Source organism: Perissodus microlepis, chromosome 8, assembly GCF_051167445.1.
Source record: "Perissodus microlepis isolate ML-2025 ecotype Zambia chromosome 8, ASM5116744v1, whole genome shotgun sequence".
Lineage (NCBI taxonomy): Eukaryota > Metazoa > Chordata > Actinopteri > Cichliformes > Cichlidae > Perissodus > Perissodus microlepis.
The window spans coordinates 25,401,443-25,689,800 of NC_140468.1; the positions used below are offsets into that span (position 1 = coordinate 25,401,443).

The following is a 288,358-nucleotide window of genomic DNA, read 5'->3' on the forward strand; positions in this document are numbered from 1 at the left end:
TGATTAGGAGTAACAGAAAACCACTGAACTGAAATGTGCGTGTGAGATGCAAGTTATGGGAGATTTATCAGCTGAGCATAACAGTGGCTCTGAATACCTCACCTGCTTTAGCTGTCCCTGGACTCTGCTTGTTCTTTGCCACTTCACAACACGTTAACGCGGCACTTACATGTGGAGTCATGAAAACAATCATTACTACACAAAGTGATGCACTTTAAAACACAGAGAGGTCTGAGCATCAACTTACTAAGGCTACGTTCACACTGCAGGTCTTAATGCTCAATTCCGATTTTTTGATCAAATACGATTTTTTTGTCTGCTTGTTCACACTACCAGTGTAGGGACTAATGCGTTATTAAGTAACGCGTTACAGTAACTACGTTATTATTGTGGTAACGAGCACGGTAACTAGTTATTATGCCAAAATCAGGAACTCATTAATCGTTACTGGGATTTAGATAGGGTCGTTATTCGTTACTTCTTGCGGTGGTATCGCGGAGCTTCCACAGTTTCAGTAAGATTAGCAAGTGGTGGAGGCCAGCAGGTGGACGAGGGAAAGGGGAGGCAGGAGGAGGAGAGACCCGAGGCGGCCGCCGGTCCGAGTGTCAGGTGAACTGAACTTCAGGTAAGAAGTTATGACCTGCAGTCTATCTGGGTCAGATATAAACCAAGTTTAGGTGGAGTTTATTTTCATTATGCTGACTTTTTCGTACTGGGTACTAGCTAGCATGACGGAGTTTCTATACAGCTGGGCGGGTGCTATGATGTTACTGATGTTGAGCTTTATTTTGTTCGTAAGGTTAATTATTAGATTTGCCAACAGTCCCGTAGAGCAGATCAGCTACTGATCGGAAGGTTGGTAGTTTGATCCTTGGCTTCCCCAGTCTGCATGCCAAATATCCTTGGGCAAGATACAAACCCCAAGTTGCCCTCCGATGCGTTCATCGGAGTATGAATGTGTGTGAATGTAGTTTAGTTTGCACTTGAGTTTAGAAGTGCTTGTGTGAATGGGTGAATGAGGCATGTTGTATAGAGCGCTTTGAGTACTCCGGGAGAGTAGAAAAGCACTATATAAGAATCAGTCCATTCACCATCTGGTGTTGCCTGCATCTTCCTACTCGGAAGGCAGAATTTCCGAGTTCTGAGTACAATCGAAAGCACCACGACTGCAGTTTTCGTGTTGGATGTAAAAAGTGCACGTGACGCTGTGACGTAGGCTAGAATCATGGTCAACGACGGTCCAGGCGTGGGATTTCTCTCGTGGAATGCAGATTATCTTTTCCTTTCTATTGGTAGGTGGCACACTGCACTTGTGGCGAGTAAGCAAGCTAGAAGACTGGCAATCTTGCTGGGTATCCAGTTATGGGAGCAACACATTAACAACAGAATTCTGAGTAAAACCAAAGTTACTTTCCCTAGTAACTAGTTACTTTGAAAGTAATAAGTAACTTGAAGTAACTGAGTTACTTTTGCTAGAAGTAACTAGTAATGTAACTAAGTTACTAATTTAAAGTAACTTACCCAACACTTCACACTACAAATAAAATGTGACAGCAAACACGCTCTAGTGTGAACCCTCAAAGCGGCCCGCATGCGCAAAAGAAGACGTCACACACAACGCGCTCTGTTCAGACCCAGACCAAACAGTATTGTTTGACTGTTTTGGACTTTACGTTTCCCAATTTTGCTTTAAGTTATAAAGTTATTTTGTTATTTACATATGGCCCAATAATTATCCTTATTGCTGTTTTAGAGGAGCGGCGCTTCAAAGGATAGTTGCAGATTTGCAGAATCTGCAGATTATACAGTACAAATAAAATGTTCACGTTTCTCCAACGTTGTCTTCCCAACAGTTTCACTAACATCTACACTGGATGGACAGGAAGCTTCCACGATGTCTTCTCGGGTGCTTCTCCGGCGCAATATTAATATCCTGCAATATTAAGCTTAACAAAATATTGACTTTTTTTCATAAATTAACAATTAACTATCATTGTATTGCTAAATGTGAAAGGACCTGGTAGGATATATAAGTTCATCCTAAAATAAAAGTTTCCATGTTTAATAGATTGTTATAGATCAAAGTGTCCAGCGATCAATTTGTTTTTTTTAGTAAAGTGGACCTATTGTGCAAATTTCCAGCTCCACATTTTATTATTTAAATCTTAGTAATGTAGTCGTAGTCGTTGTAGAGTAGCTTTGCACGATTAATAGTTCACAATGATTCTTATTATTGATGGTAATTATGTAGCTCTTTAGTTCAACCATGACTGAAACTGTCACATGACATGTGTTTTTATGTGTTTAAAATGTACCTTTAATGATAATCTGAAGTCCAATAGAAACAAAAGTCCAACAGGTGACGAAATCCAGGAAGTTAATGAAATCATGAGAGCAGAAAATAGACTAACTACAAACATCACGGGCTGGGAAAACTAGTTCACCGACAGAGAGCTAAATTGTAAGTTACTTAAACACAAAGGGATACACAAGGAAGTGATCACAGCTGGGGAGAACAAAACAGGTGCAGACAGTTGGGGAACTGAGCTTAGTGAAACTAGGATAGATACGACACAAGGAAAGTGGAAACTATAACCAAACCCTAAAGATTAAACTGAGAATTTAACTAAGGAATCTGTTATAAGAGATATTTTGCAAAGCTTGAAACACCAAACAAAGGAAATACACCTCAACTGAGGATAAGGCGGTCCACACAATGACAAGTAACAAAACTCCAAAGGTTAAGCATAACATCTGCTAACTGTGGTTCTGTTCCTGGCACCTCCAAAATGTCCTTGTTAAATTTCTCTGATGCATCTATTGGAAAACTGAGTTTGTGCATGATGGGTAGAAACCATATAAATGAAGAATAATGAATAATGAATGAAGCACTGGATTGTAGCACCAGTCCATTTATCTTCTTGTTTATTTATCTTAACATGAACATCCACCATTGTGCCAGTGTCACCAATCACATTGGGTGCCTACTGTGCCAGAGTCCAGGTAAATCAAACCCTATGCCAACCTTTTCAAGCAGTCACACTAGTCAAATGAACTGGACTTTTGGGGTCAGGCCCTGAACATGTGAGTACGCCCAGTCACAGTATGTATTTATTCTCCCATATCTTGGCATTCTGATGAATAAACACCAAAAACCACTTACATTTTTCCCTTTTCTACCACTTCAAATTCAGGGTCACAGGGGGGCTGCAGCTTTTCCTGCTGGTAATAGATTGTAGATCCTTCATAAGTGAGTTCTTGATTTAATTCCATCCCCAACTTTCTTAGTTTATAGTGAACGTAACAGTTTCTGGTCATGTACATCCCAATGAGTGGGAGACTTGCCTATATCCATCATACACTCTCTTCTAAACACATGCATCATAGTTTGAATTGTCAGTTGTGATGCACAGAAGTCAGGAAGATGAGTGTATTGTTGTTTATTTATGCCTGAATGAATGCATGTGAATGCTCTTTCACTTTGCACAGCTCCGAAAGAAGCAGCCTGAGAGTAATCCACCTGCACAGGTGTACAGATTGCTTTGATGGAGATGCTCCAGTATGGATGACGCTTACCTCTGAAGTAGGCACACGGCCACTGCTGGGTTTTATTCCTCATCTTGTGTTGTATCGTAGCAGGGTGGAACTAACTGTGCTGGCCCTTTCTGGTTGGGTTATTTCATCTCCAGCTGCTGCTCCTGCTGGCTTTCTTGAACATTGCATGATTTTAGAAGATCCTGCTTTCCATGCTGAAGAACATGATAGTTATGTAGTGCAGAGCAACTCCAGGTTTACAGAAGCTCCATCATTACTTTCCAAAGCCTCTTACACTGTTATTAATAGTGTAATATTATGGTATAGCAAAACAAGAAATTACTTATTTTAGACACCTTTGACTTTGAAAATACTATAATTGCTAGTATGTGTTAGGTTTGATGGATCTTCCCATTCTGTTGTGCCCCTTGTGTGATATCCAGCAAATTATAACTTTAACCCCAATCAACATCAACATTAACAAACATTAACTTTGGGAACAATGTTTAAAAATCAAACCACAAGACAGAATCCTCTCCTTCTGTTTTCTCTCGTTGAGATACTGGATCGTAATAGCTGCTCCACAAAGGCGCGTTCTTTTCAGAGAGGGCAGCGGTGCAGGCGTTAACGTCATGTACACATTTATGTGCACACCTTCATGTCACAAGTTTTGGTTATTAGTGAAGGCACTGACTTAACACTATTGACAGATGTGATATTTTATATGATAATGAAAATCTACTAGGTAGGTTCTAGGTAAAGTTCTTCATGTACAGACCTTCTTGTCAAGGCACGCTATCACAGCTCCATTACAGCTGGTGAGACATTTTTATTTCACGGTAATTACAGTTCGAGATTATTATTATTATTGTTTTTGTGGCATGGCAGACAACAAGTTGCTTAACGACAGTGAAAGCACATTTAATGTGTTGCGATCTATGAGTGTGTAGAAAACTGACATTTCGTGAATCTTTGGAAAATCTTTAAGGAGTATACTGATTCTCTGATTTTCTATTTCTAGGAGGTCAGAGTTCAGACTGGCTGCTGATGATATGCTGGGCTGCATGTAAACTCCAAACCTGAACTGAGGACAATAAAGACAAAAGGAGAATGGAGTCATGTCTCTCTGCTAGATAAGTTCTGTCACAAACAAAGTTTCAGAAATTTGAAAGTAAATGAGTAAACCATTTCAATTATTGTTGTTTTTGTGGGAATTTAAGCTCCACAGAACTGCCAATTTTCTTATTCAGTGCAACAATGTCAGCAGTTTTATTGTGTTTAAACAATATGAAACCTGTCCAACAATAAACTGGCAGTGCTGATTTTTATTACTGGCTTTTTATTTCTCTGGAGACAATTTAGTTTCTAATTAGCTTAACACTGGAACTGCCAGATGACTCGACAAAATAAGAATTTAAGATGCTTTGAGGTTTTGCTAGATTTACAAACGATTAAGGTTCTGAGGTTCTTTCATTTTATATATATATATATATATATATATATATATATATATATATGTATGTATAATAAGTTTCCTTGTTCTCCCCGTGACCCTGGAGCAGATAAGCAGAAGAGAATGGATGGATGGGTGTCAGAATAAGAAAGATTAATAATAATTAATAAAGATTAAAAACAAACAATAAAATACAGCTGTGAACCTGATTTTACTTGGATTAGTATTCCACTCTCTGGTCAGTTCAGCTATAGTTCCCTCACTGCTCTGTACATCCAGCAAGCATATTATCACACCCTTCCCGGCTGTGACCAGGCTCAATATCACATCCACAACTCATTTGGCACTACAGTAATTATTCTCAAAGGGACCATCTACATTTATTTATTTATCAATCACATCTAGTTATCTCAGCTAATGCTATGGGACCACCCATATCAAAATGTATGTTGCCAATGTTTGTTTGTTTTTTTATGTCTAATATTCTTGTTTATACTACAGAGTAAGCTGTATTCTACATGATTTACATTTTATATGAATAAAGGTATAAAGTTAAATAAATAAAGTTAAATAATAAAATTATAATAAAGTCATCTATAAAATTAACGAAATTGCTGTATTATGTTACCTGCTGTGTTCAAAGCGACTTTTGCCAAAAACTGATGTATGTTCTTTCTGTCTCAAAATGATTTCATATCATTTATGAGAGATATGTTTGACAGATTGTAGGTCAACAACACATTTTGATAGTTTTAACACCACAATTTTTGACAGTGTTATATTACATTCATTTCTGTGGGTTTAAAATGACGTCATTGGCAGTTCTAAGTAGAAATTGTCCTTTTTTTATTCTTTTTACCTCCCATAATGCAAAATTAATAACAGAATGAACTTACACATTTAAGAAAAAAATAGGAAATGTGAAATTATTGCGTTTTATTTTAACATAGATCATTTTTAAAATGCAAAGGGTCATAATGACTGTAAAACTGACTGACTGAACATGCAGACTGAAGGCTGCATACAGGACTTTGTCACACTGGTATATGAAGAGAGGTACCAAGAACATGTGTGCACACATGTACACACACACAGCGTCTCACTTCATGCTTGCTCCTGTCCTAGCCTCTGGTGTCACCTAGTCGTCTTGTCTTATTATTGTCCTATTTGTTGCAATTTAGTCTGTGAGCACAAGCAGAGGTGTTTTCTTAGGAAGTAACCGTGACCTCATTTTCAGAGGCTTCTTTAACATTTACTGCTTGTGAAATATGTCAAACCTTTCTCCCCTACCTAAAGTTAAACAGCTGAGAGCATCTTAAGCACAGTGGAGAAAAAAGGTGTGCACTGAGGATTTTGAACTGTGGTGTTTAAGCATTGTCACTGCTGAGGATTTGTGGACACAGGAGGAGTGTGGACACAGATCGTTATTCACTTAGCTGCTGTTTATGGTTTAAAAGTCTCAGTGTTTTATTCTGTGTATTTTAGTTTTTAATATATGGAGGGAACGTCCTGTTAGCCGTGTGCTCAGAGGGCTGTGGTCATCCATATGTCCTGTTCTAAACCCAAACTTCAGGAACACCTTTAGATCTGTTCAGTTTTATTCATATAGCACCAGTTAACAGTCAACAAATCTTGTCTCAAGTCACTTTATATTGTAAGGTAAAGACGCCACAGTGTTAATGCAGGACAAATGTTCACTCAGATTCACTGATGAAGTAAATGCAAGTCAGTAATCAAAGGTGAGTTTTTGGTCATAACTGACTACATGTGTATACTGTGCACAGACATGGATTTAAACCACGACTTAACTGTTTGCCTGAGGCAAAACAACCACAAGGCAGTGATTCTAGCTTAAAGGCATTCTGGATATTTTTAAATGTTTGTTTGTCCGGTATCCTGTTGGAAGAAAACACTTTGGAGCCACTTGAATGCATATGAACACATTTACATGAGAACAAAATGATTTCAAGTAAAATAAAAATGCCAAAATTGTAACGATTGTGTTATTTTGCTGTTTATTCATTTTATGTGGAAATGGATGCTTTCATTATATTTTATTATAGTTTTTGAGTTAAGGAGAATAAAAGGCTATTTAACGTTAAAGGTACCAGCATGTTTGTGTACTAACACAGATGAATTTAAGAACTGTAAATTAAAAAATGTTTGAGTAAATGGTGTAGAAAGTTTAATTTGTATAGAAATGTATGGTTAACGATATAAAGAAGTACATTTGATGAGTCACGGTAAAAAAAAAAAAAAAAAAGTGCCTGAAATGTGATTTAAAGAGAATTTTCCATTTTTTTATTAACAGAAAATATTTGCTAATGGTAGAGAAAATATACTGTCAATAAACTGAATTTTCCATTTGAGAGTTGAAGGAAATGTCCAAAAATACTACAGAGAATATGCTCTAAATCAACAGAATTTTCCATTTCACCACTGACGGAAAGGTCCACGAACTAAAATTATCAAACTTACCAGGACATTTTCTGTTTTTCTACGCAATTTTACAGTGTAGTGCTGAGGTTTGTGTTTTTAGGTTAGGAAGTGTCAAAAATGCAGACGAAATAGACTAAAAGTAGAAAGTTATCACTGGAGGTCTAAGTTGTCACCAGTGGGAACCCCAAACCTAATCTCAACTGTAACCTCAGGCAATCATGATATGACATGCGAATTTTTGCTTTGATTAAACTGTTCTAAGTCTTGATATGATCAGTGAAGAAAGAAAATAATCGTGATTGTATTGTTGGGAAAAACAACAACAATAAACAAAACATACAACACAACACAAATTGCTAAAATAAAGTCAAATAAAATCTTTGTTTAATGCAGTATATTGATATAAATAAACATGCTAAATAATAAATGTATCATAAAGATATAAAATTTATATAGATGCTATATCACTGTCTTTTATCAGTCCCCAACTAAACTTTAACCCATTGTGATTCTTTTGATTCGTATCGCTTTTATTTATTTATTTATTTATCATTTTGTCATATTTGCAGCATATTGTAAAGAAAAGTAGCTTTTTTTTATCACAGATTTCTCAGGACTGTTTGTTTCATCACACACACATAGTCGACATCAGTGTCCCAAGACATGCTTCATCTATATCGACTATATCGATTCTTCTTCAGCTGCTGCTCCCGAGCTGCCCTCTTGTTTCCGGAGAGACGCGCATTCATAAATCCTACACTTACACTGTACTCATCGAGTCTTCTTATTTATGACCCATTAATTAGGTATTACTGCAATAAACTGCCTGTCCCTGATTATAAATTGGTACACTGTTAGTTGTTTACCTGCTAAAGTTTTCAGAATTTTTGCAATAGTGTCATCATGCTAATTTGCTCTTTTTAGTAAATCTCACCCTGAGTAGCACACTCTGTTCTCCATATTTAGCTCACAATAGTTTGAATCATCAGACGGAGAGACTTAGAAAAAGAGCTTCTGGTTCATTCAGTGACATTTATGATTCAGTGCAGTCAGTTCAGCTGGAGTTCACTAAGAACTGAATGTGTCCTCAGACACCAAACATTGACAGAGAAACAAAAAGAGACAGTGGGGTTAAACCAACAAACCATTCATCAGTTTATCTGGGTGTAAATTCATGTGTTCATAGACACATAAACTCTCCAGTCTACACTTACAGCTTCTCAGAGAGACAAACTCGAATTAGGCTATTTTCTCTTTCCCACATTTTAACACAGCCACACATGAAAGTAAGCGTAAGCAAAAATGAAAGAATGAAAAAAATCTCATGCATAGTCAGAAGGCAACAAACAAAACACCCATGGGGCCCAAACAAAGGGAAGGCTTTCACTGGCTTGTAACTGCCTGTGCTTGAGGTTATCAAAAGGGTGGAACAAAAGACTGAAAAGAGAGAAAAAACTTATGGTTGTTGTTTGCTGTTTTTCTCACATGTGACCTAGGTTCTTGGGGCTTGTTAGGCCTAACTTTGTACTCAGAGCTTGACCCAGAAAAGTCAGGAAGGATGCACCAAAATACGCCCACATATGAGAACGTCTTGGGGGAGCATAGTTGCCAGTCAGGGATGACTTGGTAATCTTTTACAGTGCAATTTGTAGCTTACTCACTACTTAGCATAAGAAAATCTTTGGTTGTCCCACGGCTTCTTATAACTGAGGCAAAATCCCACGAAGCAAAAATACTTTCACAAGTTAAAAGCTGAAAAGATATTGACAATGACTTTGGTTGATGTCTAGAGAACATTGAAATTTAGTTAAAAAGTGAAATATATAAACCGATTTTCTTAGGTTGTTGGAAAAAACACATAAAAACAAACTCGTTTGCATCTGCATTTAGTTCAAATGTGAAAAGGACACTTTCTTTCATCACAACCTCAAACGGCCACCAGATTTAAACCTCGAACCTTGTGGCTAATCGCAGCAACACTGCGACACTCTGACGTTTTGGCTCACACGGATGCAACAAACAATAACAAAAACTCCTTTAAGAAACACAATTTACACGTAGATGTATACATTAATGGTCAAAATCTAGAGAAAGTCACTGTTATTGTTGTTTCCTCCCACTGGAATAATCACGCTGCACCTTCTTTCAGGGCTGTTTTGGGGAGACAAAGACTGTCGTCTCTTTGATAGTTTCCTTCTCTTTAATTAAACTATGTTTAGTGAAGTTGTTCAAACATGCTCATCTTACACATATATACGACTACATGTATCTTTTTTGTGGATTTTTGGTTTACAGGTAAAAGTTCTTATTTCTAAAGTAATGTGGTCACAGCTCGAGCATTTTACAGAATTGACCATCACTTCATGTCACGCTTGCAAACTTAGTGATTTTGTCAGTAACACCTCTTTCGTAGCTTCAACACCTAACAAAAACTGTGAACAATGGCAAGTTTATTTGAATAGCACATTTCATTATACTCATATAAAATGTGCTCAACACAGAAGATTAAAAACAATAATATAAAATCCTATTTTTACAATGAAAATGGCAAAGTAAAATTTTATAAAGAAGCACAATACAAGTTAACCTACACACAAAGACACACACACTCAGCTGCTGAGTGTAGGCTTGTGATAATGAAAGGGTTTTGAGTCTGTTTTTGAATGCGTGTACAGATTTGATTGACTTCAGGTCAGCAGGCAGCTTGTTCCAGAGAGCAGGACCACAGTCACTGAAAGCACCCCCACTTGGCTTAAATTCTGGGAACAGTTAAAAAGTCCGTGCCTGAAAGGTCTGACTGGGTTACAGACGTTGAGCAAGTCAGAGATGTAGTGGGAAACCAAACCATTTAGAGTTTTATGAATAGAAGGATTTTGGAGGTAATTCTATATTAAACTGGGAGCCAATGAAGTGAGTTCAGTCATATTTCTGTGTACATGTAAAGACTCTCGCTGCTGCTGAACAAGCTCAAGTCGTCACATTAATGTTCATTCTCACAGATTTGGTAGAGGTTGAAAATTCAGCCTTTCAGTTGGGCTTCCAGTTTCTTTCTGAGTCAAAGAAAGCCAGAAAGAGAGCTGAGTGGCACTGGTGAGATCTAATAGTGCTGCGTTTGTGAAGTGGAATCTGTCTGTGTTTACTGTGCAGGTAGCAACCAAAGGTCGAATCTACAAGGCAGATGACTTTCTGGTACGTTAAATGTCAGTTCTCAAAAATCAAAAGTAATTGGCGAGAAAGTCAGATCTGCATGCAGCCAACAGACAGAAGTCAACTTGCAAGCATCACATAGCAAAGACATCAGTCACTAAGTAAAAGAGAACATTACGCCTTTGTGAGGTGCTACTGATTCTGTTTTGCCCTCACAGACTCAAACTAGCCTCTGGTGCTTCTAACATCTAACTTATTTACTTGTAAATAACACCAAGAGAAACATCATTATCTTTAACATATCCAATCCATGTTGTATCAGATTTCTGCCTATTTGCTAAAAGTGGTTATTTTATCTGATGGTGACTTTGTCAGCAGCATCATTTTTACAGCAACAGAAATTACAAACAGCTGTAAGGTTCTCAATTATCCAATATGGTGAAATTGCACTGTTTATGAATTTGAAGCTGCAAATTAAAACCTGCGAAAATACACTTATTCACATATTCACTTATTCCACCATTTCTCCACACCTCCCACACCTACACTACCTCCCACCTTTACAAACCAGTCAGACTTTTTTTTTCACTCCCCACATCAAAATTGATAACCGATAGGTGTCCGGCTCAAAATGCTCATAATTCTGCCTCTCACTGCTCGTGTGTTCCAAGGTGAGGTGGGAGAAACCTATCAAATTCCATCAGATCATTGAATTTGCTGGTATTCCAATGTGATTTAGTTTGTATTTGTTAGCAGAAGTATGAAATGTGCAAAGAAATCCGACGTGGACAGCAAACTGTACCGGCGATAATTAGGGAGGAATAAACACACATCAGCCTTGATGAATGAATGAACACTCCCCTGAGAGAGCGCAACTTTATTTACAGCCACCTAATACATACATACATTATGTATCAAGTGAACATCAAACAGAACACATCCCATTGGCCGTTTCCATCATTTGAGAGCATTTTTTTTCTTCATGTCAACAGTATTACTTTATGATACAAAACACAGTTGGAATTATTGTGTTTTGCCAAGTTTTGGTTACATTAGAATGTGCACATGGCCCGAAGGAATTGGAGGCGGTGTTCATGCTTGGTTGGCTTATTAGTTTAGAAGGCTCTGAATTAGTCAGTGCTCTTTAAAGTTTCCCCTTTACCAATGTCATACTGTTACACCTTTCTATGTGTTAACGTCAGAGTTTTTGTTCAAGAATGGGATACCCACATTTTATCAACCCATCCAAGTGGTGAACTGTAATCCCTCTTTTCGTAAGCGCAATTTTCTCGCCTTTAGCTTTCTGACACTTATTATCACTTGCATATACAGTGTAGTTTCCCCAAGACATTGTTATATGTTTCTATCCTTGGTATCAGACGTTTTCAGAATAGCAATGTGCCCAGAGTGCTTTCAGGGGAAAACAGACTAAAATCTATTAATCTTTTTCTTGCCAAAGGTATAAACAGAGTACAGAACATACTTTGTGTTGGCTGATATTTAATTAAAGGCCTACAGCCGCTCTTTAGGGAACACCAGACAACATAAAGAATGCATCTGAATTTATCAAGGTCCATATGAGTATTCACTGTCAAAGAGCAGTGACTTACAGTGATGTGGTCAGAATGCATTAGTTTGTGTTTGGGAATAATCAGAAATCAATAACTCATTTCATTTGAGGAGAAAATAGGTTTGGTTTCTCCAAGTCTGTCAGAAAATAGCGCACAGCAGAGCTGAGAACTGTTGCAACATTAGAGGTGCTGATTGGTGAACCAAACATCAAGCATGGGACTGAAAAATGAAACCAGTAAGAATTGTAGTTCTTACAACTTATTATGTGCTCCCTTGTTAAAATGTCAAAGTAAACAGCATTTAAAAGAAATAATACAGTGCTAGATGTATGTATATAATTTACCCATTTGGATACTTGGCTTGGCTTCTTTGACTGACATGTATACTGTTACATGTAGATGTAGAGCCAGTCTCAAGTGCATTAGCTGATAACTTAGTATTCCACTTGTCATTCCACAAGCAGTAACTTCCAAAACCAATTTCTGTGGATATGTCCATCTTTTATGTTTGTTTGTTTATTTGTTTTTGTTTTAAGGGCGGCACCATCTTGATGCAATTCAAGAATAAAATGTTGTGAGTTAGCATCTATAGATTCACAGCTAAAGATCAGAGAGAAGGCCAAGCTATTCATTTTTCAAAACATTAAAAGAGCAGGCATATAATAAGGTGAATGGGATGCACATGGCTTTCAACACATCAGGAATAATGCTCTTATGAGATGACGAGGTTAAATAATTGTTGGCCTGTGCTGTAATTTCAGTATCTTTCAGGTGTCTCCTCACAGCCTCCCTGCACCTCTCTGACTTCAGCCAGTAAGTTTAATATGTAAACCACCTCCTGTAATGCACCTTGACATTGTGTGGGTGTACAGCTCATTTTCTGTCTCTGCCCCTGTAACATACTCCTATTTTTATGCTAATCCTTTGGCCAGACGCTCACAAGATCCCCCAGAGAGGATAACGTGCTCCCAGAAGCAATACACTGGAAGATAGAAACACACACACATTTAATTCAATTCAATTCAATTCAATTCAATTTTATTTATATAGCGCCAAATCACAACAAAAGTCGCCTCAAGGCGCTTCATAGATACAGAGAAAAACCCAACAATCATATGACCCCCTATGAGCAAGCACTTTGGCGACAGTGGGAAGGAAAAACTCCCTTTTAACAGGAAGAAACCTCCGGCAGAACCAGGCTCAGGGAGGGGCGGGGCCATCTGCTGTGACTGGTTGGGGTGAGAGAAGGAAGACAGGATAAAAGACATGCTGTGGAAGAGAGACAGAGATTAATAAAAGATATGATTCGATGCAGAGAGGTCTATTAACACATAGTGAGTGAGAAAGGTGACTGGAAAGGAAAAACTCAATGCATCATGGGAATCCCCGGCAGCCTACGTCTATTGCAGCATAACTAAGGGAGGATTCAGGGTCACCTGATCCAGCCCTAACTATATGCTTTAGCAAAAAGGAAAGTTTTAAGCCTAATCTTAAAAGTAGAGATAGTGTCTGTCTCCCGAATCCAAACTGGAAGCTGGTTCCACAGAAGAGGGGCCTGAAAACTGAAGGCTCTGCCTCCCATTCTACTTTTAAATACTCTAGGAACAACAAGTAGGCCTGCAGAGTGAGAGCGAAGTGCTCTAATAGGGTGATATGGTACTACAAGGTCAATAAGATAAGATGAGGCCTGATTATTTAAGACCTTGTATGTGAGGAGCAGGGTTTTGAATTCAATTCTGGATTTAACAGGAAGCCAATGAAGGGAAGCCAAAACAGGAGAAATATGCTCTCTCCTTCTAGTCCCTGTCAGTACTCTTGCTGCAGCATTTTGGATCAGCTGAAGACTTTTCAGCGAGTTTTTTGGACATCCTGATAATAATGAATTACAGTAGTCCAGCCTGGAAGTAATAAATGCATGAACTAGTTTTTCAGCGTCACTCTGAGACAGGATATTTCTAATTTTAGAGATGTTGCGCAAATGGAGGAAAGCAGTCTTACATATTTGTTTAATATGTGCGTTGAAGGACATGTCCTGGTCAAAAATGACTCCAAGGTTCCTCACAGCATTACTGGAGGCCAAGGTAATGCCATCCAGAGTATGAATCTGGTTAGGTACCATATTTCTAAGATTTTCAGGGCCGAGTACAATAACCTCAGTTTTATCTGAATTAAGAAGCAGAAAGTTCAGGTCTTTATGTCTTTAAAACATTCCTGCAGTTTAACTAATGGGTGTTTGTTATCTGGCTTCATGGACAGATAGAGCTGGTTGTCATCTGCATAGCAGTGAAAATGTATGCTGTCTTCTAGTGATGCTGCCTAAGGGAAGCATGTATAATGTAAACAGAATTGGTCCTAGCACTGAACCCTGTGGAACTCCATAATTAACCTCAGTGTGTGAAGAGGACTCTCCATTTACATGCACAAATTGGAGTCTATTAGATAGATATGATACAAACCACTGCAGCGCAGTACCTGTAATACCTACAGCATGTTCTAATCGCTCTAATAGGATATTATGGTCAACAGTATCGAACGCTGCACTAAGGTCTAGCAGGACAAGCACAGAGATGAGTCCACTGTCAGAGGCCATAAGAAGATCATTTGTAACCTTCACTAAAGCTGTTTCTGTGCTGTGATGAGCTCTGAAACCTGACTGAAACTCTTCAAATAAGCCATTCCTCTGCAGATGATCTGTTAGCTGTTTGACAGCTACTCTTTCAAGGATTTTTGATATGAAAGGAAGGTTGGAGATTGGCCTATAATTAGCTAAGACTGCTGGGTCTAGAGATGCTTTTTGAGTAAAGGTTTAACTACAGCCAGCTTGAAGGCCTGTGGTACATAGCCGATTATTAGAGATAGGTTGATCATATTTAAGATCGAAGAATTAATTAATGGCAGGACTTCTTTGAGCAGTTTTGTAGGAATGGGGTCTAAAAGACACGTTGATGGTTTGGAGGAAGTAATTATTGAAGTTAACTCAGAAAGATCAATTGGAGAAAAAGAGTCTAACTTAACATCAATGGTACTAAGAGTAGCTGTAGATAATATTACATCTGTGAGATGATTATTGGTAATTTTTTCTCTAATGATAAAAATTTTATTTGTGAAGAAGTCATTACTGGTTAACGTTAAAGGGATGGTTGGCTCAAAAGAGCTCTGACTGTTTGTCAGCCTGGCTACAGTGCTGAAGAGAAACCTGGGGTTGTTCTTATTTTCTTCAATCAGTGACGAATAGTAAGATGTTCTGGCTTTGCGGAGGGCTTTCTTATAAATCAGCAAACTATTTCTCCAGGCTAAATGATGATCCTCTAAATTTGTGACACGCCATTTCCTCTCCAGCTTACGAGTTATCTGCTTTAGGCTACGTGTTTGAGAATTATACCACGGAGTCAGGTACTTCTGATTAGAGACCTTAGTTTTCACCGGAGCTACAGTATCCAGAGTCGTACGTAGTGAGGAGGTAAAATTATTAACAAGATAATCAACCTCTGTTGGAGTAGCATTCAGGTAGCTGCTCTGCTCTATGTTGGTATAGGGCATTGAAGATGATAACAGTGGGTGGATTATATTCTTAAACTTATTATTCTTATTCTTTCAGAAAGACATCTACTGTGATAAAGTCTACTCTCCACTGCTGTGTAATCAACTATTGTAAATGTAAATGTTATCAGGAAATGATCAGACAGGAGAGGGTTTTCAGGAAACACTGTTAAATGTTCAGTTTCTTTGCCATATGTTAAAACAAGATCTAGAGTGTGATTAAAGTGGTGGGTGGGTTCCTTTACATTTAAACACGTCATACTACAACACCTTCAGTCAAAGGAGCTTGCAAACCATCTGTCCTCTCTGTCCAAAATGTGAACATTGGCATCCTCGAAAGAGTGACCTTTGACCTTAAGATGCAGATGGACAGCTGAGTCTTGTCCTGTGGAGGTGGCTCTTCTATGTTGTGCCTACGCTTGTGAAGTGGCTGTTTGGTCTCTCCGATGTAGAGGTCTGGGCATTCCTCGCTGCACTGTACAGCATACACCACATTGTTAAGTCTGTGTTTTGGAGTTTTGTCTTTCAGGTGAACCAGTTTTTGTCTGAGTGTGTTGCTGGGTCTGAAATGCACCGGGATGTCATGCTTGGAGAAAACTCTCCTGAGTTTTTCTGATACACCGGCTACGTAGGGGATGACAATGTTGTTGCGTCTGTCCTTCTCAGTGTTGGGACTAACGCGTTATTAAGTAACGCGTTACAGTAACTACGTTATTATTGTGGTAACGAGCACGGTAACTAGTTATTATGCCAAAATCAGGAACGCGTTACTCGTTACTGGGATTTAGATAGGCTCGTTATTCGTTACTTCGTGTGGTGGCATCGCGGAGCTTCCACAGATTCAGTAACAACAGTAGCAAGTGGTGGAGGCCAGCAGGTGGATGAGAGAAAGGGGACGCAGGAGGAGGAGAGACCCGAAGCGGCCGCCCGTCCGAGTGTCAGGTGAACTGAACTTCAGGTAAGACGTTATGACCTGCAATCTATCTGGGTCAGATATAAACCAAGTTTAGTTGGAGTTTATTTTCGTTATGCTGACTTTTTCGTACTGCGTGCTAGCTAGCATGACGGAGTTTCTATACAGCTGGGTGGGTGCTATGATGTTAATGATGTTGAACTTTATTTTGTTCATACGGTTAATTATTAGAGTTGCCAACCGTTCCCTAAAAAACGGAATCGTCTCGTATTCAGAGTTAATATTATGCGTTTTGTATTGAGCTGAAAATAAACGCGATTTGTCCCGTACTTCAGCTACAATGAAAAAGACACAAAGCTGGAGTTATTCTGTGTCTTTGCTGCACAGCTGCCTCTTCTTCTCTCATTCTCTCCCCTCTCTCTCCTGTTGCTACTTTAATCATGAAACTGATCAATGATCAGCTGATCGGCTTTTCCCTCTTGTTTATTTATCGTCCACTTTGCGCCAGAAAGAGGAAACCACCGGATGTCGCGTTAAACAACAGCAGCACGTTTGATCAGCTGTTGTTAGAATTTATTTAATATTAATTTCTAGTATCAGCTGATGTTTGCTGGAGCCACAGCTGTAAAGCTGCTGGTCATGATGTCGGTTTGTATATCTGGTGAGTGGGAAACCAGATGAAACCAGGAGATGTCCTTACTGAATCATTAGAGCTGAACAGGTGATGGAGAAACAGGTTTACCTTTTAGGTGACATGAATGAGTTGAAGGGAAGTTATGAACTGTTTCTGAGAGACAAATAACACCAGGATCCTTTTCTAGTAGCTGACAGCTGGTAACTGTGCAGGGGCGGGTCTAGCAAAGTGTTGCCAGGGGGCCAGGTAGGGCATTAACAGGGAAAGGGGGGCACAAAGAAATACTTTCTTATTCTCATTTCAAATGTCTAGCTTTTAATAAATAATTATCTGAGTCTTACAACAAACGATTGATAGATTGATACATATATACCATCAAGACAGTGTACATCACTGTCACAACAGTGTTTGTTTTCATTCAAAGGCTTTATGATTTTTGCTATAATGGCGGGCCGGTCTCTAGTCAAAATGCCCGGGCTGATTTTTTGTCCCAGTCCAGCCCTGTATGCAGCTCATCTGCAGTCTGGTGTTACCTACATCTTCCTATTCGGAAGGCAGAATTTCTGAGTTCTGAGTACAATCAAAAGCACCACGACTGCAGTTTTTGTGTTGGATGTAAAAAGCGCACATGACGCTGTGACGTAGGCTAGAATCATGGCAGCGGTCAACGACGGTCCAGGCGTGGGATTTCTCTCGTGGAAATATGCACATTATTTTTTCCTTTGGTAGGTGGCACAGTGCACTTGTGGCAAGTAAGCAAGCTAGAAGACTGGCACTCTTGCTGGGTATCCAGTTAGCAACACATTAACAAGAGAAGTCTGAGTAAAACCAAAGTTACTTTCCCTAGTAACTAGTTACTTTGAAAGTAACGAGTAACTTGAAGTAACTGAGTTACTTTTGATGGAAGTAACTAGTAATGTAACTAAGTTACTAATTTAAAGTAACTTACCCAACACTGGTCCTTCTTATCCTCCCTCACTGGTGAACATTGTGAACATTGGCATCCTGGTGTCTGATCTTCATCAGACACCAGGATGCCAATGTTCACATTTTGGACAGAGAGGACAGATGGTTTGAAAGAGGAGTGAAAGAAGCCATCTATGTCCACTGTGAGCGACCATCTTTGAACAGAGGCGGTGGTTACGACACCAACTGTCTGCCATCTATAATCCAGTTTTGAGTTCCCTCCCCAGACGCCTTAACGCCCACTCACATCCTGGGCCATCTGACCTCAGGAATTCGCATGATAAGGTGGGGCCAGGTTTCACAATGAGCTCACCCGAAACCCTGGCTGATTGGGACCCACACCCAGTTTCACACCTTGGCTCAGGCGATTAGAGGATCATCAGGGGGTCCTTTTGTCCCTCTGTGGGGGGATACTCCCACTAGGTTTAAATCTGGGACTCCCCACCATTTGACCTTAGAACTGAAGAAGCTTCTCAGATGAGAGGTGAAACGTCTTCAAGCAACTTAAAGAAGTCCAGACGCTTTTCTTTGCAAGCTCCTTTGACTACGATGACCTGGATGACTGAGAACCTTCACAGACATACAACACCTGCACTGACTAGTTATTAATGCACCTCAAGCAGAAGCCTTTTACATGAAGAGCATGAACTGATTTAGTCTTTTGTCAAATTTAAAAACATATTTCCTATATTATAACTGTACTTTTTTTGGTTTCTGCACCCTATAGATGTAGGCTCTGTCTGTGTCTTTGTATGGGCTTAGGACTATGATTACAGCAAGGTTTGAGTTAGTAAAACTAAGCTTCTGAAAGCAAAGTCCAGACTTGTAAGAGCAAAGTCAAATCCAAAGTCAAGATCAACAAAGTAAAGTAATATCTCAAGTGTTCTCTTATTTTTAAATTAAACTTTACAGGGAGTGCAGAATTATTAGGCAAATGAGTATTTTGTCCACATCATCCTCTGCATGCATGTTGTCTTACTCCAAGCTGTATAGGCTCGAAAGCCTACTACCAATTAAGCATATGCTTAGAGATGTGCATCTCTGTAATGAGAAGGGGTGTGGTCTAATGACATCAACACCCTATATCAGGTGTGCATAATTATTAGGCAACGTCCTTTCCTTTGGCAAAATGGGTCAAAAGAAGGACTTGACAGGCTCAGAAAAGTCAAAAATAGTGAGATATCTTGCAGAGGGATGCAGCAGTCTCAAAATTGCAAAGCTTCTGAAGCGTGATCATCGAACAATCAAGCGTTTCATTCAAAATAGTCAACAGGGTCGCAAGAAGCGTGTGGAAAAACCAAGGCGCAAAATAACTGCCCATGAACTGAGAAAAGTCAAGCGTGCAGCTGCCAAGATGCCACTTGCCACCAGTTTGGCCATATTTCAGAGCTGCAACATCACTGGAGTGCCCAAAAGCACAAGGTGTGCAATACTCAGAGACATGGCCAAGGTAAGAAAGGCTGAAAGACGACCACCACTGAACAAGACACACAAGCTGAAACGTCAAGACTGGGCCAAGAAATATCTCAAGACTGATTTTTCTAAGGTTTTATGGACTGATGAAATGAGAGTGAGTCTTGATGGGCCAGATGGATGGGCCCGTGGCTGGATTGGTAAAGGGCAGAGAGCTCCAGTCCGACTCAGACGCCAGCAAGGTGGAGGTGGAGTACTGGTTTGGGCTGGTATCATCAAAGATGAGCTTGTGTGGCCTTTTCGGGTTGAGGATGGAGTCAAGCTCAACTCCCAGTCCTACTGCCAGTTTCTGGAAGACACCTTCTTCAAGCAGTGGTACAGGAAGAAGTCTGCATCCTTCAAGAAAAACATGATTTTCATGCAGGACAATGCTCCATCACACGCGTCCAAGTACTCCACAGCGTGGCTGGCAAGAAAGGGTATAAAAGAAGAAAAACTAATGACATGGCCTCCTTGTTCACCTGATCTGAACCCCATTGAGAACCTGTGGTCCATCATCAAATGTGAGATTTACAAGGAGGGAAAACAGTACACCTCTCTGAACAGTGTCTGGGAGGCTGTGGTTGCTGCTGCACGCAATGTTGATGGTGAACAGATCAAAACACTGACAGAATCCATGGATGGCAGGCTTTTGAGTGTCCTTGCAAAGAAAGGTGGCTATATTGGTCGCTGATTTGTTTTTGTTTTGTTTTTGAATGTCAGAAATGTATATTTGTGAATGTGGAGATGTTATATTGGTTTCACTGGTAAAAATAAATCATTGAAATGGGTATATATTTGTTTTTTGTTAAGTTGCCTAATAATTATGCACAGTAATAGTCACCTGCACACACAGATATCCCCCTAAAATAGCTAAAACTAAAAACAAACTAAAAACTACTTCCAAAAACATTCAGCTTTGATATTAATGAGTTTTTTGGGTTCATTGGGAACATGGTTGTTGTTCAATAATAAAATTATTCCTCAAAAATACAACTTGCCTAATAATTCTGCACTCCCTGTAGAAGCAGACATAATACAGATATAAATAGAGTAAGACTGGAAGACAATAGTAAATGGAACTTTAACAACACTTACAGAGGATAAGTACTGCAGTGAACAACCGATATAATTAAGGAGCATTCAACAAAGGAAAACAGAAGAAGAGGGACCGACAGAAGTGGGAAAAAATAAGATACAAACCAGGTGATCTTTATCTTCCCTCAGCCCACACTCAGGCCTAGGGCAGCCAAGGGCAGCCAAGGGCAGCAAAGTCCCAAGTCATACTCAACAACAAGTAGAAAGTCAGGCAGGATGTCCCAAATTAAATCCCAGATAAATGTGCGATACCACTGATTTCCTTTCCAATCCGATACCAAGTAAAATTCAGGGTGGTATCGACGATACTGATCCGATACCGGTACTTAGTACAAAAACTTAATGTTTTATTGTATTTCAAATTATAGCTTCATAATGATTACAGGACATCAGACTACTTGTTCTTATTGCTTAATAATGCAGAATTATCATATAGAAATAAAAAACCTGAAGTTGTGCGCTATTTCAAGACGCTGCCACCTGCAGCACTAAAGGACTCCACGAGAGACGTCTGTCTCGCCCTAGCAGCACCTGTCCCTCTCCTCCTCTTCAGTTCGCTTCAACATAAGCTCATCATATTCTGTGATATGATTTACTGTGTTTGACGAGGTTAGTGGTGTTGCCACAACACCTCACTGTCTTGCCACATGTATCGCAAACCGCATCTTGGCTGTTTGTGGAGGTAATATGTCCACACATGACTCAGCTTACGCTCAGCCATTGTTGTGAGTGCGCACACCAAGGATCTGCGACACATTTATACAGCCGTATTTCGCACATGACTATGAAAGGCGGAAGAGGAAGTAGTTCCTTCCAAGTTACATGATCCCAATGTTTACCTCAAATTACTAAAATATCAATATTTTAATTTGAGAATCGATTCTAGAACATAAATTACTTGTATCGAAAGAATCAATATTTCAATATTGATCCGCCCACCACTAAGAAACACCAAAGTAATTTTCAAAATTCTTTTAAAAAAGAGTTTTCAAACACAAGCAAGGCAGTCTGAGATTACCTGACAACATTAAGGCCCAAGGCCAAAGACACCAGCAAGGCTCAGACTTTATCCAATCAACGCCTAGGTCCAGATAAAATCACAGAAAGAAACTTGACTAAAATCAGACTCATTTTACTGCTGACCACAGAAAGACCGCGTTGTGACTACCAAAGTCCGATCACAGAAACTTGCTCTGGCAACAGTATGTCAAGGGCTCATGTTTTTCAGTTTTCACAGCTGGTTGCACTGTGGTTTACAATTCCATCTTGCATCCTATTGCAGATATGCAAAGGTAACGATGCAGATAATACAATACACACACAGATGCTTTCATACTATTTTACTATTTTTCAGTTGTAGGAAAAATGTTGTAATAATTTTAAAACAGTTATGCCAGAAATGAAAGATAATGTAAGTTATTGACTGCAAAATAAATGCATGTGTGTGTTCTGGATCATACAGACCCTGTTTGCAGAAAGTTGTTTGTATGATAAACTTTTCACCTCAGTAATTCTTAGCCGTTCAGATGAATGTTCAAAGCTGCAGGATGTTAAAGCCATTCCCACATGTTTCTCTAAGACTTATCTGCAAGGATGCAGTTGCTTTCATATCAAGCCAGCAGAACACGGGTCACTGCCTCTGAATGGAGAAACTGCAATCTACTGAGAATCTACTGAATGATAAATGAACGAATTCCTATTATGACTGAAATATGATTGTTTGTATGTGAATTTTATTACATATCATACCAAGTCAGTCCACACTGATGACTTGGTATGATAATTCTTGTATTTATTTCTCCATTATTAACCTTTTCTGTTCTTTTTTATGACATGAAATTATGATGGAAAATATACACAATATTCACATAAATATTCAAGTTTAAAGATTAAAACAGTTTAACTTTTTTTCCTGTTAGTTGCACTGAGTATAAAGTGACTCAGAAAAGTTGATCCACACATTTTCACATTAAAAGCTAGTTTAGAATATCTGGATTATGATTATCACAGCTAGAAATACAGTCTCAACAGTGCTACCACAAGGTAGCTCAGTTGGAACAGCTCAAATGAAACAATGAATAAACAGAGTTTAGTCAAGCAATGTCTTGGACTTGCACTGTAACTGCCTACAAACCAGTTCTCTTGTGTAAAGTTATATAATCAAGCAAACAGAGGCAAAAACACATTTAAGACAAGTGATCAAGTTATGAAATAAACTCTTTCAAAGGTAAGAGGCGAGATTTTTACATTAATTATTTTAAAATATTCGAGTCTTACAGAACATCAGCATACCTGGAACAGTTATTTATTAACTCAATTAGGGTTCTTCGTCTGGGGAAAATAACCTGTTGAGCTGCGTCTCCTTCAGATTCAACCACAAACATGCATCCCTCTTTTTGCCCCGTTCTATATACACTGTTTTTATGCAACTCCTCTTTTCACAGGTTTTACAGTGCATTCATTACATTGACTTGCTTTTAAATTATTTTTAACTTTTCACTATTTTTTCAAGCTGTTTTAACAAAAACAAAACAAAAAAAGCCCAAAAACCCCTCAATCCACAACCCTTAATTGGATAAGCAGAAAAAAATGGATGGATGGACAAGACCCAGCTGTACATTTGCATCTAAAGGGCAAAGGTCACTTTCGAGGATGCCATTGTCCAAATTTTGGACAGAGAAGACAGATGGTTTGACAGAGGAGTAAAAGAAGCCATCAATGTCCACTGTGAGTCACAATTTTGAGATCCGTTCCCAGGTGCAACAGGTCACATGATAGGGTGAGGCTGATAATGACCCCCACCCTTTTTCATACCTTTGCTCATTTGATGAGGCACATGATCAATAGTGGGTCAACAAACCTTTTAGGGGACAATTCCCACTAAGGCTAGATAGCTGGGACCATTGGGCTTAGAACTGAAGAAGCGTCTCTGATAAGAGCACCTACACAGACTTACTCTAGGTACCTAAAAAAAAAATTTAAAAACATAAGCTTCTCCTGTGAGATTTGACGATTAAGCAGAATAGCGTTGAACAGTACAGTAACGATGAGCTGATGATTTTTGTCCTTTTGTTGCTTTTTTATTTAACCGTTGGTTTGTTCAGACAGATGACAGAAAGACAATACCTTCAGAATTTCATTGATGATCAGCTGATCCAACCCAATCCAGCTCCCACTGAGTGTGGTAGGAACGAACAGATTGTTCTTTTTTGCCCTTTTTCCCATACAGAAACACAAGCGATGAACTAAATTCTACATTCAGAAATCTGAAGAAGTGAGAAACATGTTTTCATATTTTGCACTTACATCGTGTTTTCTATTGCAATGGCTATGTATTCTTTGCATCATCTTTGTGTCACGTATTTATGAACTAAATTAATTGAAAACTACAGAAAAACTATATTATAAGTTGAGATTTTCTTTTGTAATTTTTGAATTCATTGTGAAAAGGTTATTTTATTACTGCACCCCTAAGTGGTCACACCTACATCCAAACCCACTAAGACTTAAACATTGCCTCCATACAAAAGTAATAACATTAAATACAGAGACTGGAATGTGGATCTCATCAGAACTGACAAAAGTTGGAGCACAGCTCAGGATTTATAATTCACATTCACTGCATTAAATTGTATGAAGCAAAAACATCAATTAGTGATGCAATATTAAGAGGAGTTTCAGAAGTAGCAACAGCTTGAGGAACGCCATTTCCAATCTACGTAACATTTCATAATCTCCTATTCAAAGACTACAGCTGACATGAATAATTTCCTCATGTCAAACATGTCAAAACATGCCACAATTTTCTGTGTAGAATGTCAAGAGCAGACACAGTCATGAACATACACAGCTCTGACTCATCTTGCCTTATTCATAAACCCCACACTTTGATTGCAAACACGTTGTGGTTTAATATATGAAAAAGCTAGATGATATATGACTGACCCATTTTCCAGTCTAGCCTCTATAAGTAAGTCATCTAATTCATTCATAAAAAATTCCTGCTTGGAAAATAGGGCAGCTTTTTGCATCACATTATTTTGTAGACTCGGCAAGACCAGACTCTATATAAACGACTTTTTTGCAAAGCAAAGTCAGTATTGAAGCCTTTTTTCTTTTAATGACCTGCTTTCACATCTTTTTTAATATTTTTATATTTTATATAATTTGTATCTTGTATTTTACATATTAATTACTTTAAGTGGCACTTGTTGTGCTGTGCTGTGTTGGGAGAAATATATAAACAGTAATCACTAAATCACTGCCTCTAAGTATGTGTTTTTGGCTAGCAGTGATTATGGCCACTGCAAGACAAGACAATGTAAATGTGAGAACCCAAAAACATGCAGAACCCAAAGCTCACAAAAGGAACAAAAAGTCAAGCTTAAAAAATCAAAAATACGAGGCGCAAAAAGGCACATAGAAAAACAAAACCAACAGGGAAACAACTAATATTTTGACATATTTAAAAGTTTCTGGACACCGGCCCTCGAGGACCGGAGGTAAAATTCAGGGCTTGGGTCCTGGTTGGTATGTTCCTGGGGTTGTGGGCGGGTGGGTGTATGGGGGCCCGGCCCTGGTGCAGGGTGCCGCCAGTGCATCGAGCCACCTGCGAGGCTCTTCAACTGGTGGGGGAGGTTGTTACACCTTGCAGGAGCTCTCCTCTCTTCAGGAACTCACTCTGTAGGAGGGGGAGATACAGGAGAGGTGGAGGAAGATCTCAGCCTGGGCGTCTATTGTCTTGTGTAGTCTGGAAGATGAGTGGATGACGGGGTGGGTGCAGTTTGCTCTGTGGTGGGGTCAGGTGGGCTGTCCCGGGCTCTGTGGGGCCGGGCGGCGCTGCTGTTCTGGGCCCCGGTCCGGATGGGCCTGGGCCCCCTTTCCCTGGCGGGTTGCGGAGTATGGGGGTGCCTACTGGGGTCAGCGGGGGAGCTGGCCCCAGGGAGGGGTCACTTGCACCTCCCTTCCTTCCCTCCCCATCTCCAGCTGCCTCCCTCTTCCCGCTCCACCACAGTCACCCACACATGCAGGACCTTGGGGTAAAGGTGTGTCACCAGGGTGCAGGGGAGGCATCCCCCCCTCTGTCCCCTTCTGGCTTCTTGTGCCTCAATTTTATCTCACAACTTAGACATTCACATTACTCACACTCTCATAACACATACATATAGGATCTTGGGGGTGGGCACGCTACACGGACTCCAAAAGACCATCAGGGTGTACACCTCAACCGTGGCGTCGTTGCCCACCTCTCAATTTTAAATTGAGATCTTGTTTTAACATATGGCATAGAAACTGAACATTTAACAGTGTTTCCTGAAAACCCTCTCCTGTCTGATCATTTCCTGATAACATTTACATTTACAATAATTGATTACACAGCGGTGGAGAGTAGATTTTATCAAAGTAGATGTCTTTCTGAAAGCGCTGTAACTAAGTTTAAGAATATAATCCACCCACTGTTATCATCTTCAATGCCCTGTACCAACACAGAGCAGAGCAGCTATCTGAACGCTACCCCAACAGAGGTCGATTATCTTGTTAATAATTTCACCTCCTCACTACGTACGACTCTGGATACTGTAGCTCCAGTGAAAACTAAGGTCTCTAATCAGAAGTACCTGACTCCGTGGTATAATTCTCAAACACGTACCCTAAAGCAGATAACTCGTAATCTGGAGAGGAAATGGCGTGTCACAAATTTAGAGGATCATCATTTAGCCTGGAGAAATAGTTTGCTGCTTTATAAGAAAGCCCTCCGCAAAGCCAGAACATCTTACTATTCATCACTGATTGAAGAAAATAAGACCAACCCCAGGTTTCTCTTCAGCACTGTAGCCAGGCTGACAAACAGTCAGAGCTCTGTTGAGCCAACCATCCCTTTAACGTTAACTAGTAATGACTTCATGAACTTCTTCACAAATAAAATTTTTATCATTAGAGAAAAAATTACCAGTAATCATCCCACAGATGTAATATTATCTACAGCTACTCTTAGTACCATTGATGTTAAGTTAGACTCTTTTTCTCCAATTGATCTTTCTGAGTTAACTTCAATAATTACTTCCTCCAAACCATCAACGTGTCTTTTAGACCCCATTCCTACAAAACTGCTCAAAGAAGTCCTGCCATTGATTAATTCTTCGATCTTAAATATGATCAACCTATCTCTAATAATCGGCTATGTACCACAGGCCTTCAAGCTGGCTGTGGTTAAACCTTTACTCAAAAAGCCATCTCTAGACCCAGCAGTCTTAGCTAATTATAGGCCAATCTCCAACCTTCCTTTCATATCAAAAATCCTTGAAAGAGTAGTTGTCAAACAGCTAACAGATCATCTGCAGAGGAATGGTTTATTTGAAGAGTTTCAGTCAGGTTTCAGAGCTCATCACAGCACAGAAACAGCTTTAGTGAAGGTTACAAATGATCTTCTTATGGCCTCTGACAGTGGACTCATCTCTGTGCTTGTCCTGCTAGACCTCAGTGCAGCGTTCGATACTGTTGACCATAATATCCTATTAGAGCGATTAGAACATGCTGTAGGTATTACAGGTACTGCACTGCAGTGGTTTGTATCATATCTATCTAATAGACTCCAATTTGTGCATGTAAATGGAGAGTCCTCTTCACACACTGAGGTCAATTATGGAGTTCCACAGGGTTCAGTGCGAGGACCAATTCTGTTTACATTATACATGCTTCCCTTAGGCAGCATCATTAGAAGACATAGCATACATTTTCACTGCTATGCCGATGACACCCAGCTCTATCTGTCCATGAAGCCAGATAACACACACCAATTAGTTAAACTGCAGGAATGTCTTAAAGACATAAAGACCTGGATGGCCGCTAACTTTCTGCTTCTTAATTCAGATAAAACTGAGGTTATTGTACTCGGCCCTGAAAATCTTAGAAATATGGTATCTAACCAGATTCATACTCTGGATGGCATTACCTTGGCCTCCAGTAACGCTGTGAGGAACCTTGGAGTCATTTTTGACCAGGACATGTCCTTCAACGCACATATTAAACAAATATGTAAGACTGCTTTCTTCCATTTGCGCAACATCTCTAAAATTAGAAATATCCTGTCTCAGAGTGACGCTGAAAAACTAGTTCATGCATTTATTACTTCCAGGCTGGACTACTGTAATTCATTATTATCAGGATGTCCAAAAAACTCACTGAAAAGCCTTCAGCTGATCCAAAATGCTGCAGCAAGAGTACTGACAGGGACTAGAAAGAGAGAGCATGTTTCTCCTGTTTTGGCTTCCCTTCATTGGCTTCCTGTTAAGTCCAGAATTGAATTCAAAATCCTGCTCCTCACATACAAGGTTTTAAACAATCAGGCCCCATCTTATCTTAATGACCTTGTAGTACCATATCACCCTATTAGAGCACTTCGCTCTCGCTCTGCAGGCCTACTTGTTGTTCCTAGAGTATTTAAAAGTAGAATGGGAGGCAGAGCCTTCAGTTTTCAGGCCCCTCTTCTGTGGAACCAGCTTCCAGTTTGGATTCGGGAGACAGAAACTATCTCTACTTTTAAGATTAGGCTTAAAACTTTCCTTTTTGCTAAAGCATATAGTTAGGGCTGGACCAGGTGACCCTGAATCCTCCCTTAGTTATGCTGCAATAGACGTAGGCTGCCGGGGGATTCCCATGATGCATTGAGTTTTTCCTTTCCAGTCACCTTTCTCACTCACTATGTATTAATAGACCTCTCTGCATTGAATCATATCTGTTATTAACCTCTGTCTCTCTTCCACAGCATGTCTTTTATCCTGTCTTCCTTCTCTCACCCCAACCGGTCGCAGCAGATGGCCCCGCCCCTCCCTGAGCCTGGTTCTGCCGGAGGTTTCTTCCTGTTAAAAGGGAGTTTTTCCTTCCCACTGTCGCCAAAGTGCTTGCTCATAGGGGGTCATATGATTGTTGGGTTTTTCTCTGTATCTATGAAGCGCCTTGAGGGGACTTTTGTTGTGATTTGGCGCTATATAAATAAAATTGAATTGAAATTGAATTGAAAATACACGTAGACACTGAGGGCTATCAGGAGGGGCTATGCGCTTACCTGCTGCTCTCTGGCAGGTAGCTCCATGCCCTCCTGGGTTTTAAATGCACCTTAGAACACACATGCATCAACACTACATATGAGCGGGCGGAGGGAGGTTTGGAGTCTTCTCACACCCCCGTTCTCTGCGACCTGCTGGAGCGGGGGGCCGTCCGACTGGGGTTTGGAGTGTGGGGCCTCCCTGCTGCTGCGGAGTCGGGGCGGTCTGCTTCTCCCCACCGCAGGGAAAAGGGTAACACCACCTGGGTCTGGGTGCAGTTTCCCCCTCCAGGGGCAAGGGTACCTAGACCCGGTTCTTAGAGTACGCTTGGGGAGTGTGATTGTGTGTACAGTGTCTCTCTATGTCTGTCTCCACGTTGGTTGAGTGTTGAGTAATTGCATATGAGAGCATGAGGGTGGGAATGGATGTTTGTATCTTGTGTGCCTGTATGTCTGTGTCTATATGTCAGGTTGGGTATCAGACGCCACCTCTCTGGGGACATCTCAGGCCCTCTAAGGTATGGAGGCCTATCTCCCCCCACCACTTCCCCTGCCAGTGGCAGACGCCCTCAGACATCGGTGCGTTGGTGGTACTTTGTGTCCGGGGATGGGCGCCCAGGTACACACCGGCTCACTCCTTGGTGGCTGCTTATCAGGGCCTGGAGCTTGGGGCTCGCTCGGGCCACTTCGGGGGTGGGGTACCCTTGGCCTCTCGGCCTGGGGCTCGGTCACTCTGGCGCAGCTGGCTGCCGGCGGAGCTCACAGGCACGTCACTGCAACCCCCCCTGGCTTCTGCTCCGCGGCTGCTGAGTGACCCCTCATCTAGGGCTCTCCTCAGCTCTTTCTGGGACAGTGGCGCGGCTGCCCCTCTGTTGGTCTTCCTTGGTCTCTTGTGTTCTGGGGGCCTCTGGATGTCTGGAGTTTTGATCTCCTCCATACCTGCTTCATGCCCTGGTGGACGGGGCTGTGGCCCCCCCACACCCTCTAGCAGATCATTACATGAAGGAACCTTTTAAAAACAAGCGCGTTCACTCTCACAGGTGTACACACGGGTGCTCACACACACAAACGACACCCTTTTTGGCTGCTACCTCAAAGCACACTGTGCGCTGTCGATATTACGTGCTGCGCAATAATGTTTAATATTTAGTATTTACTGTTATATTCCCATATATCATCGTGATGTTGTTTATTGTATTGCTCTCGTTTTCTTTTTTCTTTCTCAACAGGTGATCCAGGTGATTGATATATGTATTTTTTTTGTCTGCTTATTTAGTTGGTTTTTGTTTTTTTGCCCTTTATCCCCGTCCCTCTTCTCCACTGTTTTTTCCCCCTCTTCCTTTCTCCCTTTTCTTTTCCTCATTCAAGTCCCGTATCTAGCAAGTGAAAATAAAATAATAAATAAAATAAACAATAAAAGGTGAATCAAATAGACCATTACGGCAAGGCTGGGATGGTCAATTTGGTAAAGTAAATCCGTTGGGCATCTTTCCTCGCCTTTAGACAATAATTCTGATGGCAAAAGAACCAAACGGGACAGGCAAAAAAAAAAAAAAAAAAAAAATTCAGAGTATGTTTTTTTTTTTTTTTTATAGAGGTAAGTTATAATTTAAGGGGTTTTTGTAACTTCGAAATAGTGAAGGCATGTACTACCAGCAAAAGCTTTTGTGTTTCTGTGCATGGAGTGAAACTGTGGAACAGTTTGAATATGGAATTGAAGCAATGTCCAAACATGAAGCAGTTCAAAAAGAGTTATAAAGATATGATCTTCTTGAACTATAAAGAAAGGGAAAATGCTGAAATTAAGTGAATGTCTCTATTTAGAAAATTTCATGATGTGATGTATATATTATATCAGAAATCTGTTAGCTATTTTTATTACAGCTTATATCAGTAAGGAAGCTGACTAAATATTGACTGATAACTTATGGCAACGGTGTGGGTTTAAATAAGTGTGTACTTCTTCCCACTCCCTTTTCATATGTAACTGAATTAGAACAGAAACAATATTGAAATGTATTAACTTTATTTTGTATAGTATTTTTCTCTCTTCTTTTCTTTGCTAAATGTACCTGTGTATTGTTTACATGATCAAAATAAATTTACAAACAAACAAAATTCATGGCTCTATGTATAATAATGGTTGTAATTCCTAAACAGTTAATGCAATCCGGTTGCATTATGACGTATGAACCCTGCAAACTACTCTGCGTTTATTAAGGCTTTTGTGTTTTTAACATGTTTTATTGCTTTGTATCTTGTTCTATTTAATCTTAACAAGCCCCTAAAAAAGTCAGGGATCCCTGTTGGCCTCTTTCAGCTTTTACTACCACTGTTCATTGGCAGCAAACCTTACAATGCAACTACAGTTCACGGTTCGCGGGCACCAAAGATTTGATTGGGTCAGAAAAGAATGACTCTAAAACAAACAAAGATTTGAATGAGTGCATGAAGATGAGGATCGGGACTTTATAACGAGTAGTAACAAGTAGTATAAACCATGCGGCAATATATTAATGACTAAACCTTGCGTTGTGTTTGGATTATCTCAGTTGTTCTCCTGACTGAAGTTTGGTTTGTTTACATCATCCTGACATGCAGTTGCATTTGTCCCTAACCATCAGGAACCCTCACGTTAACTTTTATCGAGTGGAAAAAAGTTAGCGTTCATCCTCCAGCTTCACTGTGCTAATGTGTTTATATTATGCTAACCATAGCTGTGTAGCTAGCCACCACGTTATTATATACCAATTAGTCCAACTTCAGTAACCCTACAAATGTCAGTACTGTTTCGTTTTCTGTCTTCATTTATGTACAGAGTGATAGCAGAGCTGCACTTTTTAATTTTTTAGAAATCTCTCAGTCAGAACATGGTGTATTATCTTCAGATGGAAACTAGTGAACTCCCCCACCTCCAATTGCCGTCTCACAGAGAATCTACTTTGGAAATCACTATCTAAACTGCAAGCTTTTATAATACAATATAAACCACACTGGCTATTAAGTGTTGTATTACTCAAAACTGATTAAATCCAGCTTCAGGTTTTAAACTATGAAAAAAGACTTGGTTTTCAATTAGACTATATTCATATACAAGTAAATGATGGATGTAGCCAATGTTGATGGCTTGTGAAGTCACCTTGTGAATAAGAAGAAACTAGCCAATGAATAACCCCTGTTTTTTTTCTCATTTCTGTAAACACTAATGATCGCAATTAATGATATAACCTTACTGTTTTACCCAAGACATGTAAACAACTGTTAACAAAAGTGTTGTTTTTCGGTCAGAGGCGATGGCCTCCGTTGGAGATGACAAAGGATGCAGCAGTAAAGTCTGCACTGACTTCACTTTTTAGCTTCTGTGTGTCCATCTTTTATATACAGTCTGAAACACAATACAAAATGAAATTCAGCAATTGTTGATATTTATGGGTGAGAAATGTGACAAGCCCCATTAAATCACATCTGACTAAGAAGGCTGAAAGTAAGACATGATTATATGCAAATACTTTTTTGGTGAGATCAAATACATTGATCCATTCTACCCATAATTCACCATAATTTGTTTTTCTTTACACCTTATTGGTCTTAATCTGACTTTCATCTTTTTGCAGCTCTTTCTCAGGTTGAATAAGATTCCAGCCTTTTCTCCTAAACTTTTGCACCTGACCTTCAGTTCGAAGGTCTTTCGGTTGTTTAGCTCTCAAGTGCTGAGTTTTAATTTCCATCTTGAAGCAAAAGCAGCACTGATTTCTGTACACTAATCAAGTGTGTGTGGACTCTCTTCCAAAATCCCGAATAAGTAAAAATAACTGTGAACTCTTCTACGCTAATAAACCAGAAGAATACTTTTTGTCACACTTCCTGCCACCACACAGAGATCAAGTAATTGTGCCTCCAGGCCAATATGTTAACACCTCTCCATGCACATCATACCTCAAACTCAGCTTATTCATCAAGTGTTTACCCTCAACTCTATATTAGGGGTCTGACCTTCTTAGATTCATAGATCTTGCATGTGACTATTAATTTACTTTACACACACAGACACACACACACACATACACACGCACACACACACACACACACACACTACTTAATACCTTTTGTTCTAATCTGCTATTCACTTTACTGTATGTATGTTTATTTAGTCATCATGTCTATTTTAGAAGTCCTCAAGATGCTTTGCTGCTTAATTGTAATGACTACAATTAAATTCACAGACACATAAACTCACAGACTGTGTGTGGTGCTGAAGATATTACCTTTGATAACTTTCAGAAGCAGCGTATAATTACTCATTAAACTGGATAATTAGGACATAATCGAGTGTGGGCAATTTAAATGTCAAAAAAATAAGGGCTGGGTTATAGATCATTCTATTTTTATAGGACTGATGAAGTGACGTTACATGCGGTGGTGACACACATGCCGAGATTTGAGGATGTTACAGCTACACACTGCGGCTCTACAGCCCAGAGCCAGTGTGTGTGGGGTAACACTGCCCCCTTCAGGTGACATCACCATCCAAACAGAAATAGGGTTTTTCGGTGGACTGTTTAAGTTGCATCACTTATGTTTTTTCCCCCCACATTGACTTGTTGGTCTTAGATACTAAATGGGCAATAAAAAAAAGAAGGTAAACAGTAAAAACAGAGATACACAGAAAAAAATGCATTTCAGTTTCCCAGCAGAAGGTTCCTTTATCCATCTATTTTCTAAAATTGCTTATTCGTTCAGCAAAATGTTGATCTGGATCCCTTGTAGAGAATGAAGATGGGACTTTGCTGATTTCTCTGTTTTAAGTTTTTCATCTTATTTTTCCTCCTGTGGCTACAAAATCCATGTCAGAATACCATCACTTCAACTCCTTAAATGCATCTGGAGGAGGAAAAAAGCTATATTCAAGAATGTACAAGTGTTTCCAATGTGAAAATACTTTTACCCATGAGGCATGAAAGACTGGTGGAATATACAAAGCATAGCTGGATAGCTACCCATTTCACTGCAGGGCAACCTGCTTGTGACAAATAAAGCTGATTCTGATTCTGATTCTGTTCCATGGGATCATGTCACAATATCTGAGCCATAAATTTATTCTGAATGCTTGTTTGTTTGTTTTTTTATTTAAAAGCACATAAAAATAACATAATAAAAATATCACCATCCTCTCTTATAAATAGTGGCAATTGACAGAAGTGCATGAAATGTTCAGAGAGTTCATGATATTAGCTAAATGGCTGCAGCAAATATTTAGAAAAAGCTGATTCTGCTGAGTTTTTAGCAGAGGATTGGAAACCAGCATATGGTGAAGCTCATACTCAGACAGTGAATCTACATTTCAAATTAAAGGTTTACCCAAAACATCATGCCCTTCTGTTTTGTATTCAGAAGAACGTAATCTTTTTTTCTTCTTTTTTTTTTTTTTAAAGGCAAAAAATAAAATAGTTTTGGCATTTACAGACTGTTCAAAGTAAGAATAAAAGGGAGAGTAATTTATGACTAATTATTGTTGTTTTTCTTCAGTTATGTGCTCGGCACGCAGTCCTAGAGCAAAAATATTACCAGTGCTTTAAAATTCAAAATTCAAATACAAGCTACCATATACATATACACCGTATAATACCAGTGACTACCTTTGTATGGCACACTGGTAGAACATTGGTAATTAATTCTGAAATGTAATTCTTTTCTTACCAGCTAATCTATTTTAGGTCACCAATTTTATGATTTGGGAATAAAATCATGCTCTGCAAGGAAACTATATTCTGCATTCAGTCGCTATATTAACCCAACTGAAATCGTTTTTATCAGACAATGCGTTCTGTTTTGTCTGCAGTACATTAGGGGGCACTGTGGCCCCTGATATAACCAAAACAGATGTCATCATGGAGAGTTTCAGAGCTGCGTGAAATAAACAAACTGAGTGCGGCTGACCTTTAAGTGATGCCATGGGAGAATTCTGTCAGTTGATGTCAAGCCCTCATGGCATCCTGTGAAGTTTTTTGTTTGGAAACAGGAATTTTCCACTCGAGCAGTAAGGTGTGAAAGACGAGAGCACGAAGAAACGCTGCTCTTAACTAAATTGACATGGCTAATTCAGTGCAGCAGCAAAGGAGCGTTTGAGAGGGTTAAACACTGATATATGAAACCACTACAGGTCTGCACATCATCTCCTTTAACGTGGCTGCTGGTGTGGAATCTTATCTTCTGTCATTATGTACCGGGAAGGAGCTCTTCACAGGATCTGTAATCCTTCTACGAGAAAGCAGAGCTCAGCTCCACCGACCAGTCTAAATGGAGGGATTCCTGCGAGTAGACACGTCCTTAGTCACATCTATAGTCGGGGTCATGTTCTGGGACAAACTGAGTCTAGTAAGAAGGATGAGAGAAAGAAAAAGAAGCAGTTTTCCTGTTTCTAAGTGGAAGACACTTGTGGCCAAATTTGGGCAGGATCGGAGAAACGATACAAACATATCTTGAGCATGGAGTTTGGACTCAGGCCGAGAACAGGGAGAAAATTGATAGTGTTTATGTTTGGGAATTCTGAAGGGATGTAGAATGTGTGTTGATTTCTGTCAACGCTGTTCATTGCGCATTTTTTGCAGGCATCTCAGTGAAGTTTAATGGAGAACATATAAGATGTTGCAAGTCTGTGTTGGAATCAGACACATTAGAAAAACCGAAAAACTGTTGGCTAAAATGAATTAAATTATTATTTTTATTCTATTCTATTTTGTCCAATGTTGAAAACCTGCTTTCTTTTTAGAACATGTGCAGAGCAAGTTGCAGTGTAAATGGAAAAGAGATTATCTTTTTTCATTTTCTCAGTTTTTTGCATGATTTTAAATGTCATAAAATGAGATGTGAAAAGTTTAAAATGTATAAAGTGTAATTGTGCAGCTTAGTTTTTAATCTGTCAGTTGATGTCAAGCCCTCAGTCTTGTTGTTCCAATTCCTGCTCTTTTAAAGCAATTTTCTGATGTCAAAAACAAAACAATATTCATTTTTGGGGTTTTTTTTTTTCATTTGTAAAAAAGTTGCTTTCTGCTTTTATTGTCACTTTACAAACTATCTCAACTATTTGTATGAAAGTTGGACTTTAACAGGACGATTATGGGCAAGTGCCTGTGACAAAAAGAAGTAAACCAGAATACACTGGTTTGATCCACAAGCAAGGCCTTGCTTCAAAAATACAGCATCTGGATCAGAACATATTTTGCTTGAATACGTCCAATATAAGGTTTAGCATTAATGGATGTTGTCACAGTTGTGGTTGGACATTTACATATGCTCATCATGGGTATGAATGCCATGGTAATTTTGGGCTTGAACTGGTCTTTTTCCAGGATGTAATCACTGTTCAGAAAACCCTGTTCTAATTTCTAACATTTCTAAACAACTGCTGATTCCAAGATCATCATTTCAAACTGTTTTAGCACAAGTTACTACAGGTCTAAAAAAGGCTCCAAACAATCACCCCCAGATAAGAGGAAATTGGTTCAAACAATTTGAAAACTGCTGGAACACTAGTGTGACTGTCCACAGTGAAGCCAGATTTATATTGCCGAGAGGATGTCACACACAAAAGGAGTCCTTGCTCCAAAACTGACAAAAAATTGCTGCTAGACAAGGCAAATACCTTCTGGAGAGAGGTTTTATGGTCACATTAAACAAATATGTAAGACTGGTTTCTTCCATTTGAACAATATTTCTAAAATTAGAAACATCCTGTCTCAAAGTGATGGTAAAAAAGTAGTTCCAGCATTTGTTACTTCTTGGTTGGACTATTGTAATTCATTATTATCAGGTTGTTCTAAAAGTTTCCCTGAAAAGGCTTCAGTTAATCCAAAAGTGTATTAACAGGGACTATAAAAATAGATCATATTTACGTCTCTTAATTGGCTCACTGTTAAATCTAGAATTTGATTTAAAATCTTTTATCTCATGCAAAGGTTCTTTGAATACTAGGCCCCATATTTATAAGAAAGAAAAAAAGAGGAGAAAAAGTGGAGAAAAAATTAAGTTTTGAAGATTTTGAAAATGTGAAGTTTTCAATGTGTTACTATTGACAAGACTCAGGAGAACAGTGTAATGAAAACAGAAAAAGACATATTCTAATCAAGGTCGGTTAAGGTCGTGGTTAGAGTTGAGGCTGTCACCAATAATGACGTAGACCTCAAAGGGTTAATGCAGTTCATCTATTTTAATTGTATTTATATGTAAACCATCAGCTTTCCTTCAACACAACAAGTGTTTCTTTATACAGACAAAAGTCTGGATGCAAACCTCAAGTCTTTGGATCGAGGGTTTCATGTTTTCTACAAGGATCTAGCCAAAACACAACTGACATGACAAATATTCTGACACTGAGGTCAAAACTTCACTAATCCTAATAGTTTGTGTACGACTGCCTCCATGCCAGAACAAAGAGGAGTGTGGAATATTGTTAGTGAGACTAAGAGCACTGAAAAATTGCATTTCTCAAATTCAGTTTCTATCTGCCTTTCCGGAGAAATATCTTTGTTCTCCTGGATGATCCGCAGACCTCACTGTAAAAGGGTTTTGTTGGAAGTACTTTCTATTAGAAATATAGTCCTATCAACACTGCTGACAGCTAAGTAGCCAGAAGCTTTTTTTGTAAAGGAATCGTGGCACAGTCACATTTCATCACAAACAAAATTCCACTCACATTTATTGTACTCACAACAACATTTCATTAATTAATAGTAATTTGGGTTGTGCTTTTTCATCAATCTGTTTTATGTGAAGTTACAGTATGCGAACAAATATAGAAAAGAACCACAATAAAGGTTTTGAGCATTCAGTGTCATGTTTGTTGTGACAATTTGGTATTGAAACAGTTTTGATATCTCTTTCAATAGCCATTATTTTCTTGTAGCCATTTTTTCCTCCCAGTCGTTTATTGTAAAGTGTAAAAAGTGTAAAGTGTGCGTGTTAGTCCCCATAGGGAAATAGCTCCTCTGCATTTAACCCATTCACCCAGTGGGCAGCCACCAATGCAGCGCCCGGGCAGCAGTGTGTAGGGACGGTACCTTGCTCAGGGGTACCTCAGGGTAGCCGTTCAGTGGAGTCGAACCCCCGACCTTCTGATCATGGGGCCGCCACTCTACCTACTGAGCTATCCCTGCCCTGTCCATCCAACTAGAGAATTAATACCACCAACAGGGTCTTGAATAATCAGGTCCCATCTTATCTTAAAGACCTCACAAAACAACAGAGCACTTTGATCTCAGACTGCAGACTTATTTGTGGTTCCTAGAGTGTTTATAAGTAGAATGGGAGGTAGAGCCTTCAGCTTCCAGGCCCCTCTTCTGCTCCCAGTTTGGATTCCCTCCCCTTTTAAGATTAGGCGTAAAACATTCCTTTTGATAAAGCTTATGATAAAAGCTGGATCAGGTGACCCTGAACCCTCCCCAGTTATCCTGCAATAAGCATTGGTTGCTGGGGCTTTGCCATTTTTCAGTCACCTGTTTTCACTCTATCTTATACACCATGTTGCATTTAATCATTAGTTATTAATAATCTTTGGCTCGCCTGTCCCTGAGCCTGGATCTGACTGAGATTTCTTCCTGTTAGAAGAGTGTTTTTCCTTTCCTGTTGCCAGATGCTTGCTCTTAAGGGGTCGTTGTTGGGATTTTCTTAAAATTCTTGCAGGGTCTTTACCTTACAAAAAAACATGTTGAGGTGACATTTTACGTAGGTAGGTAGGTAGGTAGGTAGGTAGATAATTAATTCTAGCACTGCCAGAGTAATTAAACACTAATTCTGTAAACTCTGCACATCAAATATTAGGTGTCACTTTCTCCTTGCACCAGCATCCAAGGCTTGGATGCGTTCCTTCGACATTTTAGTTACCCCTCTCTGATTCCCATGTTTGACAGAGTTTCTGGTCTCTCTCACTGTTAAACTGGACTCCAGGCTGACACTTCACCATCACTCTCCACTCTAAACCCACCGAGGTTGACAAGTTCTGGAGTTTATCAGCCACACAAGCAAGGATGGTGGTGATTATTAGCTTTAATATTTAAAGGCCCTGTGTATATACTATTTGTTGGATTGATACACTAGCGTGAATGTTACTAAAATGCTATATGTTGATCAGAATATGTTCACTTATGAAGTCAGGGACTTTTAGTGGCTCTAATCAAAATAGACGTTGGTTGTTTTGTGACGCTATGAGTCTATGTTTCAGAGTTACTTACAGATTTCCATTCATCGATCCATTTTCTTGTTTGCTTAACCAAAGCTGGGTAGTTGAGTGAGTCTCTCAGTCCAAACCATCTCACCTGGCTCCATTTGAGGCGAAGGAGCAGCGGCTTAATTCCAAACTCCCTCTGAATGTCCAAGCTCCTCATCCCAGCTCTAATGCCCAGCCACATTATGGAGGGAATTAATTTCAGTCACTTTTATCCATTTCAGCCAAACATCTTTAAACCAACTACTTTTTGAGCACGACCCCGGTGGATGGATTATTTAAATAAAATGCATTATTTTGGAACCTATATGAACAGCAGTTCCCGTCACCAAAACAACTACACCAAGACCCTTTGGAGGAGGAGGTCGTGGTACAGTTCCAAACAAACTCCAGAGCGACTCATTTATGGTTCGCTTGAAGTTGAATTGGATTTTTCTCTTTTTGAAAACAAACCAAATGACGGGGAAAGCTACAAGTTTATATACTCATCAATTACAAGAGTAAATGAACTATAAGTGTGAAAAAGGCTGAACTCTTAAATTTCACTGGGAACTCTTGCCATACTGAAAAACATGAGTGATTGAGGGATTGTGAGATTGATTGTGGGTTGAAAAGGGGTACTGTCTTGTGTCTACTACCATTCAACTGGTTATCACCAGTCAACCCCTTTCTTTTGTCAGTGCCACTGACAAAAAGGGTGGAGGTACTGTCTTTTTCAGGGGTACTAACAAAGTTGACTGGTTATCACTAAATATTTCTTGGACTCTGACTCACACCCTGGGATTTGCCAATAAGTGTGTAAGTGGTATGAGACGCAATGCGCAAAGAGATGGAAAAACCCACAGCACATTTTAGCTCCTTAGCACTTAAAGCCAGCACTGAATAGATTGATACTTGCATTCATAGAACTTGAAATACAACAAATAATTATCATTATAGCTCAGATCTGACCACAGTGACCTTGCAGCTGCATTGAATCAATTATACCTTAATGACTTGTTTGCTTCATGTGTTTGACATTCTCCTCCAGAAGCAGCATTCAGTTGCATCTCCAAGCTTTGCTATGAGTGTTGTTAGGTCTGGCCTCAGCTTACAGAACAAACAAAACAGAGGAACATTTCTGCACTGAAACAGCGGGCCAAGAAGTGTCCGGCAATGTTGAGTGTGTGTACATAAAGCTGTCACGAGAAGCAGATAAACGTTTAAAAATATTAATTATTTGATCGTTATCTGCCGGCTGGAGCAAAACAGAATGCAGTCTAAGAGTGCAAAAGTATGTGAAAGATATTTTCTGGCAAATACACAAAACAACAAAACAGATAACCAGTCTCAGAAATGTAGAGAACTAACTACTAGTATCAGAGGTTATGTAATTTTTTATTTAATATTCCACATGGAGGCCTCTTCTTACCCAAACTAAAGCTTTCACCGGCCTGAATATGTCCTAGTTATCACTCCATGTCTCCATGTCAACAACTTTTTATGAACTCTCTTCTAAATATAAACTACACTCATGAATAAACATGACTGATTACAATATCTACTCTGCTAATAAATAATCCTTAATGATTTTTAATCTACAACTTTCTTTCTAAATAACTTGCTCGTAAAAACATATCCAAGTGTATGCATTAATTCATGCATGAGCACGAGTAATTAATAGTGGTAAAGTTCTATTGTGAATGCCACAGTGTGAGGTTTTATTTAAGGACTCTTTGCTTTTTGTTTAGAGTCTGGTGCTGAGACTGTGTTTGGGAGAATGTAAATGGATGATAAATCTTTGAAGTACAGAGCTGACAACCTTCCCCAAACCCTCCTCCTCTCTGTTTTCCTAAACCAGAGCTAATCTCTCCTTTCATCTCGGGGCTCTTACAAAAACATATATTACTAACAGAGCATGTGTGAACAGTAAATGTATGAATCTATGGGGGATTGGGGAGGGAGAAGATGATATGAAGAAATAACAGGTATTTTTCATTTTGCCAGCTCAAGGACATATAGAGCTGCTGAAAAGGAATTAGAGGGTTGAGTCCTGTGTCACAGACCTGTTAACAGCGTCAATGGCCAATATTATGTTCCACCGCAGGATCCTGGCTACTATTGAAAAGCGCCTTCAGCTATTAGAAAAAACAAATCTGTCCATGAGCTATTAAGTAAGCTAGCACTGTTAGAAAAAACAGAAACCATCAGTTTCCATCAGTGTAGGAAAAGTACCAGCTGATCTGAGATGTATATTTAGATCCCCTTTGTTCCTGCTACAGTATCCTCGGCCTTATATTTACTTACCCCGTGTGTAACAGGTAATGAGTCAGAACAGGAAATGTGGTGTCATGACTACCTAAGTCAAGGATTTCTCTGTTAGCTTAGTCATTCATATCCATTAGCTCATTGCAATGAAACTCAACAACTGAAATTATGCGCTGCATGTTTCTATACTAGGACCAAAACACAAGCACTTAAAGGGCCAGTACTCTGCTAAGTGGTAAGCCATTTTTACATGGGAACTCAGGGTAAAATCAGGAGAATTAGTTTAGGTTAGGTCACTGCTCAAAGATGCCCTTTCCCAAAACACACACTGATTCTATTCATACTTATTATGGAAAGAATTTCTAGGCATAGCCAGGTGCCTTCTAATTGGTTGGTCATGGAATCTCATCTCTGCTTTTCACGTATGATCTGTTTCTGTTGGCTTCATCAGGTGGTGGCCTCCAGCTCACACTGTAGTGGTTCACAGCCAAGTGTGAAAGAAATGAGAATCAGCACCTCCAAGTCTGATGCCGTCGTCCACAGCTGTAAAAGGGTGATTTCCACTCCAGGTCAGGGCCCAAGTGGAGGAGTTTAAGTGAGGGGAGCTTTGGGTGGTGACCAAAAGAACAAGAGTGTGGATATAAGCTGCGGACATTAGCTTTCTCCGAAGGGTAGCTGGCCTCTCCTTTAGCGATAAGGTGAGGAGGTTAGCCATCCTCGAGGGGCTCAGAGTAGAGCCGCTACTTCTCCACATCAAAAGGAGCCAGCTGAGGTAGTTCGGGCATCCTACAAGGATGCCTCCTGGGTGAGGCCCCAGGGGAAGAGCCAGGACACGCTAGAGAGATTATATCTCTCAGAATGCCTTGGTGTTCCTCTGGACAAGCTGGAGATGGTGGCTGGGGAGAGGGTGGTCTGGGCTTCTCTGCTTAAGCTGCTGCCTCTGGATAAGCAGAAGAAGATGGATGGAAGAATGATGGATAGAATATAATTATTAATTTTGGGGTGAAACTGTATAGCAAGACTTAATCATTTTGGTGAACTGGTTGGTGAAATATAATTGAAAGAAAGAAAAAAAGGTTCATAATTTTATTTTAAGGGTCTTCCTGCATGTTTGCATTTTTTCTTTTCAAAATAATAACAGTTAAACACACCAGATTTTCCACTAATTATTAATATATGCCAATATAGCTCTATCTACACCAAACAGTTTTCTTTAAAATAAAAGTGATTTACTTTGCTTCTGGCTCATATAAGTAAAAGAAATAATGAACAAATGGGTTTCTGAGACTAGAATCAGATCAAAAACTTCCTTTTTGTGCGAACTTGACCGTCGGGGTTGGCTATTACCTTGATGCGGTTCTAATGCTGTTTTCCGGCTACCAAATGATGCAGTGCCTGTAGCTGTGTGGAGTGTTGACCCAGGCAAACCCATAGACAGGATGTTCCAGAGCATCCCCGGGCTACAGCGGGCTCTTTTGCTGCAGCCTCAGCCTATTTGTTTTTCCAGTTGAGAGCTACCATTTGCTCACACCATCTATCCCTCTCTGCCCAGCCATCACTCTGGATTAGCAAGAATGTAAATGCAAGGAGGATGTGTGCACATGTTCTGTACATGCGTTTGGACATTTACAAGCTGAGTACTTCAAATACATAATATTTAACATAGGTAATATTTCAAATATTCCCTGCATTAAAGTATCACAACCGATACAGTATATGAAAAGTAATATAAAAATAATTATATTCAGTTAATGAGCACATGACTTAACAGGTAATGTCCTGTATTCACATATATCTGTAATTTTCTGCCTCAGGGCTTTTAAATAAGTGTCTTTAAAGCATCCCAACACGCTGCCTCCTTACCAAGAAATGTTTGTACTCTTTACCTGAAAAAAGACCAGATCTCCAACTCCCGAGCACAGTACAGCAGGCACTCAGGCTTTAGAGATCCAAACAGTTTATGCGGCAGCACTGCAACCTGTTTAAGCTTCCACATAGCACCTGTCCTGTCTGGTAAACCATTTGCAGGAGAGCGTAAACATTTGCAGGGCTGTGTTTGCCTAATACGTGTAAGAATGACACCCATCTCCATCTCTACCTCACCCCGCTACTATGTTGTCTAAAAGGCGAGCCTCAGCTGAGGTGCTGGTGTGGAGAGATACATTAATCACCGTGCCTGACCTCCTTCAACCTTCTCTTGAAATTCACTCCCTGAATTTATGGCTGCTTGTTTGGGACTGAAAGTCAAATTTATCAAAAATGTTGTTAACATAAGGTCAGTCTGATTCATGGGAAAACAGAATATGTTATGTAATTATATTTCTTTCTCAACCTTTTTAGCTTATTTTAAATGTTTAAATGAGGTTTTAAGGAATAATATAAATGACTATTTACGTTATGACAGTATAACTTGGAATCCTTGGAAAGTGCAACACAGCCAGAAGATAAATGGCATTTCTTAGGAGCTGAGAAAATAGTCAGATCATTTATATATCCCCTCAAGTGAAAATCTGTGATTGAAAATAGCATGTTTCCAACACTGCTGTAAGAGTTGTTAAAACACTTTTGGGAAGTAATTAATCAAATTCTAAACTAACTGACAATGATCCTGAGGATACTGTAAAGTACGGTGGCCCTGAGAGGCCAAACAAAAAATTTTTTCCTCTGCCTCCATAGATGTGGTCCCAACTCTGCCAACAGGAGCTCAAACCCCCCCACTGACACGATGAAAATCTCCCTGCTGCTGAGCTGTTGTTTGGAAACAACCAACCAAGCTCATCATCGCTTGATGTCTCCCTATTTTTTTTCATTGTGCAGGATGTTTTTGCAGAAATGCTATGGATGCAGTGTTTATACATATTCCATGACAAGTTTGCATCCAAAAATATTCAGAATTTCATGTTGTTTTTTTCACAATACATAAATAATATGACAGTGTAATATAAATAGTATTAACCTATATATTTCCCATTGTTAGCATCTTGGTGTTTTGGTGGTGGAGGCGATGAGAGAAAGTTGAAAATGTCGCCCAAACAAGAAACACATTTGTTTATTTAAAAATCTCCTCCAGTCACTTTCTCATGTCCTGTTGTTCTTTACTGTGCAGTAATTGACAGGTGCCATGGTTACCTGGAGCCCTGTACACCGCCCCTCTAATTTTGCTCTCGCTTTCTCTCTCTCTTCTGCTCCCAGGTCTTTGTGTGATTGGGCTTTGAGAGCAGGTGTGATCGGGGGCTGCAGCAACTGCATCATCACACCTGTGTGTCATTGCCTGTAACTGCCTAACTGGCTTTTGAGCTACTCGTTGTCAGGCTGTTCAGCTTGGCTTTGTGGTAATTTAGGGCTTGTAAGTCTAAATATTCAGAATTGTTGTTTCCTGTGTGATTCACACTCTCATCTCCCAGGAATCCCTGATTGTGCGTCCCTTCAGTTTGCTGCCGTTGCCAGAACCTCATCTCATGGATTTACTTCAGTTTGGACTTTGAACTATGTAATTCACCCTTCCAGCTTCATTGTCTCAAGGGAGCCAGAGACTGTGCTCCTCAGTTGACTCACTGAAACTGCAGGTATATCGACTTTCTTATTCAAACCAGAGTTTGTGAATTAAACCTTTGAACTGTCCTGTGACTATCAGGACAACAGCAGTCACTGCTGACTACCACATACACACCTAACCTTTGTTTTCAAATGTCTAGAAAAGAGTGTCCTGTTGCAATCAGTCGTAAATCCTTAACAGATCATTTAGCATGCATTTACACTATCAATATGTTTGTGTTTTATGGGTAAATGTATACATGGTTTGTATTTTACTGATTTCAATTCTGGATATGTAACCAGCAGTGTATTTCCTAAAACTAAAATAGAAAATTGGACTTACTAGAATGGGATTTATACAGTTATTTTATCCATTTTACTCCACTGCCTTTACTAGTAGATCACTATCTCACAATCACTTTCTTGGTAAAAGACTCAAAGTGGCTCTCAGGTTTAGTGAAGCTCTCATAAATGGAACCAGAGCACAAACCATGGGAGAGGTTTCGACCATTAAGTGGGTTTGAAATAGCCACATTTGAACTCTCACATTACCTCTTCAACAGCCTCTTCTCTTCCTGCTGTCCAGCTATAAATGAGAATCCCTCCACACCAGTACCCTACGGCCATACGTCTGCTGCTTGAGACCGCACACTGCTATTTAAATCTTTCAAATTACACTGAAAATTCTGATGTATTTTTCCTCTAGTCTAAACCTAATCTCTACTGTCTGCAGGCACATAGTGTGGTGGACATTCAGCCACAGCTCTGTTTTGCCAAGCTTACAAAGCTGGAATAAAAAGATCTTACTGTTAGTTTGCATGTCATGATCATAAATAATGCCAAGCGTGGTGCACTATGACGTCCTGAAAGAATATATATATAAGTATAAGTAAGTATTTTCTCTAAAATGGATTCTGTCACATTCATATTACAGTAAAATTTTAAAGTCTAATTAACATGTAACAAATACACAAATCTGAGGTTTTTCCTTGAAGTTGAAAATAGGTAAATATCCCATTCGGAGTCACTTTGCTTCCTGGGATATCTCTTCATTTCACCTTCCTTTTGTTAGATAATTTTGGTGATTATGTTTGTATATGTGTGGTGTGAGATTACATACACACTTAAACGGCCTGTAAACGGCCGTTGAAGATCGTCCTAAAGCATCTCAATAGGATTTAAGTCCAGACTTCAACTAAGCCGCTCCAAAACCTTTTTGTTTGTTTGTTTGTTTTAGCTATTCAGAGGTGGACCTGCTGGTGTGTTTTCTATCATTGTCCTGCTGCATAACCCAAGTGCACTTGCTCTTCAGGACAGAAAGTGATGGCTGGAAAATTCTCGTTCAGGATTTTCTGGTAATAAACAGAATTCATGGTCCCATCAGTTGCAGCAAGTCGTCCAGCAAAGTGCTGCAGACATCACACTACCTATTATTTTAAATGTCATTTTAATAATCATCTTATTTTTTATTTTTTAAATATTTTTTATTTATTTTATATTATTTTTATTTTAAATTTTTTTATTTCTTATTTTTTAACATGTTCAATGTATCATTTCTGGCATGTCAAGTGTACAGCACTTTGTGTTCAGCTGGGGGCTGATCTGAAAGTGCTATATAAATAAATTGCTTGCTCGCTACCTCCACCATGTTTGGTGCTCTTGGTCTCTTTTTCTGAAAGGCTGTAAAAGTTTTATGCCAGATGTAACAGGGCTCAAACCTTCCAAAAGGTAACTTTTGTCTTATCAGTTCACAAAATATTATTCCTAAAATCTTAGGGAAAATCATCGTCTCTTTCTTGTGGTTGTGTCATGATTACTGGCCTCAACTGAGACAAGTGGCATCTGCAGCTCTTTAGATGTTCTCCATAGTTCTTTTGTGACCTCCTGGATGAGTTGTTCATGCGCTCTTGTAGTAATTTTGGTAGGCCGGCTGCTCCTGGGACAGTTTGTGAATAATCACTCTTACTGTGGAGTAAATTGAAGTCTTTGTTGCTTAGCTGTTTCTTTAGATTGTGGCTTTTAGCCTGGTTCCCTTGTCAGACAGCAATCTCTCCTAGGTGTGGCTAGTGAAATTGAGCTTTCCAACAAATGTGGTTAATCACAGTTAATCTATGATTGGTCACAACTTTTTTACTTCAGTCTGGCAGGTTTGGATAGCTTTTTTCCCTTAATAAATGAAATCAGATTTTTAATACTGCATTTCTTTGTTTAAAATCAAAATGTTCTGAAACATGTAACTGCTTCTAAAATACAATTAACTAAAGTCACAAAAGAGCAAATGCTTTTTCACGGGACTGTACGTGCATGCGTACATACAGCTTTAAGACATCATCAAGCACCTTGAGGCAGCTGTTGTTGTAAATTGGTGCTATTAAATAAAATCAAATTGAACTGAACTGAAATGTAATTTATTTGTTAGTGAGAAAATTCAGAATGCAATTATTAGGTTATGAAATAAGAATTCATCATATGCAAGGTTTATTGTAATCCATGTGATGTAATAACATTTTATCTCTCGTTTTGTTTAAGCTTTTTCTATCTGCTGTAAAAAGTCATGAGAAAGTTGTGGCTTAATTAGCTAATTGGTTAGTCAACTAATACTGTTACTACTTCCTTTCTGATTGTGAAATTAGCTTTTGTCAATTAAAAATAAATTACACAAGGCGATTTATTCTTAATGATATACTGAGATGGGTTTTTAATGCACCAACCCTGGCTCTTTGCTCTCTAATTTGCTCGTCTGTGTTTGGCTTCTGTGGATGTTAGTTTACACTAGATCCCCATTAGTGTCAGAAATGCTGGGTGATGCCCAGTTACTGTTTGAGCTAGTTAGACAGAAGGGAGCAGTTGTCTTCTCTTTTTGTCACAAGTTAAGGTGGTATTTGCTTGTGCTTGTATGTGCATTGTGATTTTTCAGTGCATATGCGCATGAAATCCCAGTGAATGCTGGTACAACAGTGTGTGACCAGTTTACTCCTGTGTGATCAGTTTTCCTGGACAACAAAGTTAGTTCATTTATGCTCTTCTGGGGCCTTATCTTCATTGGTTAGGGGAGGACTGGGTGGGAGAGGCAATCTGTCGGTGAGGATCCACAGGCGTGTTCAGCTGCTCTGTATCTACAGGGAGCACAGACAGATCCACCTCAATCCCAGAGCTCTTCATGAACAGATGAGAACTTGGTTTTACCCTCCATGAAATCTGTTATTAAAAAGTAATATAGTAGCTAATTGAAGAACTAGAGTGGAAGCATTTGCTGGATCTAAGGAACTCTAAGGATAACTGGTATAGGTGGGAGACCAGCTTTGATCACAATTCTTTCAAATCATCCTTCCGTCGTAACAAAATTTTCGGAGTTTCTTGGAAGGAGGTCAGGTTCAAATCCACTCTTTTTGATGCAGTGAAGCTGGAACAGCAGTGCAAAAAAGGAAGTACGGCGCAAAAGCAAGGATGAGTGAGAGGCCCGACAAGCCAAAGCAAAAGGCATGAGGTGGCAGGAAAGCCAAGAGACCAGACACCAATTGATTTCAATGTGAACACAGAGCCATGCCAGCTCCAATGCCAGCCTGGCACAAGAGGACCAAACTCCTGCTCACACTGCTCTTTACCATCTACAGCCATCAGGTAAACTGTACATACACACACATTTGAGGCTTTTCTGTGAAATTATAACCATACAGAAAAGCAGTATTTATCACTGAGTGTGAGAGCTGCGTCACACTTAATGGAAACGTCTTCTATATTTGATTCAAACTATCATTTTGCAGCACAAAATAACAGTAACAATAACAGCTAACAGTTGTCTGCGGAGACATATATAATGCATTGTGTTGCAGATTGTTTTAAGCCCAAACATTGATGTGATCCGTCGGGCTTTTATGTATTTTCTGCAGCGTTTACTTGCCTTTAGCAACGTGCTCAACCAACTTGCTATTCTTGAAATGATAATCTAGATTTATTGTTGTTGTTGTTGTTGAAAGAACTTAAAGCAAAACTAACATCTGAGTCCTTGAAAGGTTTTGGGGTTTTTGGGGGGGGTTTGGAGCCTGTGTTTGAGTTTAAAGGAGGTTTAGGCCCACAGGAGACAAGAGAGAAGACAGTGAGACAGCTATTCCTTATATTCCTCTGGATGGGTTTTTGACAAGACAACCCTCAGAGAGTCAAAACGCTCTCTATCAGCTGGCTCACATGGGACATTCTGAGCGGCACAGGCGGTTGCCTAGTTCAGCTGTTGCTCTCATTTTGATGTGAAACTTGGAAGTGTTCAACCAAGATAGGTGAGCTAGATATCATCTATAAAAGACGGGGTCTCAAATACAGGAAATGCTGACGTCTCACTAATGAAAGCAAATTAAGGGGGAATTAGAATTTATGACCCAGCTCAGGGCACAACTATACACTCTGTATATGTCACTGAGGCAAGAATAAATACACAGGTGTGTGTTTGCATTGCTGAAGGCATGGCACTAATGCAGTGAGCCAGGTTGATAAATTGCATGTATCAATTGAAGATTAAACTAAGATGAAAATGTTCCCTCAGTCACAGATGCTGCTCCTGATTAAATACTCCCACCAAGTGGATAAAAAAGGATACTGCAATGCTGCCTTCATCTGCAGGCTGCAGATACTGTGAAAGATTCAATCTTGCAATCATTAAATTAAATAGACAATTCAATTAAATGACTGTAGCTAACTGTAAATCGCTTTAATTTAATCAGCAATGAACGAATGAATAAATAAACTTTCATATTATTGAACAATTGATTTAATTTTCATTTGGAAGCAAATTTAATTAGCAAAAACTTAAAATTAAACTGTGCTCCTTTCATAAACTCCTTCTGAGTAACTTAATATGGTAAATATGCAATGATTACACAGGATACTAAGCATTCACTTAAATGATGACGCCTCAGATCAGGAAACATTTTTCCAATCATCGGTTGTCGTTGCCTTCTCGTTGACTGGAGTGGTACACTGGATGGTCTTTAGGTGTTGCACCCATTCTGTTTTAAGGATCAATGCATTGTGTATGCTCTTTGGCATACAGTGGATGTAACAAGTTATTTGAGTTTCTGTAGCCATCCTGTCAGCTCAATGCACACTAGCCATTCTCCTCTGGCATCAATAAGGCGTTTTTGCACAGAGAACTACTGCTTACTAAATATTTTCTTGAGATGATTATGCAGGAAAGTCTCAGCAGATCTAAAGTTCTTTTCACCAACAACCATGGCACATTCAGAGTCCCTAATTTGCCTTTGTTCCACGTTCTGATGCTGGGTTTGAACTTCAGCAGGTTCTGTTTTCCATGTCTACATGTTTAAAAGCATTGATGTGCTGCAGTGTAATCGACTGATTAGATATTTGTATTAACAAACAGGCCTTGGCTCATCCCAGTATCAGCTGAAAAACATATGCAATATATAGTACGTCACATGGTTGCTTGGGAATAGCCTCCAGGCTGGTCCATGCAGACCAGACAGCAGTTTCACCCCTCTGGTCTCCTAATGGGGTTTTTTGGTGGACAATTTATACTAAGTTTACTCATAGAAAACCCACGTAGACACCCCAAAACTATTGTTGGACCTGTAGGCACACACAGTCATGTTTGATGGCACATTATTAATAATAAGAAAATGCCATTTAAAAAAAACACGATTATTGTAAAGGACATGAAAACAAAGAAAATGTTGTGTCACAGAAGGTGTTTCAAACCTCATTAAAATGAAGATTAAACTAAATCTTATTGATGTACTTTTATACATGTTATCCCTGTTGGCCTTCCTGAGCTTGGTTAGAGGTTCTTTTTTAAAATGCTGCACTTAGAAATATTTAAAACCTCCAAAAATGAACTACAGCAATCTGAAGAAACAACACCATAACTTCATGTTATACACATCTACATTTGGTATTGTGTTGAACTAATATCTTAAGTTTAAAACTCATCTTTACTTTCATGTAACACAAGTGTGTGCCATAAGATGGTGCAGTTAGTCAGTTAGAGAAGTCATTAGGAAAACATCCTTATTTGTAAGCGTGCCTTGGTAAAAGAAAAAGACAGCGTCTCACATCTGGACACATTTGAAAACACCCATAGTTAAACAATTTTAGTGAAAGTTACTTTTAAGATGATGGGTTGTCTTTTCTTCTCGTGATTAACTATATTCCAAAATGTTATTCACACAACCTGTCTGTTATACTTTTAATTAAATTTTAACTGTTATTTTTAAATTTTTGTTGTTATTTTAGTGGGCAAATTTGAGAGAGTTTGGAGTCCATGAATTTCATTACCAATAAAGATGTTCCCCTGATAAAAATCAATAAGTCAAATGGTCAGCGTTTTGTACGATGTACTGTTTATGTGGTCTTTTATACAAGCATCTTAAACAATTCTTTCCCAGATATCATCCTGAGCGAAAACATATCAAATAACTGTCATGGGCTGGGGTCTGTGACCCAGTGTTTGAGATCTTATATATTTTTGTGTTCATTTGTGCCCTAGTTTAGCTCATCTAGTTTATTTTGAGATTGCTGTTTAGTCCTTTGTTCCTTAGTTGTTTATGTCATCTCCCCCTGTACTAAGTCTCCCTGGTTCATGCGTCATGTCTGCGTGGTTATGTTTAGTTCATGTCATGTCTAATCCCCATGTTTCCTGTTTTACTTTGAAAGTCTGTATTCAATGGCAGTGTATTCAGTTTCACTTCTCCTGTCCTGTCGTTAGGTTCATGTGTGTCAGCTGTGCTCCCATGTGTGGCCACTTCCCCTGATCATCCCTCATGTGTATTTAGTCTCTGTGTTTCATACAGTCTGTGTCGTGTCGTCTGTGTTCCCACCTCCATGGTTTCATGGTCAGTCGTTGCAATTATCACCATAGTCTCTGAGTCTTCTTAGTTTGTCACAGTACTAGTTTTCCCAGTTTAGTTATAGTCTAGTTTAGTCACGCTATCCCTGCTTTGTTTGTACACTTTGTCTTCAGCCATAATAAAGGCTCGCTTTCTGTTAAGTTCACTCCCGTCTACTCACTTGTGTACGCACCTGGGTCCATCACACACACCACCACACGGCCTGTCTCCGCAGACCGTGACAATAACAGTTGTTCTCTCACTTCTTTCTCCATCTGAATGGAAGGTAACAGGTTCACTGCTTGAAAGTCTGATTGCTAAGCGGAATGAATACTCGAAGAACTGCAATAAAACTCTGGTAGCGAGTGCACTCTCAATAACTGGTAAGCCTTCTGCAAGCCTTCATATTTTTCATTTTTTATTACCTTTACAAAATCCTCAAGCATTATTTTTATTGCAGGAAACTACTGCAAAGGAGCGTTTGACATGTTTGTGTGTTGGCCCCACTCTTCTCCTGGAAATGTGTCCGTCCCCTGTCCGTCTTTCTTACCGTGGATCAGTGACGGTAATGTTGTTTTATCCGAAACAAATCACATAGAAGTGCAAAAATTTTTAAAAACTGTATTATGCATACTTTGTTCATTAGTCACAAGAATGCAGCAAAAAGCATATGAGGCACAGGATCAGGAATTTTACAGTGCATTTAAATGTCAAAATCAAAACATCTAATTACACAGTCACACTTTAAACGTGAAAAAGAAGAACCTTTTCATGAAGAAACATAGTTTCACCATAGGAGTCACAGTATTATTGCCTAATGGTCATAATAAACTCTTGGAACACTGTCCTGAGCTGTAACCCACTGTTACACAATTTAAAATGCTTCTTCTCTTAAATATACACTGAAATAACATTTTTCATGTTTTTGCCAATAGTTGTAGGTTAATAAAGAATTCTTGTATTCTTTATTAACTATGGAAAAAAAGCACGGGTTGCATTTAGGGCTGTCATAATGCCACAATTTCACTTCACAATGATCGGAGTAAATTTGTCGTTTATGTGTGTGTGTTTAAAGTGCATGTAATTTTTTTGTGCAATTTTAAGTCAGTTTTATTCAAGTTTAATTTTCCATGCAATTATTTTCTCGATAGTAAGACAGGAGGAACTATACATGCAGAAGTAATACAAAATTTCCCAGCTTCAAATAACCATTGTTATAACTGAGCATGATTCAATTTTGATATAATTTCATGCTAAATTGTTGAACTGTAAGTGACACAGTCCCTTAGGGAAAAATAAATGTTAGCATAGACTGCTACCCCTCTAATTTTGGCCAAAATGAGTAGTTTATTGTGTAAAACATCAAATGACATTTTTCCAGTATGTCCCTCATATTTAGAAACTTTATGAAAGACTGAATATAAAGATGTGCCCTGAAGTACTTTAACATTTCACATTTCTTAAACCTACCACCAGAAAATGATACAGAATATAACACAATGAAGTTTGAATTCTTGACCTCTTCTTCCAAGGAGAAGAACTGCCTACCCAGAATAAATACAAAACAATAAACGTAAAGTAATTATCTCCCCTCCAAGTCAGCCTTTTTTCTCACTGAGCTGTCAGAGGAAATAATGCCCATCCATGTTTCTTCCATTTACCTCCAGACAATTCTAGGAGCGCACATAGAGAATGCTTGGAAAATGGGAGATGGCGACAAATGGAGAACTCCTCCGAGCCCTGGAGGGATGTCTCAGAGTGTGAGGAGCACCATTACTTTAAAGACAAGGTGAGGGAAAGGGTGTGTATTACATAGTTTCCCTTTAGGTTTTAACACTGAAAACGAGGTCTCTATTTTGCAATTTGTTTCTTTCTCTAGGCGTAAAAGTTCTAGAAAGACTATAAGGGATTATTTTCTTGATTGTCCTTAATCAGAATTTTTGTGCTAAAGAAGTGTAGCATTGCCTCCGTCAGTTTTATTGTGTAATTATATCTGTTTCCAGGAGGATGAAATGCTGCGTCATACAGCCCTCAGGCTCATCTCTGTCATTGGCTACTCCTTGTCTTTGGTGTCTCTCATATTAGCCACTCTGCTAATGGGCATGCTAAGGTTTGAAACAATTTTTTAATGTTCAGAAAAATAAAGTTTATAAAGATTTATGACAACTTTGGTATTAACTTTGAACCTTTGATCATCAGATCTTGTGTATCATAACATGATAACATTTTTTACTAGATCATTATGGAGTCTAGCTGCCAACTGTAGACCGTAGTTCACATGTATAGAGCTGCCATATTTAGGAAACCTGGCATGCTTGCTTTATGTAAAGGAAACAAAAGCTGGAAGTTTCTACTTTTTGCATTTTTAACAGATCTCCACAGACTTCAGTTGCAATATGGATGCTACATTTTGGCACTACATTTGGATGGAAACTGAAGATATCCTTTAGGCCTAAAAACATCTACAACATTCTGTTTCCACTCGGCAGGATACAGCTTCTATAATTCTGTTATACCACTAGCAAAATATAGGATGGACTTATTAACTTCAACTGCATTGATTTTATGCAGAGGATTACAGGACTTGACAGTTACCCACTAGAAAGAGATATTTACAAGCCTGTGGAGACAAGTTATCATTTTTAATTACATTAAAAGCCACAAACATTTCCATGTACCTGTGAAAACCAAGAGCATTTTTCATTTCCACTTATGTTATGTCATGTGCCCTCAGTAATGCTTTTACAGTTGCACAAGAAGGATCAATGGCTTTTTCAAATTGCTTCTGTATCTTCTTACCAGGAAGCTCCACTGTACCAGGAACTACATCCATATGAATCTGTTTGTGTCATTCATCCTGAGAGCTGCAGCTATCCTTTCTAAGGAGATCATAATGCACATCATGTATTCCAACCTACCAAAGGACGACCCTGGATGGAACACCTACTCGAGCTCTCCGGTACACTAACCATGGTGTTTTTTCTAAAGACTGTTAATAATGTCTTCTTATTTGTTTGTGGTTTTCAGTGGATACAGTTCTGAGACTAATCTACCTGAAACTTACACTTTAACAGATAGTGATAATGTGCAGATTGTCCAAGGTGTGCATGGAGTACTTTGTGGCCTGTAACTACTTCTGGCTTTTGGTGGAGGCCATTTTCCTTCATACGCTGCTCTTCACTGCTGTGCTGACCAAGAGGTGTCTCCTGAAGAAATACATGCTGCTAGGATGGGGTGAGTCATACATGAACTATTTGTGTGTATGCTTTTATATTAGGAAGTAACCTGAGCCCAAAGCTCACTTTTGTCCAGATAAGTCAAGGACATGGCCATATTAACATGTTCACACAAGAATGAACAAACAAATGAACATGGTAGCATGGAGGGAGGTTAGCCACCTATGGCTCGTGGATCTGAGAGCAGACCACAGCAACCTCCCTGAATAGTGTCCATAAACCATCACAGTGACAGACATCCAAGAAAGGTTTGCCAGTATGAAGAGTTGGACAGCACCAGGCCCCGACATGGGTCACACTTACTGGCTGAAGAAGCTGACTGGGGTTACATGAAGGGACCGATGGAATCTTCGATACCAAACATCCACATTGACGGCGAAATAATGTAGCTCAGTGCTCCAACTTTCGGAAGAAGGGAAGAAGAAGAAGAAGGGGCTCTCATAGCTAGAGATTGATGAGGTACAACACACATGCCACGGCAAGGGGGAGCCAGGATGGCAGGTCAGGGGAGAGATAGCATCACCCCCACCCGAGATTGGGTACCAAGCCCAAAGTGCGAACAAAGAAGGATTGTTGAGTACGAGAGGAACTGACCTGAAAGACAGAATCATGGCAAAGCTTGAAACGTGGATCCTCCAAGACTACGTGAAGTACCCTCAGAAGACCTACTAGATGATGTGAATGCAGCACAGTGGACAATACTTACCGCCACTATTACCGAGACTAACAAGCTGATCTACACTACGGCAGCAGTGATCAGTGAGATGCTTGGCTACAAGTTGAACAGCCACAAGGAGCAATACCCTCCATGGAGAAGGCAACTAGAGGCTAAGATCAAGGTAGCACGGGGGGAGATTAGCCAACTATGGCTCGTGGATCTGAGACGAGACCACATCAACCTCCCAGAACAGGGTTCAGTAACCATTACAGTCACAGATATCCAAGAAGGGTTGCCAGTTTAAAGAACTGGATCAAGGCAGTAGCTATATATGGATGTTAAGTTAGGTATTTCATCATGTTAACTCCACAATGGTGCAGTGGTTAACTAAGGTTCTGGGTTTGAGTCTGCTTGCTCTCTGTGGAGTTAGCATGTTGTCTCTGTGGTTGCATGGGTTCTCTCCATGTGGGTAAAAACTGAATGGGTTTCATCTGTTAGCAGGATTATTTGTCCAAGTCAGAGTCACATTTCCCGTGGCAGTGAAGGTTTCATGCACTTGTAGTGCTTCAAAACAAATTTTTGAGCGATAGGGTCTTCTTGTGTAGTTTGATTCATGTGCACTTTAAGTGTGATCTGTTAATCTGAAATGCTGCAGTTTCAACTACCATCTCATGTCATTGCTGTGTTTCAGGAACTCCGGCCTTGTTTGTGACACCGTGGACAGTGGTCAAGATTTTATATGAAAACACAGAGTAAGTCTCTCAATACATGTTTTCTATTAAAATAATCAGTTTAACAGATTGCTGCTTGACTTGTAAAGCCTTTATTCCTTAGATGCTGGTCCATTATTAACAGAGGGTTCTGGTGGATCATAAAGGGCCCGATCACTTTATCAGTGCTAGTAAGTCAAGTTTCTCAACAACCTCTACACACTTTTCAAAGAACCATAGCACAGTCACATTGGTTACAGATATGTCATGTGGCTCCAGTGGTGCTTAATTAATTAGTTACTTTCCCCCTAATTTTCTCCATGTAATGGTTTGTGCCTCGTGTTGGCATGTGATATGATGCTACTATAGTCACAAGTATGAATGATATTAGCCATCTTCTTACTTTGAAGCATTTCAAACACACTTTTAGTCTTTTTTAATGTGCATTTCATTTAAACCTGCTTTTGTTGTATATTGCAGGTTATTTTCTTTATCTTCATTAAGATTCTGATGTTGCTGCTGTCCAAGCTGAAAGCAGATCAGGTGAAATTTACCGACTACAGATACAGGTATTTAAGATTTTACTGCTTCCCCGTCTAAATGTCAGGAAACAAGCTTGACCTTGAGAACTGTTTCCAAAGTCTTATTCTTAAACTGGTACAGCAGACTCCTGGCTTACCATTTAAATGTTAATCACTCACCATGTGCAGCACAAATTCAAATGTCACCCCCACAGCTCTGACCATAAATGTCACACCACAAGGGAAAATCATGCATATAAATCTATGCACAAGTTATATAATGTTTCTTATTCCCTTATCCTTTGCTCTTTTTAAATCTAACTCCACTCTAAAAATGCTCATACTCATTCTCAATGATAAATGTATTTGTTTATGGACTTTAGCTTGGCCAGAGCAACACTGGTGCTGATTCCTCTGCTTGGAATCCATGAAGTAGTCTTCACTGTGCTGATAGATGAATGTGTAGATGGAAGCAGTCGCTATGCTCGGAACTTTGTCAACCTCACCCTCAGCTCATTCCAGGTAACGCCACTAATACAAATTATCCTCCTGATGAGAATTTTATTTTGTTCTAAAACTGCATTATAACTGCTATTTGTTGTGTACAATCTTTTTTAGGGGTTCTTGGTAGCTGTTCTGTACTGCTTTGCTAATGGAGAGGTATGTTTTTCTTTTGTCAGTTACAATAAATGCAGTTTTGATATCAGGAAGATTGTATAGTAAGAACTGAAAACTTAACAAAAAAATAAATTTAAAATGCACAAGTTCTTGCTTTGCTGCCTGAAAGCTTTAAAGCTTCTTTCTTCAGTTTCTGCAGTTTAGCAGACTACATACCTGCTTGTCCTCTATGGTCTGAGGTTCTCTGAGCTTCTATATTGACAAGCACGGTGGCACGGTGGTTAGCACTGTTGCCGCACAGCAAGAAGGTCCTGAGTTCAATTCCACCATCAGGCCGGGGTCTTTCTGTGTGGAGTTTGCATGTTCTCCCCGTGTCTGCGTGGGTTCCCTCCGGGTACTCCGGCTTCCTCCCACCGTCCAAAGACATGCATTTTGTGGGGATAGGTTAATTGGATAATCCAAATTGCCACTAGGTGTGAATGTGAGTGTGAATGGTTGTCTGTCCTTGTGTGTTAGCCCTGCGACAGACTGGCGACCTGTCCAGGGTATACCCCGCCTCTCGCCCTATGACAGCTGGGATTGGCTCCAGCACCCCCCGCGACCCTGAAAAGGATAAGCGGTAGCGAATGGATGGATGGAAGATTAAATTGCAGTGACATTGATCTCAAGGCCAGAGATCAGAGGTTAAGTTTTCTGAAAATCTTGTGATTTTCAAACAACTTGCGTACAAGGCAGTCAGTAAGTTGCAGCAACTCCAAAAAGTATAAATCCGAAGCTACGTGCCATTATGTACATGTATGTAAATATATGCCTAATGGACTGCTATAACTGGGAACCTTTATCTTTAGGTACAAGCTGAACTAAAAAAGCGCTGGCAGCTCTTCTTGTTCACCAACCACTTCAAGGTCAGGACCTGTTTTCGGGGAATGCCCGTGAAGCACCTGTGGAAATGTACTCGAGGACATCATCCGCGGTGCTCTCGGCAAAGTGACTCCTATGACGAGGGCGGCATTTCAACAATGCACCCCCACCTGCTCCAGGTGGCTGTGCACGGCAGAGGCAGAGTACTTGGAAAAGGAGAAGTTAAAGGTCAAGCGCTGAATGGCTATAATGTAACAGGACTTGAGTTCCTCACCAGGAAGAGTCTATCCAGTAGTGATGGTGAGATGACGCTTGGGGAAACCATGGAAGAGATTCTGGAAGAGAGTGAATTCTGATATACATACGTTTTCAAGATTGAATCACCAACCAGAAAACTTGTTTCAGAGCAGTGGTCCAAATCCTCAGTCCCCAGGCCTTCGCTGACTAAGGGGACACCAAGGTAGATATAACTGCATAATGGGCAGGATGTTTAAATGTATGGAGAAGAGGTTAACAGACACCCTGTGAGAAAACGTTTGCATTGAGATTCTAATTAGAGCATTCTTCGAAATAAAATAGATTTTTTTTCATTCAGGATGAATTTTACAAACTTGCAGTATAGAACGTGTTTACTCTAAATTCACCAGAAGACAATTTATCCTGCTGCATTTCCAGCCACTAAGATATACAAGCTTCATCCATGACTATAAATCCATTAATCAGATTCTTATGTACTTACAGTATTCAGTGAATTCCACACAATTGCAGGCACGTAATGTTCACCTTTGATATTAGTACTCGCACAGTTAAAGTTATCCTATACACAAACAGCAGTGTTAAGCATTTCTGTTTTATTTACACAATATAGTATGTCAGGCCAGTTAAAAATATCCATATGATACATTTGGATTGAATTGTGTGTATAAATACAATGTATTTGTTGTTTTAATGTGAATATGTGCAGAATGTTTTGCAGGCTTTTCATGTTTTCTATTCTTGTGAAGCTCAAAATGTATCAAGGTGATGTACAGGTACAGTAAAACTATAAGATGATTTGTACATGTAGTGTCACAAAATATGATACTGATCATATATAGAAATAAAACAGCAGTTAAAGTGTAGTTGTGTGCTTCTTCTCTATCTGGGCCTGAGACACTGCAGTTACATTTTCCAAACAGATTCAGTTACACTGAAATGGAATTTCATGCATGTGCTCGAAGAGTCATGTGAAGTGACACAGAGTGCACAGTCTCATAGTTTCATTTATTGATTTATGTTCATGGACACAAATTTTCCTTTTTCCCGTGTACACTTACATGGTAAAGGGCTGCCATGGAGACTAAAGTCAGTTTGTGAGATATAAACAAAATTATTTTTATCATGTTCACAGACATGAACTGTAGTGCTTCAGGTCTGAAAGAGCCGCACAGTCCACCCCAAGAGTCAGGAGGAGCGGTAGTAGCTTGGATCACACACAGGACCACACTTGGTGTTCTTATACTTGAACTTTATTTAGATTGGAATGAAGTGGTGACTGAAAGCAACTACATAATATGACATCAAAGCAAAGTAACCATAGAAGGATTCAAAACAACAACAAAGAAGTTAAAATTGACAAAAATGATTATATGACGGGAGTATTCACGGTGTGCTGCATTCACAAGTCACTTAATTCATATAAGCTACAAACTCACAGCTGACACTTGTTCCTGTGTGACGTTCCTCAAATAAGTCAGAACTGACCTGGTCTTGGCTTTTGTGCTCTGATGTGGTAAGGCACTGATAAAACACACATTCCCAGACACAAACCCAGAGAATAGGTCAATCAGTGTGTTTGAATACCTACTGTATATGTAACAAAGGTTTGGATTTTTCCCCCTAAATAATAAATACCTTCATTTAGGAACTGCATATTGTGTTTACTTGTGTTATCTTTGTCTAATATTCAAATTTGTTTAATGATCTGAAACATTTAAGTGTGACCAGCATGCAAAAAAAGAGGGAAAGCAGGAAGGCAGCAAATACTTTGTCAGTGTATGTACAGCAACATGTAACTTGGCATTAGTGTCTGTGGCCACTCATTGTGAGAACGAAAATTCCCAGCCTTCTGTCAGAATTACCCTTTTCCAACACTGTTACTTGCACTACTACCATTACTTGACCAACGCCTAGTTTTAACCATAAAGATGGAAGAATAGAAGCTAGTTATTTTGGCTCTTGTCTATTATATTTCTCCCTTCCTTTCTTTTATGTGCCTTTTTTCACTCTTATGTGTATCCATTCAGTCTGAGCCCAGATTTAGGCCTCTTGCCACCAATAAATGTTGCTGACAGCCAACATAAGTGGCATTTCTTTTAGTAGTTCTAGCTGTTAATTACATCGCCCTCAGCACAAAATCCAATTTGCACCAAATTTCATACAGTTCTGCTCCAACAGTTATAAAACAGCCAGCACTCAGCATCAGTTCAGCACCATCTACGTTTAAGTGGTTTCAGATCGTTCCTTCCAGCTATAATTTCCATCAGATTTTAATCATAAAGAATGACGGTGCTACACCTGATTTACACCTACTTTCCTATAAATCTTGACACACCTTCACTTTGCCTGTAGCATCGCCCTCCATGGTGCAACCATTTTCATCAGTGGTTTATCATTCCATAAACTAGCATTACAAACATGTCTGCAGAAATAGCTTTCTGTTCATTCACAAGTGTTCATGTGGGCTGAGAACATAAAAAGCAACAACAAAAAAACATAAAACAACAGAGAAGGCCCAGCAAGAGCCATGACATACATACAGGTTACCCAAAATAGTTAAAGCCGGAAAAGTCGTCATGAACTGGGCATAGCAAAGTGGGAAAAGGAATCTTGCAGATTTTGTCAACCTGCAAGTCCACAGACCATTAGTCTGACACCAATGACTGACAGTTTGTTCATCTAAATACACCCCAGTACATTTGGGCACAGTTCAGTGCACAAGTCTTGCACCATGGCTAAATCAATAGCCCTGGATGCATAATGCCCCCAACGAAAGAAATTCCCTTCCCTCTGGTAAAGTCTGTGTAGGTTTGACTAGATGGTTTTGGATACCCTGGAAATGCTCTCTCTAGGCTTCTGGTACAGGTTCATGTGCTTGTAAAATGGCACTCTTCAAGTTTTTGTAAATTAGACCTTGGGAAACAGGGGAAAGCAAGCCCCCTGAGCCTTACTTGCTAACTGCAACATTAGTAGCAGTTTAGTAGCTTTACGCTCAAACCTAGCAAAGTAAAGATCAACATCTGCCTCAGAAAATACAAGAGTCACATTGCTATTTTTAATGAAGTTAAATGGTTATACACACCCTGGTGCACCAGGAATCATAGCAACAGAGGCTTCAACCACTTAAGTGCCAACTTTCTCCCTCTTGTCTTTCTGATGACATGCTAAACACACTCTCAGTCTAGCATCCACCCAGGCAGCTAAGATAGAGCTTTTACCCTCTGATGCTCATTAGCAAACAGAATGACTGGTTAGTGGCGTTAAATGACTGGAGAATCCTACAGGTGGATGTTAGCTGCTGTTAAGCATCAAAGAAGAAGAACTGCACGCTAAGCTACAAGCACAAAATCAGATTGTTATATGCACACAAATTAAAATGCAACAACACCTTTCCACAGACCTACCTGTCTTCCGGAGCAGGCTTGAGACATCTTTATAGACAATTTCAGCTTGTTAAGAATAGATTCCTTAATATACATCAGAGTTAAAGAGAATATAGTTTGGGATTGCTTTTAATATTGCAAAATGGCGGTTAATGGGTATACAAAATAGAAAATAGGCCTGGAATGGGAACAAAGAACTGGGGTACAGGGCAGAAGGACAATCAACCCCCACCCCCAGGGCAGGAAGCAAGAGTTACTGAGGGTGAGGTGCAGACACTACCTTAAAAGGAGATGGGGGTCAGCACCCTGGCCACTGAACCAGTGTATTTTCATTGTGGGGGTGTTTACTGTAGGAGGAGGAGACCAGAGGTTATAACTGCAACTGCTGTGTGGAATTCTTTAGATCAGCCTTTAGAATAGGACTGCCTAGGACTGCCGTGTGCTGATCTCCAGATGCATCTGTAAGGAAAATGGGTCATAAAAGGATTGTGTAAAACATGGAAACATCTCTGCGTGATTTCTACCAAGACAAACAGAATCGGAGAGAGAGGCCGGCGTTGTCCCTTTTCACAAGCTTTACATCATGTTCATTTTTTTCGTCTTGTGAAGGTTTGCCAGTTTAATGATAACTCAGGGGTAACTATTAAATATATACGTTATATTTATTGAAAACAACTCTTTACCACATTTACCATACATACCAATGTTCTGAATTATAGGCGCTTGAAGTACACAAGGGGGGTTGTGTACTTTAAATGCCTATTAAATATACTAAAGTAATGGTGTAAAAAAAATCTGGCTGATTTTGAGGGGGTCAGATAGGAGGCCACCACAGGGTGCTGCTCACTTTAAAACATATAAAGCAGAAATGATGGTTCTGAAACTCATGATTTTAAAATCCACTGTAAAGTCTCCATCAGAATAAAATATTACAGCTTTTACAGTAATATTTCAGAGGTCAGGATTATTGTACTTCCTGTTTCTGTTGATTATCTATTTCCTGGATTAGACAGAGTAAGCAGTAAACAGTGTCTCATTAACCATTGTGGATTAGTTGAAGCAGAGCACGCTCACTACACTGAGATTAGATGCTGGAATTAATCACACAGCTTTAAGGCAATCTGGTTGAGGAACCCACACATATATACATAATCATGGTTTTAAGATCACCGCAATGCAAAGAAGGAATCACAGGGCTTCAGTGTGGCACTCACATCACAGAGTCATGCAGGACTTATAAAGCGGAAGCAGCTACACACACTAATGACACTGTGGTAACGTAATCCTACTCCAGAAGGAAACCAAACACAGCATTACACTGCAGTATGTGATTAAAACAGCTTTCCCTATTAAATCAGTCGAAATGAAGCAAACAAATGAAGCATTTAGAAGTTTTCTCAGGGGGATGTTGTTTCACAATTAAACTAAATGACACAGCCAGGAGAAACTGCAAGACCACTCTAAAATTGTTGTAAGACAAAGTTCTTAATTAATAACAACAGAGACCAAATATTTCTCAGCATTTCCTTCCATAGTTTAGAAGAAGAACATGTAGGTTAGCTTTTGAATTGATTCTTTCTCTCTGTGCCTTTGTGACTTTCCTCTTAGTGCTCTAGTTTGCTTCCAGAGTTCAAAGACATGCATAGTATATTAACTGGTGCATGTGAGAGTGTGAATGCTTGTTTGTCTCACTGTGTTCACCCGAGGGGAGAACAGGACGGATGGATGACTTTATGCTCTTGTCTTTGAGTTATTTTCTAAGCCTGCCTTTCGTAATTCATACACTGTATTCTGTGCATGCTTGGTTGTCAGATGATCATTGTTTTTTAAATAACTCCCAGACATCTTCTTCCTCTTATTCCTGTGTATCTCAGGTAATGCTGACTGCATCCTATTAGTCATTGCTGGCACCAGACATCAACATGGGGGATGATTCTGTGAAATAGGGTTTATTTGTGTTTAAGCTTGTGGCTTTATTGACTTTGCTGACAGTGCTATACTGCTATTGGCAGGATGACTGGATACCAGCAACTAAATGTGGGGGAAAGAGTCTTGTTTGTGTTGTAAAGTGTTATATAACATTAGGTTTCATGTTTTCATGATGTCCATTGCACTTTTTCTATTCAAATAACTGTTGATAATATAATAACTTATTGCAGCTGCTGCTCTATTAATAATATTGACGTATCCGAAAGGATGCACCCATAGATCAGCACCACTCTTTTTTGTTCCCAGTGACTCACGTATATTGACTTTTGTAAATCAATCACAATGTGTAAGCAGGATAAGAAGACTATGGATAAAAATGCAGTGTCGTGCATATAAGTTGGACACCTGGTATACTACCTGCTGATAAGACCCTCACGTGTAGGCATCTATTTATGTGCATCTACAGCATTAAAATGTGTTATATTGATGAGTATTTATGTATTCATGGTCTTCCAAATTTCACCTGAGGGCTTTTGTTGCTTATGTAGATCATGTGACTTATAATAACGCCCCTGATTTGCGCCAATGACCTTACAGCTTGAGTCACGGTTTTATACCTTCTCCTTCCGGTTTATCAGCTGATATAAGCCATCCCCTTTGTGTTTGTGCGGTGACATCATGGCAGGGTCATCTGCGCAGAGTAGCACAGCGGAGCGCATCGGATACATAAGCAGAATCGAGAGCTTCAGCGCTTGTCACCGTCTTCACAGGTACATCGCCTCCATCCCTCCTCCGTTAGGGAGGAAGCAGGCTGATAGAGAGTCGTCCCGAAAGCGGGTTTATTTCAAACACCTTCTTAAAGCACTCACACAGAAGTGCGCCGAATGAAAGTAGTTTTCACCTGGTGGCACAGGGTTTGCGTTTGACGTGTACTGAAGTGTGTTTTTACAAGAGCGAGTAAAATCCCGTGTGTCGTGGATGGAGGATCGTGGAGAAGTGAAGCGCGATGATTAGGATACTGAATAAGTGTGATGTGGTCTTGCTCTTTAGCGGATTAAAGCTTTTGGTGTTTGCGGCATTCTGCTTAAACTCAGAGAAAGATTCGCGGAATATCCACTCATGCTGCATTTACGTGCAGTCGGCGCTGTCGAAAACGAGCCTATCCAAAGATTAATTGGAGACGACTTAATTAGATCTAAATCAACAGTTTATGCTGTGCCAATAAACATCTTTTACTATATTGTTTGGTGTACAATTTTGTTGTTGTTGTTAAGCAATAACACGTTACCTAGTATACGTCTACAAAATGTGACAGTTACACTGTCTGTGAAGGTTCTCAGTCATCCAGGTCATCGTAGTCAAAGGAGCTTGCAAAGAAAAGCGTCTGGACTTCTTTAAGTTTACTTGAAGACGTTTCACCTCTCATCCGAGAAGCTTCTTCAGTTCTAAGGTCAAATGGTGGAGAGTCCCAGATATAAACCTAGTGGGAGTATCCCCCCACAGAGGGACAAAAGGACCCCCTGATGATCCTCTAATCGCCTGAGCCAAGGTGTGAAACTGGGTGTGGGTCCCAATCAGCCAGAGTTTCGGGTGTTTCGGGTGTTTCACACCTTGGCTCAGGCGATTAGAAGATCATCAGGGGGTCCTTTTGTCCCTCTGTGGGGGGATACTCCCACTAGGTTTATATCTGGGACTCTCCACCATTTGACCTTAGAACTGAAGAAGCTTCTCGGATGAGAGGTGAAACGTCTTCAAGTAAACTTAAAGAAGTCCAGACGCTTTTCTTTGCAAGCTCCTTTGACTGACAGTTACACTGTTAAAAATCAAAATACTTGAGCTTAGCGTACTTTAATTGGCTTTTTGTCATCTCTTTATACTACATGACTGTTAGAAATGCACATTAAAGAGCTTTTGACTGTCTTGGCCAAAAGGCTTTCCTGACTATTCCTTCACATCTCATTCAGCATTCACCTGAGTGATGAGGAGAATAAAGAAGTGTACGGAAAGTGCAACAATCCCAACGGTCACGGACACAACTACAAAGGTTTGTCACACTCCTTCCCCTAATTTAACGAACTATATTATGAATGTAATGCTCTTCATTCATTGCTCTCGTTTCTCTCCACAGTGGAGGTAACCGTGCGTGGAAAGGTATCTGGAACATTTTTGTGAGGAATCCATGTCACCCTAGTAATAAATAGGAAAACCTGTTTCAGGAACAAGTGTATTTTCTGTATATGTTTTCAGATTGATGCTAAAACTGGCATGGTCATGAATCTGACTGACTTGAAGAAATGTATCGAGGTAACATTTTTTCTTTTCCTTTGTTTTTTTTTTTTTTCTCTTTTTAATTCTTAATGGAATTTAAAAACTGGCTAAATGTTACTCAAAAACGACTTGTTTTGGACTGTTAAGCTTGATAAAAGCTGTTTTGGATGCGAAGATTAATTTAATTTTTCAGTTTTTATTACCAATTTGATAGTAAATAACTCAATTACTTATGTGCTAATTAAAATTATTATTGTATAGTTTTCTGAGGTTTTAACTGTTGTAAATATTAACAGGTTTATAGACAGTTTTTATTATGTTAAGTTGGTTTGTGCACTACTTCTACAACATGCAGACTAAAATTGGCATTTGTTAGTTTTACACAGAACATTTAGGATGACATACATTAGCTATGTATGGAACAAACTCTGAAGTTAGTAACTAACTGCCCAGTTGGTGTACAGTATATTAAAACATTTTAAATTAAAAACAGCGCTTCCCCTGCAGGAAGTAATCATGATTCCACTGGACCATAAAAACCTGGATAAGGATGTTCCATATTTTACTACTGTTGTCAGGTGTGTACCCTTTCAGGCTATTGTCACCAGTCTTATTACAGATTAATTTTTTTTTTCCTCACTGAAACTTCTTTTTCATCTGCCCACTTAGCACAACAGAGAACGTGGCTGTTTACATCTGGGACAACATGGTGAAGGTTCTCCCGCCCGGCCTGCTCTATGAGATCAAGATTCATGAAACCGACAAGAACGTGGTTGTGTATCGAGGAGAGTAGTGAAGCAGTGTTTGGTTTAGAAGCCCTAAAGTGCCATTCCTTTCTACTTATTTTAGGCTAATTGTTTACGGACCGACTTCACTCTAGTCACACGTAGTTTGAAAGTCTTTTAGACGTTGTTCCTTTTGCACAGCAAAGATTTCATAGATACTGCCATGTATATTCTTGTAAACAGAATCCTATTTATGATCTCATCATTTTGAGGAAAATTTGCCGTAAAGGAAAGAACAGAAGCCTGAAAAATGTGGTTATAAAATAAACTGTCAAACATAATGTAGACTGAATTCAATTAAATAAATAAAAATTGGTTCTCACTGGTGGTTTTGGGCCTCGTTAGACATGGTTTACACAAGAGGAGGTCTGACCTCCCTCCAGAGGACGGAGAAATTTAATGAACCAAATTCTAAAGTAATACAGGTGAAGCAGACCTGACCAATCAGAAGCATCCTGTGTGTTTCATGCTAGTATTAACAAATGGTTAAAAATTACCAGAAGTCTGATATGTCATTTGGCATGTATATGAAAATGAGTTGTGAACATCCTAATAAGATCTCAGTCCAACAGTGACATCTAGTGGAATAAAATCCTCCCTCTCAGCTCGGTGTGTTAGACCTAACTTTTTCAGATGAGTAGAGCTTGGATTTTATTTTCAGATGAAGGGTTTGAGTCAAGAGGTACAGAATTCAAGATGTTGGAAATCTGTTTCCACAGTCTGTAAAGTCATCTGTAGCTGTTGGCAGTGGTTGATCTTCTGTGTTTTGTGAAGTCCAAAGTCAACACAGCAGCTTAGCAGGAGCTTTGAGAGCTCTTCATGTGTGCATCTGTGTGATGCTGATTTCTTTTGTTCAGCTGGATTCAGTATCTGGCTGCAATGCTAAAACTACTGCAGGACCAAATGGTTCGCTGACCACATTAATACTGTTTGGAACTGGCCAACTGCCTCACCTGACCTCAACCCCATCTCCATATATATGGAGTATTGTCACGAGGAAGACGAAAAGGCCCCAAACAAAAAAATGCAGAAAGAGCCGATGGCAGCTCACCATAACGAACCACAACGACGCAGTAATTCCTGCTAAAGGAGACTTGACCAAGTACTGAATATTTAAATTCGAATATTTATAAGAAGATACACGTGTCTGTCATTTTAACCACTTGATGTCAGTAAAGAGCTGCACATTTCTTAGAGGCTCTGGCACATTTGCACCGGGGTAATAAGTTTACCACAAAAGGTTGGGGGGTGATATGAGCTCATATTTTCTGCTCCCACAAAACTTACCAAAATGAAAGTGGGCGCTCTTTTCATCTCAAACAGCATTATTGTCATAAAACCTGGATTGTCTTTATTTACATACCTGCAAAAGTCACACCAAGTCACTGGTTTCAAGTAACGTTTGTGAACTTTTAAGTTGTCTCAGATCAAAGGCATGGAAACCATTAAAAATGCATATATGCTATATGTTGCATATATGCATATATGCTATATATAAATGCTATATGTTGCTGTGTAATGTTAATGCTTCATATTTGGATGCAGAGAGCTTTCAGATTTGGTTTGTGAATCGTAGCTTCAGGCAGCTAAAATATTAACAAGGACGACTTTTTGCTGGTGTGAAAAAGATGACTGTTTGTTCAAACCTGAGTGTCTTGTCCTTTTTAGATCCCATCTGATCCCTGAGGATCAGAGGACTGAGGTGCCGTCAGCTTGTCTGATCTCCAAACTTTAGATAGTTGCTATTATGTCTCTGAGGCATGTTCCATGAGTAAGTCATAAATTTAAAGTCATCAGTCAAACTACCAGCAGAAATTGAAACCATACACTGTTTCTTTGATTTCATTTGCTCAGTCTTTTTTAATTTGTGCCTCCAGGATGTCAGGATTCAATAGGACACCACATTTTGGTGACTTTGAGAATGTTATTGGGGAGAGTAATAGGTCAGACTCCTGAATGACCTTTTAAAGCTGATGCTTTTTATTTTTATATTGCTTAAAAATCCAAGAATGTGGAACAATGTGAATGTGAAGGAAAGGACTGAGCAAGAACTACTTCCTCCTGTTGCAGAAACTGAACATGTCCACATCCTGATGTATAAAGAACTGTGCCGAATGTTTGGGAAAGGCTGCTGCAGGTTCACAGGCTGGTTTGTAGCCTTGAAAGAAGTAGTAAAAGTATAGGTGACATTCAGCACTACTGTATCAGGCATTTCTTTAAGAAAATTTATCCTGTTTACAAAAATGCTGGACTCTAAAACAATTTGAAACAGAAATATGTACAGTTATAAGAAATTTACTGAATGTGTATAGGGTCCAGATAAGCCAGGATGTAAATTAAATCTTCTGTGTGGGCTTTCTGACATTTCTGGAAGCATAGTTGCAAAAGAAAGCAGTCTGGTAGTTCAGGCCTTGCAGGAGGAAATATTAGGGTGAATGTTGTGTGTGCTCTGGTTTGTCCTTTTTTCCCCAAAAAACAGGAAAAGGAATGTCAGTCAAGAGAAGCAAAAAGGGAGCAAAGAAAGTTAATGTTATAAATATGAACCCGTATTAAGTTTTACTATACATTTTGAAACTCATTAACCATAAATATTTTTAAAATTTGACAGGCCGTAGACTAAAATCTACGGATACGGAAGAGGATTAGGGCCACAATTAATTTTTTTCCCCAGAATTCTGAGAAAAAGAAGTTGGATTGACCCGTGCATGCACGGCGCTAATGCGTTAACAAGCTAACCACGCTAACGCGTTGACGCCGTCACTGTGCGCTAACTCGCTAACGGAGATTTGCCACGTTAATGCGGTTATGGCGTTAACGTCATTTTAACGAGATTAACACTGACAGCACTAGTTATGAATACATTTTCTTTTTTTTTTGGTACCGGCACTGGTTTTGTCTTGTTGTATTTATCCGTGGCACCTTAAAGGCCGGTCCATGAAAATATTGTCGGACAAGAACCGTGGCGCAAAAAAGGTTGGGGATCGCTGGCCTTCAAAGCAGAGAGAGGTCTAAGCTGTAAAGTGACTAAAGGACAGTACAGAATTAATTTCCTCTGATCTGTTGCATCATCTGCTGAGCTATGATCACATTAAACCAGCTTTGTCTCACGAAGAACATCGTAACATAAACACCTCGTCTCAGGTTTTCATATTAAAAAACAGAAGTGACAACGGTGGGTGTACAAAGTAGTTTGACCTTTTAACACTCAACCCTCTATTCAGATATGCTAACAACCTTCTATCAGGAACCTTGCTGTAACTTTTGACTCAGCTCTGACTTTGGACACTCAAATTTATTGGTTCGCTCCTGTTTTTATTATTTAAAAAATATTGCTAAGCTGAGTCCCATTGTTTCACGCTCAGAACTAGAAATGCTCATCCATGCATTTGTTTCATCTCGTTTGGATTATTGCAATTCTTTGTTCACTTGTTTAAGTAAAGCCTCTGTGGATCATTTGCAAGTTGTTCAGAACGCTGCCGCAAAGCTTCTGACCAAATCTTCTAAATCCTCCCACGTTACATCTGCTGATCCAGTTGCACCGGCTCCCCATAAAATTCAGAATCCACTTCAAGATTTTGACTTTGACATTCAGGGCTCTGCATGGACACCTATATCAGAGATCTTTTACATCAGTACATCCCCAGCAGGTCCCTGAGGTCATGTGATCAGGGCTTGCTGGTCGTCCAACATACAAGGCTGAAAACGAAAGGCGATAGAGCGTTTGTAACTGTAGCCCCCAGACTCTGGAGCTCCCTTCCTTTAAGCCTGAGATCTGTGGACTCAGTGGTTTCATTTAAAAAACAGCTAAAAATCCATCTTTTTAAACTTGCTTTTGGTTGATTTCTGCTTTTATGTTTTAGTTTTTCTGTGAAGCACTTTGTGATTTTTGTCTTGAAAGGTGCTATGCAAATAAAATTTTACTTTACTTACTTACGTTATATGTTGGGGACCAAAATGCTAATACTACACGGTGATTGTACCCATCGACACCAATAGTAACAATCCTTTGTAAATTGACTATCACTATTACTTAATGTAGAAAGCTTTGAATGGAGCCAGGCTAGCTGTATCCTGTGGTTCCTGTGATTTTGTGCACTAAATCTGTTTCCATATGCAACACACATTTACCCACACAGATTAAATCCAGTGTCCCACTTTAATGGTTTCTAGTCTGATCCCTTTATTGTCTTTGTGAACTGAGACCACAAAATGTGTGAAGTGTCTCTGGACGAACATACACAGTTTAAAACAAGGGGCCTCTTCTTGTTTCCCTGCCAGAGTTGTAATCTTTGTGTCAAGATTCAGCAGCCGACTCAAACCTTTAATTAATAAAATTCCATAAACATGTGTCATGCACAGGCAGATGACCTGCTATAAACAAGCCAGAGCAAGACTTTAAGAGCAGAAGTGCCACCTCTTTACTCTGATTCCAGATCAGACTCAGCCTTTTGTACTTCACCTCTTTTCTTGATTCCAGTAAGCACTCGCTGATCTGAGATCTGTCAAAAAGCCTGGAATAAGAACCTGCTTCTTTTATAGCAAGTGGGTAGATACAGAACAAATCAAACTATAATTACATGTCATAGAGTGCAGCTGGATTACTGCAATTAACAGGTAAAGCTAGTGATTATCCTCCTGTTTCATGGAAAAGTATTTTTTGCTACATTTTAAGGCCCTCTTTGCTTTTCTGTTTAAACACAAGCAACTGTGTGCCTTATTTATTTATGAACTTAGCCCAAAGTAAGGCAGATGAGTCGGATTACATCCCCTAATTATCTTTGCAAATGTAAATAAAGATACTATAAATGTGCAAAGCTCACAGTATGTTAGCATGGATTTAACATATTTTTTGGTGCTGTGATGTTCAGGTAGTAGACTTTCACTTGTTTGGCTGTGCATCTTACTACATCTTTCTGAAACAGCTCTTATTTATACTCTTTAATCTCTGCCACAGATTAGCTCAACAACACAGCACAACACAAACAAGTGCTCTGCTAAAAGCTTTGGATCAGAACGCTTAGGTAATAGCAAATGGCCTGGTGCTTATGTGGCTCTTATCTACTCTACCTGTGAGACTTTAAGGCACTTTATACAACTTGCCTCGTTCACACAATCACTTTTTTCTGCTGAACTCGATCTGCCGTTCACATGTATGCGTCTCTTGCCCAATGATATTTGGCATGCAGACCGGAGCCGCCAAGGATCAAACCACCAACCTTCCAATAGATAACCTGCCCAACTTCCTGAGCTACAGCCGCCCTTACAACAGGCTGTTTCACTTCCTCATTATGTAGTGAAGTTATGTAAATCCAAGGCGGATTCCTGCAAACACTGTGGGATTAAGGAAATTATTTTATTGCTACAATATATCCTGCATCATTAATAATATAATCTATAGCATTGATACTGCATTAAGATGTTCATTAAAACCTGCCGGCCTCACATTAACCTTTTATTACAGGTGCAACCATAATAATTGTACACACACATTGCATTTTGTGCTTATTAAAGAGTTGAAGTTCAGTCAATTAAGGAAAGGTCATAAGCCTCGTTCGGCACGATGTCCAGACGATCTATTGTGTAAGTGACTTGGAGCTGCAGAAGGTTAATACTGCATACACGCCTACAAAACACATATAATACATACAATCTAGAAACAGGCCTGAGCGAAGGCCTGAATGTATTCAGCTTCTTGTTGCAACCTGTTGAATTTGAGTTTGCTTAGTAACAGGTGACAGAAGATGTGTCAGAGAGGAGGACAAGTCCACGGGGGCCTTCAGGGCCTGAAGTCATCGCCATATTTGGAAAAGATGCTAGAAAGAGGAATTTCTGTGTCTGCCTTTAGCTCTAAAATTGATCATTGTCTGTGAACGATGCACATAATGTTCTCAAGATGCAAATAATGTTCTTATAACGCATGAAGGGGCGATAACCCTGACATTATAAAAAGCCATTGTCTGCGTATTTTGGGCGAAGAAGTCCGCTGATGTGATGCTGTGTGCTTCTTCCCACGCGTGTGTTCTTAATAAACTCTTCATCTGATTGCACTCTACTGGGCCTCCATTGGTTTGTTTTTGTGCCACATTTTCGAATTCGGGACAACAGTCAGTAGAAGGTTAGTTTTATTTGATAAGTGATATTTAACAATTTAGATTTCAGTGAATGTGATAAATGTGTAGCAAACTGTTGTAAAAGAAACGCTTCTGAAACACCATTCAGCAAAACACTAAACATTTCTAACTCAACCACATACTAATTGTTTACTTGCACCAATCTCTTTCCTTACCACTAGGAGACTAGGAATCTTGTACACCTAGCTATACCTCAAAGATGTTTATCACATTTTGACATTGGAAAACCACGGTTTGTCAAAATGGGACATGAATTAAAACATGTAAAAGGAGTATTTCCTACTCCCTTTTCTATAAAATTGGTTAAAAAATAGTTTGTGCTCATCAAATATTTGTGGTAGCTAGCTAGTTAGCACGATAGTTGCAGAAAAACAATGAGTTGTTGCTTGAGTCATCTTGCATCATCCTGCACATAGAAAAGTCTTTCTTCCTTGTCACGGTAATGTATGATCTTGTTAAATGCTATATCTGTTTTGACGTTTACTGCCTTGATGCCAGATCTCTCTTGGAAATGAAATTTGGATAAATGAAGAATTAATAACTAGACAATATAATGCCCACATTGTCATCTTTAAAATTTCTATTTTTTTAATCTCGGACACAGGCAGCCATTTGCCTCATTTGAGAAGCAGCAAACCTACAAGTTGTCATCTAAAGGGTAATTTATGGTCCCACAAATGTCCCTGTCTGCATATGCAATAGAGACTGACTTAAGACAGAAATAAACAGAGAGGGATTTCCACCCACCGCAAACATGTTCCCATGCTTTTCTCCAAAATGCCAACGCCATATTGCTGAACTTGGATGACGTATGCGTCAATCAAATGCTGGTTGGAAGAACTGAACAGTGAGTCAACACCGAGGCATTCCCTGGACACCCAAGAGATATAATCTCACCAGTGTGCTCTGGGTCTACCCTGATAGCCTCTTTATGGTAGGATATGGCCTGAACACCTAACCTGACTCTTTTTGATGTGGAGGAATAGCGGCTCTACTCTGAGCCCCCCTGGAATGACTGAACTCTTCACCCTATCTCTAAGGGTAGCCAGCCACCCTCAGGGGAAAATACTGTACTATTCACTAAATAAACACATTCAGAACCAATCATTCAGAGCAGGTAAGGTTGGAAGCATGAGTTAGACAAAGTTGAGCACCATATAAACCAAACAAGCTGGAAGTTGCTAAAATCTTTAGCTTAGCAGAGCTCAAGAGTTAATGATCATTGTCTTCAGGCTTGTCATTACACATTGTTGTTGGATTCAGTCAGAATATATTAGTATTTCCACTATTATAAATGTAAAAACAAACAGAAACGTGACTTTTTACTCTTTATAAAGATAAAAAATAAATTCACTGGGACATAAAGTATATTTTTTATGAGCACAAGATCAATTTCTTGAGCTTTGCATGCATGCTGACATCCACTTGACTGTGAGTCAAGCCATAAGCCAAACAATAGACAATAAGCCTCTAAAAAATCCCAAGTTTCCCTGCCAGCTTGATTAAAAACTTCGGGGACCTGTTCTTTTCATGCCCACAAGATGAAACAAGATAAATTACCCACTGCTGTCATTTTGCCTGTGTTGCAAGGTAAACATATCATTTTGTGCATGATTTCCTCCTGCCTCCAGCCAGTAGGTGCAACAGATCTTTATCCAGCAGATGACACACATAAAAAAAATACCCAGGGGGTATTTATTAAGTTATTAAAGTAGTTTAATTAATAAATAAGTAATAATAAAATATATGCATGAATTATGAAGCTATTGCACGACCTAGAGACTTCCAACTAGCAGATAAATGAGAATATGAAATGCTAGTGTAAATTCAGTCATAGCCTGAAGTTTGTGAATTACTTGTGTGAGTACCAGAAACTTTTACTTTTAACTTTTTTCTTGCAATAATCCAAAAAATATAAAAAGCATTGTACATGCATTCCTTACAATGTGACGCTGCTTTTTCATGGTATTGTTACAACTTTAATTTAATGTAAATGGGTTTTTTTCACCATTAAAATTCAGTATTTGTTATTTTAAAAACAGAAAATAATAATGTCACATGCACAGCACGGTTTGGTTGCAAATGAGCCGCTCTGTAATATGTGTGTGCTACATTGTTGCGGTAAAAGCTGCCAGTCTGTCTTCTTTTGTTATGCCTTTGTCAGAAGGTGGCGTAGCTTTGGGCAAAGAGGAGAAATGTGTGCATGTGTGGAATCAGGGTTTAGAGCGGCGTGGGGGTGTTCAAGCTTGTTTTTTGTTTGCTCGTCATCTCCCTCCCTCCCTCCCTCCTTCACTCCCTCCCTCCCTCCCTCCCTCAGGGTCAGGTAGCATGCATAGCACACTCTCACACACACTCACACAGCTTCAAGAGAGCACACACACATTCTTCACTATCTACCCAGAACCTGCTTGGGTGAAGACAGCATGTGCGTCTGTGAGCTGTGAGGATGGAAAAGAGAGTGTGTGTGATCCAGACTGACTTCCACCAGTATAGACCCACCATTGCTCTCCACAACAGACCCCTGGCACATGTAAGAAAAATGCCTCTTTTTCTCTGGCACTACATGTTTTCCTTCTTCACTTAATCTTTGCTTATTCATTTTTTGCAGACTTTGTGTTATTTAATCTCTCCCGGTTAGTTTTCTTTCTGGCACTGTGCTTCCACCATGATGCAGGGCTCTTCCTTGTTCCAGGCCCACACCTCTAGAAAAGAGGGTCCTTCATTCAGCAGGGGGCATCAGAGTGTATAGGATCATTTGTGAAACATAGTGTATGTGCTTTTCAAGTTTTTTTAAATTTACTTTAAGATTTTCCATGTTTCAGGATTAGTATCATTCTTAAAGTTTAAGCTGTGAGTAGCTAAATGTGTAGTTTTTCCTCTTCTTCTCACAAGCTCACACATACATTTCAGTGGAATGCAAACACAGACAAGCATCAGAAAGCCTGAGGAGACTAAAACAGTGAGTTTCATTTGCTTGCTCACTGACTTAAGGTACTGCTGAAGGATCAATTACAACCACTTAGAAAACATTGGAAGATTTGAAGAGTTAAAGCAAAGAGTTTTATGAGGAGATCAATACAACTCCAAACTACTGAACTGGAGCCAGGTAGCAACTCCAGAGTTCCCCTTAAACTCACTGACATCATTCTTTATGGAATTAATTACTAATATTAAATGATATCAATAATGAAAAACAGTAAAACAAAGTGTCTGTGAAGATCATGGTAGTCTATGGAGCTGAGAAAGAAAAGCATCTGGACTTCTTTAAGCTTCTTGAAGATGTTTCACCTCTCAGTTGGTGGAGAGTCCCAGATTTTTAAGCCCTATTGGGAGTGTCCCTAAGAGGGCCGTGGACCCTATTGATCCCCTGCCTGATCACATGAAAACAGGTGTAGGTCACTATCAGCCAAGTAAAACAAAGTATTAAATGTGACAGCGGGGGCATGTACTGCAGCCTGCCAGCAGGGGAGCATCACAAGATTTTTGACCTCTTTTGGGGAGCTGTCATGTTGTGCAGCTTTATATTAATGTATACTATCTATGGCGTGTGTGGATATTAAAAGATAGTCAAATGATATGAAGTAATGTAAGGCTGTACTTTTGATGATGGCTACTGCAGAGTAACTGATTACCATTGTAACTTGCCCATCACGGATGATATACAACTCTGTGACCTAGACCATGGTGGCTCTTTCAGCTGGCTGGTTCCTGTCTCTCTCAGTAGTTTCACATGTAGCAGCTGGGTCTGTCAGCAAAGACACAAAAAGCTTGGTGGTTTTCTTCTTTGATGATGGTGCATGTGGGTCATGCGGCTCAGACGGGATACTTTGTTTCTTTGTGTGTTTCCTCCTAAATTGAAAGGAATCCCACTGATCCTCAGATAATGTTATGTTTAGGTCTACACACTTCAAGGTAACTACAGTCAGTGTTGTCTATAATTCATCCAACTGTTATGCGGTCCAATAATGTAAGGTATTTCAAATCAACCTTATCAGGACAATAACTCACAAAGAAAAGAGCAGCTCTTCAGTGTAACTACATGATGACAGTCATATCACTGATATAATTTATAAGCTGGTATTATTGGACCTGACCTGCAGTCAGTTGACCACATGAGTGTAAGTGAGCTATGAGGTGCTTCGCTGACCAAAGGCTTGCTGTACCTCCCTCCGCGACCTGGATCCAGAGTTCAGCCAGAGGCCAGGCTTCGCTCTGTGGTCCATTTATCTGGGAGCAATTTGGATGCTGAGGATTTTTTACTGTACAGAAATGCTCTGTTTGCAGCAATAAGCTAACAATTCAAGGACGACACACACCTGGATAAGAAGCACCCAAACACAGTAGATGTGCATTAAGTATCACTGAGCTTTAGAGCTACAGGTTTTGTCAAGTTTTTTGCTTAAGCTCTGGGTCTACAGTCACAGTCTTACCTGTATACTGCAGTGGTCAGTAGCACTGCAGATGAAAGAAAGAATAAAGTGCATTCATCAAAGTCGCTCTGAGTAAAACTTCCTCACTGTCTGTTAGGATCTTTCCCATTTACACACTGTGCTATTACCTTTAGCTTACTAGAAAAACTAACTTTAATGATTTTTTCTACTAAATAATGCGCCATTATCTCACAAACCTTTACATTTTATTAACAGAAGAATGATTTAATTTGCACATTCATTGAACAGCCTGAAATTAGTCATTAAGGCTCACTATAGTAAAACAAAAAACATATTAAGAGCTAGCTATTTAGTGGTTGTTAGAGGCATTGCAGTTTGCTATGCTTACAAGTTAACTGGTTCTTAATTATGATCTCACTAGGGACTGTATTACTAGTTTTAACGCATTGCTACTAAGAACCTCCCAGCAATGACTTTTGCTCAGGCACATTTTGAAGACTATAACTTTATTCCTGAAGTTTTGTTTTGCACCTACATATGCAAATATAAAAGATATTAATTTCTTTTTTTATGGATATTAGTGATGAATGATTAGACTAAAACATTAAAAGTGACGGACATCTTTGCTGAGGTTTTAATATTAAAAAAGATCAAAATGATCTTCAAATGCCGACTTTAGACAATTTAGAATTTGTTCTTTTTTTCCAAAGGCTTGAAAGTAAACTGACTATCACTTGCATCCTTCTGTCCAAGCTCACACTCTGTTAGTCTTTGACTCTTTATGCTTCAATAAGTGACAGGATTTTTCTTTGCATTTAGCACCTGCCTGTGCAAAGGTATTCAATTAAAACTGAGCATTAACTAAGCAGCTTTCAAAGCTTCAATGCATGATCCAGAGTTTGCATAATGATTTTATGACTTTTTTCCTGAAATAGTTTGGCTGTTGACTACTTGAGTAATGTGAATATTAACTGGGATAACACACAGGCATGGTAACTATTGGTGGTAACTACTAAAGAGTAACTATTATGGCTGTCCTTATTTTCTGCTACACATTATATTATTACAAATATTAAACATAGTTACACAACTAGAGGTCAGCACACGTATGCAAGCAATCCCTGTATGCAGACACGCAGACATTTTTTTCTTGGATGTTAATGATGGTAATAAGAACAGTAGCCCCGCCCACCTGCAATCTTCTGTTTAAAAGTAGCAGCCACTCAAAAGAAGGTTTAGTCAGGGAGGGGGTTTGTTTCAGAAGACAAGGAATAAGTTAAATAAGGATTATTTTTGAACTGTGAATCAATATAAAAGTGGAAATGGATTAAGAATAGAACAACAGAATAAGTCCCCTTTTCATATTCATAGTCCTCGGTTGACTTCAAAGTATATTCAGGGAGTGCATACAAATTTTACTGCACTGCGAATCAGATGGACACTTGGAAAGTTTTTTTTCTGAGACGAGGTGCAGAAACACCTCAGAGCTTCAAGTCAAAACATGAAACCTTTGCTCAAGTGTAATCCCCGGCCTTCACACAAAGCGGGAATGCGCTGCAATAAAGAGAGTACTTTATTTGTGCAATATCAACAGTGGTGCTGGCATAAGGGGTTAATCCCTGTGATCATGCTAAAGGTGAACCATTGATGTGTCACATTTGTCTTCCTCTTCTTTTTCTGGCATCGGCGTGCAGATTGAAGCTAAGTGAGACATTAAGTCCCGCACTGACAGGTGAAGGTATTGTGTGTTTAATCTGACTACAGGCAAAAGGAAGTTCAGGTATGTCAGGTGATACACATGTGCTAAACCGTGTTTGGACAACATGGTAATTATCGGCGCACACTTTAAGAAAGATGATAATGCCCTTACTACTTTCCCTTCTGACGACCTGTACAGTTTGTCAGGCATGAGCAGTGAACTGGCTGTCACATCTCTGACAGCCCAACTAAAGACAGCTCTTTTTCAGATACCAGCACTCAAGCAGCAACAGGTTTTTGTGCATGTGTGTGTGTGTGTGTGTGTGTGCGTGCGTGCGAGCCTGCCTTTCTGTACAGTAACACAGCATATGCTTTTTAACACCTTCTTCAATGGATAATGACATTGTTTTATTCCAGATCCACTTCTTGTTTCTTTTATAAGTTATTCCAGAATTACTTGCAGAATCTTGTTAGGTGAGCAGAGAAAATAAAAGAAAATATATATATTCTGGCAGAAAGTTTAAATGCATGCAGCAGACAGCCGGTCTGTTGCTTTGGATAGTGCATTTTGTGTGAAATTGAAACCATTTCCTGCAATACATTTAATGCGGGTCTTTATTGTGTTAAAATACCCTGTCTAAGAATTCAGTGCAGAACAACTCACATTTCTATTTGCAGTATAGACAAATACTATTGTTCATAATCAGAGGGTTCAGAAATTCCATGCTTCTATTTCAAGGTCACATTTGCTACAGCAGAAAGCAACATCCTAATGGTTATCTAAACAAAACACAAAAGTAAGAAAATGTGTGTTTGGTTGATTATTTGTCCATGCTTCTTGGAAATAACTCTCACACCATTGGAAAGCAAGGGTACTGGTTATTATAAGCAGACCTTTGACAAAAAAATAAAAAGTGAGTGAGCAAAGTGAGCAAACCCACTCTGGACACTAACTAAAATTAAACTGAATTAAAAGAAACGGTAAAATAAAAATAAATATAAAAAAATAATTAGACATTAAAAACTATAATAACTCAGATGGAAACCTGTTTATTTCCCCTAAATAGTGCCACATTTGTAAGGAAAATGCATTTGTGTGTTAAGCAGCAGGGTTGAGCATGTGGATGGATTATCTCAGTTGTTCTCCTGACTGACGTTTGGTCAGTTTAAAAATCTTTTTCCTGCCATGTGATTGCATTTGTCCCCTAACCATCGTTAACTTTTAACTTTCCACTCAAGTGGAAAAAAGTTAGCATTCATCCTCCAGCCTCTGTGTTTCTGTTATGCTAACCATAGCTGTGTAGCTAGCCACCACATCATTATATACCAGCTAGCCCAACTTCAGTAACCTTACAAATATCACTGCTGTTTAGTTTCCTGTCTTCATTTATGTCGAAAGATGGTGTATCATCTTTAGATGGAAACTAGCGAGCTAACTTCCTACTAACTTCTAACTCTGTTAAATTTAATAAATTCTGTTTTCATGGATGTTAGACTTCAATGTTACACCTGGTAGAGCAGCCACACTGATCATTTTATTAAAGACAAAAGGATTTAGACAGTTTTTAACTCTCAGTGATGCTGCAGTGTTCCTTTGACTTTGGGACCTGAAGCAGAGTTTGGACCTGGAAACAGCTAATGAGGTCAGAATTAAAGACCAGGTTGTAAAGCAGAAGGGTTTAGTAACTGCAGCAACTGCAGAAGAACATTTGAAGCTATGGAGTGGGGTTGCTTATGATAAGGCGCCTTGGTGCTCTGCTGCTAACTGCTGAGTTCGAATTCTTTCCTAGCATTAATATCGGCACAAAAACTGATATTCATGGGCCGGGTACATGGTTATGTAGCTTATTTGTGGCCATACAGTGTAGGCTAGCTGGGATTTTATGGTGAAAAACTAGTCAACTTTCTTATTTCACTGCAACTCTATCAGTGACTAGATAAGTTGCTGGCTTCAGCTTTTGTTTTAGACTCCTCCAGCTCGGCTTTAGTCTTTGGCATACACTGATTCAAATCCTGAGGACATCTTGAATTGTGGTGTACATTAATCAAAAACGTGGCCTGGATTTTGAGAAGACCTTCTATTATAAAACCCCCACCAGCAGGAGATCCAGAGTTACCAGTCTTATAATAGAGAGCTGACCTCTTGCTTGATTTCTTACTTACTTCCAGCAGCACAGTTGTTAGTTTTTATTGTTGCAGTGCAAACCAGCAGGAGGCCAGTTAGGTAAAAGGGGAGAAAATGTGGGCTCATACTGGTGGATTCTTGGATGTCTTTTACAGGGCACAACTCCCTGACGTGTGGGCTTGTGTGTGTGTGTCAGATGTGGATTTGGAGGAGTTGGGGAGTGGGGAAGGCCAGACAGCAGTGAACAAAAGTGAGAGAGACTCAGTGAGAGCGCCAGACAGCCTAGCTGAAATACCAAGCCTTCTGTATGCATGCGTGTATTTGCAGATGTGTGTGAGTGGTGTTACGGGTCAGGTCCCTGTTTTTGCAGCCCGTTCATACAGAGGAAGCAGGGATGAGGGAGAGAGAGGAGCTCAGGAGAGCCATAGAGCAGAGTGACCGGCTCCTTTCCAAGGTCCGTGAACTAGAGGAGCAGAACACCGAGCTTAACAAGGAAAAGAATGAGGTGGCCACTAAATACCGAGCTGTAAGTCTCTGCTGCTTTTCCCTCTATGCCTCAACTTTATTCTTTCCCTTTCCCCTTTAAATAAGATATTCTTTTGTTTCACTAACTTGATACTTTGGAACTCACATAATTTGTGATTAAGCTTGAATTTCTGCTCGATAAGGGATTTTGAACGTGGTCATTATACCAGCCCCTAGTGTATGAAATTAAGTGGATAATGATACCTTTGCTGAGGGAGAGACAGAAAGAGAGAGAGGGATGGAGTCACTGTGGCAGTCGTATTAAATCTGGATTTTCCTTTTCTTGCTGTGCTGACTATTTTCCAACTGATTATTTTATGTAGTGAAGAAGCACGAAGTATCTTGTTTTTATTTGTTTTTGTACCCAGACTGCTGTCAGTGCTGTGGGGCACCATACTGTTCCTTGGCTTCAGACTCACAGTATTACTGGTTTATTCCAAGGAGGAGTGTTTGAGTGGCACATCCCCTTCTTTATAGCTTCATAGGAGAAATAGAACAACCATTTTCTTGTCAGTCCATTAAAGAAGCACGATAAACTCTAGCATTAGCACAAAAGCAAAATTACAAATGAATGATATCGTTTCTTTTTTCTTAACCTGCAAATACCTGAAGTGACACGTGTGAACTCAGCTTTTACCCACTGAGGATTAAGTCTGGTGATGACTCCAACCCCAATCCTAACCCTTACTCTAATAATAGGCTTAAGTCTAAGCAGTTAGGGAAACAAAGAAAGTAATCATTTTAACTAATCTACATCAAAAAATGTTCACATTAAAATAAAAATCCATTTAGACTTTCTTGAAAACATAGGTTAGGAGTAACCCCCTATGACAACTTCAGAGTACTATTAGGTACTAATCAAGTACTGCTTTTGCAGGACCAGGCTGTTTGAGATATAAACTGGAGTGTAAATGTGGGACAGTCTCTTCTTCTTGTTGGTGGTCTTGCCATTCTGGTTGTGATACTGCCCAGAGTTCTATGCTAAACAAACATGACAGAAACCTTCACCTGTCTATGAGCTCTGGGCTTTTGGCCACCATCCCCTCCTAGTCTCCAAATCAACAAGAGGGTTGACTTAGTTTGCGTTACCTGTTTTGGTGCTCTGCATGTCTAGGAAGCCTGTGTGTAAGGCTTCAGACAGTCTTCATGAAGCAAAGGTTTCTGTTGTTTAAGATTTTTGGTAGTTACATCAAAGTTAACTTCCACCAGTGAACCCCTTGGCGATGGGGTTAGAAGTAGGTTAGGTTGGATTTTAGCTATGTTACACAATTAGAAGATGTTACTGTTCAAATCAACTCTAAATTTGGCCTGACAGCTTCTTCTCCTATAACATCTCTATTTGGTTAATAGGTGACAATTCAATATAAAGGGGAAGATTTGAACCTAACCCTGACAAGTGCAACAGTATCGACTTCTTATACTTGTGCGGCTTTTCCATAAAACATTATTTAGAAGTTGAACTAGAAGCTCCTTTTTACTGAACACAAATCCTGATGTTAATCATACTGGGTATATTCTCAGGAAGAAAAACGTGAAAGCTTAAAAAGTTCAAATAACTGCTTTCTATGTTGTATTGAGTTAGGGCATTATTTAGAGAGATTTAGGTGCTTCAAGATAACTTATTAGTTGTGAGAAAGAAATCCATCCTTCAGGCAGAGGATTTAGTGTGAGAGTGCTGCTGCCAGTGTTTGTTGAAAATGCTCCAGGGTTGCCCATGGGATCTGGTCATTATTGGTGCTGAGTGCCTTAGCAGACTTTTCATATGGCTTTGATGGAATACATCATAAACGCTTTCAAGGAGCTGGACCGTGGCCTTTGTCACTGTATTTTACCAGCGATCATTGTCCTTGTGTGCCTCTAATTACAGTGACCTTCAGAAGATTTCTTCTGCATAGTCACTTTGTTTGATGACTTGCAGCTGATCTTCCTTTCTTTATTGATATAACAAGTAAGTCTTTAAAGTGGGTTTAATTCGGAGGAAAAGATTTTCCTTTATAATCAGCATTCTTCCAAATTTTATAAAGTTACTTCAGCAGAGACAAAGTGTTAGGACTATAATCCCCCCCCCCCCTTTTTTTATTACCCTTTTAGAGTAAAACACAACTTTTTTATTGAAATCACCAGGTGTGCGCTGGCTCCCACTGTGTCTTTTCTTCACTGCTTAGATTAGCCAGCCACAAATAATGACGTGAATCTGCAGAGGAGACAGATCAGCCAGCAGAGTTCATGTCTCGGAGACCTCCAGATTTGACTGCAGTGAAAAATGTGACCCCTTGTCAGAGTTGTTTAATGCTAAGGAAGACTTCCAGTTTTCCAAGGGAGTTTTGTCCCAGACTTCATTACCCAAGTTGTTTGCTAAGGGACACATCTGTTATCTGGGGTACAATAAAATCCTCCTTATGAATCAACCCTGATGCATATCTGCCCTGTTAGGTCAACACTGTTCTGGCAGATTGACATTCTGTTGGCTTACTGTTAATAAAGGGTCATATACTATTAGACTGTCAACCTCAACAACCAAAAAGATGAAAGTTTTCCACTTTGTTGGTCTGGCTTTCCAATATTAAACTAAAGCGATTCAATCCAGCCTGTGAAAAAAATCATTTTGCTTTCCTTTTCAACAGCTGGTTTTGTGGAAAGACAGCTGACAAATTAAAAAGAAAAACTCAAATCTTTTAACCCCTACAGTACAGACACCCAGCACCTTTGTTATGCTGTGGTGGCATTTTACAGGCGTGGTTTGGGTCAATAGAGAGAAAGGTCACAAATTACAAATTAGTACAAAGTTGGTCTGAATGACCAGCTTTGTTATATGATTTCAACTAGTTTATGGAACTATTCCTGTCGTATGTGGTGGCCTATCTCCTTATCAGTTTTTTTTCTTGAAGTTAGTTATTTGGAGTGAGGCCAGCAGACACCAATCAGCTACAGATTCTTTTGACAGAATACTTGTCAGTCAAAGTAGCCCTAAATCAACTCAAATGAATACTATTCAATTCAATTTACAACAGTAGTTGCCTTATGGTGCTTTATATTGTAAGGTAAAAACCCTACAATAAACTCCGGCTTATAGTGTACATTAAAAGAATTCCAGTATATAGATAAATGACAGAATGAGTTATGACAGAATGCACATTTGTTATGAAGGGGCAAACTATACATATAGTAAAAGCCAAAAACTTCCTACTAGCCTCTAAACGTGTTATTTCATATTTTAAAGTTAGGTATTTTAACATGGAAGTATATGGCGACTGAGTCACTTTTGGATCTAAAACCAAGTGTCCATTTGTGGAACTGCAACTTTTTAAACTCTGCCTTGGCTTAAAATTTTCAGGAGGTTTCTGCAGAGCAAGCATAGTACTAGCACATCCATAGTTAATATGATATCTGAGTTTAAATTAAATTGACTAACTTTTCCATTCCTGACCTGTTAGTGTGGCTACAGAACAAAAAGGCAATACTAAAGAACAGATGGTAAAACTAAATGAGGAATTTGAGGGTTGCCACTGCATGATAAGCAGAGTTTTCCTTTTTCTGATATTCAGACCAACTTTGGTACAAATGGATATAAACAGAAAATGCCACTGTTTACCACCCAGTTACTGCTAATGGGAAATAAATGTGCCTTCCTGCAGCACTATCCAGATGCCCCAATTCTGCATGTGGAAAAACTTTCAGCCTGGATAGACTTTGGAGTTTCTGAGGCCTGAGGCAAACTGTGGGACAAAAGACTGGCAGGGAGAGATGAATGAGCAGTGTAAAGAAGAGGAGTGAGTAGGGTAAAGAGAAGCTAGGGAATAGAAGATTGACTTCAAGGGCAAGAGGGAGAGAGCAAATGAATGGAAGAACAAATTAGTCAGGAGTGATAAATTTTGACAGGAGTTGGAACTGGAAAGCCTGCGAAATAATACTAGAGACACATTACTTTTGTAGTTGGAAGATATTTCTTGATGAAGTTTTTATATTTTCTCCTTTACTTTGCACCAGACACATTTACCTTATATGCAAAAGATGTCTGCTTTTAGGTTAGGAGGACAAAAAAACGCAGCATCAGGAAATCACGCGATCATTTAAAACTAGTAGCAATAACGAGCCCGGATAAATGGGATGGTTGCCAATTTGCAAGCACAAGACAGTGGTTATTGTAAAGACTGACATTCCCGTAGTCAAATATTAAATCAAATTTGCTCAAAGCACAGCTATGAAAAAGTGCAGTTTCTCAGGAGTGTTAGCATTTAAATAATCTGTGCAAAAACATCCAGCAGTTGAACCCGTGGCCTCCCCTTCCCTCTGGTGTTATCACTCATCTTACCCTGATGATGTTAAAAGGATGGCTGTCAGTTAAATACCAGGCATCCGGCCTCAATGTGGCAATATTTTGAGCTTGAGACACTATACAACTATTGGTTGCATTTGGCACTGAGAAAGCCAACACAGCCAAAGACATGTAACCAGAGGGCTTTCCTGTTATGCTTTTGCCTAGTAACCATGTCCTCACATTACATTACTACTCTGTAATCACAGTCAACTGTAATTTCAATCTCTGGATTAATGAATAAGACCTAAAACAGCAGTGTAAACAGGAAATGTGCTGTGTTTCATAAAGTGACTTGGTTCTAGAGTTGGTATAATGAAAATCTGATATAGTCTCGAGTTATCTGTGTGTCTGAGTCACTGGCAGCTGCTTGTCAGATATGTGAGTGTTGGTGTTGGACATGAGCAGTGTCTGGTTGGGCAGCCTGGGCGAGCGCAGAGTCTCAGGCTTCTCCAGCTCTAGTGGGAGTAACATGAACAGAACTCTCTGTGCTGCCACTCTGCATAAGAACCCAGACCGCATTGTCAAAATAAAACAGTATAAATTCTCAGAAAGCCTATGTTTGTCTTTTTTTTGTGGCTGGATATCTTTCACGATGGCATTGGCTTGTCCTGCCTCATATATCTGTGTCCACTGTTGGACGACTTTAAATTCAGTGTTATTCTAACTCTTTGTAAGTTAGGAAGGTCGTGTGTGATTTTAGCTGCACATTCTGTGGTTTAGAGGGGGATAAGTCATATACAGCACATGATTTTGTTTTTCCTGATACTTCCAATTATATATATGTTAGATATAATTAATGTTACATATTTATTCATTATAGTTTCTGCTGTGTTTTGACATAAATATACATCATTATGTACAGGTAGCATGCTACATACCAAGGCTTTTACTTTCCTAAAAATAACTTAAAACAAAATATATGTGAGATACTGTTCTTTACTTGTATCACTCAAAAGAATAACATATATACATCAATGATACTCATATCATGCTTCAGTACAGCCACCATATTCCTGTGGTAATCAGTTTCCTCTGACAAGTTTGTTCTTGTCTTAATCACAGTACCATCTCCATTATTGATGTTAGCTCAAATAAGGAAATGCTTGGTTAAGTCTTTGTGGGGTCTCAGTAACTTCATTAAAAAAAACAAAGGAAACCCCCCTATCAACACTTAAATGTAAAGCACAATATGCCTCTTTGTTCTTGCTAAGATGAATGCTGTGGCATTGTGGGGGACCATGTGGGCGTGGGCACACATGACATTTATGTCAATTATAACCGAGAGGAGAAAAGGCATTCTGACTTACTGCCCTTGTTTTTTCTATTCTCTGCTTGGACTTTGAGGGTACAGCTGAGGGCTGCGTTTCTGTGGTAGAAAGGCACAACTTTACAGGCTTTTCTTTGGACCTGACATCCTACACCAACCACCATCCCTGTGGGACACCCTTGGATCCCCACCCGAGAAACTAGGGAGAACCACCTGTTTCTGGACTACAGCAAGGGAATAAAGCAGCAGAGGTAGCCTTTGTGGTGAAACAGCCTTGAGAGTGGACCGAATAGTGGCAATTTCAAAGGGGTCCTAGTACAGAGGAATGTTTGGATTCCAGCAGCTTATACCAGCACACCCATATGAATGGCTGATTGAGTGGGAGTGGAAGAACGAGATAAAAAAAAACAAAGAAGAAAGACAGGGCTGATAGATTAAGGAAGGAAAAGAATGGTGAGCAGAGCTGCAAATGTGTAAGGGAGGGGATCTGTAGGGTGAGTATAGACGAGAGCAACACCAGGGAGGGAATTACTACTGTCACTCCTCTTCAAACCCACCTGTAACAACCAGAACAACTGTACACCCAGTCAAAGGAAGAGAAAAAGACTCAGTTAAGCCTAGCTGTGGGACGGAAATACTGTTGGGCAAGCTGCGGCAGGTGAAGTTGGAAGCGTGTACGGTAGAGGAAGTACCACAGAGATGATGTCTGGGAGACGAAATCAGTGTCGTCACCCCATTTTTGATGACTCAGAGGAAGCCAATGGGAACCACGCAGATAATGGACCAGAACCAGAACCTGAGGAACTGGATTGGGATAGCTATAGCACCACACTGGAGCACAGAATAGCAGCTGTGGGTAAAGCATACAATAAAGTAAAGCATATATTAGGCTAATTCTGGAGTATATATTGTGCTGGGAGAATTTTGGTTTTTTAAGATAACCGGTGTCTTCATAGCAGGAAAAGCACACAAGTTACTCTGTAGATATTTAAGTTCTCCAGTAAACACCACAAACTAAGGCGGGTAAATGTTAAAAATGCCAGTTGCCTGACATTTTATTCTTTATTTGTATATTTAATTATATTCCTTATTACTTATAATAATTATTTTATTGCTTATACCTCTGTGTCTCCTCCTGTGACATATGGTAAACTTGAGTTTAAGCTAAGTGAAGAATTTGAAACTAAGTATAAATAGTAAAAAAAAAAAAAAAAAAAAGTAATAGTGGCATATGTTCTCTTAAAGTCTAGTAGTTGTGAATTACCAGGACAATTTTGTAGTTTTTGGCTTTTGGCTGTAGTTGGCTTTTGAGACTGTGTATGAAGTGGTAGAAAAGGTAAGAGATATTAGCAGCTCTTTTAAATGAATTTTGGGGGCTTTTTTGCACCTTAAATAACGCAGTAAATATAGACAAGAAAGCATGTAGAAGTTAAAGTTATCAAAAGTATAAACTGTTTGTTTTTTTAAGTGACAGTCATTGTGAAATGCTTAGATAGTATAAAAATATTAGCAGTAGTTCTAATAGCAATGCTAGCATAGCAGGACAAGCTTTAAATACTATTTCGTTTCAAAGGTAAACAAGGTATAACACTTAACATATATATATATATATATATATATATATATATATATATATATTAGGGGTCCAACGATACTCGTATCGATATTGAACCGTTTGATACAGTGCTTTCGGTTCGGTAGGCATATGTATCGAACAATACAAATTTTTAATTTATTTTATCAACTTTCCTTCTGACGATGCTGTCTGTGTTGAGCGCTCAGTGGATCTGCGCTCGACAGTGCAGCCTAGGTGGAGTAGTCGAACGCAGATTCACTGAGCGCAGGGCAAGCTAGCGAGACAGAAGTTAAGCTCTCCTTGCAACATGGCAAATTGAACCTCCCCCACCCTAATTCAGATGTGGCGTTTGGAACTATTTTGGTTTTCATGTGACGTATGACCCTGAAGGTAAGCGCGCCATGGACAAAAGTAAAACAGTATGTTGGATGTGCCAGGCAATGCTCAATTACATTGGTGGGAACTAGTGTGTTAGCGCAGTTAGCTCGTTAACGTGTTGGCCGTCCAGCCCCAGGCACTGGGCGATCCGCGGTAGCTCGTTAACTTGCCGTGTTGTGGCGTTAACGTCATTTCAACGAGATTAACGCTGACAACACTAGTGGGAACACAACGAATATGACTGCACATTTACTCCGACATCATCCCAGTGCAAAGACAAGTGGAAGCAGACAAAAACAACAAGCACGCATGCTACAAACTTTACCCGAGTCATTTAGACAGCCGTTAGCACATGATTCTCCTTATGGGGACCTGATATGTTTAATATGCTGCTGAGAATATACTCCAGAAGAAGCGTATAGTATAGCTTTTATTTTGGAAAGAGCCATTTCTCTGTAATAAACTCTCTTTTCCAAAGATAAGGGATTTCTCGATCAGAGAGATTTATTTTTTTTATTACTTTGTTGTTTCAGCAACATTAAATTTAAAAACTGTACTTTTGAGTTAAAATATATATTTATAATTTTAATAAATGACAAATTAAAAAGGCATGAACATTTTTTTTTTGTATCGAAAAAATATCGAACCGAACCGAACCGTGAATTTTGTGTATCGTTGCACCCCTAATATATATATATATATATATATATATATATATATATTAAAATACATCATTGTAAGACAAGGATGTGTGTTTTATCATGGGGATTCTAGCTGGGCCTACCCTAGTTAGCTAAAAGCAACAGAAAAATGGATAGCGAAGAGTAAAATTTAAACAGGTAGATAACTGATAATAACAGGTTGAAGGATGTAGCCTGTGAGGAACCAGCTATGAAGGACAGTATTGATGCCGTCTTGTTCCAGTAGCCCACTTCTCATCAGGGTGTCCTGGTTCCTCAACACCCGACATAGACCTTGTTAATCCGGGTAGGCTTGATTTAGTATAGGGGTTCTAGCTTAGGACCTTTACTGGATAGAGACACCCGGGGCAGGAATCGGAGCCCTAGGTGCAGTGACTCCCAAGCTAGGTGAGTAGCTTTAGCAGATCCCAGGAACAACATCCAAGATCTCTGTCCAGAAGAACACAGTCCTAGGAACAGCTAAGATACTGCACAGGACCCTCAAGCTCCCAGGCCTCTGGTAGAGGACCTGAGCTTGAAAGATTGATGGCCCGCAGGGGCAAGAGAGGAATTTCGCAAAACAGTTTCTTTTGGTTTAAGAATTCAGTCTCCAGCACAACAGTATCTGATAGATGTTTGTACAATGCCAATGTTGTTGTTTTTTTTACTGGTTTTAGCTTAAAGAAGGCCATTGATATTAAGCTCCCTTTTACAATTACATCTTAATTACAGTCCATTAAAAGACAGTGGAATCACACTCATGATCTATCAACTCAAGGGATAATGTCAATTTAAGAGACTGCTACATAAATTTCTAATGTAGAAAATGCCAGTGCATTATGAAACCCAAGGGCAGGATGGTACTGTAATAAAAGATTTTTACAGAATTATAAGTACAGGTAGGACAAGCTATTGTATATTAATTACTGGTTGACTGAACAACCTCCTTCCTGCAGTTCTGTGTATTGCATATCTCACTATAGAAAAATGTATGTGCAAATTTGTTTGCACATACCCTTTGTGTGTCAAATAGGCTTGTATTCCATTCATACCTGGTAATACCTGTTTAGTAGTGACGAGGTAAAAGGGTTAAAGGTGCAAACAGCTTTGCACAGAAACTTGTGCACAGAAAGTCCTCCAACCAAGTACTTTTATGGAAATAAATGCAGATGGAAATGTGGTTGCTTGATCATTTCACAAATGCCCACCTATCTGGGTATGCTATTTGCTCATTTCTAAATGCCTTGCCCATGATGACTGGCCTATAAGAAAGTAACTGTAACAAAAGCAAAGCTCTCATAATATGGCCCTTTCACTACTGTTATGGATGGCAACTGATTAAGTGATCTGGTGTTTGGTAGAACTTGCTTATCTGGTTGGTAATACACGTGACCGTGTTACTTCTTAGCAGTACTATATTAAGGCAAGTGCACACTGACAGAGAGACGGTTCTTTGTGAAAGAGGATAAATTTCATCCTGTGGTAAGATTATCTTTGCATGAACGTCTTGAGGTTTGCTTCAGCTTCTTTAATTCAGCAAATCCCTTTATATTACATGTTTATCCTTAGCCTTTTACTAATAGTGTCAGCTTTTTCTTACCTTATCTTGCCCTTCTTTAAACTCCAGCGACACTGAGTTTGACAAAACTATTATGTTGCTGCATAAAAGATATTTTACAACTAGATTAGAAGTTGGTACAAGGTCTGAGGACTGTGCAAAAAACAGTAAAACTGGACAAAAAATATTATTCGTAGCATATCTGGCACAAAATGAAATCCAGCCAATGCAATAATCCCCATAATACAGATCTACAGATTCAGTCAGTTGAAAAGTAAGTGATTTAACTCTTAACCCCCAGGAGCAGGAGAGTGCCCAGGTATCTGAGAATCGCTGTGCCCAACTGGAGAAGGCAAGGCGTGAGCTGGAGCGGCAGCTGTCGGGCCTCTCAGACCGTCTGGAGGAGGAGGAGGTCTGCTCAGCCCAGCTGGCCCTTCACAGAGACAGGCTGGAGGCCGAGTGCAGCAGCCTCAGACGAGACCTGGAAGAGCTGGAGAGCGCTCTGACTGTAGCTGAAGAGGATAAACAGGTAGGGCATTTTTGGATCTTCGTGATATGATAATCTCTGGAACAAGGATTTTTGCGCAGAAAGAGAATGACTGATTTGTAATATGGAAGGAGCATTTAGGAAGACGACAGATTGGCAGATGAAGGTACAGTTGTCATCCAGCTCTTTAATTCAAAACAAGCAGTAGCCAGGCAAGAAAACTAACAGACTGCAAGAAGCACTGAAGCCAGTGGATTTTGGCAAGTGGGAGGTGGATGGCTGGTGGTACACTTAATATGGTAACAGGCTGACTAAGTTAGACAGGTTAGCCAATCATAAAAGTAACAAAGTGAGGAAATAATATTGCCAGAAATGCACAAAGTCACTGATTACTAAATAAAACATGACAACTTCAAACCATGACAAGGTTATAGTTTCACTAGGGCCATATGTCTGTCTGTGTAGGATCTCAGTTGTCCAGGTCATGTTAGTCTCAGGAGCTGGAAAAGTCTGGTTTTAAGAACTGAAGAAGCCTCTTGGACTCTAAAAAGTGCAGTCGCCTTCTTTTCAAATACAAGGACCATCACTTTTCCAAAATATTAAATCTGAATGTAATTTGTTTGAAGTAATTAGCATTAAGTAGCATAGTGTTGACTGGTGGAACATTGAGCACCAGTACTGAAGAACCAGTCTGAAAAATAAAAACCAGAAAGCATAAAAAATGGAACTGAAACCCAAACAATGCGCATAGTTTCTGTTTTCAGTGAACATTTTTTCATCCATTATTATCTGTTTTAGAGAGATTCAGACATCTGTTCAATCCCTGACTCTGAACGGTTATGAAATGTTAATCATATTGTAGTTTGTCACAGTATTACCTGTTTCTATCCAGATCTCAGGTAAAACATCTTCCCACCAAGAGTGCTTGCACTCTTTTAGTTTTTTTTGTTTTTCCACGCTTTGCAGAAGCACGGTCTTCTCTGTGCAGAAACTAACAAGAAAGGGCTGTTCTGACACCTCCGTTACAGCCCCTGCCCCCCAAACCTCTTTATCTATTTCACTGAGGTGTATTAAAGGATTAGGATCCTATCTTTGTTCAGGAATGCTGCAAAAATGTGTTGCGCTCACAACACTGTGCGTGACAGTGAATTAAGATTTCTCTGGGTAGCAAAGCAGTGCTGAGTTGGAAATTTACTCTGAACAATTTGATCTGCTCCATGATGTTATAAACTTGATCCTCCAGTTATATGATGATTTTTTTTTTTGCTGAGTGGCCTCCCGTGTGGCAAAGATACAGTAAGAGGGAAATGTCAGGGGGCTCAGAGAAGAGAACAAGACCAGACTGGTTTGATGGCGCAAAGCTTTGAAAAAGAAAATGATAAGACCTCCTCTGATGCCACAATAATCTTTTAGCTGGACAAGATGTGAGTAGAAAGTTTTGACTCACCTGTTCACTCTGAAATTTGTTGAAAAACATGTTAGTGTCCACGTACCTCAGTCTGCTGCCTCGCCTTGTTTTGCACATTTTTAACTCTCACCTTTCTCTCTAAGAGAAGAGAAAGCTTTGATGTCTATTAGAAAGAGGGATCGTGACATCTGTTTCTGTCATGAAAGGAGACAATTGTTTTATGGTGTGGCTGCAGTCACAGGCTACAGACTCAAACTGCTGTATTCACAAGCAATCATGGTTACATGCCCAAGCAAACAGCGGTAGCTACAGAGGGAGGGGTTTTAGCGGAGTTAGATAAGAACAAAATCTATGTATAGATAGTTTAGCTTGGTCATTTTTTGAATGAATAAAATATTATCTGATGTACAAAGTGGCAGATGTTAAAAATTGCTATTAAGTTACAACCTGTGTCTGTTTTCATAGCTGTCACACAGTGAGGTAAGGACGCTGTCAGAGCAGCTTTTTCAGAGGGACGAGGTGGTGCAGAAGCTGCAGAAGGAAAAGGAGCATCTGGTGGAGCTCAGCCAGGTATGCTGTTAAGTGTATGATACTGATATACATACATACCTAGGCTAATGTCTATTAATAGCTAAGCTCCATAAAAACTGGAGTTTACATTTTCCATAATGCAAGAAAAACTGCTTTTCTTTTTTTGGCCTCATAAATGCCCTCATGCCTAATATCTCTCCAAATCCACTCCTTTCATTTATAACATAGATTGAAAATCACAGCCAAGCAGAGACAAGGTTTATTTTGGTCATTTTTAGAGGACTTTATGGGTAATGATGGCTACCTTAACCCGTTGCAACACTGTTAGTTTCCCAAAACTGATAAACTCCTCCAAAGCAACAGGGTTAGGGTTTGCACTGTGCAACTGTTTTCACCCACTGAGTTGTATGAGAGATTAAAGGTGCCCTATGAAGGTTTCTTATTGCCCTAGAAGACATTTACATTCACTTTTGTTTACTTTGGCGTGTGGTTAGTGGCTCAGCTGCAGGGGAGGGGTGGAGCAGCGGGTTCAGGGTGCGGTTGCAGGGGAGGCTGACACACACCTGAGCTTCATCATCTTGTCATGGCTCCCCAATAAAAGATGTGCTGGGACATGAGGTGGGAGGTGTGTGTGCTACAAGCAGGGCAGCTGAAAAGTTGACCAGTGAAAAACACAGAGCAAATAAAAACGTGTGCAACTGCAAACGCTGTTGGTGTCAGGGCAGTTATTTCCACATTTACGAACTCTGATTATGTGTTCCTTTATTTTAGAAAATGCGTCGGACGTCATAAAACATTAACAAGATTGTTTAAAAAATATATATATTGTCTGCAGCTTAGATCACTGAAAATGACGACTCAACACCTCTTGTGTTCAGAGAGTGGTTAGGGTAGTCAGAAGGTAGTATCATATAGGATATTTTAATTTTCACCATTAATGAAAATCTTCCTGCCAACCAAACATTCCTCTTGGTCATATTATGATTCTGTCATATAACAAACTTTTGATATTTTCCATTTTATCTTCATCATATACTCAGTAATTATCCCAGATATCCCAGAATACCTGAGTATTGGTAACACACAATAAATTACCACGTAAATTAACATCAACAGAAGCACACACAAGAAGTACAGCAGTGTTCTTCAATCTTGGTCATATACGTGAGTCACCTGCACAGAAGGTTCTGACTTGCATCTGTAATCTTTACGTGTACAACACATAGACATAGATATCTAAATAAGTCACAGACCGATAAAATCCTAGAATTTCCCACCAAATTAGAGAGCAAATTTTGTGGGTGGACTGTACTACACAGCAAGCAATATTATTTGTCAGGTAATTACGTTAAAATATTAAAAGATGTACCAACAGGACAAACCTGTTTAACCAATCCAATTCATGTCCACAAAGTCTAGTTCACTAGTGGAAATCAAGCCTAGCCAACAGCAGTTGGTTAATATTAATCCAGGCAGCCACGCCCCAGATTTTAAGTCTTAACAAAATGCAAACAGATTTCATTACCGTGGAGCTATTTTATTAGAGATTAAAAATATTATTTGTACTAGGCTGTAAACATGTTATTCTTATGACTTGTTGGAAATCAATGGAGGTGATTCACTTTTACAGCCAGCCTCAAGTGGCCATTACAGGCACTTAAGCGTTTGCTCCTTTTTTCAGCCCATTCCCTATAACAGACCATAAATTTGTACATGAATAGATTATCTTTTGCACTTGAAGCAAATGTTCTAATCTCAAAGTATGCATGTGCACACTTTAAAAAATATCTGTTTGCATTTTATTGGAAAACATTTAAATTGTAAATTTAACTCTTCCGTTGCCAAAAGCATACAGGGATGCTCCACTTGCTGTTTGACTCAGAATAAAACATGAGTTTAGGAAAATGGAACCATATGGCCTGTGGACAGAAGTGGCACTCGTGATAAATGTGCTCTTCACCAGACACAGACCAGTCTCCTAGAAAAAAGAGAGAGATCTGAAGAATTCGCAGCCCTCAACAACCTCATCTTCCTTATGACAGCTATAAGAGGCCCTGTTTGCTAATTCCTCCCAGATGGTTCAACCAGTAGTAGTAGTCTTCTTCATTGTGTAATCCATGTGGACAATTTAGCATTAGTCCTCATTATGTTCCTACTGTTTGCTGAACATGTCTCAGATTATGGATTTGGCCTGGAATACACGGAGACGCCTGTGGGAAAAAAATGTATCACAAAGTGCACGCACTGCTGTTTGAGTGAGTTTAATCTTCCTGTTTGATGCTTCGCTGCTTTTGCTCCCTGTTGATTAAAAGACAGATAAAAAACATCTCATCTATCAGATCAAACTGAAGATGACTTCTGACATTTTCATGGTTAAGCAAACAAATCATATCTTTCCAAAGTACAAATATGGCAGACAGATGGACATGAGACAGACATTTAAGGACACATGTGCAGTCCAGGCTCAGACATCTTTTATCACCCTCAACAGCAGGCCATTGAGGACCTGCAGAGTGAAGAGGAGAAAGTCAACCTGCTGACCAAAGAGAAAACCAAGTTGCAGATGCACACTGAAGATGTATGTACATATTTTTCAAATTGAACATATAGTTCATACCATATGGACTACACAAATGTTTTTTTTTTTCAATATTTATTCTGTAATTTCTGAAATTTGCAATGTGTTATAGCTCAGTGCGCTTTCAAATTAAAATGCAGGACTGTTCCGTCTAATTCCTCCCAAATGTGCTCACCTGGGTGTAATTGTAGGCTGAAGGGTGCTCTTCCATGTTGTAAAGCTGGTTAATGTCTTTGAATGTTTTGAGTCATTGTCTTACTGCAGGATGGAGGCCTGGCCAACCACGTTGGCTTTTAAACTGCTAAAATTCCAACAGCTAGTCTATAATTTTGGACGTCTGTCATTTGTGTTAGATGGAAAACTATAAACTCACTGGAAAGTGTGTTAGGTAAACGTTGCTAGCACTGCATTTAAGCCTTTTTTTTACCTTCAAAATTGCTCTCATGGTTCATGGCACATGGTTGCTGCAGATTGGTCAGCTGAACATCCATGATGCAAATCTGCCACCGATTACTCAGGAACTCAGGAGATCAAAGTGTGCAGAGAAAATATACACGTCAATCACCAACCTGAACTGTTGATACAAAGCAGGATGAACCCATCCTTTCCTGTTGTTTGTGACACATTCAGACCTTCCCATCCAAATGTATCAGCAGAAGTCAAGTAGTGTTTTTTTTATAAAATCTATAATATATTAATAACTGATAAAACAATCTCTGATTTTATGAGACTACCTAGACTAGAGCTTTAACTATAGACTCCATGATAACTTATTTTAAATATAAGGTCAGTGCCATTACACTGGTGTAACATTTGCATCCAACAGAAACACACATGTTGTACACATTAAAAGTAATAATAAGCTTATGAACCAACTATTCAACAGTAAAGTGAGGAATGGAAACTCATGGTTATTTAACTTAATTGTAACCCTGTTAGCCAATACAGCTTGGCAAAAATAGGGAAACACTGAAACATGTAATTTCACACATAAAAATTGTCAAATATAATAAATGGTGATTATAAAATATATTAAAAAGTGGCACAAAGCATTTCACTATTTGCAATTACAGTCAAAAAAATATTGTTAAACCCTATTATTGAATCCGTCCTGTAACTTTCCTCATGCTCAGTTGGAGTACCAGCTGGAACAGGAGCGCCATCAGCGTGCTGAGCTAGAGAAGAGCAGGAGGAGGCTGGAGGGGGACAGCAGATCTTCGCAGGACAGTCTGGGAGAGATGGAGAAGATGAGGAATGGTCTGGAAGACCTCATTAAAAGGTCAGTCAAAGACGCGCTGCATGCTTATAGCAAACTTTTCAGAGTAGATGGGAAAAAAGCCAGTCAGCCAAAGTACTGTTTGCTCCTGACACCAACAATTTGAGGCTAAAGCTACATTCTGTTAAATTCTGTTGGGAAATTTTGCAGAGAGTTTCATAGTTTCACAGAGATCTTCAATGATCTTCCGACTTTTTTTCTAGTGTAACATTGAGGCTTCCATCTCAGGGGTCTGCTGAATCATCCTGCTAATTACTGAGTAGACTGTCTGTAAAGACTCTGTTGATTCCCAGAAGATAAATCCAAATGTCCTTGTTGATGCCCTTGCTTTATTGCTAGCATTACCCGAGGGTCAAAATGTTGGCTTTTATATTAAAATTGATTAACATAGACATTTAGACAATGAAAAATCCAAATAATTAACAGTTTTCTTAAAAACCAAAGTGAGACTGATATGTTTAACTGTTGTATTACTTAAGAAAATATGGTACAGATGTCCACAATTTCTCCAGGACCTATAATTTTATTTCGGTCCACCATCATGAAAAGATTTTGAAGCAGATTTCTTAATTTATGCTAATTAGCTAACGTTAGCATATTTGTAATGCTCTGTGAGATTTTCTGTTTACTGTATCGGTACCAAAATATTAAAAGGTTTGCAGTGTGCCTAATGGCTGAAGGTTTCTTGTACTATAATACTGTGGTTGAAAATTATACAGGATATTGTTGTTATTTCCAGTTTGATCCTATTTGTAGTTTGTGGCATCACTACCTCATGTCATTAGTCATTCAGAATTTTTTGAGCTATACAATAAAGCATATTTGTTCAAAGAAGAAGACACACAGGTCTCAGGTCAGGAAGGTTTCAGGTCAAATTTCTAACTTGAGAAGCCTGGAGACTCTCTTGGAAAACATTAGCTTTCCAAAAGTCATTTATAGCATTAGCAGTTTTAAAGCTCCAGCCTATTAAAGTCAGTACAACAGATATTTTATTCTTTGAGACTGTCTAAAAGGTTAAATCAGTCAAAAGGTGGTTAAAGAAAGGACATAAACAGGGCACCATTATTAACATAAACATTTTCACAAGCTGTGCATTTATCACAGCCGTCGTGATGGGTGGTAAACCCGTCTCTAAAACATTTATATCAGCCTATCTAAGTCAGAAAACATGGGGTGAATTTTTTCCCCCCATTTAGACTATATGCAAGTGATAACAAGTCTTATCTACTGTTGTCTTTTAATAGTCCACTGAACTGGAACCTAATCTGATCTGATCTACTATCCCAAGGGAGAGAGAGCCTGATGGACTTTGGAAAATTTCTCACTCTTGTGTGCGTCTTATATCCTGAGGCAGCAGAGCTTGGACTCTATGAGACTACATTGTATCTGCTCCATAGTCCTTTTGCATCTCTTTTAAGGTGTATGTACCTCTAGGGATTCACTAAGATCCCAGCATGTTGTTATCTGCCCAGTGATATAAAAACAGATGTAATCATTCACTGTACCCTACCCTGCAGCAACAATCTACTGAAGGCAAAAGCCTCCTGTCAGAAAACAAAAGTACAGTGCGCACCTACAATATTGTCTCTGTAACAAAGTTAAAACTTGTTCTCTTTGGCACTAATAGTTGCGTGACCTTCTTGAACATTAACAAAGTGAGTGACTCACTTGTTGCTAAGATACTATGGTATTCAAACAGCACTTATTGTCAGAGGATATTAAATCTGCCACTCAGTATAACATAGCCTTTAGTCCAGTGAAGCTTCACAGACATGGTGTTGCGATGTTGTCAAAGCACATACATATACAGAGCCTCACGTGCACGCCTCACAAATGTGACCAGAAGGTCAGATGGAGCAAACTTTTCATGTGACTGATACTCCTTTGTATTTGCTGTTGATCATTGCGGCTTTTAAAGCACTATTTTTTTGTGCCGTGTGAAACACATTAAAGAACATTGTTGTAATGTGTGTAATGTTTATATTTATCAGTAGTTCAGTTTTAGATGTCCAGCCCCAAAATCACGCGGTACCATGATGCTGCCTATATTAGCTAGTCCGGGGTTTTTTAAATGCAAGAGAAACTGTAGGGTTTTGGGAAACATTTTTGTGTTTTCTGAGCAAAAAACTTCCTCTATGCTCATTAATTGCAATTATATATTCATTTTCTCATTAAAGGAAGGAGCTGGAGATCAGCAGTACCAGCTCCAAACTAGAAGAAGAGGAGGCACTTAACTTTGGACTGCAGAGGAAGACCAAGGAGCTACAGGTAAGTTTGCAGTTTGTTGTTTGTCTTCTGTCATTTAACACTAGTAGTCTTGTTTAACAATCGCATGGTGAGACCTAGCAGAAAGAAAAAAGAAATCACGCACCCAAACAGGTGATATTAAATTTCACTTCAATTTTATTTATATTTATATAGCGCCAAATCACAACAAAAGTCGCCTCAAGGCTCTTCATATTGTAAGGTAGACTCTACAATAATACATAGAGAGAAAAACCCAACAATCATATGACCCCCTATGAGCAAGCACTTTGGCGACAGTGGGAAGGAAAAACTCCCTTTTAACAGGAAGAAACCTCCGGCAGAACCAGGCTCAGGGAGGGGCGGGGCCATCTGCCATGACCGGTTGGGGTGAGAGAAGGAAGACAGGATAAAGACATGCTGTGGAAGAGAGACAGAGATTAATAACAGATATGATTCAATGCAGAGAGGTCTGTTAACACATAGTGAGTGAGAAAGGTGACTGAAGAAGAAATACTCAGTGCATCATGGGAATCGCCCAGCAGCCTATGCCTATTGCAGCATAACTCAGGGAGGATTCAGGGTCACCTGATCCTGATATAAAGTGGTAGTTATCCATAGAAATCTAAAACCTTTCCTGCACCAGGCTGTAAATATGCTTTTCAATGTTATAAGGTTGAGCATTTTAAAATGGGAGTCTAGTTGGACTGACTCATTTTGGAGTCTCAAGTGTTCATTAGCAAAAATGCAGTTTTTGGCACTTCTGCTTTGACCTCATTCTCTGCGTGCTCACAGTTTAGTTCACTCAGATTCAAATAATCCAAGTTATCGTCATACTTGACTCTATGATATAGTATTATATAATATAACTGTTTGTGCTTTTTTTACATGACCAAGAAAAGCAGTCATGTCTTTGTTTGACCACTTAATGTTTTAGAAAGCAAAACAGTTCAAACAGATAAGTGTACAAATGTAAACCAGGCTTTTGTGGCCCATGGCCTTACCCTTTGGTAATGATTTCTTGTTATCATCAATCATTTTTTAGCTATTTCCCAGAACAGGCTGAATGTGTCAGCTCAATGTGATGTTTCCACATTTGTCGCCAATGTCACTGACTCTGTCGCTCTTTCTGCTAGTAGCTGCAGCGCTGTTTACTGTCCATCACCTGTGGCTCACACACTTAAAAGCATCTGTTTACTCTTGCAAAAAGCTTTTTTCACTAATGTCACGTTCCTGATAAAATACTGGTAGCTAAGTTGACTGAGCTCACGCACAGCACTGCTGAAAGACATGTGGAGTCCTTCCTTATTGGTTTGATAGTCATCAGCCAGACAACGGGGCTGGTATGCTCCTTTCATCTGCAGTCTTTAATTTCTGAAAATGTTCAAAGAACTATAAAGAACTTTACATGTCCTGTGTGCATGTCGTGATGAAATTTGCTCAACACTGAGCTGGCTTATCAAGTTAGTCATTACTAATCAACACAGAAAAGGTCTTTTAGTTACCTTTATAATAGTAACTGTAATATTTAGTTGAAGTGGCTGTGGCTTTTGTAGACTGGCTTCTAAGTGGAGTTAAAAGCTGTTAAAACTGTTGTTTTACAAAGACAAACAGTGAGCCCAGCTGTAGGTTACAACACGGCAGAAAAAAGGCATTCCTGTCTTTTAGCAAAGCTGCTGGGCTCTGCTCTGTGATTGGAGCAGTCACTTCAAGCTCCAAGCATGTCAGGAAATGATTAGAATGCACTGGCTACTTCAGTTTGAGTCTGAAACAGTTGCTGCCTTTTTAATATGTTTCACACATAATGTTCCCTTCATATATATGACACAGGTTTTAGAAAAATCTCTTCATTGTTGATTATTGTACATTGCCACTACTTGAATTATTCAGTGTCTTCATTCTAGCATTATGCTGCATATAGGTCATGACATCTCTAATAATCACCAATATTTTGTTGGTTTTATCATTTCAAACTTCATTCTCTGAAGCTTCCTGCTTCTCTGGAGAGACAGCACAGACAGCTTGATTGAGGATATTGTGGCCTTACATTTATGATAAGCTGGGTAATAAAATGAAAGGCCATATTTCCATATTTTATATATTTTTCTGTTATTTTCAACCTCATTCTTGAGTTTGCCACTCTTATTCCCATCCCGGTCAATGCAATACCTCAAATCCAATATTTGGATTCAAAAATGAACTGGGTAGGTCAAGTTTATTATGATCTACCGGCATGCATTGACTTTTTGACTTCCAGGTGAATAATTGCAAAGCATTATTACTGTTATAGTAGGCAGTAGATATTTACTATCAGCTGACAGTGACTCGGGGTTCAGAATGTTTTTACAACCTCTCATCAAGGCAAAGTGGATTAAATGCTAAAAAAACACCTTAATGTCTCTTATCACTAAATTTCACTTGAAGTATCAAAATTAAAAATACTTAGTCTGTGAGAAAATGTTATTGCTATATGGATTCAAGATGCTGTTTGTGAGTCTGGAGTTATGTGACCTGATTTCCCTGAGACAGGAGGATCTAGTGATGGTCTCCAGAGGTGGCAGCCAATGATTTTCTGGGCAGTGTTAATTACTCTTTGTACAGCCTTCCTGTTCTCACTCGTGACCCTGCCTACCACAACACCCAGGCAGTAGGAGAGGACGCTCTCCACTGAGGAACAATAGAAGGCCAGCAGCAGCTGGTACGGGGGCGCCGAGTCTAACTGATTGTTACCGGTTGGCGAGGAAATCTTTGATCCAGGACCAGGTGGCAGGGGGGATGTGAAGGTGGTCCAGTCTTTTGCTGAGGATGTCTGGGATTATTTTGTTGAATGCTGAGCTGTAGTCCATGAAGAGCATCCTTACGTTGCGCTCTGTAAAGGGTGATGGTGATGGCATCCTCCTTGGACCGATTTGCTCTTTAAGGAAACTGGTAGGGGTCGAGGGAGGAGGGCAGACAGTGTCTGATGTGCTGAGGCACTATCTGTTTGAGACACTTCACAACTACAGATGTGAGGGAGAGATAAAGGATGATAAAGAGTGAAAACCGTAAATCCCATCCACGACCACAAGTGCATCCACACTGCATATGCACATGAAGACACAGCAAAGTCATTTGGAAGTTTTGATGCTTTACAAGAAACAAAGATTTGTCATTTAACTTTCAAAATAGTATTTCTCAACAAAAGATAGTGCTGCACCTCATTTGTCTGTCGAGGACAGGAAAAGGACGGATGATCTGATATCCTCGTGTTGGTGTTGTTCCCAGACCATCATGAAAATGTTGTTCCAGGTTCAACATTGCAAGTGACCAATCACATTGTTGTGACGTTATTCTTTTGTGCGCCAAGCCATTCGTGCATTTATGAAATTCCAATGTTGCAAGGACAATATCAATTCTGCTTACTGTTTATTAAAGGGTTACGGTTAGGGTTAGGGTCCGTTGATCGGCGGACAGAGGCGGTTTCTCGCAGCTTAAGTACAGTTTTTTGTTTTACGCCAGTTTTTCCCGAAGTCGCAAAAGTATGCCGTCACAACATTCTGATTGGTCACTTGCAATGTTGATCCTGGAACAACATTTAGTATGATGATCTGGGAACAACACCAACACGAGGATATCAGATCGTGCGGAAAAGGACTGCTGAGTTATCACACTGTAAACTTCTTTGGAAGTAAATCTTTCTCACTGCAGACATTTGGGCTTGTTACAGCAGGAGAAACACAGGTGCAGCTTGTAAGATTATCGATGGATTTAAATATTCCAGTAAAACATGCCAGCCGACATACCAGTGCATCGTCAGGGAAACACCTGAATGCAAGTTGTAATTAATGGGGTTAGCTACACATTGTGTTTATTAAGTCAGCATGGGATAGTTCAATTGTGGAAATGTTTTTTAAACTTCTTTTTGAAATCTTTGCATGTAAGGTCAAAAGTAGCATCACTAACTGGTGATACTTGCATTCAAAGTGTTGCTGAGTTGAGAGTGAGCTCGTTCATTGTTCCGTCTGAGCAACTATAGGAAGTACAAGTGTAATAAATGATGAAGTGTACATCACATCTTTTGTACTAGATTACTGCTGTGTATTGGCAAGGCATGATAAAGTTAGCAGCTTATCATAGGCTTGGCTTATGTGTCTTTGGGTTTAGAAAAAACAGCAACATTTTTCAGTATTGCTTTCAGCAGAGTTCAACATCTGGAGAGATGCAAAGTTTCATGGAGCTTTCAGTGACTGTGACCGGTATATGGACTAAAACCACAGCGGCCTTTAGAGTGCAACAAAAAAGTGCCACCTAGCTGAACCTCAAATTTCAACAAAGCTAAAGGAAAAAGCCATCCCAGTTATTAACGAGTAATCTTTGGTGAGGCAGTGGAAAATCACCACAGCAGTGAGTGTATGCTGTACGGTGCAATTTAACTCACCATCTTTAGGATTGCAGGCACTGCAGAAGCAAGGGTAGAATAGCTGTTTATTGTATGCATTATATTCTCTGCCAATCTGGGAAGTATATACTAGTGTTTTTCTGCTGAGTCTTTCAATGGCATGCAGATAAAATCAAACAAGTCTGAGAGCTTTTATCTGTGTCACTGGTGCATGTTGCAGATAATGTGTTTTGTCTGTGTCTGTCGTTGAGTTCAGAGAGAGAGGGAGTGTTATGGGTTCAGGTGGTGCTTCTCTGTTCTGCCAGTGCCTCTGGGAGCCTGATGTTTCCTCCAGAGTTTGTCAGTAGTGAAAATAAAGAGCTCCTTTGTATCTAATTTGAGGAGTGAAAGACAATCCATGTGTCTTTGAGGGTGCACATGTTTTCGCATTTACTGTAGCTTTGGCATCCTCTCACAATGAAGCTATTATATGTAAACTCCTCCTACTGATGAAGATGCAGGTGGACAGGCCAGCCAGCTGGACATCACCCACTGAGGTCTTTCCTTTGACGTAAAGGTTGCACGAATATGTCCACGCAAGCTGCTGCAGAATCAAAGAGACCGCTTTGTCTGTCGCCGATGATGAAGCCGCCTCTCCCTCTGTAGTATGCTGTAATTCAAAGCAGTTGGCCTAAAGAGAAAGCAGCCCTGCAGCCTTGATTTCTTACAGCAAACGAATCCTTTTTAGCGGTTTTATTTAGGGTTGTAAAACAGTTCACACTCAGTCACAATCTGAGGGTTATCACAATCTGTGAAGATAAAGCTCATTTAGTTTTTTTGTTTGGTCTGTAGCAGATGTGTTGCTGGAGGTGTTAGATCAGATTGGGCCACAGCAGTGATGAGAGTCTCATATCCAGATTACGCTATTCAAGCTTTCTATTGCCCTCTCCCTTATAGCTACGTATGCTTGTCTTGTGTATAATATGGGATCATGTGCTTTTGTGTCATTTGAAACATAAAGCATAGAATTAATCTTAGTGTAAACTGATAATACAGTCACAATACCATATTTTGTTTGTAGACTGATCACTACTGGAAAAACTTTTTTTTTTCTTTTTTTTTTCCCACCCCTAAAAACACAAGCTGTGTGTACTAAGAGTCATCGTATTGCTAAGAGGTGTTTCTCAGACATATGTTCTGACAAATGAGCACCTGTGGTGAACAAGTGTTACTTCATACTTAGTACCAATAATTTCATCTATATCTTTACCTATAAAAAAAATAGTTGGGACCATGTCCGTGGAAGCTGTCAGCAACAAAAACTTTACGTCTGGAGTCTGTAGGTGGCCATCTGGTGGCATTTAAAACAACAAAGCATGCAGATTCCTGCACCATTGCCGTGATCTGAATTATGCTAGCGTGTGCGAACAGTATAGATGCAGGGAAGGCCTCCCAGTTGTTCAGCTGGGGGGGTCTCACAGGATATCACTGCCCACACTGCTGACCATCCCCTCTGACACAAGCATGGAGACATCTGCACTGAGGCCACATCTGATTGCAATTTATAGACTATTATTATGGTTTCAGATTGAAGAGGGGAAAAAGAAAACCGTAAGCACAAGCAATTATGGAGATCAAACCCTACAACCATTCTCAGCAACGACGGCCTAATTCTGTTGTTTCCACCTCACTGCTTCAAGACTAGAGAGACATCTTTGTGGGTTCATTTAGAATCAAGTTCATGTTATTTAAATCAGTGTCTAAATTCTTCCTGCTACACATAAGTGGCCAGAATTACCCATGTAGCCTGGCTCAGACTTCTTAACACTCTTGGTGCACGATGTGTTTTTTACAATTGTATTAGAGCCACAATGTTTACTTTGAGGGTGGTTTGAGGCTCTGGAAAAGAGGAATTTAACAAGAAACATATTTGAGTGGGGAACTGTCAGTGACAGAAAAAGAGGCTGTGCATGCATAAGGGGGTGTGGACAGTAAAGTGCCGGAGGGGATCGACAGTGAAGCTATGTGTGTGTGCGCACGTGCGTGTCTCAGTGTGTGGGACACTCAGTCAGTCATTCAGTTGGGCTGCTGCTGCCTCACGATGGCTGTTCTCTCTGCAGAGGCGCTCCGCTGGCACGTGAGTTTTTATTTCTGTGTTTCTGTTTAAACGTATCAAAAATGATAAAAGGAATAAGTTAATGTCTCTGTGTGTTGTTTTTAGGCATTTAAAAATATTCTGTTGTTTATAATCAAAGATGGCACAAGTACAGGCGAGCTCTCCAGCTCTTGTCTGTACGCATAGTTGACAGTATGTTTGTTATAGTTTGTTGTTTGGGGAGATTTAGGCGCTGTGGCTTTCACCACTTGAGTGAAGTGGAGGTGTTGTTGCTGTGAGTGGCCCTGGGCTATCCGGCATGTCAGACACACTTCCTGACATTGAAACATAGATACAAATTGTAGATAACCAAGAGCATGACTCATCTTGGTTGAGTGCAGCCGTGCTGGGAAGCGAGCAATAAATTTTTATTAGTAATAAAAAAAGCAGTTTTGGCATGACATAAGTGGAACAGAAATCATCTGTGGATGATATACTTCTGTTAGATCATTCTGATGATTTTGAACAGAATCCAGTAAAATAAAATTCAAAGCACAGTAGGTGCACACAGAGGGTTCTACGTATACTGTAAGCTGTGGTAGAGGGAGTTAAGTTTTCACTAAGAATAACAGTTTGTATCATGGGAGGATCTTTACCTTAATAAAATGTATATAAGTGTGTAAAATGCCCTGAGGCAACTGTTGTTGTGATTTGGTGCTATATAAATAAAAGTGAAATGCCTTAAGAGGACACTGGATATTTAAAGTTCAAAAGCAAGAGTGTTTAAAAAAATGACACTACGTTTTCTATACATTATAACATATTGTGCTAAATGACCCCCACTGATTCATTCATTCATTTTAGTGCCGTTAGCCTGTGCTGAGGTCTCATGAACCTGCTGGGAAGCTCATATTTTATTACACAAGTGTATGTCCTGTCCTTCTTTTCCCCCCTGACCCCCAAACCGGATGGAGCAGATAGTAAAATGGGAGTTTTCCTTCCCACTGTTACCAAATTCATGCTCATAAGGAATTGTTTGATGACTGGGATTTTCCCTGTAATATTTTGGAGTCTTGACCTTAGAATATAAAGCGCCTTGAGGTGCTTCTGCAACTCTGCGTGTTATGGGCTCACACAGAGCAACAAACAGTTATGGCCACATTTATGTCAATGGTTAATTTCAATGTCTTTGGACTATGGGAGGAAGCTGGAGCACAGTGAGTATGCTGACACAGGAACAACATGCAAAATCTGCCCAATATTTTGGATATTCATTTATTATTTTTATGTTGGGCCAATAAGCTCATTATTTTATTTAAACCCAAAGTTGCATATTTAATCTTTTTGGCTCCATGGCAGATAGATAGATAGATAAAACCCTCAGAGGAAGTGCATAACATGAAGAACTTGAAGGGTGGTTGTTTGGCACTGATCGACATCCTTTACCTGTACCAACTATGCACGATTGTCATTGTTCTACATAACTATGGCTTTATAAACACAGTATCCTCTGCGATGAAATAGCTGAGTGTTCCAAAAATAACTGAAAATGCTTTGGTTATTTTCAGAGGCGGTCAGTTCACTGTAAAAAAATAGTGCTGTTGTTGGTTTGCAAGGAATAAAGAATGTGTTGTGTAAAGGAAGCGGTTGTGCGTATTTAAAGATTTGTGTCATCATTAAAATGTTTTAAAAACCCTTGAATTGAGATGATGAAAGCAAGTTGTCACTTAGAATATGTGCAGTCATTTATTTAAATACTGTATATTCAAGGTAGATGCATAGTTGTAATTCATGCATGTGCATTAAATGGTACATATTAGTCATTCTTCGTGATGATAACATGCTTGCATGAGAAGTAATTCAGCTGCTGTTGAAAAAGGTTACAAACCTGGAAGGAATAAACCTTACAAAATATATAGAAGACACCTGAAAATGATTTTGACTGATAAAATACTGCATGTATTCAGACCTTGATGCATCACTTACTTCAGGCCAGGACCATAAAACCAAGAGCAAAAAAAACCCAAAACAGAACAAAAAGAAAAAACACAACAAAAATTCTTCGAATTTCATGGAAATGGCAGTACTGATGATTTTTGGTCTTGGTAACCGGACATAGCACACCCAGCCTGGGGTCAAAATACAGATAATGACGGTGCCTACAGGACATTCTTGCTCTAAATTGCTACCTGAGGAAAAAAGCCAGAGGCGTGCCAAATCCCTAAAGAAAGTGGAGTGTATGAGAAGGACTCACCACACACACAAGTGCTGCCTTGAAATAGCAAACAGTCTGTGGAGATGACGCCCCGTTTGTTCTCTGTCAAAATTACACATGTACTGTGAAAGCAGAGGAAATATCCTCCCATATTTTATTAGTTCAATGTTCAGGCCTGTGGTACTGAAAGCAAATTAAGTTTTCTTGTTTTGATTTTTTTAAGTATGCACCTTAATCCATTTCAATATCTCTCATTAGGCTCGCATTGAAGAGCTGGAGGAGGAGCTGGAAGCAGAGCGGACCATGAGAGCCAAGGTACTGTATATCTACACACTTATGAGGAACTGTGTGGCTTTGCTCTTTAGTGCACATGAAACAAAGAGCAGTTAAATCTGTCTGTCCTTCTTTGGGGTAGATAAGAGGAAACCAGATAACTTGGTTCTGCTCTAATGTTCAGGCCTGTGGTGCTTAGAGCAGTTTAAAGATTGAAGGGGACGGTAAATGAAGAAGAACAGACAAAAACAGTGCTGATGTGCTGGCAGCTGGTGGGGTACATGTGCTGGTGCTGTGCCTCTGGTCACCCCAAACTATCTGCACCTGTGATAATAAAAAGGGGTTGAAGAGACCTTGTGTTTCTGATTAACATAGAGGGAACCCAGAGGCGTGGAGGGAGCCCCGACGTCCTTTTTCTTACTTTCCCAGATCGTTCTCTGTCTTCACACACCCATATCAGTGCACCTTCTGTAAGCCCTTTGCCTTGCTCCTTCAAGTGGAAGAATAGGGCATTTTTTCCATCCATCTTACATTTGACTGCAATAAAGTGTCCCAGATGACTTCTTTCTAATGCATAATTTTTTCAAAGGAGCATGTCTTTGCCATAAAAAGCTGATACCAAGGTGGCTTTTTAAGTGCTTGCTGTTTCAAACAAGGACTTATAGTATGTGTGTGCTAGCATGACAGAGCCCACTTAAGAGCGTACTGTAGTTACAATAGGAAAAGGCAGAAATGCAAAGGCATATATTTCACTCCAAGTGGTAAATAGAGTGACAGCTGGCCTGAGGGTGTGTTTTTCCCCACTCTGGGTGGTATTCTTAATGGTGCTAGCTGAGACCCCTTCAGCCTCTGAAGCTGCAGAGCAGCAAAGAGGCAGGCAGAGACATGCAAGGTCTTTATCTGTTCCTCCGTCTTCAGAGCAGCTCAAATACAGCATACCTTTGCTGCAGACAGGTTCGCTATTGTTAGGCTCTGCTCCTCGGGTCGCACTGGGGAGATAGAATTATGAGATAGAGGCTGACAGACAGCACTGTTTTTTCTAGGATCCTCTCCCATCTGGAATGCCATGCGGTTTTACACACACACGGTCACACACACACGCTCACACACACTATATAATTGTAAAGTAGCATGTTCTCACACACCCAGGAACACACATAGCATGCATAGCATTCAGTCAGTACACAAACACTTTATCTTTAAACTGGAAATCACACATTCTGCATAGAAACATGAACAACAAAAATTAACTTAAAAGTCAGGTGACTACGTAGAATATGAAAGGGGTTATTTATATAAGCTCTCGGTTATTATCCAGTTTAAACTTAAGGGTTGTCAAATTGTTTAGCTCCTTTGCTTTTTATCTTGGGTTTACTAAGTGAATCCTTAAAGTTTTGATGCAGTCAGGAATTAAAACAGATAAGTATGACCTCACAATTATCTTGCCAAAGACGCAACTTTAAATTGTTTTTCACTGTTTTTGCTTGTGACAGATGCCCAAAGTAGCCAATTCATGGAAACCAAAGAGCTACCAATGTCTTGATAGCTAATATTGCTAATTTATTAGCAATTAAAGTCAAATTTATTCAGTATAATTTTTTTAATATCTGATGCAGATGATGTCCTAATGTGAAAAGTCAAGCTGCTTCACGATTTAGGAGCAGCAAGCTGCAAATGGCACTTGATGCTATGCTTAAAACCCCCAACATTGCCATTCTTTACTAAGTGTAATATTCTGCTCTGGGTACTCGCTAACATTTTTATGAGATTAGATCTGATCAGATCAGAGCCAAAATAATAAATTTGCTTGGTTCTTGTCCCAGATGCTCCCTCGCCCCAGCAGATATTGTGCCTCACCCTATCCATAACATCATCCTCTATCACACCAAACCTCTGCATATCCTCCTTCACTATATCCATATCTCCTTTGGCCAGTATACCCACAATCCCACTCTGCACATCTAAAAACAACCTCAACCTTGTCTCCCTTAACTTTGTCTCCAAACTGCTCAACCTGAGCTGTTCTGACGTACTCATTTCTCATCTTGTTCACTCTCAATGAAATTCTGAACATCTTCAGCTCTGCCTAGCCTCACCCTCTCCAAACATGTCAAACTGTCCATCATAATTGGAACCAAGAAGGAGCTCACCAGATCTTTGATATAATCTTACCTCCATCTTGAACCCATCTTTCACTCCTACCATACATATGTCCTGCACCACCCTAACATACTTCTGTGCCATGCAGTCTCACAGCTCCTCTCTTGGCACCCAATCATATGCTGTCTCAGAATCCACAAAGACAAAGACACCTTCTCAGTACTTCTCCATGAACACTCTGAAAGCAAGCATCACACCTGTAGTGCTCTTTCTGGGCATGAAGCCATACTTCTGACTCACCTCTATTTAAGCTAGGTTCAACAACTCTTTCCCATGGCTTCGTGGTATTTCTCATCAATTCTATCCCTGTGTAGTGACTCCAGCTCTGAACATTACCCTTGTTCTTGACAGACTGGACTGGATGGCTTTCCCTGAGATTTAAAAATTTTATTAATGGCATTTACATATTTGCTGTATAGTGAATGTACTTACACAAGCTTCTGGACAGTCAATAGCTATTGTTTCCTCTTTTTGGGATAGCACATAATACTGCTGCCATGTAACAAAAAGCTTTGTGGTGGCACATTAGAGATCACGAAGGCAAAAGTTTCACACAAACATTTTTAAAAGGCAATTTTTCTACCCTTCAGTTTCAATCAAATCCCAACATTGAACATTACTGACCTTTCTGCATGGATTTTGGATGGATTGTGTACACCAACCTTTGAATTACTTGAAATACCGGACACGTGAACTACAGCCCTGAACTTTTCGAGACATTAGCCAACAGAGGGGTGTGTGAAAATTAAGATCTCTCTCACTTTCTGATCGCACATTGGCCAGCTGTCTTGTACATGTGATATCCAATAGGTGAACAAGTAGACATCATGTGACTGAAATAAAGCAAAGTGGACCGAATGTTACATCTCTGAGAAAAAAAATAAGTCATGCTAAACTGTCACTAGCAGGACTTTCATTGAAATTAACTCATTTTTGTGTTAAATTGGTCCCTGCTTGTAACTTACAGAAGATGATGGACATGATGTATTGTATAAAGACTAACTTTGGACAAAGCATTTGGCTCTTTCAATATATACTTACTTACTATACTATATATACTTCTCTAATATAGAAAAAGCTGAGCAATAAGAGATGTATACAAACCTGTATCTTTTTGGACAATAAGATTAAAACCATTGAAGTAAACATACATTTAGTTTTGTTTCAGGATAGAACATCTCACCAGTCAGGGGTTTAGTATGAATTTGTTTTTGGAGACTGAGTAAATGAACACTAGAAATCACTTATGCAAACACAAATTGGCTGACTGCACAGAGACACACTCCTACTCCTTCATGCTCTTGTGCAAATGAAGATAAATCTCCTATCTCTAACAGAAGGGCACTTTAGGAGCACTGACCTTCCATTAGTATGTGAATGTGAGTGAGTGGTGTCAGGTGGTGCTGATCCGGAGGAGCTGTTGACACAATCAGCAGTGCGAAGGAGTGCGATGAGTGTGCCAAGCGCACAGTGTTAACCCTCGACACAGAGCCAGCGTGTGGACACAAAGGGCTGGGTTCAGGTGTGAGCTGTTTTTTGAAGATTTAGCTGGAGGAGTAGGGGGTGGAAGAGGAGGCCCCCAGTGAGAGTCATCTATTTTCTGGCTGAAGTGTGCTGACGGCCGTGCCTCATTGCTTCCATCAGGGGGGCCCCGAGACTCCGGCTTTTGTGGGTCAGTCTCAACATCTACGGCTGTCGTTAAACTGGCTGTAAAACACGTGTATAAAAAACAAGTGTTTTTAATTACAGAGCACCAGTTGTTGTTTGTGCATATAATGGACCAGTATAATAAACTCATTCCATGTGTGGTGTTCCATGTTTGAGCATGAGATGAGGGCATGTACTGTCAAGTTTTATTACACTGTGTATAAACTGATATATAATCAGTTTTCTTCTACTAGTGGAGCTGGGATTTTGTTTGTAGAAGGTAATCATAGTTAATGATCTTATGTGTCTCATAATGTCAGAACATATCTATTATTAGTACTTTATTTATATTATATCAAAAGCGTTACCAGAAATCTAGAAAAAGTTTGGGTATATATGCTGATACTGCTTCAGTAAGCCACTTAAGTTTTAGGACTTTTTGGTAGTTGTCAATCTATCCATCTGTTTATCTAGTGCTGGGGGCTGCTACCTAAGTAAATAAGCCAAAACTTCCCTGTCCTTAGCCACCATCTTTAGCTTATCCAGGGAGAACCAAGGTATTCCCACGCCAGCCAAGAGATGTAATCTCTCCAGCGTGTCCTGAGTTTGCCCTGAGGCCTTCGCCTGGTGGGTGATGCCTGAACCACCTCAAATAGCTTCTTTCGATGTGGAGGAGTAACGGCTCTACTCAGAGCCCCTCTGAATAACTGAAATCCTCACCCTGTCTGTAAGAGAGACACCAGCCACCTGTCAGAGAAAGCTCATTTCTAGTGCAGGTATCCACAATCTCTAAATCAACAGCTTCACTTTTACGCTTGTCCACATAACTGCAGCTGTGGCCCCAATGCGTCTGTCAGTCTCCCACTCGCTCTTAAACAACGACCTGAGATACTTGAACTCCATCACTTGGAGCAGCAATTTGTCCCTGACCCAGAGAGGACGCTACAACCTTTTCCAGCTGAGGACAGAGGCCTCAGACATAGAGATGCTGATTCTCATTCATTTCATTTCAATTTTCGACAGCTGGTATTAGTAGATATAATGAGAAAGGAGTCACTGGTAGTGAAAGGAGTCACTGGGAGGTAACTGTAGAGTTTCTCTGGTTTGAATCCTTTAGCTTCCTTTTGCCCATTATTGTTGCTTTATTACTGATGAGTGATTCAAACAAAAACATAGTAAGAAGAAGGGTGAATCATAGTGAGGTAAAGAGCCAAAGTATAAAGAGTATAAAGGGTTTCAGATCCCATAATGATGGACAGATAGCTCACAGCACTTTTACCCAGAAATCTTTGCATTATATTGCATAATTTTGTTGTCCGTTATCATTCTTTAACTGTTGTGTTTATGGCAGGTGGAGAAGCAGAGAGCTGATCTCACCAGAGAACTGGATGATCTCACAGATCGCCTTGAAGAAGCAGGAGGAGTCACCGCCTCACAGGTAAACTACCAGCACACAAACACTGTCGAGCTGCATACTTCTGGACTACATAATTTCCCTCATAAATAATCCCAGATTGTACAGCTAAATGCTAGTACACGAAGAAGATTTCCAGGGCACTGCCTGGAAAATCTAACTTAAATTACTTCCTGTGTGTGTCGAACAGATGGAGGTGAACAAGAAGCGAGATGCAGAGCTGCAGCGCCTGAGACGAGACTTGGAGGAGTCCTCTGCCCAGTCTGAAGCTCTGGCTGTGTCTCTGAGGAAGCGGCACAGCGACACCGTCACAGAGCTCACAGATCAGTGTGAAGCTCTGCAGAGGACCAGAGCCAAACTGGATAAGGAGAAGCAGAACCTGAGGATGGAGGTGGATGACCTAGCTGCTTCACTGGACAGTTTACAGAAGGCCAAGGTCAGGATCTGAGATCACATGGACCTTATCTGTATTTTGAACAAGACAGCAACGTCACAGACTTTTGTGATGAGCGTGACCTAATGTGCTGTGATGTTACTGTGCCCCAGGTATCCTCTGACAGCCAGATGAAGAAGCTGGAGGAGCAGCTGTCTGAGGCCAACAGGAGAGGAGACGACCTGCAGAGGACGCTCACTGAGCTCAGCGTGGCCAAGAACAGGCTCACAGGTAAAACATTGTTACACCTGTGGGACATGAGCAATTACAGAAAGTCATTCAGAAATCCCATTGTCCCATCCTGTCAGTGGCTGTGGCTCAGGCGTTAGAGCAGATCAGCTACTGACTGGAAGGTTAGTGGTTCGATCCCAGTCTGCATGCCTAATGTCCTTGAGCAAGGTACAAACCCCAAGTTGCTCTCTGATGTGTCCATCGGAGTGTGAATGTTAGTTAAATTGCACTTGAGTGTAGAAGGAAGTGAATGTGGTATGTTGTATAGAGTCCTTTGAGTACTCCGGGAGAGTAGGAAAAAGCAGTCCAGTTACAATTTTTCTTAATCAGTTTCTTTCTGTCTTACAAGTAGGCAAAGCTTGATGCATATACTTTAAGGTTAAAGTGATCTTCTCCGGGATGTTACATGTAGCCTTAATTCACTAAAACTGGCTCCCAGTAGATATTGTGCATGTAAAAATAATATATTTTGATGACAACTAGTTAACAATTGACACAAAAGACGGTGGTGGTATGAACTCATATTTCGTATTCATATTTTAAGAATAAAAAAGATCCGTTGTTGGAAAAAAGACTGTCAGTAATTTCTAAAAAAAAATTTGAGTAATTCTTTCTTTTATATTTTGCCAACGACAAACCTGACTGACTAAGCCCTCCTGATCACTTGTCCTCAGGAGATTTGGGAAAAGATCTAAAAAGCAAACTATTTGGGCAGAAAACTAATGTGTTGTTAGGATAAGGTCAAGTATGCATACGTACATTTTAATTACATTAAGTTTACCAAAGCAGGAAGGAAGGTCAATCAAAATTAGAGCAAATCCCAAATGAGAGTAAAGCACCAGAAAAACTGCAGATGTGTCCTCTAATGCAACACGATCACATCTTTCATTTAAGACTCTGAGGACCTTGTCTCCAGGTTATCTAGTGAAAATGTCTCCAAGAAGTCTCGCAGAGACACTGACATGGTGTCTATTTGACACAGCATTTTATGCTACACTAAGACATTACACAGCTCTTTTTGCATTTCTCCCATGTGAGCTCATAATAATATGAAATATTTTGTTTCAACCACTGAAATAAAATAAATGTAACTTACTGGAAGATGTGTCTTTGCTTTGCCACCACGTTGCTATTCTATATGAACGTCTTAAATTGCATCTGCCTTTTGTAGCTAAATAATCACATTGTTTGTGTATGGTGCCGGAATTCTGCTGCATGCTACAGTGCATCATTAACCGGTGCTCCTGTGTGTCCTATCAGCTGATAATGCTGACGTGAGTCGACAGATGGAGGAGGCAGAGACCAGAGTGAGCCAGCTGACCCGATCCAAGACTCTCCTCCAGTCACAAGTGGAGGAGCTGAAGAAACAGCTTGATGAGGAGGTCAAGGTCTGTGTTTTGAACATAAAGCAAAAACACATACTTTTTGTCTGTTTTGCAGTTTAAAGTAGGCTTATTCAATAGAGTTAGTTACACAAACTTAGTATTTAAAACTTTTCTACTATTATAGCGTGTTCTGTGAATGTGGTTACCTTTGTGAGGCTATTAGACTGATTGTTTTTGGTAAGATTTGGGAGAGAGTCTGGAGAGGTGGAGATGTGCACTGGAGAGAAAGTCAGAAGAAGCAAGACAGAATCTATGTGCAGGCGAATGAGAGCGAGGCAGGTGGGATGCTGGAGACACAAGTGGAGAGGTATTGTAGGTGGATGATTTTAAACACCTCGGGTCAACCATCCAAAGTAACAGGCAAGTGCACCTCTACTGTGCACAGGAGAGGTGAAGAAGAAACTGCAGACAGGATGAAGCAGGTGGAAATGAGTGTCAAGGTTGATTAATGGACAATCTTCGGATTTAGTCGGTCTGGTGAAAGGTAATGGGAAATTGTGAGTGTGAGCCTCCTAGTCTAAGAAGAGTATTATGCATGCAATAACAGATGATCAGAATCAGAATCACCTTTATTCGGCTAAGTTTGTGTACACAAACAAGGAATTTGACACCGGTACACTTTACTCTCAGCATATGAAATGTTTCAAATATGCAATTTTAAATATGCAGTATATAGACATACAAATAGTGAGTGTAATCAAGAAGAGACAAAAAGATGGGCAGTATGAGTGAAGACTAACCGACACCTCGATGTCCCAAACGGATGTGTCATTTTATCAAAGCTTTGTACGTTAGTTCAGCTTTTATATTGTGCTTGTTCTCCAAACAGGTTAAAAAACCTTTTAACAACCATGAGTGAAGTGAGTCAGTGTGTTAGCACAGATTTTTGTGTTACATTTCTGGGCTTTACACTGTGCTCAAAGTGTGTCTCTTCGCTGGTGTTGCCAGTGCAAGCAGGGGGTCAGCAGCACTCTGAGCTCAGTGCGGCAGGAGTGCGAGGTGCTGAGGGAGCAGCTGGAGGAGGAGCAGGAGAGCAAGCAGGAGATGCAGCGCCTCGTCTCCAAACTCAACAGTGAAGTGACGCACTGGAGGACCAAACACGAGGCCGACACCATCCAGCACGCAGACGAGCTAGAGGAGACCAAGTACGTGGTGTTGATACTGGCAGCTATCATCTTCATCTGACGAGATGTGATGCCTTGAATAGAGCCTGTAATGTGTCTCAGAAGTCCAATCATACGTGTGTCACAGGAAGAAGCTGGCAAGCAGGCTTCAGGAGGCTGAGGAGGCCGTGGAGGCCACCCAGGCAAAATGTTCCTCACTGGAGAAAACCAAGCAGAGGCTGCAGGGAGAGGTGGAAGAGCTCTGTATGGACCTGGAGAAGGTAGACAGAGCAGCTCGTTATATACTCATTTATTTGATGCCTTGCCATAAAGCTTTGGCGTTATAGCAGTGTATGGTCCCTGCCTTAGGCCAGCAGCTGTGGGCAGGCTCTGGATAAGAAGCAGAGGGTCCTGGAAAAGCAGCTTGGAGACTGGAAAGAGAAGTGTGAGGAGCTGGTGGCCGAGGTAGAGGGCTGCCAGAAGGAGAGCAGGCAACACGCCAGCGAGCTCTTCAAACTCAAGACGGCTCATGAAGAGACTCTGGAGCAGCTAGAGGCTCTGCGCAGGGAGAACAAGGCCTACCAGGGTATGACGGCGCACATGTGAGGGCTGAAATGAACATACAGCTGCCTGTCTTAGATTGCCTCATATGCAACTTCTTCTTTGTCCCACAGAGGAGGTAGCAGACCTGACAGAGCAGCTGTCCGATGGAGGCAAGAGCGTGCATGAGCTCCAGAAAGCAAAAAAGAAAATTGAGATGGAGAAAGAAGAGCTCCAGGCCTCGCTGGAGGAATCTGAGGCCGCACTGGAGGTGAGTGCTTTATCAAGTCTAGATTTGCTCCAATATTTGAAGCTTGTTGTTTGTAAATTGTGCATTTCTTCTTCATTCCTCCCGTTTTGCCAGGCTGAGGAGACCAAAGTGCTGAGGCTGCAGCTCGAGTTGTCTCAGGCGAAAGCAGACCTGGAGCGCCGACTACAGGAGAAGGAGGAAGAGGCGGAGGCTGCGAGGTACCTCAGCTTCCTTTCATCCTTCATGTTTCTCTGCATTCTGTTTTTCTCCACCATAATGTCTCTTTTTAAAGTTTGCAGATAATACACAGTTACACATGACACTGGAACAGGGTTTAGTCTATTTAAACTTTGGGTAACTTTCCCCCTTGATGTGGTTCGTTTGTGCAGAAGTGAACATGGTAATTGCACTCTAGTGCAAACCAAATAAGCCACACTGAGACCCTTTGAAAGAGGTGCTCGTGGTCTAGTCCAGCCAAATCTAGAGCAGCTGGTTTTTGGTAAGAGCCTTGATCCAGCCCAACTACCAGGTATATGCTCCAAGTCTAAGTGGCTAACTCTGATGAGCATAATCATTAGCTTCTTAATTTGTTTACTTAAGCATCTAAATCTAGAACAGAACCTTTTCTCAACGTTTTTATGAAAGCTAAAGATTCATGAACACAGAGGAGAATGAACAGAACCCTTAAGTGGCCATTAGAGCTCATTTTTGGCACTTATATGCCATCTTTATTTTGCTGTTTATCTAAGACAATGTTTTTCATCTTGTTCCCTCATGCCCAACGTTAGAAAAAGCCACCAGAGGGCGTTAGAATCCCTGCAGGCCAGTCTGGATGTAGAGGTGAAAGGGAAGTCGGAGGCACTGAAACTGAAGAAGAAACTGGAGGCTGACATCAATGAGCTGGAACTGCAGGTGGACCTGCTCACCAAGAGCAACACAGAGCTCAGCAAAAACAGCAAGAAGATGCAGCAACAGATCAAGGTCTGCTCACAATATTCGGCAAGTACAGTAAGTGTTTTCTACACCACCCTGCTCACAGAGCAAGTGTCTGTCACAGGAGCTGCAGGTTCAGCTGGAGGAGGAAGTGAGGAGCCACGAGGAGTGCAGGGAGGAGCAGGTGGCCATGGAGCGACGCTGCTCTCTGCTGGTCAGCGAGGGTGAGGGGACCCACGTGGCCCTGGAGAGCGCCGAGAGGGCCCGAAAGGCTCTGGAGATAGAACTGCAAGAGTCCGGGGAGAAATACAGCGATCTCAACAACCAGGTATTACACAGTGCCTCCGCTTCTGTTTCACTCATTCTAACCGGACCCACATACACTCACAGACTTCCTGATGTGTGTCCAGTTGCAGTCGGCTCTCAGCGGGAGGAGGAAGCTGGAGGTGGATCTCCAGACTGTGCAGCAGGAGCACGAGGAGCTCCAGGCCGAGATGAGAGGATGCACAGACAAAGCTAAGAAGGCCACCTGTGAGGTAAAACACATCAGATGACTCCATGTCGAAGCACGCAGCAGATTAATACAGACGAGGTCGGTAACGCTGGAAACGGATGTTCTGTTCTGTCAGCTTGCACGAGTTGGGGAGGAGCTGCGTCTAGAGCAGGAGCACACGCTCCACCTGGAGAGAGTGAAGAAAGGACTGGAAGCCCAGATCAAAGAGATGAGCAGCAGACTGGAGGAAGCTGAGCAGATGGCTCTGAAAGGAGGAAAGAAGATCATCCAGAAGCTGGAGGGAAAGGTACACACAAACATGTCAGAATGCCTGAACTGTTTCGCTTCTTTTTAGCCTCACAATGTTGGAGCTGTGAAGCAACTGCTCTGGGATATGTACAGTTACTTTAGCTAGTGTGGTCACGAGTATCCCTGCTGTAAGTGTCTGCACAGAAGAAGTACTTACCTGTTATACTTATAAAATAATTCAGTGTAAAGTCAATTAATAATCAATACTGCTGTAGTTTAAATTTCTTCCAGAAGAAAATCTTGCTACAGGGCAGGCTTCATGAAAATGCTGCCTCCTGGAACTTATTTGAACCGTTACCCTAAAGTACATAAAACATAAAAAGTCAGACCTGCAAGAAAATCCTCCTAAAAGTGATGTTTCTAAACCATTCTTTATTTTTACAATATAATAAGATGATATAAAAACTAATTAGAGGATTAAGGATTTATATTTACATGCTAGTGGCTAGCCATTTGCACATGCCTTTGCATGTAGCACATTGGCATCTGCAGAAATATGACAAAACAAAGTTATGAGCTGTATGTTATTGAGTATTGGTTGTCTGGCCTGCAGCACATTTCTGCTTTTATGGAACTTTTGACAAATAGCAAATTGTAACAGAGTGTGTCTTCACTAAACACTCAGTGGATAAATATGAAGCCTTCCTGCACACAATAGTAGATACTCTTTGCATGCAGGTGAAGGAGCTGGAGCTGGAGCTGGACTCTGAACAAAAGCGGCACGCTGAGACAGTTAAGACGCTGCGGAAGAACGAGCGTCGGCTGAAGGAACTGCTGTTCCAGTCGGAGGAGGACCAGAAGAACCAGCAGAGGATGCAGGAGCTGGTGGAGAGGCTGCAAAACAAGATGAAGGCCTACAAGAGACAAGTAGAGGAGGCCGTACGTCACCTCATCCTCTTACTCTGAACACGTTTCCCAGCATGGTGTTTGTGGGCTTTTTAAAATAACTCACACTGCTGTCACTTCAGGAGGAACAAGCTAACATGAACCTGGCAAAGTACAGGAAGACCGTGCACGAGCTGGATGATGCCGAAGAGAGGGCGGACATTGCTGAATCAGCGCTCACCAAGATTAGGACCAAGAACAGAGGAAGCTTCGGCAAGGGATACTCCTCCGTAAGTATTCTCTGGAACAGTATATTATCAGGTGTATTACACGGTTTATTAAATAATAACTCCATGTTAGCCTCTTCTACTAAGTACTTGTTCTGACTCTAAGGCCTGTGTCTGTTCTAACAGGGTTACAGCACTCCGTACCCAGGCCGAGTCCGGTCACCCAGTTCAGTGGGCTCGGAAGGCGGAGGAGAGAAGATCCTCAACGATGACGAGGAGTCAGTCAGCTCCCTCATCCCAGCCTATCTCAACTCCCTCAAGAAGCTCATGATTGATTAGGAGCATGGCTTCAATTTCACCATCATCCCCCAGAAGTGAAGCATGGTACAGTATGAAGTTTGAAACATCCAAAAGGTTCCATGGGTGGAACCTGACTTTTTTTTGTGTATGCTGTACATTCCTGTTGAGTTTTCTACAATGTACTTGTGGCTTCCTCTCTGAGTGAAAGGTCATAGCCCTGACACATTCCAGCTTTATATCCCCTTTTTATCCATTTATACTGTAACATTACTAATAAATGTATTTCTAAGTGTTCCAAATTTCCAAATATCTAAAGAACAATCCTCAGGCTGATTCTCAGTCTGGAACACACCATTTTATATGAGATATTGTATTTGTTTAATACATAAAAAGCCAGACAAGACAAAGCATCAATAGTTACAAAATAAAGCTGGCACCCAGAAACTGCAGTTCCTCTAATGGCCACATTAGGCTGTTCAAAAAGCAAGTCAATCCACTACAGACTTCCAAATCAAAATGTGCAACTTTACTGTACTGACATATATACAGGGTGGCTGAGGCTATTCCAGACATTTGTGCTTTAGCAGATATCCTTCTCTTTCTGTAAACATGCAGAGTTTATGGATCCAGCTTGCTAATCAAGCCTGCTAGCATTAGTATTTACACTTCCTGATTTCTTCGATTTTCAAATATTTGTCACACACTCATGTTTCAGATCAAACACAAGTGGACAAAAGTAACTGAAGTAAACAGAAAATACAGTTTTTACATGATGATTTCATTTATTAAGGAAAAAAGTAAACAAAAGCACCGGGGGCTACTTGAGATGGAGCGTTTTTCATACATTTCCAGGAAGGATGTTGTTCCTCTTAGTAAATAAGCTCATTATTTAAAATCTGCATTTTGTATTTATTCCGGCTCTATTTTTCCAATGTGATCATCAGGAATCAGGAAACTACTGTTTGTAGTCAAGATTTCCTTCATTTAAGCAAATCCGTGACAACCTTTAAGATAAATAAAGTTCAAACTGGCTGCAGTATTTATTAAACCATACATGCGAGAGGCTACAGGGAAGTTTTTGAGTCCGTACATAAGTGGTGACTTCAATATAAAACACTTTTTTTCATGATTATAAATGACTTCAGTCACTATCATAAAGTGTTGCTGGGTTGCTGTCAGCACATGGAGTAGTTTAGGCCATTAATGTCAGTGTATTTTCAGATTTCAAATGCATCTGTCTGAACTTTTCACTGACTAAACCTGTAACAAGACCTGACCAAATATGCTGTCGAATGTAAAAATATGTTTTTTAAGGAAATAAAATACCTTTTTTTCCCCATTAACTCTGTTTTCCTGCTTTTTTTCTTCATTTTTTGAAAACAAACAAACCACAAAGCAACGCATTGAGACATGAAATACGTATTTCCATTTTATTAATGAAAAATGACAACTTTTAGCTGTTAATGTACAAAAACATCTCATTTGTCTCTTTTTAGTAGCCAAGCAGTACTAAGCAGCAATACTGGAAAAGAACATTTGGTATGGCAGTTAGCTTCTGCAGTACGGTTACCAAATCCAACTGACGCAAATGATACATATTCCAAAACTATCACCACCGAAGCACTTCAACCTTACAGTACCATCTAAATGCAAAACATGTTGCAGCAGCACAGAGACTTTGAAGCTCAAGGGAGAGCCTTTTTTTAGATACCTGCAGATAAGAGAATATATCAGGAAATACGTACAGGGCTTTGAGAGTCTCAGCATTTCCAGTTTCGACAAGTGTCTCCATCACATCTGATCTTAAGTTCAATTCACAAACCAGAAACAAATCATATAAATAATATATATGTAGTGGCACACGTGGGTATCTGAAGTCATTTCCGGTGCTGTGGTTAAAAAAACGTTAGCTCCACCGTGAGAAAAACGCGTTATTTTCATCTGCATTTCAAAGAGCTGAACAGCTGCGCTGAATGACAGAAATGACAAAGTATTTTAAAAATCCACACGGCTGAAAACTTTCACGTATAGCTCGCTTTAACGTGACCACTCTGCTAGCCGAGTGAAGCTACACGCACATTTACGTTCCCGTCGCTTACCCGCCATCACGGACAGCCTGGTGACAGCACAAACTATAACGGAAGGGTTTTAAAAGTATTCCGTGTCGGTGACAGCAGTGGACGTGCAGGCTCCACGTGATCTCTCCCCGCGTTTCACATGTTTGTGTGACGCTGTTGCTAGGCATTCTTTTTAGAGGTGGGCGGGGCTTATAGGCATACTTCAAAGCGACTAAATACCGTCACGTCACAGGACGCATATCATTAAATAGGGGTTCTGCTACCAGGTACTGACATTCAGTTGAGTCCATGCATCGGAACCAGACACACGAGGTAAGAGAAAACACTAACACTAAAATGTATTCGGATGACATTAACGAAGCCACTGTGGGTCCCCTCGTAGATGGCTTTTTTGATAAACTAAACATGTCGCAGGTGCGATCCATGCTGGTTGGTCGCCCAGATGACTGCACTGTCCAGCTAATGTATCACATGGCTGCTCAGATGGTGCAGCTCTGCTCGGACTCTGCCTCAGCAGTACTGCTGAAAAATTGTGTCCCACAAGAGCGATGCATCCACAGCCTCTTCAGAGAACTGGAGGGGCGCATCAGCTCGATTGCTTCCTCTCTCACCTCGGAGTCAGATCACGGAGCCAGTGAAGGCTTCATAAAAGAACTGATCTGGGTGTTGTTAGGGAGATTTGCACACTGCACATGCACCCAGTCAGACAGCCAGCAGGAAAATCAGAAAGTCCCACAGACAGAACAACCAGAGAAAGATCTGGAGTCCTCGCTGTCTGTGGAACCTTCACAAATGGCAAACACAGAAGGCTCAGAGGCTGAAAAAGCAGCCGTGGCTTCTGAGGAGCAGAAACCCTCCTCAGAGGCTGAAAAAGCAGCCGTGGCTTCTGAGGAGCAGAAACCCTCCTCAGAGGCTGAAAAAGCAGCCGTGGCTTCTGAGGAGCAGAAACCCTCTGCGTCACCTCGAGGTGAAGCAGAGGGAAAAGGGCTCGTAAGCGCGCTCCTTCAGGCTGTCCTTTCCCGGGCTGCAAAAAAATCCAAAGCCTGCCCATCAGACTCCCTCCACCAGCACCTTTTAGATCAAATCTGCTCTGAAATAAAAACAGCAGATTTAACTTTATCACCAAAGGCCCTACAAGATCTTGCAAAGGTCATTTTCAAAGACTTTTGCAAGGAATCGGTCTCCAAACCAAAATACATCTTAACTCTATTGCAATTAGGAGAGCCAACAATTAACAAACTTTTCATCTCCGTCTTTAAGAAACACTTTGTAGCGTCCACACAGAAACTTGAGCCAGAGTCTTCTGAAATCAAAGCTCAGAAGCAGCTTTCAGTTGAAGTCTGTGTGGAAGAACTTGTCAGGCGTGCTTTCAAAAAGGCACGCGTTCTGTGTACAGATGACACAGTTTATGATATTACGAATCGTTTGTTCAAGAAAATCTGGGCTGATGTCCGACATATCGATTTTCAGCCCTCCTCGAAGTCTTTCAGAACCTTACACAAGGTCATTTACAAATCTCTCCTTAAAGAGTATAAGGACCCCGAGTGTGTCACGATTCTCTTTAACCTCGACCATGAAGTAGGTGAGCAAAGAATCATCGAAACCTTTAAAGAACATCTGATATCGGCAGCGTTGCCAGCAGGTCGCATCAGAAGGTTCTTCTCATTTCTGGGCCGGAAATTAGACATCACCCGCAGACAGTCGCGGGTGTTTCCCCTGTAAAAACAACAACAATTTGACATCGGCTGGCATCAAAGTGACTCTTAAATTGGCTAACAACAAACAATTCAAACAAGCCAATTTATTTAACATCCAATCGAGTCATTTTAAACACCCCTGGACCGGTTGCGGCAGATGACCGTCCCTCACTGAGCCTGGTTCTGCCGGAAGTTTCTCCCCGTTAAAAGGGAGTTTTTCTTCCCCACTGTCGCCAAGTGCTTGCTCAGAGGGAATTGTCCGATTATTGGGGTCTTGTTTCTAGTCAGTAAATTACTGACTAGAACACTCTAAATTATTGAACAAAAATCAGAAAATCTAATAAAATTCTAAAAGAAAAATCACACTCTGATTTCTGCTTGTTTTCACTGTCTGTTGGACGTGTGTGTGTGTGTGTGTGTGTGTATTCAGCTTTGACTGAACGTGTGTTGAGTAGTTGTCATTCAATCCAAACTGTTTTAGGTAGAAAATGCCGAGAACATCCTGTTGTGATATTTATTAGTGAGATTTCATCCATACAAAGTCGTACATTTACAAGAAAACATACATAAAGAGGTGCGCATAAGTGGAACAAACAGTCAACAGAATACATGAGATACACTTTCCTGTTTCAGCAGCCAAAACATTAAGCACAAAATTAATAGAAATAACCTCATTTAATAAAATGGATTGGAATGAGGTCTTTACAAAAAACAAAAGGATATAAGTTTTAAGCTCAGGGGCCAGTCTGTGGAAAAAGAAATCCCCGAAAAGAGAAAACATCACACACAGTCTGAAGAAGCTGTGACCGCCGAGGAACAGAAACCTTCTGTGTCACCTCAAGTTTGGAGAAAGCACAAGAAGAGACACAGTCGTTCACTCTGCTGCAGCTTAAAACATTAAAATGTATTTGGACAATATTAACGCAGCCACTGTGGGTCCCCTCGTAGATGGCTTTTTTGATCAACTAAACATGTCGCAGGTGCGATCCATGCTGGCTGGTCGCCCAGATGACTGCATTGTCCAGCTAATGTCTCACATGGCTGCTCAGATGGTGCAGCTCTGCGCGGACTCTGCCACAGCAGTACTGCTGAAAAACTGTATCCCACAAGAGCGATGCATCCACAGCCTCTTCAGAGAACTGGAGGGGCGCATCGGCTCGATTGCTTCCTCTCTCACCCCGGAGTCAGATCACGGAGCCAGTGAAGGCTTCATAAAAGAACTTATCCAGGTGTTGTTAGGGAGATTTGCACACTGCACATGCACCCAGTCAGACAGCCAGCAGGAAAATCAGCAGGTCTCACAGACAGAACAACCAGAGAAAGATCTGGAGTCCTCGCTGTCTGTGGAACCTTCACAAATGGCAAACACAGAAGCCTCAGAGGTAGAACCAGAGGCTGAAAAAGCAGCCGTGGCTTCTGAGGAGCAGAAACCCTCTGCGTCACCTCGAGGTGAAGCAGAGGGAAAAGGGCTCGTAAGCACGCTCCTTCAGGCTGTCCTTTCCCAGGCTGCAAAAAAATCCAAAGCCTGCCCATCAGACTCCCTCCACCAGCGCCTTTTAGATCAAATCTGCTCTGAAATAAAAAACAGCAGATTTGACTTTATCACCAAAGGCCCTACAAGATCTTGCAAAGGTCATTTTCAAAGACTTTTGTAAGGAAACGGTCTCCAAACCACAAAACATCTTAACTCTATTGAAATTAGGAGAGCCAACAGTGGACAAACTTTTCATCTCCATATTTAAGAAACACTTTGTAGCGTCCACACAGAAACTTGAGCTAGAGTCTTCTGAAATCAAAGCTCAGAAGCAGCTTTCAGTTGAAGTCTGTGTGGAAGAACTTGTCAGGCGTGCTTTCAAAAAGGCACGCGTTCTGTGTACAGATGACACAGTTTATGAAATTAAGAAACGTTTGTTGAAGAAAATCTAGGCACACACATTATATATATATATATATATATATATATATATATATATATATATATTTTTTTTTTTTTTTAATTTATTTATTTATTTTTTTCAAATATCTTTTATTAGAAGCAAGTATCACAGTTGTTGCAGGTTAATAGGACTTATGCCCCCTTTTCCTCTAAACAAAGCAAATAAAAAAATAAATAAACAGAAAACCAAAAAACAAATCCACCAATCGATGATTTAGATGGTATCTAAAGTAGACTTCAAGTCCATTGAAGTGAACCCAACATGTCTTAGAATCAGAGAGGAATTTTTTTTTTGTTGTTCTTAATTGCATTAAAGTTTTGTGGCAGTAGTTTAAAAGAAAATAAGTTTCTGTGGTAAAACCATCGAGTAACAAACTTTGCTGTGTCATTAAAACTGGCATTTCAGCACTGGCTTCCTTTATGGTGGCTATTTGTGTGGGGGTTTATTTTTATTTAATTTATTTGGGTATTAGACTTCCTACTAGAACAAAAATCAACACACATAAAACCATTATTTTATTTATAAATTAAACAAATTAGGATATTTTTTTTTAGAGGTTCATATAATAAAACTAATAAAGGTATAAAGTAGTGACGGGTCAGTCGCGAACTAAGAGCCGGGTCTTTGACGTGAACGATGCGAGCCGGCTCCTTATCGCGAGCCGTTGGGGTTTTTTCTTTCTTTCTCTCACCCTCTCCCTCGCACTTTTTTTCCGCTTCACTCCACATGCGAGCCTTGTACTTTACCCTGGGAAGGGGGGGAGGGGCGGTAGTTACACTCAGTAGCACAGGAACAGAGCGGGAGGGAGAGAGAGAGAAAGAGAGCCAGGGACAACAACGTCACATTAGAAAGGTATAGTAATCATCCACAACTATTTTCAGTTGTGGATGATAAAGGATTCAGAAAGTTTATTCATGAAGGCCCATATGACAGAGAATATGCATGTTCTTTTTGTTTTCATATTATAATTTATATTTAATTGTGTTGTGGTTTGCAGTGTTTTGTGTTGTTTCACTTTAAATTTGTAAAAGGAAAGAGCTGAAAATTTAAATAGTTAAAAGTTGAAATGTGAACAGTTGGTTTTTGTATTATATGATTTATTTATTACATTTTATGTGGAGTGAATAAAAAAAAGTATATTTACGGTGGTCCCTACAGACAAAGCACATACAAACTTCAAATCACGTACAAACTCTGAAGCACGTACAAACTCCAAAACACGTAAAAACACGTACAAACTCCAAAACAGGTAAAAACACGTACAAACTCCAAAACAGGTAAAAACAGGTAAAAACAGGTAAAAACTCCAAAACACGTAAAAACACGTAAAAACTCCAAAACACGTAAAAACACGTACAAACTCCAAAGCACGTAAAAACACGTACAAACTCCAAAACACGTACAAACTCCAAAACAGGTAAAAACACGTACAAACTCCAAAGCACGTTCAAACTCCAAAACACATAAAAACCCAGAAGCACATAAAAACTCAAAACACGTACAAAAGACAACAGAAGTGCTCCAGGATGCTAGGGGCAGTGTTGAGCTTTTGTTACCTAGTGGCTACACAAGCCAGCAAGTACCAACGACCGGATTTGGTGTGTGGTAATAACAGGTAAATTAACTTTTTTTTTTTTTTTTTTTTAATTATTTGACTATATATGAATGCTTGTGTATAAATACACAAACAATACACATATGCTTTCATGCTTTGAATTGTGTAATTTAAGTGATCTAGGTAGCTCTGTTTTGGAAGTTCAGTTCATGCTAGAAATGTGTTTTGGAGTTTGTATGTGCTTTTTGGAGTTTGTACGTGTTTTGTCTCTAGGGGGCACCGCATATATTTATATATAAACATATATAAATAAAACCACATTTTTTTTACATTAGTAATTCCTTTTGTGCATAATTTTATATTATTGTTAATAATAAATTAATTAAAGCAACAAAACAACTTGAACAGCCGGTTCGGAGCCGAAAGAGCCGGCTCTTTTTAGTGAGGCAATCCTAAAGAGCCGGTTCTCTAAAAAGAGCCGGAAATCCCATCACTAGTATAAAGGGCTTCAGAATTAAACAAAGGAATTTTTTACAGTGTTTTATTTAAAAATCTAAAAAGTCACATCATCACCTTCATCGTTTTGGTTACGGTTAGTTTTTGACATTTTAGCTGAAAAGCACTGCAATTTTACAATGTTGTACACAAACACGAATATTTCTGCCATGTTTAACGTATCCGTTAAATATCTGGCATGTGCACATTTGAGGATACCAAAGTTTCCTTACGTACACAAAGGGAACTCTGCCAGCTATCTAGTTTGGTTTAAATACAGCATCTTAAAACGATTGACATCAAACATAAAGTCAATATTTGACCAGGATCTGAGAAAAGAATAAAGTTTAACGTATCTTTCAAAGATCCTGAGAAGCCTCAGAGGTAGAACCAGAGGCTGAAAAAGCTGCCGTGGCTTCTGAGGAGCACATTAGGCTGTTCAAAAAGCAAGTCAATCCACTACAGACTTCCAAATCAAAATGTGCAACTTTACTGTACTGACATATATACAGGGTGGCTGAGGCTATTCCAGACATTTGTGCTTTAGCAGATATCCTTCTCTTTCTGTAAACATGCAGAGTTTATGGATCCAGCTTGCTAATCAAGCCTGCTAGCATTAGTATTTACACTTCCTGATTTCTTCGATTTTCAAATATTTGTCACACACTCATGTTTCAGATCAAACACAAGTGGACAAAAGTAACTGAAGTAAACAGAAAATACAGTTTTTACATGATTTCATTTATTAAGGAAAAAAGTAAACAAAAGCACCGGGGGCTACTTGAGATGGAGCGTTTTTCATACATTTCCAGGAAGGATGTTGTTCCTCTTAGTAAATAAGCTCATTATTTAAAATCTGCATTTTGTATTTATTCCGGCTCTATTTTTCCAATGTGATCATCAGGAATCAGGAAACTACTGTTTGTAGTCAAGATTTCCTTCATTTAAGCAAATCCGTGACAACCTTTAAGATAAATAAAGTTCAAACTGGCTGCAGTATTTATTAAACCATACATGCGAGAGGCTACAGGGAAGTTTTTGAGTCCGTACATAAGTGGTGACTTCAATATAAAACACTTTTTTTCATGATTATAAATGACTTCAGTCACTATCATAAAGTGTTGCTGGGTTGCTGTCAGCACATGGAGTAGTTTAGGCCATTAATGTCAGTGTATTTTCAGATTTCAAATGCATCTGTCTGAACTTTTCACTGACTAAACCTGTAACAAGACCTGACCAAATATGCTGTCGAATGTAAAAATATGTTTTTTAAGGAAATAAAATACCTTTTTTTCCCCATTAACTCTGTTTTCCTGCTTTTTTTCTTCATTTTTTGAAAACAAACAAACCACAAAGCAACGCATTGAGACATGAAATACGTATTTCCATTTTATTAATGAAAAATGACAACTTTTAGCTGTTAATGTACAAAAACATCTCATTTGTCTCTTTTTAGTAGCCAAGCAGTACTAAGCAGCAATACTGGAAAAGAACATTTGGTATGGCAGTTAGCTTCTGCAGTACGGTTACCAAATCCAACTGACGCAAATGATACATATTCCAAAACTATCACCACCGAAGCACTTCAACCTTACAGTACCATCTAAATGCAAAACATGTTGCAGCAGCACAGAGACTTTGAAGCTCAAGGGAGAGCCTTTTTTTAGATACCTGCAGATAAGAGAATATATCAGGAAATACGTACAGGGCTTTGAGAGTCTCAGCATTTCCAGTTTCGACAAGTGTCTCCATCACATCTGATCTTAAGTTCAATTCACAAACCAGAAACAAATCATATAAATAATATATATGTAGTGGCACACGTGGGTATCTGAAGTCATTTCCGGTGCTGTGGTTAAAAAAACGTTAGCTCCACCGTGAGAAAAACGCGTTATTTTCATCTGCATTTCAAAGAGCTGAACAGCTGCGCTGAATGACAGAAATGACAAAGTATTTTAAAAATCCACACGGCTGAAAACTTTCACGTATAGCTCGCTTTAACGTGACCACTCTGCTAGCCGAGTGAAGCTACACGCACATTTACGTTCCCGTCGCTTACCCGCCATCACGGACAGCCTGGTGACAGCACAAACTATAACGGAAGGGTTTTAAAAGTATTCCGTGTCGGTGACAGCAGTGGACGTGCAGGCTCCACGTGATCTCTCCCCGCGTTTCACATGTTTGTGTGACGCTGTTGCTAGGCATTCTTTTTAGAGGTGGGCGGGGCTTATAGGCATACGTCAAAGCGACTAAATACCGTCACGTCACAGGACGCACATCATTAAATAGGGGTTCTGCTACCAGGTACTGACATTCAGTTGAGTCCATGCATCGGAACCAGACACACGAGGTAAGAGAAAACACTAACACTAAAATGTATTCGGATGACATTAACGAAGCCACTGTGGGTCCCCTCGTAGATGGCTTTTTTGATCAACTAAACATGTCGCAGGTGCGATCCATGCTGGTTGGTCGCCCAGATGACTGCACTGTCCAGCTAATGTATCACATGGCTGCTCAGATGGTGCAGCTCTGCTCGGACTCTGCCACAGCAGTACTGCTGAAAAATTGTGTCCCACAAGAGCGATGCATCCACAGCCTCTTCAGAGAACTGGAGGGGCGCATCAGCTCGATTGCTTCCTCTCTCACCTCGGAGTCAGATCACGGAGCCAGTGAAGGCTTCATAAAAGAACTGATCTGGGTGTTGTTAGGGAGATTTGCACACTGCACATGCACCCAGTCAGACAGCCAGCAGGAAAATCAGAAAGTCCCACAGACAGAACAACCAGAGAAAGATCTGGAGTCCTCGCTGTCTGTGGAACCTTCACAAATGGCAAACACAGAAGGCTCAGAGGCTGAAAAAGCAGCCGTGGCTTCTGAGGAGCAGAAACCCTCCTCAGAGGCTGAAAAAGCAGCCGTGGCTTCTGAGGAGCAGAAACCCTCTGCGTCACCTCGAGGTGAAGCAGAGGGAAAAGGGCTCGTAAGCGCGCTCCTTCAGGCTGTCCTTTCCCGGGCTGCAAAAAAATCCAAAGCCTGCCCATCAGACTCCCTCCACCAGCACCTTTTAGATCAAATCTGCTCTGAAATAAAAACAGCAGATTTAACTTTATCACCAAAGGCCCTACAAGATCTTGCAAAGGTCATTTTCAAAGACTTTTGCAAGGAATCGGTCTCCAAACCAAAATACATCTTAACTCTATTGCAATTAGGAGAGCCAACAATTAACAAACTTTTCATCTCCGTCTTTAAGAAACACTTTGTAGCGTCCACACAGAAACTTGAGCCAGAGTCTTCTGAAATCAAAGCTCAGAAGCAGCTTTCAGTTGAAGTCTGTGTGGAAGAACTTGTCAGGCGTGCTTTCAAAAAGGCACGCGTTCTGTGTACAGATGACACAGTTTATGATATTACGAAACGTTTGTTCAAGAAAATCTGGGCTGATGTCCGACATATCGATTTTCAGCCCTCCTCGAAGTCTTTCAGAACCTTACACAAGGTCATTTACAAATCTCTCCTTAAAGAGTATAAGGACCCCGAGTGTGTCACGATTCTCTTTAACCTCGACCATGAAGTAGGTGAGCAAAGAATCATCGAAACCTTTAAAGAACATCTGATATCGGCAGCGTTGCCAGCAGGTCGCATCAGAAGGTTCTTCTCATTTCTGGGCCGGAAATTAGACATCACCCGCAGACAGTCGCGGGTGTTTCCCCTGTAAAAACAACAACAATTTGACATCGGCTGGCATCAAAGTGACTCTTAAATTGGCTAACAACAAACAATTCAAACAAGCCAATTTATTTAACATCCAATCGAGTCATTTTAAACACCCCTGGACCGGTTGCGGCAGATGACCGTCCCTCACTGAGCCTGGTTTTGCCGGAAGTTTCTCCCCGTTAAAAGGGAGTTTTTCTTCCCCACTGTCGCCAAGTGCTTGCTCAGAGGGAATTGTCCGATTATTGGGGTCTTGTTTCTAGTCAGTAAATTACTGACTAGAACACTCTAAATTATTGAACAAAAATCAGAAAATCTAATAAAATTCTAAAAGAAAAATCACACTCTGATTTCTGCTTGTTTTCACTGTCTGTTGGACGTGTGTGTGTGTGTGTATTCAGCTTTGACTGAACGTGTGTTGAGTAGTTGTCATTCAATCCAAACTGTTTTAGGTAGAAAATGCCGAGAACATCCTGTTGTGATATTTATTAGTGAGATTTCATCCATACAAAGTCGTACATTTACAAGAAAACATACATAAAGAGGTGCGCATAAGTGGAACAAACAGTCAACAGAATACATGAGATACACTTTCCTGTTTCAGCAGCCAAAACATTAAGCACAAAATTAATAGAAATAACCTCATTTAATAAAATGGATTGGAATGAGGTCTTTACAAAAAAACAAAAGGATATAAGTTTTAAGCTCAGGGGCCAGTCTGTGGAAAAAGAAATCCCCGAAAAGAGAAAACATCACACACAGTCTGAAGAAGCTGTGACCGCCGAGGAACAGAAACCTTCTGTGTCACCTCAAGTTTGGAGAAAGCACAAGAAGAGACACAGTCGTTCACTCTGCTGCAGCTTAAAACATTAAAATGTATTTGGACAATATTAACGCAGCCACTGTGGGTCCCCTCGTAGATGGCTTTTTTGATCAACTAAACATGTCGCAGGTGCGATCCATGCTGGCTGGTCGCCCAGATGACTGCATTGTCCAGCTAATGTCTCACATGGCTGCTCAGATGGTGCAGCTCTGCGCGGACTCTGCCACAGCAGTACTGCTGAAAAACTGTATCCCACAAGAGCGATGCATCCACAGCCTCTTCAGAGAACTGGAGGGGCGCATCGGCTCGATTGCTTCCTCTCTCACCCCGGAGTCAGATCACGGAGCCAGTGAAGGCTTCATAAAAGAACTTATCCAGGTGTTGTTAGGGAGATTTGCACACTGCACATGCACCCAGTCAGACAGCCAGCAGGAAAATCAGCAGGTCTCACAGACAGAACAACCAGAGAAAGATCTGGAGTCCTCGCTGTCTGTGGAACCTTCACAAATGGCAAACACAGAAGCCTCAGAGGTAGAACCAGAGGCTGAAAAAGCAGCCGTGGCTTCTGAGGAGCAGAAACCCTCTGCGTCACCTCGAGGTGAAGCAGAGAGAAAAGGGCTCGTAAGCACGCTCCTTCAGGCTGTCCTTTCCCAGGCTGCAAAAAAATCCAATGCCTGCCCATCAGACTCCCTCCACCAGCGCCTTTTAGATCAAATCTGCTCTGAAATAAAAAACAGCAGATTTGACTTTATCACCAAAGGCCCTACAAGATCTTGCAAAGGTCATTTTCAAAGACTTTTGTAAGGAAACGGTCTCCAAACCACAAAACATCTTAACTCTATTGAAATTAGGAGAGCCAACAGTGGACAAACTTTTCATCTCCATATTTAAGAAACACTTTGTAGCGTCCACACAGAAACTTGAGCCAGAGTCTTCTGAAATCAAAGCTCAGAAGCAGCTTTCAGTTGAAGTCTGTGTGGAAGAACTTGTCAGGCGTGCTTTCAAAAAGGCACGCGTTCTGTGCACAGATGACACAGTTTATGAAATTAAGAAACGTTTGTTGAAGAAAATCTAGGCACACACATTTTATATATATATATATATATATATATATATATATATATATATATATATATTTTTTTTTTTTTTTTTTCAAATATCTTTTATTAGAAGCAAGTATCACAGTTGTTGCAGGTTAATAGGACTTATGCCCCCTTTTCCTCTAAACAAAGCAAATAAAAAAATAAATAAACAGAAAACCAAAAAACAAATCCACCAATCGATGATTTAGATGGTATCTAAAGTAGACTTCAAGTCCATTGAAGTGAACCCAACATGTCTTAGAATCAGAGAGGAATTTTTTTTTTTGTTGTTCTTAATTGCATTAAAGTTTTGTGGCAGTAGTTTAAAAGAAAATAAGTTTCTGTGGTAAAACCATCGAGTAACAAACTTTGCTGTGTCATTAAAACTGGCATTTCAGCACTGGCTTCCTTTATGGTGGCTATTTGTGTGGGGGTTTATTTTTATTTAATTTATTTGGGTATTAGACTTCCTACTAGAACAAAAATCAACACACATAAAACCATTATTTTATTTATAAATTAAACAAATTAGGATATATTTTTTTAGAGGTTCATATAATAAAACTAATAAAGGTATAAAGTAGTGACGGGTCAGTCGCGAACTAAGAGCGTCTTTGACGTGAACGATGCGAGCCGGCTCCTTATCGCGAGCCGTTGGGGTTTTTTCTTTCTTTCTCTCACCCTCTCCCTCGCACTTTTTTTCCGCTTCACTCCACATGCGAGCCTTGTACTTTACCCTGGGAAGGGGGGGAGGGGCGGTAGTTACACTCAGTAGCACAGGAACAGAGCGGGAGGGAGAGAGAGAGAAAGAGAGCCAGGGACAACAACGTCACATTAGAAAGGTATAGTAATCATCCACAACTATTTTCAGTTGTGGATGATAAAGGATTCAGAAAGTTTATTCATGAAGGCCCATATGACAGAGAATATGCATGTTCTTTTTGTTTTCATATTATAATTTATATTTAATTGTGTTGTGGTTTGCAGTGTTTTGTGTTGTTTCACTTTAAATTTGTAAAAGGAAAAAGCTGAAAATTTAAATAGTTAAAAGTTGAAATGTGAACAGTTGGTTTTTGTATTATATGATTTATTTATTACATTTTATGTGGAGTGAATAAAAAAAGTATATTTACGGTGGCCCCTACAGACAAAGCACATACAAACTTCAAATCACGTACAAACTCTGAAGCACGTACAAACTCCAAAACACGTAAAAACACGTACAAACTCCAAAACAGGTAAAAACACGTACAAACTCCAAAACAGGTAAAAACACGTAAAAACAGGTAAAAACTCCAAAACACGTAAAAACTCCAAAACACGTAAAAACACGTACAAACTCCAAAGCACGTAAAAACACGTACAAACTCCAAAACACGTACAAACTCCAAAACACGTAAAAACACGTACAAACTCCAAAGCACGTAAAAACACGTACAAACTCCAAAACACGTAGAAACTCCAAAACAGGTAAAAACACGTACAAACTCCAAAGCACGTTCAAACTCCAAAACACATAAATACCCAGAAGCACATAAAAACTCAAAACACGTACAAAAGACAACAGAAGTGCTCCAGGATGCTAGGGGCAGTGTTGAGCTTTTGTTACCTAGTGGCTACACAAGCCAGGAAGTACCAACGACCGGATTTGGTGTGTGGTAATAACAGGTAAATTAATTTTTTTTTTTTTTTTTTTTAAATTATTTGACTATATATGAATGCTTGTGTATAAATACACAAACAATACACATATGCTTTCATGCTTTGAATTGTGTAATTTAAGTGATCTAGGTAGCTCTGTTTTGGAAGTTCAGTTCATGCTAGAAATGTGTTTTGGAGTTTGTATGTGCTTTTTGGAGTTTGTACGTGTTTTGTCTCTAGGGGGCACCGCATATATTTATATATAAACATATATAAATAAAACCACATTTTTTTTACATTAGTAATTCCTTTTGTGCATAATTTTATATTATTGTTAATAATAAATTAATTAAAGCAACAAAACAACTTGAACAGCCGGTTCGGAGCCGAAAGAGCCGGCTCTTTTTAGTGAGGCAATCCTAAAGAGCCGGTTCTCTAAAAAGAGCCGGAAATCCCATCACTAGTATAAAGGGCTTCAGAATTAAACAAAGGAATTTTTTACAGTGTTTTATTTAAAAATCTAAAAAGTCACATCATCACCTTCATCGTTTTGGTTACGGTTAGTTTTTGACATTTTAGCTGAAAAGCACTGCAATTTTACAATGTTGTACACAAACATGAATATTTCTGCCATGTTTAACGTATCCGTTAAATATCTGGCATGTGCACATTTGAGGATACCAAAGTTTCCTTACGTACACAAAGGGAACTCTGCCAGCTATCTAGTTTGGTTTAAATACAGCATCTTAAAACGATTGACATCAAACATAAAGTCAATATTTGACCAGGATCTGAGAAAAGAATAAAGTTTAACGTATCTTTCAAAGATCCTGAGAAGCCTCAGAGGTAGAACCAGAGGCTGAAAAAGCTGCCGTGGCTTCTGAGGAGCACATTAGGCTGTTCAAAAAGCAAGTCAATCCACTACAGACTTCCAAATCAAAATGTGCAACTTTACTGTACTGACATATATACAGGGTGGCTGAGGCTATTCCAGACATTTGTGCTTTAGCAGATATCCTTCTCTTTCTGTAAACATGCAGAGTTTATGGATCCAGCTTGCTAATCAAGCCTGCTAGCATTAGTATTTACACTTCCTGATTTCTTCGATTTTCAAATATTTGTCACACACTCATGTTTCAGATCAAACACAAGTGGACAAAAGTAACTGAAGTAAACAGAAAATACAGTTTTTACATGATTTCATTTATTAAGGAAAAAAGTAAACAAAAGCACCGGGGGCTACTTGAGATGGAGCGTTTTTCATACATTTCCAGGAAGGATGTTGTTCCTCTTAGTAAATAAGCTCATTATTTAAAATCTGCATTTTGTATTTATTCCGGCTCTATTTTTCCAATGTGATCATCAGGAATCAGGAAACTACTGTTTGTAGTCAAGATTTCCTTCATTTAAGCAAATCCGTGACAACCTTTAAGATAAATAAAGTTCAAACTGGCTGCAGTATTTATTAAACCATACATGCGAGAGGCTACAGGGAAGTTTTTGAGTCCGTACATAAGTGGTGACTTCAATATAAAACACTTTTTTTCATGATTATAAATGACTTCAGTCACTATCATAAAGTGTTGCTGGGTTGCTGTCAGCACATGGAGTAGTTTAGGCCATTAATGTCAGTGTATTTTCAGATTTCAAATGCATCTGTCTGAACTTTTCACTGACTAAACCTGTAACAAGACCTGACCAAATATGCTGTCGAATGTAAAAATATGTTTTTTAAGGAAATAAAATACCTTTTTTTCCCCATTAACTCTGTTTTCCTGCTTTTTTTCTTCATTTTTTGAAAACAAACAAACCACAAAGCAACGCATTGAGACATGAAATACGTATTTCCATTTTATTAATGAAAAATGACAACTTTTAGCTGTTAATGTACAAAAACATCTCATTTGTCTCTTTTTAGTAGCCAAGCAGTACTAAGCAGCAATACTGGAAAAGAACATTTGGTATGGCAGTTAGCTTCTGCAGTACGGTTACCAAATCCAACTGACGCAAATGATACATATTCCAAAACTATCACCACCGAAGCACTTCAACCTTAACAGTACCATCTAAATGCAAAACATGTTGCAACAGCACAGAGACTTTGAAGCTCAAGGGAGAGCCTTTTTTTAGATACCTGCAGATAAGAGAATATATCAGGAAATACGTACAGGGCTTTGAGAGTCTCCGCATTTCCAGTTTCGACAAGTGTCTCCATCACATCTGATCTTAAGTTCAATTCACAAACCAGAAACAAATCATATAAATAATATATATGTAGTGGCACACGTGGGTATCTGAAGTCATTTCCGGTGCTGTGGTTAAAAAAACGTTAGCTCCACCGTGAGAAAAACGCGTTATTTTCATCTGCATTTCAAAGAGCTGAACAGCTGCGCTGAATGACAGAAATGACAGAAATGACAAAGTATTTTAAAAATCCACACGGCTGAAAACTTTCACGTATAGCTCGCTTTAACGTGACCACTCTGCTAGCCGAGTGAAGCTACACGCACATTTACGTTCCCGTCGCTTACCCGCCATCACGGACAGCCTGGTGACAGCACAAACTATAACGGAAGGGTTTTAAAAGTATTCCGTGTCGGTGACAGCAGTGGACGTGCAGGCTCCACGTGATCTCTCCCCGCGTTTCACGTGTTTGTGTGACGCTGTTGCTAGGCATTCTTTTTAGAGGTGGGCGGGGCTTATAGGCATACGTCAAAGCGACTAAATACCGTCACGTCACAGGACGCACATCATTAAATAGGGGTTCTGCTACCAGGTACTGACATTCAGTTGAGTCCATGCATCGGAACCAGACACACGAGGTAAGAGAAAACACTAACACTAAAATGTATTCGGATGACATTAACGAAGCCACTGTGGGTCCCCTCGTAGATGGCTTTTTTGATCAACTAAACATGTCGCAGGTGCGATCCATGCTGGTTGGTCGCCCAGATGACTGCACTGTCCAGCTAATGTATCACATGGCTGCTCAGATGGTGCAGCTCTGCTCGGACTCTGCCACAGCAGTACTGCTGAAAAATTGTGTCCCACAAGAGCGATGCATCCACAGCCTCTTCAGAGAACTGGAGGGGCGCATCAGCTCGATTGCTTCCTCTCTCACCTCGGAGTCAGATCACGGAGCCAGTGAAGGCTTCATAAAAGAACTGATCTGGGTGTTGTTAGGGAGATTTGCACACTGCACATGCACCCAGTCAGACAGCCAGCAGGAAAATCAGAAAGTCCCACAGACAGAACAACCAGAGAAAGATCTGGAGTCCTCGCTGTCTGTGGAACCTTCACAAATGGCAAACACAGAAGGCTCAGAGGCTGAAAAAGCAGCCGTGGCTTCTGAGGAGCAGAAACCCTCCTCAGAGGCTGAAAAAGCAGCCGTGGCTTCTGAGGAGCAGAAACCCTCTGCGTCACCTCGAGGTGAAGCAGAGGGAAAAGGGCTCGTAAGCGCGCTCCTTCAGGCTGTCCTTTCCCGGGCTGCAAAAAAATCCAAAGCCTGCCCATCAGACTCCCTCCACCAGCACCTTTTAGATCAAATCTGCTCTGAAATAAAAACAGCAGATTTAACTTTATCACCAAAGGCCCTACAAGATCTTGCAAAGGTCATTTTCAAAGACTTTTGCAAGGAATCGGTCTCCAAACCAAAATACATCTTAACTCTATTGCAATTAGGAGAGCCAACAATTAACAAACTTTTCATCTCCATCTTCAAGAAACACTTTGTAGCGTCCACACAGAAACTTGAGCCAGAGTCTTCTGAAATCAAAGCTCAGAAGCAGCTTTCAGTTGAAGTCTGTGTGGAAGAACTTGTCAGGCGTGCTTTCAAAAAGGCACGCGTTCTGTGTACAGATGACACAGTTTATGATATTACGAAACGTTTGTTCAAGAAAATCTGGGCTGATGTCCGACATATCGATTTTCAGCCCTCCTCGAAGTCTTTCAGAACCTTACACAAGGTCATTTACAAATCTCTCCTTAAAGAGTATAAGGACCCCGAGTGTGTCACGATTCTCTTTAACCTCGACCATGAAGTAGGTGAGCAAAGAATCATCGAAACCTTTAAAGAACATCTGATATCGGCAGCGTTGCCTGCAGGTCGCATCAGAAGGTTCTTCTCATTTCTGGGCCGGAGATTAGACATCACCCGCAGACAGTCGCGGGTGTTTCCCCTGTAAAAACAACAACAATTTGACATCGGCTGGCATCAAAGTGACTCTTAAATTGGCTAACAACAAACAATTCAAACAAGCCAATTTATTTAACATCCAATCGAGTCATTTTAAACACCCCTGGACCGGTTGCGGCAGATGACCGTCCCTCACTGAGCCTGGTTCTGCCGGAAGTTTCTCCCCGTTAAAAGGGAGTTTTTCTTCCCCACTGTCGCCAAGTGCTTGCTCAGAGGGAATTGTCCGATTATTGGGGTCTTGTTTCTAGTCAGTAAATTACTGACTAGAACACTCTAAATTATTGAACAAAAATCAGAAAATCTAATAAAATTCTAAAAGAAAAATCACACTCTGATTTCTGCTTGTTTTCACTGTCTGTTGGACGTGTGTGTGTGTGTGTGTGTGTGTGTGTGTGTATTCAGCTTTGACTGAACGTGTGTTGAGTAGTTGTCATTCAATCCAAACTGTTTTAGGTAGAAAATGCCGAGAACATCCTGTTGTGATATTTATTAGTGAGATTTCATCCATACAAAGTCGTACATTTACAAGAAAACATACATAAAGAGGTGCGCATAAGTGGAACAAACAGTCAACAGAATACATGAGATACACTTTCCTGTTTCAGCAGCCAAAACATTAAGCACAAAATTAATAGAAATAACCTCATTTAATAAAATGGATTGGAATGAGGTCTTTACAAAAAACAAAAGGATATAAGTTTTAAGCTCAGGGGCCAGTCTGTGGAAAAAGAAATCCCCGAAAAGAGAAAACATCACACACAGTCTGAAGAAGCTGTGACCGCCGAGGAACAGAAACCTTCTGTGTCACCTCAAGTTTGGAGAAAGCACAAGAAGAGACACAGTCGTTCACTCTGCTGCAGCTTAAAACATTAAAATGTATTTGGACAATATTAACGCAGCCACTGTGGGTCCCCTCGTAGATGGCTTTTTTGATCAACTAAACATGTCGCAGGTGCGATCCATGCTGGCTGGTCGCCCAGATGACTGCATTGTCCAGCTAATGTCTCACATGGCTGCTCAGATGGTGCAGCTCTGCCATGTCTTAGCTCATGGCTTATTTTACAGCAGGAAAAGTCCATGCTGTCTGTGGAACCACAAATCCCAAAACTAGAAGAAGCCCCAGAGGTAGAACCAGAGCCTAAAGAAGCAGCCTTGGCCTCTGAGGAGCAGAAACCCTCTGTGTCACCTCAAAAATGTTGGTAAATTGTGAACACAGGAACAAATCAGATCGATTTTAGCTAACCAGCTGAAAATAAATAATAAAAAACCCACAACTATATGTGATGGGAGCACAATATTTGAGCCTGAAAGAATAAAAACCTCCAGGGACTTTTATTCAGACTGGAAATATTATATAGTCATAAAATATTTTCAATAAAAATGATGAGAAAAAATAATAATTCTAGAAAAAAACTGTAAAAATATAGACATTTCCTTCACTAGCTCAAACATCAAACAACATGTATGCTTTAAAGCATTAATATCAGCTCATCTCTGACAGCATGGTGGGAGTCTTCACTAATCCCATGCAAACATACACACATCTGGAACAATCCTGACATCCTACAAAACAATAATATCATAAACTTCCTAGACTGGAGTTCTCAAAACCCCCAAATGAATGAAATGAATCAACGAATTAATAAAATCCCTTCCTATTGTGAAATGGGAGGCGGATTTATCAGCTTTAACCAAAGAGGTCTGGTCTCAGATACATTGAAAAACCTTTAAAATGACTAGAAACCCCAATCTACAATTAATAGGGTACAAAGTCCTGCACAGTGTGCACTATACAGGCCAATGTATGTTGAGGATGGGTTTTATGCATAAATCCTAATGTAGTTCTAATAAAATATGACTATAAAATATAGAGCGTGTTTCATACATTTCCAGGAAGGTCGGGATAGCTTTGTTCCTCTCAGTAAACAAGGTCATCATTTAAAATCTGCATTTTGTATTTATTCTGGCTCTCTTTTTCCAATTCTACAATTTGTTTGATGATCTGAAACATGTAAGTGTGATCATCAGGAATCAGGAAACTACTGTTTGTAGTCAAGATTTCCTTCATTTAAGCAAATCCGTGACAACCTTTAAGATAAATAAGGTTCAAACTGGCTGCAGTATTTATTAAATCATACATGCGAGAGGCTATAGGGAATTTTTGAGTCCGTACATAAGTGGTGACTTAAATACAAAATACAGTTTTTCCTGATAAATGACTTCAGTCACTATCATAAAGTGTTGCTGGGTTGCTGTCAGCACATGGAGTAGTTTAGGCCATTAATGTCAGTGTATTTTCAGATTTCAAATGCATCTGTCTGAACTTTTCACTGACTAAACCTGTAACAAGACCTGACCAAATATGCTGTTGAATGTAAAAATATGTTTTTTAAGGAAATAAAATACCTTTTTTCCCATTAACTCTGTTTTCTTGCTTTTTTTTCCCTTCATTTTTTGGAAACAAACAAACCACAAAGCAACGTTTTGAGACATGAAATACGTATTTCCATTTTATTAATGAAAAATGACAACTTTTAGCTGTTAATGTACAAAAACATCTCATTTGTCTCCTTTTAGCAGTCAAGCAGTACTAAGCAGTAATACTGGACAAGAACATTTGGTATGGCAGTTAGCTTCTGCAGTACGGTTACCAAATCCAACTGAAGCAAATGATTCATATTCCAAAACTCTATCATACTGTTAGAGAGATGTTTTCTTGTGTATAAAGCACTTGTATGTTTAATATATTATCAGTACCAAATATCTACCGTATGGTTTTTGTAAAAATCTACTATTTAATCTATTTTACATTCTTTCCACTACGATCCCCTTTCAGAGCAAATCACCTTAAAACATATTTACACATATATGTCACAGTTATGCTTCATGAACATAACCAAAAACAAGTCTGTAGCAACTTGTGTTTAGATATCTTTGTATATGAACAGCAATTTACAGTAAAAGTTGATTAAAAATCATCTGAATGTAAAGTGCAACTGGCTGATTTAAAATTCTTATTAGAAATTTAAAAAAGGAGAAAATTAGATTTGTGAAGTGTTGCCAGATTTGGGATTTTAGTCCTCAGGAATTCACCGTTGGCTATTGCCCAACACCTAAGTGTGATGATCAGTTACTGCCAGTCATAGTTTAGGAATTGCAGCTTGTTGGTGGCAGTCTCATAAAGCATCTGATTTCCCACCATTTATTAACTGTGTCTGAATCTTTAATGGGATTCATATCCCCTGATTAAATTGTTTGGCTCGGGGTGTGTGTACAATAACAGAAGAGCCAAACTTTGAGGAACAGCACTTGGTGTGAAGTAAAATTTAGCTTGGCCTCATTAAATAAAGTCATTGTATGAAAAGAAGCCATCAGTTTCTGGTGGGTTTAGGTGGGAGGCTCGCATTGATTTTCCACAGAATGTGAGAGTCTGCAGATGTGGATCAACTGAACACTTGCGACAGCTGTGTTACAAAAGAGAAGCCTGCTTTTTTTTTTTACCATAGATTGAACCGAAGACCCACTATTAGAAAAAAAAAACTTTACCTTCAAACACCACTGCCATAATAAGCTGCATTTTGTTTTTAATTAAAATTAGATCTAGCAACAGTAACTAAAGGGTGGAGTCTAGCAAAGTCACCATGTACACACTGGAGACATTAAAGTACTTCATTCTGCTACAAAGTAACAGAGCAACTCTTTTTTTCTGAATGCAGTTTGCTTAGCAGCATTTGTTAAATCATTGCATTTCTGGAGTATTAGCATTACACTTCTGCCTAACATAAAGCTATTCAACACTTACAACATGTTGGTGCTTCTTAAACATTTGCCTCACCTAAGCATCCTTTACTAAAGAATATACATAAAGTTCCCATTCACTGTGCCGAGCAACAGCTTGTATAACACAAAACTATGACAGGTCTCGTCATCCCTCAAAAAACTCCCTCAGACACTGATATCATTGTCAGCAGGGGGGCTGTCAGGACGTAAAGAATAGCTCAGCACAAACTGACCGTCCCTCAGTCTGTTAGGAATCACATACAGATCAGTGTGTGCATGCGTGGGAGGGGGATGATCCCAGCACAGACTTCCTCTCCTCCGGCACGGAGCCTCGAGCTTGCTGTATCTGAGTTCATCAGATAGCGCCGATATCAGATCTCGATGTCCACTGGGCGAATTTCTCCAGTTTTATTCTCCCGTACCCACGTTTCTCTGTCTTTGGTTGGGTCCACACACTGCAGTAGCTGATCCACTGGCTCCATGGTCTGAAAGAACAAACAACAGCTGAAACGTCAAACAAGAAACTTTAGCCTCTTCTTCATGCTTCAGTCACTCAGAGAAAGCAGCTCTTTGCCTCCCTCTGCTGCTACTAGTGAGGTAACTATACAATCAGACTATTAGACCCTAAGTAATAGAACAAGCCCAGCAGAGGCCCTAGCCCTGAACCCAGGTATAATTTATTTGGGAAGCACAGATCACAGCTGGTACTATATAAATGAGTCCACCTCTCATATGCGTTGTAACTCCCATATGAATGGGGCCACCCCACCTCTTGCCCTATGCTAGCTGGGATAGACCCTGAGTTGGATAAGTGGAAGAGAACAGATGGATGGATGGATGGATGGATGAATGAATGACGCCTTGGTGTATACTACCTGTTGCTTACAAAAGACAGCAGACGTTGCACTTACACTTTGGTTGAACATGTCTGTCTCATGTCGAAGGGTGGTGTACTGGCAAAGATGCTGTCTGATCATCTCCACCCGCTCGACCTCCAGTCGTTCCAGCTCCTGAGAAAAAGATCAGTTTTAACAGCTGAGTCACAGAGAAGTTACCGAAACTCAGCATCAAGTGCAGTGCAGTGAATTCGCAAAACTCATTTGGAAATTCACTATTAAGGAAACTGAATGGAATGGATAAAAAGAAAAAAAAAAAGAGTAATTTCAGATCAAACTAGCACACAATGAACCACAAAACCCTGAAATAGACGTAAAAATGCAAAAAAAAAAAACAAACCCTTATATGCTGGGTATTAAAGGGTAATTAAAGTTAATACCCAACATTAATACTAACTTGTACCACAGGATGGTGTAATAAGTGACCATAATCTTTATTTAACCAGGCAAGTCATTAAGGGGCCTGTTTTTAATCACAATGGAGGCCTGGAAGTGGGCAAAAAAAAGTTTTTATATATAGCTAAAAGCACTGTATGAATGCTTGTGTGAATAAGACTTTGTAGTACAGAGCACTTTGCTCACATTGAGTTGAAAGGCACTATGGAAGCAGGAGTGCATTTAAAATGACATATTAGAAATAACCAATGGTAACATTTTACCCTTGGTGGTGAAAGTTTCAGTTAATTCTTCAGAAGGTAAATCCAAAAAGCACCTTTAAAGGTGTACAGACATTTTAAGTAATTGCAAAATATTACTTTGACTAAATTATGCTAACACATGTAAAGCTCATGCATTCTTACCAGGCTTGTGGTGACCATCTCTTCAAACCATTTGGACTGCGACTGATTATAAAGGTCGACACAGCGCATCAGATCATCTCCTGCCACAAAGAAGAAAAACAAGCCAATTAGCAACTTTTATTTTGAAAATCTATGCACTAATTTGGCTACAACAGCAAAAAACAAAACCCCAAAACAAAGCAAGCCCAAGCACTTCATTTGGTTCTAGCATTTTACATCCAGCAGATGGTGTTGCAACCAAGATATTCCCTCACAGCTGGGGCGTTCAAACAAAACATGCATGTACAGGGATGTTTTCTCATTACTCAGCTGATACAATTATTCCAGAACAGCACAGATAATCTAGACTGATAGAAGATTTCATTATGATACCATGAGCAATGAGAAAAGGAAAGGTCTAATCTGTTATTTCATTAATGTGTCTGCCTGCATCCAGCTGACAACAAAACAAACACTAATCATGTAGAAGATTAGATCAGAGAGGAAATGATGCTGAGTATTCTGTTCTTCATTCTTCTTCAGTCAACATGCGCTCATATATGTGCTACATTATGTTCACATTAGTGTCCTATTCCTCTCTTCAATGTGGCTGCTAAATATCTCACAGCCGAGCCAGTGTGGAGTAATATTTCTTACAGTATAATCAGTAGTACAGTGAAAGCAGAAGGGGATGGATGGATGGTTTCTTGGGGCAGACCTGGCCTATAAGCGTAGTCCACAAATTTTCAATTGGGATAACATCAAAGCTTTGGGAAGACCACTCCAGAAACTTAACTTGCTTCACTTAACATGATTGACGTGTGCTTAGTTTGATTTTCCAGTTGGACCATCCAACTGTTTCAACCATGTAGTAATTCATTTAAGGTGAAGCTGAAGAATTTGGAACTAGTTCTTTATAAATCACAGGTACTTTATGCAATATATCAGTATAGAGAACATTTATATCCAAATCTGGTTTATATGTCTTCCCTCTTGCCTGGACTCATATTTACCCACCTAGATTGTTTTGGTATGAACCCAGTTATGAGTTAAGGCTTTAGTTTAGTTTAGAAGACATATCTCTACAGCTGATATCTCCAAAACTGAACAACTCTTTCAAAATATTCTAAAAGGACGAAAAGAAATACAGGCCATAAGAAAGCTGTAATAAACTGCTCCTTTTGTGTACAATGCCTCCATATATATGGATCTTGAAATGTTCTAGCACTTCTTAAAGTTCTTGCTGCTGCAGCAGAATTTACAGTAAACAGGGTTTTCTCTCACTTCAGCTCAGAATGGCTTCTATAAATAAACAGAGAAAAAAATGAGAAGCACATGCGCATAAGCCCTCCAAGAAAAAAAGAGACTCTAAGAACAAATATATATATATATATATATATACATAAAAATAAAGTAATGGACTCTATAAAAGGGTGATCACAGCTTCAGATGGTTGATTTAAACTGTAAGGAAATCCCTGCTATCACTGCTGTGTGAAATCCAATGCAGTGAGAGCGATAATGAGACTTTGTTATAAGCAGACAGATGCCATGCTTTATTTGTTTTGGCATCAGACTCCTTTCTGCTTCCCTCACACTGCAGTCATCATCATTGGCAGCCAGACACCACGAGCACTGTCAACAACTGCCGCTTTTTCTTTTTTACCTGGTTGCATAAGCAACAGAGGAGGGATCGCTCTGTGTGTGTGTGTGTCATGAGTCACGTGTGGTCATGCCTGGTTGGCCCATGACATCACACTTTGGTGGTTTACATTGTTGGCTCTTAGCCTGTCACTTTCCTCAGGTGGCACAGCTAGTAAAAACTTTTATAATCATCAATCTGCTGCAGCTACTTTTCCACTCTGGCTCTTTTCCACCTCCCGCCCTTCTAACATGCACATGTGCTTTCACTATTTTCAGTGGCTTACGATCCATTGTTCACTCAATGTGACATAATGTTTTGTTTGTGAGGAGCAGTGGATGAACCCTTTTACCCTAGTAAAAAAAACAACAACACAGGTAATGGAGACTACAGCATTGCACCATATATGTATTGTTACACAGCTGAATGCAAAGGTGCCCAGTTGCTCTACTTTTACTCTTTATAACTGGCAAAAAAACTTTAAATAGAGGTATTCATATCGTTTATAAATACTGAAGTTATATTGAAATGATAAACCAAATACTGAAACCAGTGAGGACACCTTGGATAATCTTCCCAACTGAAACCTAGAATGGCCAACATTTACAAAATGGGGCTAAAAATTGATTTTATATAACCTGAAACAAGTGACTAAGACTATGAACTCACCACTAACATGTTTACTGAGGTCAAGTCCCAAGGCCATTTTCCCACAGACTTCTAAAGGACCGGAAGTCTTTTGCAACTGCAACCAGAGCCCCCCACCCTTCACCCACCCATCCCCTCACTGTTGTCATAAAAAGAATGCAGGTTTAAGGCCCTTCCACGCTGGCTTTGCTTTTCAAAAGCTGAAGCTAAGTACATCTTTTATACAATCTATGATTATTCTATTGCTGAAAATAGTTCACAGGAAATGCATGTAACATTCGTTCAAATTTAGAATACTCAGCTTCTTTCTGAAACTGCAGATTGATTAATTCATTATTTCAGCACAATCATCAGCATTGGCAGTATTGTCTGTCTTCCTAAATCCTGCTTAGTGCCCCAAAGAACATAATATATCCTTTATTCTTGCCCACTTCAAAGCAGTGAGAAGAAACAGACACCTCATATAATCAAACAATGCAACAAAATTGTTTCTTTAGCAAGATTTGAAAAACTGCACAGGTTGTCAGGATACAGCAGGGCAAACAGTGGAAGGATGGTACATCTCCCAGCCCAAGGACCACGGAGTTGAGCATAATTTATGATGTCCATATCAGCGACATAGAGGGATTTTCACTGACGTATTTTGCACACACCGCCTCATTGACAGTAAACACTGCAGAGATGCGGACTGCCTTTGCGATACCCAACCTCAAGCACAGAAGTAGAGAAGTTTTTGGGACCACTTTTCTCTTTTCCAGTCTATTAGGAAAATATATGTTGGGGGGGGGGGTGTCTCCCAGTCTGGGTTGCAGCACTGAGAGCTCATGACTCATGCAAAAAGACAAACAGAATCCCGGTTCATAGGCCAGCTCAAGTGAAGGGCTAAAGAAACACTGAAGGAGGATTCAGATTTCATGTTCAGTAAGTTAGCTATTTACAGGGTCTACACTTTTACATGCAGGCACTGGACGGTCTCCAGAGGGTCTCCAGAAATAATAATTATGCAAAAGACAAACGCCTTGTGCTTATTTAATACAACGCTTTTCTAACTGCATAAAGTCGACTAATTATTTCTCTTATTTAGAATTAGCATGTTATCTGACTGGAACCCATTATTAGATTCACTTATTTAATCTAAATTCTATTAACACTATTTCTGAACCTATTAATGCTCCAACCTGTGGCTGCTAACTAAGGAATGGGAGAGGACTGAAATTAATCATGAAAGAAACTTCTGTGCCAAAGATAAATAGATTCACAGCGGCAGACGATATGAAATGTTGACAGAATGTTTATTTACATTCAGATACTTCAGAACTCATGGCTGACCTGATTAATTTACTGATACGAACAGAATTTAAATGTATGTTCACATTTGCACACAATGACAAGTAGACCTGCATTTGTCAAACTGTGTGAGACCTGCTGTCGGTGTAATTTATTCTTTTAAGCTCGGGTCCTCTACCAGAGGCCTGGGAGCTTGAGGGTCCTGCGCAGTATCTCAGCTGTTCCTAGGACTGTGCTCTTCTGGACAGAGATCTCCGATGTTGTTCCCGGTATCTGCTGGAGCCACTCGCCTAGCTTGGGAGTCACCGCACCTAGTGCTCCGATTACCACGGGGACCACCGTCACCTTCACCCTCCACATCCTCTCGAGCTCTTCTCTGAGCCCTTGGTATTTCTCCAGCTTCTCGTGTTCCTTCTTCCTGATATTGCTGTCATTCGGAACCGCTACATCGATCACTACGGCCGTCTTCTTCTGTTTGTCTACCACCACTATGTCCGGTTGGTTAGCCACCACCATTTTGTCCGTCTGTATCTGGAAGTCCCACAGGATCTTAGCTTGGTCATTCTCCACCACCCTTGGGGGCATCTCCCATTTTGACCTCGGGACTTCCAGGTTATACTCGGCACAGATGTTCCTGTACACTATGCCGGCCACTTGGTTATGGCGTTCCATGTATGCCTTGCCTGCTAGCATCTTGCACCCTGCTGTTATGTGCTGGATTGTCTCTGGAGCATCTTTACACAGCCTGCACCTGGGGTCTTGCCTGGTGTGATAGACCCCAGCCTCTATGGATCTTGTACTCAGAGCTTGTTCTTGTGCTGCCATGATTAGTGCCTCTGTGCTGTCTTTCAGTCCAGCTTTGTCCAGCCACTGGTAGGATTTCTGGATGTCAGCCACCTCCTCTATCTGCCGGTGGTACATACCGTGCAGGGCCCTGTCCTTCCATGATGGTTCCTCGTCTCCCTCCTCTTTCTTGGGTTTCTGCTGCCTGAGGTATTCACTGAGCACTCGGTCAGTTGGGGCCATCTTCCCAATGTATTCTTGGATGTTTGTTGTCTCATCCTGGACTGTGGTGCTGACACTCACCAGTCCCCGGCCCCCTTCCTTCCGCTTAGCGTACAGCCTCAGGGTGCTGGACTTGGGGTGAAACCCTCCATGCATGGTAAGGAGCTTTCTTGTCTTTATGTCAGTGGCTTCTATCACCTCCTTTGGCCAGCCTATTACCCCAGCAGGGTACCTGATCACGGGCAGGGCGTAGGTGTTGATGGCCCGGATCTTGTTCTTACCGTTCAGCTGACTCCTCAGGACTTGCCTGACCCTCTGCAGGTACTTGGTGGTTGCAGCCTTTCTAGCGGCCTCTTCATGGTTCCCATTCGCCTGCGGGATCCCCAGGTACTTGTAACTGTCCTCTATGTCTGCAATGTTGCCTTCTGGTAGTTCAATCCCCTCAGTTCTGACTACCTTCCCTCTCTTCGTTACCATTCGACTACACTTCTCCAGTCCGAACGACATTCCAATGTCATTGCTGTATAGCCTGGTAGTGTGGATCAGTGAATCGATGTCTCGTTCACTCTTGGCATACAGCTTGATGTCATCAAGCTGTATATGTATATATGTATACATATGTATATATATGTATACATACATATATATACATATGTATATATAACATAACATCAGTGTAGAATAGGAAGTTGAGAAGACTCAACAAAGTCTTTTAGCACTGGTTTGGATCCATTTCCTTATCCAGTAAATTTCTGCTGAAGTAAGTTTAGTTTGAAAACAGATGTTGTGCACATACGGTCATAGTGGTTCTTAGAACATTTTGACAGATTTGTTTAAACTACATAATTTTAAACCTAGAAATTTAGAATTTGCATGCAGTACCATTAAAGTCGAGAAACAGCGACCAGCGGTGAATGTTTCACAGCCACATGAGAGGGTACAGAGTAAACAACAAATACCTCAGTGAAAGTGTGACCCTATAAAGACCCATGGTTTGACCTTTGCCCCATGCTCTGACCTGCTTGTGTGGATTTCCTGCGGGCTTTTTTGATGTCTTCTTCAATCTTGTTGCTGAGTTTGATCTCCAGCTGCTGCGTCTTTAGCTCCAACTCTTTCTGCCTGTCAGACAGAGCTTTACGAGCCTGCCAGAGATAAGAGTCTGAAGTAAAGACTTGCTTTCACAAAACAATCTGAATTTCTGGCTGAGCTTCAGGCAGCAAACGTTTTCCTTTAAACAATATGCAACATCACACTAACACGATAAAATAACGTTACAGTCTTCTTCAATTCACCACAGTGATAATGCTGTCTGCACCATTCATGCATCATTCAGTGTTAAAGCTTTCTTTTGACAGCCAACAATGTCAGTAACTTATTTGCAGTCCTGCTTTAAATGCTCAGTCACCCATCAGATTACTTTATTTGAGAGAAACTGCTGAGTCCTTTCTCAGCATGATCGCTGATCATAAAGACACTGACAGATGATGTTAGACGAGCTTTACCCAGTTGCTTTCTATTGTATATATAAACAAAGACAAAATATCCAACAGATGAGAAACAGCCATCTGCTTATAGAAGAAATGTGGAATTATAATCAGCAGTGAGATGATTCCCTAAATAGTTTATACTGCCATATGAAATAATATAACGTACATGAGTTCTTATATTTGTATGAGTTTGGATACCTTCTCCACAGCCGCATAGCGGCCAACCATCTGCTTCCGTAGGTCGGCGATGTGGTGGTCGAGCCTCTTCATGTCCTTCTTAAAGTTTTCCCTGAAGGTCAGGAAGGGCTTCTCCACTTCACTCTGGAGCTGCTCAAAGAAAACAACACATACTGAATACTGATTTTTTTCTGTGCAGAAAAAAAAATGATGAAAAGCTAGTTTCAGGCAAGCGTTTGTCAGTAAAACATGACTGGCCATTGCTATAATAGAAAAATAGCCCTTTATTGTCATTGTACATGTACAATGCTCTACACCAACTGTGCCGTAATAACATATAGACAGCAGACAGCAGGAATAAATAGCAAACAGGAGAAATACTGACTGCAGCTTTCCTGCTATGACAGAATTGTTTCATTATTGATTATGGTTCCTTTAACTTACAGTTCCAAAATTTCTGAATATCTTTTTCTTTGAGATAAAAAGGTGAGAGGCACAGACATTAGCCAAAAGTTTTGCTAGTGGCTAATTAGCCAAATATTTGCACTGTTGGCTAGTCAAAAACAGTTTAGCATTCCTATACTTTGGTTTGTTGAATCAACAACACACCACAGAAAATGTAAGTGAGGAAGATTATTCACAGAAGGAGAAAGTCTCCCGGGAGTGGACATCCCAGCAAATTCCCACAAACCTCAATAAGCTAAAGCAACGTTTCAAATAAGAGTGGGCTAAAGTTCCTCCACAATGATGTGAGAGACTCATAAAGTCAAACAGAAAAGGCTTACTTCACTTTATTGCAGGTACAAATGCTTCTACAAGCTACCGAATCACATGATGCACTTAATATTTCACACCATCTGCTTCTGCATTTATACTTAGTTGCTGTTAAATGAATAAAGATAGTGTAATATGTCATTTGTTGTCGGTCATTTGAGGTTGTTTTTACATGTCCTTTTTTTTTTTTAACATGACCGTATTTACAAAATAACGCATAGAAAAGTCATTAAGCCACTCAGGTCCATTGTATGTCCTGACACTGATAAAAAATAGAGCCATGTTTGGTCTCATTTAGCACTTCGTGACTTATAGTGTTCACTACTCAAAACCATGTGGTACTTTGATTGGTTTCAGAATTCTGGTAGCTGAAGGGGAAAACAAATGTGTCAGGCAGATTTATGCATTGAATAACAAATACAGCGACTGTTAATGCACATTAAGAGAAGTTTCAATAAAATGACTTCTTCTTCAAGAGCAACTCAGGTTTATAGAGTTTAGATTACAGTAATGCTAGTGATTAATCACAAAGGGACACCCTTTAATCACCTCTCTGTTTATCAGATTTAATTATCCAGAACCTTAATTAGCTCCATTCGCTCTGGTTGCATTCCATATATCATGTCATCATCTTCTGACACTGAGCTATTTTAGATCACAAATGCTTTGATATGAAGGAGCCAAGCAAAAACCAGAATCTCAGTTGTTATCATTCATTTGCTTCTCTTTTTGCTTGATCCTTTATTGGTAAAGTGGCTTTTAAAGTTAACAGCACATCTTCCAGATCCAAGTTTCTGACAAGGCCATATTATTTTTGAATGCCAGCAGCAGGCCCGTCACTGGTAATATGCAATGTGGTGTCCTGTCCCAGCTGTCAGTGATGAATGAGATGTGCAGCTCCTTCCTGCAATCACACCGTCATTCAAAATTCATTTCCACTTAAACCCTTCCTTCTCCTCCAAGAACCTGGAAAAGTGCCGCACATCTGTGCATCCCTGGAGGATAACATCACCGATTCCATTTCCTCCATCACTCCAGCTGGAATCCTGGCCTCTGTCTTTTGTCTCCCCCTCTTTCCTTCGACATCAAACATCGAAAACGACCTGAAAATGAAGAGCGCTAGCTGGCCCCTTGAAGACTTTGAAAGCATTACTGAGTTCTTAAGACAGAAGATGCCTCGCTCATAAATCATCTGCTACCGGTTCCCGCAGCCTTTCTGCTTGAGGGGAAATCGCGATTAAAAATAATTTTTAAAATAAATCAATAAATAAAATGTTGAGTCAAAGCCTCTGTGTCACACACATGTGCTTCAGCCCACAGAGCCATCAGGAAGCCCTTTACTCTATGTCACTGCATTAGAAGGCAGCCTGTCTGCCTAGTGAGTCACATGTGCTGTAGGCTGCAGTACCCGCAGCCAATTTGGACGTACTGTAAAACCAAGCAGCAGCGACCGTCCGGAGTGATCAGCCAATAAAATACAGCGTGACCTCTTCATCATAAGGCTTAAAGAGGTTAAACAACTGGAAGCATTAGTCCACCTGATAAAACATCCCCCAGTTTATTCAGTAACTGTAAGGTGAAATAAGAGCCTTGGCTCTATGAATAAGAGACACTCACAGGCAGATGCAGGAAGTCTCTTTGTTCAAATCACAGGGCCACAGTGACATTTATCACTGTTCAGGGTCCCTGAAGGTTACGTTAAAAAGTTAACTGGGTTAGATCACATCTTATGGCTTTTATCTAAGCTAAACCTATTTTCAGTGTAGGTTTAAATGATCCACTTTTAAAAACGCAGGAGCCTGGGGAAAAGAGGAATTGATGGGCTTTAACAGAAAGCTCAGCAGAAGTGTTCACACCAGTACTCTGTAGTTTCCAAACAGCTGTGGATAAACTGAGTGGTTGGTTGTTAATGCATCAGACTGAAGAAGCAAACTGAATTTTGGCTAAACAAAGTCGGTTAAAAAAACAAAACAAAAAGTGAAGAAATCTTCATTTAGACCTTTGTTTGTGCATTCTCATAACCGTGCGATCTCAAATGAATGAAAACTGTAAAAATGTTGTGTTTTTTTTACAAATGTGATGCAAAGCAAATAACGTATTATAAAGCTAGGTCGCATTCAATCAGAATATCCTGTCTTCCTTCTCTCTCCTCAACTGGTCGCGACAGATGGCTCCCTGAGCCTGGTTCTGCCGGAGGTTTCTTCCTGTTAAAAGGGAGTTTTTCCTTCCCACTATCGGCAAGGTGCTTGCTCATAGGGGGTCACATGATTGTTGGGTTTTTGTCTCTATGTATTATTCTAGGGTCTACCTTACAATATAAAGAGCCTTGGGGCGACTGTTGTTGTGATCTGGCGTTGTATAAATAAAGTTGAATTGAATAGCAGAGACAAACGGATTCCTGTCCAGAGTGGAAGGCACTAACTGTTTGTTTGTTTTAATCATTCTGATAAGAGAAACACAAATAAAACAAAAAACAGCACCCTCATTTTGTGCATGTCTTTACTTTTATATCAGTGTGAAAGTAAAAATATGTTGTCACCATGTACTTCCATGTTCCATTTTCTCAGTTTGTGTTAAATAAATAATGGCACGGTGCAATATGTCATGTTAATCTCACTTTGCATATAATCTAATTTTAAGACCTGCTAAAACCAGGTTAGGTATTTCCTAAAATGACAGAGGGTGTCCTTTCTTTCTTTTTTACCATGACTAACTTTAAGCTGTTATTGTGAATGTAAACTGGCCAAAGAAAACAATGTTGCCTCTTAAAGCCAGTTCTGGTTTGGTCTAAACTATGTCTGTGGTGTGCGGGGGAGGAATCAGCCATTCAGTATTTTATAAACAAAACAAACACTGGACATATCTTGTATAATATAGCGATGCTAGCTTTGTGTTTATTGGTATCCACCCACTTCATGTTGCCACTGGTAGTTTTGCCTGTTATTGAGACATTCCGTGGTCTCTGGTTGCCACATTGTTGCTAAGCTTTTCCTGTCTGCATCTATTGTATGCCCTTTTGTGCTTTAAGAGATAGACAGGCATGGCTGTGGCAAATAATCAGGCAGTCAGAATACTATGAAAAATATGTTTAGTTAATATTTGGTTTCATATCTTATTAACCGGATCCGACAGAGTTTGATGAATTACCTTCGAGGAGAACTTTAGGTGAACTTCAGCTTCGTCTGCCAGGCTCTTCTTCAGCTGGGCCCAAGCCTCCCCCAGAGTACTGAGAGCAGATAAGAAGGAGGGAGAGTGTGAGTGGTTAATATATTACACAATAAAAGACCACACACACTTTTATAAAGACTCATAGGGTGGGCATGGAAGCTGTCAGAGAAAATAGGGGGTAAGACGGAGCCGAGGGAGCAGGATGAATCCCACACACACACACACACACACACACACACACACACACACACACAGTCACACAGACACACACAGAGTTGAGGCTCATGAGTAGTCAGTGCAAAAGTTCACAGAAGCACAAGTAACCGGTAAATCTACAGAGCTGAGCTGAGGTCCACCGCCAGTTCAACAGATGATTAGGATGTATGGGACATGAGATATGGCTCCACTTATTCTCTCAGCTTCGAGTGCAGCTTTCTCAACACAGCTGGGGGCAGTAAAACTCAGAAGGCTTGTTTTGAAGACGAGATGATGCACATTACATTATCTTCACACGCAACTTGTCTTTTTAATAGTGCAGATATATGTTTGGATTCTTAGACAGAATGGTTTATGGCAAAAAGATCATGAAGACTGTAAAACAATCACTCGCTTAGGCAGACAGTTACAGACACACGGCTTTAAGTCCAGGACTGGAGGTCTTCGCGGGTCAGCGGGTCACTTCAAAGCACCGCTCTGAGTGGAAGACCTGTGGAATTCCCTCACACTGACATCCAGAACATTCCAAACACTGTCGGAGCAAATTCATGTACCTCCAGATCGACGCCATCTAAACCATTGCGAACTTTTCAAATCATAGAGATCATTTTAAAGCTTAGATACCACAAAAGCTACCTAACGGCAATCAGCGAGCATGATTTCTATAACAGTTACACCAAATCATCAGTGTCGTCCAATCAGGTTGCGGAATAAACTGTGCACCTTTCTTCAGGTGAAGGTTTGTGCCTATTAAATGCTTAATAAGTTCATTCTTGTTTCTCCCACGTCTTCTTTGCTTTTTTAATTATGAAATGATTTGCCTGACAGATAGCTAATATCATCATAAAAAATTAATGGCATAAAAAACTGATGCACCACCGGGTGTTGGGTTAATTGTTGATTCTAGTGTGTCCAGGTTATACCCAGCCTCTCACCCTGTGACACCTAGGCCACACCAGCAACCCCTTGACTCAAGACAACATTTCAGTTTCCTGCTTTTAAAGTTCTCAAAAAGTCCTGCTAGACACAAGTCATGCAACTCGACAACCATCTTGGTAATATCTCTAGGGCCTTATTTGGAGAGCTATTTTAAAGCTTCTATCTAAATGAATGGGGAGACATACATCTAAAATGAGCGGTCACTGGCACATAAAAACAGCATGTGTTAACCAACGACTGTTTTCTACACTTATTGGTTTTAACAAGTCGATTTGCCTGTGTGAAACTGTGTGAATGTGTCAGTGTCTTCTGAAAAGTCTAACCTTAACTATCGGAGTTCACACACACTTTACATTGGGAACTACAGAAATTGACCCTTTTGTCATAACAGTGACATCGTTGTCTTTAAAGACTGAAAGCAGATGTGTTTATGTTTGACGCCTCAGTAACAAAGGTATGGCTGAAATGAAGATAGATGTCAGCATTAAAAGAGTCAGCCACCATGGCTGAACAAAGAAAACAGCACCACCGACAGAATCTTCCTATAAATAAGCAACACTTCTGTTTACATTCAGTGGTACTCACTGAAATGTAATCTGTATATCCTTGAGGTCTGACCAATGCGCTGAAGACATTTCCTTCCTCATCCCTTTCTTTAAGTTTGAAACCTTTGTTGTTTATATCTCTATTCCCCTTATAGCAATCTTCTGTTTTATTTTAGGATATTTATTTATTTGTATTTTGCTCAAGTCATAAAATCCTTATTTCGTTGTACATATACAATGACAATAAAGGGCTATTCTATTCTATTCTATTCTATTCTAATGTTCAGCTGACTGTAACACGAGTTTAAGTAAAGCAGCAAATTCTCACATTCAAAAATCTAGAACCATCAAATGTTTGGCATGCGTGCTTAAAAACTGACTTAAATGATTGAATCGAAATACAACTTTTTCACCTAATAAATCAATTTTTTTGTTTGTGGGTAGAAAAATAAGCTTGAAAACACTCCTTTTCTACACGCATGAAGGCTATTTTATTATTCTTTGCTCAATATAGACCAGATTAACAGCTCATACAGATGCAGTATCTTTCCACCTTAAAAAGACATCAGATGAAAGACAAACCTTGAACTAAGAGGAATCTGGATATTATGATTCCAAACTGGAAAAGCTGCACCACTTCAAACATTCTTCACACTCAATAAATTATATGTGTCATGTGCCTGCAACCTTGCATTCCCAAGTGACAGTCACTTGGCAACAAAATGCTGCATCTCAGGGAAAATGAATCTCTTGCCATACACTTTCATTCACTTTTGCATTCAGCATAGTACAGTATTGGTAACTATAAAAAAAATGGTCACATGCCTCACATCCCCACCAAACAAATGGCAAATTCAGGAATAAATAGATGGCTGGTTCTGGGCTGCGGCTGGTCGGATGGTAGGAACCGACCAACAAAACAGTGATTGTCCTGTGTGACAACAGAGCCAGCCTTAGGGACGGCATAATGAAAGCATTGTGTTGCACTTTTGTGGGTGTGGGCAGACTGAGCTGGCTGGCATAATCTGGATTCTATATGGGACAATTCCATCCCACTCTGTTACCATCCTAGCATGAAGAGGGGTTATCTTATATGCATGTAAACACTGAAAGGGAGGGTAAGTGTAGCTAAACCCCCCTTACATCCGTGTACAGTTTGCCTTCTTTCTTTGTCTGATAGAAATGATAATAATGTCAAATAAAGTGTCCAATATTTTTCAGCCTATGTTATTTTTGCTGAATTCAAAATATGCTAGCTCAAGTCTAGAAGAATCTGAAAGTTAGCTAGAATGTTAGCTAGCTAATGGTAGCTAACATTAGCAACCAAATCAGCAGCAACACACATTCATGTATTAATCTGAGTGATTTGTTTTTGCCTGTAATATTTAAAGAAAGACACAACTCTTGTACAGGTATTCTGCCAGCAAGTTTTAAAGTCACTTTTTTTCTAAATAAAACTTTTTATGAATTATTAAAGTTCCTGTTTAAATTCCTGTTTTGAAGCCTCAAGCATTTTTTGGCATCATCATCTTGGTGTTTTCAAACCAGATCTAACAAACAAAAAAGATGCGTGCACACGTATTACTTATCACACTCACTGTCAGTCACAAGTCATAAGCCACTGAGTGTTTCTTGTGTAATCTTCTTTTCTGAAACCTTGAATGACTGAAATTAGCAACATGAACAATGCTTTATTCAGTACGACTCAAAATGAGTGACTGACATCATAAAGTTTTGAAGTCTGCGGGCTCCGTAATTTTCTCCCAGAATTCTTTAGGACTGGAAGTCTTTTAGGAACCAGATGTCTCGCCATCTGGTGGCCATTAATAGGAATCCAAGTTAGAGGCACTTCCACGTTGTTTTCAAGCCAAAGACTTGTTTTATACTGTAGTTGCACCACTTGAGCGACTTACACTGAGATTAGGCAAGAAAAGTTACAAAAAATCAAAGTTACATCACTGGCAAAGTAGGAAACTGCAAGTTATTGTAAACCATCTTAGAAGAGCAGTTCTGCAAATCAAACTTTAAAAAAACAATACATGAACTGTAAAATAGTGGTTAATTTAGGTATCATGTAATTATTTAACATTATATTTTAGGATAATTTTATGAATTAGCTGCAATGCTAATTATTCCTAAGTATTTGTATAAAGTAAAAGTATAATTTATAGTCTTTCTCTGCACCACTGTCTTTTTGCAACACAACAAATTCCTTGTTTGTGTGATTAGTTTTTTATTAGCTGAGGATTCTGCTGCCCTATATTGCCACTACAATCTTTCATCATGGCCACATGTATCATAATTTGAATAAAAATTGTGCTTCATCCGTATTTAGATAGTGTGAACATCAAATAATCAGCAGTTTAACTTGCGTTAACCCCTGAGCTTCTATTAAAGGCTGAGGTTAAGAGATTCACATACATGTTCCTGTGTGCCCTCGGTGAATCAGACAAAGAGCTGCTCTCACCTCAGCATGATATCCTGTGTGTTGTCAAACAGGATAAAAGAGGAGTGGCTGGAAACTCTCTTTCCCCCAACAGGGCTTCACACCTTCTCCTCCCCTCTCCCCTTCAATCTCCTAACACACCCCTTCTCTTCGCATGCGTCTGTGTCTCCTCTCCTGTGCTTTCTTTTAATAGCTGGAATGTGTTGCAGGATGGAGATCAAAGCATGCAGTGGTTTTACAGGATGGCCTTATTGCTTCACAGGTTCACTGACAGGGCCTCCAGACTCCAGCTCACACCGGGATGTCTCGCGCGATTGGCTACTTGATTGGCTTGCTCACTGAGGAGCTGTCTGCTGGATTGTCTAATTGGCCGACTAATTCGGCAATTTACACCTAGCAATATCACTCATGGCAGACTTTAAAGCTCGATTGTGGAAACTGAGTACAAAAGTATAAAATAGGTGAAAATAATTATAAGGGACAAGTTGATTCCTAAGAAATAAAATTCACATTTGTATAGTTTTAAACACTCTGCAATTTTGATGTGACAGTCTTACCTGATCATGAGCTAAGAGTAAGTAGGTGTATAAGCTTGTTACCTAAACCTGGAATAACTTTATGTTTATTGTATCCTACATGTAATATATGTAGGGGATAAATTATCAGCAAAGTTCACTGTCATTGTAAATTACTTAATTTAAACCAGCTCTAATGTTTAAAGCTGAAATATCTTAAAGAGATGTACCCTCTATTGTGCAATACAATTACAGAATACACTGTTAAGGAAGGAGCCTAAAACGCGGTACTTACAACCTGCACAACTCTAAAGCAGCTTCAAAGTGAGAAGCCTGGCACAGTGCTTTTCAAATGTTGACATGTGGCTTTTTTTTAATATATTGATCCATGCACCCATGTGTGACAGGGTGCTCTGTGATGGGGGCAGGTTGTGTGTCTTTCTTCTTCACAGCCACTCACCCTTCTTCCTGGCTTGCTAGAGGGATCTGTGAGAGCTTGGAGAGATTCTTAGCGTACTCCTCTTCTATCTTTATCCTGAGAAGGAAGAAGAGGGTGATTACCACACGGCATGTACGCAACAATGTTTCCATGTTCATTTCCTTTATTGTGCAATGCACTGATGTACATGAAAGAGCAAGCATGAAAAAAGGAGAAATGGTTTGTTTTTAATGACAATTGTATGGTTGCCACAGTAACCCGAGGATGAAGTGTGAACAAAATGAAACATTAAAAAAGTGAACGTAGCAGATACCGTTCTCGAATGAACTCGGCCATCTCTTTCTGCATCTGTTTCCCCTTCAGCTGTTTCTGCAGCAGAACCTCAAATCCTGTAATGCAGCCGTTGCCCTGGGGATCCTTCTTATCAGCCTAACGAGATAAACAAGGCGAACACACGAGAAATGCAGTGAATAAACAAACGCTTAGCAACACACACGTGAACATTAGACCTCAACAAAGTTGCTAAGTAAAATAAACAACATGCTGCATGCTCCCTCAAAGAGATGACACCAGAGGAAACTGAATCAGGTGGCTTCACTGAAAACTGTAGAACCCTTTTTGATTAGCGCTATTCTGCCACCATCGTCCTCATTCTTCAATCTTTCTGTGAAAAATTTCACCTTCAAAAGACATTTTAGCTTCTTTCTGCTCACTTATTCATGGCTCTGTCACATCAGAGCAAAAAGCCGTCTTGCGACTTAGTAAAATGAGTTGTTGGTGATTGGCAACCAGTTGCAAATAGTTGCAGTGACCATCAAAACAACAATGTAATATTATGATGAATATGATCATTATATGCATGATTAATATGATCATTATATGCATAATGAATATCATGCATATAATGCAAATTAGTGATTTTTCACAATTTCTTGCAATATTATCACAAACAGATTGCTATTCAGTCACTAACTGGTAGCAAACAGATAACAGGCTGACTTACTTTTATTACTGCTGTATCACTCTGAGCAGTCAGATTTGCTAACCGTCTTCTAATTCATTGCACACAGTCACAATAATTCTGATTGTACTTTTGTCTCCAACCACCAATTTCGTTACCATATCGATGGCATTGCTGTTGCTACAATGCTTTATCAGAGCTCGCACCAGCTGTTTTCTGCAAACAGCTGCTGGACATGTGTTTCCTAAACTAGTTGGATATTACCTTCCAAGCACCAAGTTTTTTAGCAGAGAGTATTTTAACAGCTTTCAGCTTCCTATCTTGGTTTCACTTCCTCCAGCTGTACTATGTTGCTCTAATGTCACATATCCACTGTATGCTATCTCGTCTTGGGGTGAGCAACTCACTTACTGCAGCAAATAGCACCTTAAAATGCAAGTCATGTTTTTTTTAATCATTGCGCTGGTACTAAGAACCTTAAAGCTTACCTTAGCAGATACAGTACATAAATATTTCCGATGCCCAGCATCCAATGGATGACCAATCCATCCATTCATCCTGTTTTTTCGATTGACATGAACCTTTTGAGGTTTGAAGTTGTCTTCGGTGACTACCCCAACAGTAAAACCCTAGAATACTGTCGCCAAGTGCTTTCTTATGAGGATTCGTCTGACTGTTGGGGTATTCTCTGTATTATTGCAGGGTCTTTACCCTACAGTATGAAGCGCCCTGAACTAAAAGATTCAGCGCTTTAAAAATGAAATTGATATTGGATTGAAAACACTTGATTAGGACTGTGTTTCTTAATTTTTTTAGAGTTTTAATGGAGGACATAATAAAATGACATTTGATAGTGAGCTAGACAGCAAGCAGACGATGCTAGCTAAGACTGCGATGGCTAGACAGTCAACAGGACAGCAGGATTACATCTTCAGTGTTGGACACGACTACGCACAATATTGCAGTAGCTATTTCAATGAAGTGGTGCTGAGTTGTACCTTTTTTATATACAGGCTATATTTAAAACTGTGTCTAAAGTCTCTTAACGTCTTCTAAAGCCTGTTAGAAATCACTTAAACACTGGACGGTGCGTACAGCTTTAATTGCAGAAAGCAGTCAGTAGACTGGGAGCTACACTATACATGACAAACTGACATCGGAGCTCAGAGAACAGATAATCCTGAATTTTGGGAACTGCACATTTTACAGAAAACCAGATATTCCTCGACTCTCCCATCCACTTTCTCCACTCTCTCTTTCTTTCTACTGCATTGTCACCTGTGTGTGTGATTACAGTGTGTTACCACACAAACTGCACCTGGTAGAAATTACACTGCAGGGGAAGGAGATGTCCAAACAAGAGCAGCTGAGGCCAGCTGGCCTCACTGTGCTCCAGCCAGTTACATGTAATGCGTTTCCCTGCTGCGCTGTGTCTTGGATGTTATTAAAGCCAATACTGATTCTCAGCGTGCAGTTGGGCCAGGATGACATAAATATGAAATCACGATGAAAGATGAAGAGGATCCAGTGTTGTTTCTCATAACATGGACACATAAGGATGGTCAACTGCAAATCTTTCTATATAAAAACTAAAATCATGAAAAGATTATGTTTTTGTAGGTTCTGGACTTGATCTATAAAAAATAGTTACTTCTCAGGTAAACTTACCCAGAAGTAGTCACAGTAGCTCCATTCACTGGGTTTCAGTAGCTGTTGCTCGGGCATGCAGGCGGGTGATGGGAACGTCACACAGTTGATCTGCAGGAGAGAGGGGGGAGCGAGCGCAGTTTAATGGGGCAGTTTATGGGATCATGACGAATAACTTTGATTTCACACACCTGTTATTGCTCCTTGTGTTGATAGGCAGTTCACACGTGCACGCGCATTCTCTCACACATACACAGAGACCTGCACTGCTATTCAAGGTAGCGCGTGCTCTGTTGCTCTGGCAACCCTCTCTCATCCGTGCAGCTATGAGAAGATGCCGATGTGAAAAAAGCCCAAACATTTACAGTCAAGCTGACATTGTTCGTTTACTTTTTTCAGCGCTCGCTGTCCTCAGGGACAGCATTGTCAACACAGCGCCATTGTGGTTCTTAGCTTTTTTGAGGATACATTGTTCTGCTCTATAGCCCGACACTCTCTGCTCTACTCTGGTTTCAGAGCAATCAGTGGAATGGATTCCGGAAGATTGCCTTTAATTATCGCGGTGTCGTAAATTGTCAGCAGCAGTATTCTTGAGTTTGTTGGCTTCAAGTCTCCCCGCTGTGAAGCACTCATAAGCAGAGGGACTGCACACAACTGATGATGCTCTACTACTCTTTGCTCTTATTGTTTTGTTTTTTTCAAACTTTTACACTAGTGTGGAAAGGTAGCAGAGAACCACAGGTAACCTCACCGCTTTCAGGAGTGAACTCACACAGTATAATAGATTCTCAGATCTCAGAGCTGCTTTGACAATTCATCGCTTCTAGGTTTAGCAGAACAAAAACGTTGCTTTGCCATGAAAATCTACACTTCGCTCTGCAGATTCATTTGCTGTCAAGCCAACAAGAAAAAGAAGCAGAAAAGACAGAGCCCAGAAAAAAGTAGACACGTCTCCACAGTGAAGACATACATAAAGACACAAGTTTTCACTTCAGAGCAAACAACAGGAGCTTTCTCTCACATTCCCATTAACCTCAGGAGGTAATCAGCCTGCAGCGATGATGCACAGTTGCTATTTAACAAACTTCAGTGGCACCCTGGTCTAATACCAAAGCCACGCCTTTCAGGGGAATTCAACAAATATGGTTGTGCTGATGTCTTTTCCAGAGCCAATATTCTGACATGCTATGAGTTAGAAGAAAGGGGCCTCTAATTCAACCTTTTCTTGGCTTATGAAGCTTATAATTTGTTTGAAGTAATGGCTTCCTATTTAATCGCTGTGGAGGTCCAGAGGTTGAAAGCTACCAGGGCTTTAAACTGACCCCTGCTTTTCCTTTAGTGAAGATGAGGGCAAAGAGACTTCCAACTAAGTATCCAATGAAAGGCTTAATTTGTTTGAATTCAGACCCACACACACACACACACACACACACACACACACACACACACACACACACACACACACACACACATAGAGGCACTGCTTCCAGCACTTTTTTTCCTGACCTTTGGTGACCCTAACAACTTACCCCTCCTCCCAGCAATATCCAGTCTGAGCTTAACACTCACAGTGGGCACAGATTGGGATTTCTTCACATTTTGAAGCAGCGTGATGGCAAACACATAGCTCCACCTAATTATAGAATTCTGAAGGTGTTGTCTTAAAGCTAGAAGTTACCAAAAATATGATGCAACATGTGAAAACCTCAACTCCAAAATGTTAAAGTTTTACTTAGTTCATAAACTTTCAGATTGACTTTTTATTCAGTTCAATTTATACAGCGCCAAATCACAACAACAGTCGCCTCAAGGCCTTTTTCAGCTTTATTTGATGGACTCAGTGAAGAAAGGACAGGAAAGCAGGGGAAGACATGCGGCAAAGGGACGTGGACCAGACTTGAACCCGTCCGCACTGAGCTAAACCAGCACCCAGACGCTACAATAATAGATACAGAGAAAAACCCAACAATCATATGACCCCCTATGAGCAAGCACTTTGGCGACAGTGGGAAGGAAAAACTCCCTTTTAACAGGAAGAGACCTCCGGCAGAACCAGGCTCAGGGAGGGGCGGGGCCATCTGCGGCGACCAGTTGGGGTGAGAGAAGGAAGACAGGATAACAGACATGTTGTAGACGAGAGCCAGAGATTAATAACAAGTACGATTTTAGATTTAATAAATCTTTCTTTTCTAGAAACGATTGAAGAAGTCAAACTGTGTCTTTTCTTTGAATATTGTGGTTTAGTAACAATGTGTAAAGATAAGTACTCACTTGTAGCATGTTTATAGGATTAAAGTTCTTCTAAAAACTCCACTACGTTTACAAGAAACCATCAATGGATCCCAATCGAGTAATCGCCACAAGCCAAAGACGGAAAAGTTGCCAGCATCATTAAGGGGGCAAATTTCACTGGTTGAATGGTCAGGTCATACTCACAGCGCTCACAGCTTAAAAGGATTTGGGGCAAAATACATCAGAAACTGTTCAAGAACACAGTTTTTCAAGTTGCTGCAGACAGTAAAGTTAAGATAAAAACAAAAAAACAGTGGAAATTCCAGCTGTTGATTGCATCACTGCCTGGCTGTTTAGTGTGCAGCTTGGATTCTCTGTCAGCATTGTTGCTGGCTTTCCCTGTGCTGCGTCACACATGGACGACCATGTGTGTTAAGTGAACAAGTTACAGCATGTCCAGTAATTAGCACAATAATCTGTTAGTTTTCTAACGTACGTTCTTTTGGAGGCCAAGAGTTACAACATGTCATTAGCTGGATTGGTTGGTGTTTGGTGTTATCATGTCACTGAATACTACCGTATCAGCAATAAGGCTTACAATCAGTGTGCACTGCTTTGTTTTGATTTTTTACAATCCAGCAATCTTGGACAAATTGTTCTTGTTATGCTAAAATAAAGACTTTTTGTCTTATAAAAATAAAAGCTCAGCTTCAGCCTCTTAGTAGATTCACCAATCAATCAATCTTCCTTTTCGACTGATTGCATTTACAATCAAAACTTGATCTCTAACCGTGGCCTCGAGGCCGAGGTGACAGGGATTTGAACTTGTCTGAGATTTTTAGTAGATACGCCTATGGTATCAAATTGACAATCCTGCCATTTATCAACGTCGCCCACCTGCCCGCCTGGCAGAGTGACAACAATGCTCTACCACTGCAAAGTGTGTATCTCCTGTGCAAGAAGAGAAGCGTGACTTTTCTGAAGGTCACCTGACCTCTTCAAGACTTCGTGGTCAGCAGACGGCATCAGTAGTAGCTATTTGATATCGACTGTTGCTGTTCTCACCTCCCTTTTCTCACTCCTGTTTCCTCTTATAACTATCTGCTTATCAATAGCATCGCTCTGGTTGCTATGGAAGCCAAGAAATGCCCCCTCCCCCTTACATTTCAAGCATGTTTTTTATACACATATATATATCCTGAGAAAATAAAAGCCTGGGCTTAAACCATGACCTCCTGGGAGCAGGACGTCTGCTATTTTCCTAGTGTGAGGCCAAAGAGGAAGTAATGACCTGACAGCAGAGGAGAAATCATCTGGATGCTGAACAGGATGATGTCACTGTGTATCTGTACACTAGCAACTGAAAATAAGCATCGAACACTTCTCACAGGAGCGGACAGATAAAAAACAAACAAACAAACAAACAAAGCAAGCCTGAAGAGAAAATGAAAAGCATTTACAGCTACAATACAGTTAAGGTTTAGTTAGTTAGTATATGCACTGATGTATTTTAAATGATGCAGAAATCATGAGGTTGGATAAAAAAAGTCCACCAGGAGGGACATCTGCATTTTTTTTTAGCTAATAAGTTCAGAAATAAAGACTCAAGTTCTTCCCTGCTGGTCCTCTGGGACTATTGTAGCGCTCTGGGGTGAGTTCATGGTTAGTTAAGAGTTCCCAGTAGTTGCCCCACTCACCGTGACTGTGGTCTCCTTGTTGTGTTTCCTCGTGGGCGACGTCGATCCTGGGCACTGCAGAGAGAAGAAGGACGCTCCGTCAAAAACTCCATCCTCCGTGTCAGACATGACTGCTCGGCGTACACACACCGCCACCCGCACATGCACGCAAACACAGTTGTTTTCCAGGCGAGCGCTGTTAGCGTCTGTCTGGCGCTCTCTGTGCTCCTGGTGCTGCTGCTGCTAGTGTGTATGGATGTGTGTTTGTGTGTGTGTGTGTTGCTGTGCAGAGTAGGGAGGATAGTTCTGCAGAGCAAAGCAAAGCACGGCTTGCGTTCTCTCTTTGTGTGAATGTTGATGCATGTGTGTGTGATTTCCAACACTTAAGCTCAGAATAGAGTCATTTCCAGTGCTCTGGGATGAAGCAGCAGTGGGTGAAATAAATAAGTGTTAAACAGTAAAGCTAGATGGAAAGTATAGGGAGTTTATCACCTCTTTTCCCACAAAATAATTAAAGATAGAAAAGGGAACAGGACCTTGAGTCATTAGCATCATGTGCGTGTTTGCAGTTTTTGAATGAGTGGGTTTGTGTACACGAGTATGCGATGCAGAAAAGGAGAGAAGTGAGGTGACAGCGAGTGAAAAACTGGTGGGTGGATCCTGTATAACTGCACCCTGAGTGCCTGGTTAATTATGATCAGGGGAGCAGATACTGTAGGAGGGATTAATGTGCTCAAACTGCCATCAGCTGCTCCATTAATACCGAGCGGAGAAAGAGAGAGGTGGTCTGATCATGACATCATGCATCATCAGTATAGCTGTACATCATTACATCTTTAATTGTGTCTAAACACTGGATATGGATCGAGTTGTGTTGGCAGACAAACTAACCTAAAGCAATCATTTTGCAACAAAGAAGCAGAAGCAGGGTCATTTATTATTATATCCACAATAACATCCTGATAGAGCCGCACCAGTTTACTGGGAAATTGTTTTAAGTCTTAATCAAAGCGTCTAAACATCTTCATCCCACCCTCACAGGGGTTATTTATCTCTTCTGCACTCCAATGCCATTACCAAGTACTTTGGTTAGTTGTACTGCACCTGTGGAGCTCTAACCTCAACTTCTTGTTCTCATGTGTCCTAAACTGATACACTATGAGACAAAACTGAGTCATAGGACGCTTGTTCTTAAAATAAGCAGTTATCTACATGTGGCGGGGAGCATACAGCAGGACAAACAGACTGTTTAAATGTCATGCCTGTGAAAAACCTGGCAGGGTGGAAGATGATTTAGAGCACAAAGAGACAGCAGTGAGACAAGTTTTCTCAAACCTTGGAAAGACACCAACACCACTAATTTTAGACGCACAGTTAATTTCACTCCATGTGACATTTCACAACTTTTGTGCTAAATTTGGGGGACTCACATCACTTATGAGTCTTTGGGATAGTAAAACTTTAAAAAACAGCGACAGACTTTCTTCGAAAGGAGCAAACAAGCAAGCCTTGACAGCTGAATATCCACATCTTTTGCATCTATGCTTTCAGTGATATAGTCAAGGACTAAAAAGAATAAAATCAGACAGCTTTACCTGGGGCTCTGTACTGCTCTTCCTAACCAGACTGTTGTGTGAGTGCTCCACATGATGCAAGGGACTACCACCTGAGTGAAATCCATTCACTGGAAAAACAAATGAGAGACACCAGGACAGATAAAGACAGGCAGAAAGAAAGACATTCAGGATTCTATGGATAAGATGTAAACGTATTCTTATCATAAGGGAGTTTGCTCCTCATCTTTAAGAGCTGAACCAAACCACAACTGAACTGAACTTATTTCTGCTTTGTGGTCTGAAAATGCCTTTAATGGAACAAACACACATAATCAGTTAGCTACATTACACCAGCTTGTGGTACAGATAAATCCACCACCAGGTTACATGGGAATGTCTTAAAGGTTTATATATGTAAAAATCTCAGTTTTACAGTAAATCACTGAATTGACATATTTTCAGATAGAGATTTAGAATAACAAAGCCAATGGATCAGTGGCTAGCCAGAAAGAGGATACTGCTATAGCAGCTAATTAGCTAACAATTTTAGCCTACAGCTAAACGTTGTTCATGTTGTTAGATAAAAAGAAAAAATAGTCATGCTTTATTGTTAATGATCCATGTTACTGTGTTGACTTATTTATTTTTTTCATACATAAGAAAATCTAAAAAGTATTCATTTAGTTTAAAATGTAATTTACAGGAAGTGTCAATTTATGCTAGCCTAACACATTTTCTAATAGTATGAATGTTTACAGCTTAACAAACTTTAATTGATCATTTGGTTTAAGAACCTAAATAAAAACATGGACGTAGCTCCTGGGTCAGAAGAACGAAGCCAATATCGAAGTGTCTTAAACCTGGATTTTACCTGAAGGCCAGCAGATATGAGAAAACTGTTCTCTGTTTTGACCTCGGTAAATATTTTATGTGGTCAGTCGCTCATTTTGGATCATGTTGAATAAAAAATTACACCTATTTTGAAAATCTTGGTCATAGTGCATTTGAAAATGCAGGATTACCTGTGAAAACAAAGACAACCGCAATCCAAACAATTCTGACCACTGAAAAGAGACGTTAAATGGCTTTTACTAAGAATCAGCTAACCTCCACTTACTAAACACTAATGTAACTCACACAGTCAACCTTTTCTCCATTCTTTTATTTACAAGGCAAGAAAAGAAAAGTCATTTCTAACCAAAGTGAATGAACATAGCCTGCTTCCTGTATTTTACCACTTACAAACCTTACTGCTTCTTTCTTTCCTTCTGTCTTCTTTTAGGAGCAGAGCCAAAAGAAGGACACTACAGGCCTTAATTCTTTAGTTGAGGCTCCAGATTAAGTTAGTTACAGGAAGTGACTGTGTGTGGTGTGTATGTGAGTGGGTGCTTTGTGCCATTGTGGAATCTTCAGAGAATTCACAGCCCTGTGGCATTATAACTTGAGGAAGTTGAAGTAAAAGAGGCTGAGTTGGAGAAATAAATATTCAGTACCTGCTGGCAGAGAGTTCTTGTGTCGGAAGGAGTTCTTTGGCGTCCCCGGTGCACTCGACGGTCTCTCCCATGTTGTCTCTGTTGGTGTTTGGGAGAAGGGGAAGAAAAGAACACAATGACATTAACAAAGTAACACCAGTTGCTACATTCTTTTGTTATTCTGTTGACAACTTTGGAAACAACTTTGGAAACCATAAGAAGAAGTGATTCACAGATGGAACTTAGCTCTTGTCGTAGTCAGCAGTTACACTCGAAAAAAGCCACATCTCGACTGCAGTCAGAGGGCATCCATTCTGTTTCACTTCTACATCGTGTATCAGCTATAATTTTGATTTATAGTGTTCGTATTTTTAACATGGGGCCTCTTTTGTTTCTCGAGTAGTAAAAAAAAAAAAAGTCATTGTTGACAACACAGGAACAGTGCAAGTGGTTTCTAGGACCTGTTATAATCAAAGAGATAATGTGTGTCAATTTCTATTTGACCACAACAATGTAACTGTCACTGTTTTAGTAGCTAAGATGTAGCTAGATAGTCTTGCCTACAGACCCAGACCTAATAACTTTTTGACTACTGACATTATTTTGTCAGTATTCAAATGGACTTCACCTTCATGCGCCTCTTTTATTCTGAGTCTTGAAGGCTCAGAATAGAGCTGAAGGGATATGTCTTTGATTCTCTGGACGGACGCGTCAGGGCAACATGGGGTTCAGCATCTTGCCCAAAGAAATTTAAGACATGCCGACTGGAAGAACCAAGGATCAAACTAACAACCTTCTGACCTGCTCTGCCTCTCATTACACCCAGAAAGACGGGATAAGAGTGAAGTCTGTTTGATTCATATTCCTCTAAGAGTCAGGATCACTTAGCAACAGAAAATCAGAGACTGCTGCGTAGCGGCTGCAGCTCTACAGAAACCTCGTTCCATCAAAACCTCCTGGATCAACCTGTTGCACTGGACAAGATGAACATTTACCACACTGGAAGGACAGGGACAGTGTTTGTATCGGTGATGCTTCCAGCTCAAATGCAGTCAAAGTGGAAGGATGTTTGCCAAATATCAAGATTTTACTATAGAGATTTAAGCCACTGTCTCTGTTCATCCAGACACAAATATGTAGAAATATAGTATGCCATATTAATATAAAATATTTGCCTTTTGTCAGTTCTAGCATGTTTTTCTGGAAAATTTGAAATATCAAAAGCTAGCAAACACAAGAATGTGTTTCAACACACCCACTGAGGAAACGCTGTCCTCTTTCCAGTGGTGAAAGTTTAGTTATTTTTTGCATTGCAGAGTTAGAAAAAGTACTATACACTTAATAATGGAAACACCACAGAGTAAACCTTACTTGAGCTATAGACGTGTCACAGGCCAACTGAAATGCAAGAACTCCCGCTTGAAGTCATGTGGAAGCTGAAGGTCTACCCAGCCTTTGTTTTTTAATGACATTTATCTGTTCTGGCTGCTACAAAAATATATATATACGTCTTTTATCAACCACCTGTTCTCTTTTCCTGGTTGAACTGTACCTGTACAAAAGGTACAAGCTTTGAACCAAGCCAAAAAAAAAGTATTAATGAAGCTTCTCAGAGGTATTGATGATACTTTCCCAACATCTATCCCCGTTTCATTCCTGCTGGAAAAGTTGCTGGCAATTGAAGATTGTAAAAGCAAGTCCAATGCAGATCCAAGAAGATACCCCTTTCATTTGAACTCCCTTATGTCCATTCTGACCACAGTGCTGGGCTCAATTAGCCATTTTCTATGATCACAGAGAGAATAGGCACAAACATGTAAAGAGCTCTCATTTCATTCGGGTCTTTTAGGCCGGCCCTGCTCTATTTGGCGCTGCTCAGAAGAGGAGACAACTGAGCCAAGCCCATCAGCTCAAATGACACGCATGGAGGGGATAACTGGCAGCGAGCTTATGGAGAGAGGCTGTGCCTTCATGTTTGATGTACAACATCGGGGCAGAGCCGGCACTCGCTGGCCATAAATGTATCAATTCCTCTCCGTTAGGCTGTCACAAACAAATCGATACAGTAAGAAAAATGGGATATTAAAGCAGAAAATTATTGTATAACCTTCTTAGCAGAGGGAAATTGCTTGTTATTGTCATTCTATGTATTGCCAGAGGAATAGCATTCAAAACATCATTAAAAATACAATTTCATAAATCCCTGTTAGTCAGATTTAAACTAGATTTACAAATTAACGAAGGCTATCACAATCATTTTCAGTATGAATTGCCCGTAAATATTTTTTCCAACCAAATAGCACTTTTATTTGTATTAAAAGGTGCGAAAGCCCACATATTTACTATATGTTCAATCCCAGAGAGGGACAGATTGAGTTTCCAGGCAACTGGCTCTGATCATTTCCATGAAACTGTTTTTTTTTTTGTTGTTTTGTTTTTGTTTTTTTACACACATCAGTCTTAACATTTGCTGCATTCGTTCATACAGATACAGTGATACATATGTAGGAGCAGGAGCGATTTTCATCAGCCTGCCTTGTCACAGAGGAGATGAAGTCTAAAAAGCTGTCAATCATCCTAAATTACTTTGACAGCCTGGATTACAGAATAGAGACCAAAGAGTGCACAGTTTACTCGCTTTTCTATCCGCCCTTTTCAGGCTTCATGTGGGTCTTAATGAAGCAGATTCATGAAATCAATGACAGAATGAAGGCTGCATCAGCACGGGCTCATTTATGGATCATAAAAGCATTCACTTCTTTTCGGATTGAGCAAACGTCTCGGATTTTCATTTTGCACAGTGTGACTGACAACGGAAGACAGCGATGCTTAAAAGTAAAACTGAATGAATGAAACTAGTCGACAGCAGGTCCGACAGCAACACGGCGACAGCTTATTGTCCACGACGCCACACCGAGAGAGATCCCTGATTCGAAACAGGGAGAAGGAGAATGGCCTAGTTAGCTTTGACACTGATGCTATATTTTATTCATAACCATATGACACAGGTCCCTGATGGATTAGCTACCTCCTGTATCTGGTTTTTATCAGTCGAAGCAGCCCGTTCACTCACTGTGTTATCTCCAGATAGTAGACGCACTGACATGTGCTTTTCCTAACATGCAGAAAAATAGGGGGAAAACAATCAAAAACACTAAACATAAATACTGTACACTGTCTGTGTACCTTATGTGAACTTATAACATTGTAAAGTCATTTTTGTCAGATTCAAGTAAAGTCCTTTAGAAGCAGTCTTGCCAGTAGCCACCTTGATAAGACCTTTAGGCTCTTATTTATATCATTTAACTACTTATTAGTCATGTTCACTTAATCTCATGGAAAAAGTGAATTAAATATGTTGTTAACTGAATGTTGAGCTGAATTTTAGTAGTTTACTGTATTTGAAAAGTAACTTATACACCTTTAATGTTGCATGTTTTCACAAAACAGGGTATGTTGTAACAGGGCAGATTTAATTGCTTTTACAATTCGGCCTTAAAAATCCTGGGACTGAATCTGTATCTACAGCATGTGTGCTCTGGCTGGAATGTCTTTGGTTTAGTATGTTTATCCAGCAGCCCACTGGTTCACTGGGATGAGTGGAGATTCTGAGGAGACGGGTACAAGCTGCAACAGCCAGCACCGCGGCTCTGCTGCACCCAGCAACACAGGAAGGAAAACCTAGAAAAAAAAAAAACAATCCCCAACACAAGGACATGCAGCCCTCACCCACGCACTCTGCTGTTACCATGGTGACACACAAAACACAAATGCACACGCACGTGTGCACACATACACACACGTACACACACATATACAATCTAATCTCGCTGAACTTTAGCGTAACCAAAGGGAAGTCCAAAGAAAATAGCAGAGCTGCTATAAATACCTAAAAATTGTATCAAATGTGTTTGTTTGGAAACAGCTGCTGTGGTAGTGAAGAGAAAAAAACCACAAGACCTGTAGTACAGTGTTTGTGTGCGTGCGTCAGGACCGAGCGTTCTCTAAGCTTTTAGTCATCGTGCAGCTAAGACTCAGAAAATAAGTCCTGCAGGTTTTTCCCGTGCCCTGTGAGGCCAGTTTCACAACACCATAGCAACAATATTGCTTTTTTTATGAGCCAGGATACAGATGCTGCTGATGTGTGAAAAAAATAACAACAAAAAAAGTTATGAAAAATTAATCATTTTTTTTCTCATAGGAAATATTGTGGGACTCCTTTTATAGCACCAAACGCATAAAAACAAGTAAGATCTGCTGACTTGTCTCCTGACTAACGTGAAAGGGAGAAATAGATGTTTTTACTATTCAACAACAGTCTTATCCAGTGAGAGTGCGAGTTGGGTCCAACTTTTAAGACAGCAGCACTTAAGCACCTCATTAAATCCTAAAGGAGCAGAAGGAGAAACCCTGGCTCGTGCCTGGGTGGAGACTACAGCTAAGTTTAGATCCGTGCTAATGACCGCAACTTGACCGCCGCAGCCGTGATCAGAGGCGAGCATGCTGTGAGCAGGTTTGATGTGAGGGTCATCAGTGACTGCTAGGCCACAATCCCAGTTATATGAAGGAGATAGGTGCACATGTGAAACCAGTACAACAAGCTGATTCACAACACAAGGCCAAGTATGAATAATGTTTCTAACTGTTCTGTCAGGTCTTATTACTGACAAGTGGTTATGTGTTCTGGTAGGAATTCACACTGAAAAGTGAGCGTTTGGTCCAATCGCCAAGCCTGAGAGCCAGCTCTCTGTCTGAACGCAGCGCAGGAAACGAGAGCCCCTGCCAAACTGTCTTAAAGTTGAGTGACAGAAAAATGTACTGAATATAATTTGTTTTTATTTTGGCTCAGTAGGAGGAAATAAGGATTGTTTTCATTTACTGACTTCTTGATTTTGTTGATTTTCACCTGAAGGTAAAGGATGCTAGTAAGACTAAATGTATGCATGGTTTACACACAAGTTTGCGCACTGCTGTAGAATGTAATGTTGTCATGCTGCTTGTGTGACAGTTGCATGTATAAACCACTCTTACCTGTATTATTTAACTCAAAGGCACACAAGAGTTGTAAGATATTAGTATCATCAGTCAAGTTTTACAGCGACTTCACTCTGGGATAGTATTAAGCCGTCTCTGTGCCAGTGTGTGAGTTTAATCAGGGAGACACTGAGAGGTGATTGTGTTGACAGAAACAAGGCACTATCAGCAGGGTCTGTCCTTACAGGCCCTGATGGACGGCATCTCTCTCTGGTACCATGACTACAACAGACACTGAGTGAACATTCAGCCGGATTACAGTCACATGAAATCACGCAGGTATCATTTTAAAGATCAAAACAGAGCTCTGCTAGCTTTCTGTTTCATGAAAGAAAACATATTATTGAGAATTCAAAGAGCGGTCTGAGAGCAAAGCAGGAAATCTTTTACTTCAATGTGGCAAATGGGAAATGAATGTTTATAAGCATGTCTTTTAGAAATAAGTATTAACAAAGAAACCCCAACAGACAGCACAAGCGTCAGAGTGCAAAAATTAATAATGGCAGCTGAAGAAATAAATCTGCAGAAATAAACCAACTAATAAACCCAGGCGAACCTACAAAAACCTGAGTTTTACTTTCTCAGTAAACTGATTTAGTGGGTTTTGCAAAAAATACCAATACTTCTCTGAGTTATAGCTCCATTACATTTACACACTGACAACCAAAATGTGATGATTATTGTAACTACAGAACTTGCCTTTAAGGGTAACTAGTATCAGAACGCCTGGTTATAGCTGTAACTACATTCAGGGGTAAATTCCAAACGGAAACTGCTAATAGCTAATTCAGCATACTTTTAATATTGACTATCATGTGTAGTATACAAAGTGAAAACTGAAGCTTTGGCACAGTTTGGCACAGTTTGGCACAGTTTGACGTTCACTGTGTAACTGGAAGGAAGTGTGTGGTTGGCACTTTTTTTTCTAGAGGAGGAAGGGCACAGTGTTATAAATGTTCTGGTGTGATGCCTTTTGAATGTGGTTTAAGAATATAACTCAGAAGTAAAGAGTTTTGATCAAATGGTAGTGTGTTTGGTCCTGGCAACACTGTGCCAAGTATGGTTCTCAAGTCAGGAGGTGATTAGCCTAGCTTAGCATGTAGGTAGGGGGCACCAGCTAGCTAGATTCTGAAGCTTATAACAATAAGTAATAACAGCTAAAAACTACTTCACTCAGGTCTCCATTTCTCTGTTTTGGAAGGTCACCACCCTTTCAAAGCTGCATCTGCTGATTTTTTTTAGCTAATGTGGAATGAAACACAGCGAAACCACTGAGCTTGACTCCATAGCGTGCTAAAGCTAATAATGAAACCTCATGACAAGATCAAACACACAAACTGATTTACTGACATTTATGATACGCAATTTACTGTTAATTGTGTTAATGCTTATCGCTGAAAAAACTGTGACTTATGCTTTGCGTTTGATATTAAATTTAACTGACAAAGCAGCTCAATTTTTATAAGTCGTCTGTAAAACTAACCACACCTATGAGAACTATTTTATTTTCTATTTTGCTCTGTTTAGTAAATCTGGTCTTAGGCTAACAATTGGTTGTCTACCAATCGTAAGGTCAGTGATTCGATTATAGCACCTCACATCTGCACGTCAAAGTATCCTTTGGGAAGACATGAACTCTGACTTTCCCCAATACATCCATTGCAGTGTAAGTGTTAGCGCTTAGGCCTGTGTGAATGGGTGAATGAGGCTTGTAGTAAGAAAGAGCTTTGAGCGCTCACATAAACTAGAAAAGCATTACATCAGTACCACTCCATTTACCATTTAAGCAGTGACCTCTGGGACTGAAAACAAAACTGAAGAGGGCCCTTAGGCTTGAATAGGAAAGCGAGGTACAAATAGCAAGGCTAGTGATATTCTGGCTCTGGCTTCTTTTCACAGCAGGTCTAAAAAAATCCACATTACATTTTCGCTTACCGTTGTTTGTGGTGTTGACATAGTATCGCCGCCCTTGTGGAGACATATAGCATTTCCAGTGAGGAGGCAGGGGATCTTTGAGATCCTCGACAGGAATCTGACTCAGAGATGCTGTCCTCTATCAAAACAGAAAAGTAAGAAATGTCAATAATGATGAAGAGTCTTAGTTTACTCACTGTTTCTTAACCTAACGTTTAGAGTTAAAAGAAAGATTAGGCTATACTACTGGTGCAGAAGAAATGTACAGCCTGGGTTCAATGAGGTTCTCATTTCCTCAAGCATTTCGCAACCATCGATGACATCATAGCAGAGCAGGCGGAATTGCTGCCGCTGCCACACAGAGAACAAGAAACTGGCATGGCCCTGAGGTTGGACGGAAAGCTCCAGAGCTCCAGAGTCAGCACATGAGCACACACAGCCGACAGCTGAAGAACACGATCGAGAGAGAGAGAACATGTAGCCAAACTGCGCACATCTGCTACTGATTAGCAGAAAAACAAAGGGCTGAGACTATTGTAACACATTGTGGGGATGCTGTCTGGAGACCCGAGAGAGCCAAATGAAATTCCAGCTCTATTCCTCAACAGAAAGTCTGGCATAAGAGGTTCATTTTACAAACTGCGAAGATATTTGAGCCAATCACTGGTGGTAAATGGATGTGTCTTTGAAGGATAAAGATTTGGAGCACTTACAAACCGCACAGTAAACTCCATCTCTGAATACTGACTCTAAACCCTTGAATTCATAATCATGCTTAAGGAGAAGGAGAAACATTATGCATTTAGGCATGGAGGGTGCCATTACTTAGCCTTTTAAACTATAAGACCAATTGTATTTGCTAGAGATTTACAAGTCCTGATCTTGGTCTTCAAATGATGCATTTTTAAGTATTAAATCACCGTGAAACTCAGATGGTGAAAAAGCATGCTCTCTGCATCTAAACAACTAGTAGGTTCTGGGTCAGTTCAAGTGTTGTTATGTGAGAGAATGATAACAGGAAGCACTGGGGAAACCAGTAATGAGTGAAACTAACTGTCCTGAAAGGCCACTCTGGGTATGAGTTTGGAATCCAGGAAACAGGAATGCACTTCATTATCATTAGAGGCACCTGGGATGAGGACAGACAACACATTTCTTAATGGAAACCATCTCATTACCCATTTAGGGGTAATCAATTGCTAGTCAGTAACTATTTAAGCCCAAACTGTCCCTGGAGAATGAATCCATTTCATGTAACTGCTGCCCTCAGTGAAAGAAGCAGAAGGAAGGAAGGAAGGAAGAAGAAGGATAAAACCCAGACCTCTGTGGTCCCACAGGGCTCGAGAGCATGAACACATGTCAACCTCGGGAGACTTACGACTGTGTGTAATTACACACTCTCCGACAGCATCTCAGCTAACTTTTCTCTTTGATGGTCTCGGTGGTCACTTTTATATTTGTCCTTCATGTGTCTTTGAAAAATCGTCTGGTAATTTCTTACAGAAATGAAAAGTGGTCACAGAGAAGTAACGATGGATAAACGGCATGCTACAAAAGAAAATCAGAGCTATTTCCAGTGACAGCAGTGACAGAGTGTGGTTTGTGCACTGAAAAAGAAATGGAAAGAGTGTAAAAGACAACATGACAGTCAGACCACAGATACAGCTACAGCAGAGCTTAGTGCTACAGTGTATGGTTGTGCCTGCATAGGGAAGACGGCCTTCATTTACTTTGCACGTCTCTCAGTCAAACATGTGCTTTTGCAAATTCGTTTTCACAGTTTCAGAGTAGAATTGTGAAAACAAGACGAGACCAAGCCAAGGGTGTAAGCAAGACCCGATGTCTTGTATAGAAGCCGACGTAGCAGCAACACAGGAGCCAGCTTAGGGCTCTTATCATGTTGCGTTGTTATTTGGTCTTTGTGACACAGTAAATCTGCCTTTGGGCCCGGCTGTCTAGATGTTAATCGTGTTTTAGTGAAAGTTCCTGTCTGGTGAGACCTAATAACTTATCCAGGGAAGAGAAATTAGCAGATAGAAACATGGAACTCAAAAGAATCCTGAATCGAAATCTTTCTGGATTTACCGTGTTGGTTTTTAGATCATCAAGTGACCATGTTTAACATCACGAAAGCCATTTGCCAGATAATTATTTTAGAAATGCTCCATAAAACCTTAATACCACATCATCTGTCAAGACGTCTCATCCAGGGTAAAGCCTAATAGACGGCTAGCAGCTACAGCTATCTGTGGTGGCATCCACATGCTATTCAAAGACGCCATAGCCCAAATAATATAAACCAGTAGTCCCCAACATTTTTACGCTACGGACCAGTTTATTTCTGACAATATTTTCACAGACTCACCTTTAAGGTGTCACAGATAAATACAACAAAATAAAACCAGTACCAAAAAAAAGAAGATTTATTCATAACACACGGGAAAAGACCCAGGGAAACCAAGTTAACTATAAAAATGATAAAAATAACGATAAAAACCGTTAAAAACCCTGAAAACCATAAATTTCACACCCAAGCCTCAACTCTCCCGGCCCGGTACCAAACGACTCACGGACTGGTAACAATCCGTGGCCCGGGGGTTGGGGATCACTGATAAACTTTCTACATTTATAACATTTATAGTTTTATAAAAATCAACCCCATACAGCTGTTGTAAAGGTAAACCTTAGCTACAGTGACCCAAACAATTTTTTTACAATGACCTGTAGACATTTTTTAACTTTATTATTACACTTAAACACTTCTATAAGCAACTACAGCACTTAACTAGTTCATCTAGCAACCCAGGAATATGTATATTATTAACACTCGACAATAACACTGGACAATGGGCAAATTAAACTCACATCCAGGAATGTTTGCCCTCCAAGTTTGACCTTACAGCATCAATCGGAACGAGATTCTGGTCTGTTTTTATCCGAGGACTTCATTTACATACCATCGATACATCTCCAAAGCCTAAATGATCTTCCAGGTTAACAGATCTCATGTACTACACTAACAAAACACCCTTGGAGTTTTCTCTGCATTTCCTGGCTGCTTTCCTGTTGGCGTCTTTCTGTTGTTAGGTCACATGCTCATTATCAGTGAAATGTTAGGCCAGTATTGTTGTTCTCGGAGCTGAGCAGATATGGCTCTTAGTAGCAGGCAAAGACAGATGGGAGTGGGCTGCTTGAGCTGAGGACACATAATATGCAAAAACTCTTGGCCACGAAGACATTTTAGTTCATTTTTAGCACGACAATTTAAAAAAAGAGTGTCTCTGAGTCTTGTGTTAAATTTCAGTCTCTTCAAACATCAACAAATTTCACAAGCGAGCAAAGTTTGGACCGAGCCACAAGAGCACAAGTTAAAACTCCTTCCTGACAGAAGTTTGTGACAGATCTGACAGCCCTGTCGTGGAAAAAAAATTAAAATCAGATGTGAATGAGAGAATGGGAACACCTTGGCAGTGGGAAATATTAAGAATCTGAGAGCCAGCTTGCCTAGGCATATGCAACTTTAAATAATGCACCATTCCAGATGGTTAACCTTCTAAGCCCCAGACTGCCTTTGGCTCCACACTCATGTCTTGCCAGAATTGCCCCTGGTAGAGAAAGCAAGGACTCATCAGGGCCTGTGATGACTGATGAGCAACCACTATAATCGTTTCAGCACTCTGCAGGCTCTGCAGACCCCAGTTTAAAAGATAAACCTCTAATTGAAGGCGTATTAGTCATTTCAGATGTCATTAGAGAATCTTGAAGATAAGAGAAATATTAGTTTGAGCAATGATCTAAACTAGTGAATTGTGGTTTCATTAAAATGTCACTATCAGGTTGAAGTTATGAATACCATGTTTGCTTTTTTTGAATTCTGTCTCATCTTTTCCAGGCTATCGTTTCAACTGTTTACAGTCACAATAGAGGACAGAAAACATGGAAATAAACAGAGTGGTATGGTATTCTTCTTAAGGTGGAACACACCTTAAACAGAACAACAAGTTTTTACCAACTTACACAGGTCTTAAGACTTTGGCTGTCCAGGCGGAGCATACAACTCAACTTACAAAGGAAAATCTGATAATCTGAGCTCTGGAAGTCTGAGCTCCATAGTAGAAAACATGCACAAGCACATTCTACAGACCCACAATATAGTACACACCAAGATGAGTTTCTAAAGGTTCAAAACACCAAACACACGTGGTCTTCCAAGATGACTTATCTCAAAGTTGAGAAATAACCATTACCAGTTTTCGGGAAGTCTGCATAAACTCTACATTCGTCTGGGAAAGTGCACTGGTTAATGAAAGAAGAGAACATACTCAACAGAAAAGCAGGCATCTGATCAGTCTCTGCTACGAACTAAAGTTGAAAAACCAGTATCTCTGAGGATCCCAGTTCTAGACAACCTATTATCCTATTATGACAACCTTGTGTGTTCTTGTACTAAACCGGCATCAGTTGCAAACATACCTGCGAGTATACGGTTGATGTCTGTAGATCCTAGAGTTTGTAAAATGAAGCCAACTTCTGATAAAGTTGTTTATTTACCTTGACTAACACACAACTGATAAAACTGGCAGCGACTGGATCTGATGACTAAAATGTTTACATATCATACACTACAGTGATTTGATCTGACAGCTTTCAGCTACAACAGACTGGGACTATCAACTACACTTAGGCTACGTTCACACTGCAGGCGAAAGCGCATCAAATCCAACTTTTTTGACCCTATGCGACCCATATCCGATCATGGTATGACAGTGTGAACGGCACAAATCCGATCTTTTCAAATCCGACCTGGGTCACTTTCGTATGTGGTACTGAATCCGGTACATATCTGATGTTTTAGAAAGCGACTGCTGTTTGAACGGTCATGTCAAATTAAATCCGTCTCTTACGTCACTGACACAAGACAGACGCCAATTATCAGCGCCGGAGAAGCACCCAAGAAGACATCGTGAATGCTTCCTGGCCATCCAGTGAAACTGTTGGGAAGACAACTTTGGAGAAACGTGAACATTTTATTTGTACTGTATAATCTGCAGATTCTGACAGAAATCTGCAACTATCCTTTGAAGCACCGCTCCTCTAAAACAGCAATAAGGATCATTATTAGGCCAAATGTAAATAACAAAATAACTTTATAACTTAAAGCAAAATTGGGAAACGTAAAGTCCGAAACAAGTCTTTATATTAAGGCCATCAGTCAAACAATACTGTTTGGTCTGAGTCTAAACAGAGCGCGTTGTGTGTGACGTCTTCTTTTGCGCTTGCGGGCCGCTTTGAGGGTTCACACTAGAGCGCGTTTGCTGTCACATTTTATTTGTAGTGTGAACAAGCAGACAACGAAATCGGATTTGATCAAAAAAATTGAGCATTAAGACCTGCAGTGTGAACGTAGCCTTTGTCCACATTTCATCCATCAAGGCTTCAAAGCCACAGAGTGATGCTGCATTTTTTAAAATTGATGTTGAAGTTCTAGTTGATAAACTGCGATATTTGCCGCTGAATTCCAACTGAAGTTGCTCTATAGTCTGACGAGTTTGAGGTCTTTTGCTAATACAGCTATTAGAGCATTTCTTTTTCCTAGCTAAAAGATTTTTTTACCCAGTTCTGTAGCAACTTTAGCTAGTCTTTTTGGACAAGAAAGTGTTTGTTCAGAAAAACAAACCAAACAACCAATACACCCACTCCACTCCGTCTGTCGAGCACCAAGTGGCTGTCAGATAAAGCTATCAACTAGTTAGCAATTAGTAAGGTTTGTCACTATAAGTCTCCCAAAGAAGGTTTTGTCTGTTGAATGTGTGACTGTATTTATAAAACCAATACAACAGAAAAGGGCAGTTTAGCTTAGTCTACAACTTGTTGTGCTGTTCTTGAGTGGCTTAAATTTTTTGTTAATAAAATATGAGTAGAAATGTTTGAATTATCATCATAAATCTAAAGCATAACACAAGTTTAATGTGCTTAAATGTACAAAGAGTGGAAGCTGAAATTGTGATTATGGCTGTTTTACAATGAACTATGGAACCTTAATCATATTTTCCACAACTGTTAAATTTTACTTTTTGAAATTTGGATTTTTTTTTATCTTATCTTTTCCAAACAAAGCCACGAAATGCTCCGCGCTGCTATCATAAACAGATCCCAGCATTTTCTCCCCCCGATTACAGACATTTCCCACAAATCCCCAAACACAGGCAGCATCTCTTATTATGGAAAACAAAATACCTCATGGTCTCTCTATTTCAGGGACACTGGCTTCCTGCCTGGAAAACCAAGAATAATTTGTTAAATTCCCTTGGAAAATGCCTTTAAATAAATAGCTGTCTCACATTGAGGTCAGTAAGAGAAAAACCGCCTAGTAAACTAGGTAGTTAACCCTCTGCCCTTTAACAGTCTCAGCTGAGAACTAAAGGGAATATTAGAAACATTTCAAAGGAAGTTCAGACTCTGTTCATGATCTAACTTTTGAGGAAATGAGGTATACTTCAACTTCTATGCTATTTTAAAAATCCCTAAGATGTCAAAATTGTTTGCTGACTTGAGCAACTTGAAAATGCAGAATAACCTTCCACTGACATCAGACATGATCTTTTCAGATTGTGAGCTGTTTCCATCATTGAGCAACAGTCTGAGTGACAAATCCATCTGTAAGCTTTCGGCAGGTTAGCATCCTGACAACACAGACATCAGACTGTCCATCTAAGGTGAATCATCAGATGAAACTGTCACTCGCTGGGATCACATGGTTTGAGAAACACTAGTCACCCACACACTGGCTGTGTGGAGGAGGACGCAGCCTTACTGATCCAGAGTTTCTACAGATTACTGGACAGGACTACTGCTTAGCCGTCATCAAACATGTCCGAGTGACTCAGTCTCTCCCGATTCGTGACAGGATGTGTGAAAAAAAGAGTTTGTTTTTTTGATCTTGCATCGCTGACCTCTAGTGATCCCTGTGGAAGCACATGGATGTCTGAGAGGAGGCTTTGTCAGAGCAGCTGTTTGGCTTTCAGCAGGATGAATCCAGAAACAGAGATAATTTCAAGTATTCATATTTCATATGTAAGCTGTAATTGATGAGCCTACACTCCAAAACCAGGGGTCATCTATTTAAAAAAGCCCCTTGACACAGTTTTACACAGCTCAGTGTCCCCAGATTTATGTCGAGTACCTCCACGTAAAGGTTTTACCCTAATAAAAGTAAAATGTTTTCAACAATTATATAACAAATAGTTTGTAGAAAGCCTATAAACAACTCAGTATCAGAAGAGAGTATCCTCTGACTCTTCAAGTAACCCCAGACTGACTCCATGATGTCGTGATTCTGTGGGGGTCAGACCATCAGTTACAGATCCTTGCTCTTCTAATCTAAACCTTAAGTACCCTTTATCTTGTGAATCAGAAAGTAAGAATGTAGTAGACGGCTCTGATTTTCAATGAACCCATGAGAGTTCATGCAAAATCACAGATCTGTCATGAACATTTGCCTTTTTTTGTTCTTTCTTTAATCCAACTGCAAATGTTGTAGCACCGAAAACAGCCTTGCACAATCAAAGACAATCCAGGGATTTCAGTTGATAATACCAAATGGATCTTATTAAACATGGAACAGTGGAGTTAATAGATACACTGAATGCTGCAAAAAAATGTCACTGAACACAATTTTACTGCTGAATCATCCAATCAATCTTATGCAAAATGTATAGATTCCAGCTCCACATCCACAGAAGAAAACATAAATGCAGGGCAAAGAGGGGGAGTTATGCTCCAAGAACACTACATTTAAAAAACTTTATTTCCAAGCGGTCTGTCACAAGCTAGCTACAAGCCTTCCAGAGATGTGTTTTTAGCCTGAAGGCAGAAACTCTAAACTACAGCAAGAGAGGACTGAAACACAGGAAAGCAGGAAAAATCTATATTTTTCATTCCTAAACGAGCAGCGGTCATGCACAGGTAGGCAAACCAGGTAAGGAGCAGGCAAAACGCAAAGGCTGTGAAAGAGTGAAAAACATCACGTGGTTGGATTAGAGCAGGGGTAGGCAACCTTTCTGATGACGAGTGCCATCTAAAATTTCCTCAGAAGTCAATGTGCCATATGATTGCATTAGCAATAAATTTAATAACGCTCTATATTAACAGTTACACACTAGAACCAATTTATAGAATTATATTTGTTCACAGATGTTGGCAGCTATCAGCGAATAGTTATCAGCTATTTTGAAACAGCAAATGAACTGTACAAGAGAAAATGCAAATGCTATTTATGGTCTCCTCACAACAATGATAAGAAAAATAAACTGGGCCAATATGGCATGTTTGTTAATACAGAGATACACATGTTAATGTGATCTCTGGTCTCCCACTCAGAGACACAGGTCTCCGAGTGTCCAGCATTCAGACGGCTACCTGAGGACACTCTTCATGTGAGAGAAAATCTGCTCACACAGATATGTAGAGCCAAATACTGTCAATAAGGCCTCTGCAATGTTCTGAAGACAGTTAAACTTGTCAGGTAGTGATGTCCAGCAGGTGAAAATGCAGCTCCATGAACACGCACAGCTGTGGATTCCAGCTGCTTCGATGTTGCATTAGCTGGCATTAACTCAGACAGTTAATGCGAGACAAATCCAGCTGCTCATTAAAGCTTTCTGGTTTGATCAGAAAATAAAACATTGGTCCAAACGCCTGAAAGTTCCGAAAACACATTGTGAATTCTGTCTCGAGTCTACGGATGTATCCGTGTATTTCCGTGGTGCTGATGCTGTGCTGAGCGGAAAGCTCCTGAAGCATTTGAAGTGTCGAAATGCAGAAAGCTAACAACGTCCCTCTCACCAGTAGGCTAAGTTAGTTTTAGCCAATTACAAGTTGAATCTGATAGTTGTGGTTGTTAGTTAAGATACCGTCATTAAGAAGCGACACTACTAATGTGTCTATGCGAGCTAATTTGCGATGTGCACCGCTGGCGCGGCCATTTTTTTTTTTAATGCACCCTCTCAGATTAACTCACTGCATGTCGTGCCCAGAGTTGGACTGGGACAAAAAAATCGGCCTGGGCATTTTGACTACAGACTGGCCCCCCAGGTATTAAAGCCATAAAGCCTTTGAATGAAAAGAAACGCTGTTGTGACAGTGATGTACAGTCTTGTTGGTATATGTATGATTTCTATACATTTTACATCAGATAAAAACTTTGGTTGTAAGCTTCAGATAATTATTTAATAACAGACATTTTAAATGAGAATAAGGAAGTATTTCTTTGTGCCCCCCTTTCCCTGTTAATGCCCTACCTGGCCCCCTGGCAAAACTTTGCTAGACCCGCCCCTGCACAGTTACCAGCTGTCAGCTACTAGAAAAGGATCCTGGTGTTATTTGTCTCTCAGAAACAGTTCATAACTTCCCTTTAACTCATTCATGTCACCTAAAAGGTAAACCTGTTTCTCCATCACCTGTTCAGCTCTGATGGTTCAGTAAGGACATCTCCTGGTTTCATCTTCATGTTTCCCTCTCACCAGATAACCAAACCGACATCATGACCAGCAGCTTTTACAGCTGTGGCTCCAGCAAACATCAGCTGATACTAGAAATTAATATCAAATAAATCCTAACAACAGCTGATCAAGCTTAAACGTGCTGCTGTTGTTTAGCGCGACATCCGCTGGTTTCCTCTTTCTGGCGCAAAGTGGGCGATAAACAAACAAGAGAGAAAAGCCGATCAGCTGATCATTGATCAGTTTCATGATTGAAGTAGCAACAGGAGAGGCAGGGGAGAGAATGAGAGAAGAAGAGGCAGCTGACAGCGTAAAGACAGAATAAATCCAGCTTTGTGTCTTTTTCCATTCTAGCTGAAGTACGGGGCAAACAGTGTTCCTTTTCAGCTCAATACGAAATGCATAATATTTTCTCTGAATGCGGGACGATTCTGTTTTTCTACAGGACGGTTGGCAACTCTACTAACTAACCTTATGAATAAAGTTCACTATCAGTCACATCATAGCACCACCCAGCTGTATAGAAACTCTGACGTGCTAGCTAGCACGCAGTACGAGTTATTGCAAAGTCAGCACAACGAAAATAAACTCCACCTAAACTTGGTTTATATCTGACCCAGATAGACTGCAGGTCATAACTTCTTACCTGAAGTTCAGTTCACCTGACACTCGGACCGGCGGCCGCCTCGGGTCTCTCCTCTTGCGTCCCCTTTCTCTCATCCACCTGCTGGCCTCCACCACTTGCTAATGTTACTGAATCTGTGGAAGCTACGCCATAGCCACCACCAAACAACTGAGTTATTTTTACACACCGGCCAGCGTCTGGCCAATCCACCACCTTTCATTGTTTATACCGTTACAAAATAAAAATCATCGGCCCACCGAGCAAATACCCGATGGCCAGTCCAGCTATGTGCCATTAGTTAACCCTTCGCGTGCCAGCTGTGGCACGCGTCCCTCGGGTTGCCGACCCCTGGATTAGAGGAACATGAGAGAAAAGCTTGACTACTGTAATTTCAAAGATGATCCGGCAAGTGTGCAAGTGGACAACTGGTGCTATATATAGGCTGAATTCCAATCCCCTACACCCTCTTCCCACATACTTTTACTTAGATTCCCTTCATCTGGAAGACCTCCTACATAAGATAGTGTTTTAAACCAACTACAGTTCAGTGAAACAGAATTTATAAAGGTCCACACAGAACAGGCTTGCTAACCACACTCTGTGAAGGTACAGCACCTGTTTTGTGCCCACTGTGGACACACTACCAGCACCTACAAAAATGAGTGTGATTTAGTCTCAGTAACAAACAAAATGAATTGGCTTTTGTGTAAATACAGCATTCGTAGCCACAAAAGAACAAGAAAGAAGAAAATAGATGAGTTGAAGATTAAGGAAAGTGGATGAAATTGAAACTGAAAATGAATATTTTTTAATAACATATGACCTGAACACATCATCTGAAATTGGCTTTGCAGAAGCTAACACAAACGTTGCTGTTTAAAGTTGTTCCTGTTTTCCAAAGCCTGCTGTTGTAGTTCTCTGTCTGTGAATTAAGAAACCGTGTAGCAAATGTAAGCATGACTCCATACAGAGTTACACGTGATACAGACCGAGGAGGCAGATTAGGCGCTACGGCCGGTGACAGGACGGCCAATACGAATTTCAATATTTGTTTTTGTTTGTTTGTTTTTGTAAATTGCACCACAGACTCTGTGCTGTAATTTCAGGAGGTACTGGCCCTCACAGCAACATGTGGATTTGCAGCAACAAGTGCAGGCTGCAACAGGTCAGCTCAGCTGTACTGACTTGATGCAAAGAATTATGGGTATTTCTAACAAATGAAATCCATGTTAATCATACTTCTACACCAAGTCACGGAATACGTACAGTGTATAGTCTGCTCTGCATTTCTGTGACAAGACTACAATGGCAGGAAGAAATAAGATCTCCCTTTCTACTCCTGGCTTTATGATGTCAGTAGGTATCCACTCCCACTGTGGCTGTAGCTCAGGAGGTAGAGCAGGTCACCTACTGATCGGAAGGTTGGTGGTTTGATTCCTGGCTCCTTTAGTCTGCATGCCAAGTATCAAGTATCCTTGGGAAAGATACTAACCCTCTAACAAAGTTGCTCTCCGATGCATCCATCAGAGTGTGAATGTTGTTAGAAAAGCACTCAGTTTAGAGTCAGTGCTTAGGAGAATGGGTGGGTTGTATACAGCGCTTTGAGTACTCCGGGAGAGTAGAAAAGCGCTATATAAGAATCAGTCCATTTACCATTATATGGACACCTAAGCGCTGCCCATTTGCTGTTCAACCTTCCTGTTTGTGAGGCGCAGCCAATCAGAAAAAAGCTGGCTTAAAGGGAGAGGAAAGCAAGCAGTTTCAGATAGACAGTAAATGGAGAGGCTGCATCGAGGCCCAGTGTGAGGCAAATAAGGTTTATCTTGATCTGTGAATCAGGAAAAGCTAGTTCACTAGTAAGGTGCAAATATCAGAACTATGGAGTTAGCAGAATATGAGTCATTTAAGACAAAACCCAACTTTAAGTATGATTAGATTGATCCAATAGGCTTCTGTGGTGGTTCTAAGCACAGCCTACGGACAGCTCAGCTGCCTATGTATCACAAACAACGTCTGTGGGCTATTCTCGCTTGTGCTGTCTTGTTTGTATTTTCTTTTTAGGATTAGGATTACGGTTACCACCTATGATGATGAAGTATTAATTCATCCCTGCTTGTAATCTGTTGGTTAGGTTGGTACATGTCTGCTTCAGTTATTACCAAAGATAATAACAAAGTTACAAGGATCCTGATCCTTACTCTAATTAGACCTTCAAAAACAAAATAAAATGCAGCCTGTAGTTTGCATCAGAGTTTAGTCATTTCCTGCTGTATACAGTCGGGCACGTCTTGAGGAGAAACCAAACAAATTCCATCTGTACACACACTGGAGCAGAGTCGTAAACAGCCACCAGTGAGCATAAGCCACATACACAAACTCTAAGATGCAGCCTGAGAGTGGGGGCCATCTCTGGTCTGGAGTTTCTGCAGAATCGTAGCGAGGCATGCAGCAGCGTTGTGATCTTGTTTCCCTGCTCACTCCATCTCCTAACGCTACATGTCAGAGAGGCATGGGAACAAAGGTGTAACAGCAAGTGGAAGTGTCTGTTTCCTATTATTCACTCATAAATACCTCCACCTTCCCTTTCTAGGGCGACACTGTCATGTCTGCACATCCTGGGTTCACACATGAAATGCTGACACTGATGTCTGTGTGAAAAGAACAACAGATGCCCAATCAACACCTTCACCCGGGACCAAATGATCTGATGATGATCCAGCCAGGTGTGGTCACAAAATATGAAACTGTCACAAAGATGATATTCTTTCCCCTGACAAATAACATCCACAAAACAAAGTAAGACTGAAACTAATACAAACTAAACATTTTTGGGAAAAAGAAAAGGAAACAGTAAAGATGAAAGTTATACTGGGAACTGGCAAAAACTGATGTGAAACAAAAACTTTAAGACTCACATGCAAACCACTGAAAACATATCTTATCATCTGTGTTATGAATGGGCCTCAGAGGAGACTGTACCACTGACCTCCTCACCCTCTGGGCTCGCTCAGTGGGGGAGAAATTTCTCACATGCGTGTTGGGCCGCCGCCTACTAGACCTAAGGAGAAAAAAGTGTCAAGACACAGCGAAAGTAAATGTAGGAGGGGTGGTGCAGTGAAAGAATTAAACAGTTCTTGAAGGGGGAGGGGGGCAAGTGAGACCGGGAAGAGGGAAACAGAGTGACAGGGTCTGTGGACCATATCTTTGTTGGGAGACATTGTTTTGGTTTGGGCAGATGTGGGAGCCTAAAGCAAAGCCACATTCCCAGATTTAGAGACACATCAGACACTCGGGGAGGAGGAGGGATTCACATGCCTGTTTAAACATGCACTCAGTCACATAGAGATATTGTGCATATGCTCCCACAAACTGTCATTGTCTGTCCAATGCCTCATCGTTGAGCACATGCATATATGTGTGTGTGAGAGTGTGTTTCACTGCAACAAACAAAGCCCGTTCTGTTACATCTTGCCCTCTACAAGTTTATGTGAATTTCACATGCCCTGTGACTTTTCTACTTCACCCGTACAAATAATGTCCTACTATGCTATGTTCTGCATGTGGAGGAACGTGCTCACCAGTGTGCAGAGCTTATCTGCACGAGCCTGCTTATCTCAAGATCGGATATGGTCTCAATCCTCTATTCCAATTTCCACTCGAGTACTAAACTCACTGAGCTCTCAACGCAAACGAATGCAGTTCTTGCCGTGACCAGCTGATAGTTGGCGCTAGAGGAAATGAGGCGTTAGATTTTACTGTGCCATCCTAAAACTACCTAGTCCACTCAACTCGAGTCTACTCTACTTGGTTTTTAGGGTTACGATTAGGTGGCGGTACCTGATACCAGATACTTTTCACTACATGCTCAACCCCGAGCTACGTCGAGCCACAAATGCAACGCCAACAGACTGCATGTCACTGATTGGCCAGGGAGTCATGACACTGGATGAATCATGAGAGTGAGTTCTTAACAAGAATCAAACCAGTGAAGGAAATGGCTGAACACAAACCAACAGTGTGGTCTCTGGCTCTCGTCTTTTACCTAGAGTCTGACACAGATCTATAGACCTATATCTATAGCAGTTATACCTTCGCCTCCATTCCCAAAAAGTTGATTCTGATCATCTCGGCGTTGCGTTTTGAAACTCTATGTCCAGGTGAAGGGCATAAACTTTTTAGGATTTCCTTACCTGGATGATTGAGTACGTATCAAAACATCGCCTCCATTATTGTGCTGTGTTTGTGCCACATACAAAAGACGTCACGGGACTTTCGGGGCACCTTGCTATAACGATCCCACCCACAGCGAGGTGGTGCTCAAGTGAAATGGAAAACGACTGAAACTGAATAGAGTAGAGCAGAGCAAAGTCAAGCCCACTAGGTGCTAGTGGAAAAGAGTCATAAATGTTCCAGTTAGTACAGGTTGTGCCATCTAATCCTCCTGGTTAAGACTGTGTGTGTCATGTTGGGAATTACCTACTGATAGACTTCGTTATAGATGTTATAATTTATCTGGCGTTTCCCACCTGAACTGACTTGTTTCGACCTTACCCAATTCCAAATTGACCAAATTCTAGTTAGTTTAAACTGGGTTGTCTCAACATGTTCAATACCTAAATACAAGCACAATTTGGGTTGGGTTTCTAGGTCAGCATCATTTTGGATAAATTCTCTTATTCTCTGGTCTACTCAGGTTGGGTCTTGCGGTGCTTGGGATCTATAAATCTATTTACAGTGGATTTGTGTTTTTTCAGAGACTGTTTTGGTCCTGTGAAGATCTCCACCTCAAAGTCCATAATAAAATCCATAATACCTACAAAATCGGTGGATTTCTTCGAAACAGTTGATCCACTAGAGCACAGGTGTCAAACTCCAGGCCTCAAGGGCCAATGTCCTGCAGGTTTTAGATGTGTCCTTGATCCAACACAGCTGATTCAAATGGCTAAATGACCTCCTCAACATGTCTTGAAGTTCTCCAGAGGCTTGGTAATGAACTAATCATTTGATTCATGTGTGTTGACTCAGGGTGATATCTAAAACCTGCAGGACACCGGCCCTCAAGGCCTGGAGTTTGACACCCCTGCACTAGAGAGTAGGAGTGGAAGAAGGAGCTGACTATCATTGCATCAACACATTTTCCAACTCTCAGCTGAGAGAGCAAAGCTGAATGTTTTTGGAAGTAGTTTTTAGTTTGTTTTTAGTTTTAGCTATTTTAGGGGGATATCTGTGTGTGCAGGTGACTATTACTGTGCATAATTACTAGGCAACTTAACAAAAAACAAATATACACCCATTTCAATTATTTATTTTTACCAGTGAAACCAATATAACATCTCCACATTCACAAATATACATTTCTGACATTCAAAAACAAAACAAAAACAAATCAGCGACCAATATAGCCACCTTTCTTTGCAAGGACACTCAAAAGCCTGCCATCCATGGATTCTGTCAGCGTTTTGATCTGTTCACCATCAACATTGCGTGCAGCAGCAACCACAGCCTCCCAGACACTGTTCAGAGAGGTGTACTGTTTTCCCTCCTTGTAAATCTCACATTTGATGATGGACCACAGTTTCTCAATGGGGTTCAGATCAGGTGAACAAGGTGGCCATGTCATTAGTTTTTCTTCTTTTATACCCTTTCTTGCCAGCCACGCTGTGGAGTACTTGGACGCGTGTGATGGAGCATTGTCCTGCATGAAAATCATGTTTTTCTTGAAGGATGCAGACTTCTTCCTGTACCGCTGCTTGAAGAAGGTGTCTTCCAGAAACTGGCAGCAGGACTGGGAGTTGAGCTTGACTCCATCCTCAACCCGAAAAGGCCCCACAAGCTCATCTTTGATGATACCAGCCCAAACCAGTACTCCACCTCCACCTTGCTGGCGTCTGAGTCGGACTGGAGCTCTCTGCCCTTTACCAATCCAGCCACGGGCCCATCCATCTGGCCCATCAAGACTCACTCTCATTTCATCAGTCCATAAAACCTTAGAAAAATCAGTCTTGAGATATTTCTTGGCCCAGTCTTGACGTTTCAGCTTGTGTGTCTTGTTCAGTGGTGGTCGTCTTTCAGCCTTTCTTACCTTGGCCATGTCTCTGAGTATTGCACACCTTGTGTTTTTGGGCACTCCAGTGATGTTGCAGCTCTGAAATATGGCCAAACTGGTGGCAAGTGGCATCTTGGCAGCTGCACGCTTGACTTTTGTCAGTTCATGGGCAGTTATTTTGCGCCTTGGTTTTTCCACACGCTTCTTGCGACCCTGTTGACTATTTTGAATGAAACGCTTGATTGTTCGATGATCACGCTTCAGAAGCTTTGCAATTTTGAGACTGCTGCATCCCTCTGCAAGATATCTCACTATTTTTGACTTTTCTGAGCCCGTCAAGTCCTTCTTTTGACCCATTTTGCCAAAGGAAAGGACGTTGCCTAATAATTATGCACACCTGATATAGGGTGTTGATGTCATTAGACCACACCCCTTCTCATTACAGCGATGCACATCACCTAATATGCTTAATTGGTAGTAGGCTTTCGAGCCTATACAGCTTGGAGTAAGACAACATGCATGAAGAGGATGAAGTGGACAAAATACTCATTTGCCTAATAATTCTGCACTCCCTGTATAATCTCATCACACAGAAACTAGACAGTTGTAGCTTACAAAAAGGGACTCCACCCTTTAGGTTTAGTACAGTTAATTAAGTTTCTAGAGGTATGGTTATACCTATTAGCAACATTTGCCTGGAGATGGAGCTGTACAGCACTCAGAACGGTCAGGTGGTTGCTTTGTCCACAGTAACAGATTTTAAAGATCCCAGGACTTCCCATGGGAGTCCACCTTCTTTCCTGACATGACCATATGATTTACATGCCTAAACAAGTCTATAATCCCAGCAACAAAAACACTCGATACATAAACTATTACCAACACCATCCATCTTCCATGTAGCTCAGACAATGCGTGCTTGCAAATACTCTTCACAGCACAACCCTCAGCCGAGCTCAGTCCAAAGAAGCTGTACACACATGAGTGAGAGTCAGATTTAAACAACAGTTTAATATGTTCATTTATTTTCAGTTTTCCCAGCACACAGATTTACGCACTATTACGGAGTAATGTGTCAACACATTTTGGCTGAATTCCTTTAGTACGCTGGAAAAATTAGGCCTAAGTGAAAGTAACTATGATTGCACTTTAACTGAGCTAATGTGTCTCATGCTAGAATTTAAAATAGCTGCACGTGAGTTCAGCAGAACGATAGAAATGAAAGCATTCTACTTTGCTTTGTCTGTTCCAATGCACCGAGTTATTATTTCTGCAAGGAGATATATAAAAACAACACAGCTCATCTTCAGTGTCAAAACAAACAACAGATTGTGATTGATAAGGTGTGATTGTGAAGTTGGGTGCTTCACAGTTATCCAGCTGATATTTCCACACAAACTGCTTTCCGTGACAACAAGTGACTATATTTCAGAATGACATCAGCACAGGAGCGGTGGTGTTACTTTTCCAGCACGCAGGGGAAACACCTGGCTGTGCGCTGAAGACTCGCCAGCAGTCGTCTGACCCCCGGCATTCCACACCACGGATTATGCCAGCCAAAATCACCGTCCTAAAACCTCTACTAGAAGCCCCCTAAATAGCTCTCAGCACTCCAGTTTCACAATAAACACAGCTGACTCTCTACTGGGACAAGCATTAAGTAGACAAAGTGGTTCTCCACCATTTTCAGCTTGTTCCAAATTGCTTACAGTAGTTCCCCTGGCTACATGAAGACTTTTTAAGACATTTAAGCTGGAGGAAAAACAATATATACTGATATTAAAATATAGGAAAATTAGAATTACATCATTTTCCATGGAAGAAAACTCGCACTTAACCATAAGTTACTGGGAAACCTACACTAAAAATATTTTATCTATATGAAGGAATTGAGGGGGTGGGGAGTCTCCCTCCAGATGGCCCCAGGCAGCCCCCAGCTGCAAGGCTTTGGTTACATGTTAAGTGCCCATGTTGATAGTGTAACACTTCATGGGGAGCCCTGATTTGTTATGGAAATGTCATATATAGCCCCAGAGTAACGAGAGCATATAAGTACCCTCTGCCCAGTTGTTAAGGGCTATAACCCACTGTGTCAACAATTCAGTGAATTAAACCCATTTTAGAAGGGTCACCTCAGCATGGCCTGGATTCTGTCTGTTTATGCTGAAGCCAGGACTGCAACTACAAATTATTCTATTATCAGTTAACCTGCCATGTTATTTGCATAAACAAATTCAACCGGTGTGTGAATTGGCAAAAAAAAAGCCTGTCAGTTCATCATAACCCAATTATTAAGTAAATTCATATGTGAATATGGTGTCAGGAGAGAATGTAGCAGGTAAGAATGAATGCTAGCCTATAGGATGACTTCGGAAATTAAGAAGAGGAAGCAAGTGAAAGCAGAGGTGAGGATAAAAAGGTGGAAGTTGAAGACTGTTGCGTAGAGTTCAGGAGACAGACTCTGGATGCCAGGGAAGAGTTGCCAGTTGACTGGGAAAGGACAGACGGAATAGTGAGGAACACCGCCAAGGTGGTTTTTGGTGTATCCTCTGGAGAGAGGAACGTGGACAAAGTGACACAAGGGGAAGTACAGGAAAGCATTCAAAAGAAGAGGTTAACAAAGGTTAACAAAGTAGGAAAGTCAGAGAGATGAAGAAGTAGACAGGAGTGCTGGGAGGCTAGGGGTACTGCAAAGGCAGAAAAGGCTTTCACTGAAGTGTGTGTGAGGCCGGACAGAAAGGAAGGGAAAGAACTTGCACTGACTGGCTAGGCAGGGAGATCAAGCTGGAAAGGATGTGCAGCGGGTTGGGGTGATTAAGAATAGAGATGGAAATGTGCTAACGAATGAAAGGAACTTCTAAAAAGACGGAAGGATGGTATTCATTTGCTGACAAAAGTCCTCACATCTAAACTCTGTGCATGGTTCGTGAATGACATCACTGCATAAACTCCTAATAGAAAAAAGTCAATCACTTCTTTAACGACCTGCTCTTTCATTTCCCCTTTAATAGTTGGACATTAAGGAGCCAAACAGTGATGTAATGTGTCATACCACTGTTTTTAGTCACAACGTCTTTGGGAGCAGCATTATTAAATTTCTTATCAAATAAAAACTTGACTTTGCAAGATAACTGTGGGAGGATGTCATCAGTGTTTCTTAAAAAAACATGACAGCGTGACTTTGTTTCTCATATTTGGCCAAATAATTGCAAGTAACTATGTGGGAAACACTTTTAGGAGCAGTTGGACACATTTGAACTCATTTTAATTCAATTTTATTTATATATGTAATACAGCCATTACATTAAAAAGGTAACAGGCACCTCCAATCCTTTGCCAAGTGGCTCCTTTATAGTGGTTAAGTCCTGATTTTATCATTGGGACATCACCTGGCAGCTATAGTATTGTGCAAAAGTCTTGAGTCACACACCATTGATTTATATTTTGCTTCCAAGCAGCCAGACTTTCTTGTAATTTTTTATACTGATCTTGAACAATCGTTCCCCAGGCTTTCTCAAGATCTCCTCTTTGCACACTGGCTATTGCCTGACCATTTTTTCTGTTGTTTTTGTTAAGCCACTTACACTGACCTATGAATATGTCAAGCATAGAAACACCGAGGTCAATGAATGAACCACATAACATAACCAATTTAAAATGGTCTCTTTAAACACTTTGTTACTCGCTGCCTGTTGCAATGACATGATTTGTTCCCATTTCTTTGGTTGAATCTACAAAAGCCTCCAATACTAATACAGTCTGATGGCCATAAACCAGTATTTTTGCACCAACAAGGTGATTTCTCCTTTCCTACAAAACCCTGGTATATCTCACCATGATGTGCGTTGTATCCCATCTTCACAAAACAGATGTTAGGGAAATCTGCTTTTGTTTTATATGTCAATACGGCCATATATCAGAATATTGGCTTTTTGAAGTATTTGTATCATTCTTAAAAATCCTGTATCACTTGGGTTCTAATTGTTATCAACATTCCGGAAGAGCAAAGCTTGTAAGCTTCCTTATAACATGTATCATTTTCTGACTGCTTGTCTCTGACTCAGTCGGACTACGTTATAGTTATGTTGCAACATCCTTGCAATAACGTTGGGGAGTACAGTGTTACAATAACTAATGATATGTTCACAAGAAGTCTAGAAAAGGTCCATGCTGTAGTAACCATTGTAATTAAATTTGAAATTAGACCGTAAGTTGTACGGTGACAAAGAATAGATGAAAATAAATCCTGAAAACACAGCGTAAGATAAACACAAGCAAATATTAAATGTGTTTTACTGCTAAGAGTTCAGCTTTTGGTCTTTAACAGGCAGTTGTTTTGAATATTAGCCCAACTTTAAAGCAGCAACAAGTGTTGGTCTGTTAAAAACAGCAGAACTACAATGTGAATGATTCATTACGCTCAGAAGAATGACGCTGTTTGTAGAACAAAGCGACAATGCTGAAGATGACAACAGAGCCAGGTCACAGCTCCATTGTTAAATGTGCCAGCTATACAAAGGGATTAATGCATGTCCTGTATTTATGATCACTTATGATTCTGAAAGTTAGGGAGCGGAGTTACTCTGCGCCAGAGAACAGATTTTTTTTTTGAGGTTTGAAAACGTAAACTAAATGAGGAAAATAAAGAAGTGGCTTTTTTTTTTCACTATTAGTCATTTCATTGTGCGATCTTACAGCCTTCAAAACATGTCTGATCAACCTACAGCACAGATGACACACTGACTGTGAAATCTCAAGTTTCAATATGTGTACTTTAGCTTACATGAAGTGGGAGGTCAACCTTCATTCCAGATTATAATACTATAATCCTGGTAGTAGTGTTGACAGAGGTATACTTAGTTTCTGTTTTCTTTGCATTAAGCATTAATATTGCATTAAGCTCATTAGGACAGGATTAACATTACAGGGGTGGAAAGAGGTGGTGGGGGATTAAATCTTTTCTTTAATCACTGATATCTTAACTGCTTTTCTGCTCTGAATTTTAAACTCTGAGGAAATATGGGAAACAATTTAAATCTTATCTGAGAGTAATTACCTTTTTAACATTTCTTTCATACAAGATAAACCCAGCAATGATGTCTGTGCATGCATGGGTGCATTGCAAACTGTTACTTCCAATAACTAATTGGGCAACTTTTAATGACACCAGTTTCACAACATGCAAACAGCACCGGCTGAGTTAATGAGGTGTAGCTGTAAACTCAGAGCTGAAAAATGAAGGAAATGTAGGAGTAAAAAAAAAAACAAAAAAAAAACGGCAGTTAATCTACTGGCCACTTGAGGCAGACATCTAAAAGAGAGCCAATGATCATCGACTCCTATGTTAAAATGACAATCTTTACAACATTGAAAAGAATGTTTAGTGCAAAACCTATTTTGGTTTATATGTTTACAATCACCTTAAGTGTATATGGCAGTTTAAAAAAAAAAAAATATATATATATATATATATATCACCATTTTGAATTTTAAAGTTAAAATGTATTTTATAGGGTTGTGTAGGGCTGTGTGATATGACCAAAATCTCATATCCCGATATAAGAATTCTATCGTCCCGATAACGATATAAATCACAAAAATGTAACATTTTCTGTAAATTCTGTGAATCTCGGGCAGCTCGACTTGCGGGAAGTCTTTCCAGCTGCGCGTCATGTAGCTGGAGTCGAGTGTTTTAACCGATGCATGAAACTGTACATTTTTAGACATAAGTTGTAAAGGCCGCCTTTGTGAGTATTTATTACACGGCGTGCTGCGGGGAAAAGCCTGTTCTAACGTTTGAGTCTAAGGTTTATTTTTTAGCACCTGGCAGCTCTTTTTTACTTCTCATCTGTAAATAATCTGCTCTTTCACGTGATTCAGTTTATTTTGAAAAATCTCAACAGGATCTTGAGCTTTATTGTGAAAGGTTTATGTGGAACATAAACAAGCGGACACGCGATGGTGTTACCGTTGTTGTTGCTAACAACAACGCATAAAAACAGGCGCTTGTCCGTCTGTAGTGTGGTTATATTAAATATAAGAGAAAGAGAGAACTTTAAGAAATTAATATAGCCACTACAGTGACCATCAAAACGATGAAAAAATATTGTCGTAAACAGTTTATTTTGCGACACCACAAAACAAACGATAGCGTAAAATGAAACGATAGACGTTTTTATATCGTCATCCGATATATATCGTTATATCGAACAGCCCTAGGGTTGTGGCCACTTCGACTTCTGTTTTTACCTCACTCATGGAACTGGTACTTTTGCTAACTTTTGGGTTAATCTCACTGTGACTATCCCCCTACAATCATAGTTGGACAAGTAAATTAATTTGGGGAGAACCTGCACTTTTTGTTGATGCTGGAAAAAATGCTGTTGATGCTAGTTTTAGTTCATATTGTCAACTAACTGTTAGTTCACTCAAAGTTAACTGTTTCAACCCATTTTCTGCTACTCACAGGGGGCTAGAGCTCATCCTAGCTGATATACGGCAAGAGGGAGAGTACACTCTGGACAGGCTGCCAATCTGTTGCAGAACTAAGATATATTACATACAACTATTCATATTCTCATTCATATTCATACCTATGGTCGGCTTTAGAATCACTAATTAACATAACCCAGTGTACGTCATTGGCCTGTTGGGGAAAACAGACTGACTCATGCTGTTAGAGAACAGGGGGAAAAACACCTTACCAGCTCAATACTGAACCAACAAAGCTAACTGATGAGTGACTTTCCTCACTTTACTCCCGTGTCATTTCTCTGATGTGTAAGGTTATTTTTAGAAGATTCCACTCCGGTGCAGACAGGAACTGTGGGTAAGCGGTTACTTCTGGCGGTTGTACCCACAACATTGAATATATCAAACATGATCTGCAGACCGCAGAGATCTGTGGGTTCACAATAAACTGGGGAGAAATTTTATTTGTGTGATGAGTCACACCTTGTTTCAGATAAGCAAATTGTTTCCAAATGCACCCGTGTTTAAGGGGCGAGCTCTTTCCTCACATTGCATCAGAGATTTACAAAAAGTGCCAGTGCACCCAGCAGGGGAAGACTGGCCGGTTCTACAAAATTATATATTCTGTCATCTTTTTAGTATTCTTACCATGAGGACTGCACCTAATCAGAGTTTTTAAGAGCATTTCAAAGGTGATTTCTGGCCTATAACATATCGTAGTGCATTCAGTCTAGCTCTGATGCAACTAGATTTCATCCTTCATCCACAGAATAACAGCAACAATGAAGATTATACCAGTAAGAAACAAGCAAATGTTTGTTTTATTGTGCTACTGACATGTAGAATTTGCACTATGCTTAAAAGGACTGCTGTGTTATCATGATGAAACAAAAGGTTTGAAGCCAGACAAAGATGACTACAAAGTCATGCAAAATAATCCTAAAAATACAAGACACAATAACTACAGGATGGGACAAAATCACCAAAAAGACACAAAGAGACACAAAACAACCAAAAAACAAAAAAGGGATAAAATAAGTCCAGAGAAACAATGATCAGAAAAATCAGAAAAATATTACTTCAAAGACAACAAAAAACACCTAAAGATACAAAAACACATAAAATCAAAATGAGATGAAATGTCTTCAATGTCAAAGACACAAAAAGGAATCACACATCCTTGTGGAATGCAGCCTTCTACTACACACCTGTGAAGTTTTGTAATTACATCTCAAACAAAGCTGACACAATCTGCCCGTGGACCGGCAGACAGTCAGACAAACAGACACCTGCCAGAGCACACAAAACTATGTTTGTGGTACTTCTTTCCAGGACCACATTTTTCCTAGATGACACACACACACGTATGTACACACATGCATATGCCGCGGTGAATCATTTCGAGTTATTTCAGTATTCAAACTTCTTACAGTAATCGGGGCTCTGGTGCTGATCAGTCTGCGAGGGAGCTTTAGCTACCTCTGTCCATGCATCAGTCAAAGCAGCAATGTCCCTACATTTAGGTCTTACCAGTGCACATGTGGATATTTTAGATTTAAAAACAAACTACCCATCACGCACTGACTATGATGAGGGAAACTGTCCATAGAGATCTTTTTAAAAAACTATTTTTGCTGCTCCCTTGCTATGAGGGGTCAACACAGCGGCTAGCAACGCATGTTTGATTGACCAGTTTTACATCGGATCCCCTCCCTGACACGACCCCAAAGGGGGTTTGTGTTAGCAGTGTAACATGGGAGTGTATGGTGCTGTAGTTCTGACTTCTGCCTGGCCTTTACTCATTATAAAAGGCAACTTTTCACACCTTTCAGTGTCATGATTCATTAAAGTTATTTGGAACCGTATCATACTGAAACTCTGTCATGATTAAAACACTAACACGTGAACATCACCCTATTATTAAGCAGAAAGACCCTTCTGCCATTTCATTTCCAACATGTTGCACCTTTAGAGCTCATTGTGGTTTGCTTGATGAAACTCTCCAACCTGCACCGCCCGACTGCCCCACCCATCAGCTCTGTCCCTAAACTGGTCTGGGACCAGATAAGAGATGCTGTGCTTGAACGGTCTTTTGTTTTCCTACCCCTGCAAATGGCCCTTTTTTCATCAGCACCATTCAGCTGTCACTAATCAAGTTTCTGCATATGCTATCTAGATAAGATAAAAATGCCATCGCTGAGAATGCTGGGCTTAGTGCCCAACATGATTGTAACCAACTCTCAGAACACAGGGTGGTGTCAAAAACTGACTACTCCTCTCAGAGCCATACATGCCGATGTTAAGGTAGGAGATCTAGTGAGACTTGTAGCAGCAGTGTGGCTAAACCCACAGAGGGGATAGATAGGGCGAGGACTGAAAGGTTTTGACCATGAAGAGCAGTCAGGCGCACAGAGAGGAGACCTGAGCGCTTCATTGGAATGCGTATGGAATGAGGAAGTGCGCAGCCGCTCAGCCAGGCGGAGAGGTAACTGCTGGGAAGGTCTGAGTTAATCTGATAAGCACAGCACGGGAAAACTATTTGTTAGAGCATCATTCAATGCTGTCTTTATCTTCAAGTGTGCATCTGTGGTTCAAACCAAGCTGTTACTGTGTGTGTGTGTCAAGAGTCACAGAGGCATTAAAAATACACTTTTCTGCTTGTTTTCATCAAAATTAAAGCCAAATAAGTTCAATTTACTCAAGCACATTTTCATCCAATGCAGTCCTAAAAAGTCAAAACAATCTATTCTGCAGCCTTACCTCCAGGACCTGGACGTAACTGGAGGGGAACCATCCCCTGGCTCCATCCTTCTCTCCCTCCCACCAACCTCCAGGCAGAGCCTGGACCACCTTAATAATCTCCCCTGCCTCGAAGCTCAGTCCCTGCTGGTGCTGCTCCCCGCTGAAGGGGTACAAACTTTTGCAGTGCGATCCCGACATGACCACTGCTCACTCAAGAAGCCACACGACGATGATGATGATGATCTCCACCACCCTCAGAGGAAAGAGCAAACTTTTTAATGGAACTGAAGTTTGGTTTTTAGGGCTGTAGAGAGGCGGAGTGAAACTGTGGAGAACTTGGAGAACAGGTTGTTTTCCTCCCACTGTTGGTACCGCCGCTACCGCTGCTGCTGTCAGGACGCCCCTGAGCGCTCTGCTCCTCCAGTGTGCCTGCCAGCCTGCACGCTGTCTCAGAAACTCGTTACAAGGCTGTCAAGTAGGAAGAGCGAGGCAGAGGAAAGCGGAAGCTGGCTAAGTTTCCCTTTAAAATAAAAGTACAAACCTCACCACGGAGTTTTTTTTTCTGTAATTGAGCAACGTGTGTGTACATATATTAGTTATATGCCATGCAGGTAAATAAACACACAAATGAGACAAACCGAGAAAATAAGGGACACTGCACAAGAAAACAAAATTCAGTTTTTGGTTTTTTTGAAACGATGAAAATAAGAGTTTGTTCATCATTAATTTAGGTCAAAGCATTAAAAGTGAAACAATTATTATTTTTTATGTTTGGACTGATTTATTCTCATTGTGAAACGTCTTGATGTATGCTCAGTCATCCAGGTGAGTAAATCTTGACTGTTTATAAGACTGGGGAAACCTGCAGTCAGCTGAGACTGAAGAAGTCACTTGGATGAGCAACGAAACGTTTCTTCCACTGAAGACGGTACGTCCAGATGAACAGAATAAACTTTGGGGGACTCATTGTGAAACAAGCCTCCCCACCTACCTTTAAGCCAGCTGGGTGGGGGGTTTTGTGCTCACACCCACAGTCCGTCCCTGGAGATGACTAGATTCGGGATATCCCCTTTCTATAACATCACAAAGACAAAAAATGACTGAAACAAAGCAATCTGAAACATGAGCTTTTGACTCACATGAGTAGCTGACGTCATTCTGTGCATGTTTTCATATGCTTTGTTTCGCCACAGAAACCTGGTGTATGGGCACGTGGGCACTTTTATGTTTTACTTTGACAAGCTTAACCGGAAAGCTTTTATCATAGCGTACTTGACACAAGAAAGGGCTGTATCTCCACTTTTACTCAATTTCATTAAAATGAGGAAGATGAGTCATAGTTTTTTATACTGTTTTAACTTTTTGGGTTAGTTTTTGTGAATTTATTTATTTCTACATAAATAAATAAACAATGCGACTGTTTATCTTTTCATCAATCTGTGTTATCTATCTTTTAGTGAGTTTATTAGGTTTGCACTGAGGAGTTTTGCAATTCTATTGCTGCATTTGGGAAGCTGGTTGGCACCACAATAATCATTGCGATCAGTAGAATACTACTGGAGGTGAAAGCATGTCTAGTAAAACAGCGGAGGCTAGTTGTCTAGTTACCTAAACAGTTTATTTTCACTTGAAGTGAAGCAGCTGTATTAGGAACCAATGCTGCCCTCAATATGAACATGATCACATGAGCTTAGACTTCCTTCCTTTACCCTATTCCAGTGTGTCATGGCATATCATTGATTATTCAGGCAACACAATCAGATCAGCACGAGTCACAGTAAAACAGAGACCATATTTCACAAAAAAGAAAGCTGATCACTCACAAATCAGAAGACAAAAAAATTAGATATTAAACAACACAAGTACATGTTAACTCAAGGCTATGTGACATAATGTAATTAGAGGATTAGTACAGCAGTTTATTACTATCCTCCTATGTCCACACTTTCACTACACTGCTGTTCAAAATACAAAAATAAGCTAAATAATAAACAACTAAACAACAACAAAAAAATCAATAAAGAGTTACTTTGTATAAAGCTCTTCGGTTGCTTCTTCTCTTTCATCCTTTTCAAACTGTAGATGACAAGCTAACAGATTTTAATGATTTAAATTAGTGGCGTGTTCTTTTAAAGTAAACAATCATCGAAGAGTCATGAGCAATAATGCAGCCACAAATAAAAAGCTCTCTGCTACAGACTACTGGTTATCAAGCAGAAGTGCGAGTTTGTGGAGCACAACATGAAACTTTAATTGCTTCACAAAAATGCTGCAAAAACAACTGTTTAAATTAATGCCCACAGGCATTTCATGTGACAACAAGACTTGTCACTGTTGTTGGGTTTTTTGGGGGGGTTTCTTGTTTTGTTTTTGTTTATTTTTGGAACTTTGGTCCCATTTAGACTTTTATTTGGTTGCTGTGTACCCAGAGTCAATAAACCAAGATCTTTTGAGCATGATTTTTTTTTAATGCTTTTGGAATAACACTGTCAGTCTCTCTTGAAGTGAAGGAGGATATTTAACCTACAACTAGCCCTTGTGAGCAATTTATAGCTGTTCTGTAATGCATCAGTACATTAACAATTCATTAAAGCAGTAGCGGTAGCTTAGAGAGAAGACATATACAAAGGATTTAATGTTGATAGAATGGCACCATCTCACCTAACCTTATTGTGCATTCCCATAGTGCTTGACAGATATTTGAGAATTGCAGAAATGTAAAGTCTTCCTTCTGAGACGGTGTACTGCCTGTTGCACAGGCCTGGACCTCTGCACAGCAACTCTGTCTCACTCAGATGGAGACTCAGAAGAGCTCCAGGAGGAATTTCAAGAAGAGAAATGTCTCACAAAGCTGTTCAGAAGAGAGGTAACGATCTAATGTGGTGTTTCATGAGTAAAGGATTTAACGTAGAATTGGTTTGGTTGCAGTCTGGGTTATTGCCTATTGATATGGCTCCACAGACTGAATATAAAAGACTAGGTCTGAACAATGAAGCCCATGTGGGACTTAACACTGGATTGCTTTTAATGGTTTATAAAAGAAGTCCAGTTGGTCTATGGGACAACGTCCAAATGCTCCTTTGATTTGTGACCTCGAAAAACACTTTTATAGCGGCTGAGACTATAAAGTCTCAGCCGCTAATCTCAATAAATATATCATGTGGTTGGCACATACATGTGCCAACCACATGATATATTTAGGTAATGATATATATAGGTAAACTTTTAAAGCAAGCTGATCTCTAACCAGAAAACAATGCCTGATGTCACCATGACCGTGTTTTTTAATGCACAAGCTTTGTTTGAAAAAAAGCCTCAGGCAGTTTCCTGCTTTTTTGTCCTAAAAGAGGCAAGCGCTCTCTGCCTCGAATCTCTACATGAGAGCTGGAGAGTGTGGAGTTGGCCTGACTCGTAGATACAAAGCAGCTACATTAATAGAAAATACACAAGGTTGAAATGAACCAGTAATTATCCTTAACACAGTCCTTCACACTTCTCCTCTACCTGCTACATAAAGGTCGCTGTGGAGGGTCTTCAAATGTGTCCCTCAGTCTTCCAACCTAAAGCAGAGCAGGTAATGTGTATGTGTTAGTCCCTGTAGGAAAATTACTCCTCTCCATTTCACCCATTGGGCAGCCACCAAAGCGGCGCCTGGGGAGCAGTGTGTAGGGACGGTACCTTGCTCAGGGGTACCTCAGGGTAAGTGTTACAACCCGGCTCAAAAGCCGCAACATAAAAAAAGGAGACGAATACCAGAGTGTAGGTGAAACGAGGTTTTACCTTAAAATGGAATATCAGGTTGGCTAAAATGGCTGGTGCCACCAAGGCAAAGACTAGTGAGCTCCCCGGGAAGCTTGCCTCAGGTATGCTTTTATCCACACCTGACTAGGTGTGGCCAATTAGCACCAGCTGAAAACATTGAGATGAGTAGGGGCTGCAGAGGGACGTAACAGTAAGCGCTCAGTGGATTCGAACCCCCAACCTTCCAATCATGGGGCAACCACTCTACCTACTGAGCTCTCCCTGCCCTAAGGTTTAATGGACCTTCCTCACGCACCTGTCCAACAAGCTGCTCAGCTCTTTTACAAGCTCTCACACAAGCAAGCGCTCCAAACGGATGCTTTTCATCAAGTTGCAGCTGACCACCACAGCTTGGTGGTAAATACTGCTCTTGAGTTCCTCTTTCTGGATGACTCACTTGTGGAAGACACACCCTCACATCCTCAGGCCACAAAGAAGAGCTCCAGTTTGACTGTGTTTCTAAAAAGCAGGGCCTAAAAAGCTGCTGCTCACATCTGTAAACTGCTGGCTGACGCAGCAATTGCTAGCTTCTCCCTGGTTGCATCTTTCACATGGGCTTACTTCGACCGGGGCTGCACATTGGTGGCCTGGAACATGGTGAAAGACATTTACAAAAAATTTCTTAACCACTCAAAATCCTTCCACCTCATGGACTTTGATGAAAACCTCACAACGGCTAGAAATGGCATCATCTCTGCACTCCATGACATGGAAAACAGAGCAAAGCAGGCTGAATCCAGCTGGACTCTCAATCAGCTTCCTACTCAGAGTGAAGTTATGTTAATTCCAGCTGTCTGAAAATGACATGTATTAGCATTTTTTCTTTTCCTAATGTTAATTTCAGTTATATATTTTACTTTTTCAGATGGCGGAGCCATGCTCTGGGGAGACTGAAGAGTGGAATGGTAATATTTATATATATATATATATATATATATATATATATATATATATATATATATATATATATATATATATATATATATATATATATATATATATATATATATATGTATATATATATATATATATATATATATATATATTTGATATATATATGTATATATATATATATATATATATATATATATATATATATATATATATATATATATATATATATATATATATGTATGTACATATATATATCAAAACTTCACCTCATACACTCAACTCATGTTCTTTTTCTAATGTTTGGGTGTCTGTTTCTTCTACAGATAAAAAGGACAAAGAGGGAACAAAAATGGAGATCAGCCTGCAGACACTTCTGGAAAAAGAAGATGTTTGAAGAGAAATGAATCACAGCAGCTGCTCTCAGATTATTCACATTTATTAACATACAGTGTTTTGACAAAGCTATTGCTTTTTTTTTTTAGAACTAAACTGAAGCAACAGGTACATTTTGAAAGAAACATTATACAATCATATTCACATGAAACTCCCCAGTGCTACATGTACAACTCATATTCTAATTCATTTCAGTTCAGTTTTATTTCTGTAGTGCCAAGTCAGAACAATAGTTGCCAAAAGGCACTTTATATTGGAAGGTAAAGATTCTATAGTAATACAGAGAAAACAGAGAAACCCCCAACAATCAGTTAACCTACGAGAAAGCACTTTGGCGACAGTGGGAAGCAAAAACTCCCTTTGAACAGGAAGAACCAGTCTCAGAGAGCGATGGCCAAGAGGCGTTATTATTCATAGCAGCAATCTCCAAATGCAGACTATTACTACTCAGCAGCAAACAAACAGTAGGCAGTGTTATCATCTAGCTGTTGAACTTGTTGAAGTTTTAAGCAAAAAAAAAAAAAATAGCCAAACGTCTTTCTTAGTTCATGAGGTAACCAAAGTTCAAATGACATTACGAATGAGACAGGACAAAAGCTTCTTGGAATTCATCAAGTGCTGGAAAACCAATAAAAACGTAACCAAACGAAGGGAAAGAGTCTTATTCTGACTCCATTCAGTCTTTCTGATATATAACATGTCGATGTCAGACTTTGGCTTTCAGTCTTTCCCCCAGACAAATTCAATACCTGTAATGATGAGGACTTTAAAGCACTGACAATGAATAAAAACACGATCCATGTGTTGTGGAGAATTGAGTGGCACACCCTAATAGTCCATCTTGTGGTAATCCTCTAGAGCCTTCCGAGGATTAAGTAGATGTAGATGAGTGACAGTGAAGAAGATGGCTATTTTAACACAGAATGTAAATGTCACCAGGCCTTGCCCTAATCTCTGCAAACAGTTGCTCTAATTAGATGCTAACTGCCCACATACATAGCAGTTTATATATAAACCTCTCACTCCTGTGAAACTGATTATCTGTTAGAGTGCTGTCGCTAGCTGGCTAATTAGCACCACAAAAAGAAGTTAGACTTGCTCATGAACACATCAAGGAAAGGTTTCCACTCATTTCTGCTAATATTAAGATATAATATGAAATATTGAGATTGTGATTGTTGCGTGGGCTGGTGGAACATTGCACTTGATTGTGATGGCTGATATTGAATGCAGAGAAAAAACTAACAACATTAAACAACGTTATGCTTTAAATCACTTTATTCTGCTACAGTTTCACAGCAAAACAACAAATGTTTGTTCATTTCCATTTATGCTAATAAGTTCTGCCATCGCTGGAAGTTTTACTCGGATTCTGCAGCCTGAGACAAGAAGAAAAGGAAATAAAATAAAATATATAAGTAAAAATATAAAATAATCCACTCTTATTATTCTTTTTTAATTTCCTGCTGCAGTCTCCGTAGCCACTGATGCCCATTCCCAGCATTTCCATCCATGTTAGGCCACACATAGGCAACAAGTATGCTTTTTTTAACTGGTGGTTAAACACAGCTTGATAATGTAAATGTGAATGACTGCAGGAGAAAACAAAATATTCAGGTTTGTAACTTTACCTTTCCAAACTCTCTGCTTTTAGCTCTCATCTTGTTAACCTGGGATTCAGCGATGTCTGCACGCTCCTGCGCCTCCTCCAGCTCATGTTGCACCTTCCTCAGCTTAGCAAGATGAACGTTGGCCTGCTCCTCCTGTAGGAAAAGTCTGAAATTTAGCTACCAAATAACAATGATGAGAATATCAAATTTCTCACTTCACGAGAAGATCTTACCGCTTCTTCATTTTGTCGTTTGTAGGCCTTGACTTTGAGCTGCAGCTTGTCTACGAGGTCCTGTAGTCTCAAAACAGTCTTCTTGTCCTCCTCAGTCTGGTAAGTGAGCTCCTTGACTCTCCTCTCGTATTTCCGGACTCCTTTTATGGCATCAGCGGCTCTTTTCTGTTCAAGTTCCACTTCCCCCTCCAGCTCACGCACCTAAAGTCAGCACTCAACAAATTTAGCATCAACTGTGGTCATCGTTCTAAGTGATGCTTCTCAGGTACTGTTTATGAAAGGCTATGATACCCGTGCTTCCAGTTTCTGAAGCTGCTTCTTGCCCCCCTTCAGAGCCAGGTTCTCTGCTTCGTCCAGGCGGTGTTGCAGATCCTTCACAGATACCTCCAGGTTCTTCTTCATCCTCTCCAGGTGACTGCTTGTGTCCTGTTCTTTCTTCAGTTCCTCTGCCATCATTGCTGCCTACATTTGCACAGGAGGTTAGGTTGATGTTCAAAGTCTACTTTGTCATTGAAAAATGGAAAATGAACGATTGCTGAATAAAATTGAGGATAAAGACATTTACATCAGTGATGGCCTTTTTGGCTTTTTCCTCTGCATTACGAGCCTCTTGGATGGCATCCTCCACCTCCCCCTGCAGCTGGCTGATATCTGCATCCAGCTTTCTCTTAGAGTTGAGCAGACCGGTGTTCTGCAGCCAAATGACAACAAACCAGCTGTCAATAAAAGCGAACTTGTGCTAACAATTCATGAGTGAACTCTCACAAGTCCAACAACATATTTAATTTTGTATCAGCAGCCCCATTACCCACCTGCAGATATTTCACTATATTTCACAAGTTTTTTGTATTTTGGTATTACTGTGTCTGGGTCTCTGAGTCTGTGTCTTTTAGTCCTTTGTCATTCACTCCTTGCTGTCGCGTCGCTAACGTACACACTCTTACCATCTCATAGTCTCTAGCCTCTTAGTTCTCTGTTTCCAGTTATTATGTTCGGTTCTCTGTACTTTAGCATCCGAGTTTTCCCGGCAATAAAAGCTGCGCTTTGTGTTCAACCATCTGTTTCTGAGTCCTGCGACTGCCTGCCACACAGCACACACCTTGACACCATTGTTCCCTCTAAGCTGTGCGCGTGCGCAATTGCGCACTGCTGGCACGGTCTCTGCGCACAGAAAATCTGCGTTGCGCACAAAAAAAAAACATCTAACCTGAATTGAAATTAAAATGAAAACTTTTAACAATTCTGTTTTGCAGTGTTAGTCAGTGAGTGACTGGCTGCTCCAGTATGGGATTAGAACGATGCCACCTTATCCCATAGTCCAGCCAACGATGCGATTCACATTCATATATATGCAGCTATTCAACATCGATGACAGGCTATGACAGCGTCCGACACCGGTGTTTTAGCTAGCAAAGCGGCGTGGCTGATGTGGAGTGAAGCCACGTTAGTGTACAACCATTGGAGATGTGAGCAGGACAGACGGAACAATTGACAGAAAAAGTGTGGACTTTATACCAGTTTTTAAATTGTGTTGATAGGCCACGTAAAACCAGACTTATGATAAAAATATCTGCAATGTTTGGTTTTCTTCCTGAATACTATCGTTGTTTATATTTACTGCGGGAAGAAACGGTAAAAACGGCGTTTTATAAGGAAAACCTCAAACGTGAGCAAAAACAAAACCACCCCTCCCGCCCTCCAGCCTTTCCTATTAGTAGAAAAATGTACCATGTCGACCAATCAAAAAATGATATGGTAACATGGCGTTTAGTTGTTTAGGAAGGGGGAAAATTTAGGAGTGACAGCAGCGTTTTGAGATGTGAGAGATTTGCTACGTTTAGCGCAAATCTTGTGTAGTTAGTGTGTAGTGTAGTCAATAGTTTTGTTGTGTGTGTCAGAACAATGAGGCGACTGCTGAATGTTACAGGTGTTACAGGAGTGATACATCTCCTGTTGTCAGGCCTGCAGGTATCAGGCTGTTGTTCTCCTTTATCTCATAGTGGACAGAAATTATTTTTTGGAGTGACACAAATAATGTGTGTGGCATCAAATTTGATGCAGAACAGCTGATTGTTCTGTAAATATTTTAAAATGTTTATTTAAAAAAACCCTTGGCTGCATTTTTAGGTAAACAGCAGCAAAAAACTTTGTTTGCAAAACTCAGTAACTTTTTTTAAGAAGTAACTATATAATTAATTGCCCAACATTGGTCATTGTATACTGTATTTTGCAGACAGAGAGTTACAGGACTCTCTCCCAGACCACAGACTCATAATACAAGTCAGAAAAAGAAAAGAAAGTTGTGTTTTCAAAATTGGAGTTCAAGTTATTTTTTTACTTCCAATAGTGTTAACTTACTACACAGGTCACGAACAAGATTTTTTTTTAATTTTCATTGTAAGTGGGCTAAAGCAGTTAATTAAAAGTAGTCTAACATAAATGCTGTAATTTGATTATTTTAATAAACATGTAACTTGGATGGATTCGATGCTGGCGTGACCACAGTGCACATGTCTACTGTCGCTCACAGTGGTCCAAGTGTCCGCTCAGAGAGTTTGTGTGTTCGCTCCGACACATGAAAAATTAGAGGGAACATTGCTTGACACTATTATTTGCTGATATGGAGAAATATTTCTTATAACTTGGATATATACTGGATTTAAAGCTAAAAAAGAAAAGAGCTTTTTCACTATTACGAGTTACCTGAGAGTGTAACAGCCCGACTCGCTCACAGGCATCAGCTACTTCCCCTTCAGCCAATTTCCGGCTTCTTTCTGACTGTTCCAGAGCAGCCTGCAGCTCCTCCACTTCTGCCTGTAGCAGGCTGCTCTTGCGCTCCACCATGGCCACCTGCTCCTTCAGGTCCTCCTGGGTCCGCAGAGCCTCATCCAGGTGAATGGTTTGTTCCTACAGAGAGAAAGACGATGTCTAATTTTCCCATGATTAGACATTCATAACCGATGAATCTTGTACTTAAAGTGGCGTTTCATATTCTACTTTGAGGTGGCTTTGTATGTTCCTCAGCTGCTTCTGGGCTTCAGCAGCCTGTCGATTGGCATGGCTAAGCTGTATCTCCATCTCATTGAGGTCAGTCTCCATCTTTTTCCTAATTCGAATGGTATCATTCTTGCTCCGCATCTCAGCATCTAGAGCTGACTGCATTGTCTCCAAAACACGCTGGTGGTTGCGTTTCATCTGCTCAATCTCCTCATCCTTCTCTGCCAGCCGGCGATCGATGTCCCCTTTGACCTGAGTGAGCTCCAACTGAATACGCAAAATTTTGGATTCCTCATGCTCCAGAGAAGCCTAGATTAAAAAGACTGAACGGTTACACAGAAGGGAAAAAAGAATAATAAGGTTTGTGTGAATTATGTTTAAAAAGAAATCAGATTAGGTCACCTCAGCTTCCTCCAAAGCAGTCTGAATCTCTGTCTTCTCAGTTTCACTTTGCCTCTTAGTCTTCTCCAGCTCATGAATGGCTTTGCCATTCTCTCCGAGCTGTTCAGTCAGATCAGAAATTTCTTCTATAAATGTAAAACAACATGTAACGCTCAGTTACTGATCACATGAAAAATAATCAGTTATTTTCTAAAAAGGGAGCTATCATGGTAAATCTACTATCTTCTGATTGGCTGCCTCTTGCAAACATGATGTTTAAACAGCAGGCGATCACAGCTACTGTGAGCAATCGATGGATGGTTGGATGGACAGATACACAGATGGATGCATGGATGATTGCATGGGTAAATAAATGTGATGAACCATCTATAAGAAATCATCTACATACGTTGCAGGTTTTTGTTCTCTCGTTTGAGGACTTCGAGCTGCTCCAACGCTTCCTCATAAGAATTCTTTGTTTTGAAGAGTTCAGTGCTGAGGGAGCGAGACTCTTTCTGTACACCATCCAGTTCAGCCTGAGTTTCCTCATATTTCTGCTTCCACTCAGAAAGAATCTATAGAAAACAGAAAAAGTAGTTTGTCTAAGGCAGAATCTGCAAAGGCCTTTATGAAATGCTTTGACTCTTAGCAGCAGTGGGTTACAAGATGCTTCAGTTACCTTATCAAAGCTCCTCTGCTTTTTATCCAGACCAGCTGCTTGAGCGTTTGCTCTTTCCACGTCAGCCATGAGGTCCTCCACTTCTCCCTGCAGCCTTTGCTTTGTCTTCTCCAAAGAGAAACACTTGGCATTCACAGCCTCAATTGCCTCCTCAGCCTCCTGCAAACGCTGTGCAAGCTTTTTCCTGAGAAAGTTGGGAATCCATAATAATGGCAATTTTCTTACTCTATAAATGTTTTTTTTTAAATCTACATATGTATGTGTTTGAGAAAAAGTCTCACTTTGCCTCTTCCAATTCATCATTGCGCTGGATGGCATCAGTCTCATACTTGGTTCTCCACTGAGCCACTTCACTGTTGGCCTTGGACATTGCTCTCTGGAGCTCAGCCTTGGCCTCTTGCTCCTCCTCATACTGCTCCCTCAGCAAATCACAGTCATGGCGGGCAGATTGAAGAGCATGGGACAGGGCATTCTTTGCCTGACATGGATGCAGATTTGGATTTTTATTTACAAAACTACACATAAAGGGTCAAATAATCCTGTCACTGTAAACATTGGCAAGTTCAATGTTTTTTTTTTTAAATATAAAGTACATTTATTAGCATGTTAGTTGGAAACATTTGTGCAACAAACTAAAGCTTTTAAAGTTAGTTTTATAATATAAGGACTAGAAGCCGAACGATGAAAACATCTGTACATCTTTTAAATAGCATTGCTCCTTGTCCTGTTTTTAGCTTTAGCCTAGTTACATTTAGCTTTTTAACTTTGGACACAGACAGACTGGTTTCTGGTCTTGTGCTAATTATCCACTAGTAAACAAACCTATTCTACAAAACGTCTGACTTTTCCTTTAAAACCAGTGTAGCAACCAGTTCTCCACAACTGTTAAAAAAATCTACTTAGGTCAACTTAGGGGACCAAGATGATGAATGCACTTCTAACCTTCTGAATTAAGTTAAGTTAAGCTAATCTAAGCTATGCTAAGATATAGCATAACTTAGCACTAACTTAACGGTGGAAACAAACCTTTATTTCTTCCTCAACCTGTCTCTTCAGTTCCTCGACTTGCTGGGTAAAGGCAAGCTTGGACCTCAACATCTGAGAGAGTATTGCTTCTTTCTCCTCAAGCAGACGAGAGAGCTCACCTGTTTGAGAGGGTTCAGAAAATAAGGCATAAAAAACAAGAGCACTTTCACTCCAAAAACCTTTTAATCAGCTGCTTACCATTTTCATTCTGAAGTCTTGCCTTTTGAGCATTTACTTCAGTGATCAGATGTGTGTTCTCATCATGTTTTGTTTTGTATTCACTCAGTTGGTCTTCCAGAGAGTGGCACAGCTTTTCATAATTAATCTGATAATATGGATAACAGTTTTATTTGTATTTCTAACATACTGATTATATGCAAGACACAATCCACTAATTGCTGATTACATTATTTTGAATGCACTATTCCCACTTTACTTTCAGAGGCCAAACTTTTTACCAAAATTGGTATCTTTGTATATATAATGATACGGCAAAACATGATATCAATTTGGGAACTTTAAACAGTGAGGGAACAGTTGATTAGGAGTCAAGATGTGGGCAAAGATGAGCAGAGGTAAAGAGCAATTAAATGTCAAATGATTGTTACGTCCAGATGATCAAGTCAGATTGTCTCTGTAGTGTAAGTGTAAAGGTCCTTCTAATTTGAATGCACACAACTCTGCCCTCTGAGGTCTAAGTTATACACTAATTAGATGATAACCCTAACTGAGTTAAGGTTATGGCCACTTAGAAGGTTAAATGATCTGCTGAGATTAGTTGCAGAAAACACATGGAACCTGCATCATGTAGGTAATGGTGATGTTATATTATTATGTGTATTCATCAGTATGAATGTCTTAACTTAGCTTACCTTTGCTTTGACCATGATCTCCATGTTGCTAGACAGATCATCAGTCTCCATCTTGTACTCACTCTTCTCCTTTTCTAGCTTCTGCTTGACTCTCTGCAGATTGTCAATCTGCTCTCCCAGCTCAGCCACACTGTCAGCGTGCTTCTTTCTTAAAGCTGCAGCGATGGCCTCGTGGTGTAGGGTCGATTCTTCGAGGTCTCGTCTTAATTTCTGAAACTCAGCCTCTCGCTTCTTGTTCAGTTCTACTTGAGCGGCCGTGGCTCCTCCAGCCTCCTCCAGCCTCTCACTGATCTCCTCAAGCTCTCTGGAAAGATCAGACCTTTGCTTTTCCACCTTGGCCCTAGCAACACGCTCAACTTCAAGCTCTTCCACTAGCTCTTCATTGTATGCCTTGTTAAAGCAACAAAAACCCCCATTAACATCCACTGACTTCAAGATTTCAAGATATTTGAAAAAATAAAAGAAAAAAAGAATTCACTAGATTTCTGCTGTAGGTACCTGAAGCTCCTTGATCCTCTTCTGACATTGTACAGCTGCACTTTGCTCATCCTCAATTTTTGATACAAACTGGCTTAATTCGAAGTCTTTCCTGTTGCACAAAATCATATCTATTTATATAAGCAAACATTAGAAGCTTAGAATTATACCTAAACAAAGATGTGCCCATCCATACTTTTTGAGATGCTCCTTCAGCTGTTGATTGCCATTTTCCAAATCCATTATGGATTCCTGAGCCAGTTTCAGATCTCCTTCAAGCTTTCTTTTAGCCCTCTCCACATCCATTCGAACTTTCTTTTCTTGTTCTAGAGAGCCCTCAAGCTAATACATGGGGATATACACATTATACGTGATGTGTGATTTGATTTTTTTTAAAAACAACTACTGGCTATATAGACTTACATCATCAACTTGTTGCTCCAGCTTGATCTTAGCTTTGGTTAGAGAGTTGACTTTGTCTTCTTCTGCTTGCAGATCATCTAGTGTCTGCTGGTGGACCTCTTGGAGGGCCAGCTTCTCCTTGGATAACTTAGCAATAGTGTCATCAAGACACGACATTTCTTCTGTCAGATTCTTCACCTGAATGTGTAAAACACGTATCTTAACCTTCTGAGGTCGAAGTTGTCATCAGTGATGACCCTAACCGTAACTGCAACTCTAATCAATTAGATTGCATAATATATATATATATATATATTTTTTTTTTTAATTTTATTTTATTGTTCTTCTAATTGTGGCAATCGGAAAACAAACGAAACTGACAAACACATGATAAACTATTTATGTTTTTTCAAAATGAGTCAATTTTGCCTTCTTTTAGGGTTAGGTGACCACCAAACCACACCTTGTTTTCAGTGGCATGCTTTTCTTTCTCCACTTTAGCCAAGGTGAGCTCCAAATCATCAATATCCTTCTTCAGCTCAGAGCATTCATCTTCTAGCTTCCTCTTCTTGGCAGTCAGTTCAGCGTTCAGCTCCTCCTCATCCTCTAGTCTCTCACTTAGTTCTTTGGTTTTAGCCTCGAGCAAGATCTTGTTCTTTATCAGTCCCTCGCATCGCTCCTCGGCATCTGCCAAACTCTCACTTTCCTATTTAACAAAAATCACATTTAGCATTTATGCAGACTGCACTCTACTTGTGTATTGCAAAATTGATAGTTTCTCTCCTCACAGCTTGAATCTGCAGACACAAGTCGTTCTTTTCCTGAAGTAGAGAAACCATTTTGGCTTCCAGCTCCTTCTTCTTAGCCTCAGCTTTGGCTAAATCCTCCTTACACTTGGCAAATTCAACTTTCATCATGGCCATCTCCTTCTCAGTCTCAGCACTCCTCAAGAGTGGCTTGATCTTAAAGTAGAGCTTCATCCATGGCCAGTGTTTCACATTCATAAAGGAGCGAATATTGTACTGAACGATATAAATAGACTCTCTGGAAAGAGGTGGAACAAAAAGTTCTACTGTATTTAGTGTGCTGAACATTGACCTTGAGTTTACTCTGGCCTAATTTTAATTACCTTCTCTCCATCATTTTCTGAAACTCCTTCCTTCTGAGAAAGCCACGGCACAAAGCCTGAGTAATTGTGATAAGAGAGGCAAGTTTTTCATCCCTCATCTCTTCCAGCAGACCCAAAAGTCCTGCTTTGAAGAACACCTACAAAAGAAAAGAAACATTTATCTGTATATCGTTTAAAAACTACAACACTATGTTCAGACCCACTGTTCTCAATAATACTAAAGATTCTTGGTTACAACAAACAACATAACAGTTCTTCACTAGTACTTGGATTACTGTTACTGACTACAGTTGAAGACGATGATGTTGGAGTTTGTTTGACTGTGGGGAAAAAGTTTGGTACTATCAAAACAATGATCTGCTTAGTGGTATACGAACATGAGATGGGAGTAGCTGAGCTAGCTAGGTAGCAACAATTGAACTTTGCATTTTTTTTTTTTACAAGTGGACAGTCCCCCTACTCTTACGTTCAAAGTGGGATAAATACTGTCCGCCTTCCAACAGTAAGTTTCAGTTTCACCGTATGTTAGGGTGACCAACCGTCCTCTTTTCCCCGGACAGGTCCACTTTTCACGTTCTGTCCGGGGGGATTTTCGAGATTGATGAAAATGTTCTGGTTTTTCTATGGGCCCACAGAGGACCCATATGTGTGACGTCATCCCCGAGCTGCTGCTTTGCGAATAGCTGTTCTGCCTTACAGACGGGACACAGCATGCCTGATGATGTTTAAAAGATGCCAAAGCACAAGTGCAGCTTTTCAGACGAACTGCAAAAGAAATTTCCCTCGCACCGTCCCGTAATTTTTCTTATACAGATGAGGCCTTATTTCTGTACCATTATTTAATTCCAGAGGTTTTTAAGTAATTTTTTTGCACTTGTTGACTTGTAAAAGCCTATATGACATTTTTTATTTCACCATTTATCAACTGCACAGAGAAGGCATTGTTTAAATATGTTAAAATTTTCTTGAAGCTAACAGTATTATTAAAGTTCTTCATGACTGGGCCAAGTGTCCTCTTTTTTGGAAATCAAAATATGGTAACACCATATGTCATTTCAAATATGGCGAAGCCTTCACTTACACTCAAAATGAATTACCTTGGTATGTCCGAACTTATACTGTGTGTGATCTACATCGATAGAGCCCAAGAGCTTCTCGGAAGCTTTCTTGTTGTCAATGAATTGTCCTTCAGGAATCACACTGGCATTCAGTACTTTGTACCTAAACAAAGAAATCTCTTATTACACACAATTTTTAAAGTATTCTCAGAAAAACAGACTTTTGTTGATTACCTTTGCTTGAAATCCCCATACAGGATCCGACTGGGAAAGCCCTTCCTGCAGATCCTGATTCCTTCTAACACACCATTACATCTCAGCTGATGGATGACCAGATGGTGTTCCATAATCCCTACAAGTCAGGTAGAGCCACACTGTCTTTAGGCTGTATTCAGGCTGCCATACATACAGTACAAGTAAAATAGTCTGAAATGTCACGAGGAATACCTGGAGTTTTAGTTTCATTTGGGATCAGGCACCTAACAAAGTGAGGATGGGTGCTCCTCAGGTTTGTCATTAGCTTTCCCAGATTCTCCTGTTAGAAATGATCAGTGATGATTTATTTTTTCAATCAGAATATTTTTTCAGACTATTGTTGATCAGATTTTCAGAAAGTTACCCTAAAGAGGGCTGACACAGTCTGGAACGATGCACCCTTCTTCTTTGCTGCTTTCTTAACACCACCACTTCCACCTGTGTTTTCTTTAAAATAATCATTGTTTTTATTTATTTAGAATATTAAAAACAGGCCATTTTAATAGAGAATAAAATATTTGGTATTTCATACTCCTACCCTCAGAAGAAGCATAGTTAGAATAGAGGAAAGCGAGTAGTTTCAGGCTGGCTTTCTGGTAGAGTTGGACGACAGTCTCATTCAGCGGGTCCTTGTTTTTGTCTAACCAGCCTGTGATGCTGTAATCCACAGTCCCGGCATAGTGCACCAAAGAGAAATGAGCTTCAGCCTTGCCTTTGACAGACTTGGGCTTCTGAAAGTTGCTCGATTTTCCTACGTGTTGGTCATACAACTTGTTTTTAAAGGTCGTGTCTGAAGCCTTAGGGAACATACACTCTTCTTCAAGGATGGAAAAGATGCCCATTGGCTGTTGAAGATAGTGAGTCAGAAAATCCTGTTGGGATCACAGGGATTTCTTTCTGGATCTTTGTCCAGGGTCATATTGCATCTGAATAAACAAACCTTCTCAATGAGCTCGATACAGGCAGCCAGGTCCATCCCAAAGTCAATGAACTCCCACTCGATGCCTTCCTTTTTATACTCCTCTTGCTCCAGCACAAACATGTGATGGTTGAAAAACTGTTGCAGTTTCTCGTTGGTGAAATTGATACACAACTGCTCCAGACTGTTATACTGCAAAACATGGAATTTACTGTAGAGCTTATTTATTTTTCTACAAATAATCAGATGGACCGTAGAAAGAAAACTTACATCAAAGATTTCAAATCCAGCAATGTCCAGGACTCCAATAAAGAACTGCCGAGGTTGCTTCGTGTCAAGCATCTGATTAATGCGGAGGACCATCCAGAGAAACATCTTCTCATAGACTGATTTGGCCAAAGCGCCAATAGAATTGTAGACCTGTGCATAATGACATTTTGTAGATTTCAACAGCAACTTTAATATCATCATGTTGTAAGGTTGTTGTGTGCAACACACTTCAAGACAACATCTATACACAGAGCAAGATTACTGTTAATTTGATAAAACCATAGGACTCTATATTTGCTAGATGTTTAACTTATTTCACATGCCATTTTTAGTCCAGACGACACGTGCCTGCCGTCCTCTTTGATTAACACAAACTCCAACCCTGAGCTCTCCAAATACATACAGTTGTCATTTCAGAATGATCTACCAGGTCATAACAAGCAGGGAACCAGAAAAAAGTAATTCTAGCACACATCAAAAACAATTAACCCACATTTTTCCAAGATGTTATTTTCCCCCCAAAGTACAGGATTAGATGTCAGCGTTCTCAGGACTGTAAGGTTAGAGTTTCTTGCTATATTCTTTTTTGTTGGCCTTATTTCAGCTTTATTTGATAGACACAATGAAGAAATGACAGGAAAGCGGGGGCAGAGAGAATGAGAAAGACATGTGGCAAAGGGGTGGACTCGAACCCGGGCCGGTCACTCTCAGTCGTATGGCATGTGGTTGCCCACTCAATGCGCTGAGCTAAGCCGGCTATATTCTAGCATCAACACAACTGATGGATTCAAAGACATTAAGTGTTTGACAAGGCTTTCCTGTCATTTAACAATAAAAATGATCAATACACAATATGAACCTCACAAAGCTGATTAAGTTAGTGCCAATAGTTTTGCAAAAACCTGTACCAAGGCAAACACTGAAGATAAAGCAGATAAGAGGATGAGACTGAACATATAACACCTGTTCTTAAACAGCTCCATTAGCTTCAAGTTCACCTCCGTGTCAATTTCAAGATCCTGCTTCTTAACATCAAACCGCTTCATAACCACGCTCCCCCATATTTATTTGATCTTCTCCATATGCTCTCAGTCCCTCGTACACTCCGCTCTTCTTCAGCTTCCCTTTTGTTTGTTCCACCTGCTCGACTGACTTCCATACGACTCAGAGCCTTTAGCTGTTCTGTCCCAAGACTTTGGAATGCACTTCCACCAGATCTCCAGACTACAAACTCTCTCTCCACTTTTAAATTGCACCTTTAAACCCTTCTATTCACAATTGCATACCCTTCATCATGATTCCGTCTTAGTCTATTTTTACCTTGTTGAGTTTTTATACTTTCATACTTGTTTTTTAATTTATTTTTTTATACTAATGTAAGGTGACCTTGAAGGTCTTTAAAGGTGCCTATAAATAAAATGTATTATTATTATTATTATTATTATTATTATTATTATTATTATTATTATTATTATTATAGGATGAATTTCCACCTGTGCACCTGATATGAACTTTTCTATGTGTCCGTTAACACTTGTGAGGAATAACCTAAAATTTGCAAGTTACCTGCTGAACAGTCTGCCCTTTGGTCACATACTCATTGCCAACCTTTACTCTTGGATAACACAAAGCTTTCAGCAGGTCTGCAGAGTTCAGACCCATCAGGTAAGCTGCTTTATCAGCCACTTGTCAAAGAAAAAGAGAAGAGAAGAAAAAATAAAGGCAGAGTGTGATAAAAGAGGCTGAGATTCTAACGTTCGAAAAGATTAAAATCTATATTTGCATATACCAAAAACAAACGATAATGAGCACAAGCGATATATATTTATATCAAGATAAATAAAATCATTAAGGTGGAACATTATGAATAACAATTACCCTCTGTGCCGTCTGGCTCTGCCTGCTCCTCTCTCTGCTTCTGCTTGAACTTCATATTCCCATAATGCATCACGGCACCTATCAGCTTATAGATGCCAATCTTCTCCTCTCCAGTGAAGCCCAGGATGCTGATAGCACTCTGAATGCACATGAAAGTAGAGCTGATCTAAGAGCAAAGTTAGCAGTGATGGAAAAGCAGGAAATGTTCATCTGACTTACATCAGTGGCCATCAATTCTTCACTGTCATCAATACTCGCCACGCTGATCTCCCCCTGGCTGACAAATGGGTAGTCATAGGGGTTGGTGGTAATGAGGAGAGTTTCTGGAAAGAAAATAACAAGCCCTCAATTTGGTGCCTTGCACCATACACACATTGTGTATATGACTTTGTTGCAATGCTGTCGTTTCTTGTGTCACCTATGAGCTCAGGCCTCTTGTTGGACATTATCTGGTAGAAAATATGGTAACTCCTCTCTGCGGCCAGTTGAAACGTTACTCTGGATTTTTCCAGTAAATCTACCAAAAACACACAAAATTGGCTTAAATAAAGAATACAACAAATTCTGACAAGATTGTATTACTTATTAATACCCACAAGTCTCAATATCAGCAGAAGCCAGCTTTCCTGTGGTTCCAAAGTGGATCCTGATGAATTTGCCCTGAAAAAAGAAAAAAACGTTATCTATGGAGAGGAAAAGAAGACTTAGAATTAAAATAAATAAAAAAGTCTTCACTTACAAAGCGTGAAGAGTTATCATTTCTGACAGTCTTGGCATTTCCAAAGGCTTCCAACAAAGGGTTAGCAGAGATGATTTGATCCTCCAGATTCCCCTTAAGTAAGACAATGAACAATGTAAAATATTAAAAATAAAGACAAGGCAGCTGATGAATAGTCCATATATATTTAAATATTACCTGTAATTTTCCAGTGGCAGCAGCATCTTTTTTCCTGTCCCCGGAGCCTGCGATTGTCGCAAAGTACTGGATGACACGCTTGGTGTTGACAGTCTTTCCTGCACCGGATTCTCCACTACAGTACATAAAGTACAATCAGAAATCTTTAATCAAGTAACAAAGACAGGCTGTGGTACAATCTTTTAAATGCAGCTTACGTGATGAGGATGGACTGGTTTTCTCTATCTAAAAAAACAACAACAAAAAAAGCAAACAGTCATGTTAGAGAGGTGCACTGGATTACATAATATATATATATAACTTTTAAGCTTACCAGTAAGCATCGACTGATATGCATTGTCGGAAATGGAGAAGATGTGTGGTGGAGCCTCCTGGCGCTTCTTACCCCTGTAGGCTACCACCACTTCCTGGTTGTACACTGGGAGCCACTTGTAAGGGTTCACAGTGACACAGAACAACCCAGAGTAGGTCTACAACCAAAAGTAACATCTGTGGTCAATATAAGCTTATTAGCTTTATCTGACATAATAACTATTGCTTTTTAATTAGTCAGCCTGGTGAAATTAGTCTCAAAGGACACCATATATTTATGTTGTTGACCAGGCAGCTCAGGACACAGGTGACACTGATTCTCACGACAGAGGATGTGATGGATTATAAGGACAGGCGAGTAAGTGGTAACTATGAAGTCTTAATTCCAAAGTCAGAAGCAGTATATATACAACATTTTAATTTAATTGGATTTTCTCTTTTTGTGCTGTTCTGTTTATGGTTCAAATGTATTGTTTTCTTTTTTCTGGTAAATAACACTGGATAGTGATTAGATTGGCCTGGGTTTTAGAATATGAGATGCTTTAATTCACACAGTGATCTGTCATCATTCATTAGATGACTTAAGTAATGTAATTTTTATATTTAAACATATATTTTACCTGGATTTTGGACTGGCTGCCATTTTGTAAAATTCCATCACTTGAGTATTGGACAAAATTAGGCCAAAACTGGGCCATATTATTTAAACGCTGAGGCTAACCATATTTATACAGGTGTTTTCACCTGGATTTTTGTCATGATCCTGGGCCTAACTTTGTGTTTTTGAGCTTTTTGAAGTTCATTTCTTTGTTTTCCAGGTGTTCATAGTTTTGTTTACTGTTCTTTATTTATTCTTGAGCATTCTGGGAACTTGTAGTTCTTGTTATATGTTACTCTTAATTTAGAGTCTAATTTGTTCCCTCATTGTTTATTGTTGTTGTCCTGTTGTGTGTTCCTGCATGGTGCACTTCTGGACTCTGAGATCAGCCCGAATGAAGTTTGCTTTTTGCTTTAGTCTGCTAGTGAACTTGCATTTGGCCTGCAAATCATGAAAATTTCAGTGAATTTATAAGACTTTGTTATTAGTTTGAAGAACATTTTAACATTAATTTATGTTTAGTTTCATTTATAACACTTCCTGAAAAAGAGAATAGGCTCACTTGTCCAGGAAGATACTCGGGGATAGATTTGGATATACACTTCTCTAGACTTTTTCTATAACCTCAAAGCATTAAAAAAAAAAAAGACAAAAAGAAAAGAAAAAGTAGCTACTGTCAGACCAAATAAACCCTCAGCTGACTGCACCTCTGCTGTTGGTCTGGTGCAGTACTCACATAGATCATCCAAGCTGCGTAACGTTCTTTGAGGTTAAACAGCACAGCCGCCTCATTAAGGTGTGTCATCATGGCCATGTCCTCAATCTTATCAAACTTGGGTGGGTTCATAGGGAAGATTTCATCTTCCTTCACTGTTACAACCTGTGATGGTAAGAAAGACACCTTCATTAAAAATATATGAAGTTAGAGCCTGCTCTCTATATTGCTTCTGCAATGTAAAGTACATAAACAAGCTCATCAGTGGACAATCTAAATAAAATGTGCCAACGAGGCCTATAAATCTCCAGTATAGAGATACATAGAGCAGATGTACCTGTCCTGACTGAGTTTTAACAGTCGCTTTGCCACCCTCTTTGCTTTGCAATGTGCCTTTAACAAAGAGCTCCTTTGGATCCGCCACAAACACTGCAGTTTTGGCATCAAAGGGCCTGTTCTGAGCTTCAATCCTCTCTCGTTCAGGTCTCCTCAGATATGGAGCGGCCTCCCCAAAAACAGCCATGTCAGCGTCTGAACTCATCTCTGCAGTGTACACCCCAGGGGACTAAAAGATCCAGGGTTAATGTTAGAATTCATCTATTAATGAATTTGATCATCATCCTGATCAAATCTTACCCCAGAAAATCAGCGTATGGCTCCTTCTAGAGACACCTGAATCAGAGCTCCTGCTGGTTAAGTCAGTGGCCGTCACAGCCAGAAGACAATGAAGCAGAAAAAAGTACGAAGAGTTGGCGCTTACTGCTTTTATAAGATGCATTAGCATAGACAGCAAACAACTATATTTAGGTCAAATCCCCCATTGAACGTGGGTGGAGAAAAGTGATTAGCTTGGCATGTGGTGTCATGCAGATGGTGCTGAGCTTTTGTTATAAATCCGTGCCGTGGAGCAACTGCAGCTCAAGAAAAGAATGAATGCCAAAGGAGGGTGACCTCTGCCAGAGATACAGCTCACACAGATGATAAACTTTCCAAGTGTTTGTTATCTTGGGCACCGATCTCCAAGATTATAACTGGATTTGACATTAAGGATGTGTCTAGACTTTAAAGCAGCTATTGAACAATTTAAGCTCAAAGAATGCATTTGTAAGCCAGTAATAGTTGGTGGTACACAAAGTTATTAAACGCAAAGCAGTCACTGCTCAAGTCTAATCTCAGTACTGAAAATTATGTGAATTTTGATTTTATTTTACAACTGGAATGTGTATGTGCAATACACTACAATAATACAAAGAAACCCCCACAATCATATGACCCCCTATGAGCAAGCACTTGGTGACAGCAGGAAAGAAAAGCTCTTTTTTATCAGGAAGAAACCTCCAGCAGAACCAGGCTCAAGCCGCAATCTGCAAGTATAAGCATCGCCTGCTATTTACTACTACTCTTAATTCTTCTTAATTCATATGGAAGCAGTGAGGGTTACTTTTTTTTTATTAAATAAATAATGAGATGGTGTAAAATGTTTTGCTAATCTGAGGTTGTATTTATCTAATATTAAGTTGTGATAAGGACCAAATGATTTTATTATGTCCTTATGAGTAAAAAAAAAAGATGGTGTTGTTTTTTGTTTTTGTTTTTGTTTTGTTTTTTTTGTTTTTTTGTTTTGTATCCAATTCAAGACATTAAGAGTAAAATACTGTAAGCTATCTTTTTTACTTATGTGAAATTTTAAAATGGATTTGGCACTGCTCATTAGAACACATAGCTGACTGAAAGATCTGTCATTTTCTACGGTTTCTATTGTGTGTGTGTGTGTTTGTGTGTGTATTAATTTTCCAGTTTCAGATGAACATGAGTGTGGTATCACAAATTTTCTCACAAATAAAGTCATGAAACAATTATATAAAAAATGTGAAACTGTGTTTTACAGGGTTTTATTTTATGTCCTGATTTACTTACATTCCTACATATTTCAAAAATTCATATGGTGAATACACTTCATATGTCATGGCAAGGATTTCTGTCTTCATAGCAATGTAACAAAATGCATTTTTCACTTATCTCCAAAGCTTATTGTTTTGAAATGTACCATTAATGGTGCGCAGTGACACTTCTGATAGTCATGACAGGCTTATAAATAAAGTCATAGCTGATAAAGCCCTCAATAGAAATTCCTCCAGGATCCTTCTGGGATGGCTTTAGAGATTACAGTGGACTAGCGGTCACATTAGAGAATCTGAGGCTTCTTTTTTTCCTGTCCCAAAGAATCATGTCTGAGGGACACTTGAAGACAGATGCAACAGAAACAAAAAAAAAAAAACAACCCAATGTCACTTTAGTGCAGAAAGAGGTTGCCTTAGCTTTAAAACGTTTTTGTTAAACCTTGATAGTACATTAAAAAATGCAAAAAAAGTTTTCAATGACATTTTATTGGCTATTAAAAAACCTCATGAAAAATATGTCAATTCTGGCTGAGATCAGAGGGTATACAGTGGAGGATATAATTCTTCGATCTCCTGCTAAATTTCTGCTTTTGCTCACTTACAAAGAAATGAATAGGCTCTCATTTTTTATGGTAGTTTCATTTTAATGGAGAGAGACAGGATAGCAAGAACAAAAAACACATGACATAAATGTTATAAACTACAATTTCTTTGTCATCAACTTGACAACTTGTGTTTGGGGGAAGAGAAATGCTGAGTATGACCTAAAGAACACCATCCCCACAGTCAAGCACGGAGGTGGAAACTTCTTTTGAGTCTTTTTTCTGTTAAAGATACAGGATGATTTCATCGCATCAATCTTATAGAGAATCTATGGAGGGAGCTCTCAAGAGGCAACCAAGAAAACCACAAAGATTAAGAGTTTGTGTAAAGAGAAGTGTCCCAAAACCCCTCATGAGATGTGCACCAATCTAGTGACAAACTACCGCTGTGCTTGCCAACAAGGATTTCTCCACAAGTCATCTTTTGCTTGGGCATGCAAATCAATGTATAACTTTTATTTTTAACTAAGTTGTGCTGGGCAACTTTATCTACATCAGATATGTCAACATTTTAACATTATTGGTATAATGTTTCTGTATGCAGGCAGATGGTGCCAGGCGTTTAATCATGCCCAGGAAACAGGTCATAATAGGCTGTTAAACTGTCACTTATTTTAAAAACCAGTGACAGCGTCATGAGAGAGAGATTAGATGGATATAAATTGACAAGTGAGGTGCTAAATCTCGAACAAGCAGCCAGTGAACCCAGGTATTAGCTGCCCCTTTCTTAAATATGCACTGTTTCAGGAATTAATCAGGAGTGAGATATTCTTAGGAACTGTCCTCAAAGGGACAATGATGCCACGGAGATTATCACCACGGCCACAAACTGCCTTTCATTTGGCTTTATTATAACTTGTATGTATGTTATTGAATACCTGCTTCAGAAATTTTAAACGGCACCTTATCTTGAGTCACAGAGGGAACAGCTGAACACAGTGGATTACAACCAGAGTTCATTCTAATCTTTAATGCAACAGATGGCAAAATCTCAGGGCTTATGAGTTAATGTCAAAACAAGTTCAAGTTGTCTAAATAAAGAGCTGCAAAGGAGAGGTCACTAAGTTTATTATGTTGGTGTCATTTGATGGACATACTGATTTGCCAGGATATCAAGAAAAATGTTTTTTCATGAATCGTTTATTGAAATGCTGTGGAATTTTTTTTTTGATTGTGTGGTCATAAAAAAGCCCTTTGGAGCTTTGAAGCAGATTTTAAAAAAGCAAAACTGAACTAAGTTTGACAGAATTAATTAAAATGTTAAACAAATTTCTTCCAGTCAGAGAATGCTGCATATAATTGAATTTTTGCTTGATGCCTACATTTAAAAGATTAAAACTATTAAAACTAGTTTTATTAGATTTATTCAGGTTGTAAATCATGTTTTTAAAAAGTAACTAAGTACTTTAGAAAATAAGTAATCAGTAAAGCAACGGGATTACTTTTGGGGGGAAGTAATCAGTAATTAGTTACTGATTACTTTTTTCAAGTAACTTGACCAACACTGGTAGTATGGAATACCTCATACCCTTCCACTGAGATTATTGTTGATGAATAGCTTTCAGTGCAGTAGCTCTCACATGCTGTGTCAAGCCCTTTTTCTGTCACTTTACAACATGACTGTCAGACACTGTTGATGTTCTGTATGTAGTTTTTTAGGCCTGCCACTTCTTCTTTTGTCCAGTTTTTAAGGTATATTTGTTGGCTAATAGCCCCTTGGGAATTACCTTGTTCATACAAAAATACTATATATATCTGTCAAGGTGTTATCTTTGACATTTTTCATAGATTCAATTAAATGGGTCCCAGTCATGTATTTTTGCCACAAGTAACAAAGTACCTGAATACATCATTTTAAAATGGTTATTTGCAAAGTTATCTGTTAACTGACTTGAAAACTCTTCAAACCAATTAAAGGAAGAAAGTCTAACTCTTTGGAATTAAAATATAAAGAAATAAGGGGTGGCTCACCATGTTTACTATAACACCGAGAATAACACCCTCCAAAATAGACTGAACTACATTGAATACACTCGTTGCTTTTCATTATGGAGAAGTGGGGAACTTGGCTTCAAAGTTTAATAGAGTAGAGATAAAAAGCTACTATCGCATTTTCAAAAACCCATAGTAACTTACAACGTATTCTCCAAAATGAACATTTTTAGCTTAGAAAAAAAATCGGAGTCAGACGGGCGCCCTCTTGTGGCTGCGTCCGTCCAGTACACAAATGAACGTCAATGCTGCGCCAGAGTCTTCCTCAGGCAAGAGCGCGCCTGGGTCTTTAGCTCGCGTGACCGACGGTTGTCATAGCAACTGTAAACTAGTAGGCTAAAAGAGTAGGTGCAGGATTTTCCCCGTTTTTGGCGCTTCTGTTTAAACTAAAACTACAACACAGTCGTTCAGAAACTGACAGAAACATGTCGGACGTAGGATCTGAGGAGTTCGAGGATGAACAAAATAAACTCGGGGTGAGAGAATATAATTATCGTGTTAAGTTTGTTTGCTGTCGACGTTGAACTAAAGCTAATGGTAAAAACCTCTTTTGTTTTTACCCGAGCAGGAGTATGAAGGAGGCAGAAACGAAGCTGGAGAAAGGCACGGATTCGGGAAAGCTATTCTGCCCAACGGAGACATTTATCAGGGAGACTATCAGAACGGGAGAAGACACGGACAGGTAGGACGTTTGAGCTGGAACCCTGCAGTCCAAAGCACAGAACATTCTGCATGTATGTGCATATCAGCACATAAAGACATTATCTTTTAGATATAGAAAAAGCTGCTAAATTAGATAACAGTGTGGACAGTGAGAACATTGAGCAGTTTAAAGCAGTTTTGTCTTACTCTCTAATTACAATTTTATTTAAATATTTAGTCCCAAAGAAAATTCTTCTTAATATTTCACGCTTTTCCCTGATACTACTCGAGTAAGGACTAATATATATTTAAATATAACTGCTTTATCCACTAGGGGACATATCGCTTCAAGAATGGGGCGAGATATGTAGGGAACTACCAGCAGAACATGAAACATGGACAGGGAACCTTCTACTATCCCGATGGGTCCAAATATGAAGGTATAACAAATGTGCTTTACATGAGTGTGTTGTGTACTTCTACCAATCAAAATTATTTTTATACAGTCCTGAGAAAGTTTTTAAAGCCAGCTGAAGCTCTGATGTTGGTTTCTGTAAGCAAAACTCTTACTACTGCCTCTTCTGACTGCCAGGGTCGTGGGTTGAGGGTATGAGACAAGGTCACGGTGTCTACACCTACCCCAACAAAGACACCTATGATGGAGAGTGGCTGCAAAATTTGAGGTATGTCACAACAACTGCAATCACATTTGCTATAACAACTTGTTATGCCAGAAGGAGTCAGGGTTTATATTAAGGCAGGCTTTATATTACACTTTTTTATGTTTAGATAATTTACTTTGATTCAACAGTATTAATACTCTAGAGAGCAGGACTTTTTTCATGTTGAAATGTAGTCCCAGAAATGCTGTCACATGTCTTTAACTTCTGAGATGTTTGAACTTTTTTTTGCACCAACATGCTTTTACTTTGAAGTTAGCTGTAACTAGATATGTTAAAAGCTACTTGAATCTTTGCTGTTTTTGTGATTTCCAGGCACGGACAGGGCATTTACCACTACCAAGAAACTGGCTCTAAGTTCAAGGGCACTTGGGTGAACGGCAAGATGGAGTCAGCTGGAGAGTACCTCCATACTAACCACAGATTCATGGGCAACTTTATCAACAACTATGTAAGTTTTATTTTTATAACATTCTCACAAATTGGTCAGTGATCGATCAAAATACTGAATATGTTTTAATGTAGCCTGTACATGGTGTGAAAAGTGACAATAGCCAAAATGATTATCATGATTTTTGTGATCACTGTTAAGTTATGTGTTATTTGTCATCACTATTCATTGTTTTTAGTGACAGAAGTTTTTTTTATAACACCGTCCTCCTTATTCCCCTAAATTCAGAGGATCATTCACTCTTTTCATTGCACCTGTGTGTATATTTATGTGAGGGGACGACATCATTTGTCCAGTGAGTTAACCATTTTCCTGGAGGCTTCATTAGTCACCGTGCTTTGTAGGGTCTTTTTAGTTAGTTAGTCGGTTTGATCGACTCTACTCTTTTACTGTACTTCTATTTAGCAGAATTAGATTAATATATATATATATATATATATATATATATATATATATATATATATATATATATATATATATGTATATATATATATAAAGTATTGAATTATGGTGTGCTTTAGCTATAGTGAATTATCTCCAGCTATCTCCATGATTTAACCGTTCTATAGAGTTTGAAGTATGTTTTAATGCAGAACATTTGTACTTTTACTTCAGCGTAAGTCTAATTTTACAGAATGTATGTATACTGTAGCATTATTACTTTGATATAAGTAGAGGCTTTAGGATAGGTGCGTCTTCTATAGAGCCATCAGAATCACTTCATTCATCACATAATCAAAAGGTCAAAGTGTTGTAAAAAGAATTTTTAAGGAAAAACAAAAAACTCATTTTTCTGTTTTTAACCACAAAGAAAGTTACATTATTTGGCTCCATTCTTGCCTTGTGTACACCGTGTATTGTTTTGTTTTGTTTTTTGCCCCACTGTTCCAAAATGACATAGATTGGTGTGTTCAGTGTCAATCAACAGAAACAACAATCAGTTCTTATATCATTGTGGTCTGTGTCATTGTAAATGAGGAAGAGTCTGTGCCTCTCTCCCTTATTATCTTCGGTTTTAATTTTGTAGCCGCTTGGCCCGGGGAAGTATGTGTTTGACATTGGCTGTGAGCAGCATGGAGAATACCAGAAAGCAGAGCAGGTAATTCAACATCCACTCGATTCACTTGAACAGAAACACGGTGATGTTAAATATTTGCCCCCTTCCTGAGCTACTATTTTTTTTCACACTTTCAGATCATCGAACAAGTATCAGACGAAGCTAGCCCACATACCAAAGCGCTTTGAGGGTCTCGAAAAGCGCTATATAAATGCAATCCATTATTATTATTATTAAAGCACAGAGGAGATCAGGCCTTTGCTGTAGTTGCACATACATTTTTGAACAGTCTTCCTCTTCAAACCAGGACCTCACCAACAATAAATTGTCTTTAAAACCTGCTTGAAGACGCATATTTACGCGCTTGCATTTAAATGTGAATTCGTTTTTGATACTTTTCTTTCACTTTGTTTTTTGTTTGTTTTGTTCTTTCTGATTTGCTCTGAGTTATTATTTTTAGTCATACAGAAATTTGTTCAGCCCTTGTTGTTTTTAAATCTGCTTATAATCAAATTGACTTGAGTGGCTGTGTGTCGGCTGCAGATGTGCCTAGTGTTTGCAGATGTTGTCATGCTCAGCTCACTCTACAGACAGTCATGCTGCTATTTGTGGAAACATCTACACAGAAATATGTCTGCATTCTGACTGAATTACAAGCCAAAGTGTGTTCTTAGAGCATTTTCTATCTGTAGGATTCATCCTGTCCTCTCTCCAGCCTTTGCAGGACAGAGCTGAGGGTGAGTGGGATGCCACTGTCCTCAAATGGATTCCCAAATGTGTCACAGGCCTAACAACAGAAACTCCTGGGAAAGAGACTTCAGGCGAAATTCAACAGTGACGTGCAAGCCGTGATTGTAAAACTACTGTCTGATAGCAGAACCCCATACAGAATGTTACTCTTGCAACCCTAGAGATTTTGAATTTGAAAACATTGAAAATGTTCATTAAAACTTTAAAAAATGTTCAGTAAAAGGCTAACATTTTATAAATAATTGTCAATATACTTGTTTTAGGGCTGCACAATTAATAAAATTTTAATTTTGATAATGATTTTTGCATGGGCAAGCATGATTGATTGATACTTAAATGTATGCTTCACCAGTTAAAATGCAAACCAAAAGCAAATCAGTTGCTCCCTAAATCAGTGCTGGACCACCCGCTTGTGCAGATCATAGTTTTTCCCTGCAGTTTTAAGTTTCCTGGACTAATGTAGACGACTAACATTATGTTAAAAGAATTTAAAAATCACCAAAATTGAAATTTCCTCCACATTATGAGCTTGTGCCTCCAAGAGGATCACCTGGAACAGCCTTGTTGATTTTAATTTTGCATTAAGTTTTGGTATATATTTTTTTCTTGATGCAAATAAGGAAGACAAGTTTTATTTTGATGCAGACACAGATGTGAGCATGTGAAAACAGTGCTACAAATAATAAATAATAAATGAATAATCGGGACCAATAAAAATGAAGATGGCTTAACAAACCAAAGGGTGACATCATAAATCATCAAGAACATAGGTCCTTAGAATTGGAGGGGGTCATTTCATGTTTGTGACATTTCCGTTGTGGTAAGCAGATCAAAACTAAACTAAGGGGGCAGCGGTGGTGGAAGGTGTATTGATCTGTTATGCTGTTTAGTAAAAAGTACTAATACCTCACTGAAAATACTGTTTGTAAAAGTCCTCAAATTGAGATTGTTTTAGCTTGATTTAAATTGACATGAAGGTTTGGCCATGAACCTCAATGAACTGAAACAACGCCGTAAAGAAGAGTGCTCTAAAAGTATTTCAGAAAGATGCAAGAGACTAATTAAGTTATACAGAAATCACTTCAAGTTATTGCTGCTAAAAGGTGGTTTTACAAGCTGTTGAATCGCGGGATGTATTTAATTTTTACAACTGCTTCTGTGTTTTGGTGTACATTTGTTTAATAAACATTTACACTGTGTAATATATCACATGTTGTTGTTCATCTGAGGTATATTTACTAAGGACTTCCTCATCTATATAGCTTTCAGAAGAATATTTCATTTTTTTTTTTAATCTTTTGAGTATACTTGCAGTTCTGCTGAAAGACAGAACTGTTCTCTCTAACATTTAACAGAAAAAAAGAAGTTTTTGTCTGTTGTCTTTGCTTTATACTATTTTAGATTAAACTTTCTCCTTCATTATAGTCTTATAGCTATGTCAAATTTGTTGAAAAACAAAACAAAAAACACCCCCCAAACTACTGTATAGCCTGTTGGAATAAATACCTGAGTGGAGGTAAGATAGAAAAGATGTCTTTGATTCATGCACTGTCAATTGAAAGTTAGAGCAGAATTTTAAACATGCTGGGAACTCAAACACTATATGTTTTAATACATTAATAGAGACCTTTGTTGCAGGGGTAGCATAGGTAAATGAATGTTTCTTTATATTCTCTATAAAATTAATACATTTGTCTTTAAATTTCTCTACAAATATAGAAAAATAAACCAAAAGAAAAATGTAGTATTCTCACCTATGAAATAAAATATACAATTTATGAGTAGTTTATAAAGCCAGTTTCCACATTTTCACTTCATGTGTGCTGCGATGAGTCAGTTTCGCTTTCAGCATTATTTCGAAGGATGCCGGAAGTTGTTTTGTTGCCGTCAGTTTCGGTTACGCGCTGGCTGCTGCGCTGTCATTCTAGACAACGGAAGAAATTCTGGCAGGCAGTCAGCATGTGAGGGGGTGGACAGGATACCTGCGTGGAGTCGGTATTTTCATCTTCCTCGGTAGATATAAGGGGCGCACTCAAGCTAATCCGAAGATAACACCAAGAATGGACGACTGTCGTCAGCAAACGCTGCTGTTTACGTTCGGCGTGATAGCTGACATTCAGTACGCAGACATCGATGACGGCTACAATTACACTCGGACTCGTAGGCGATACTACCGAAGCGGTCTCCAGCTCTTGAGAAATGCTCGGAAAAGTTGGTCGGAATCAGCTGTCAAGCCAGCATTTATTCTCCAGCTGGGAGATATTATCGACGGCTTTAACAAGCCCAAGGACGCCTCGGAGCGCGCGCTGGACACAGTGCTGAGAGAGCTGAGCTCCTGCCCCGCGGAGGTGTATCATGTATGGGGAAACCACGAGTTTTATAACTTCAGCAGGAGCGCGCTGCTGCGTTCAAAGCTCAACAGCACGCTCCACACTGACAGGAGCATGAGCACTGCCCCGGCCGGCTCCGGCATATATGCTTACGGTTTCAGCCCTTTCCCCGGGTTTACATTTGTTGTCCTGGATGCCTATGATGTGAGCCTGCTAGGAAGAGAGAAGGCCAGTGAACAATATGTCGATGCTATGAATTTGATAAAGCAGTATAACAAAAACGAAGATCTCAACTGCCCTCCAGGTATGCTTTACTGATAATTACAACATTAATAAAACAAATGTAATTACATTAGCCCAGATATCAAGTAATAGGAATATGCATGTACACAGTATAAAATGCAGTAATATGTATTTAGTTTATTTATCGCCTTCCTTAAACAACTGACAATTCTTAGATGAAAATGTAATTTATACCAGTGAAGGTATCCAGTAGGACAGTTATGTGTTTTAGTAGCATAATTTGTAAATGAGGGCCAAAGGACAGAAAACAGGTTTTATGGATTTATACTTGTTATTGACTAAACTATCTTGCGACCCACCAACTGAGTTGATTATGGTTTGTGTTTTTGTTTCAGCATTTAACAATCTCACGCAGAGATTCACAATGTTCAATGGTGGGTTCAGTAAGGACCAGCTGGACTGGTTAGACTCTCTTCTATCATCAGCTGATGAGAAACAAGAAAAGGTCACAATTGTCAGTAAGTAAAACCTTTAAATACGTTCACTGGACACCTTGCTAGTACAGGACCAAGATTTGCCTTAATTTCTCACGGCATAGGTGCTGAAACCTTCCTACGAGATTTCAGTCCATATTAAGATAAGAGCTTCATGCAGTTGCTGCAGCTTTGTCAGCAAAATGTCTGTGATGGGACTCTCCTGTTCCACCACATCCCAAAAGAGCTATATCTGAGTTCAGTAAACTAACTGGAATGTTCCAGAAAGTAGTTTGAGATGATTTGCTTTGTGACATGGCGCATTATCTTGCATTATCTTCTACTGTCCAGTTTTAATGAGCTCGTGCAAACTGGAGCCCTAGTTTCCTGCTCTTAGCAGGAATGGTTCCTGGTGTGGTCTTCTGCTGCTGCAGTCAATTTCCTTGGTTCTAGGTTTGCAAACTGTATCCAGCACAGAACCAAGAGCATTACACTGCTAACAAAACACCAGCCATTTGCAAGCATCTGGACAAACAGCATGCTAACACAAAGGTAGCCAAGAACCCAAAGTGAATGTATGCTGATCCCAGCTCAGCTTGATCAGAGCCTGATCTTCAACATTCCAGTGCTTCTAGTACAATTTAAAAGAACACATGTGTTTTTATTTTTCCTCCTTTATCCAGGTCACCTCCCCATCCACCCAAACTGCACAGATACCATTTGCCTCGCATGGAACTTTGAAGAGCTCCTGGCCGTCATACGCTCCCACACCAGTGTGGTGTGTTACATGGCGGGACACGCCCACGATGGTGGATACTGCCAAGACGAAGATACAGGAGTGCACCACCTGACGGTTGATGGGGTGATTGAGACACCACCTGACAGCAATGCATTCGCCACAGTCTCTGTATATGGAGATAGGATGGAGCTGAAAGGATACGGGAGTATCACAGATCGAGTGTTTCTGTTTCCATCCAGACAAAATGACACATACTGTAATTAAAGAATCACAACTTTATCACTTCTGTCTTGAAAAAGAATTATTGAAGAATTATTTCTTGTGTGAGTCCAGTCCACCAGTTAGTTAGTGATACACCTAGGAACTAATTGGAACAAAATAACATTCATCACCTAGATTTTTGAAAGTGTCCTTTTGTGTTTAATCACACCTGGAGCTGTGATGGAACTGTTTGGATTTTGAAAAATGTTCTTCAGACTGGGAACTTGAAGGATGTTTCTCTGAAGAAGTGGGAATATTATGAGTACACCTTACAAGAAGATAGTGTTCTCGCTGCTTTCCACTTTACAGCACTGAGCTTTTTAAGTTATTTTCAAATGGAAAAACACTGACAAATTAGGAACTATTTAAGGGATTGTAATATGATAATATGAAAACAGCAACATACTTTACAAATACAGTAGCTCAGATATTGTATTGACATTTATGTTGTTTTTTAATTTATGACAGCGTGTGAATGATAACACACCAAACTGGTGACAACACTTGATTGAAAGTGTTTGATTAAGGCTGTATGAAATAAAGTGAAAATAAAAACCTATCTATGCTCAGTGGATACATTAAATGCTACTGTTTCTTGCATTGTGTGATGTGTTCAAGTTAGTGGTAAATTAAAAAAATTGAGACGTAAGTTATTCATCATGGGGTGGAGTTATATAAATATAATGATGTGATAGCAGGCTGCAGTGTATGGTATTTCCATATACATTGTCGATTACCTATATTATTTAACCATCTCTTCCTGCACACTGAAAGCCTAAAGAGCCTGATGGTAGAACCAGTTCCATTGTGGAACAAGAGTGCCACCTAGGGGAGAAAAAAAACGACACTTTTATTGCAAAGCAAAGTTTTAATGTGTTTTTTGATTTGACTGCTGGTTCTACATATGCAGTTTTACCCCTCAGATGTAAAAGGCTAAATCTACCCGACATGTTATGTAGCTACTCATTTTGGCCCTCATATTTATCCTGAAATTTTACCATGTACAGATACGTACTAATACTTGTGTTTCTTCATTAGAGCAGTATTTCTTAAAATGATACTTTGGAGGACTGCGGCGGCACAAGGATTATTATTTTACGTTTTATAAATTTGCGTCATGCAGAGTGCCTAAATTATTAATAAATTAGTTTGTTTAATAAGAAAATCGAAGTTAACATGTTTTATAAGTTCTGTATTTGTTATAAGCTCTCCCCAAAGGAGAAAGTAACACATGCAATCACAATGAAGGAGCCAGTTTCCCATACTGATCACCGATGATTTGTGGTTAACAGCAGCAGTCCAGAAACAGAAAAAGTAGTGGTGCATTTGTTTTACAAAAAAGGGATGAGGAAAAAAGCTTGACCACTACATTTGCCTCACTGCCACAAACACAAGCCCTTGTGTTACGTCCCCCCCCCCCCCCCCCCCTCTACACCTCTTGGCACGTAACACCTTGTTTCTTGAGTATCTCATCATAAATACTCAATTTGGCGTAACCACTGTCTCTGTTGTTTTGGTATAAATGTAGTTATGGATTTGAACATTAAAAGTGTAGCACTTTTAGCTTAGACTGTAATAACAGACTGGCAGACTTTTACCGGTGAGGTTGGAGTGCTAGTTAGCAGCTACTGCTAATTAGCAGGCTACAGTCAAAGCACCGATACATATACACATATGTTAATTTGTGCTAAGCAACAGACTAATAAAACACCAGAATTTCTTTTACCAAAAATGAAGCATAAACTTCCTGGACAGAAATTTGCGTATCATTTCAAAGACTGTTTGACATATTATGTGATCCTTGATTATCTTTGATGAGCTGACACATCTAACAGTGTAAATCCAACTATAAAAATCTGAGTAAAATATATTACAAATTAAAAAAGGAAGCTTCATTATTCAACACGAAATAAAAAAATTGAATAAATTAGATTGTCTTTTGTCCATCATATCGTGTTAAATCGCTTAGAATATAAAACAAAAGTATATAATTGAGTCGATACAAACGAGCCAGAATGCAGAATATGTTATATACATTTGTTATTTATGCAGGTCAAACGTTCAACTGTGAAGTCGTGAGTTGCTATTTCCGACTGTCCATAAAAGCAGCAACAGCAGATACGTGGCCGTCGTTGCGGCTGTTGCGTTCAAGTGGCGCAGTGTCCTGTTTGGAGGCAGAGAGGGCGAAGTTTCACTCTCTGCATTGCAGCCTGAGCGCTGCTGCTGGAATTCAACACAACAATGGCGACTCCCAGTCCTAACAGCAACTCCACTAGCTCCAGCAACAACATCGTAGGATCAACGTCGCACCAACTCCACCAGCAAACACAGAGCAGCAGCATGCAAGGTAGGCGAGCACTGGCTCCAGTTCACAGTTTTATATTGCTACTGGGGACATAAGAGTTTGTAGGAAAGGGTAGCCTTTAGCTTCCTAAAAACAGAAACACGGTAGACAAGAGAAACCCAATAAGTAAGTCTTTTCGGTCAGAACTTTCAAAATAAAATATGTTACGCGCCCATGTCTGGAAACGTGACCAATTTAATGCATCTGTTGCAGATGCTCCGCTTATGTTAATGCAAAATGCACACTTTTGCTAAAACAAGCCATAATAGTGGCCGAACCGCCTTTTCTTTGAGTAAGGTCAATCTGTGCACCTATTTGGTTAATCATAATTAAAATTAAAATGAGCAGTTGGTGACAAGCATCACACATGTAAGTTTTTACATGTTAAATCAGATTTAAAAAAATATTCACACCACGTAGTTGATTAGCCTAAACTAATCAAAGGCTTTACTGTAGGATCTGAGTAATTGTCTGTTGACAAGCAGCGCTTTTACTTTGACGTCTGACTTGTGAGACTTCCGCTAATTCTGTCTTTCTGCGCTTAGCTTCATCTCCATCTCCCTGAAACTGCACTGCTGCTAGGCTAGCAATGATGCACAAGCTTCAGTTTAATTGTTGTACCAACGGGCCTGTAATGGCATAGTCAAGTGTTTTCATTCCTGAAGTTTGAATCGTACATCTCGACTCTACCTTAAAAGTATTACGTTGTTTAAAAAATGAGTTCTCCAACTATTTTAACTTTTTCGCCTTTGTTATTAGCAGAGGGCTGCTACAAGTAGCCTCAAGGCCTACACTGAAGTGTACTTCTGTCCCCGGTCAGGCCACTGTTTCAGTGCTTGGCTCCGAGCAGCAAAGAAATGATGGAGCTAATAAAGTTAAAGTTGGGGCTATCAATTCTATTAAGTGTCAACATTAAATTCTGTTGGCTTCAGGCCATACATAACGTTACTTGTCTTCCTTGTGTTGCTAACAGTAGTTCTGTCGGTGGGTTCATAACGTGTTGACACAAATCACCTCGATTTATAAAATAAATTTAAAGTCTAAGCCTTTATATTTGTTAAGTGTACATCTCTATCTAGTTAATGCCTCTGAGCGCACACTGTCATCTCTTATCGGACAGGCAAACCTCGTGACAAAACCTGTAGTCAGCTAAGATTTGTTTTAGTGAGGTCACACATTTTAATAATGTGCTCTGAGGAACAGAAACGTCTACTGAAACTTAATACATAAAAGCAAATTTTCTTATTCTACATTAATCCACTGGGCATTTAAAAGAGGATGATCGCAAGAGAGTCCTCAACGAATAGGAGTAAAATCGCCAAAATAATTATTAACACTTGACAAAAATACTTAACTAAAAAAGGGAGACAACGTATTAGTTTAGTTTTTGCGAATGCAATATCGACATTATGTTAAAATTGAAGTAACAAACAGAACTTTTGTCCGTAGGGTTTTTCTTACAGGAAAAGCACCTTCTTTGACCTGAGGGTTTAGGCCTTGTCTTGATTACTTCTGTTTACAAATTAGAATTAGATTTCAGAAGCAAAGATAAATCGCCACAGAAACTTTTGAATGTGTGTAAGGAGCGGTTGAAGGTGACTGCTGTCAGGAGTAAAGTTGCTCCTGGTGCTGTGGTATATGGAAGACTAACACCCCCCATATAAGTGTAATTACAAGAGTGGGGGGGAGTCAATTTTTGGGCTACAGCTCCATAGGATGCTATTTGTTCTGACTTGCTTGTCACCCCCTATGAAACCCTAAGTCCTCAGAGTAGGAGTTCTCAGCTATAGTTGAAATTCTGCAGATATACAGGAAGTCATGTAGTGACAGCTGATGGGTGTTTTGGGTGGTTAAATAGAATTCTTATTGTCATTCATAAACCTTGATTACACACACATGTAAAGTGCTTCACATACATTTAGCTGTGTTTGTTCCAAGAGTTGTCATTTCACTGGGAAAAAGCCAGCAGGGCAGGTTAGGCAGACTTGCATGTAATAATGGATGTGCTCATAGTATATCAGGAGGGCTTTACTCTGGATTTTATTGATTATTAAGCGCCTAATCTTAAGCCTCAACAGCCATATCTGACTTTGTAATTTCTTGCTCTGTGGCAGTATCAAATGTTTTATCTAAACCTTGCAGAAACCAACACCTGCTGGAGATGTCAAAATGAAACAGGTATTCAAACTTATTTTATAAGGTTTTAGTCTGATTTGGGGAGATTTCGTTTTTTGTTGAGTTGAAAAAAAAATCTATTTTTTTAATTTTTAGGGCCAATCTTGGCAAAGGAATTTATTGAAATGTCCCCATCGCTTCCCTCTGTTGGTCTTTTTCTTTTGTTCGCATAAAGTTATTTTGTTTTCCATTTTTTCCATTTTTGTAATACGTGTAATTGTATCATCTTTTTTTCTGCATGTTTTCCACTGAGTTTCTATGTTAGAATGACCTGATGTAGACAGACCCCATTTGATGAGACACTGTTAAGTGTGGTTTCCATTGTATGAAAGCTATACCAGCTTGGCTGTTGAAGTGGCACATGCCAGTTTTTAGTGGCTGGCCACTGTGAAACTGTGTGGTGTTCTGCTAAGCCAACAAAAAGAGAATATCAGTCTTGTTCCACTGGCAAATACCAGTCATCACTAGTGTTTTCTAAGTTCATAGTATTTTACTACGGTCTGTTTATAAAGCTAACAAACATCGTAGCTTTTAGTATTAGTTTTATTTACCTCCACCCCACTCCCCATTGTGATTAAATTCAACAGTTGCATGTAATTAACTTTATTACCAAGAATTTGCAGCATGAAATATATTTTTGTAATACAAACTGTTTTTGTTTGGTTTTTTTTTTGCTAAGACTGTTTTATCAACTAGCTTTAACTATAAAATGTGTAGCCCTTTGTTTTATTTTTTTTCCCACAAAAATGTAATTTTCTAAGATATTAGTTTATATACTTACACTTAAGGTGCAATGGCAAACAGTGACATTGAGTTCGTTTTAATAAGCTGTATTTTGACTTTGTAGTGCTAAGCATACGTTAGCAAAAAGGGCTAATGCCAAACCAAGTATAGGAAACGATGTAGTTTATTTTAATTTTACTGTCACTTTTTAATACAATCCACTTATTCTTCTATAGTACTTCATACACTGATGATACAGTATCCAACTTTAATAATAATCTTGGCAATATGGAAAATTGAACTATTTGCTTTTTTGCCATATGCTTTTAGTACTGCTAAGAAGCTAGCAGCCAGCTAACCTAGCTTGGCACAACGATTGCTATCTAGATAGATATCTATCTATTAGTGGGGTCACAGGAAGTAATTGTAAAAGCCTAAAACGGTTTTATATAGGCAGCAGTGACAAATACATGTAATGTTCTGGTGGTAGTATTTGCAAGTGGAACAGCAGAAAGTAGTGCCATATGCACAGTGCCACAAGACTGGCAGAACATTGGTTTTCAAAATTGAAAGTAAGATGGTACTGAAATGACTGTTAAAATTGAACTATTTTGCCAGTAATACAGCAAATACTACATTGGTTATATATGGCAGTGCACTGAGCAAGACCCACCAAAATGTGGCACATCTTTTGCCAGCTAAAGCACGTTCTCAGTATCCTGACCTGTTTTCCATTTTCAGCATTGAATCATGCTGGGACGGCACTTATCAAACGTGGCCCATTTAAACTCTTAACAACACATTTCAAGAAAATGTAGTAAAAATGTTTTTTTCTTTACTTCAGGGTTTCAGATAAGCCTGTCTGGAATACCCCAAAGTAAGCATTAGACTTGCACACAAAGCACACAACCTCTACTCTTTGTGGGGACACCTCAGTAGTGTAAAGGAGCATCCTTCCCTCTGTTATTGTAGCTGTATTCAAGACTGGGCTCATTCTTGCCTCCTGTTACTGAGCTTCAGTCTTGATTCATGGTTTATACTATTATATACATGCACGTGCGTAATTGGATAACACAGGTGAGAGGATGCCACTGTATACTACTGAAACAGCCTGTGTGGTGCTCTGGTAGTGGGAGAATCTGTCCACTGTTCACTGCTGTTAATTGTCACAAATATATTTATTGCCAAGAAAGATTCATTTGCACTGGGGCTTAAAAGGCTAAGGGATCTGTTTGCACTCAGGAGCTGGTTGGACAGGGCATGGCAGAGACAACTTAACACTTGAACTCAGCACTTTCAACAATGCCTAAACTTAATTACCAACTCTATTTGGGTGATGGAGTCATATACTCACATGCACCTAACAGTTAATTCAACCTATGTGTCCTCAGTCTGAACGAAGTGCTGTCTTGAGTGTTGGGTCGCTTTCACATGTCAGTGGGAACTGTTTAGTGTTGACATGCACATTTATAAAGATTATTGATGGAAATATTCTGAACAGGGATTCCCAATGTTAGCACCCTGCTTAGTGCACAGCATACTAGCCTGATAGCTTGCACACATGCTGCATGCCATTTGTTCAGAAGGTTATAGCTAAAAGGGCTTGTGCAGTACACCTATCTGAACACTGGGAACCCCTGTACATTTTTGCTTGTGTTCAAAACTTTTTGCTTTCTCGAAGCTTGAGAAGAGCTTGAGAACTCCAAAACTTCATGCCACAGATTCTTTTTCCACCCTTCCCTCAGTCATATTTTTCAAATGCAACTGTGTAATGCACATGAATGTGTTTATACTTGGATCATATTAAGTTGCTGTGGCATATTGAGACTTATCTCAAATGTAGAAAGACAATACTGAGGTAAGAAAGGCATTTTATCACACCATGTGTATCCTCTGTCTTCACCAGTTGGTTGAACCCACAGAGTGGTGTGCATGTAGTGGCACTGTGCATCTGTTTCTCTCTTTGTCCTACCAGGTAAACGCAAAGCTCTGAAACTGAATTTTGCCAACCCTCCAGTGAAACCGGCTTCCAGGCTCCCACTCAATCCAACAGTTCCCTCTTTCCAGAACCCTCACATGTGAGTAAAGATAGTTGGGACATGATGTCACTGGAGCTATATAAGAGGTTGTATATAGAAATTGAACATAGCCTCTGGACCTGATAACAGTAGAGTGAATTTGTCAGGCCAGCAGGGGGCAGTGCCTGGTTGCAAAAAGTAGTCCTGTTGTGTAGACGTTTACAGAGAAACAACACTGCTCATTTGCTTCATAACCTCAGGAAGTACGTTTTGATTATTAAGCTTCTTTGTGAGCAATTTTCCAAAATCTCTTCAAGTTACTATGACAACAGAAATGTACTGACTACATTTGCTTCTGTGTAAAACATTTGTAGAGTTGGTTTTTATGCTAACCACTTTTTTGTTTTTTTTAGTTGACATGTTGCTACATTTCCTGGCAATTTGTTGAGTGCTGTGCAATGGCACAAAATCACTGACACGACTGTTTTTCAGCACATGTTCATATTTCTGGTTGCACAACATGCAGTCTAAGTTGGGGCATATCATTAGAAATACTGCTTAATAGCACTAATGGTGGTCAAATCATCATGCATCCTGCACCTTTAATATCAGGAGGGGAGTTTTTAATGATAAAAATATTACAAATACTATGTTCATATTTTGCCATCTTGTCAAATCCCACATACCTGATCAGATTTTAAAGCCGGTTCATGGAAACTTTACAGTTCACATAGAATTAATTTCTGATTAAAATATAAGTGATTAAATCTAAATGCTGTCATCGTCCCACATTCAACAGAGAGCGCCTACGGACACACAGTATTGAGTCATCTGGGAAGCTGAAGATCTCCCCTGAGCAGCACTGTGACTTCACTGCAGAGGATCTGAGAGATCTTGGTGAGATCGGCCGTGGGGCGTATGGCTCCGTCAACAAGATGGTCCACAAACCCACAGGCCAGATCATGGCTGTCAAGGTAGCCCAATAATAGACTATTAGTGATCTGGAGAAGTTTGTTTCCTGTAGTCTGCTGTTTTTTAAAAAGACTGAAATGTCTGTCTCAAATTAAGATGATTGCTGACTAGAATTCAGTCAAACTACAACAAATGTTTTGAGTCTAGCAGTGAGGAGCATCCACATGTTAGGCTTTGAGTGTGCGTGAAAATATTTGCCTGCGCTGCTGTGCGTGTATTGCACATGCATAAAACAGATGTAATCAAACATATGGAAGGCTGACCAAACAGTGACCAGCCAGTGACCAGTTAGGGTCCAGAATGCATGAAATCAACCAATTCCAGCCTCTGGCCGGTCTCTAGGTGCTTCTCTACTTTTTGTTAAGCTGATGCAGAGCTGCTGTATTGAGGTCATATACTGTAGTGTACTGCATGAAAATGTCACCAGAGGCCAGTCTTTACTGATCAACAGGCATCTGAACTCAGTTTTGCAAAGACGTCCCAACCAACTAATATTTTAGTTGATTGTACTGAAACGAGTCTGACAGTAAACGTCTCTCAAAGTAGAGCAGGGCGATATGACCAAAAATATTTATCACGATATACATTTGAAAATTTGCGATAACGATATAACTGACGATATAACTGACACTAGACAAAATACTTTACAACTCCACAACTTTATTAGTGCAAAAAAAACCCATCAATGTATTTTCACTTAAACAAGCAGCTGTTTTATGTGAATTAAAGTTATATAAAAAATTAACAGTGCAAATGCAAATTCCTTGCTGACAGTTTAACCAAAAGGCATTTCCAGTGGAAATTGGCTGACATATCCTCAGCATAACCATGTATAATATCCACAAAACTTAAAAAGAGGTTATACACACACAATACGGTAATATTATGTTGAAGCACAGTACGTATCACTCCGCCAAGCTCCTGACATTATGATAGCCGTAATGCTCCGACAATCCATCAAGCAGTCCGGGTTCGTAGCTTAGCAAAGTCGTACTAAAACATTTGACAATTTTTCGAGCGCCGTGTACCACATAAAATCGTTTCGAGGTCAGTAAACACAACCAGAATTCATACATAAGGCCCATTGGATTATAAGGGGCACTGTCGATTTTCAGAAAAATCGAAGGATTGATTTTAAGTGTGCCGTATTTTCCAAAAAACACGGTAATAACGACGGCCCGCTAGCATGCTTTACCAAAAATAATGCTTTGTTGTGTGTCTGACGGACGAAAGGTAAACCAGTTCCACACCACTGAAGTTGCAATTTTTACAAACCAGTTCTGGTTCATCCGTTTCATTCAACGATTTGCTTTCGCCGCCATGCTTTTTCCGACGTGTGCGTATGAAAACAAAGGCACTGCGCATGCGCGTTTAACCCATACTCTATCGCGATATTTCATTTTTCTATCGTTGCCCAAAATTATACCGGTATTACCGCGAACAGTATGATATGGCCCAGTCCTATCTCAAAGTGTGACTAACATTAGCTGTGCAAGCAGCAGCAGTCTGCCCACACACCTGGATGGCATGCAGTGTGCACTGCAAGTGGTTATATGTTAGCTTATTCTGACAGCCTTTTTAGAAGCATTCATTGTGTAGATGAAATACTGACAGACTCTGATTTTAGGAAAAATGCGTTGTTGAATTTTGAATTAGAGATGGACCGATCCGATATTACGTATCGGTATCGGTCCGATACTGACCCAAATTACTGGATCGGATATCGGCGAGAAATAAAAAATGTCATCTGATCCATTAAATATCAAAAAAGCACCTCACAAAACTTGCTACACAGTGTAACTCGGCTCATAACCTAGCACGTCGCAGCAGTATGCATCACGTGATAGAGCGGCTGTGTGTATTTGTAGCTTCGCTACCAAACCAGCATTTTCTCTCTCTCTCGCTCTCGCTCTCTCGCGCTCTCGCTCTCGCTACTTCAATCGTGAAACTGCTTAATGATCAGCTGATCGGCTTTTCTGTCGCGAGTCCGTCTCTCTTCTTAGTTTTTGGCCCACTTCTCACCAGAAAGAGGAAACCAGCGGTTGAACAACAGCAGCACTATTAAGCTTGATAAGCTGTTGTTAGAATTTATTTAATATTACTTTCTACACCAGGATCTTTTTCTACGTAGCTGGTAACTGTGCAGGGGCGGCTCTAGCAAAGTTTAGCCAGGGGGGCCGATAGGGCATGAACAGGGAAAAGACATACTTTTCTTTCTTATTCTCATTTAAAATGTCGAGCTTTTAATAAATAATTATCTGAATCTTACACCCAAAGTTTTAATCTGATGTAAAATATATAGAAGTCCATTACTGTATATAGTAACTGTTAAGTCTAATATACCCTAGTAAGCTATACTACTTTTTCCTTTGGGAAGGTACCATCTGTGCAGTCTGCAGTTCTGTTGAAGAAAAATGTTGAATCTATTTAATTCTTGAAAAATAATTTATTTCTGTGCATTTTTCCCCCTGCATCAAATTAAATTTGATTACATCGATTAAGCATCATGAGGTGGAGGGTGGTTCCCTATTTTTTTTTTTTTTTTTTTTTTTTTTTTTTTTTTTTTTTTGCTGGGAGTTTGCAACCCTATTAGTTAGGTTGCTTAATATTTCTGCTAAGTACTCTTTAAAATACCAGAATAGGGAGGATGGAGAAGGTTTAAGTTTATTAGATTGATTGGTTTTGCTGAACTATGAAATATTTTGGGCGCAGTGTATTTTTTACATACAGGTATAACAGAATAGCTTTAGTGTTGTTATTTATTTAAACTTCAGTATAAACTTATACAAAATGCAGCAAGATATTAAAAAAACGTTTTATCGATTAAAAAATGCACTATATCGGATTCATATCGGTATCGGCAGATATCCAAATTTATGATATCGGTATCGGACATAAAAAAGTAGTATCGTGCCATCTCTATTTTGAATAAGACGATAACGAGCTCATTGGAATTAGTTTCGCCGATGCATTTTAGGGTCGAACAGTTTCATTTCTGACTGAAACAAAGGTTGACTGAACTAGCATCAGTGTTGTGGTCAAATGACCTCACACTGTTAAGTGGATGTGGATGGCTTGAGTGGTTTATGTGCATTACTTTTATTGAACCCAGCATGCACACGGTGATAGCAGGTGAACTTGCAAGGTATAATAAATAACAAAAATGAAGGCTGTTCATGTCCATTGCTCTCTTAGAAATGAATTCTCTTGTTAATGCTGCTAAAGTTAGAAATGGCAATGTGATTAAAAGTGTGAGGCTGAAACATGCATGTCTGTTTTCTGATGTGTCCCTCAGAGGATTCGCTCCACTGTGGATGAGAAGGAGCAGAAGCAGCTGCTGATGGACCTTGATGTAGTGATGAGGAGTAGTGACTGTCCCTACATTGTGCAGTTCTATGGCGCCCTCTTCAGGGAGGTCTGAAAAACACACCCACCTGTCTTTTTTTTTTTTTATGTTACAGAAACGAAATATACCTAATTCTTGAAGGAGTCTAACCTTTATGTCTTTGTTTCAGGGGGACTGTTGGATTTGTATGGAACTTATGTCTACCTCATTAGACAAATTCTACAAATATGTATATTGTGCATTAGATGACGTCATTCCAGAGGAAATATTAGGCAAAATAACATTAGCAGTAAGCAACGATTTCATATTCATGTAATGTAATTTTCCTGTAATGGCATGCATAGCATCAAATAATTAACCAAAGATTTTTTTTTTCTCTTTAACAGACCGTTAAAGCACTGAACCACTTAAAAGAAAACTTGAAAATAATTCACAGAGGTAAGTTTTCTCATTTTATTCTGAGCAGCTATTACTAATTAACTCTCATCCCAGTTATATTATAGTTAGGTCGTCCTTTACTGTGTTTGCAGACATCAAACCTTCCAACATTCTTATGGACCGAAAGGGGAATATCAAACTGTGCGATTTTGGCATCAGCGGCCAGCTGGTGGACTCCATAGCCAAGACCAGAGATGCAGGCTGCAGGCCTTACATGGCAGTAAGTAATCAGCTGCACTGATTAAGAAATATGCATCAGTTACATGTGAAGGAGTAAAACGGGTTGATGTTATTATCATATTTATTAAGAACCTTCATTTGAGTTGTTCATACCTTGCAGAGTGCACCCCAAGCAGCCAAAACATTTAAATCTTCTGCTTAATATTGCGTGGGTTACCCTTGTGTTCAGTTCTGACCAATGGGGGCACAGACCTCTGGTGTCCTGTGCTGTCGAGCAACTGATCCTTTGGATTGTAATAAATCAGGCTTGCTGAAGAGAGGTTGGAGACCAGTTCAGTACCTTAAGCCAGGGGTGGGCAATTAATTTTCCCAAGCGGCCACATGAGAAGTGGAACTGTTGCGGAGAGATCAAATTAATACTGAGGAGAATTGAGTTCAGCTTATTAACATCGCCCTCCGCAACAGTCCAGCTTCTTGTGTGACTCTTTGGGAAAATTAATTGTCTGCCCCTGGCTTAAGCTGTGTGTCAAGTCATTTCTCAGTAGTTTTCACTGCACAGAGGGTGTTGCAGTTGGGAGCGAGTCTATGAAGGATTTCTGACAGTGTTTAGGTCGGCGGTACACCTTAAAGTAATTCCATATATGCCATTTATATGGGCATCCTCAGTAGAACTTTGCATTTAATGACATGTTCACTTCACGTGTCATTGGATTTAAAATTGTTGTGACTGACATGTATTTTGCATTTGTATGATAGAGTGAAATACTGTCTTATGGGGTCTAGTGAATTATCTGTGTATCACAGAATATTTCCATTTGTGCATTTTGCAGCCCGAAAGGATAGACCCCAGTGCTTCTAGACAAGGCTATGATGTCCGGTCTGATGTATGGAGTTTGGGAATCACCCTGGTAAGACCCAAGGGTTTTATCAAGTTAAGCTGTTGCGATAAGGATAAATCCACAGTGTTAGACAATCACGGTTCTCTTTCTGTTTGTTATCAGTATGAGCTGGCAACAGGAAGATTCCCCTACCCTAAGTGGAATAGTGTTTTCGATCAGCTGACGCAGGTGGTAAAAGGCGAGCCTCCCCAGCTCAGCAACTCAGAGGAGAGGCAGTTCTCCCCCAAGTTCACCAACTTTGTTAACCTATGGTAAGCACAATCACGTAAAAATTGATTGGGGAACATTTTTATGCCCACTACATTTGGCACATTGCCTCTGATTTGTTCTTTTTTGTCTGTCCAGCCTTACAAAGGATGAATCAAAAAGGCCAAAGTACAAGGAGCTTCTGGTGAGTTTCAATACTACTTAAAATTGAAATGTAAAAGTCATTTTTATTTGCTGCAGTAAATACAATTTTACCCCAACTCCTAGCTCTGCGATATTTGAGGATTTAGGCTAAACCTAACTTTAAATTAGCTGCCTCATACAGGATGAATTGTGACTTCAGCTTTGTGTATCTCTCCTGTAGAAACACCCTTTCATTCTGATGTATGAGGAGCGTTTTGTGGACGTCGCCAGCTATGTGTGTCGCATTCTGGATCAGATCCCTGCCTCTCCTATCTCGCCCATGTATGTTGACTGACAGTTAGTCCAGGGAGGGTGGGGTGAGGGTTGGGGGAGGGGGGTCGTTAGCCAACAGTGGGTTGGACACTAAGTTTTGTGACGCGACGTTTGACATCTTAGCCCTAAGAGTTAGGTGGGATCACCAGTTTTTTCTCGTGTTCCAAAGAACAAAGGAAGTCCAAATTGCTCAGTGCAATGAGACAAATATCCTTAAGCAAACCTTTCAACCTCCCATCACCTCATTTTAAAATCCCACAATATTGTCATTTATCTTCAGCCAGAAAAACGTGAAGCGACAACATTGTCTTAGTAAAATGCAATGTGTACTTGAATTTGTACACAAATACAGAATTTACCAAATAAAGTGGTGAGCAGTGACGCTCTTGATGTATGAACAAAAATAGCCACCCAGTGGATTGTACATTGTGGACTGTATGTTTGCATATGTGTGTTAACCTCTGAACTGTTGACATGTACAAATGTATGCAGATAGATCTGCTGTCTCAACAGTCTTTTCATGCATTTGGTTGAGAGCACCTTTACTCACAGCAAATGGTTGAGTATGCAAGAGTGTTTCTGTGTGGAACACTCGTGGATTTGGTAGCGCAGCTTTCTTTTTCTTTTCTTTTTCACTTTCCCCCAATATGCAATCTGTGAGAAGCTGTCTTGATAGAAAAATAAGACAACTGCCATTTCTCACAAACTGGCCTCAGTTCGTCTCTTTTGTTATCATTGTGTTTGAGTTATAAAACTAAGCATCTCGTTTTGATTGAGAATTTCCTGTGTTAGTCTTGTTGAACAGCAACAGAACAGAGCTGGTGGTAGAAACTCCTAATGAGAAGTAATATCAAATGGCAACACCTGGTTTAATGTAACTGGATTTTTGTCATTCAAAGAGGTAGCTACAGCTAAAGACGATTGATGGGTTAAAAAAACAAAAAAAACAACGCATGCTTCCAAAATATCCTTTATAGGTTTTTGTTAATAAAAAAGACAAAGGACAAGATGATGTAACAATAGCTAGCTAAGATGAGAAGTGGACTAGCAAAATATATGTTAAATAATTCTGTCCATTTAAAAAAAAAAAAAAAAAAAAAGAAGAAAAAGCAGGTTTAAAAAAGGGTAAGATTGGTAAAATAAGGTATACTAACTGAATAGAAATGTATATTTTTCTACTATATAGTTCTAGTCAAATGGATGAGAAAATAGAAAAGACTGTTACGCTATTATCATGCTAATAAATTCAAGTTTAACATCTAGCTAACGGTATGTTTTTCTATTCGCGGTAAGCAAGGTAGTTAGATATATGGTAATAGGTCTTTGATGCTAGCAAAACAACAAAGCATTGGGTAAAAGATCTGTAGATTTGTAAAATGCGCTAAAAAACAGGAAAAAATAAACATGTAAACATTGTTTCATTTTTGCACATTACAAGTAAATGTTTGTTTTGTTCGTGTGGGTTTTTTTTTTTTTTTTTTTTTTTTTTTTTTTTTACCTTTACAATACCTAGTGTTGTAAAACCTATGCAGTTCGAACAAGCTGCATTGCCTCTAGCTAACCAGGTATTTATTGGTAACAAGGTTATTTTTTTAAAAAAAAAATTCGCAGTTAATGTATTGATTAAGAAACAGTCGCCACTACTAACTAAAAAGTTTGGTTCACATTGTATAAATCAAATAAGTTGTATATTCTTTGGGCTAATGATGTACCTATTTTGGTCTCCAAGAATAACTTCGCAAAAAAAAGAGACTTAATTTTTTGACTTTGCCAAAATGATAACACAAGAGACTTTACGTGGTGCTAATCCAGTGCTACATTAGCCTATTCTGCTGCAGGAACCTAGTGGGAGATAGCCCCAAACATTTACAGTAATAGTCTTCTGGTTGGCCTTTTCAGTCTTATTTTTCCATTGCTTTATAGGCTTAAACCCAACAATGTAATTTTTTTTTTTTTTTTTTTTAATGCCTTCAACTGCATTTTAAATGCGATCAGTTTGCATTAAGGCATACTGTCGTTCTTTCAGGACCACCCAGAAGTCTCCCAGGCTACACACTTTTTGTCCCACAAAAACATCCTCGTTTCCATGCTCCTTGCGAGTAGTGGAAGATGCCCTCTACCCTGGTGTAAAGTTAGTTTGGGACATTATGTCCACTGTAAATGTGTATTTACATAGAACACCTAATCTGCTGTTACTGGCAGGTTCTGCTCAACAGTTAAGGCTGATTCCTAAACACAGATCCAAGCACCAAGATAGGTGTTAGGTGCAAATTCTTTTAGTTTAGGAATGAGCTTTAATTCCAGCTGTCATAGCGCTGTACAGTTAAACTTCTCATCCACACTGATCACAGATCCACCGTGCTGCCATATAGCAGCAGTAACTACAAGTTTTAAAAGTCTAGGCATGGGAGTTCTGTCAAAAAACAAATGAAAACTGTAAATGCTGCTAAATCACAAACTATTGACTTCCATACCAACTACCGAACTGTCGGGAGAAGAGGAATCTCACTCCACACAGTTACTGCGTTTTCGTCCTTAAGTTCACCACGGACTCGGCATGCTTCTCCATGACTTAGTATGTCTTTCTGGCTTGCACTGATGATAGAATATTTCCATGCCAAACCATGCATTAAACTCGGATGCATCTCCATAATCCAAAATGCCTCACCTGTCTTCCTTTGTCAGTTGTAATATTCGGGAGTTTTACATAATTGTGTGGCAGAAGGTCAATGGGAGGCCACAATTTTGAGACTATTGAGATGCACCCGTTGTCATTTCTTTTCAGAAAGCCACATTTACCAGGCGGGGCCTCTTATCCACAGAATGGCAAGACAAATATCACATTACTTGGCGATAGCTATTAACCAAACTGTATGGATGGTCCTTTAAGTGTGGGACACTGTAGGGACTTTTACATGCGTCTCCCAGAAACTACCACCATTGTTGGAGTGGGTTGGGGACGTTTTAGTGTGGCTTGTTTAAAATGTTGAATACTTTTGGCCTGTTTGGGAGGGCAACACATTACAACCGCATAGGTGGCGACGTTGTAGAACCCACACGATTCTTTTGGTAAGCGACTTTCCATTTCTATGTCTAACACGAAATGGTGCAGACCCCAGAGAAAGCCCACAGATGGAGCCGTTTAACTTCAAACTGTCTCTAGAGCTGTTGTAGTCATGTGTTTCCAGGAAGCTAACTTGACGCTGGTGAATCTCCAGGGTACATGTTGTATAAATTGCAAAATTACTAGAATGTTCATATTAGATTATAAGATATTATTAAGGGCAATGAATATTATATTGTATCTTCATCGATGGTTACAAATAAAGTTCCCACGGAAAAGATTGGAAACCTGTATTGTGTGTTTCTTGTAATTTAGACACGAAAAAACTGCCAAAATAATTTTGATAAGTGATAAGTTTATTGCTGTCTTTTTTTTGTAGTATACAGGGACTTGGGCAAGTCAGTGGCCAAGCAACATGGAAGCTTCTGTCAGATTACTTTCCTCTTAATTAGGGAAAATTATTTAAAAATTTGTCAAAAATAATTAAGGAAAGGACAGTAATTGTTCTGACAACAGAAGACAGGAAATAAAGTATTAGCTTTGACATATACTGAAGATGGGTAATAGCTAACATGTAACCAGAGAAGCCACTCAAGTGCAACACTTCATTTAAAAAAACAAAAAACAAACAAAAAAACCCAAAATTTGGTCAACACGACATGAGAATCATGGTTACAGAGGGCACAAATAATTGGAAGAGGTTTATTAGCCAAGGAACTGAAGTCATAATTTTATATTACTGGAAATGACATACATTTTTCTAAGATCAAAACCACTTAATCTGTCTGTAAAATAGCTAGGTGGTGATGTTAGCATAAAGACTGGAATAAGGTAGAAACACTTTATGTAGCTAACGCCTACCAGCACTTCTGGTTCAAGTGTAAAAGCAAGCTGACTGCTGTTAAAAATTTTCTCAAGCATAGAACATGAATGAAAAGAAAATACATATTAGTTAAGTTTTCTTTCCGTCTCTTCGGGTGTTCTGAGTCTGAAAAAAACAAACAAACAATAAAATCTAGACTGCTAGTTTTGCTAGTATTAATCTTACTGCATGAAAAAAGCACTTTTTTAGCATTTTGCTAATAAAACTTGTATTATGTCTAATACTCACATTAAATAGAACAAGTTTATGTGGAGTAAAGTTAATATCATGTTTTTAAGTTAATGACCAATGAGCTAGCTAAGATAATGCTAATTTGGAAAAGACGGTGAGCTTGCTGGGTCTTTTGAGAAGAAATGAACAGATGTAACTAGGAACATAAAACAGAAGTGCTGGTAGGCTGATTCTGTGATTTGAAGACAAAGCCACTTCGGTCTGTCCCCATCTGTCAGTCTTTATGCAATTTAGGCTAACAAACTGCTAGCTGTAGCTTTACAGTCAGCGACAGATAAAAAGGAGGTATGCAAGAAATTATACTTATTTCCTTAATTTTTAATCTAAGTTTTTAGGTGCATAAAAATGCATTTACTAATCAAAACTAAAACCTTATCTGTTTCTGAGTTTGTCATTCTCACCTATAACTACTGTGCATAATAGGTTTATCTAGGCTGGCTTTTGTGAAAGTCTATTCTTTATTAATATCCAGTATTCACAGTAAAAATTTGATTATATTACATCATCCTATTAACAAGTGCTAAGAATTGTCAATTACAAATCTATTTTTTTTTTTTTTTTTTTTTTAAGAAAAGTAAGTTAGGAAAACATGGCTTTTCAAAGTGGTTCTTTTACTTTGTATCACATTCTTAAGAGAACTAATAATGAAGAAATGTCAGTGATCGATAATGGTACTTTTTTCATACATCATATAGAGCCCCAATCTGTTTTAAAGGAATGTATAAATACAGGATCAACTATAAATACAAAAGCACAAAATAAATAAATGTAAATGGGAACAGAAATGCTGGCATTTTAATGACCAAAAAAGAGAGGAAAAAACTAGATGTGAGCTTTACATGGTTGGAGCCATCTAAATCACATCAGTCAACAACTTCCAGGGGAGCAGTCATTTGATATTAAAATTTGGGAATAAAAAGCTTTTGCAAATAAGGCAGTATTTGGCTGCTGATATAAACTGATAAGATAATTCTTTTAAAGGTGTCATCCTGTGGATAATAGTGGAAAACGAATAAGTACAAAAAGATTCCTTCAAATGACCTAACCTATACACATATACTAAGCTCAAGCAAACTGTGACAAGTGTTTATTAAGCTAGAGGTGCACAGTGAATTAAAAAAAATCATATTTACATCAAATGATGAAGCGATTACAGAAAGCATTTGATTTGTTGTTTGTATGTTCTTCCACACCTCTGACATAATATGTAGACTGCAACTTATCTCTGTCAGTTTTGATATTTACAGTATGGCCATTACTAAGCAATCCAATTCTCCAATTCACCTGTTAAGTCCTCTCTGGGGGGTTTTTCCAGTACAAATATATAACTCAAAGTATACAATGAAAGTCAAACTGTGTCTTCAAGTCATAGCACTGATACTGTATTAAATGTTGGCGTAAAGTACTGTAATCAGGTTTTTAAGTTACATTAACGCTTCTTCTGACACTATGTCCACTGTCATAAGTACTTGGTAGTTGTGCACATTAAGATCATGCCAAAAAGCACCAGGTCTTTAGTTTTTGAGTATGACAACAACATAAGAACCACATTTCAGTGAAGTGGAAAGGTTGGGATATGACAATTGTTCAATTTTCTGGCTTAGATTTCAGCTTTTGGATATCTGCTAATGGTTATACATTCCACTGGATCATAGCAAGGAGCAACATGTGAACATTTAAAGCTGTTAAGAACAGAATTAAATAGGTCTTTGGTATTGTCATAGCTAATATCAGAAGTCCGTGCAGCTAGTTGCAAGCTGGTGTCTTGAGTTCGATGGCTGGTATGCTGCTAACCAGCACTTTAGGGACAGTGTTGTTTTTACCAGTGCTCCAGGTGAAGGTCTGTGGCAGAGTTCAAATTAATGTCTGTTACATCCAGGAACTCGGCATTAAAAATGCTGGGTGCACTGGGTGGAGCAATGCTGAAGGCAGTGGCAGAACTGGGTGGTGTCAGGTCGAGCCATTCCATTGTCTCCCAAGGCGTCTCACTAAAGGTCATGCTGACCATTCCCTGCACCTCGGGGTTGGCGGATGCCTTACTGCCGATGGTCGAGAGAGACGTGTCCATCAGATCTCGGTTGCTCAGAAGTTTGTCCTGTTGTGGATGATGAGAGTGATGATGATTCTGAGGGCTGCTGTACCGATCAACCTCTCGCTTCCCTTCATCTTCCTGGCCCCCATCCTCTGCTGCCATTTTAAGAAGAGGTACCTCCCCTCCACGGCCGACGGGACTGCCAAGCAGAGTGTCTGGGTGGCTCTCGGTGACGTGATTGGCTGCGTGGTCGTAAGGGAGCTGGGTGGGGGAGAGGTGCTCGTAATGTCGGTGAAACCACGGGATGAGGAGGCCGGGACACCCTGGGGACACAGTAATGTGAGGCATAACTTTGGTTACAGAGGACCTCTCCCTCTCTTCTCTGGCGTTAGCTGGCATCTCTTGAAGAGAAAGAGGAGAGGAGGGAGGGTCACAGCAGGTTCAATGTGTCAGGTAAGACTGTGAACAACAGGTAGTGATTTCAAATGCTTTCATCTTCAGCCAATAGGATCTATAGAATGAATCCTTACCTCCACTCTCTATGAGCACATCCAAAAGCTCATCCATCTGCTGACTTCGGGTCAGTTGCTGTAACAGTAACAAAAAGTGCGTTCCCTTTATCAGCTGAAATTTTAAACACTTAAAAAGCAGAATTGGATGTCTTTGTTTTTTTGTTGTTTTTTGTTTTTTTTAAACTTTCTAGCTCCTAAAACGGGACTTGGCCCCTTTTACTAGCTTTAAAAGATAGAGGTTTTTTTTTGCTTGTTTCAGAGAAACAGAAATATTTTAATTGGCTTTAAAAAATTTAGCTGTGCTTTATTTTGCTTTGCTGGCAAAATTAAGAAGGTAACAGAAATTTAGTTTTGCTCATAGTCAAAAACGTAGAGCTACAACAAGTTGTCTAATAATTATTAATTATTCACTAACCTTTTTATGTCTAAGCGGAAAAATCCCTTTTATGTGCAAACAAGACATTTCACAACACTGTAGGGCATTTTTTTTACAGTTTAATATAATGAATAAAATATTTTGTCAACTGTAACAAATTTTTACATAATTACGATGGTTAAAAAAAATCACTATAATGCTGTTGTCATAATAGCTATAAAAGTGCAGTGAACAAAGCGATGGATGAAAACAAAAACTACAACACAGATAAAAATAGAAGAAAGAAAAAACAAGACAGACCACAGGAAGAAGAGTGGAATGAGAGCAACGCCAAAAAAAAGGTCAAATAAATTTCTGGCCAGCCATCTCTACTGAATTTTATCATGGATTTGAGTTTACCTGTTTGACTGCATCCTCATAGCATGGGGGCTGTCTTAAGTCAGATGCATCTGAATCTGAGCTACTGAAGGCAGGGGGAGGGACCTGGCACTTTGGCAAAACTGACATCTATATGGGAAATAGGTGAAAAGTGATATTAGTATATTATAGGGGGATTTACCCAAATTAGGCCCTCACGTTTAAAAAATCTCATCACAGTGAAAAGTTTACTCTAAAAAATGATTTGGCGTTGTCGTCTTGTAAAGGAAATGTCACTGACATGTCAAGGAATATATGATGAAAACTGATATGAAGTTATGACAAAATGAACTTCACAACAAAAGACAATAATACACAGAGACAGGCCACAAATGGAGAGAAGAAAGGAAAACAGTAACATAAATGTGAGATGATTCAGCTGAAGTAAATGATGCTGATGTGACAATGCTGTAAAATGCTGGTCGTGTGGATAGAAAATTACCTTTGGTTGCATGTTCTGGCTCTCAGCCTTAGCAGGGCTCCTGTTGTTGAGGCCACAGTCAGCTGAGCTGGGATAGACTCCCTGAAGACCTCTTTGGTCGGAAGGATAGGAACAGTTTATAGGCGGACCGCCACTCTTTTGCTGCATCTATAGTTAGCCAAAAATAAAATGCCCCAAACACGTTAGAAATCAACAAAAGAAGAAAAGAGTAAAGAGTAAACCCACCTAAACTAAAGAGAGCATATTTTGTATATGAAATAAATATTTACATATACTGTTTTGAACATGTTTTCAGAGATGCAGATGATGGGAAATTGTAAAAGCTAATGCTAGTTACATATGTTTCTGTGCTAGTTGGTGGCTGCCTACATTTATGTAGATATATATATTATGTCGGTTTTCTTTAACTCTTATACTACAATATACATTTACTAATGCAGCCCACTGATGATGATGATGATGCCTAATGATTTTGGTGATCTCATGACAGCAAATACAGGAATATATAAATGCTAAAAGAAATCACAATAAAAATCAGAATATCCATAGAAAATAAAGAAATAGCAATATAAAGCTAAACAAACCTTGATTAGGTTATGTTTTTGGTAGTGTTTGTTTGCGTCCATATCATTCTTTCTGTCTCTAAACAGGATAGTTTGATAAAACTTCGTAGGGGTGTAAAGTGGGGTCATGTTAAAATATGTTAAAACATGGGTTAAATTATTGTCTCAAATCCACCATGGTCTTCAAGGTAAACATCTCAAAGTACATTTGAAGAGAACAAAGAAAACAAAATAAATATATATAAAATACAATACTATCCCCTTAAAGTAAATACTGCTTCTTGTTTTAATTATATTATCTAATAGAAGTCAGTAAAAATGGTCATTCTAAATATAAAGGCATCATACCTGCATGTTGCATGCTCTGTTGTTGCCCTGGGTGTGGGGGTGACTACAGCCATCCCTCCCCAGTTGAGGAGACAGCAGGTAGGGGTTGTTAGGAGATGAAGGCTGTGGGCTGCTGGAAGATTTTCTGATAGGAGAGTCTTGCGGTGAGCACTGTGGGCTGAGGAAGGTGGACATAGCGGTGGGGCTGCCAGAGGAAGGGCCTGTATCCATACACTGTGGTCCCCCGGGGCCCCCCATGTTGGTAATGGAGGAACTGCAGTGTCCCATATCCTCTCTGCAGCTACCAGGAGGGCACTTAGGCTGTTTAGGGGAGGACAGAGGGCAGCTGGAGGACAAAGACAAAGGCTCCTGCTTGATAGTCACCCCAAAAAAATGCTGCCCCATCATGGCTGGTGTCTGGTGCTGCTGGTGGTGCATGGGAGGATGAGATGCAGGAGGGACCGTATCCTGTGTTGCTCCATAGCAACGTTTTCTCTTGTGGAGTTGCATCTTTAGCTCTTCAACCTAATAAGCATGATCACAGAGCATTCAATTTACAACTCAATACTTTATAAATAATAACATGATTGATTGTTGCGTTAGTATTAGATGCTGCAGTTTCATGGCTGCCTATGACATAGACTTGATAAATGAAAATTAGCCTTCTTAACATCTCTACTTTACATCCACCTGTTGACTAGCAAAGCATGTAGTGGTAGGTTTAAGAGCTTGAAAAAAAGCAGACTTTTCACCTCTCATTCAAGAAGCACTGACCTATTAATTAATGTGTAATCACATGGCCCAAGTTGTGAAAAAAGTCATGGGTCCAGGTTTTGGTTTTAGACCTGAGGAACCTCGGATGAGAGGTGAAATGCCTTCATTCTCTTAAGATCCACCATGAAGTGTTAGGAAGCAGAAACAGATCATCACCTGTCTCTGCTCCTGGTGCAATTTCCACGTCAGCTCCTCGATCACTTTCTGCTTTTCCACCAGCATCTTGTCTTTTTCAGCTTCTACACCATCCATACCACCAACCTCCCCCATCCTCTGGCCTGCCCCACCCATGCTGCCACCACCTCCTCCTCCAAAGCCATCCTCCACGCCGAGCTGGGCAGGAGATGGATGAAGGGCAAACTGTGTTGGCGAAGACATGGGCACATCGCTGAAGCTGTCGGGGAGTGAACCGCTGAGGGACAGCTCAGAGGAGGCCGGCGAGATGGGTGGGGTGGAGGAGGTGCTGGGGTACGGGTAATAGCCTCCCTGGGACAGAGCGCTGGAGGAGGATGGGGACTGGTAGGAGGACAAGGACCCTGTGGGTGTGACAGGAAAGGTCATGGTGGTGATATCAGAGGATCCCGAGGGCGAGGAGCTGGTGTTGGAGTCTTTGAAGGGCCGGAGTCGCTCGATGAGGGCAGTCTTGGTGCCTGAGACAGGCATGCCACGAATACGCAGGTGCTGCCTCAGCTCTGAAACCTTGCAGAGCAAAAGGAAAAAAAAGGAGAATAAAAAGGATTACATATGTATGTTAAGGAGAGAAGATTGTCAGAATGTTCCTCTCTAGTATCACCTACTTTTAGGTCATCCAGATTAGATGGCAGGGGCCCAGGTTTGACTTGTGAGATACTGCTTTGGTTGGGGAATGTGTTCTTGACTGGAGAGGATGAGTTACTGTTGGCTGTGCTCGACGGGGCACTGGAACTACAAGCCGATAGTTGCTCACTGACTCCTCTGGAATGGAGCAATTGAAGAAGATTACCCAAAAGTAAATATATATATATTGATGAGCCAAAACATTCTGACTGCTTACATTGGTGCTTGCATCACATGTTGTTGGTTATCTCACTGTGATACATGTGTGATACATGGGTCTGCAGTATGTAAGATGGTAAATTGAAAACTGGATCTCATATTTACTGATGCAGATGTAAGGAGTTTATTATTGTTCTGACATTAACCATGGCTCAAACCTACAGAAAGTAATCAGATCCCAGATTTCTTCCCTAATCTACATCATTTTAAAGTCTTTCAGTTCATGTTTTTTGTGCTATTTACTGTTTTGGATCACACTTAAGAGTAAGATGTAGCATTACTTTTATTAACCCCCCCTACACAAGTTTGCAGTAGATAATTTGAGGAGATTTCGTCAGATATGTTCTCTACTTACTTCTGGGTGTGAGCTGGTGTGTGGGGTTGATAGCTGAAAGTGGGCTGCCTCTGCTGAGCCTGAGTCTGAGTCTGAGACTGGGCTTGGGCCTGTGTCTGCGGAGTGTGGGTATGCGGCTGTTGCGACTGCTGTGTCTGCGATTGCGCATGAGTGTGTTTCTGCTGGCTGAGAATCTGCAGCTGGAGGAAGAGCTGCTGCTGCTGGAGGAGTCGGGCGTAGGCCGAATCCATGGGCGGAGGGGACTTCTCTGCCTTCTGGTCTGGAGGAATGTACTGGTGGTACTTGAGCTTTTTGACTTTAGGCTTCACATCTTTGGGCTTCTTGTGACGGTTCTTGTCGGAAGATTTAGACTGGTGGTAGAGAGGACGAGAAAGTCTGAGTTAGGGTTAGAAATTCATTCAATCCATTCATTTGAATGGATTGAATGGAATTGTTAAAGGTAAGAATGTAAATGGTAAATGGCCTGCATTTGTATAGCGCTTTACTTAGTCCCTAAGGACCCTAAAGCGCTTCACACTACATTCAGTCATAAAAACAAGCTACATTGTAGCCACAGCTGCCCTGGGGCGCACTGACAGAGGTGAGGCTGCCGGACATTGACGCCACCGGGCCCTCTAACCACCACCAGTAGGCAAACATGGGGTTAGTATCTTGCCCAAGGATATTTGGCATGCAGCCTGGAGCAGCCTGGGATCGAACCATCGACCTTCTGGTTAGTGGCTGACCTGATCTGCCACCTGAGCTCCACCTGAGCTACAGCCAGGTGGCAGATGATAGTGAGTTTAATGACAGACTGACCTTGACGATAGCAGGAACAGGTATTGGGGGAGTAGTCTGGCTGTTGTTAGCACCAGAAAGCCCCTCATCCTGGCTTTGATCAGGGGGGTCTCTGCTTACACCACCCTATCCACAAATAAAAACAAAGTACATTTACTTTTCCAGGCTGAAGTTAAAGAAATAATTACTAAAGTATAAAGTGTTTCAGTTTAGACGTAAAGAATAGTTGTCTTCTTGCTTCATTTGATAAACTGGTCTGTTGAGCTCAGTTTCACTCAAAGAGGTTTAACCTTGGAGTTGTTTTATCGTATCCACTCTACTGACAGACATCTGGTTCCAAACAATACTAAACAAGCACATGGCAGGATGTAATAAAAGTGAACGACTGTATTTACGCAGCTATTTTATAGTCTTTGGCAACTTTTTTGCTATTGTTGCCTTAGATTTCATGCATTTTGCTCTGACTGTATCTGTTTTCTTCTCATTTCTTCTTCATGATTATAAAGGTAAATTGAACAGACAGGGAGACTGCTTGACAGTTTATAATCCAAATAGAATAATTATCCCTAAAATGCTCATGTATTGATGTTTCCTCCGCAAAAGTATTCCAAAAAGCTTTAAACAAACCTTTGGGACTGACATGACGCACAGAGGGATGATGATTCAGTTGGAACATTTAAGAGGCAGAGGTCTAAGAGATATAAACAATTGTGTTCTGGCACGAATTTCAGTTGAGGGACCGTTTCTGTTGGTGACCGTTGGAATGAGGTCACCGTGAGTGAAAGGTAAGCAGCAAGCATATAAAGGCAGCTGTGCCGCCAGCATGGCTCAGCATGCAGGAATGTGACACCTGCCTATGTCAACTCAGTCCAACAGTGGAAAAGAGAGGATGTGCAGCTCACTCTGCTACCACAGGAGGGCAGCAGAAATAAACTGGTGGTAATCATAGCTGCTCAGTGTGGGAGCTTGAGTGAAAGAAATGGATAGAACAAAGGAGAGGAGGCGTGTTTGTGTGTTTTTTTTGACCTGTCGTTCGCTGGTGAGGGCAGGTGAGGACGAGGAGGAGGCCGTACTGCCGACAGCCTCAGATGAAGGGCAGGCCGAACCCTGCGACTCATCACTGTGGTGCTGCTCTGGAGACAGACTCTCACTGCTGCTGTCCTCCTCAAATGCATAGGAGTCCTCTTGCTTAGGGAGCTTACCATGGTTTACTGCAAGAAGAACAAAAACAGAGATACGTGGGGGTGTCAGCGATGTAATATCTATCAGCCTAGACCCCTTTTACACCTAGAAACAAAACAAAACAAAAACTGTAAGTGCACACAGAATGCATTCGGATCGTCTTCAATCTGCCAGGCGTGTGTTGTTATCAGACATAACAGAAATCTGCACAGTGTGACTACAGCCTAAAGGAAATGATCCACATAGAAACTTTAAAGATCACCTAACCTAACAGTGTCTAGCAGCATTGCTACAATTGACATGGAATGTACCATCTAACTCATTTGCATACTGAGACACAAATCAGGGCTGTTACAATATTACTATGCTCAAAAAAATTCCACATAACATTAGTACAATCTGTGAAGAAAATTTGGAAAAATGTAGATAGGTGAATTAAACTAAAGTGCAAAATCTAACCAGAACTAAAAGCAAAGCAAGTATAAACTGTCACAGTCATCATCGATATACAATTATCACAAGACCTGTGATTCAAGACACTAAGAGCACATTTTAATAACCGAGCATGCTTCAATATGTTCCTTCCAGTTTTTTATAGCCTGGATATTACAATTATTGAAACAGCCAATCAGTACTGCTGCCTCCAGTCGGCTGACAGTCAGACTTTACCACCAAACTACTTCATCTGCAATCTAAAACAGCAAATGACCAGTCACAAGACTATTGTGTTCAACCTCAACCTGTTTTTTTTAGTGGAAACGGTTCTCAGTTTAACACGCTGTTATGTTACTCCAGCACTGTATCTATGGAAGTTCAATCATTCTGTGCTCTGTAGTTTTAAATACACCAGGCTTTAGTTACATGTGCTGCTGATAGAGTAAGACCTTTGTCCCACAAACCAAATGACAGCAGAATTTGTCCAAAGCGCCTTGAACACCATTTCAAGAAAACATTTCATTCAACCCACAAACCACTGGACCCTTTTCACATCTGTTTTTGTGAAACATTTTTTTTTTACTTGCTCCTTAGCTGGTTGGATGCATACTGCATGCTGCACACAATGTATGCGAGCAGAGGTATTCACACACTGCCTGTCACTCACACCTAGTACAGCACTCAGCTCGGAGGTGTTACGCTGTGTGGGTAAGACACTCACACAACCACTTTACCTCTAGAACGCTCCTGATTGGCTGGCCCGATAGGGAACACAGCTTTGATTGGGGTAGTTAAGAGCAACTATCTAATGGAGCTGAAGGGACAGAGCCAGGGAAGGAGGTGGTAAAGGCTGGAGTGTGTGTGTGTGTGTGTGTGTGTGTGCGTGCGCGCTGAGAGGTATAAGATTCTCTTTTTGTATCCAAACATGTGACAACCAGGAACAGATTCTGGTTTCCATCACAGTACCAGTTCCATTCTGTGCAACTCTATGACCTTGCAGTACACACAAACACACACTCGGCGAGCTTACCGCACAGCTTAGTAAATAGCATTGTCCTAAATGCCATTTCCTCCCACCTGTTCACGTTTAACTCTGTAGGGAAAAACACCAACACGGTCTGTGTGTGAATTTACTCGGTGCATTTTCGCTCTGCTGCACACAGTCCAGGACTCTTTAAGATAATTTGTTGTCACCGGGAGATTGAGTTGGCAGAATTACAGGAAATCTGCAGGCCACGTACGCTTCCTCTTTTCACGTGGCTGGTTTACAAGCTATGGCGGGTCAGGCAGTTTCCAAAATTACCGGACAGAGGTTGAAACAATCACTGGGAGTGTTATGTAGGGAGATATAGAGCTTTAAGGTGAGGGGTTAATGCTGCAGGCGAGGGGGGCGGGGTGGGGGTCACAACAGCCTGGTCCTGTCACGTAGTTTTGTAGGTGGCTGATTGGAGCCAGTCAGAGCACAGACAAAAGAGAGGGGGAGGATGAGCAGATAGGTCCAAACATACAGGCAGGTACGCCCACACATGTGGCAAAGGATGCACTCTACACGCACACACATCGTAGACTTCTAAAGAAAAAGGGTGGACCCAAATACAGCTGCTGTTCATCTCGATAAACGGAGATCCCCTTCTCCGGCAGAGGTATTATAAACCAGCTGACCGCAGCCTGCCGGCTCCTTTGTGCAACATGTTTACTGGAAGCTTAAGGAGGCAAACATAAAACCGCTAAAACAGCAGAGTCTAAAGAAAACTCGCTGCACTGCTAAGAACAGAGAGAGTGAGTAACATGTTGGACCTAAACAGTGTGAGATGTGAGCGGCGCGGTGGGACAGCTCCGGCCCTGCGCTTCACACAGTGCTAAATCTTTGTTTAAGCATACACGATGCACCAAAGAGCACTCCTCAAACACTTGAGTCCATAATAGACATTTGTAAATGCTGATTGCTAAGCACCTTTTTTTTTTTTACATGGATTTTCTTTCTTTCTTTCTTTCTGGCTACAAACACAAATGTTCATTTTAACAGCCCTCGTCGCTGTTAAGGCATTCAAATTTAATGTACAAAGACTTTGATGCATAGGTGGTCCACTAATCAAGACCAGAATTCAAATTTTGACTTGAATAATGCATTTTGATATGCCTTACAAAGCTTGACTGATCAGAAAGATAAACAAGAACACATGGCCAGATTGTGAAAAATGCTTGTTCAGATGGTTTATATCCCTCATATTTTGTGGTAATACCAGTGTTTTATTAATAGAAATAAGGAATAGTGATAGTAATGAATAGTTTTAGTAATTTTAGTGTTTAAAACAATTCCTATAAAATTCCATTTCCTGAAACACTGTAATATTTTCCCAAAATAGACTTTGCTGGAGAGTGCAACATTAGCGTGGTTCACATATGCAAAAATAGACCAGGTTAAAATAAAGAGAAATATCATTGCTCATACCTATAAACTTGACTTTAGCACATGACTCTCCAGCACGAGAGAAAAACAAAAGGGGTTGTGATGCATTGAAGACTCTGATCTGTGCAGACCCTTTGAAGGTCTTATCATTTGGAATAATCCATTTCTCCTGTTAGAAGACTAAACGATGTGACCGACGTAGCAGTGCAGTCCACTCAAGTACAATGCTCGTTTGAGTAGCTTACAGTCTGCCTCATTAATGAGTATACACACAGTCAGTCAGTTAGAAGGGCCCTTTTACACAAAACAAACTCTACACCTAAACTTTAGTTCCAAACACACAAGCATATAAACGCACAGGCTAAGGCGCAGCGGGTGTTAAAGTCGGGTTACACCACGTGGCGGCGTCTCTCCACTGATACCTGTCATCGTGATGGCAGAGTCTAGGGGAATGATATTCTTTTGCACCAGCTCCATGGGCCCTGGCCTGAGAGCCAACTTCTTATTCAAGTCCTCGGCGAGCTGGGCTCGCTTTAGCCTCAGCTGGGCTTCCAGATTGGAGCCGCCTGAGGCCGGGTCTGGATAACACAGAGCAGGACCACAACATCAACGACATGGGACACACCAGGGAAACACTACACTAAAGGAGTGGAGAGTAATGAAGTACATGCTTAAAAGTATATTTTTATGTTTGCAGTTGAAAGTATACTTTGATATAATGCACTTTAGCCGTGATCACAAAGATCCTTGTTCCATTTGTTTGACAGTGACTCTTATTACTTTTAAAGATTTAAAATGGTCTATGTTGTCCAGAATAACTTACACCGATCATGCATAACATTATGACCACCTGCGTAATATTGCCCGGTCTGCCTAGCCTGTTAAAACAGCCCTGACCTATTGAGGCATGGACTCCACTAGACCCCTGAAGGTGTGCTGTGGTATCTGGTACCAAGCTGTTAGCAACAGAATTTGGAGGTCAAGTCAACACCTCAAACTATTTTGCTTTGTGGCAGGGCGAATTACCAAAGTTTTCCCAGCAGGACATTTCCCAAAGCATCACACTGCGTCCGCTGGCTTCCCTTCTTCCCATAGTGCATCCTGGTGTTCAGCTAATCAATGCACACTCCAGACTGGGAACCTCCCACAGGAGATGCTCTGACCCAGTCGTCTAGCCGTCACAATTCCTTGTCAGACACACTCAAATCCATACACTTGTACATTTTTCCTGCTTCTAACCAATCAACTTTGAGGACAAAATGTTCACTCTCTCCCTAATATATCCACCCCAGTAACACGCGCCATGATATAGAGATCATCAAAATGTTATTTACTTCACCTGTCAGTGCGAATTATGGTATGCCTGATCAGTGTATAATGAGTCCATAAGCTAGTTAATAATGGCTCCACCTTACCCTGATACTAAATGCTAACATAAAAAGATCTCTGATAAGTATGCAGTAACGGTCTTGAGCATCTTCCAGATATAACTTTCAAACAATTCTGAACTAATGTTGAAATTCATTTAAAAACAAACCATATAATCCGATCCTTCAATACACCGTCACTGTGGTCATTTCTTAGAGGATTCAGGTAACCTAATTTTGCTGCTGTTCGGTAACTGACAGTGTCACTGGTGATCTATAAGTGGGATAATGTCCTGCAATTAATGAGCGTGGGCTCTGTGTCTGCATTTTTATGCAATCCTTCTCCTCCTCTCCACCGTTCGGTGTGTCTGTTGTACGACTATAAACACAGATGATTTCTTTGCGTCTCAAGAGCAAGCTGTGAGAAAGCACAACTCGGCGGTTAAGCTGGCACACTTCCACTGCTCTACTTGAAAGACAAGTTAAGGTCACAAGGCTGTTTTTCAGTAGCAAAAAGATGAACGTTGCATTTTAGGAATGCGCCTGCAGCACACCACGAATTCATAACAGCAGATCTGTTTTTCCTGTTCGCAGAGAGATTCTGCTCATAATATTTCTACACTTTATTCATCCTCTTTTCCTTCTTTCCTTACAGAACATTTACCTGTAACTTGATTGGGGTATCTTTATAACCGTGTATGGATGACAACTATGATATTCAAAAATATTATATCAATAATGTCAGTAATTATAAGAATATGGCAAATAACTCTTTGTGTATGCTTTTTTAATACAGACTTTAGTTTTTCGTCTTATTGTGAATGTTGTCTTTACAACACCCACAGTAACCAAAGTTATAGATGATGTTTAGAAGTAACAAACTACAATAATTTTAAAGTGATATCAGGGTTTTTCCTCATCTGTTTATTAAATTCCAGAGTAAAATGGTCTTCCATTTAAACCTCTGTTCCATTTTATCATATCATTATTAATCTACACACTTCTTTTATCCTTCAATAATCAATATTTACATTTTGGATCAGCTGTAATATCAGTCCAGCTGCTTTTACTCCTAGTACAGTCTGAATACTAGAAAAATAAATGGAGAGGCTCTAATTAAAGGGTTGCAGTGGCTAAGATTTTCAACTTTCTACAATCTATCTCTGTTAAATCCTGGATAAATAATCAGGGCCAGAGCTAACCTGGCTTGGCCTACAATCTGTCCGCAGCACTTGCAGGACTGATTACCAAGCAGTGCGGAGAGTGCACCAGATCAGTTTGATTATCTGAGCCCAAGAAAGAGCAACAGCACTTATTTGGTCAAATATAATTTTAGTGGGATATTTCAGAGGGATGACATAGGATCCAGCGCCAACAAAGAAATGAATGATACTGAGCTTTGTGCTGGACAAATTAGAGAGAGTATTAGTGTCTGATGAAAAACGGATCTGAAATGTAATGCTTCAGAGGAAAAATGGGTTTCATCAAAATCAAGATTAATGTTCAAATATTAGGCATTTTTAAACTTTAGATAAAGCAAATATTATGCTAAAGGTCTCAGTCAAAATAGACATCTATCAATCTCTGACAAAAGAAGACGAAAAAAGAAAGAGGCAGACGTTACTAAAGCAGGATGAATGAGAAAGGCAAACACAGAAAGAAGGAAGGAGCAGTATCAGGAGGTAGAGAATAAAATCTCTGGCTCTCTTCCACAGCATGTCTTTATCCTGTCTTCCTTCTCTCACCCCAACCGGTCATGGCAGATGGCCCCGCCCCTCCCTGAGCCTGGTTCTGCCAGAGGTTTCTTCCTGTTAAAAGGGAGTTTTTCCTTCCCACTGTCACCAAAGTGCTTGCTCATAGAGGGTCATATGATTGTTGGGTTTTTCTCTGTATGTATTATTGTAGGGTCTACCGTAAAATATAAAGCGTCTTGAGGCGACTGTTGTTGTGATTTGGCGCTATATAAATATAAATAAAATTTAATTGGCTTGAAAATAAGAAAGATAAACCAGAAGAGAGGAGGAAGAAAGAAATATGTTAAAAGAGAGGACAATGATCACGGTGGCACGGTGGTTAGCACTGTTGCCACACAGCAAAAAGGTCCTGAGTTCAATTCCAACATCAGGCCGGGGTCTTTCTGTTTGCATGTTCTCCCCGTGTTTGTGTGGGTTCCCTCCGGGTACTCCGGCTTCCTCCCACCGTCCAAAGACATGAAGCTTGTGGGGATAGGTTAATTGGAAAATCCAAATTGCCATTAGGTGTGAATGTGCGAGTGAATGTGAGCGCAAATGGTTGTCTGTCCCTGTGTGTTGGCCCTGCGACAGACTGGCGACCTGTCCAGGGGTGTACCCCGCCTCTCGCCCTATGACAGCTGGGATAGGCTCCAGCGCCCCCCGCGACCCTGAAAAGGAGAAGCGGAAGCGAATGGATGGATGGAGAGGACAATGAAGTAGATTAAGAATTTTCATCATTGTATGTTAGAAGTTTTGATACTGCCAGAAAATGAACAACATAAAGAGCAGGCAGACAAGCAGGGCTAAAAGAAAATGAGACAAAAAATATATAAAAAAAAGAAAAATATTCAACACAGACAAATTCTGAACTCAAAAAGGGGAGGGACAGGAAAAAAGTTAAATTTAATTCAATTTAATTCTATTTGTATAGGACCGAATCACAACCACAGTTCTGTATTATTGTAAGGCAAAGACCCTACAATAATACAGAGAAAACTCCCACAATCAGATGACCCCTTATGAGTAAGCACTTGGCGACAGTGGGAAGGAAAAACTCCCTTTTAACAGGAAGAAAGCTCTGGCAGATCCAGACTCATCTGCAGTGATGGGGGTGAGGGGATGTTAAAATAAAAATAATAAAAAAAAACAATGTTGGGAGCATGAAAAGGAGCAGAAAAGAAAAAAAAAGAGATTCAATTTGAGTAGAAAGAAAAACAGTGAGGTGGGTAATACAGATGATCCGCTGTGGCTGCGCGCCCCATTCCTCTGAGGGAGAGTGGAGAAGCATCAGCTGCTGTCATGGTCACGTCGGCGTTATCGTCTGTTTAGAACTTGGCCTGATGCGACTGCGCTGGTCTAATGTAACATGATCGGGTGAGTCTGAAGCTCACTTTTAAACATACAGTGCTCTTTAAACCTACTGCAGTACATTTAACTGCTGACTGTCATGCGTAAACACTACACAGAGAGGTTTGGTGCATTAGCTGGAATGATTCCTTTTGTGGTTCCATCCACTGAGGATTAAAGTCCTTCTGCTGTGGAAATGAACATTTTAAAGCAACAGAGAGCACAGTAAACCTGCAGCTACGGGCCTGTTATCTTTATGGGGAAATATTAGATTGTATGTGTGTGTCAAGTCAGACCTGTGGCCAGCAGGCAGACAGTGTGTGCTCCCATGCAGGCCACACGCCAGTCGGGCCCGAGAGGCCGTGGCGGATTCTTGAATAGTCTAATAAACACCAGATGTTCCCTGGGTAATATATACACAGACCCTGTGCCGTGTCCATCTCCCCCGAGCAGGAATAACACAGCCAGGCAGAGTCAACCAGCATCTGAGGGATCACATCGACAGCAGCAGAAGCGGCAGCCGCAGGAGGAGGAGGATGTTGTGCCCTCCTCAGAAATGCCTGATTTTTTTTGGGGAGGACGGATGATGTTTTGAAGAACGATAAGACATCTAGTGTGTGGGTGTATGACAAACAGCGCAAATACGAGTCCTTGCAACGTCTCTCAGATCTGCACCACCGCCTGCAATCAAGAGATAAACAGCCAATTGAAATTTCTTTTTTAAAAGAGTGCTTGGAGCCCTGCTGGCCAATTGTGTTTCTCGTTGCTGCCTTATCTGTGACAGACTCCTAGAAACTGATAGGGGCTCGCCGGGCCTCTGGATTCCGTTCCCCCGCACACTTACCAGAGGTTTATCTTGAGGCTGGAGCCTCTGTGAAATGGCGAACGGTGCCAGAGATATCATTCAACAAATCCCCAGCCTGTAGTCCAGGTCACCCGGTCCCCTTGTTGTTTCTACAGGCAAGGAATCGAGGGGGGGGGACAAAACCAGCTTGCTTGCATGGCTCACTAATTCCATGTTTCCCGAGATGACTTACGAGATGCTTTAAAGTAACAGGAATAGATAAAAATCTAAATTTTATGAGTAGCTGTCTGCTGTGTTGTAATGTCGCACACTAAACAAACTACTTTCTCATGAATATTTGAAATTTATCTCTCGCGTGGCGTGTGTTGGCAGTCACAGCTAACCCGAAAAGCTGCAAACATACACTAAGCTGACCTGAAGAAAAGGAGGGAACATCAATCGCAGCAAGGGTGAAGATTTAAGAGGTTGCTCAGTACAGTCAGGTCTATGTGTTCTCATCACTATGACTTACGTGCTCTTAAAAGCACAAAGCCTCTTTATTGTAAATGCGGTCTGCGCGCTCAGTTGTTGTGTTTGGGCATGCCTCTCAGCGCTGTGCTGTAAACAGGTGCCACCTCTTGTGAATCTGGCCTCCTAAGCTGTTTCTTCTGAGGCCGAATGTCCTCTTCCAGCACAAGAGCATTCCTCGGCGGTCACTTACAATCTTGTCTGCCTGTTCTCGGGCTGCAGCCACTATCTGGCCGTCTCTTTTCTGCTCTGTAGCATAAAGCCACCTGCTTTCCTTGGTTCTGGATTTATTCATCTCCACTATCTAGATATGTGCTTTGTTGTGTTTTTGCTGCCTGTTTCATTTTGCTTTCTCTCTTTAATACGGCTGGATTCATGTTACACGTCCATCAGTAACATATCTGTACTGTGAAAAATTGTCCATGAGAGACTGTGGATCACTTTCTTTTTGTCTCTCTTTTGACTAACAGCTGGTATCTGTTTTTATAGTTTTCATTTCAGGCCTACATCTAACTATTTTTTTTCCCTTTTCTATTTAAATGTCAAGCAGTATGTCAGACTCAAGGATCCGATGCATGTGAAACTCGGGCAGTTGGTGCTTCTCACAACCTCATTCCTGGATTTTCAAAATAATACTGATTGAGCCAAGGGGACCTAGGGCAAATTTGAAAAATGCAGTAACTGCTCATATTTCCCACAGTGAACTGCGCCATCCACCACACACCCGAGGACAAAGCACCCAATATTTGTTTTTTCACTGCTCTAAATTATTGAAAACCCCCCCCCCCCCCAAATTAATTAAAAACAGTTTTAAAGCTCACTAATATTTTTGTTATTAATGGAACAAGTCTAATGTTTACATTCACATAAATGAATGTAAAAAATTCAGTTACCTATCAACCTCGTATTTGCATGGAAGCAGAACACTCATTTATCTTTTGGACAGATAAAACCTACATTATTTTAACAGCTAGACAGTCGGGGGAACTGACCTTTCACCTCTGTATCTAATTGCTAATTGGGACAAGTGTGATAAGTTGACATGCTTGAGTTTCTCACACTCTTTCCCTCTGACTGTCTGACTCACACTTAAGTCTGAAAGCATGTAAGTACACGTGTGTGTGTGTGTGTGTGTGTGTGTGTGTGTGTTTGGATGTGCAGCAGCTCCATGTTGGAAGGTGTTACTCACGAGGCATGATGCCTTGGTCTGCCAGCTGCTCTCGTGTCCTCCTCTGCTGAAGTCTTAACTGTAGGACTAAAGTTGGGGGTAGGAGGAGGAAGAGGAGGACAGATAAAGAGCGAAGGTGAGAAAGAGGTATGGAGAGAGAGGAGAGGGACAGAGAAAAAGCAGGAAGAGGCTGAGAATACAAGCCACTTAAATCGGTATTTCAGAATGCTAACTTAAAATCGAATTAGCATAGTTTTACTTTGTCTGTGGGCTGGAATGAAAAGCTACCAGCGTCAATTTGTAGTCATTGAACAGATGCACATACGTATGTGCACATATGCATACAGAAAACACACACAAAACAGCGCAGCTTGCTCACAAATATTTCTGTGAGCAGGATGTAGGGAATGATAAACACAGCTCCTGGCTTTTAAACAGATCTGCTCTGCAGTGTGTGGTCCACAGCATGTGCACACGTTTCACTGTGCCCTGAATGTGTGTGTGTGGGGGGTTGACGTGGGTTGGGGGGGGTCTAGGTGGGAGTTTAAGGTCATAAACATAGAAACTCCTCAATGTCTGGTTGAGTGCGTCTGTGATTTTGTTGCTTTCTCTTTCTTCCTTTGTCTGTGTGTGTTTTCCCTCCCCAGTATTATCTGAAGGTCTCCCGGTCAGATCCTGGATCCGACACATAAGTATGAAATGTTCCCTTTTTCCTGCACGGTCCTAATCATTTTCTGTCTCCCCTATTGTTAATTATCTCACTCAGGTGGTTTATATTCACGCAGCTCTGGCTGCAATCACACGTTTCATGAATTTCTTTCAGCCTTCCAGCTTTGATGTCATGTGACAACTTTCTTAACAGTTTGACTGTGTGTCAGCGAGCTCAGGCGCCACATCACAGGTCTCTCATAGGAGAGCACCTCAATTATGTAATACCAGGCCCTGCCCTTCATCTGACATCTGCTTTAGTTTACAGCGAGGGGGTCGTGACCTGCCGGTCGCGACATCCCAAAGAGATTATGAAGGCATTAGTTGCCGATTGGAAGCTTACCAAAACATGTAACCGATACAATTTCTGACAAGGAAAAATGAGCACTTTCCTGCATGCAAATGTTGTCTCTTCTTTTTTAAGACCAGGTGACAGATGGAATGTAACTATAGCCAAATGATTTTTATTCAACAAGCTTGCACTCATTTGAATCTAAAAATAACAGTTTAAGTTGAACAGTACTGAGGGTAGCTAAGTCCTTGTAAGAGCAACATTTTCGTTTTAAAATTTAGCACCGCCAGTAAGCCAGTAATGTAACAGTAACCCTTAAAGCATTCATTTATACTTATGCTATGAATCTATGTAGTTAAATGTAGCCTACGCAAGTAGCCGATAGCATTGCCAGCATTTACCAAAAACACGTGACATAAAAGTTACAAATGGACGTTGTATTTTGAGTCAAAAAAGTATTTGTTCCCCAAGGAAAACATGGCTGAGGAGGGATTTTGGCCCACTCCTTTTTATAGAAACTCTTTTTTTTCTTGGCTGCTGCATGGCAGCTCAAAGCTTCAGCTCCCTCTACAGAATTTCAGTAGGATTGAGGTTTGGAGACTCCACGAACATTATCAGAATTATGGCTGAGGGAAGGACGTTCTTGTCTAAGATTTTGTGATACACGGCCATCGGTTGGCCCTTCAATGTGTTGAAGTTGTCCTCCACCCTTAGCAGAACAAGAGCCCCAGAACATAATGCTTCCACCTCCATGCTTGGCTGTGGGGATGATGTTCTTTCTGTTATCCTCTCATCCTCCAAACACAGCAGGTACAGTTGATGCCATAAAAGAGCTTGACTGTAGTTTCATCTGACCACAGCGCTGTCTCCCAGGCCTTCTTTGAATCATTTAGCCGTTCACAGGCCTGTGCATGCGTGTTCTTGAGCAGAGGCACCTTGCAGACGCTGCAAGATTTCAGACCATTATGGCGTAGTGTGTTACTAATAGTATTTCTTTGGTGACTGTGGTCCAACCGTCTTCATATTATTAACAAGCTTCTCCTGTGCAGCTTCACCTCATCAGACAAGATCCTGCATGGAGCTTCAGACTGAGGGTGACCGATGATGTTTTTATATTTCTTCCAACAGTTGCCACCATCTCATCAAGCTTCTTGGTGATGGTCTTGTAGCCCATTCCACCCATGTGACCCTGTCCAGGGACACATGGCAGCTCTTTGGTCCTGACCATGGTGGTGGGGAGGTTAGAATGGAAGAAATTGATTCTGTGACAAGTGTAATTTATACACGTAATGCACTGAGATCAGACTGATTACAATCTGTGGGAACCAGAATTCTGTCTGGATCGTAGGGGATCAAATACTTATTTCACTCAGTAATTTGCTATTTTTATGCACTGTGTTTTTTCTGGATTTTTGGTTGATATTCTGTCTCGATTAAAATGACAGTCGTGAAAATTAAAGACTATCCATTTGTTTGTAGGCAAGTAAACTTACAAATTTAGTAAGGGATCAAATAATTATTTCCCCTTCTCTATATGCTTTAGAAAAAGGGCTTTAAAAAATAAAATAATTTCATTGTCAGACAAAGACAGAATAACTGTTACTGTGAGCTGAAGAAACTTCCTCTTTGATTTTTTCTCTTCAAAAGCAGATAACCTGTGAAACTTTTAGGAGAGAGTTATATGCCTGAAACATTTGTCAGATCAAATATGAACAAATTTGAATGCAACATTCATTTAATTTGATTTAAACACAGCATTATATGTATTCATAAAAATTAGGTGTCCTAAAAGCATACATTTGAATGAACAAAATGACTTACGGAAATCAATGCGCTATCCAAACATCATGTCATGATACCGGGCTAACGTAACAATCAGCCTGAATAGCCTGAATCTGGTCGTACATGCAAATTTTGTCTCTAATTTTCTTGGAAAAAGCCAGGTGAAACATCAGCTGCTCTTTATTATGTTCACTGACAGGTTATCAATAATTGTGCTTGGAAAAGCACAGCAGCTGCCATGTAATCTGCTCTTTCTCCCCAAAAGCTTTGCTGAGACCAAAGGCTCGCTTGTCCTGATTGCAGAGTATACATGTTATAGAAAATGGGCCAGAGCCAAGCTATGTAATCACAGATCACTGAACCATACTACGCCTCTCTGAATGTTGACTTTGAAACTGAAGACACTTGTTTTAACTTGGGCTTTCTTGACAATAAAGGACAGACAAACCCAATTTTTCAGATTTATAGTGTAAATAAATTGTCATTTGGCTTTGGTTTGCACCAGTGAAGTGCTGATAATTGCACAAGCCAGTTGAGTGATACTGTGATTTATTGTTCTGTGCCTCACACACTCACAGCCACCACACTGAAGAAAGAACAAAAAAACAAAACAAGATAATAATAACACCTCACTTTTACACTTAAGCTCCAACACTGGTTGCATTTGTTACATGAATCCTCCTGAACTTTCCCTTAGTGCAATCAGGAATGTGTTCACGACAGATATATGGGTGTAACTGTATAACTTGTAATAAACAGGTATTCCTAAATGAAGTATTAAGTTTATTTTAGTCTAATACCTCTGCATAAAGTGAAAATCCACCTTAAAACACAACTGGCATATTTTATTTCTACGGTCTTGGACAGTTGGAGTCAGGTTTGTGAATGCGAGCCAGGACCTGTGTGGAGGAGAGCCAACGCTCCACCATTAAGGTACAGTTTCTGGAGCGGCTCCATTGACAGTGACTCATAGTGAACAGTGGGGTAGTAAGGAGATTTGGATGTATGTTGAAGAAGGCGAAAAAAAATCTCACTTGAGTTCAGAAACACAGGTAAGTGCTTTTATGTGTCGCCAGACTGCAAATCATCATCAGTGGAGCGTGTTGTGGGGTAGTCTCTCATTTCGTAACTTATTACCAACTTTGTCAGAAGAGACAAGAATTCTGCTGCAATTTTACCTGGTGACACGTTGGTTATAGCACAGCATTATAAATGCAAGATGAGACAGAAAAAATATAGCTCATTTAGTGCTAGTCTAGTGCAGCATTTAACATTAGAGATTTACTAAAAGAGAAGCAAAAGTGTTTTTTTCTACAAAAAAAGTAAAAGTGTTTTTTAAAATGTTATTATAGGTTATTATAGCAAATTGTTGTTGTTTTTTTAATATCATTTGACTAGTGATTCTATACTTACAGCCTATTCTGATCACTTATTGAATAATACTTCAAAATAACTGTTGCAATTAGCGCCTGGAGGAGTGTCATGAAGGCTCTAGAACAGCGATAATTTCTTCAGTAAGGACTTTCCTTAAACAAAGTCTAAACCCACAAATTTTGTCATGTGACTGCCTACATGGTATGCTTATCCATTTAGTGCAGACTGCTGGTTCCTCCTGTTTTTTTTTAAGCTAAGATAATAATTTCTTTTTTTTGTTGTTTATTTTGTTCTTTTTTTGCTGTGGGTCAGATGGATTCTTTTATTTTTTTATAGATGACACTGGTGGAGTGAAAGGCTTATTCTGCTTATAACTGATAAACTCACAGATCATATTTCAAACGTGACAAATACCACATCAAATGTTTGCCAGCTCAGAAAAGAACATCAAACTAAGTTTCCTGTTTTACTATTTCGATTTTCTCGGTGATCCAGGTTGAAAACATCCAGCGTGTTTATGTTTTATACATTTGGGATCAGAAGTGAAAATGGGTCTGAAATAGTTATATATTAAAGACAGCACATGTATGCACTGCTGATTTACATATGGTCAACATGTGGCACTGCATTTGACGTCTCTGTCATAATATTATGCAATGGCCTTGAGCTTAAGAGCATGGACTGTGGTCATTTGAGCTCTAAATCAAATCAGCATGAGAACTCGTCAGTACCTCACACACTCAGATTCGGCGCTCCGTGGGGAGCACTTAAATGAGATCTTTATCTTTCCTTTTAGCTTCAACCATGCGGTAGCAGTTCCCATGGCTTTGATTAGTTTGATTGTCGTTTAAGCATGGTGCATAGGAGTGACAATTGCTGGTTTTCACTAAGTGTAAGTCAAGCTACTTCATGTTAAAGAAACTGTAAATCCTTGACAGCAGATCATCTTCGACTTCCCCTGCCATCAGCAGTTATCACAGAGACATTTACGGACAATTTTACTTCGCTTACGCACAACATTTCACTCATGCGCTCATAAATGAGCTCAAGCAGTCACTTTTATCAGGCGGCATTAACCCCTGTGACTGTAATATCAAGCAAACTTTGGCATAAGGACAATATCTCTACATCTGTGTTGTATTATAACAAGCTATAGCACAAGGGTTAGAGCAACACAGACCCTGAGCCACCTTCATGAAAAGCCTTATGCTGCTTTTGAATGCAGTAAATCCAGCCTCTCATGCTCCCCAGAGCACCGGGGGTCATTTCCCACCCTACTGATGTGCTCTAAACAAATCAAAGGAAAAGCATCATTTAGCCTGCCATTTCTGGAACGCAATTACAGCTCACAGGCAAACTGGAGGTAGCAACCAGAGCCACTACAGCCACCGCTTTGAAGCAGCTGCTTTTTGAGTGTAGAACAAGCTGAACAGCTACGATCAGTTGCAATTTCCTCAGGGAGGTGGCAGTGTTGCTCAGACTACACACACTGAAAACACACACGTGCGAGCTTAGACAAAGTATGTTCAAACTAAGGAAAGTGCGTGTGGGAATAAGAAAGTGACGGAATTAAGGAGTCTGTGTACGTGAAGGAGACAGATGGATACAAATCCCCAACATCTGATGTGTATTAGAAGGAGTTTAAGTCAGTGCTGTAGTCCAGACCCTTCCTCCCGCTTTGATATGCTCAGGTACACGCAGCTTCCAATGCAGCCATATTTAGATAACCTTTGACCTCTAATCTCTTTTTATCAAAGCCTGAAAATGACAATGTCTGACTGGCTTTCCTCAGCAGCAGCAGAGGGTTAGTGACTGGGACTGAACAAGTGCACTAACCTGTCTGAAACATCATTCTCTCTCGTGTCATTTACAAGGAGTTTGATGGACATCACATCTGTAAATCCATCATACTGTGACAGAGTGACGGGAAGCTTTCTGACTCACGCCAACCTTCCTCTGCTATTCCTTGTGCCATCACACACCAGCATTGTGTATTACACACACCTGTCAGTTGGCTGCTGTTACTGAGGAGCACATTCTGAGTATCAACACAACTCATCCGCGAAGACAGACGAATGACACAACGTACGGAGAATTGTTTTCAAATGCTGTTGGCAGACAAACTGTTTGTGCGGCTTCTGAGAATAAACACAGCTGTACACAGAAAGTGTTCATAAGTTGTGACAGAAGAGAGAAGCAATAAAAGTTACGTTTCAGTCATCACTGGACTTACCCGATCTAAACTTGCTTCGTATTAGTATGGAGTGTTCAGAGCCCAGAAGAGTCATAATGCTTACAGTACAGTTCCAGTGTTCAAAAGTTGCAAAATAGCCACGCACACTCAAGAAGCAGTGACACTTTGACCCCGACCTCTGAACCCCACACTGAGACGAGACCCAGAGCTGACCCAGCCTGGCTCATCAACAGATCAAGAGGAAAAGTGGCACAGCAAAAAAAAAAAGAAACCCAAAACCCCAAAACAAAACAAACACTGGCTTTCTTATCTTTCTCTCAGCCAGCGTGCACACCAGCAGCAGCCTTCCACTCTGTCTGCTGCTTTCTCTTCTCCGCTCACTCTCCCCCCGGTAGCTGATGTGGGAGTGTGTCTGTGAGTCTGCGGGCCTGAGAAAGCTTTGGTCCCATCTAGCTGTGAGATCTGAGCAGGGCCAGGGACAGCAGAGAGAGATATGCCCTGCTCTGGGAGTGGCTAAGCGGCCAGGGTTTCCTCCAAGCCCCGCCTGTCAGAGCCCAGGGGCAGGACAGGGTTTGGCTGATGATTTCTTCCTCCCTTGCCACCAGTGTAAATATATCAGCCTATCAGCCTTGTTGACTGTCATTAGAGAGGAGAGAGGGGGAGTTAGATGGGGAGGGAAATATCAAGATAGAGGAGCAGATAATGAAGTAGCAGTACAGCCAGGAGGAAGAAAGCGAGAAAAGCAGGAGTGGCAACAAGTTTCACTGGAGTATTCAATTCCTCGTGTAATAAATAGAATGCATAAAAGCAATATTCGATAAACTTGTGATACAAATGTAGCAGTATAATCAGACTGGAAACACACATTACACTAGAAGACCAAGTGGGATTTACACACACAGAGGAAACAAACAATGTGGACAATGTAGAATAAATAAAAGTATTAATGGCTGCCAAAGGAGCTTGCAAAGAAAAGCGTCTGGACTTCTTTAAGTTACTTGAAGACGTTTCACCTCTCATCCGAGAAGCTTCTTCAGTTCTAAGGTCAAATGGTGGAGAGTCCCAGATATAAACCTAGTGGGAGTGTCCCCCCACAGAGGGACAAAAGGACCCCCTGATGATCCTCTAATCGCCTGAGCCAAGGTGTGAAACTGGGTGTGGGTCCCAATCAGCCAGAGTTTCGGGTGTGTTCATTGTGAAACCTGGCCCCACCTTATCATGCGAATTCCTGAGGTCAGATGGCCCAGGATGTGAGTGGGCGTTAAGGCGTCTGGGAAGGGATCTCAAAACTGGATTATAGATGGCAGAGAGCTGGTGTCGTAAACCCCCGCCTCTGTTCAAAGATGGTCGCTCACAGTGGACATAGATGGCTTCTTTCACTCCTCTTTCAAACCATCTGTCCTCTCTGTCCAAAATGTGAACATTGGCATCCTCGAAAGAGTGTCCTTTATCCTTAAGATGCAGATGGACTGCTGAGTCTTGTCCTGTGGAGGTGGCTCTTCTGTGTTGTGCCATGCGCTTGTGAAGTGGCTGTTTGGTCTCTCCAATGTAGAGGTCTGGGCATTCCTCGCTGCACTGTACAGCATACACCACATTGTTAAGTCTGTGTTTTGGCGTTTTGTCTTTCGGGTGAACCAGTGGTGTATGCTGTACAGTGCAGCGAGGAATGCCCAGACCTCTACATTGGAGAGACCAAACAGCCACTTCACAAGCGCATGGCACAACACAGAAGAGCCACCTCCACAGGACAAGACTCAGCAGTCCATCTGCATCTTAAGGATAAAGGACACTCTTTCGAGGATGCCAATGTTCACATTTTGGACAGAGAGGACAGATGGTTTGAAAGAGGAGTGAAAGAAGCCATCTATGTCCACTGTGAGCGACCATCTTTGAACAGAGGCGGGGGTTTACGACACCAACTCTCTGCCATCTATAATCCAGTTTTGAGATCCCTTCCCAGACGCCTTAACGCCCACTCACATCCTGGGCCATCTGACCTCAGGAATTCGCATGATAAGGTGGGGCCAAGTTTCACAATGAACACACCCGAAACTCTGGCTGATTGGGACCCACACCCAGTTTCACACCTTGGCTCAGGCGATTAGAGGATCATCAGGGGGTCCTTTTGTCCCTCTGTGGGGGGATACTCCCACTAGGTTTATATCTGGGACTCTCCACCATTTGACCTTAGAACTGAAGAAGCTTCTCGGATGAGAGGTGAAACGTCTTCAAGTAACTTAAAGAAGTCCAGACGCTTTTCTTTGCAAGCTCCTTTGACTACGATGACCTGGATGACTGAGAACCTTCACAGACATATTAATGGCTGCCACATTTTTTTAAAAACTTTAAACAGATATTGCCTGAAAACCTGATTACTTATCACTTATTTTCCTCACAGTGACTGAACTGCAGAAAGTAGCAAGTAGTTCTTGTACTAAGCCTCACTGAACTTTATTTTAAGGTGATGGTTAACAATTGTTTGGCAAGAAATGAGTGACTCGTAAGACAGAAGTCTAAAATAACTCGAGATTCTCTTCCAAATATGTTTACATTTTTTCAGCAAACACAAACTCAGTCTGCACACACTCATCAGTGCTTACATGTGGATAGTAATAGAAGCAACTACCCACTGAACACATGGTGTCACAGCCTCAATAAACCAACATGTAGGTAAATAAAAGACAAAGTTAGCATAATTAAATCCATTATCCAACAATCTGTTAGGCCCAGAAACACTGACCACACCACACAACCAATGCTACAATGGAAACACAAAAATATGTAGGAATGTTTCCAATTTAAATCCAAGAAAGTGGAAAGAAATCCTTCATTTCTTAACAGGGCTTTTATTGTGAAACATTTTCAGGAAGTTGGTAAATAATCGTTTGTGGCAACTTTGACTACAACTCCATCTGAAATGCTGGGTTTCAACTGAATACTCATTTATACTTTAAAAATACTGTATATTTCAGTTGTGATTTGAAGTCCAGAGTGTATGACTTTCCAGTCACATTCAAGCCAAAGTACTTCACACAGTGCTAATTAGGCTAACCAAGCACAGACAGACCAGTATCAATACATTTTATGCCCAGTAATGATGACTGATTTGCCAGAGCAGAGTAGGGGAGGGACTGAACAGCATGAATATGACAGCTGCAAAAGTTTATGGTGTCACTGTGACTTTAAGTATTTAAAGAAGTGTGTCGTACAGCTTTCTCTGTCTCCTTTCAGATTTTTTTCAAGGTGAACTTTGACCTCGGGCACTAACAATAGTAGTATATTATTGTGACATTTGAAAATTACCCATAAAAACTGCTGGTAATATAACGTTTTACCGATTTTAACATTTGCTTTGGCCTGGACGTTAACCCAGCTAACATTAAATCATCTACAACTACACAAAATTTGAAAATTGTGGACACTAAACAGACAAACAAACATAACCAATTACTTACATCCTCTCTTTAGGGGGGAAAATAATACCACTGTAATGCAAAAGTTGCTATTTACAGTATGTGAAGGAGCAGACTCTGAGGAGGATTTAAAGCATGTTCTGAGTAACATTATTTATTTTGCAGCTTTAAATTTGAATAATTTTCAGACTTCTGAAATCATGAGATATACAAACAGGTCTCCCTTGTAAATGAGACATGCCTGCCTCAACAACAGCAACACTGATGCCTACTGAAACTGTCTAGCATTTAAAATAAACCTCTGTGAGCTACTTGTCTTTGTCGACTTTTTGTACAATCACTGAGTTACACAGCAGTTTATATTATATTCTCCTGTCCTCAACATGTGATCCCCACCACATAGCGTGCTCTCCTCTGAGGGCAGCCTTCGCCAACTGCTGCCCCACCAGGTGCAGAGCCTCCTAAACCTCTGTCGACATTGGACGTCGGCTGGACACATCAAGGATTTCACCGTTGCTGTTTATCCTTAGATTTGAATGGAAAGTTATATAGAATATGATCCGGAGCATGAAAAGAAAAACACCAGGAGCAGTGAAGGTGTGCAAGGCTCCAGAAAATATACTCTTTAATTTCTTAACAGGGATTTTATTGGAAAACATTAACAAGCATTGTCATTTTAGTTTATTTATTACTAGCAAATTATTCTGTATTATAATATGATGATTCAAAAGAATTCGTTTTTAAGAAAAATCTCGCCTCCTTTTGACCCTTTCTCATTTGTATCCCCCTATTTATAGGCTTTTCTCCACCTCAACTTTGGCTTGAAAGTTATTTTTCCATTAATTTCCCACCCTGCCCGTTTTCAGTTTGCTAAATAGAGAGAATACCAAAGACAAGTGTGTGATTACTACAGGCCTTTTCTCCACACTGTGTAAAAACTGCAGCGAAAGAGGGCTAATCAGTCATTGAAAGCTTTTTTCCAGCAACAGCTCAGTGCTTCTGCCTCGCTACTATCCATTTTAATCTCTTCACACCATAAACACTGCTTGGTTTTTGTTGCCGAAGAGCCCCTGCACACACCAGTGAGATGCGCACACCAAAACACGCAATAATTTAAGGTAATAAATGATACGGTCTATCTGTTTGCTGTTAGCCCATGTGCCTGACGTGTGCTGGAGTGAGCTCCAAGAAACCCATAGGATTCTCAAGTCAAATATTTACATAGAAGCTCCTCGGGCTGTAAATCTATCTCCGACATTCGCAGGTACATTTGTCTTGCGAGTACGCTGAATGAACACAGGTGCACGCACACCGACACGCACACACGAACCGGTCCCGTCTTAATTAGCAGGTGAAAGTGCTTAAAGGGAAGTTCTGTCAGAGGGTTTGACAGTGTACACACAGTGTCTCAGACAGATTCCTGAGGAGGTCACCCAGCCCTGGCTTAATCCTCCCCTTTAATTGGGGCCTATGTCAGCGGATGTGACAAGTCTTATCTGAACTGTCTGGAAGCGCACGTGTGTTTGTGTGTGTTTCAGCGTGTGTTTCAGCGTGTGCGATAAAAACACTAAGAGAGCAGATGATCACACTCATACAGCCGTGAGACAGTTCTGAGTGCATATTTTTTACATTATATACAATAAGAATGCAGCAGAGTGTCTGTTGATGGTCGGACTCTGCTTTTTCTTTTCTGTGATGCATATTTCAACAATGTTTCTCTGATGCAATTACTCAAATGTCTGTGCCTGGAGCATAAGGCAAGAGAAACTGTTTATTGGCCAACTGTGCAGACATCTAGATCAAAAAATGACTGTTAGTGTTTTGGGTGATTTCTTGTGTTTTAGATAACGCAGATGTGACTCGCAAAAATGGCCAAACTGGACACAATGTAATAAAAATTACATCTAGTACAAACAGTTATTACACACGACGTGTCTGGACATTTTTTAACGACATCGTCACATTGTCTTTTCCATCAGTTCCAGTAAATGATGAATCAGTGGTCTGTAGGAGCCCCTTCTGCTGATAGGAGCAGTCGCATCGTATTTTAAATGCTTGGAATATCTCCTGTCAAATGCCATCTGTGGAATCCAGCTGTCCTGCAGCCATTTGCCTGACAGAATGTCACAGGAGGAAGTGTACTAGAATGCGCTGTCCAGTGTGAATGCAACATGTGCTGGACATTGTGTGGACTGCCTTGTAGAGCATGCAGCAGCTGTTACATGACACCCGACTTCAGAGAAAAATTGAAAACTTATCTCCTTCATCCCTCTATCTTCAACCATCCTGTCTCGTCTACCTTCCATCACTTAGGTCTTATAATGAGGTGGAATTATGACAGACTGACTCACAAAGCTTAAAATACTACAAAACCACATGTCATTTGGTAATTTATGCCCAAACTTGTCTACTAGAATACACCAGGTCATGGGCTAGAGCTTTGATTACTTGATTGTCCAGCAGGGTTCTGAAGGGTGTCACTTGAGCCACCAGGTGATGTGAGCATGCACAGAGATAAGCTTGATCTGTCAGGGTTGAGGCTGAGCTTAATTATGTGGTTTATCTGAACTATCACTGTTTTCAATTCTGTGTGTGTCTGGTAGCTAGTCAGGAAACTAGTTATGGCTGTGACTCATTTCATCTTATATCAGCCAATTTTTAGAATATTTTAGAATTTAAAACACACACATATATAAAGTCTGCCTTTATATAGCTACATCTATCTATATATCAAATAGATATGTTAAGCTAATAGATAAACAACTATGGCTTGTGTACTTGTGTACTTGTGTAGAAGGTTGTTAGTCCATTGTTTACCTCAGCTGTCAATATGTAGTCCTGTCTCTTTATTCTAGAGGAGTAAATAGATGTGGATAAGAATTGATGAGCCAGAAAAACCCACTTCTGTCCACTGACAGTGATACTGAGATGAGTTATTGAGGATATCCATAACCTTTCTCCCTGGATGCACTGCTGTTTTTATGCTGCTGTTGGGGTTGTTCATTTCTGTTAGCTGCTGTTAGTCAATGTTACTAAAACTTTGAAGTTGATCTATCATTTGGACTGTAACAGCAAATAAACTCCCACATGAGAGTTTATATAAGGCAGTGGTTCCCAAACTTTTTTTGCTAGGCCCCCCTTTGTTTTACAAGAAAAATGTTATAAAGAGCTAACATCTCCAAAATGTCAGGAGTAGTTAGACATTACAACAAGTGTTTGTGAACTAAAAATCAAGAATGTAGGATACTGTTTGTCTGTGATTTGGAGAGCCCAGCGCTGCTCCTGACGCAGGGGAAAGCAGTTATGCAGGGGAGACCTACCTCGGCACTTGTGCAGGTGAAGCCAAAGGAAAGATATGCTTCACCATATTTTCTAGTCTTTGGCTTAGAATGAAGTTGGTTTGGAAACATATTTAGCGATGCTTCATCTCCTGCTTTGCGTTTGTGTGGGCGCCCCGTGCTAGCAGTGTCCAAGCGTTTTGTTTTTTTTTCCTTTTCACACCGCGCCCCCCCCCCCCCCCCCTGCAATGGCTCTGCGCCCCCCCTAGGGGGTGGGCCCCACACTTTGGGAAGCTCTGATATAAGGTATGTTAATCAGAGTAAAAGTGTGATTTTTAGGCTACTCAAGCCTAACATTAGTTGGCATAATGCATATAACCAACAGTTTTTGTTTTTTAGCGGGCTTGTTGTCTCACTCTGATGAGTAAAAATACTTCAGAAAAAAAAATTCTGATTGAGGTTGTCATAATTCATGCATGAAAGGGTTAAGTAACAATAATTACAATGAAACACGTTATACATCTATGGTAACATTAAAAAACCAGTGCGTGGCAGGGTATGTAGTGACACATCAGTGTCCAACGTAGTGGTTTATATGCAAGGATACCATCAACAGTGACACAAATACAGGAGAACAGTGTTTGAATAGCCGTCCACTGTAGGGACAACTATGCGTGAAAGGGTTAAATCTGAAGGTGCCGACAAAATATTAAAAATTAAAAGAAATTTACCCCCACGACAAACGAATGCCTAATTCTCTTCTCCTCCACCTCTGGTGTACTATGTACAGTGTGACCGCTGTCTGACCATCCATCCATCCATTCGCTTCCGCTTATCCTTTTCAGGGTCGCGGGGGGAGCTGGAGCCTATCCCAGCTGTCATGGGGCGAGAAGCGGGGTACACCCTGGACAGGCCGCCAGTCTGTCGCAGGGCCAACACACAGGGACAGACACCCATTCGCACTCACATTGACTCGCACATTCCCACCTAGTGGCAATTTGGATTATCAATTAACCTATTCCCACAAGCTGCATGTCTTTGGATGGTGGGAGGAAGCCGGAGTACCCGGAGGGAACCCACACAAACACGGGGAGAACATGCAAACTCCACACAGAAAGACCCCGGCCTGATGGTGGAATTGAACTCAGGACCTTCTTGCTGTGCGGCAACAGTGCTAACCACCGTGCCACTGTGCTGCCCCGCTTTCTAACCACATATATAAAATGTGATTAGGGGAACAGCAATGTCTCTCTCAGCCACTGGATTCAATATGTTGGCTTCCACAAACTGGCACCGCTCCGATGTATTTTTGTTTAGGTATGTTTCTCATTTTAGTTTATGAAAATGCCTCAATTTCCTGGGAAACATAATTATGGTTTTCACATGCCCCATGATCAAAGCTGTAGGATATGTCTTTGATGTTAAGTATTTAAAAGGATTCATCACTTGTTAATGCAATGATCTTACACAGACTGTGCACACCTGACACTCACTATACTCAGTAAGTATACACACACACACAAGACTCTACACACACAAGTCTCAATTTTGGTCATGTTGTGAGATCATATGAACCCCATTCATCACAGATGAACAAATCTGTGCTCAAACTGCATTTTAACGTTTCATGAGCATCCATGATTCGATTGTATTCTGTAAAATAATGCCTCGTGAAAATTCAAGCTTAGATGCTTTTATAAAGGTCTGTTTTGATCTTCTACCAAAGATATCCTAGCAAACAAGACAAGTCCCTTTTCATTTACAAAGACATGAAGCTAATCCTGGTGTGTCTTAATTGACTAACTGAAAAAGGAGGCGGATGGGAGATAAGAGAATT

The 288,358-nt window shown here is 40.1% G+C and overlaps 9 protein-coding genes across 24 annotated transcripts; 6 read left to right on the top strand and 3 right to left on the bottom strand.

The window, feature by feature from the left end:
- The first annotated feature begins 44,583 nt into the window (after positions 1-44,583).
- Positions 44,584-59,371, top strand: glp2r (glucagon-like peptide 2 receptor). Of its 2 annotated transcripts, XM_084938387.1 has the most exons (14): positions 44,584-44,823; positions 48,190-48,412; positions 51,914-52,010; positions 52,088-52,192; positions 53,295-53,416; positions 53,631-53,737; positions 54,430-54,586; positions 54,702-54,861; positions 56,213-56,273; positions 56,356-56,422; positions 56,712-56,800; positions 57,136-57,274; positions 57,371-57,412; positions 58,219-59,371. In XM_084938387.1, the coding sequence occupies exons 2-14, from the start codon at positions 48,335-48,337 to the stop codon at positions 58,585-58,587; spliced, it is 1,593 nt and encodes a 530-aa protein (XP_084794513.1). In that variant the 5' UTR covers positions 44,584-44,823; positions 48,190-48,334; the 3' UTR covers positions 58,588-59,371. The 2 variants fall into 2 exon arrangements, with proteins under 2 accessions (XP_084794513.1, XP_084794514.1); XM_084938388.1 differs by lacking the exon at positions 48,190-48,412.
- Positions 59,372-64,424: 5,053 nt separating this feature from the next.
- On the top strand, positions 64,425-67,176 carry pts (6-pyruvoyltetrahydropterin synthase). The gene is made up of 6 exons (XM_084938389.1): positions 64,425-64,571; positions 65,766-65,845; positions 65,930-65,952; positions 66,049-66,105; positions 66,577-66,647; positions 66,739-67,176. Exons 1-6 carry the CDS (start codon positions 64,480-64,482, stop codon positions 66,860-66,862), a joined length of 447 nt encoding a protein of 148 aa, XP_084794515.1. The 5' UTR covers positions 64,425-64,479; the 3' UTR covers positions 66,863-67,176.
- Positions 67,177-75,365: 8,189 nt separating this feature from the next.
- LOC146382096 (myosin heavy chain, skeletal muscle) lies at positions 75,366-122,558 on the top strand. Of its 5 annotated transcripts, none has more exons than XM_084938391.1 (23): positions 75,366-75,515; positions 91,803-92,030; positions 93,862-93,966; positions 96,419-96,505; positions 97,639-97,784; positions 99,959-100,049; positions 108,951-109,007; positions 114,124-114,210; positions 114,377-114,622; positions 114,733-114,850; positions 116,111-116,238; positions 117,184-117,380; positions 117,487-117,619; positions 117,708-117,924; positions 118,013-118,149; positions 118,243-118,346; positions 118,917-119,109; positions 119,186-119,389; positions 119,472-119,597; positions 119,691-119,861; positions 120,542-120,742; positions 120,832-120,978; positions 121,102-122,558. In XM_084938391.1, the coding sequence occupies exons 1-23, from the start codon at positions 75,432-75,434 to the stop codon at positions 121,252-121,254; spliced, it is 3,360 nt and encodes a 1,119-aa protein (XP_084794517.1). In that variant the 5' UTR covers positions 75,366-75,431; the 3' UTR covers positions 121,255-122,558. The 5 variants fall into 5 exon arrangements, with proteins under 5 accessions (XP_084794517.1, XP_084794516.1, XP_084794520.1 ...); XM_084938390.1 differs by lacking the exon at positions 75,366-75,515 and adding an exon at positions 81,327-81,725; XM_084938394.1 differs by lacking the exon at positions 75,366-75,515 and adding an exon at positions 87,402-88,161.
- A 20,350-nt stretch (positions 122,559-142,908) lies between these two features.
- On the bottom strand, positions 142,909-203,482 carry gas7b (growth arrest-specific 7b). The gene is made up of 14 exons (XM_084938395.1): positions 203,063-203,482; positions 177,682-177,799; positions 170,734-170,811; positions 169,280-169,368; positions 167,706-167,759; positions 163,798-163,887; positions 161,482-161,597; positions 161,190-161,264; positions 156,048-156,126; positions 152,148-152,276; positions 151,481-151,604; positions 145,903-145,982; positions 145,118-145,216; positions 142,909-144,691 (listed from the first exon to the last, which is right to left on the bottom strand). Exons 1-14 carry the CDS (start codon positions 203,240-203,242, stop codon positions 144,578-144,580), a joined length of 1,425 nt encoding a protein of 474 aa, XP_084794521.1. The 5' UTR covers positions 203,243-203,482; the 3' UTR covers positions 142,909-144,577.
- Positions 203,483-207,033: 3,551 nt separating this feature from the next.
- Positions 207,034-225,416, bottom strand: LOC146382098 (myosin-4-like). The gene is made up of 38 exons (XM_084936854.1): positions 225,197-225,416; positions 224,881-225,024; positions 223,548-223,704; positions 223,432-223,459; positions 223,235-223,349; positions 223,058-223,150; positions 222,915-222,978; positions 222,737-222,835; positions 222,538-222,641; positions 222,319-222,457; positions 222,007-222,125; positions 220,441-220,590; positions 220,192-220,362; positions 219,790-220,096; positions 219,616-219,698; positions 219,444-219,531; positions 219,231-219,348; positions 219,036-219,159; positions 217,939-218,075; positions 217,598-217,853; positions 217,273-217,515; positions 216,831-217,007; positions 216,604-216,749; positions 216,429-216,519; positions 215,931-216,320; positions 215,257-215,383; positions 215,059-215,177; positions 214,314-214,510; positions 214,033-214,216; positions 213,763-213,928; positions 213,375-213,499; positions 212,973-213,281; positions 212,679-212,882; positions 210,541-210,666; positions 210,267-210,437; positions 209,976-210,176; positions 209,764-209,895; positions 207,034-207,072 (listed from the first exon to the last, which is right to left on the bottom strand). The coding sequence occupies exons 1-38, from the start codon at positions 225,398-225,400 to the stop codon at positions 207,034-207,036; spliced, it is 5,847 nt and encodes a 1,948-aa protein (XP_084792980.1). The 5' UTR covers positions 225,401-225,416.
- Positions 225,417-229,663: 4,247 nt separating this feature from the next.
- Positions 229,664-234,136, top strand: rsph1 (radial spoke head component 1). 2 transcript variants are annotated; one of them, XM_084938410.1, is made up of 7 exons: positions 229,664-229,830; positions 229,923-230,036; positions 230,331-230,436; positions 230,589-230,679; positions 230,992-231,127; positions 232,155-232,226; positions 232,900-234,136. In XM_084938410.1, exons 1-7 carry the CDS (start codon positions 229,780-229,782, stop codon positions 233,020-233,022), a joined length of 693 nt encoding a protein of 230 aa, XP_084794536.1. In that variant the 5' UTR covers positions 229,664-229,779; the 3' UTR covers positions 233,023-234,136. The 2 variants fall into 2 exon arrangements, with proteins under 2 accessions (XP_084794536.1, XP_084794538.1); XM_084938412.1 differs by lacking the exon at positions 232,900-234,136 and adding an exon at positions 232,322-232,892.
- A 669-nt stretch (positions 234,137-234,805) lies between these two features.
- Positions 234,806-237,563, top strand: adprm (ADP-ribose/CDP-alcohol diphosphatase, manganese-dependent). Its single transcript, XM_084938409.1, has 3 exons — positions 234,806-235,568; positions 235,903-236,025; positions 236,664-237,563. Exons 1-3 carry the CDS (start codon positions 234,995-234,997, stop codon positions 236,981-236,983), a joined length of 1,017 nt encoding a protein of 338 aa, XP_084794535.1. The 5' UTR covers positions 234,806-234,994; the 3' UTR covers positions 236,984-237,563.
- A 1,535-nt stretch (positions 237,564-239,098) lies between these two features.
- map2k4b (mitogen-activated protein kinase kinase 4b) lies at positions 239,099-254,089 on the top strand. Of its 7 annotated transcripts, none has more exons than XM_084938402.1 (13): positions 239,100-239,327; positions 241,467-241,502; positions 243,067-243,099; positions 244,198-244,300; positions 245,040-245,214; positions 248,508-248,627; positions 248,728-248,847; positions 248,945-248,996; positions 249,089-249,216; positions 250,007-250,084; positions 250,178-250,326; positions 250,421-250,466; positions 250,647-254,089. In XM_084938402.1, exons 1-13 carry the CDS (start codon positions 239,222-239,224, stop codon positions 250,758-250,760), a joined length of 1,260 nt encoding a protein of 419 aa, XP_084794528.1. In that variant the 5' UTR covers positions 239,100-239,221; the 3' UTR covers positions 250,761-254,089. The 7 variants fall into 7 exon arrangements, with proteins under 7 accessions (XP_084794534.1, XP_084794528.1, XP_084794531.1 ...); XM_084938405.1 differs by having other exon boundaries at positions 244,240-244,300; XM_084938408.1 differs by lacking the exon at positions 241,467-241,502 and having other exon boundaries at positions 239,099-239,327; positions 244,240-244,300.
- On the bottom strand, positions 254,083-280,279 carry myocd (myocardin). Of its 4 annotated transcripts, XM_084938401.1 has the most exons (12): positions 279,870-280,279; positions 273,502-273,567; positions 263,553-263,737; positions 262,548-262,652; positions 261,750-262,099; positions 261,157-261,313; positions 260,516-261,058; positions 259,607-260,110; positions 258,696-258,842; positions 258,236-258,343; positions 257,479-257,536; positions 254,083-257,349 (listed from the first exon to the last, which is right to left on the bottom strand). In XM_084938401.1, the coding sequence occupies exons 1-12, from the start codon at positions 279,922-279,924 to the stop codon at positions 256,736-256,738; spliced, it is 2,892 nt and encodes a 963-aa protein (XP_084794527.1). In that variant the 5' UTR covers positions 279,925-280,279; the 3' UTR covers positions 254,083-256,735. The 4 variants fall into 4 exon arrangements, with proteins under 4 accessions (XP_084794527.1, XP_084794526.1, XP_084794524.1 ...); XM_084938400.1 differs by lacking the exon at positions 258,236-258,343 and having other exon boundaries at positions 254,083-257,271; XM_084938398.1 differs by lacking the exon at positions 258,236-258,343.
- Between the last annotated feature and the right edge of the window lie 8,079 nt (positions 280,280-288,358).

What these genes read in the sequence shown, in the direction of transcription:
- glp2r (XM_084938387.1), top strand. Translation starts at nt 48,335, where the DNA reads ATGCCAGCTCCAATGCCAGCCTGGCACAAGAGGACCAAACTCCTGCTC. An exon ending in CTGCTAATGGGCATGCTAAG is followed by an intron (nt 53,738 to 54,429) that starts GTTTGAAACAAT and finishes TCTTCTTACCAG; the next exon opens with GAAGCTCCACTGTACCAGGA. An exon ending in ATACATGCTGCTAGGATGGG is followed by an intron (nt 54,862 to 56,212) that starts GTGAGTCATACA and finishes GCTGTGTTTCAG; the next exon opens with GAACTCCGGCCTTGTTTGTG.
- pts (XM_084938389.1), top strand. Translation starts at nt 64,480, where the DNA reads ATGGCAGGGTCATCTGCGCAGAGTAGCACAGCGGAGCGCATCGGATAC. An exon ending in GCTTGTCACCGTCTTCACAG is followed by an intron (nt 64,572 to 65,765) that starts GTACATCGCCTC and finishes CATCTCATTCAG; the next exon opens with CATTCACCTGAGTGATGAGG. An exon ending in AGGTAACCGTGCGTGGAAAG is followed by an intron (nt 65,953 to 66,048) that starts GTATCTGGAACA and finishes ATATGTTTTCAG; the next exon opens with ATTGATGCTAAAACTGGCAT.
- LOC146382096 (XM_084938394.1), top strand. Translation starts at nt 88,009, where the DNA reads ATGATGTCTGGGAGACGAAATCAGTGTCGTCACCCCATTTTTGATGAC. An exon ending in TGCAGATGCACACTGAAGAT is followed by an intron (nt 96,506 to 97,638) that starts GTATGTACATAT and finishes CCTCATGCTCAG; the next exon opens with TTGGAGTACCAGCTGGAACA. An exon ending in GGAAGACCAAGGAGCTACAG is followed by an intron (nt 100,050 to 108,950) that starts GTAAGTTTGCAG and finishes ATCTCTCATTAG; the next exon opens with GCTCGCATTGAAGAGCTGGA.
- gas7b (XM_084938395.1), bottom strand. Translation starts at nt 203,242, where the DNA reads ATGTCGGGATCGCACTGCAAAAGTTTGTACCCCTTCAGCGGGGAGCAG. An exon ending in GCTACTGTGACTACTTCTGG is followed by an intron (nt 161,598 to 163,797) that starts GTAAGTTTACCT and finishes TTATCTCGTTAG; the next exon opens with GCTGATAAGAAGGATCCCCA. An exon ending in CAGGAAATCCACACAAGCAG is followed by an intron (nt 145,983 to 151,480) that starts GTCAGAGCATGG and finishes TCTTTGTGGCAG; the next exon opens with GAGATGATCTGATGCGCTGT.
- LOC146382098 (XM_084936854.1), bottom strand. Translation starts at nt 225,400, where the DNA reads ATGAGTTCAGACGCTGACATGGCTGTTTTTGGGGAGGCCGCTCCATAT. An exon ending in ATGATAACTCTTCACGCTTT is followed by an intron (nt 222,979 to 223,057) that starts GTAAGTGAAGAC and finishes TTCTTTTTTCAG; the next exon opens with GGCAAATTCATCAGGATCCA. An exon ending in AGCATGCCACTGAAAACAAG is followed by an intron (nt 217,008 to 217,272) that starts GTGTGGTTTGGT and finishes TTACACATTCAG; the next exon opens with GTGAAGAATCTGACAGAAGA.
- rsph1 (XM_084938410.1), top strand. Translation starts at nt 229,780, where the DNA reads ATGTCGGACGTAGGATCTGAGGAGTTCGAGGATGAACAAAATAAACTC. An exon ending in ACGGGAGAAGACACGGACAG is followed by an intron (nt 230,037 to 230,330) that starts GTAGGACGTTTG and finishes TTTATCCACTAG; the next exon opens with GGGACATATCGCTTCAAGAA. An exon ending in AATACCAGAAAGCAGAGCAG is followed by an intron (nt 232,227 to 232,899) that starts GTAATTCAACAT and finishes TCCTCTCTCCAG; the next exon opens with CCTTTGCAGGACAGAGCTGA.
- adprm (XM_084938409.1), top strand. Translation starts at nt 234,995, where the DNA reads ATGGACGACTGTCGTCAGCAAACGCTGCTGTTTACGTTCGGCGTGATA. An exon ending in AGATCTCAACTGCCCTCCAG is followed by an intron (nt 235,569 to 235,902) that starts GTATGCTTTACT and finishes TTTTTGTTTCAG; the next exon opens with CATTTAACAATCTCACGCAG. An exon ending in AGAAAAGGTCACAATTGTCA is followed by an intron (nt 236,026 to 236,663) that starts GTAAGTAAAACC and finishes TCCTTTATCCAG; the next exon opens with GTCACCTCCCCATCCACCCA.
- map2k4b (XM_084938402.1), top strand. Translation starts at nt 239,222, where the DNA reads ATGGCGACTCCCAGTCCTAACAGCAACTCCACTAGCTCCAGCAACAAC. An exon ending in TCTTTCCAGAACCCTCACAT is followed by an intron (nt 244,301 to 245,039) that starts GTGAGTAAAGAT and finishes CACATTCAACAG; the next exon opens with AGAGCGCCTACGGACACACA. An exon ending in CTTGAAAATAATTCACAGAG is followed by an intron (nt 248,997 to 249,088) that starts GTAAGTTTTCTC and finishes CTGTGTTTGCAG; the next exon opens with ACATCAAACCTTCCAACATT.
- myocd (XM_084938401.1), bottom strand. Translation starts at nt 279,924, where the DNA reads ATGACTCTTCTGGGCTCTGAACACTCCATACTAATACGAAGCAAGTTT. An exon ending in CTAATCTGGATGACCTAAAA is followed by an intron (nt 261,059 to 261,156) that starts GTAGGTGATACT and finishes TTGCTCTGCAAG; the next exon opens with GTTTCAGAGCTGAGGCAGCA. An exon ending in TGTGCTCATAGAGAGTGGAG is followed by an intron (nt 257,350 to 257,478) that starts GTAAGGATTCAT and finishes TTTCTCTTCAAG; the next exon opens with AGATGCCAGCTAACGCCAGA.